Genomic DNA, 288,358 nt, shown 5'->3' on the forward strand with positions numbered 1-288,358 from the left:
ACCCATTACATTATCGGCACCTGTGCAGAGCCTGAATATGTAGTCAAGGCACAGTAGAGACTTGCTCTTCCTCCATTGGAATGGTAGCAGAACCAGAAATGACTTCACTAAGTCATGCTGGTGTACCCAGCACCCGGGTATTGAAACCCACTGTGGTGTGTGGTGGTAAGAGCTTTTTGAACACTTTTTAGATTTGCAAGGGAGCCTGGGAAGGGGAAGTCTTCCTGGTGCCCTTCCTACCCAGATTTTGGAGCTGATCCCATAATTTGCTGATGCATTCTAGTTATTTCAAGCATTAGAGAAGAACTTTAGGCCCATGCATTGAATGCGAGTGCCGTTAGATCTCAAGAGAACTTACAGTGCTGCAGTTGAGAATTGCTTCTTTGCTGCTTTCCTTCTTCTTCTTTAATTTAAACATGGTAAATGTGTGCAGCAATCCTGCAGAGGGTTAACATGTTATTTTATAAGGGTATACAAGTGTTCCTCCTGGAGTGGTGCAGGACAGAATACCCTGGCACTTATAATAGCAAATTAATGAGAAAAAACAACTCTTCTCAGTATAACATAGTATATGTTTGTGCCTGTGTCTGTTACTGGTCTCTTCTTGGCAGTGGCATGGTTATTAGCCAATAGGTACCTGCAGTGCTTGTGCAACCAGAGTACATATGGCATTTTGACTTGCAACTGATGTGCCATTCACAGAGTGTAGGTCGCATTTTCCCAGCTTCAGTTCTCCTCTTGTAAATTGGAATGATAGTGGCCTAAATCTGTTTGGCTGTTTGCAAATATTATTAAAAGCATTCTGCTTTTAATTTACTGGGTGGGATTAAAAGAGCTACTTTAAACATGCCTAAGGGCTTGGGCATTTCCAATGGGATGCTGACCTCTTTTGACCCCAATGCCACATCATAAATTACTTTTGAAAGCTGTTGAAAGGATGATGCTTAACTTGCAGCAGGAGGGGTGCCTCCAGCGGGGTTGGGGTGGGCTCCAAAAGCCTTTCGTTTCAGGCTCCAAAATTACCTAAGTGCACCTCTGGATGTAACTCCACTGCTGAGATCAGTCCTTTAGCTGTGGCTTAGAAGGAAAATAAGTCTTGCTTCCTGGACAGCTCTTTGGGGAAAGGCGGAAAGAATAGGGTCGTGGAAGAAGGAATAAAATATTTATTAGGAGATGTGTTTAATCAAAGAGGATAGCTTATGTTTTATGTGTTACTCACCCTGAGTCTCCAGGATAGGGAGGGATGCAGACAAATAAAGCATGTATTCCACCTTTTCTCTAAACCATTGAACTTCTTAGTTTGCATAACTCCTCTAATGTATTAAGGGACCTCACAGGTTAAATGCATTCAGCAGGAAAATCTCTTTTTAGAAGGTCAAAGCTTAGAATATACAACTGAGTAATCTGTCCAGTGCTTTCTTTGTGTGTGTGAGTCATGGAGTGTGATTCACCCAGAGGGAAAACAGCTGGTGGCAGCTGAGATAAAGTCTGTCAAATACTGAGACCAAGGACTGGCATATGGTGAACTTTGACCCTAACTTATCAACAGCTAGGGTTACTTTCTGGTCCTGTTCTTGTGTCTTTAACAGAAGCTTGGCACACAGAAATACAGTTATACCTGTATTTACCCAAAAGGATCTCTGAATTTAAGATGAACACCCCCCCCCCCGCCACAAATTTCTAATATCAAAGAACTTGGGGGAAACCTAGTCTTGGATTCGGATAAATACAATAGTAGGTGTTGTAAAAATGAAGCCAGTTTCACTTGTCATACAGTCAAATAAGGAGGTTGTTTCATGTCTGGTTCACACACCTATTTTTGAGTGTCCTTTGTACCTCTTGTCAGCCAGTGTACAACTATTCATTTCTGCCCCTCCCCATCATGGTGAAATGTCAACAAGGAGAGTTGTGATTATTCTTGGCGTGATATTCTTGTTAGTGTGCACAGCACTATCAATGTGCATGGTGCTCTACAAAGAACAAAGCACAGTTCCCTGCCCCAAGGAGTTTACAAGCTAAAAATTGACCCCTGCCTCCATCTCCTTCTGTGGCATCCCCCTGTATTGAATGTTAGATGGTAAGTTCCAGGTTTCCGGGCAAAATACAAAGTGCTTGTTATAACTTATAAAGCCCTAAACGGCTTAGGTCCTGGGTATTTAAGAGAGCGTCTTCTTCGCTATGAGCCCCACCGCCCATTGAGGTCATCTGAGGAGGTCCATCTCCAGTTGCCACCAACTCATTTGGTGGTCACACAGAGGCGGGCCTTCTCAGCTGCTGCCCCGAGATTGTGGAATGCGCGCCCTGCTGAGTTACGACCCTCCCCATCTCTGGCTATTTTTTTTTTTAAATTGAAAACGCTTTTTTTTACCCAAGCCATCTCAGGTTTTTAATTTAAAAATACTGTTTGTTAATTTTATGGTTTTTAAATTATTGTATTGTTTTAACTTTTATATGTGTTATATGTTTAACTGTTTTAACTTTTTATGTGTTTTAATTGTTGTTAGCCACCCAGAGACGCAAGTTTGGGTGGGGTATAAATTGAATGAATGAATGAATGAATGAATGAATGAATGAATAAATAAATAAATAAAATAAGTTCCTCAGGACAGAGATCCTTCCTTTTGCACCTTGTATCTGCAATTCAGTTATTTTGCAAGTATATGATGTCTCCCTTCTGCTCATGTTTCCTCTTTTCCATCATGACTACATATGAATGGCCTGATAATGGTCCAGTTCAGGCATAGCACAGAAGCAGCTTAAGGATCATGAAATTAGGGGTGTGTGTGTGTGTGTGTGTGTGTGTGAATATCTCAAGCCTTGGAGAACTGTTTGTACAAGGCAAACTCTCCAAGCATTGCCAGAGGCAATATGATTCCATTGATTTCCTGCTGAACCACGGTTGGCCATATAAAACAGTTAAGTGACCATCTTTAGATAGTTTCCCAGGGTGCACCAGGGCACACAATATATGTGACTATAATATCAGGATTTCATGGATAGTAAATTATTTCCATCATTTATATTAGAAAGTATAATCTACTGTAAATATACCTCTCAGAGAACGTGTTCCAAACAGAGTTGGCCAGGGACAATTGACCAAGGAAGACCAGTCCAAGTAGATGGCTCCTTGCCACCCCCATGACCTGCTGCCTTCTTGAAACTTGGTTAACTTCTTGTTGCCTTGGTGGTATTTAGTCCTACCAGATGGAATGGGGCTGCCTTGTTGTTTAGCAATCACTCCTGTGATTTGTACATTTTGCCAAGCATTCTCCATTCTTCCTGTTTGTACTTTGGGAACAAAAGAGGGATGCTTCCAAGGTGCATGGTAACCATTCTCATGGCTCTCCTAATTTCTATCCACTGTTAATAATTACCTCATGCCAGCATGAAACTGGCTACATTGCTACAGTGGTTATGACCTCAGTGGGTAATCCTGTATGCCTTTTGGGGGCAAAGGAGGGAGATACGACTCCTTAGGAGAAGAAACAGGGACTTCAGAGGATAAGTGCAAGAGAACTACAGAGGAAAATGCTCAGTGCTCAGTATCATCCCAGCCAATGTGCCAATCTAGCGGGGCTTAAAAATTTGCAGGCAAGGATGCATGATTAGATCAGCCTGTGCTACCCCAGATCTGCCAGTTAGGAAGGAAATGTTACCGAGATAGCCCGTCTGGAAGCTCCCCAGAGCACCCCTTGATCTAGTTTGGAGCTACAGGCCTGTAGTTTCCATTTTTGCCTTTCAGAACTCACAGGATCGTGAGCTCACCATTCAGTTCACATGACCTAACTCATGGGCTATGTCACCTGGCACGTAGCTTGGGAAAGGTGGCTCTAGGTCAGGTTTAACCTGAGACTGCTGCAGGACTATCCCTGTGCTCGCCTCCCTGATTGCTTCTCATATGGGGACCAGAGTAGACATGAGTTAAGTGCTATTCTTCTAAAGGACTTGCCAAAGACTCTCCCCCTATGTTGGCACCTCGGATTAGTTCAATCTTATCACCTTCGCCAGAAGAGACAGATAGGAGGTAACAAGCTCATCTCCTTCTCTAACGAAGTGTTAATGGCTGGCTCGGGGCATGGGAAGCAAGGTTGTTAAAACATTCCTAGTCACTCCCAAGATTGTCTACAAACATTTTTTTTTAATTTTACATTTTATATCCCACTCTTCCTCCAAGGAGCCCAGAGCGGTGTACGACATACTTGGGTTTCTCCTCACAACAACCCTGTGAAGTAGGTTAGGCTGAGAGAGAATGACTGGCCCAGAGTCATCCAGCTAGTTTCATGGCTGAATGGGGATTTGAACTAGGGTCTCCCTGGTCCCAGTCCAGCACTCTAACCCAACTACCCAATCATCAGATGAGCTCTGATGCGCCCATTTCATTTCACCCCACACGTTTCTCAAACTTATTCACCTTTTTGTGCTGAAAGGTTGAACAGGACAAAGCTACCACCATCTTGTTGTGCCTCGTCTCTTTTGTTCACATCCTGCTCATCACCTCTAGATAGCTCTTTTCCCAAGCCTGATCTGTATAGCACACTTGGCCACGGCGAGATACTGGTCTCCTGAAATGAGATTCCCTTTGGATTTTGCCTGGTTCTTGGAACCTTGTGTGGCACGTGGGCCCCTGCTTTCGCCATTTGTCTTCCCTCCTGTCCCGGAGGAAAGAGGTCCCTCAATGTCAAGCTACAAGGGTCCACACACTCCACTGGAAGGATTTAGGTATAACTAATCTCTGCTCTATAACCTCCAGTTCCCCTCCTTTCCCTCTTTCTAAAAATCAAAGCTGTTCTCTAGAACCGTTTCTCTGGTGAGCCTTTAGTGGATGTAATTCGGAACTCAGGCTAAAATGCCTCTTCATGAGCTTCAATTTAGTACTGTTAATATTGTCAGGCTGGTTAGTTTTGTTAGTCAAATTGTGCTACTTGTCAATCAAGATTTTTCTTCTGTACCCCAAACCCTAAAATAAAACTGATTCTATTTTCGAACTTCAAACTCTCTGTCAGTTCTTTCCAAGACCAAAGCTTTGCACACAATTATTCTGAAGTGGACTGCTATATTCAAGCTTACTAGTTTCCCATACAAGCCCAAACGTAGTCAGGGGTATTTGCCAGTTCCCCAGGAGCAGTTCCATTAACAGTATAAAGGACACATGAGTGTGTGAGGCTGCCCTGACTAGTTGACTTTGGGGCTTTCCATTTCTGAGCATGACCAAACAGCTCATCCCAGGGCAGCTTCATGGTCTTTAGCATCCTGCTGAGTGACAAGGACTTCCCCACACGTCAGATACAGATGTATGGTTACACAGTCACCTGTTTCAATCTGGTATAGACTCAAGGTATGGAAGAACTAGGGTCCAACAACTGTCAAGGGCCTGGCATTGGCCATTGGAAGCTTCCACTGGCCAACAGAAATCAAATAGAAATGTTGATTGTGGGTGGGGCTTACTGTGGCACCAAAGTTACTTGATGGAAGATAACAGCCCTGCAAGCATACATTAAAGATGGCAGCATGTAGGCCATCAGCTGTTTCTTATTGGGCTAAGCCACTGAAGGGGCCTAGGAAGGGAGAAAACTGGGCAGTCTTGATATACAGGGTCTCTTATAGCTCTTGACTTTGGCTCCAACTCCTAATCACATTTTTTTTAAAGTCAGATTTGAGATTACTATTTAGTATTTAGACAATACTCCCACTGCGACAGGATAAAGCATGTCTGACTTGGGCTTTTTTTTAATCCATGGAAGTGGACTGGCTTTTCTGGGATGGATATTGAGACTTTTGGTTTGGGCATCACCACACTGCAGACAAACCAATTTAACTCTCTCCCCATGGAATGCTGAAAACTAGAGTTCTGTGAAGAGGACTAGAGATTTCAGCCCCTGCATTCAGGATTCTTTGGGGAAAGCCATGGCAGTTAAAACCAACAAAGCCATGGCAGTTAAAGACAACACAGGTCTATAGTGTAGATGTGCTGCTAAAATCATGGATCAGAGCATCTACTTGTAATCCCTGGATAAAATAAGGGTGCTGTGTTCAGAACATCATGGCTTTTGAACTTGCTGTTCTGCTGAAGCTTCTCCACATCCATCTGAAGAATATATTTGCTGGCATGGAAATTTCCCCCCAGTTTAATTAAACAATGTAATTGCATATTGCCTGTTTATTTAAAAGATCAGTCCATAAGTAGTTGGGTGTTTGTTTTTTAAGAAAAGAACATATTTTTTCCTAAAATACATTTATTTGGGAATCTCATTGATTTCAAAGGAATTTAATTCCAAGTAAATGTGCTTATGGCTGGGGTGCAAGATAGGGGTGTGGGTGTGAGTGAGAGCACAAGTGCGCTTCTTGGGATCAACAGAACCAGCAATTAAAAGCAATTAAAATCTTTAAATGTGCAGCTTCTCAAACCATAATTTGTGTTTTTAAAATTTCACATTATTTTAAAAAGTTGATTTTTCTTCTTCTCTGGGTAGGATTAACTACCTCTGCTCAACTGCTTCTTTCCCTCAGCTACAAAAGGAACAGATCTATTCAAGATGTATCTGCTTCTGTTTCTGCTGTTAAAAGTGCCAGTTACACTGGGGGGGAAATAATAAGATAGAAGTGGTATGGCTTTGAGTAGACGGCCAGCCTGGAGTTTCTCTTCAGTAAGAAGTTCATGCTATCTGTTACTTTGTTCCTGTTTTGACTCAATACACAGTTTCTCTCCAAGTTTCCTGATGAGTTCTGCCAGGTCTTCGGTGTTCTGTGATTTTTCTTCAAGGAGTTCATAACGGAGGCTTGAGATGTCCTGCTTAATTTCTTTCAGTTCACCTGTAAGAAGGAAGACCAGAGACTTAGAAGAACAAAAGGAGAAGCCAGGTCATCATTTGCAGAACTAAATGCTGATTTAAAAAAAAAAAAATGAATTCTGATATTTTAATGCAGCATGTGGAATTGTTTCCAGCTTAAATCACCAACCAACATGATGAACAGGGTAGTGCGGGAGGTTCTGAACCACTCTTGCTGCTGTGGACATCTCAAATGACGCCCATGGTGTTGCACAAAAGCGCTCTTGCACTAATACAACTGAACTTGCACTTGTGCAACAATACTTCCATTATTTCCAATGGATGTATCGTCGCACATGTGCAAGTGCACTCTCTAATGACTAAACGTGAAGAGAAATACAGTCTCCTCTTGCTCAGTGGCATTTATTCTTACTTCATATGTTCTGGGGTTGAGCCTACACATTAGAAAAAGATTCTAGGGGTTGAACCCAGGTGAACACCATCATGTGTAAAGCTCTACCTACAGTTGTGCAGTTACATAGGTGTAATATTTCACGAGTAAAGGGAGCAGGATTCCTGGCTAGCATCCTCTCCAGCTCATCCAAACCTGAATAGCATCCGAGTTTTCACTTCTTCAAAGGCTGAGATGAAATGCTTCCACATTTCACAGCCACCATGCACAGGTGGCAAAACCAGGTGGCAAAATGGGGGGTGATTCCTCCAGGTGATTTGGGGATGCTATCTTTCTGCTATAAGGCCTCTGGGAATGATGCTACATCACCACATTGCATCATTCACAAGGGATTTCGGGAGGGGGGGGGAGGATGGTGCCCAGAGGGTGCTGATGGTGGTGGTGGAAGGAGTGGTGTCATGAAACTGGGGCCAGTATTGAAAAGAGATGAGCTGGGCATGGTTTTGGTGCCACGTCCATGCCCCTGCCCCCTCCAAATCTTCTGGAAGAACTAATGCTCAGTCTTTCATCTTACTTGGGTTGGTCTGCCAAAGGCACAACTAAGCTGGAATGGACAAATGGGTGGGTTAAATAATGGCCAAATCAGACCTCATGGAGCAAATCCTTGTGGCTATCAAATCCATATAAAGTGGCAGAGCAGAGGGCAAGTTAAAGCCCAGCATGGCTGGACAGAAAAAGGGAACTGAATGTCCAGTTCAGAGTTCCACTGGGGCAAAAATGGCATTTCAGAAAACAGTTTCAGTGAGAGTTCAGCATCCTTATCCTCTTCCTGGCCATGTATACTGAACATTAAAATTAGATTCTTTTAAAAATTTATGTTCTTAATGTAAACCGAATGCATTATGTTCTTAATGTAAACAGAAATGTGAGTTTGGGATGGTGTATAAATATGCCAAATAAACAAACCAACAACCACCTGCTTTATAGGGAATTGAGAGGTCTCAGCATGGTTCCTGCCATCATATCCAGTTCTCTATTTATTTTTTATTCAAATGATTATATTTTTTGTTCTTAAAGTATTTACGCCCATAAGCTGTTCCGTGCAACAAGTTTGAATAAATCAATGCTGTATAGCAAAGATGCCATCAAAGTCTCCATTTAAAAAGGAAAATGTGTGGGGTTTTTTGTTTTTGTTTGTTTTGCTTCAGTTCTGCTTCCCAGTATTCAAACAGTATGTTTTGGAAACTAACCTTCATTCACTTCATCACTCTCCTTGTCAACTTGAGCTTTCAAAACATATCGTTTTATAAGGCGTTTCATTATCTTCTAGGGAAAAAAAGAAGAAAACTCTTTCTAGAATGGACTTGCACATCCCAGTCATGTAAGTAAGCCCTGCTGAGTTCAACAGAACAGTAGAATGCCTAGAATTGGAGGGGATCTTTGATGACTCCCTGATGGATACAGGCAATCCAGAGCTTGAACATCCCTAACAGATGATTAGCCAGGTTCTGCTGAAGACCTCCACCAAGGTGGAGCCCAGCGCCCCACTCTGCCCCAGGCAATTGTTCCTATTGTTGAACTGATATTACCATGATGAAATTTTTCCTAACCTAAACATTCCTCCCTCAACAATGCTGCCCTGAGTCAATTTGGGGCCCATGCCATACTCCCCCATGGCTGCTTTCAGTTAAAAGGAAACAGCTGGAATATTTAATCCCCAGTCTCCTCCATCAAGTCACTTTTGGTTTTTATTTATTTAGTCCCCTGCTAACTTGGCAAAGAGGCACCTTTTAATGTGGTGCTTCTCTTTATTTAGTAGGGGGAGAGTAACTGGCCCTATCCACCCCCAACACAGTACCTCCAGTGACTGTCGCTGGTGTCTAGCTTAGGTTTCTTTTTAGATTGTGAGCCCTTTGGGGACAGGGAGCCATCTTATTTATTTATTTGTTGTCTCTCTGTGTAAACCATCCTGAGCCATTTTTGGAAGGGTGATATACAAATTGAATAAATAAATAAATAAATAAATACAGTGGTCCCTCGACTTACGAACTACTCAACATAAGTATTTTTCGAGTTACAAACGGCAGTTTTAGATCCGGTTTTAGATGCGGTTTTTTCGACTTACACATTTTTAGATGGGGTTTCCTCGACTTACGAATTTTACATGCGGTTTCCTTGACTTGCCTGCCTGTTTACTGCCTGTTTATTCTTGAAAAGAAATGTTCCTGTGCAGTTTGCAAGCCTTACTGGGGGTCTGGGTCTTTTTTCTAGGCTCCGGAACGCATTAATCCGTTCCCAATGCATTCCTATGGGAAACCGCTTTTCGACTTACGAACTTTTCGACTTACAAATGTGCATTCGGAACGGATTAATTTCGTAAGTAGAGGGACCACTGTAAATAAATATGCTGCTTGAATTGTGCAGGAACTGCTATTAAAAAGCCTGGATTCAGGGCTGGCCTACCAATGAGGCATGGTGAGGCAGCGGCCTCAGATGATGGACTGGCTGAGTAAGGGACTGTCAGAGGCCTCCACGGGATAGGCATTCGCTCTGTCTGCCCTGCCAGTGCCAATCGCCCTGCTCTCCCTGCCTTTTGAGAAGCAGGGGTGTGTGCGTGTTGGGGAACAGAGGAGCAGGACATGCAAGGCCACACTTACTGCTGCTCAGCTCCCCACCCCCTGCCTTTTCAAAACACAAGGAGAGTGGGAGATCAGTGACCAGGAAAAGGCGGTGTGGCAGTGACTGTAGCCATTGCTGCCACCGGGCAGAAAGAGGTGGAAGAGGCCACAGAAAAGAGGGTGGTAGGAGAAAGGGGATGGGTGGGAAATTCTCCCATGGCACACTCTATGAGGAAGGGGTTATACCCCATATGGAGTATGGGGGTGGTGGCGACAGCTCACCAACCACCTCAGGCACCAGTGGGGCTTGCACCAGGCCTGCCTGGACATGTGCATGCAATATGTTGTCTGCTGCATTTCCTGGATCATGGGCCATTTTTGGTTTCCGTTTGAATGTCTGTTTTATTACAGTCATTGTGCCCTTTCTCACAAGCAGTGAGAAAGGGCTACAGGGTTTGCAGGGAGGAAGCCCTAAAGAGCTTTCCTCCCCAAAGACAATCATCCCGCCTTCCCTGGGCTGGCAGATCACCCGCCAAGATGAGCACCGGCTCCTGTCGGCAGCTCTGAGGGTTGGGGTGCTGGGACATGTTGCCCTGTGTTGCCCTGCTCCCCAGAGCTCCCATAATGCACTGTGTGAGTGTGCGGTGCATTATGGGGATTCCCCTCCCCTCCTCGAGTATTCTAGCCACGGCTGCACTCACTCCCTTAACCTCATTTTAAAGGGAGGCCTCACAGGCGGGTTTGCCACCGTGGTGCCACTGGGATTGGACCCGATCCTGGTGGTACACATGTATGTGCAAAACTGTGCTGGGCTCCCTTACACATGCGTTTTGCACGCATGTGTGAATAGCCTCACTCTCTATTCGGATCTAGATCTTACCTGGTACTTCCTTTGAGGATTACTTAAGCTGTTTAAATTGAGGTCATCTGAGCTTCTTATGCTTGATTGCTTACTTTGGCCGAGCTGAAAAAGACAAAGAAGCATTTATTGGAGATATGAAGATGTTTAGCTATGTCTATCATCTTCTCACCTTCCCGCACTTCAATATGATACATTCTCATTTGTATTTGTTTAGAATCTGTATATAACGCTTTTCAGCAACAACAAAAAGTACTCAAAGCAGTTGACCTAGCAAAAGCAATGAGAAGATGTTCTAAAGGCACTCACAGTATAGAAAGAAACTCAAGGAGGATACTAGCAACAGCCACTGAGAAGTACATTGTGCTGCTGGCTTGAATAGGGACAGTAGCTGTCCCCTTTCTAAATACAAGCGAGACAGCACTTTAAATGCTGTCTCTTTGCCCAGTCAGCAGCAGAAGATCCAATACTGTTTTGGCATTCATAATACAAAGATTTAGGGTTGGAAGAACATGTATGCGAGAATGCCTTCTTCATGATGAACCCCGCCGCCTATTAAGAGCTTCAGAGGAGGTTTGTCTGAGGGTGCTGCCGGCTCATCCTGACGATTCAAAGGCGAACCTTCTCTGTAGTTGCCCCAGGGCTGTGGAATGCACTTCCTGCTGAGAGTAGAGCTGCTCCATTCCTGTTGGCTTTTAGGAAACAGCTGTAGACACATCTCTTCAGCCAAGCTTTTTAGCTGATTGATTGATTGATTGATTGATTGGATAGTTATTTTAATTTGAACTTTTTATGTTTTAATTCTTGAAAAATTTCTTGGTTTGTTTTATTGTTGTAAACCACCTAGAAAGTTCCATCATGGGCAGTATGCAAATATGTTAAACAAAATAATTAATTAATTAATTAATTAATAATAATAATAATAATATATTATTATATTGCAGTTGCCACAAGGGAGACACAGAAAGGGGTTCTTCTCTCTTTGGAGAGCAGTTCCTGTACCAGCAGCAAGGCCTGCAGTCAGCTCTGTGCCAGTCAGTCAGTTTACTGCAGTCCACAGACTAGAAGGAGGGGGGAACCAGAACAGTCATTGTTAACCATCTCTGTGTGACCTCTACCTCATCATGATATTGCAAGTCTATAGACCATTAAACCATATTCCCAGTGGTCATGGAAAGGGGAATGGAAACTCCTGAAGCACTTTATTTAGGAGGGGGAGAGCAATTGGCCCTATCCATCCCCAGCACAGCATCCCTCCAGTGGCTATTGTTCATGTCTATCTTATGTTTCTTTTTTAGATTGTCTTTTGGGGACAAGGAATAATTTAATTTAATTTAATTTAATTTAATTTAATTTATTATATCTATGTAAACCGCTTTGGGAACTTTTGTTGAAAAGCAGTATATAAATATTCATCATAGGTGTATTCCACAAATCCCTGTTTTCAGCAGAACTGTGCTACTTACTTCCACTAGCCCTATTTTGTTCATCGTGCCAGCACTTTGCTAGGATGTCAGCCACTGAGTGCAAGTAGCCGGCAATGCAATGAGGCAGAGGCAGACTTTAGCTAAAAGTTACAAGAAGATACATGGAGGAGATGGTGTGGATCAGCCATGGAGACACATTCACAGGCAATGTCTTGCTTGGACCCCCATCACTGTGTGCAAAACTTAACAGTGCTGGATTTCAAGCATGACTCAGTCTAATGCCAGTCAGGAGCTGCTGGAAGTTTCCATGCGATCCAAGGCGATCCAGCTTGCCTCTCTGATGTGTCTGCCACTATCCTGCATCCCCATCACGTGTTCTCCTAGTTAACCTTTGAAGCCCAGCAATCACATGCAAGGAAGGGGCTGGCAAACATGCTTATTTTCCATGCCAACATCACTCACTCCTCGCGCAGTGCTAGTGTGAAGTCGCCACATCACTGTCTCCTTCCTCTGACATGGTGTTCAGGATTTAAACACTATCGGACAGTGGTGGCCAGTGAATGTGCCTCCGGCGGGGGGGGGCAGCAGCAGGAGGCCGCTTTAAGAGTAAAGTAATTCGGGACTCACCTCCACGGCGGTGGCACCTGAACGCTATTCGGAGCTGCAACATGCTGCCCAGCAGCCCCTATGGCGGGGAAGTGCCTTGGCCACTCACCTGGCTTCCATGGAGCCCCCGCCAGCGGCCAGGTGAGTAGAGGAGTGCTTCCCCGCCGTAGGTGGCTCCGAACACCATTCGGGTGCCGCCACGGTGGAGGTGAGCACCAAATTAATGTACTCTTAAAGCTGCCTCTCACTCCCCAGAGGCCTGTTCATGGGCCGCCACTGCTATGAGAGTTCTTGCCTCTCCCAAGGCAAGAACTGGTCTTTTGTCTTTGCAAATCAGGAAAACGGCTTCGTTGCTCCTTATGTGATGGAGATATAAAGATGGCATGGTGTTGCTCATTCCCATTCATACTGGGAATCACTGTCTAAAACAAAAGGGTTACAGGAGGGCTAAAAATGCTTACAGATATTTGCAGAACAACTTCCAATGCCTGTGAGGTCATAAGCAAGAGGCCTTTAAAAACAAAATAAATAAAAAATTTCACCACCCTGAGAGCTTTATGCGGATGAGTGGCCAATGCGTTTTAAAAATAAGCAACCTGTTCACACGAGTTGCATGAGCAGTTAAGCCAGCTGCTATAATGCCTGGACTGGTTCTTGCATCTTAATTGTGTAAACAGCCCTAAGCAAACGTAAATCGCATTCTAATATGTGGCCACTGGGTGGCAGACTGTGCTCGGTTTCCAAACCTCTTTTTATTCCCGCACGAGTTTTGAGGCTGCCTTGAAACACTGTATCAGTGGCTTGTATTTCATTGTTCGTTTCCTGGGATGACAGGTAAGTAAAAGCCATGCACTTCACCCGCAGAAGTGAATCATCAAATTAAAGGTAGCTGATAAGCATTCTGTGAAGGCTGCATGGACTCTCATAGAAATTCTGTTGCACCTACAGGCCTACCCATGGGTTTTTAACTTTAACTGAGGGGGGAATAGGGGGAGAGATCATGCATGAGAGAGGAAGAGTTCTTGCCACGCACACTTTCCCCTCCAGTCCTCCTGCTCCCCCATTTCTACCACTGGAATTCCTTTTTGCTAAAGATCTGTGAGGACAGCCAGTACAAAACTGACCAAACATTATTTTATTTCTGGCATTCACACCTCTCCTTTTCATCAAATAATCAAGACTCCTACTGCCTGCTCTCCAGCTACACACACACACACACACACACACACACACACACACACACACACACACACATTCTTCTAAGGCATACCCGTCGCTAATCTCATGCGTGGCAGCTTTTGCGAGAGCTCATGAGCGAGCTGCCGGCAGGGGGAGAGGAAAGCAGCAGTGCTGGCGGACAGGCTTACAGGCAAGGGGGGAAAGAAAATGGTGGCGGCGGCCAGCAGTTGGGCGGGTGAAGAAAATGGTGGTGGCAGGCAAGTGAAAAGAAAGCAGCGGCAGGCAGGTGGTAGGGGGATGAAAACAGTGGTGGGGTGAGAACAGAGGGGAAACCAAGAGGGGGGAGAACTAGAGGCGCTGATGCTTTGCGCCTGGCCCAGCTAGCATATTTTTATTGTGCCCCACTAACAGCTTGCTGTTACGTAACAAATGTATACTGATGTTGGCATGTGGGGAGGGGTGATGTGATAATCTGCCAGGTTTTATTTCCAAAGCATGTATTATATGTTTGTTCTGGGTGGTGCAAACAATTATCTCGAGCCTGCTTTATGTCTGCTTCTGTTTTATTTAATTATCTTGGAGGGGGGAGGAATAATTGGCAGCTACATACAGAAACGTTTGTGCCAACTAATCAGAAATGTGTTTGCAAATAAGAAAATAAAGCCTTGAATCCCCAAAGCGGAAAAGCAAAGCTATCCAGAGCACATAAACTGTGCATGGAGTTTGATAAAGTCATGATTTTTATTTTACACTGAATTTGCCATTTGGACTGGCGGAAATGGGGAGTCCTAACTCATGGCGGTGTGTGCAGAAGTAAAAGTGCTGATTTTTTTTAAAAAAATAGCACATATGTAGAATAAACTTAAAAAGGTAAAGTTGTGCTGTTGAGTCAACGTCGACTCCTGGCATCCACAGAGCCCTGTGGTTTCCTTTGGAAGAATACAGGAGGGGTTTACCATTGCCATCTCATGTGCAGAATGAGATGGTGCCTTTCAGCATCTCCCTATATCACTGCTGCCCGATATAGATGTTTCCCATAGTCTGGGAAACATACCAGTGCTATCCAACCCCAGTAGAGTATCCCCCCAGCGGTGTCTACCATATGTTTCTTTTTAGACTGTGAGCCCTTTTGGGACAGGAAAGGAACCATATTATTTTTAATGTATTATTTATTGAACTGTATTATTTATTTTTTCTATGTAAACCGCTTTGAGAATTTTGTTGAAGAGCAGCATATAAATATTCAGAGTAGAAGTAGTAGCAGTAGAACCAGCAACCTCTTGCTCCCTAGGCAAGTTACTTCCCTGATGCGCCATACACTTACAATGCAAATCATTCCAAAAACTCAGACCAAATCTCCAAGAAAAACAAGATCTAGTATTGAAAAAAGAACATCCATGGACTGCTAGAGCAGAGATTTTCAAGCTTGGGTCCCCAGATGTTACTGGACTTCAGCTCTCATAATCCCCAGCCCCAATGGCCTTTGGTTGGGGATTTTGGGAGTTGAAGTCCAACATCTGGGGACCCAAGTTTGAGAACCTATGCGCTAGAGTGCTGAATCTTCAACTGGACCACTGCTGAGTTGCAAACCAGCAGGGAGGGCCCTTTGCCTTATCATAGGTTGCACAGAGAAGGCGGCAGAGGAAACAGCCTTCTACTGAGCCAGACGATTGGTCCATCTAGCTCACTATTGCCTACGGTGACTGGCAGCAACCCTCCAGGATTTCATACAGATATTTCTCAGCCCTACCTAGAGATGCCAGGGACTGAAACTGTGACCTTCTGCATGCAAAGCAGATGCTCTGCCACTGGCTCATGGATCCTCCCCATTATTGGAAAGCACCATTTGGCAACAGAAGCAAGGAGGAGCCTTGGGTTATAGACAGGAGGGCAGGAGCCATATCTGTCAAGGCCCATCAGGGCCGCACATCTGGAAAAGGCTGGAAGATGGGAATTGTGGTGGTCCAACTACATCTCAGAACCCAAAGTTGGGTCCGGGGCCAGCATCGGAGAAGTGAGCCAGCTAGTGGATTTAACAGAAAAACTAACGTATCCTGGCAGGTATATTGGCATCATTGGACAGCTGCGCTAACGTTCGTAGGAACTAGAGATGTGAAGGCCTGGAAAAAGCGGGGAGGGTGTTTTTCCCAGGAGTGGGGGGAAACACCCTGTTTTTTCTGGTTCTCTCTCTCTTTCTTTTCCAGGTCTTCATATCTTAGTAGGAACCAAGTTTGTACATGTTTGCACATGAGCAGAGTTCTCCACTGGCAGAGGGAGATCTTGCAAGGAAAAAACAAAGAGAATTCATTTATCTTAATTTCTATCAAGAAGTCTAGGAATTGTCTTGGCCTGGGCTGCAGTGTGGAAGGCAGCAGTTCACCAAGAGGCTCTGATGGAAGTGTGACTGGAGATGATGGGAGTTGTCGTCCAACAGCATCTGGGGACCCAAGGCTGGCAACCGCTGTTATAGATCATTCCTAACTGAAATGCAACAGTTGTTCTATTCAGTGGCATAAAGCTAGCACCGATTTTTCTCCAGGAAGTCAAGGAACAGGCAAATTAACCCCCTGTAAACTGAGCAAAGAGGCACCTTTTTAAAGTGGTGATTCTCTTTATTGAGCAGGGGGAGAGCAACTGGCCCTATCCATCCCCAGCACAGCATCCCTCCAATGGCTGATGCCATTGTCTATCTTATGTTTCTTTTTTAGATTGTGAACCCTTTGGGGACCAGGAGACACTTTATTTATTTATTTATTTATTTATTTATTTATTATCTATCTATCTATCTATCTAAACCACATTGGGAGCTTTTGTTGAAAAGTGGTATATAAATATTCATTGTAGATTGGTCGTATTCGTAAAGTCACTGACAACTCTGCAATGTGCTGACTTATTCCATTATAAAATTACCTGATTCATCTCTGCATCTTCCTGAAACCCCTTTTTATGGCAAAATAATACTTTATAAATCCACTTCCTTATTCTGAGTGAGAGGTAAAGGAGAGATTTGGGACTAGGCACTAGGTTGAAAGGTACTGGCAGGGTTCTGCCCTCCTCAAAATAGGAGAACCACAGTTTGGCTCTTGCGAACTTCCACTCCACATCCGCATCATCCTGGAAGGCACAGAAAGCAGCTTGTCAGTAATCATCTGAAACATGACACCAATATAATTTTGCCAGGAAATAATAGTAATGCTACTTTTTAAGAACCTAAGGGCAGCCTTGATGGGTCAGACCAAGAGTTAATCTAGTCTAGAATCTTGCCTGCAAAGGTCACCAACCAGATGTTTCTGGGGAGTCCAGAGCAGGGCAGGATTCTATGGGTTGATATATGAGGGTGGTACCTAGACCGATGGGCAGCATCCAGACCAATGCTGCCTTTGTAGCAGAATGTTCTGCATGTGCAATGATTTTTGCTAATCCCCCCCTTCCCTCTGCTGACCCTGATGTGTGCCCCTAAGGATCCGTCAGCCCTCAGGGACATACACTGTGGGCATCAGAGGGAAGTGGGGGGATTGGCAAAAACAGTTGTGTATGTGCCTCATTCTAACATGAGGGCAGTGTTAGTCTGGATCAGGCCTGCTCAACTTTGGCCCCTGCCGCTGTTTTTGGACTACCACTCCCATAATCCCCAGCCACAGTGGCCAATAGCCAGGGATTATGGGGCTTGTAGGCCAGCATCTGCAGGAGGGCCAAATTTGAGCAGCCCTGGTCTGGAGAGTGCCCAACGATCAGCAATGAATACAGAAATAAGTAAAGCAATCAGTTTAACAAGATCTGCTTCTGTTGGCATGAGAGCATGAAGCTTACTGTCAGATTCTACACCATTCAAAAATGATCCAATATGAGAGATAGATGGGACTATAAATATTACTACAAACATGTTCTAAGGTGGTATAAGGGAAACAGAAGGGTGGAGGCACCTACTATTCCCTCTTACATGGATTCTCAGATGTTGTTCACTACAACTCCCAGCATCCCCAGCTGCAATGGCCTTTGGCTGGGGATTATAGGTGTTGTAGTCAACAACACCTGGGAATCCCTGTTAGAGGGAACACTGGAGGCACCACCAAGAAGAGTTGTAGTTCAGCAGTATCTGGAGTACCACAAGTTGGGAACCCCTGATCTAGAACAAACATAGCAAATATCTATATTGATCCAATTTTTTGACCTGTTTTATGCCCAATCCATTAGGTTAAAAAGCTATCTAGTTAAATGCTATTAAAACAGCCCTGTGTTTTCTGCCCACTTGGAACCAGGGCTTGCATCTGAGATTGACATTGTTGTAAAGCTGCCAAGGTCCCTGGCAATTTCTGATACTCAGAGGCATTCTTACCCCTGGTCTTCGGGTCCAATGTCCAGAGCTCTACCCCTGTGGGCCCCACAAATCCTCTCTAGTCTGTCCCAGGTGGTGTGGTTGCCCACCTGAGCATGATGATGCTTAATTTGCAGGGGAAATGGGGCATCCAAAAGCTTTTCGGTCCAGGCTCCAAAATTACCTAGGAGCACCTCTGCTGATACTACTCCTGTGTTCAGGGGATACTACCCCTTTTGTTCAGTGGGGGGAAGAGCAACGATCTTGGCCAAGAAAGCCACTCTTTCTTTGCTACCTCTCTCCCACCCCATCTGCCCGTGCAAGCCCACCACGAACCTTAGGACTGGCTCACCCAGGTAGGAGGGGACCCATGGTAGGCAGTTTTCCAGGGACCCCCTGAAACATGGAGCCATCCCTGTTGCGAAGGAGAACACCAAGGAGACAGTTGAGCACGTGCTGGGTCACAATGCAAGCAGCTTAGGGCCAAACCAGATGTGACAAGGCAGCAGTCTGTGCTTCTGTCCTGTTCACATACAAGTCAGAGTCCGGAGTGGGATCCATTCTATACACAAAAAGGAGTGCACAGGAGAAGAGGAGCAATCCCCAAACTCTCTCTCCTGCACGACCTTGCTAGGCTTCACTGCTTTACGCAGTTTTCTTCCAGCCCAACTCCAACACCAGATTGAACACAACTGAAATTGCTCAAACCAGTAGCACACAATAAGATAAGGCAGAGACAAGGTTGGGTTCTCTGTGTGCTTCTTTTCAAATAAAGGACAGAGACACTTTACGGGTGAACAGGGCAGTCAGATGAATAAAATATACATGGCTGCCACAGCAGATCTGGTTTGGCTCTTAGCCTGATCTAATCCTTCTCTTTTAATCAATGGCTGACATACTGAATAAATTTGCTAGAGGAAGTCCTACTGAAATTTAGTGGACCTTTAGAGCAACCCCTGCATAGGACTGCAGACAATGGCAGATTACTGCATAGGCAATATAGGTAGCCGCCTACAGCGGCAAATCTTGAGGAGTGGCATCTTGGAGGAGAACTTAATTCTTTCCCCAAAAACCTTTAAAAATGCTGCCATATAGCGGCAGAGGTTCTGCCTGCCTCTGAAACCATCACAGGAGGTGAGGTCGGGCACTGGATGACGGCGGTGAAAGAAGTCCTCAATTAAGCCCGGCTTACTCGCAAATGACACACAGTGTGGGCAATTTCGGGCCTCTGCATGCACGTGTGCACAGAGGCCCAAAATTGCCCGCTCTGTGTCATTTGCAAGCAAGCCAGGCTTGAGTGTGGAGCTCTTTCACTGCCATCCTCCAGTGCCCTACCTTGCCTCCTGTGATGGTTTAGGAGGTGGGCGAAGCCTCCTCCGCTGCTACACAGCAGCAATTCTAAAGGTAAAAAACAGAATTGAGGTGGTCCCCCCCTTACTCTTGTCCCTGGGGTAGCAAATCTTTGGCTTCCTATGGGCAGCAAAAAGATTAATCCACCCCTGACTGCAGAGTAATTTAGTCAGAATGTCAGCCTTAAAAGTCCTTAATGTTGGCTAGTTCATGCCATAAGTTTGTTTTATCAGTGTGACAGGAGATCACAAAAAAGGCATTTTTATGAGATAGCTGTTAAATGCAAGATAAGGGCAGTAAATATCTTGGTAGAATTGTTTCAATTAGGGGTGTGAATTTTGGAATTTTCTCGTTTTGATTTGGATCTGAATCAAAACACACCCATTTTGTTTTGTACCCGAATTTTCTGAATCTGAATCACCTCTGTTTCGTTTGGATCTGGGTAGAAGTGATTGTGTGAAAGTAAGGTAGGAGGAAAAGCTACTCAGGTTTCACTCCTACTTTGCTTCCACACAACCAAAAATTGGGAGCACACACAGCTCCCAAACCTGGGTAGAACATAGTTTTTGATTGTGTGAACGACCTCTGTGTATGCTACTTTAAATTCCAAGATGGAAGAAGGGAAGGATATAAACATAGCTAACAATCAACACACAATCAATTATGTAACTGTCAATTTGTCACTCTTCAAAGGCATGTGAAATTGCTACCTGAGTTGTCTGTACCTGCACCACCATTTGATAATTTAGATATAGCAACACAGATTTAAAAGACCATTGGAGCTTCATTAAAACATTATATTAACATCATTATAATGTTATATTAAAAATTCTTCTACTGATCCTCAAGAACCAATAAAACCAAACAGTTTCGTGAGAAGGCTAAAGATAATTAACAGAGTTTTTACCTCAATCTCTTGGAAAGAGCTGTTGATCATTGCAATAAGCATGTTCAATAGAACAATAACCATGGTAACATTATAAACACCATAGAGGACATAACCAATGTTCTCGATAAATTTGTGTTTATAATTTATGACAACTGATTTCACTTCAGAGAGTCCAAATATTGCCCAGAACAAAGTCTTGAAGCTTTCTTCCACCCTGGGGGAAACAAAAACAAAGCCCCACATGTATGAACACACAGCTTAGTTAAAAGTTCTACAAAAAAACCCTAATATGCCAATAGTCACTCACACATCATTTGGCCCTGTGCATTAAAAAAAAAAGCCATAGGGAGAGGACAATCAGGATTGTAGCAAGCAGGGAGGAGGTATTTAACCACTTCTCACTGCACCATAGTCCTAAACATTGCACCCTGAAGCTACTAGCCCCAGAAGGGAGTCTTCCTCAAGGTGGGTTATGTGAAACCTACTTGCAAAGTCAGTAGCCGACTTTTTTGTGACTATCTGGACCCATGACAAGGCAGGAGCCTGAGGTTCACTTGGGGTCTCAAACAGAGAAAAAACCAAGTGCTGCTCCCAATAAGACATGTGTTACGTCTGAACCCATGCTCTTAAGGAACCTCTGGTTTGTTCCAGGTAAGTTTCCCCCCTTGCTGTGAGATCAGTAGCTGTGAGGTGGTGCAAAGCAGGCTGGGATGGAATCCAGGGCTTTGCTGGAAGGCTCAGTGGCTCAACTTGGCAGCTTCCAACCAACCAAAATATGTGATGGTCTGCAATGTCAAATTCAGGTTCCTTCCATATCTTAGGCTGGGGGAACCTCAGTTTCTGCATTATGTGTGCATGGTGGCACCAGAAAAAAAAAGAAAAAAGGAGGCACAAAAGGGGCAATGTGCATTTCTGAGTGGGCAACCGTTAGAATTTTAAATAGAAATGAGAGTATATTTCACATTAGCTCTCTCAACTTGAACATATTTTCACTGAAATAAATCCTGAATATAAAGGGGGGGTGAGGGGGAGAGAAATTCTTCTCTCTCTCTTACAAGACTAGAACCAGGGGTCAAGCAATGAAACTGAAGACCGGGAAATTTAGGACCAACAGAAGGAAGTACTTTTTCACACAGCTCATAATTAATCTATGGAATTCCTTGCTGCAGGATGTGGTAATGGTCACTAGTTCGGATGGCTCAAAAAGGGTCTTAAACTAATTCATGGAGGAAAGGTCTATAAATGGCTACTAGTCTGGTGGCTATAGGTCAACTCTAGTAAGAGGCAAGATGCCTCTAAATACCAGTTGCAGGGGAGCAACAGCAAGAGAGAGGGCACGTCCTCACCTCTTGCCTGAGGGCTTCTCAGAGGCATCTAGTGGGCCACTGTGTGAAACATGTTGCTGGACTAGGTAGATCTTGGGCCTGATCCAGCAGGGCTGTTCTTATGTTCTTAAACTACTTGTATGTTATGGAAGGGCTTACCCATGCCACCACGCCCCCAGCCCTCTGCCCAGGAGCTGCCCTTATATGTGTAAATCCACTTACTGAATTCTACTTCTGACTGCAAGCTGGAAGAAAACTAAGATTCACCATAGTGTCTGAACCAGTCCATCTTGGCTTATTCTGACCAACCTGGATCTGAGTGCAAGTTTTGAAGTGGGTTTCAGCTCTTGGTTTAAGCAAGTTTGTTTTAACGCAAAACCAAAACTGGTTTGTTTTTAGCATAAACCAAGACTGGCTGATACAGACATCCCAGCTGATTTCCATTTGTTTCTAATTGCATTTGGAAGTAGAATTCTTCCCATTTTTGCATGAGCAGGGAGGAGCGGACTGCATGCTCCTGAAGCTAGCTGTCAAAATGGAACCAAGAGTTAACCATGGTTCTGCTGGATGTCCCAAGCAGCCCACTGACTAACGATACTTCCATCATGCTCTTATAATGGATGAACTGACTTTGTACTAACCAGTCTAGTATAAGAGGGTTGCATTATGTATTAATACAAATCAAATAATATAAAGGGTATATAATTAATTGGCGACATAAAGGTTTTTCTGTGTCCTGCTTCCTGTTTTGACAGCTAGTTTGGGTGCAGTGGCTGCTTTCTTGTCCCCATTTTGTTAATCTATTCCAGTTTGGTCCCATTCAATGAACGTCCCCATCTTGAATGCAACAGGCAGTCCAGTTACAAACACCAGTCACCTGTGAATTCATTTATGTGGAACTACCCTTACTAGTATCTCACAGTTTACTTCACATTTGAATGCATCACTACTAGAAGCTCAGGAAACATTGTTGGCAAATCAATATTTAAGCTATGACCATAGGCCTGGGTACTTAAAATCCACTCAATACTAAGAATATTTCAAGAGCTAAGAGGCTTAATCCAACTAACTGGTTTCCTATAATATCATAAACAGTTGTAAAATCTATATATATATTTCTCCTAGGTGTGCCCAGGGGAAATGCGTCCCGGCAGCCCAGCTGATTGGCTGAGCTGCGGAGGCGCCTGATTGGCTGGCACACCCAGGAAGAGGAGAATTGGCCTGGCGACTGGTGGTGGCCGCAGACTCTAGCGAGCGAGAGGGGCACGCAGGAGGAGAGACAGCGAGCGAGAGAGGCGCGCGCAGGGGGGAGAAAGACAGCAAGAGAGAGAGGTGCGTGGGGGGAGACAAAGCGAGCGAGAGAGGCGTGGGGGAGAGAGAGAGCGAGCGAGCGAGAGAGGCACGCAGGGGAGAGACAGAGAGAGCAAGAGAGGCGGGGGGAGAGACAGCAAGAGGGAGACAGAGCAAGTGAGAGGCGTGGTGGGGAAGAGACAGCGCAAGCGAGAAAGGCGTGGGAGGAGAGACAGCGCAAGCGAGAGAGACGAGGGGGGGAGAGCACAAGCGAGAGAGGTGCGAAGCGGAGACAGAGCGAGCGAGAGAGGCGCAGGGGGGAGAGCCAGAGTGAGGGGAGAGACAGCGCAAGTGAGAAAGGCGCGGGGGGGGGAGAGACAGAACGAGCGAGATAGGTGCTGTGGGGGGGGCAGAGCGAGTGATAGAACTGTTGTGGGGGGGGGACGGAGCGAGTGAGAGAGCTGTAGGAGGACCAGCCAAACGAATTCTCCCAACTAACCCCCCAAAAGAAGTGAACTACCGCACAGATGCTCTGTGCGGGTTCAGCTAGTAGAAGCATATTTCAGGAACACCAACTTACGTAGTGAATGCTTCATTTTGTTTTGCTCCCATATAGTATGAATAGAGATTAAACATTCCTATCATGAAGGCCACAAAGACCATGATGAATATGACCATGAATTTGAATATGTCTTTCACAGTTCTACCAAGGGATATCTGCAGAGGTCCAAAGCTTTCATTGGCTGGCAGAATGTAGGCAATTCTTGAGAAACTTAACACCACAGCAATTGCATACAGGCCTTCAGATATGATTTGAGGGTCCGATGGATCCCAGTGTATTCTAGCTAAAACAAAAACAAAAACAAAGAGATTGTATTAAATGTTTTGAGATACAGGTCTCGTGTTTACCACACACTGAGATCAACCACGGAGGACTTACTTTGGGTGCTCTTGTTGCCAGAGGTATGGCAGTGAATGGGAATGGGGTGGGGGGCTTCTCTGGTGTGGCACTGAGCTTATGGATTTGTTGCCCTGCCCCTCACCCTGGATGTCTTCCTTGCCCCATCATTGTATATTTTCCAGCAAGCAATGAAAACCTCTCCTTTTCAGGAGAGGTTTTTGCTAGGGTTGTTAGTGGATTAATAACAGCAGCTTCTGATAACAGTTGTAAATCCTGGTCAACTTTATACACAGTGGAACACCAGCATTAGGGACCCGCCAGGGTTACTGTGCAATGTGAAAGGCAGCCCTGATGGTGTTGCATGGCAGGGCAGTTATGCAGTGACAGAAAACAGTGTCCAGAAGTTGCACAACTCTAACCATTTTTGCAGTAGCACAACATTTGTCTGGAACACAAGCTCCAGATTTAGCGCTACTAGCTAAGCGCAACACTTTGCAGTAGCATAAAGTCTTTCTGCAAGTGGTTCATTGCTCTGGATGTCAGCCAGTATTCGCCGCCGTGGAGGGGGAAGAATGTTGAATAAAGAGTGCCTATGCAACCGCAGATACTTGATTATATATGACAGGATACGAGGGATGTGCATGAGCTGGTTCGGCGCCTCCTTTGGTGCCCTGCAGCCTCCGTGTGTGGCGTCAACATGTGCAGACACCATGTGCATGCTGACACCATGTGTGCAAGCTTCAGGGAACAGCACCTCAGCCCCATGGAGCCATTGCTAGGGCAAGTGCTGTGTCCAGAAAAGCGGTGGGGCGACAGAAAAGCAGGTAAGGATCTGCTTACCGGCTTCTTAAGGGAATTGCTCCTGCCCCACCGTCCATGCACAAGCCATTCATGCACATCTCTAAAGGGTACAACAAACGATTTTAGTTCCATGGAACTAAAGTATGAGCACATTGGCTGGCTTCCCAGCTAATGTGTGCATGCAGCCAGAATGTGCAGAGGAGTAGTAGTAGTAGTAGTAGTAGTAGTGGTGGTGGTAGTGATTAACTTTATTATTATTAAAGTTTATAGCATCCCCGCTTTTGAAGCAAGGGTGCTCATGTGGGGGAAAGAGGAATTTTTGCTGGTCCTCCTTTCCCCTGGAAGCACGCCTTGTGACCCAGAAGTAGATCCCTGATGGTTACACAGCCCCTATGTGCATGCAGGTTGGTCAAGATGTTGGCTATTAGACATATATAACAAACCACAGGCAGAAGACGGGAGGAAAAGGACTATTGTAAACTCTGAAATGATACATTTTGCCCTGACTTGGATCATTAAAATAAAAATGATCACCAACCCACATGGAATACAGATCAGGAAAACAAGTCCACTTTATTAATTAATTATTATTATTATTATTTACATTTATATCCCACTCTTCCTCCAAGGAGCCCAGAGCGGTGTACTACATACTTAAGTTTCTCTTTCACAACGACCCTGTGAGGTAGGTTAGGCTGAGAGAGAAGTGACTGGCCCAGAGTCACCCAGCTAGTTTCATGGCTGAATGGGGATTTGAACTCAGGTCTTTCTGGTCCTAGTCCAGCACTCTAACCACTACACCATGCTGGCTCTCACTTTGGCTTTCAATCTTGTAAACGCATCCTTTGAAACCAATTAAACCAGGCCAATTCTTAGCTCTACAAACCAAATCTTAACTGCTCATTTATTTATTTGATTTTTATACCGCCCTTCCGAAAAGGCGCAGGGCAGTTTACAATTAAAAACAGAAACCATTAAAACCAATAACAATTAAAACAGATATAAATATTAACAGCAATTAAAAACATCTTAAGAAACAATTAAATTATCATTTTCAATGGATACAGTAATAGAAACTCACCCAAAGTGTAGTATTTTATGCTGGGATGCAGGGTTGTAGTTGACAAGCCCTCCACATTCACGCTGGCATCAACCAAGTTCTGGGCTCTGGAGGCATGCCAAAATGCCATAAACCTTGCAATGAAGGAAGCTGCAAAAATAGCTAGCATACCAAAATCGAGCATATTCCACAACTCAAAAAGGTATTCTTTGGGACCTTGAGACCAAATTTCCTTACATTCAGACCATATCATACCTAAGGAAGGAAGGGAGATTACGCACTGTCTCAGTTTTAGTCTTCAGATAAATACTGTATACATTAAAAATTGATTTCAAATACTGTATTGTCCCCTTTTATCACATAGAATATTGTCCCCTTTTATCACATAAAACTATAGTGGAGAGAGATTTGGGCTTTAATACAATTGTGAGATTGCAGCCTAGAGATCTTGAGGATGGGGCTGCAGCTCAGTGGTAGAGCATCTGCTTTGCATGCAGAAGGTTCCAGCACCAATTCCTGGCATCTCCTGTGAGATTTGGGGGGGAAACACTCCTACCTGAAACCTTGGAGAACCACTGCCAATCAGTATAAACAATACTGAGCTAGATGGTTCTGGAGTGGCTAACCCGCTCTGGAACCCCTGGTAAAAAGCAGGTTTGCGGAGCAAGTGCTCTGCAAACCTGCTTTTTACAATTGTGAGTAGCCGCGCGCACCTTCGCGCTGCGCCTACTCATGAGTAGACTCCCGGCCGGGAGGCAAAAAGCCACCTCCCGGCTCGGGGGTCTCCCCAGTATGCCCTGCGCACTCGCAAAGGGCATACTGGGGCTTGCGGGGGCCATGTGGCCCCCGAGCTCCCCAGCCCCCGCCGTCTCCGTCTCGGAGCTGGCAATCGTGTGGGCAGCCGATCTGGCTGCCCAGGGCTCACTCTCCGCTCGTGAGCGGGGAGAGCGGGCTTAGCCCACTCTCCCCGCTCACCGGAATAAACCGGGTCTCACGGATCGTGAGACCAGGCTCACCGAGTCAGACAATTGGTCTATCTAGCCAAGTATTGCCTTCATAGACTGGCAGCAGCTTCTCCAAGGTTGCAGGCAGGAATCTCTCTCAGCCCTATCTTGGAGATGCCAGGGAGGGAACTTGGAACCTAGATGCTCTTCCCAGAGCGGCTCCATCCCATCAGGGGAAGATCTTATAGTGCTCACACTTCTAGTCTCCCATTCATATGCAATCAGGGCAGACCCTGCTAAGCGAAGGGGGCAAGTCATGCTTGTGACCACAAGACCAGCTCTCCTCTCCCACATCCATTCCTTCCTTGGTTCTTTTATACACCCTCCAATGATATAGTTGGCCGTCATCTGCAGTTCTGTTATCTGCAGTTTTATGTACAGTGAGGGAAATAAGTATTTGATCCCCTGCTGATTTTGTCCGTTTGCCCTCTGACACAGAAATGACCAGGCTATAATTGGAATGGTAGGTTTATTGTAGCTGTGAGAGACAGAATAACAACAAACAAACCCTCAAAAGCCCAGTGCCCAAAAGTCAGCGATGGATTTGCATTGTAGTGAGGGAAATAAGTATTCGATCCCCTATCAACCAGCAAGATTTCAGGCTCCCAGGTGTCTTTTCACTATGTGCAGGTAACGAGCTGAGATGAGGAACACCCTCTGTAAGGGAGTGCTCCTAATCCCAGCTTGTTACAGTACCTGTATAAAAGACACCTGTCCATAGAAGCAAGCAATCACTCAGCTTCCAAACTCACCACCATGCCCAAGACCAAAGAGCTGTCAAAGGATGTCAGGGACAAGGTTGTAGACCTGCACAAGGCTGGACTGGGCTACAAGACTATTGCCAAGCAGCTTGGTGAGACGGTGACTACAGCTGGCACGATAACTCGCAAATGGAAGAAACACAAAATAACTGTCAATCTCCCTCGGTCTGGGGCTCCATGCAAGATCTCACCTTGTGGAGTTGCAATGATCATGAGAACGGTGACAAAGCAGCCCAGAACTACACAGGGGGAACTTGTCAATGATCTCAGGGCAGCTGGAACCATAGTCACCAAGAAAACAATTGGTAACACACTACGCCGTGAAGGACTGAAATCTTGCAGTGCCCGCAAAGTCCCCCTGCTCAAGGCAGCACATGTACAGGCCTGTCTGCAGTTTGCCAATGCACATCTGAATGATCCAGAGAACTGGGCGAAAGTGTTGTGGTCAGATGAGACCAAAATCGAGCTCTTTGGCATCAACTCAACTGGCCGTGTATGGAGGAGGAGGAATGATGCCTATGAGCCCAAGAACACCATCCCCACTGTCAAACATGGAGATGGACACATTATGCTTTGGGGGTGTTTTTCTGCTAAGGGGACAGGACACCTTCACCGTATTGAAGGGACGATGGACGGGACCATGTAGCGTCAGATCTTGGGTGAGCACCTCCTTCCCTCAGCCAGGGCATTGAGAATGGGTCGTGGATGGGTATTCCAGCATGACAATGTCCCAAAACACACAGCCAAGGCAACAAAGGAGTGGCTCAAGAAGAAGCACATGAAGGTCCTGGAGTGGCCCAGCCAGTCTCCAGACCTTAATCCCATAGAAAATCTGTGGAGGGAGCTGAAGGTTCAGGTTGCCAAACATCAGCCTCGAAACCTTTCTGACTTGGAGAGGATCTGCAAAGAGGAGTGGGACAACATCCCTCCTGGGTTGTGTGCAAACCTGGTGGCCAACTACAAGAAACGTCTGACCTCTGTGATTGCCAACAAGGGTTTTGCCACCAAGTACTAAGACACCTTTTGTGAAGGGATCGAATACTTATTTCCCTCACTACAATGCAAATCCATCGCTGACTTTTGGGCACTGGGCTTTTGAGGGTTTGTTTGTTGTTATTCTGTCTCTCACAGCTACCATAAACCTACCATTCCAATTATAGCCTGGTCATTTCTGTGTCAGAGGGCAAACGGACAAAATCAGCAGGGGATCAAATACTTATTTCCCTCACTGTATCCATGGTTGGAAAATATAGACCCAAATTCATTATCTGTGGTACAGCAGTGGTGGCATGCGTTTTCTTCTTTCTGTGGTCATGCTCTTCCTGCACGTGCTTGTGGGCTGTAAGAGAAGTTTGGAGGATGGTGGAGGAGTGATTTGGTCTGCATTCCTTGAACGTTTTGAGCTTCTAAAAGCCATTTTTGAAAGTATTTGGCAGTCTTGGGTAACCTTTGGTATCCTTGGGGAGCCATTGGGAGCCATTAGGACCCACTGCTGTAGAGTAGGGGTGTCAAACTCAAATCTGGTGGTGGGCCAGATTAAATTCTGATGCACCTCTGGGGGCCTACATATAGACTCTCACCACCTTCTGTCACCTCATGCCCAGCTCATAGCTCCTTCTGACTTCTTGCTCCTCCTCTCCGCTCTTTCTCTCACTCTCTTTCTCCCCTCGCTCTTGCCCTGCCACTTAAACTAGCTGAATGCACTACTTTCTTTTTATATAAATGTTTTTATTAGTGTTATAAGTGGAAATAGAAAGGTTACATCTCTGAGAATCCAACAAAACCAAACTAGTTAACATACACAGTCTTATCCATTAAAACCAAGACAAAAGAAAAATACAGTAGAATTGAAGGAAAGTCCTTAACTGGGTATCAGTAGCTATCAACAACAGAGTCTTGAACCCTAACCCTAAAGAAAAAAAAGGGGGGGAGGGGAAAAAACCCAGTCCCAACCTGGTTGATCATTCTATTGTCAGGTAATCTAAGGAGGAGGGAACCAACCCAACAATAACGTACAAAATAGAAATAATGCAAGTAATTCAAGTGCAGAGCCAGACATCCCCAATACTCTGTGGTGTGAGCTCCACACCACAAGCTCAAGAAATGTTGTTAAATATTGGTGGTTAAATTCTGTATTCTAGAGGAAAGAGAGTATAAATTCTCTCACTCCAATTTCATCCTGCATCTGATTTGAAACCTTTATAAATAATAATAAGAAAAGAAGTTTATTCGAAAACTTCATTAGGTAAGTTAACTGGATCTCATAATGTATATATTTAATAAAATATGTTTTGTTATGTATTACTCTCCAGTGCTAAAAAACAGGGAAAATTCTGAAAAATCTTGGATTCTCTAGTCTTTTCTGTCCCAGCTACATTAAATGAGAAATTTAGTATAGTATCTTATATGTACTACTTTCACACTAGAATATGCTCAGGGAAAATTTAAACAATTTCTTGGTAGTTTTGGAAGAAATTCTGAGTATCTTACTTCCCAATGATCAGGGAGAGAGGGAAAGAGAGAGAAAGCGGGTGGGGGAGGCTTGCTGAAAAGGGGGGAGGGGGGAGAGAGGATGCAAGAGGTGGGAAGAAATACTACTGGCGGCAGGGGGAAGAAGGAAGCCAGTTGGTGCTTCAGCATGGCATGGAGCAAGTGGAAAGAAAGGAGCGGCTTGAAAGGAAGAAGAAAGCCAGCTGGAACTCTGGATGCTGCCACTTCAGTGGAGGTGAGGTAAGGAAGAAGTGACAGAATGTGTGTGAGGTGGGGAAGGAAGCTGCCGGAGCTCTGGAACATGGCAGGGGAAAGGAAAAAAAAGGTCCTGTGTGGCATGCATGGGCAGAGCCACCATTGCGTGAACGGGTCCAAAGAACCCGGGCCACTGCACTTCAGGGGCTGTGCCTTGCGCCCCAGCCACACCCCTTTTAATGGCAGGGAGAGTCGCTCCCAGCCACACTGTGAACGTGGTGCTGGCTGGATTTTGCTCATAAACAGGGCCACAAGGCCCCGTTTGTGAGTGAAACCAGTGCCGCGTTTGTGTTATGGCCGGGCGCGACTCTACCTGCCTTTAAAAGGCAGGGAGAGCTGCTCCGGCCATGCTGCAAATGTGGCACTGGCCGGACTTAGCTCACAAACGGGGCTGCGTGGCAGTTAAGTCACACCCCCTGTGTCTCAGTTATACTTTAGTAAATTTATTTTTTAGTAAATTTAATTTTAATTTCAAAGTGTTATTTTTTAATTAAAAATGCAAACTAAACATTCAATTTTAATCTTGATAATTATAGTACTGTGCCGTATGATTGTAGTTAATTTAGATTGAAATTAAAAATTCAATAGACTTTAAGTATCCATTAAAAATTGCTTTTAAATACCGTGTCCATTAAAAATGGATTTCAAATATTGTACAATATCAATTGAAAATTGATTTCAAGTACTGTATCTATTAAAATTGATTTCAAGTAGTACGGTGCTGTACAGTACTGAACCCATTAAAACTAGCTGGGCTGGCGCAGAGCATCTATGCACTAGTTCTCCCTGCCTCTAACCCCCACGTGCTGATCTAGCCCCCTGACCCACTTCCCCTCTCCCACCCCAACTTAAGCTACTCCCTTCCTGTGCTGCTTCTTTGGCTACCCTACCAACCAATCAGGCCAGGGGGTTGTGCTGCTAAGTGTTGGACTTGGACTCTGGGGTGGGGAAACTTCGTGATTACACATTACTAGAGGAGCTGGGAGCCACTGCTGGAGCGCCTTAGCTCCATGCTTATTTCTGATTTACCCGACTTTTCAGTGATTTTTTAAAAATCATTTTCCGGGGCTCTGAAACCTAACCCCCCAATTCCCATTGACTCAATGTTTCATTATCCGCGGTTTCATTATCTGCCGTTGTAGGCTGGAACAGAACCCACACGAATAACAAGGGCCAACTTATTAGATACTGGCAGAAGAAGCCAGAACAAGCTGATCTGATACAGTCAGTGAAGAGAGGGACGGGGTGGAGAGCTGGTCTTGTGGTGGCAAGCATGAATAGACCCCTTTGCGAAGCAGGGTCCACCTGCTGTGATGTTGAGCACTGTAAGATATTCCCCTTAGGGGATGAAGCCGCTCTGGGAAGAGCAGAAGGTTCCAAGTTCCCTCCCTGCCATCTCCAAGATAGGGCTGAGAGAGATTCCTGCCTGGAACCTTGGAGAAACTACTGCCAGTCTGTGAAGACAATACTGAATTAGATGGACCAATGGTTTGACTCATTATATGGCAGCTTCCTATGTTGCTGGTTTGCATTTGAATGGGAGACTACATAGGTGAACACTATGAGATATTCCTCTTAGGGGATGGGGCTGCTCTGGGAAGAGCAGTTGCATGCTTCCATGGAGAAGGTTCCAAATTCCCTCCCTGGCATTTCCAACATAGGGCTAAGAGAGATTCCTGCCTGCAACCTTGGAGAAGCCGCTTCCAGTCTGTGTAGACAATACTGAACTAGATGGAACAATAGTCTGACTCAGAATATGGCAGCTTCCTGTGTCCCTATGACAAAAAGATCAAGGCAAGAACAAATGTGGGAAAAGCTGTGGCAGCCTTATATCCTTCTACACTGGGAAATGTAAAACCACATATCTCCTTGTTGCAGTCTGGGAAATTTGGGTTTTAGCTGGCATGTTGCATGAATGAATAAATTTTTATTTCATTCATTCATTTATTCATTCATTCAATTTATAGACCGCCCTTCCTAAGGTGGCTCACAGCAGTTTACAGTAAAATCAAAAACACATAATGAAACAAAATAAAATAAAAATATATTTAAACCAGATTAAAATTAAAACTGGATATCATGAAAAGCCAGGCTAAAAAGATGGGCCTTTAAGACTCTCCTGAAGGCCTCCAAGGAAGATAATCCTCTTATATCCACAGGGAGCAAGTTCCACAGCTCAGGGGCAACAACTGAGAAGACCTGATCCCAGGTTGCCACCAGATGAACTGATGGCATCTGAAGATGGACGCCTCCTGATGATCTTAATGAGCAGTGGGGACCTTGTAGAGAAAGGTGCTCTCTCAGGTAACCTTGACCTAAGCTATTCAGAACTTTAAAGATAATAACCAGCACCTTGTACTTTGCCTGGAAACATATTGGCAGCCAGTGTAACTGTGTAAGAACAGGCATAATGTGGTGTCTTCAAGATACCCCAGAGACCAAACTAGTTACCACATGTTTGAGCTAACTGAAGTTTCCAAACAATGGACAAAGGCAGCCTTACATAGAGCACGTTGCAGTAGTCCAATCTGGAGGTTACCAGCTGGTGCACCACTGCTTTCAGGTCATTCTTCCTACGGAATGAGCAGAGCTGTCAAATCAATTGCAGCTGGTAAAAGGTACTGCTGGCCACAGCCTCAACCTGAGGCACCAGGGTGAGAATTGGGTCCAAGAGCACTCCCAAACTTCAAGCCTGTTCTTTCTGGGGAAGTGTAACCCCATCCAGAACAGGAGGTTCTATCCCATCTTGCAAATTGCAACCCTCAAGAATGAGCACCTCTGTCTTGGATTCAGCTTGAGTTTATTATCCCTCATCCAACCCATCACTGCCTGTAGGCAGGCATTCAAGGGGCTAATGCCATTTCCTGCTATTGATGACAAGGAGAAATATATTTGAGTGTCATCAGCATATCTATAACACCCAGTAACAAATCCCCTAATGACCTCATTCAGCATTGTCATGTAGATCAGGCCTGCTTAACTTAGGCCCCCCAGCAGTTTTTGAACTACAACTCCCATAATCCCTAGCCACAGTGGCCAATAGACAGGGATTATGGGAACTGTAGGCCAACATCTGCAGGAGGGCTGAAGTTGAGCAGCCCTGATGAAGATATTGAAAAGCTTTGGTGACAGAATGGAGCCCTGACAGCCTCCATATAGTAGCTCCCATTTTTGTCACAAAGCACCACCATCTGAAATTTACCTAAGACATAGGAGCGGAATCACTGTAAATATTGACTCCTATTCCCAAATCCCTCAAGTGATCCAGAAAAATACCATGGTTAATGGCATCGAAAGCTGCTGAGAGATCCAAAAGAACCAGCAGAATCACACTCCCTCTGTCAGTTCCCTGGCGAAGGTCATCTATCAGGCTGACCAAGGCTGTCTCACCCCATAGCCTGCCATAAAGCCAGTTTGAAACGAGTCTAGATAATTGTCTTATTTGTGATATTTTCTTTACTATTGTCTGGTGGGAGGCCCTGCAGTCTTTACCAGCTCCGATGTTCCCGCTGTAGTTAAGGCCAGAGAGGCCCCAGGCAGGGCAGGGGGCCCGGCAGAGCAACCCAACGAATGGCCAGCCGAGATGCTGCAAGACCAAGGAGCCGGGCTAGAGGGGCCGGGAGAAGGGTGGGCGCAAGTGAAAGAGGAGGCAGCAGCAGACAGAGGCACAGCTGAGGGGGGTACAGGTGAGAGCAGCCTGATATGGCAGGGCAGAGGTCCAATCAGTGGGGGTGTGAGATGCATCAGGAGGGATTCAAGGCAGGTTCAGCCAGTGATGAGGGGCAGTTGGAGGGTGAGTGGTGGAGGCCTCCAGAGAGAGACTGCCACAGAAACCCCAAGGAGCCTGGAGGAGGAGGACTCCGGTGAACCAAACCCCTCACCTCAAAAACTCTGAGGCCCTGCCTGGGGGAGGTGAGAGGGAGAGGTAAAAAAAGAGAATGGCTGTGGAGAGACCATGGTCATGACAACTATTTATATATTTTGGGGGTATCCACTCATTCCTTCATGACTTTCATAATTTCAATTTCACTTGTTTAAAAAAACAACAACCCACATTTTTAATAGCTTCTAAAAGTGTTGCACTTAATTAACTGGAAAGCTCCTACAAAGTTACTCTCTCTGATGTTGCATATTAGCCCCTCCACTGGTCACCAACAATACTTTAACATGCTCATTAGTGTCACATTATCTTGCTTTTAGCAAACAACTTAAAAAACAACAACTAGGTAAAATAAATCTAGCTCTTATTTACATTACCGCTCCCTAAAATGAAATAACTTTGGTTATATATTTGATATATGTTGTTAATTCTACAGACTAAAGAGTCCTCCAGTTCTCATCTGCTTTCAAAACAACTTGTTACTTTTTAAAAAACCAGGCTGAGGGGGGAAAACACCTTTTCTAGATGTATCAAGAGTAAAATGTGTCTGTATTAGAATTAGAACTCTGTTTTTACTAGGCTTTTGAAATGTAAATTGCAAATGAATTAATAACAACATGTCACTTGCAAGCAACTGGGCATTTTAGATGTGACTATCAAATATATTATCTAGGCTGAGTTGTGTATCCTATCTTCATTCAAATGAGTGGGGGTTGGGTTTTAGAATCAGGTTAATTGGCATAAGCTTAATGGACTTGATTCAGAAATAATTCACTTGTAGATAGTTCAATATGATCAGGGCATTCAGCACTAGAATGCATGGTCGGTGTTTTAATGCAAAGCTGTTATCTATGGGAAGGAACAAAAAAGAGAAACCCACTGTGGCATTTTGCATTCCCCACACGGGCTACACTTCAATTCTATGGCTCACATCCACAGCAAGGATGCCCTGTTGCAGCAAGAGAAAAGCCTAACAAATTCTCAACTAACTGCACTGGTGCAAAGGGAAGCCGCAATTTTTGACACACTCCACTTGACTAGCAAGCCAGAGGTGGCCAGTTCGAATCCCCACTGGTATGTTTCCCAGACTATGGGAAACACCTAGATCAGGCAGCAACGATATAGGAAGATGTTGAAAGGCATCATCTCATACTGCGCGGGAGATGGCAATGGTAAACCCCTCTTGTATTCTGCCAAAAGAAAACAACAGGGTTCTGTGGGCACCAGGGGTCGAAATCGACTTGATGGCACACTTTCCATTTACCACTTCCCTAGGAAGCCCTCTGTTCCAGGGGCGTAGCAAGGTTGTAGTGGGCCCAGAGACAAGATTTTAAAATGCCCCCCCACACACACACTGAAGCTCAGCTCATGAAGTAAAGAAATCTTAAATGAGGCTGAATAGTGGTAACAAAAAGCATAGTAAAAACCTATGTGCCACAATAGAACATCATCCTAAATTTTTTTTAAAGGTTTTGTAAATTGTAGACATGCAAGTCATTGAATGGTACTAGAGAAAGACACGTTGTTCTGGTTGCTCCAGGTCTTAACACTCACATCAGTTTTGGAGGATGAATACAACTGTGAAGGAAGCCCAGGCGGGTGCGCAGCTGGGGGAGTCAGTCATGTGACTTGCCTCTGGGGGCCCCCCCAAGGCAGTGGGCCCAAAGACAACTGTCTCCCCTTGCCCTATTATAGTTACGCCTCTGCTCTGTTCCACCCAAAAATATGTCTCTAAGGGTTTAAAGCCCTACCCTTGGGAAGCAGAGGCATCAAAACCTGCCACTTCTTTGCTGCACCAGTGCAGTTAGTTGGAAAAGTCAGGCTGTTCTTCCAGTGCACTAGTGCTTCCTTGCTCTGTATGTCAGCCCACATGACTTGCAAAGTGGCCAAAATAACTGCAACAGCCTCCTGCTTAACCAACTGGCTGCTTGTACCGATGCAACTTCTTCTTTGTGTGCAAGAAGGCATTTTCTTTGCTAGACTCTAATTAGCAACTTATTTGTTTCTTTCGTCCTTGCTTCCTGTCCCCCACCACCCTGCCACTTAAAAAAAAATGAATCACAAGTATCCCCAGTCTTCCACCAGCTTATCCAAAGATGTACTCTTTGGGTCTTCTGATGCTGAGTCCAGTGTACAAATCTTAATGTTCACTGACTGCACCGGAGAGCTAAAGCAAAAGATCCTGGGAGGGCCCACCAAGCTGACAATGCTTCCATTTTAACCTTGCATTGACTTATAGGAAAATAAAAAGCAGCATAGGTACTGTAGGTGTGTTTCCTGGGAGCCCAGTGCAAAGGAAGACCACCCCACTCCCTCTCTCTGCCACAATGAATGGTGGAGATAGGGAAGGGACAGAATTGCTTGCTGTGTTAGCCCTTAGACCATGACTTGGTGAATGGGAGAGATGGAAGATAATGGACAAGGTGACTTCTAGGGCAGTGGGCATCTGAACCAAGCACCTCCTTAGCTTTTGCACCCCAACCCTATAAACTGCTTGCTGGTTAGGAGGGTCCACTAATGGGCTTTGTCTGAGACCCCTAAAATTCTGAGGAAAGCCCTTTAAATGGCCTCTTTCACTTGAAACGGCCTCTTTCACTTGAGGAACTATCTTTGGCTATGAGTAGCCCACTGATTTCAAAGAGCATCAAGAGAACAAGGTCCCAGGTTCAATCCCCAGCATCTACAGCTAGGGCTGGAAAAGACTCCTGCTTGAAATCTGGAGAGCTGCTGCCAGTTAGTGGAGACAATACTGAACCATATAGACCAATGGTCTGACCCAGTCTAAGGCAGCTTCCTATGTACCTATGGTAACTGTTTTCTAACAGAAATGCAATCTGTTGCAAGACAGAATTTTGAGGAGAGCATTTACCTATTACCCAGGAGATGATAAGCAGTTCCATCCAAGAGAAGCATGATGTTTTCATCCTGAACAGCTGCTTTGTGCCATCTGTTCTGCTTTCATTAGGCAGCAGTTTGGTGCCATTGAATCTGTCCGCTGCATTCATGACCAGCAGCCCAAGAAAAATGGTGAAAGAGGCTGCGTGTGCCACAAACTTCATAAACGGTCCACGCATTATTCTGCCCAACTACAACATAGATCAGATGAGACAAAAGAAAACAAATCAACTTATTTCATGATACAGTTAAGCTAAGAAGGCAGATAGCAAATAAACAGCAATAATCAAGTGAGAAATATAATTATCACATAATTGAATTTTTAGTTACTCTTTAGCAGATTTATTTACTTACTTACATTTGTGTGTTGCTTAAACTACTCAGATGCTCAAGGATTACAACAGTGTCAGGTAGAGATGTGCAATTTGATTAGACTCAATTCGATTCAAGCTCGAATTGCGGTGATTGAGTGATTCAAGCTCGAATAAATCCCTTCCTAAAATGAAGGGCCTGATTCGAGGTCAAATCGAATCACCCCAATTCGAGCTTGACTAGATGAAAGTTGTGGTCACTATTTTGTCTCCATGTTTTCCCTTTGCTTCTTGGTTTTCTGGCACTGGCTTCAGATCGGCTTGAGATCTCCTTGCTACTTGGTTGGCTTGTAGTCATTCAAATAAAGTATTGGCATGGACAACTGTGCCCCCATTGGCTGGAGGAGGGAGGGGGAAGCCAAAGGAAGGATTTTCAAAATGTATTTAAGGGCCTGCTTGTAGGCAGAGAGACAGAGAGCCATTTGTGCCTCAGGAGAGAGGGCTCACAGAGAAATTGAGCAGTACTGAGAAGAAAGCAGCGACTGGTGGTGGTGGTCTGTCTGGGACTACCTGCCTGCCTGCTTGCTGAGTTGGGAGGGACTGTGTGCTTCTGTTCTGCAGTGTTTTTCAAGGCAAGGTTGCAAAATCTGTGTACTCTGCTTGTTTCCATTGGGAACAATGGGGAACTCGAATCATTCCATTGTTCCCCATGAGTAGCCCCTAAGGACACCAGAGTGGGCCGTCATATGGCATGATGGGTGCTATCTACCACCCAATCCACAAAAGAAATTGGCAAGCAGTGATTTATTTATTTTTTTTTAAAAAACCAAAACCTCATAGGATCCTATGACTCCTAGGAGCAAGGACACAGGGGAGAGGCAAAACTAGTTGTTTTTCAATAAACTGGTCATTGATGGTGAAAAACTTCTGTTGTCTCTCTTCTTCTGGGTCTCCATGCAAACTCTAGTCCTAGTGGAGCTTCCCCTTTGGGGAGATGACGATATTACAGGGTCTAAGCCTGGTTCCATCATATTAATGTGGCATTTCAGGATGAGACAATAGCTCAGTGGTAGAGCATCTGCTTTACATGCAGAAGGTCCCAAGTTCAATCCCTGACATCTCCAGGTAAAACTGTGAAAGACTTGTGCCTGAAACCTTGGAGAGCCACTGCCAGTCAGTGTAGACAATACTGAGATAGGTAGTCCAATGGCTTGACTCAATAGATGGCAGCTTCCTACGTGTGAGGCTGCCTCACTAAGGTTACAGATGGCTTTTCTCAGTTCTGCCTCCCCAGACTAAAATGGAGGGGCAAAGACTAGCCCCAGGATTCAGTCAGCAAACATCATAATTGATCTGCTGTGCAAATATGCATGCATAGGGATGCCCATTTTCAACAGGGGACATGCAGCATGACAACAGCAGCATCAAGCAATACAACAGCAAAAGAAGCTATCAGTGCTGTTATCAATGGAGTCTCCCAGAAGAGGGAATGGCTGCTAAATCCAGCGTTTTAATTCCATATTATTTATTCCAGAGGCATTTTGAATATAGATATTCTGTCTCGGGGATAACCCATGGCTGAAATGGGTTTCAAGCTTAAAATGCTGATTATGTCTAGGTTTATAAACATGCTACCTATGATGAAACATAGACACTCCAGCAGGGGCGTAGCAAGGTTGGAGTGGGCCCAGAGACAAGATTTTAAAATGCCCCCCCCCAAAGTCCAGGGCCTCCACACACCCCAGGCCCCCAAGGATTTAAGTCTGATATTCCAAAATAAGTATGCTGCCTGCAAATACATTTCACTGAATACACTCACACACATCACAATATATAGTGATATACATTGAGTACTATACATTTGTATTACTTTTAATGCCTAGAACACACTAGAAAGATGAATTATTAAAATGGGCCCCTCTCTGCAGATTAGCAAAGGAGACTTTCAACCATGCAGGGTGAACCTATGTTTGTTTTCTCAGAATTCTGAACAAATTCAGTCAAGTTTGATTGCAGGAGGTTTTTCACAGGAGGCTTTTAAAGCCCTTTAAGACACATCTCCTCTGGAATGGAGGTGCTGCATTCACATGTTGGCCAGATTTACCCTGAAGTCCCTGCAAGTTATTGGGGAGCAGTTCACACACAAGAAAAATAAAATAAAAGCACCACACATGCTTCACAGTTCTCACTCAGACCTTCTGGGTTGCAAAACAACTTGAACATAAGTGCATTTATAAATGAATGAATGAATGAATAAATAAAATTAATAAAATACTGTTCCAGAAGTTTTTGCAATTTTCTGCCATGTAACAAGCCACTTATAGGACTTTTTAGATAGTTTTTTTTAAGTCAGCAAATTTTCCAAGCTGTTTCAAAATAAATATTCAGAGACTTCTCGGTCCCTCCCCCCCATATCCAAGCCCTATGGCAAGCAGATCCCTATATATGGGGGGGGGGGCGGGAAAGGTAACCACAAAAAGGAGTTCACACTCTACCTGGCAAATGCTGGTCTGGGTTAAGCAGGGCAGCAAGGGGTCTTCTGCTGCAGAGAACACTCTGGCTGCCTCCTCCTTCCTGGCTTGCTTGGGCCCTACTCGAGTTCAGGCTTCACTGCGGCCTACACGGAGGCCTCCGTGGAAGCCCCGCCCACCCGTCGATCAGCTGAGAGGCGGGAGAAAAGGAGCTCTTTGCAGCTTGCCTGCTGTCTCCATTGCCGGCCAGGAGAACAAGCTGGAGAGACGGCGAAGAGGGCAAGTGGCTGAGAGGCTATGGGGCTGGGCAGGGGGCAATGGGGAGTCACATGAGGTGCCCCTGGGGTGCCCCCCCAGGCAGTGGGGCCCCCAGACAACTGTCTCCCCTTGCCCTATCATTGTTACGTGCCTGCACTCCAGATCATGGACTAGCTAAATTTCAGTCTGCAATAACATTTTTTTCCACCTCAGTGATTCAGTATCCCTCCCAAAATACTTCTCAGCATGTTGGGAACAGCAATACGAATTCAAAATATTTTAAATAGCTACAGTTTTGCCCTTCCAGAGACTCTGTGTGCAAATGTGAACGCAAAGGAATGCAACTTCCACTGTCTATTTAGGAGCCTGCAGCTTCTTTTAGGTTCCTGAACAGGAAGGTTTAGGATTCCAACACAAAGAGACCCTCTTTATCTTTAAATCTGCTTCTGAATTGGGAGACCAGGCAGTGGCACCTTCTCCCACTCCTGTGCCTTTTGCTTCATGGACGCCCTTAGCACAAAGCCCCTTGTCTTACAAAAGATGGATGGTGGGACTGTCGGTCACACAAGAGGGAGAAAGAGCCACCTTCTCTTCTCCCAATTCAGGAGCAGATTTAAAGGTAAAGCAGGAAATCTCTTGAATGCAACCTGGCAACCAGCCTGAGATTTCCCCTTGCCTTTATGTCTGCTGCTGAGTCAAGGGGAAACAACTTAGAAGCATGCCATAAAAGAAACACTGAAATACTGTATCAATTTCCAGAGGGGTAGCTGGGTTAATCTGTTGAAACAAAAACCATAAGGAGTGTTGTGGCACTTAAAGACTAATGCATTTATGACACAACTTTTCATGGAGTAGAGCCCACTTTATCATATACACTGATGTATTCAATATAATAAAAGGAGGGCATTCACATTAATATGTGTAAGCAGACTGTGCAGATAAACTACACAAAAGTTGTACGAAAACCCCACAATTGTTATTTTTTGCCCTGCTCCATGGGTTTCTGGTGGGATGGTCCACCAAGCCTTTTTGAAAGTTTATCATGGGCAGAACAGGAGCATGCTCCACTGTAGGATTCAATACTGCCTTGGTATTTATACATTAACATTCCGAAGAGCCATTAAAGTTCATTACAGGCCTCCCTCCAAGAGATCATCTTATATACACACTGTATTTTACAAGTCCAGCAGTGAATAAAGACAGACAGTGAGGCTGTTCACACAACCGAAAACTGGGTAGGACAAGTGTCCTACCAAGGTTTGGGAGCTGTGCATGTTCCCGATTTTCGTGTGTGTGTGGGAACAAACAACTAGGTAGGAGGAGGGAGAAGTAATTGTGTGGGAGACAGAAGCTGGATAGAACAGTGCTGTCCAACCCAGCTTTCACACCCAGCAACTGACCAAGGTAGGAGGAAAAAGACACTTGTCCTGCCAAGTTTTCAGATACTGTATGTGGACAACCTCAGTGGAAGACATACAGAGCAAGAATGCACCAGTGCAGTGAGAGAGCAGCCTAACAGAAGTTTTCAAATGATTGCACTAGTACAACAAGGATGGAAGTGGCGGTTTTTGACAACCCCCCTTACCCAGAAAGCCCTCTGTCCCCAAGGGTTGCATAGCTCCTAGAGACATATTTTTGCATTGTATTCCCAGTGCATCCTTGCTCTGTATGTCATCCAGTCTCTTTAAAGACCTCAAAAATTGGATTCAGATGGGGACCATTGTCTGCCTCTTTCCCTCCCCTCCTATAAGAAGCAGAATTTCATGGGTGCCATGAGACACAATCAGGGAGGGTAAAGGCAACAGCCAGGAGAAACTGTAGCTTCCCCATCTCTCAAGTCTACATAAGAACAGCCCTGCTGGATCAGGCCCAAGGCCCATCTAGTCTAGCATCCTGTTTCACAATGGCCCAGCAGATGCCGCTGAAAGCCACAGGCAGGGCATGCCCTCTCTCCTGCTGTTACTCCCCTGCAACTGGTACTCAGAGGCATCCTGCCTTTGAGGCTGGAGGTGGCCTATAGCCCTCTGACTAGTAGCCGTTGATAGACCTCTCCTCCATGAAGTTATCCTAATGGTTAGGGGGCAACTCCACCAAGTGGCTCTTAACTGTCTATACTGCAAATGCCAGCGATTGTAGGGCCATCAAAAGAAATTGTGCAGCCCATGCCAGAAGCCGTATTATGAGTTTGCAACAAAAACTGTACCTATATAATCCCCCCCCCATCTGCCCACTTTGCTCTCTGCTCTTCCACTTTGGTGGAATCACTGGAGAACAAGCAAGCATGAAGCTGACAAACAAACTAAGCCAAAGAGGGCAAAACTAAGCTTCAGTAGATGGATGAAGAATCCAGCTTCCTTCATTGCATAAGTTAAGTTAAGAAGCAGGTCGTGTTTATCTTCTCTTTTGCTGACATGCTTTCTCCATTTATTCAATAAGTCCCTAAAGGGTACATGTATTCATAGTTTTGTACATTCCTCAGTTATTTTAATGAAAATGTATTAGAAACCCATCAACACAGATTAACTTTGTTTACACTGGCTAACACTGATACCAAAAAGAAATTTTCCAATAAGTCCAAACCAGACATTATTTTTAAATGAACGGATGATTTTGTACATTCCACATATTGGTGATAGCTGTTTTATCTTTTTAAAAATCGAAATGACAAAGAATGAAAACTTGTCAGAACACTACATTTATCTAGAGCTCCAGTGGTGGCTGCATCCATCCACTAGAAACTTCTTTGCTTTCTCACAACATATCCACTTTCAGATTCAACATTTAAGAAGGCAGAGGGGCAGATTACACACATTCCCCCATGCAGGGGTAGCAAAACTCAAGACATTTTGCTACCTGAGGAACATAGGATCATAAAAGTTGCCATACACTGAGTCAGACCATTGGTCCATCCAGCTGAGTATTGTCTACCCAGACTGGCAGCAGCTTCTCCAAGGTTGCAGGCAGGAGTCTCTCTCAGGGCCATCTTGGAGATACTGCCAGAGAGGGAACTTGGAACCTTCTGCATGGAAGCATGCAGTGGCCCCATCCCCTGAGGGAATATCTTACAGTGCTCACACATGTAGCTTCCCATTCAAACAGAACCAGAGTGAACTTTCTTAGCAAAGGGGACAGTTCATGCTTGCTAGCACAAGACCAGCTCTCCTCCTTGCAAAGGACAATATGAAATCTCTCTCATCTGCAGGTGGATGCTCAGCACACATGAGCCATGCGGTCAGAGTAATGGTAGCACGTGAGCATTCTCGGATTATACCAACAAGCTAAGCAATGTCGGCAGGGGCATTCCTAGCTTGCATCAGAGAGGAAGAGGTGCACTCTAGCGGGGTGAGGAGGGGAAAATTAACAGCCTGTTTCATCAGAGTGAGGACGGGCAGTGGCAGGATGTGGTGGGGAGGCCCAAGGGTGGTATTTGTGGTGGCAAGAGGCCAGTGCTTGTCACCCCTGTGCCCCTCTTTGCATCTATACCTGAACCATACTCTGAATGGGGTCATACTTTTTGAGAGTGTGGGGGGTGGGGGGGTGGGAGACTGCATATTTCAAGTTCCTAATAACTGTGTCAAATATATGAGCTGACACAGAGAAGCTGTATGCACATGATGCTACCACTGCTACTGGTGACAGGCAGAGCTCTAGGTGTACAGACAATGACAGAGCTTCACTTAATTCTTTATACAGAGATCAATGTATTAAGTGATGTGGTAGGGCATCAGCGACCTGCTCACAACATATTCAGTATTTGGGTAGTGGCCATGTAATGAGGCCAAAAGAATGGTCTAAGTCTAATATGAAGTTCTCGTGGATCTTAGAAGTAGTAAAAGAGAGACTAGCCTAGAGAGCAACACCCACTTCAGGTGGATTTAAAGCACACCTGGAAAGAAGAGTTGGGGATGTGGCTGTAGCTCAGTGGCAGAGTATCTGCTTTACATGCAGAAGGTCCCAGGTTCGATCCCTGGCATCTCCAGGTAGGGCTGGGAGAGATTATTTTGTGAAACCTTGAAGAGCCACTGCCAGTCAATGTAGACAACAATGAGCTATAGGGACCAATGGTCTAACTATAAGGCAGCTTCCTATGTGCCTATGAGTTCTTGACTGATGTGATTCACATTTCTGTTTATTGGTGATGCTAAGACAGCTTCATTTCTCAAATTAAAATTTCCAATTACTGTGTAAAGGGCAATATTAAGAGTCTGACCTACTTAAAAACAGATGTTTAAACTAGCAAGGAATAAGAGGTCAGAGGAATGTGTCAACAATAGTCTTTTCAAAAGATAAATGAATTGTTTATGAAAGGGTAAGCATGGCTGAAATGAATTTCAATCATGTATGCTATCAAGGTCAGTAGGCCGAACGATCCAGCGAAGTAGACTCTGATAAATCCTTGAGCAATTCATTACTTTTGCCCCATCACCATCCAGCTAAATAAATTAAATAAAAATAGTTTTGCTTTTCTCTTGAAAAATAATCAGTCAGTTCTTACAGAGACATAATGGCAATTTTTCATAAAAAAAATATTGATGCTAATACTGCCAAGTTCCTTTTTAAAGTGTGCAGGGGCATGTTTAAAGGCAACAGTGATTAAAATGCATTTCAAAAGTGAGAAGCATAACAACTTGACAGTGTTCGATTATCGATTATCTGCCTGCCTTCTGAGGATGGGACTGGGAAACAGAGGCCAGGAAAGTGAGGGGCTGTGGGGTTGAGGAGAGGCTGTGTGAGGGGCTGTGGAGAGGCTGATACCAGAAAGAAGAAGAAAAATCAAAGGAAACCAGGTTAATGGCAGAACAGCAAGGCAAAACCTAAAACAGAGTGTCCATTAGCACTTTAAAGACTAAGAGATTTGTTGCAGAATGAGTTTTTATAGGTAAGAGCGTGTTTCATCAGATGCATGAAGGGGACAGTGGAGATGCTTTATCTACATATAAACACATGGGTGGGACCACAGAAAAACTATTTGGCAAGGAGAGATGGGGGAAAAAAAGAATTAATAAACACTGAAATCAAGGATATATATGAAGAAATTGATTGAGGGAAACAAGATTCAATCAGTGGAGATCATCATACCCATAGATGGGACCAGATATACCCAACCCTTGTGGTTTGAGACTCAATTTGAATGGCACGACACCACATGAGATTATCACTGTTTTGTAGTGAGATAACCACTCCCAACTTTCCCAAATCTAAATGGCCAGATTTGTTGAGATGTTGGGAGATCCATGATTTGGTATTCTATCTCTTTTAAATTTCTTTTGAGCAACCATGTAATCTACAAGACTCTTAATCTTACTGCAACAGAGGCACAAGTCTACTCTCCTGGAATTACAGTTTAGACAAATGCGCTCGCTCCGCAAACCCGGGCTCAGAGGTGGGCTACAGGAGCGGGTTAGCCGCTCTGGAACCACCGGGTTCGGCTGTAAGCCCGGTGGTTCTAACGATCACAAAAATCGGGCTAGGATTTTCCCAGCAAAATATAGGCTGTTCCCAGTGAAGTTGCTTTTTGTAATTGGCTGATGGTGATTTCTGTGGCCCCTATGGTGTTAAGGTGCTCTTCAAGGTCTTTTGGAATTGCACCTAGGGTGCCAATTACCACTGGGATTACTTTGGTCTTTTTCTAACACAGCCTTTCAATTTCAATTTGTAAATCTTTGTATTTTGTTATTTTTTCTCTTTCTTTTTCTTCTATTCTGCTATCCCCTGGTATTGCTATGTCAATTATTTTAACTTGTTTTTCTTTCTTCTCAACTACAGTTATATCTGGTGTATTATGTGGCAGATGTTTGTCTGTTTGTAGTCTGAAGTCCCATAATATTTTATTATGTATGCATAATAGTCCCATATTATTATTATTATTATTAGTAGTAGTAGTAGTAGTTGTTGTTGTTGCTGTCACTATATACATAGTATAACCAAAAATGGCAGCCACTGAGATGAGGTCTTTCAATCCCTTTTTATTTCTTTATCGCCTGCCACCATCAGAAATACAAAACAAATACATGATGCTTAACATAATGTCTTGACTGCCTTTTACCAAGGATACTGGGGTGTGTAATCTTGCAGTCTCTCCATTACAATAAATAACTTGCTACTAAAGCATTGCTAAGTGCCTCTCTTGTTTACGTGTATGTTTCCATTTTAGCCCCATTTTGAAATCTGCATGCAAATGGTACATGAAGCTATCAAAAGGCTACTGCAAGTTTGCACTAACTAGTACCTTACTACACGGAGCAATCCAGTAAGCCACCGACAGGAATGGCAGCCCCACAGCAACAGCAAGGACCACTAAAAACTTCACTGCCATGGTCTGTTGTCGTAAACCTGACAGATTCTCATACCAGATTGAGAGGAGTTGCTGCTGGCAGTTTGGATGTGCGACAAACTACATGACAAAGAAAAGAAGTGCATTAAAACCAAACCGCCACTCATTTCAAAGCTAGCTTGCTAAACCAGATAGAAAACGCAAGTTAAGAAATAACCCAGGAAATCTTCACATTATTATCATGTACGAATTACAGAAACACGAACCCAAGAAACTTCTGTGCATAATATGTGGCTATTTAAGGCAGGGAATTTTGATTACTTGTCCACAAGATTCACTGTGTTTAGTTTTCATTCTTCAAAAGCTGTTTTCTTCCAATAGGTTTTCCCAGAAGACTCCTGCTACAAATGAGAACATAAAGACTGCCAGGCTGGGTCACACAAATTGTAGCTCTCGCTCAAGATTCCATATCCAGGCATGGCTTAAAAGATGCCTCTGGGACACCTGCCATCCAGGCATGGTGACAGTATCCATCCCCTTTCATTAATTCCCAGCATCAGGTAGGAGAGGAGAGCCTATTTTTGAAAATGTAATAATGGGCTTTGGGTATTCCATAGCTACATGTGTATAGAGTCTCTATAGCAGGAAGATATCTCATGGACACTATGGTCCAGTTCAGTGGTTAACAGGAAACAGTGGCTTCTTGCTGTGTGAATGAGCCTCCCAGCCATGGGCTTTTGAGCTCCTCTTTCTTCTTCCCTTCTTTCACAAGCAAGAGGAAGAGAAGGAAAGTGTTTACTTTCACTTTGAAGTAAACCACAGGGCGTGCTGGAGCTTCCGGGGGCCATGCGGCCCCCGAAATCCCAAGCCCCCGCCGGCTCCATGACAGAGCCGGCAGTCATGTAGGCGGCCACCCGGAGAAGACTGACTGCTCATCTGCGGGGAGAGTGGGCTAAGCCCACTCTCCCCGCAAACCCCATTTCAGCGGCTCCCACTGATCGTGGGAACCGCCTCTCAGTGTTGTTCTATTTTCTTTATAACCAGTGCCATGGCCTGTTTCAAAAATGTTCCATTGTTGTATAAAATTGCAAATTATGAAGTTAAGATAATTCCTTCACCATATATTACTGTTATGCTTTCACGGTGTGATAAGGCTCCTTCTTCCTCAATTTTCCCTTAGAGCATGGCCATACATCAGCTTTTGGAGCAATTGCTTTAGGACTGTAGAGCTATGCAGGGAGCAGGAAAATAATGCAGGAAGAGCCTTTCAAGTTAGGATACACTTTTTGCCCTGCCTAGAATATGTGAAGTAATGCAGGCTGCTCACTACCAGCACCCCCCTATATATGTGCTGAAGGATTCTAAAAGTGCTTCCAAATTGTTCAGAAACCACCATGAACATTTTTCTTTGCCCCAAAGCATTGGCAGGCAATGGGTCTAGTACATAGTACCCCACATACTACCTGAACTCATTCGGTATTCCATAATACCCATATTGAACCAGAAGTAAATGTGAAGGAATTAACAGAAATATTTCCATTTGGACCAGCTATTTTTAACAAATGCAGAACTTACTTTTTTAACTTCATACTTAATGGCGAGTTTTAAGCGGCTAAGGCTAGGGCGTCCATGCTCCCCATGGTTCAACTCAACATCTCCATTCAGAATAGCTTCCACTTCTTCTGTGTTTCTGCACAAATCAAGAAGTCCAACCACAAAGTCCTTGCACTGCATAGACAGTTTCTTGTAATCATTCTATGAATGAAAAGAAATCACAAGAATTGTCCACTGATAAGCTACAAGCACAGTATCAAGAACATAACTGGCTTCAGGCAAGAATCCCAGACAACAACTGGCATCTTGATTCTTCAGTGGGAGGAGAGAAACATATGTGAAATACTGTACTCGGACTCTGACAAACTCATTACAAAATACATGTAAAGGATGCATGTGTGAGAACAATTTTCCCCCCCTCTCAAATATATGTGCCAGGGTCTAATCCTTCCTTGGGGAGTGGGGAAAATTATTATTATTATCCAAACTAGTTTAATTATAGGATTAATGCGGAAATGGAAACTTTAATTGCTTAATCAATGAGATCAGTTTTAACTGGTAGGGGCTGATAAAGAAGGGCACACACCTGTTGATGTTCAGGCCAGTTATGTTTTCTAGTGCATTACTGTAATGAAAATACTGAAGATGCTCTTCCCAACAATTAGTGTTATGTTTTATTTATTAAATAAATAAATTAGTGTTATGTTTTATTTATTAAATTGAGGTATCTTATACTTCCTTCAATATCCCCCAAATACACCTATACAGAGGTTTTGACAGTATGAACATTTAATTAATTAAGATTAAGGCGGCATCTGGTGGGCCACTGTGCGAAACAGGATGCTCGACTAGATGGGCCTTGGGCCTGATCCAGCAGGGCTGTTCTTATGTTCTTAAGATAGGTAATTCATTAAAACGTTCTTTAACTGGCTGATACATACGTGCCTATTTCAATGCAAGATGGATTTTTGTATTCAGGTATCAAGATGCAGTAGCAAGCATGTGGGAGCAAGCATGAATAACATGCAGTAGCAAGCGTGAGGTAACAAGCACTTTTACTAAGCAGGGTCTGCCCTGGTTTGCGTTTGCATGGGAAACTACTTGTATAGCACTGTAAGATATACTTACAGTGCTATACAAGCATACTACTTGGATAGCACTGAGAAGCATTGCAGTCCCTTCCCAGATTACAGCCTATATGAGATAAATAAATGTTGAAAAGAAGTAATAATGGGATGGGGAGGAGTATTATGGATTGACAAGAGATGGTGAGTTCAGTGGGGAATGCAAATAGCAATATTTGAGCAGGTGTGATAGGGCTGGCAAGGAGAGAGACAGAAAAGGCCTAGTTGTGACATGGGTCCTAAGAACCGGCATGGAGAAGGAGTGAGGAGGATGTGGAGAAATGCTCTGGGAAATTTCACTGAATTTTTTTATTGGGAAGAGTCCTGTTATTTGGAGAGAATTGGAGAAATTTCTCCACATCCAACTAACAGAGAAGGAGAGACGCAGCGAGCAGCACTGAAGAAGGTCCCATATCTACAGTACATGTCAGAAGGCTCTATGGTACTACATGATACTTTAGCAGAATCTGAGCATTCATGGGTCTATCATTACCAGCACCCATAAGAAAGGAGGCACCACTGTATTTTTGCCTACGTGCCCTTTATGAAGACAGACAAGTTAAGCCACACAGCTTTCTTGTGAATTATTGCTTTCTATATTTTAAGATGTCCTAACTGAAAGATTACAAGGGCACATTGTGCCACTGAAGAAACTGGATTTCCAGCAGCATAATGATGAAGGCCTCTACTTGATGCTGAATGCATCAGCTTCTTTAGCATACAAGTAGTGGCATACATGTCTTTTCCATGTAGGGAAAACATCGAACATGCAGCTGGCCCAAAATAAACATCTCAGCCCATGGAAGGCATTTTCAGTCAACTGAAAAAGTATAGTTTCCTGTCCAGCAACCTTGTGTTTTTTTCGTGAATGCCACCTGCTGCAATGGCCGTGAAATATTCTACTATATGTTTTATTTCACATTCTAGCAACAAGTACCACCATTTGGACTTTTACATACAAGGTTTACATTGCTTTTTCCTTAGACTATCATACATATAGTAGTTGCAGTAGTAGTAATAATAAATAATTATTATTAATAATAAACTATTTGTTAGCCACGCCATAACAAATTGTTCTCTGAGCTACTCACAACAACATTCAACACTTCAATTTGCCAAAAACATACCATAATTTCAATTCCTGCACTCTGTTCCACATTAGCAGTGTACATGCACAGCATAAGCAACGCACAGGAGGCCACACATGCACATTTCAGTGTCTTCTAGGACAAAAATCCTTGGACTGTGTTTCATTGCTGTCCCTAGCTGAGAGAACATGCAAGGGAACACTGGTTCTTTGGGCCCTCTTTGCAACCCTACACACATGCAAGCACCACCAATGGGAACGCACTGTTGGGCAGTAGTGCTCCGTTCTAAGTGCTCCATGCACACAGTTGCGTGACACCCATCATTTTCAATGGGCATTGAGTCACACAACTACTTGCATGGACAAGACATGCACAGGGGTGTGGCTGGTGCCCAAGCCAGCTGCATTCCCTTTTGCAGTATGTCAGCCCCTGAATTTAAGCTATGCATGTAGACGCAACTTAGAACAAGTGTTTTCAACAGCCAGAAATTTAGGCTGGTGTATATTTCCATATTTCAATGTACTTCCCTCTCCCAACACCCTAGATTTAGCATAATCTTGCATAAGCATTCTGAACAAAACCCAAGAATGAATTACTGCATCTGCACACATCCACTCAGTCTTACCCTTACTTTTTCCATTCCTCTTCTTTATCTGTTTTGTTACTCTTCCCTCCCATCCCTAAGAAAAGTCAGGACATTAAATAATTAAGGAGAACCAGCATGTTCAACTATACAGATTTCTAGGTCAGGCTGGGATGTGGTCAGGATAACAGCCTCGAGTGTATGTTGCTCCTCATCCATGAATGCCTAAGGCCCAATACTGACAAGTAAGCAGTTTTATAGTAAATGGAACCACCATGTTTAGAGGCAGAATACAGAATATCAGATGCTGAGGACAAACAATAAGGGAGGGCTGTTGCCTTCATATCCTGTTTGTGAGCTTCTAGAGATATTGGCTTACATGCAGCACAGAACACCATTTACGGAAAAGTAGGGCATGCTTCCTGGTTCTGTGAGTCTGAAAAGCCTGTCTAGCAAACAAGAAGATCTTTTTGGTTCCTAATCATTGTAGGATCCTAATCATTGTAGGATCATTCCCAACGAGAGAAGCATCCTACAGTGCAGATACAATCCTTAGAAACCACAAAAGCTCTCTGTGTTTGCTAGTAGCATCAATGGGCATGGCAGACTCACAGAACCAGCACACGTGCCCTGCTATTCCATGGCCAGCGCTGGGCTGTGTGTAAGCCATTGGGCTGACCACTACTGAAGTTACAATGCTGAAGAAGATGGACCCTCAGAATGATCCAACTGGGCTCTCCAAACCTTACAGGAACTCTTCACCACTCCAGATTAAAATCCTACCTTGAATTCTTTTTCAATGTTAGCAAGTACAGCGAGCTCATTGCTGAGTTCTAAGGCAGTCATTACTGGGTCCTCACTGGACAAGGACAGGTAAGCAGGGCTGGCCAGGCCTTTGTAGGCATTTATCCTGGATCTGGAATGGCTGAAGGAGTCATTCTTTTGCTTCTTATTGCACTCGCTGCATTTGCAGAAGTAGTCATGAGGCCTTTCAATACGAGCTCCTTTCCTCAGCAGGGTGTGCACGATTTCGTACTCATGGCAGTGAGCGGCCAGGATGATTGGGGTGACGTCGTGAGAGAAGCGGGTTCCATCCTCATCGTAAGCATAAAAGTCATCGTGCTGCAGCTCTGATTGGCTGGGACTTGTGGCAAGTCTCTTGCCTTCAGCAAATGCAGGATGGCTCAAGATGGCTTCCACTATCCGGACGTAACCCTTGCTAATGGCCAAGAGCAGGGCATCCCCAACACGTGACAGGTTCTCCTTCTTAAGTAAAAGCTCTGTGATTTCCAGGTGCTCATTGGCTACAGCCAGCTGCAGCGCATTTTGCCCCATGTAATCCACACAGTTCACATTAAGCGAGGTACATTCTTCCAGCATTTTACGGATGACAGGAATATTGCCGTATTCGGCGGCTTCCAAGAAACGCTCCTCTTCAATAGAAAGGCTGGTTGCGTGGTCATTAAACATATATGCTGGGCCGCGATTGGCAAGCCTCCTGCCCTTCTCTCGGACTAGAGTCTGTTGTCGTAGGCCATGTCTGTTGTCGATACCTCTACTGCATGGAAAGAGAAAAATCAGTATGGTTTTGACATTTCAAAAATGAGGCACATTTTTGCCCTGTGTGAGTAGAGTCTTACACAGCATTAAATAATATTTCCAGTCATCCTCTTGCCATTTATTTTATTGAGCAACAAAACTAAATTAATATTAGGACCAATGGCAGCTGTGTAGGCTTGGAACCAATACTAAAGAGAGTAATAAGAGCTAGAAGATATTATATACAGGAATATCTTACATGGATCCCCTTGCCCTGAACTGCTTAACAGCCTCCATCTTTTTTTCTTTCCAAGTCAGCTTTTTCAGTTCTTCCATTTTTGCTTCTGCAGCTTTTGCCAGTGAATCACTACATTATTTATTAAAATTGACAGATTTTTTTTTTTTTTTTAAAACACTTGTGGTTTAGGAAAGAGCTTCTGAAATGGAAAGGGTTAAAAAACTGGGTACATGCAAACTGATCTTTTGGGGTGGTGGTGGTTGTTGCAAATTCCCTGGGTAGAAATCTGAGTAGCCCAGTGTTTAGGAAACTATGAGGCTCTCCAATGAGCAATGTGGAGAGCCTGCGAAGCTTGTGTGGGGAGAGCGGGCTCCCCACACATGAGCATTCTGCCCTCCATCATGGAGCCAATGGAGCGGGGATTAGGGGCCTCCTGGCCCCTGGAAGTCCCAGGATGCCCCACATGAGTGTGTGGGGCATTCTGGGGAGACCTTCATGCTGGGAGGCTTGTTGGCCTCCCTCGTGAGTCGCCGTGGCAACTCATGGTCAGGAAAATGGGGCTAGAGGAGCACTGGCTCCACTAACCTGATTTAATGAGGGGGATATTTAGTGAGGTTTGCTGCCAGGAGTCGCGCAGCTCCCACTGCAGCGCATGGCCACTGGAAAGCGGGCTGGACTCCCTTAGCCCGCTTTCCAGCGATTGTGAGAACAGCCTCTATGTCCCCTTTCAACATATATTAAGCCTTCCTAAACTTTCTCCCCTCAGCATAACAAACAAACAAAAATCTCGAAACCTCTTTGAGTCACCTGCTCTCTTGACACTTCTTCCCCAGCTACCTGTCTCCATTCTCCTTTCTTGGATTACTTCAGTCTCCCTACCCAGTGCTCTCTTTCTTCCACTCATCTGTTCCACTTCCTCTTCAGCTTGAATTGTTATTGTTATCAATAACACCAGTTATTAATCTGGTTCAGACATAATGCGGAGCCATGGTTTAGTGATAGGAGAATGAGCCTCTGAGAGCTATGGGTTCACCCATGGGAAGAGGAGGAAGGTTTTGGGATCTCAGGCTTCCATCCTCTCTAATAAAACGCTTGGTGTCCGTCCGTGGACGGGCACCAAGCGTGTGTTCGTGCCTCCCTGCCCTGTTCTGCGCCTGCGCGAAGCGCAGGCGCAGAACAGGGCAAGGGAGACATGAGGGCCGGCACCCGGTGGCCATCTTGGGCGGCCAGAAGCGGCCGCCCCGAAGAAGCCGGGAATGCGGGGAAGGAGGAGACTGGCCAAGGCGGCGGCGAAGCCGCCGCCTCGGCCAAAGGACGCAGCGTGGCCAAGGCGGCGGTGGAGCCGCGCCGCCGAAGCCAGGCGGGGGGAGGAGGTGACGGGGTAAGCCGGCCGAGGTGGCGGCAGAGCCGCCGCCGAGGCCTGGCACTGCCGCCGCAGCCAGGCGGCTGCGAGTCCTTGGGGCCCTTGCCCGTCCGGGGAGACCAGCCGGGAATGTGAGGCGGGGGCGGACCGGACCGGCAGCGCCGCCCCCAGAGTCTGCCCGGCCACCACCACCGCCACCGCCCACTCTCCCGCCCTCCCAGCTGCCCACAAACTCCTTCCCCGCTCCCCCCCCGCAAATGATTAAGGGCCAAAACGGCCCAGAAGAATGCCTCCACGGCCGCCGCCATGGCCGCCAACCGCCCTCCCAGCTGGCCGAGACCTCCTTACCCGAAGCAGCCCGCGACAGTCGGGCGAACTAAAAGCTGTTTTTGCGAAGAAGAGAGGAGCTCCCGAACAGAGCTCCTCTCTGTGCTAAGTCTCTCCCCGAAGTGGTGCTTTGGGCGCAAAGGACACCTATTGCGTCCTTTGCGTCCATAGCAGCAGTTTGGGCATTGGCTTAGCACAGAGAGGAGCTCTGTTCCGGAGCTCCTCTCTTCTTCGCAAAAAATGGATTTTTGATCGCCCGACTGTCGCGGGCTGCTTTGGGTAAGGAAGTCTCGGCCAGCTGGGAGGGCGTGGGGGGGGGAGGCCAGAGGAAGTGGGGCGGGGGGGGAACTCTCCCCTACTAGCGCCCGTTATCACAACGGGCCTGAAACACTAGTAGTTTATAATAGGGATGTGCATGAAACACTATTTGGATGCCGAATAGCAGCAGATCCTTTTAACACGGAGGAGGGAATTACACATCCCCTTTAACACAGAGGAGAGCAGGTCCATACCTGCTCCTCCGCTGCTCGCCACCACTTCCTTAATTGCAGCACCAGCACCCTGCTATCATCGCATGCTGGCGGTGCTCTCCCCCAGGACATGCACAGAGACCATGTGTGTGCCGGCATTGCACAGGGGCAGCTGGGGGAGAGCGCCATTGGCACGCTATGATAGCTGGGGGGGATTGCGATCAAGGAAGTGGCAGTGAGTGGAGGAGGAGCAGATATGGACCTGCTCTCCCCCCTGTTAAAGGGAATGTGTAATCTTTCTGTGTTAAAGGGATGTGCTGCCATTTGGTGTCCCAATCATGTTTCGTTCACATCTCTACTTTATAATAAACCACAGCTTCACTATACATATGAACACAGAACTCTGGATTGTTCTACATAGTTAAGAACATAAGAACAGCCCTGCTGGATCAGGCCCATGGCCTATCTAGTTTGGCATCCTGTTTCACACAGTGGCCCACCAGATGCCTCTGGGGAGCCCATGGGCAAGAGGTATGTGTGTGCCCTCTCTCCTGCTGTTGTTCCCCTGCAACTGGTATTGAGAGGTATCATGCCTCTGAGGCTGGAGGTGGCCCATAAAGGTGGTTAAAAACAAGTAGAGGTGGTTAAAACATGGTTTGCTAGCCAGGTTTTCTTATACACAAATGCAAGGAATTATGGTTTGTTTTAACATGGAAACAGAAGCTTTAAATTTCTTTTTGCATGTAAAAGAGGAGGAAAGATGAGAGCCCATGGCTGCCAGAGGCACATTCTCTTGGCACTAAATCAGAGCTTCCCATCCATAGGTCCCCAGATGTTGTTGGATGGCAACTTCCATCATCCCCTGCCACAATGGATGATGAGAGCTGTCATCCACCAACACCTGGGGACCCAAGGATGGGAGGCCCTGCGCTAAACCATGATTAGCATTATGTCTGAATGGGGCTTTTCAAATCCCTATTTTTCACTTTCAGATATCACATGGAGATTGTGAGCCATACTTTAGTATGTGAGCTCTGATGGTTCTCTTATCACTGAAGTTGCTTGTGTCAGCCCGGCCAGTGTCCTAAGCCTCCACACACAGCAACACTTTAACTAATAATCCTGCTTATTCAAACTACTGATTTTTCAGTTATGAATGGTTCTCCTACATGTTGTTCAGATACAGGTTGATCCTACATTCTACATCAGCTAATTGTCTTAATTTGCAACATTCCATGCATCCCATTTGTCGTATATACAAGAATTAGAGCTTAACCGAAACCATCTTAATTTTTTTCACGTTTGCTATGGTGTGGTATGCTGCAGGTGAGCAAAGCAGTGACAACAAGAGTACAGAGAGAAATAGCCAGTAGGAGCTGTGTTAGAGCATTGCTGTTCATAGGCCCCACAGATATCTTGCAACAATAATATCAAAGCAGCTGACAATACCACAAATAAAATCAAGACTAACATAGTACAATAATGGCACAACCACATTTAAGCAGCATAGAGAAAAATGTGAGCTAAACCAGATGCAGAAAACCATAAAACTTCCAACTTCTTGAAAGCTTGACAGAATAGCAAAAATTCTTAACTTGTTCTGAAAAGAACACTAAAGAGCTTGAGGGGTTCCAACTCATCATGGAGAAGCCCTTGTTGTGGCCAGGAACATCAACACTACAAGAGGAAGCCCACACCCAGAGTGGGCTTGATGGAGGAGTGGAAACCGATGCCTTGGTCTCTCTCATATGGCAAAAAGCATTGTTTTATAACATGACACAGTACACTCACATAACCAGGAGGGTGCTACACTCACCTATCTCTCTCCACATCTCTCTAATACCACAGTATATGCAATGTGAAGTGGATTTGCAAGACAGCCTTTGCAAATACTTTTCCATCTAAGCGTACTACAGAAAATCCTTTGCAGAAGAAAAACTATTCAATTGAACCATGCTGCTTGATTTTTTTAAAAAATGGAAAGACCTTTAGAAAGACTGTATATGCTTTTCAACCATAAAAAGAAGACAAACACAATGCACATTCGAATAAACTTCCCAAATAAAACCTGAAAGAACTCACTATCTAAATCTACATTTGTAACAAGCCTGGGGCTAATAATAATAGACCTGTGATGGCTGAACAATGAAGGTGCTTTGAGTGTACCCCTGGCATTTAAGTTCATTCTTGAAGCAGATTTTATGTAAATAAAATAAATAAAAGAATGTTCATTCTTGAAGATTATCTTCCTTCCTGAAGTATGTCATTTAGTTTCATTCTTGAAGCAGAGGCCACTGGTAAATATTGAATCATCTGCAAACTAGAGCAGAATTCATCAAATAATCTCAATGTGCTTTTCTGCCCTTTGTTTAACTAAAAATATATGTTGTATGTCCCCTTTCAGCTTAGAGTTGCCAAGGCAGCTAAACAGGAAAAATATAAAGCAAGCAAAAAAGTGTAAAACAAAGATAACAATAAAAAGTTGAGAGCAGGGGTGTAGCTATAATTGAGCAGATGGGTTCAAAGAACCCAGGCCCCCCAGCTCCCAAAGGCCCCCCATCTCCACCCCTCCCTATTTTCTTCATTATCTCCCTCACTCTTAAGGGCCAACAGGGAGAAGGGAAACATGGGCCCTCTCTCCCCTAGCTACACTCCTGGTAGAGAGGTTGAAAACATATGGGGCTATGCACACTGTTGAAGGTGGGGCTATGCACACTGTTGCCAGTGGCCAGAAATCCCTAACATGGTTGCCAGTGTTTTGCCTGGTTTTGCTTTCGTACTTCAAATATAGAGACAAAAGAATATAGAAAGCTGCATTATACAGAGTCATTCCATGTGTGGTGTAGTGCTTAGAGTGATGAACAAAGGCTGGGGAGATGCAAGTTCAAATCCCCATTCAGCCATGTAACTCAAAGGGCAGCTCTGGGCCAGTCGCTTCTATCTCAGCCTACCTCACAGGGTTATTGTGGGGATAAACAAGCCATGTACACTAGGGATGTGCACGATGATCTTCGGCGCCGGCGGGGGTAGAGCTTTAAGGGCAGGGGAGGGGAGGGTGTACTCACCCCTCCTGCCGCATTTCCCCCGCGCTGTTGGTTTTAAGCCCCTTGGGGTGGCAGCGTTCCTCCCTGCCGCCCCGTTTCTGCCCTCGGCCGGAAGCCGCGAGTGCGCGTGCGCACGCTGTGCGCACGCACACACACGGCAAAGGGGCGCACATGCACGGCGTGCGCATGCGCACTCGCAACTTCCGGCCACTTCTGGCCGAGGGCAGAAACGGGGCGGCAGGGAGGAATGCTGCCGCCCCAAGGGGCTTAAGACTGACAGCGCGCCGGCGGGGGAAATGCGGCGGGAGGGGTGAGTACACCCTCCCCCACCCTTAAAGCTCTACTCCCGCTGGCGCCGAAACACCGAAGCGGCCCCTAGCCCGAAACATTTCGGAGGCCTTTACAATGGCCTCCGAAACGTTTCGGGCACATGCCTAATGTACACCGCCAAGGGCTCCTTGGAGGAAGAGCAAGATACAAATTAAAAATAAAAGAAATAAAATATTTTCTACCTGTACTGGCATCTGTTCTTCAGGGTTTCAGGCAGGGGTCTTTGCCAGCCCTATCTGGAGTTGCCAGGGATTGAAACTGGGAGCTTCTGCATGCAGACCAGATGCTCTAGCACTGAGCTATGACCCCATCCCAAAACAGGAAGCTGCCGTATAGTGAGTCAGACCACTGGTCCATTTGTTGCAGTATTATCTACTACTGCAGACTACTGGCAGAATCTCAACAAGGTTTGAGATGGGATTTCCCCAGCTCTCCCTGGAGATGCCAGGGTCTGAACCTGGGCTCTTCTGCAGGCAAAGCAGATGCTCTGATACAATGAAGAATAGCCCTTGTGATACCTTTTGCACCCAAATACAAACAGCAGTAAGATCACAAAATAAAAGTAACATAGCCAGCAGATAAAAGTAGCCGCTAGAAAACCTTTATAAGGATCCAATAGAATGTCCTCATTGGATTTTGCCTTAGAACGCTACATTAAGTATCCTCCACTTCAGTCGTGTGCAGTTTCTCCTCTTTGTGACAGGTTCAACGCTCACTTTTATGGAGAAACCATAAAGTGTTCTCTTATTAGGCTTTCCCCATAAAAATGATACCAACTGAAGCAAAGCTATTTTTCATGGCATTTCACTTCCTCACAACATAAGCACAGGATATATGTAACAAGGGACATATAAAAACCTGACCTTCTCAACGTGAAAATAAATTTTATTGAGAGAAACGTTTCTCACTATTAATTTCAATAAGATTCCCTATTAAATTGATGTCTTGTCTATAAAGCTCAAGTCTATTCGCATGTTTCGTACAAATCAGTTTCCTCATGTCATGGGTCTAATTAGGACTGTCAACCAATTAAAGAATTAGGCAAGATTAATTAGGCCCTTTAACTGATTAACTGGCTATCAAAATTAATCTGCATACTTCACAAGAACTTCAGAAAAAATCTGCATACTGCCAATAACTTCAATATAGTTGTCTTTTTAGACAACTATAGGAATAGGGGTGTGCAATTCGGATTTTTGGTGTGTCAATTTGGATCCAAATCAAAACACCCCTAATTTGTTTTTGGGTCCAAATCCGACCCATTCGAATCATCCAAGATTCGATTTGGATCCGAATCCAAATCCGAATCAATTCAGATCAAAAATGGGTCCCAGGGCCAAAAGAGTGGGGTGCAGTGGTAGTGCCTAATGGGTGGAGGACAGCAACCAAATTTCAGAGGAATTGGACAAAGGGCTGATTTTTGGTGAATTTTTGTAGTTTTAATGTCTTTGGGGCAGATTTGGGGTATAAAGTGGGATCTGGGGCAGAAGAGTGGGGTGGGGTGGTAGTGCCTAATGAGTGGAGGCTACCACTCAAATTGCAGTGGGATTGGGCAAAGGGCTGATTTTTGGTGAATTGTTGAACTTCTGAGCATAGATTCTCTGGTAGCAAATGAGATTTTCAATACAAACCATGAATCCACTCTGATTTGCTATCATAGAGTCCACACTCAGAACACCTCAGAAACAACAGAACCCTGTACCCCATGGATTGGAAACCTATGGGGGTGGCTGTAAACCTCTGTTCACTACACCGCCACTCACTCTGGGCCACCCCAGCACCCCCCTCCCCACCAATTGCAGTTATGGGGCTGCTGAAACTTACATGATTCCCTATGGAGAAAAACCTTAAATATAAGTAAACTTCAACAAATCACCAAAAATCAGCCCGCTGCCCAAATCCTTTGAAAAAATTCTGGTAGCTTCCTTGCCCCCCTTGGGCACTACCACCTACCCCACACCACTCTAGGCCACTCCTCCTCCCCCCCGACTTGAAGCGATACACCTCCATTATACTTTATGGGGGAAAACCTTAAGGATGCATAAACTTCAACAATTCACCAAAAATCAGCCCTTTGCCTAATCCCCCTGCAATTTGGGTGGTAACCTCCACCCATTAGGCATTACCACCTCACCCCACTCTTCTGCCCCAGATCCCACTTTATGCCCCAAATATGCTCCAAAGACACTGAAACTTCAACAATTCACCAAAAATCAGCCCTTTGCCCAATTCCTCTGCAATTTGGGTGGTAGCCTCTATCCATTAGGCACTTAACTTAAACTTAGCCACGCAGTAGCCATGCCTGAGCTAGTCGAAGCTCCCAGGCCATGACCCCCCACAGAGCGTGCTATTTAAGGCATGTCCTTGGCGTGAAGTCCCTCAGTTCTTTTCCGACCGCCTTAGCATTTGGACCTCCTACTGCCTTGCAGGTGGGAGTGGGGTGTAGTTGGCACATGGCAGTTGACAGTTGGCGCTGTCAAAAAGACAGTCAAAATAAGTAGAAGACATGAAGGTGTGTAATGAATCCTCATAAGGATTCATTGAGTGAAAGTTATTATACACCAAAGAATCCAAACATTTGAAAAACAGTGACCACACATTTTGCTCCATAACTCCACTTCTATAAGTGCTAGAGCTTGGTGTTTTTTAAAAAAATGAAAGCTGGCAATCTGGAGGAATTAATAGGAGAGATCTAAAACTCGAATTGATTTGAATCGAATCAGGCACAATTCAATTTGTACCCAAATCTAGCCAATGGACCTCAGGGGTGATTTGTTTTGTCTCCAGCTAGATTCAGGTACAAATCGATTTGTATCTGAATCAATTTGCACAACCCTATCAAGGAAAGTAAGGAAATTACTTTACTTAAACTTAAACTTTACTTTAACTTAAGCTTTCTCATAAGCTTATGATATCACCTGGCATTCTGTGTGTGTCCATGTCTCTGTGTCTGTGTCCCCTCCCCATCAACTTCGCAATGCCTGGACCAATATGAATCAAATTTGGTACAGCTGTAGGGACACATAGGGACACTTCGGTGGCATAGTTTGTGATGATATCATCCACCCCAATTCAAGATGGCAGATGCATAAACATTTGATGTTCAAGTGGGATCACTTGTGCACAGCGTAACCAATTTGAATCAAATCTGCTACACCTGTAAGGACACACAGGAATGCCTCAATGGCATAATCTGTGATGATGTCATTTACCCCAATCCAAGATGGTAGACACATGAACTGAGGCACGTGGGCTAACTTGTGGACTGTCTAACTGATTTGAACCAATTTTGGTACATTTGTAGTGAGTGACACACTTACAGATTGTAATGTGTAATTACAGATTGTAATGATGTCATCCACCCCAATTCAAGATAGCAGATGTGTGGATGTTTGAGGCACAAGAGTACTAACTTGTGAACCGCCTAAACAATTTGAACCAAATTGCTACAATTTGGTTCAAATTGTTACAGCTGGAGGGACATATAGGGATGGCTCAAGGGTGTAGTTTGTAATGATGTCATCCAACCTGATTCAAGATGGTGGATGCATGAGCAGTTGAGGCTGAAGTGGGGTAATTTGTGAAGATGGGAATTATCAATTAAGATTATAGTGAAAGGAAGTAGGCAGATTAGTAGGCAGATTCTGTGCTAATCTTTAAGACTGATTAAAGTTAATATTATACTTACAACTTCTTAGAAATAAAAAAGTTTTTACTTTTTTAGAACTTTTTAGAAAGTAAAGGAAGTGTGAGGCAACATACAACAAAAAAAGTCATGTTTGATATTTGTATTTTCATTGCCTGTTACAGTAATACACCAGAACCAAAACACCATGAAAAAATTCAAAAGTCTCTGCCCTTTGGGTTGGGTTGTCTGTACTTATTGCTATCAAAAGGAATGCAGGGTGAGAAAAGTGGAATACAAAAGTATGAATCCCTTCTAAACCTCCACTCCATTCTTATTTTTATTTATCACCAAGAATTATTCTTAAAATATCCACCCATCTACAGTGTCATTCGTTGCAATGGGTGCATGTTGCCTAAATCACATAGACTCTCACTTTATACTAAGATCTTTCCACAGTTCTATTAAAACCACCCAGATAGCAATATTTAATTCTTCTCTAAGGACTGAAAAGTGGAGCAGGGGGATGGGGGTGGAAAGGTGGGGATTCTTCTTTATTGCTAACAAGAAGTGACTTAACTTTCTTGTTATCAGTTCAGATTCAGCTCGGAAAAAATCTATTATAGAATAGAATTAATGAAGAAATAGAAAATGAAATTGGCACAGGCAGGTTGTCATGTAAGGGTGGGGGGGAAGGGTGTTGTAGTTCAACAACATCAGTAGTACCACTTGTTGGGAATCCCTGGTCTAAAGCATATGTCATTCTGGATGACTGTATAATTTACCAACAGGATTTATTTATTTTTAAAGGAAAGATCTAGAATTCCAAAACTTCATTTACTGCGTTTATCAGTGATGACTGGTGTATGTCTGTGCTGCAAATATAAAAACATTTCCATTTTTTGAGAATGTATTCGCAATTTGTCTGAGTTTCTTTAAAGAGCATTTATCTTCTAAATCAAGTATTTCCTTCATCTGAGCCAGGGTCCTCCTGTTGTTTTCTAACCTCCTTCACAATGTCACAAGCCAATTCTCTTTGAGTAGTCCTAAAATACTCCAATAAATGTCAATGGGACTCAAGGACTTCTATAGTTCAAATGTTTTTAAAGTGTGGCACATGTCTATAGTTATCCTGTTGAGCGAGATAGCTATACATTGCTGCTGCAGTGGAATGGAGTATGTGAGATTTTAACTTAAATCCACGGAATTCGGTACTGCAATATTGAAGGAAAAGATGAAATTCTCTTTTCCAAACACAGGAAAATCTCTCTGTGTGTGTGTGTGTGTGTGTGTGTGTGTGTGTGTGTGTGTGTGTGTGTGTGTGAAAATCTGTGTGTGTGTGTGTGTGTGTTTTCTTCTGTTCTGAAACACAATTTATGTGCCCAGGAAGAGCTAATGAAATAAAGATCTGTTCCTGTTTCATCTGAGTCTTTGCATCATCTTTATTGTGATTTCTACCAAGGACACCTTCTAGTTCTGCTAGTTCCAGGCTCAGGGATGTAGCTATAATTGAGTGGATGGGCTCAAAGAACCCCGAGCCCCATGCTCCAGAGCCCCACCCCCAGCTCCACACCTCCCTATTTTCTACATTATCTCCCTCACTCTGAGAGTCCGCCAGGGAAAGGAGCGAACATGGTCCCCCTCTCCCCTAGCTACGGCCTTGGCCAGGCGGAATACACTCTCTCTCTCTCTCTCTCTCTCTCTCATTCATTCATTGCATTTTATATCACCCAATAGACCTAGGTAGTTTGCAACTAACAAAAACAAATGAAACAACCATCAAATGATAGTTAAAACTATTAAGCAATTTAAAAGCCAGACTAGGCATAGCGGAACCAACATGTTTATAACACCTGGACCAAAATATCCATCACTCTGCCGCCAACATTATTAATCTCTTCCCTTGCTCTGTTTACATCAGGGCTTCTTGTCTACCCCCAGACCCAGTGCAGGTTCACCCTCACCAAAGCCTTATGCTTGGAACAGCTTCCCAGAACATACGTGTGATGCCTACCACCTGTTCTTTGGATCCTTGCCCAACATGGCTGATTTCATCTCGTAGGGAGCTTTTTTTTGGAGCTGGCCAAGTTGATATCATTATTAATACCTCACTGAGGGAGGTCTAGTTGTTGTAGAGAGGAACCATATTGATGTATTGTCTTTTTCCCCCACTTAAAAAAAATACTTAGTGAGTTGTTTTTGTATAGGAATCTTGTAGCAAAAGGATCATGCAGCCACCAGCCCCCCCACCCCGGGCCACCTATATAAAATTGAAAGAACGTATTTTAGTGACATGGGCTTTACTGCTGGGGATAGAGTTTTGACAGAAGAGATTTATTGCTCATTGCCACTTCAAAAACATTCTGACTAGATGTTACTTTTGCAGCAAGGGAGAGGATGCAGCCTCCAGTGTATAATATTTCCCCAGCTCTATGCTTGGCAAGCATGATATCCCTGCAACAAAAGGGCTGGCTTGAAATTAGAAGAAGAAACATATTCATTACAAATATGTATTTATCAGATGCAGTATTGATCATGTAGAAGTGCAATCCTGTCTTGGAAATAGGTACCATTTAATTCAACAGGGCTTACTTCCAAACAAGAGGAGGTAGGCAGCCTTAGCTTAAGTCTAAACGATGATTAGAAACCAGAAAATATCCAGCAAGTTGAAAAATTAGTAAAGGATTAAGTGGCCTGCAGCTAGCCTAAAAGTTAGGGGGTACCAAAAAGGTTATCTGGCCCACATCAGTGCTAAGTCCTAAAATAACATTCACTTATTTAAGAAGTGTTTGAAAAAAATGGGGGGGAGGAAAATTAAGGGGCGACAAGCCCACCATCCAGTTATAGGTAGAGGGGAGACTGTGATGCATTATGGCACAGAGCATTAACTCTATGCAACTCAGCCACCTGACATGCTTTCCCTCTTTTCTCTTGACTTGGATATTCTGCAACAAGTTTGGTTGTCCTACCAAGGACCTGTGAAAAACCTGTTAATAAAGCCACTGGATTACCAACATGTCTTTGGAGTGTGAGTTCAGTAAACAACTGATACATATAATCTCCATCAGGTCACACAGGTCACTCTGTCCCAGAGGAATATCCAGGTAAGGCCGGGACATATCCAGGTAAGGCTGGGACTCTGTCCTAGAGGAATAGAGGAAGAGGAGAGCTGGTCTTGTGGTAGCAAGCATGACTTGTCCCCATAGCTAAGCAGGGTCTGCCCTGGTTGCATATGAATGGGAGACTTGATGTGTGAGCACTGCAAGATATTCCCCTCAGGGGATGAAGCCGCTCTGGCAAGAGCAGAAAGTTTCAAGTTCCCTCCTGGCTTCTCCAAGATAGGGCTGAGAGAGATTCCTGCCTGCAACCTTGGAGAAGCTGCTGCCAGTCTGTGAAGACAATACTGAGCTAGATAGACCAATGGTCTGACTCAGTATATGGCAGTTTCCTATGTTCCTAATATCCAGGTAAGCAAAAACAGATGAGGTAGTGCAGATTTCAGGAGCAATTTAAATACAGATGCCACAAGAACTATTGTTATCTTCCACCAGTAGCTCTCTTTAGAATCATATTTTGCACATTCCCCATTTAGTTTATTATTGTTCTAATGCACAGTTTTCTCCAGGAGAGTATCAACTGACCAAACACTGCAATAGTTTTTGGGGGCTTTAAAAGCAAAAGGTAACTACCGTGTGAAATTGGAAAATGCTATATTGCTGGTGGTGGCAACATTGGAAAATGTTATATTGCTGGTGGGAAATGTTATATTGCTGGTGGTGGCAACAGAATGGCATTGTATTCACAAATAAATACAATTCATGCCATCTTTGGTATTACTTCTTCTAAGGGAAATGTCTACAGACAGTGTATTTTATTTTCATCAAGTGCATTCTTAACTGTGCATCCAGATAATATATAACTCCCCTGATATGCAATATATACTGTAACAAGTTTTCAGTGATTATTATGAATGTTAGCTGGCCAACCAGGCAGATCACTGGCTGATAGTTCAGGAGACCAGCTGATGTTTCTTAATGTGAGCTAATGTTTGAGAGATCACCCTGGAGATTAGGCCATCAGAGTCTTCTAAAATGATAGGAGTTGATGTGCTAGAACAAAAGTATGAAGCTTGGGACAGACAATCTGGCTGTAAGAATGAGAGACACAAAGGCTATTCTCATGACCAATCCTGGGATGGGGAGGGCAGCAGAGGTGGCAGGGATGAACCTACCCCCTACACCAATGATCCATATTGGTTGGTGGGATGTGAGGATTGAATCTACCCTAATTCAATATGGGGGTTAGGAAGAAATGGCATCTGAGCATGTGTGGATGTCTGTACATGCTCAGATGCCATTTCCTGCTGGGAACAGGGAACTTCCTGTTTCTAAGTAAATGCAGCCAGGCAAACAGAGAGCCTGGCTGCTTAATACAAACAGCACCACCCTGGGGTGGTGGGAGACAGTGAAGGAGTTATGGAGGGGCAGGTAAGACCTGCCTACCTCCCTTTAAAGTGTCCACTCTTCCCCAGGTGAAATGATTTGGCTAGGGCAGCTTGAAGTGCTTCGGCACTTGGAAACAGAAGTCCCGAAACACTTCATGCACTTCTCTATCTGTTTGTAAATACACTAAATATTATAAAGATACCAGAAACCTCTGGTTCCCTCTCCTCCAAAGGAAGCCAGAATCTGCTGCAACCTGCAGTCAGGAGAACTAGGGAGCACATGTAACAATACACAACAAATAATGAAAGAAAAATTACTGGATTGGGCAAAGCTCATGACTGTAGCAAGCAAACAGAGAAACATTAATATGTCTAGTGCATGATCACAAGAGGAATTTGCTACAGCACTGACATTTATTGCTAATTTATGAATATATAATAAATATATGCATACACACACACACACACACACACAAACACACACACACACACACAGAGTTGGTGGTGCTGAAGGAACATCTCCCATATGTTGCCCTTTTGTTCCAAGAGAATTTGGAACTTGTTTGGGTTGGGCGGTGGGGGAAGTTAACTGTTGTACATTGAAGAATATTATGTATGCCTGGAGAGTTACTTCTGATAAGCCCAGGGGCTACCAATAGCTCCTGAGCTATCCAACGCTCATCCCTAGCATCCCTAATACAGCCATAAAGATTTGTACATCTTAATTCAGTAAGGAGAGACTTTTTGATGAAACTTTATTGAGCACTGGAGTTCTTTGCTTCTCTCAAGGTTGAAGGCATTTGAAGACTATTCAAACGATCTATTCAAACTGCACAGGCGCGCATCGCAATTTTCAAGGTCTGCGGGGCGGGCTGGCGGGACAGGCTCAGCAGCCACTACACCCACCGCCCCCACCACCACGGTAGGGGGAGGCTTGCTCGGCTCACCCCCACTCCCGCACATGGTGGCTAAAAGTACAGAAAGGCCATGGTTTGGCGCAGCTGGGCCTCATGGTGGCAGAGGGAGGTCTGGTGGCAGTGGTGGGGGAATCTTGCAGCAGCAGCAGTCCGGGGGCCAAAAATCAGGTAGGTGCACCACTGCTCCTAGAGCCAAAGTGATTTGTCAAAATTCACTCCCCACTGCTATGCACCCAAGGCTGCCCAGCCCCAGTGCAGCAAGGAAAGCCCTCCCCTCACGCAAGACTTCCTTTTATACTGCTGGAAAACTCCTCTGGATGTCAGCCTACAGATCTAATTTTTTTTAACCTCCCGCAAAAGCCATAATCACAGAAATGACAAAGTATTTTAGCCTCGCTTTGCTAGTATTATCAATTGCAAGCTGTTTGCTTTGTTACCTCTTTTGCAATATGTATATTTGTACAACTAGATGAGAGTTCTGTTGTAGGCATTTCCCATAGCTTAAACTTGTTTCTGAGAGCTATTCATCGTTGGTAGTCTCTGCTGGAATTCAACCTTTTACATTGAGCTTCCAGAGTGTCAATGTCTTTAAAAATATTACCTCTCTCCCTGTTTTTCTTGTTGTTGACTGCTTCTCATTAACAACACAGCCTTTACTAAAAGCTTTTAAAGTGTCCCATATTGTGAAGATGGATATACCAGGTATAATTAGTTGTTGTTTTTTTAAAAGAAAGATCTAAATTCCTCTTCCAGTTTCTGGGCAAAAAGCATGCTGTGCAAAAGCAGATTATTTCAAGTACGCTCCCTTGAGCTAGGTTCAGCACACTTAGGATAGATATAGATATTATACCCATGTGCTTCTTCCATGCTTACTCTCTTCTCTGGAATTGCCATCCTAGGAAATTCTACAGAAAACTTACTTTCTATGGAGAATCCAGATAATGTTGTTAGGTTTTTGCAGTACTGTGTTCTCTCTGTTCCCACAACGGGTGGTCAAAGAACTTCAATTACTGACTTGATAGATATTTTATTATAGAATGTGGAAAAATTAATGCAGCAATCATAGCCCCAACGTTGGGGAACTCAAGGATTCTTTCAGATGGTGATATATTCCAAATTACAACAGTAAATAAAATGAGAAAGCCACACAATGTAAAAGGGCACATCACATAATATCCTCCTTAGTGCCATCTGCTGGCAACAATCTGCATCAATCCATAAACAGACTTCATCTTCAAATTCCTTTTATTCTAAAGTGTAGGCAGGGGGATGAATTTATTGCCACAAATTGCCAGTGATGGCAATGTTCTTGTATGGATTTCTCCTTTTATTTACCATCATACAGTAAGTTGTGCTGATGTTCGAATATGGAAGAGCCCTAAGAGAAGAGCCCTAAGTCTGGAAGAGCCCTAAGAGAAGCTATTCATTACTATTCATTACTAACCCACTGGCTAAAACAGAAGGGAACTGCAAACAGCAAACTAGAAAAAGCCTGAGGTTAATGAGACTTCCTTATGAGTAAACATTATGGAAGGATCTTGGTCATAAGGAAGCATATTTCTAGATAACACTGTGTTATGTTAAACATTTTGTAGAACCCTCACTTTAACATTTGAACTAGAATGGAACTTTGGACTGTAATGTTTGGAGGCAAGCATTATGGACCTGTCATATATGATCTCAAAGCTGTGTTCGATAACACACAATACAGGACAGAATTTAACCGGCAGCACTTCCCTGCACCTGACCCAAGGTGCAGGAAAGCCGCAGGCGAGCCACTGCTCGACTGCACGGCCAATCTGCCTGCCCAGCAAAGTGTGGGTGCTCATCTGTGGGGAGGGTAAGGCAAACCCATTCTCCCCACAGACCGCCGAGGTCTTCTCACCAATTGTGAGAAGAGCTTCATAGAATATATTCCAATTACAAGCAAAGCGGGTTGTGCACTGAATCACATTAGAGACTGCTGCACCCACCTCGTTTTCATACTTTTCACTCTTAGAGAATCAGTGCAGCTCTGACTCTGCACAATGAAACATGCCACAGTAGTATGAAATGAAACCATCTATCTCCATCTGAAATGTCAACAATGCAATTTAGCTGCTGGGTGGAATAAATTGTGTGTGCTCCGTTTGAGCAGCCAAAGCAGATCAGCAGCTGAGGTTCCTTTTAAATGGATAAGCTCCCCCAACAGGTTAGCAATAGCAATCTCACAGGAGCTAAAGCAAGAAGCTTAACACATACTAGTTTATTTATTTATCATATTTATATACTGCCTGATATATACATCTCTAGGCGAGGTACTCAACCCAAGTTATAATATAGAAATAAAAGCATGCAAAACATTTTACAGGATAAAAACAAACAATTCACAGAGTAAAACAATTAAAACAATCTCACAGAATAAAATTAAGAGTTTTAAATTAACTTTAATTTTAATTAAAAGCCTGAGGAAACAGGAGTCTTAGGGGTCTTTTGAAAAGCAGTCAGAGATAGAGAAGCTCTTATTTTGACAGGAAGTACATTCCAAAGCCCTGGGGCAGCCACAGAAAAGGCCTGGCGAACTGGTGGCAACAGTAACCGGACCTCTGGTTAAATTTAATGAAATCATTAAATTTAATGATTTAATTAATTACTAAATATGCTTCCTTTTACTGAATGTGGAATTATATCAATGAAGCTGGAGGTTTTTCAGTTAAGCAAAGTTTCCATGTGAATAAACTGGCCACAATCCAACAAGGAGAGAAGCATGCTGAAACCACTGAAATCAATGAGTAAGTGCACTAGATTGGATTGTGGTTACAATGTGGATTCAGCCAGTGAAATCCACAAATTGATGTCCTGTGCAGTTCCAATGTAATTAAGTGCAAGTTGTAGACTACAAATCTTGCAAATCTTTGGCCATTTTGCAAGTGAAAACACTTCTCAGCTGAGTGTTGTCTCAGGGAATACCAATGGTGAGACAAACTGCATTTATATAAGAAAATTAAATGTGTGAAGTACTTTGCATTCTGCAAGTGGTATATAAATTATGCATACAAACATACTCCAGCCAGATATTCTGTCCCACCCAACCAGTTTTCTGTCATATTCTAGCATTACTCAGAAACAGAAAGCTGGACATGAGGCTATGCAGATATGGAATGGCTTGGTTCTCAGTGGTTCCTAAAAACAGTCCTGCTGGATCAGACCAAGGAACCACCTGAGCCAACATCCCATTTCCCACAATAGCCTACCAGGTGCCTCTAGAAAGCCTACAACCAGAGCATGAAGGCAACACCCTGCTCCTGTTCTTTGTACCTTACCAAAATTCAGCCTATGAATATTAATTAACTGATCAATCATATTTTATACCACCTAAGTTGTATATCTCTAGGTGGTGAACAAAATCATTCTAAAAGATTTAAAAGTCACCAATTAAAATACATGGCAATAAAAACAATAGAATAAAATTAGTAATACCAGTTTTTGAAATTATTAAAATGAATTCTAATTAACACCTGAAAGAACAGGAGGGTCTTGAAGTTATTTCTGAAAGCAAACAGAGAAGGAGATGCTCCTATTTCAGCAGGAAGCTTATTCCAAAGCCCTGGGGCAGCCACAGAGAAAGCCCGGTCCTGGGTCGCCACCAAACAAGCCAGTGGCAATCGTAACCAGACCTCTCCAGAAGATCTTAACGGGCAGCAGGAATTATGACAAAGGAGGCACTCTCTCAAATAGCCTGGACCCAAGCCATTAAGGGCTTTATAGATAACAACCTGAAATACACTTTGTATTTCACCCACAAACACATTGGCAGCCAGTGCAAATCTTTTAAAACCAATGTTATAGAGTCCCTTCATGTTGTCCCAGAGACCAATCTGGCTGCCGCATTCTGTACCAATTGTAGTTTCCGGACTACATGCAAAGGCAGAGAGCGCATAACATTAGTCAAGTCTGGAGGTTACCCGTATATGTGCCTCTGTTTTAAGATCATTCATCTCTTGAAATGGACATAGCTGACATATCCACCAAAGCTGATAAAAAGCGCTCCTGGACACCGCCTCAACCTAAGAAACCAGGGAGAGCTTTGGGTCCAGGAGCACTCCCAAGCTACGTACTTGATCTTTCAGGGGGAGTGCTACCCCATCCAGAACAGGCAGATCAAAACCATATCTCAGGTCCTGGCCCTCCACAGTCAGCACCTCCATCTTATTTGGATTCAACTTCAGTTTGTTATCCCTCATCCAACCCTTTACTGCCTCCAGGCAGGAATTTAGGGAAGATATGCCATTTTCTTCTAAGGTCGGCATGGAGAAGTAAATCTGGGTGTCATCAGCATATTGATAACACACAGCACCAAACCTCCTGATGATCTCTCCCAGCAGTTTCATGTAGAAGTTGAAAAGCATTGGAGACAGTATGGAGCTTTGTGGGACTCCACACTTCAGTTCTCGCTTAGTGGAACAAAGGCTCCAAGCGACACCATCTGGAAACTCAGAGAGGTAGAAGCGGAACCACTGTAAAACCGTGTCACCCAATCCCACCTCCCTCAGGTGGTCCAGAAGGATACCATGGTCGATGGTATTGAAAGCCACAGAGAGATCCAAAAGGATCAGCAGAGTCACACTCCCTCTGTCGATAGCCAGTTGAAGATCATCCATCAGGATGACCAAGGCAGTCTTGACCCCATAGTCCACTCGAAAGCCAGTCTGAATTGGGTCTAAATAATATGCATCATCCAAAACTGCCTGGGGATTAGATATAGCCATCAGGGCTAAAGGCCATTGGCTGGCATCCAAACTAATGCTGTACTAGTGCAACAAAGATGCACCCACACAAGAAGGTCATGTAGCTGAGCAGATGCTCAAAGTTGCTCAAACTCTTGCAGTCTCAATCTGCTTGTGCAAGCATTGCGCTTCCAAAAGGATAGCAGGTGGCTTTGCATCATCTTCTGCAATAAGGGCACAGCCACAATTGGGTGAACGGGTTCAAAGAATCTGGGCTGCCACCAATCAGGGGCCACAAGCGTGGCCCCAGACATGCCCCCCCGCCTGATGTCAGTCATGGGGGGCATTATTTCAGATCCAAACAGGGCCACACGGCCCCATTCAGAACTGAAATTGGCCCGTGCTGTGTTGGCAGTGCAGCCAGAGTGACTCTCCTTTCTTAAAGGCAAGGAGAGCCGCTCCTGGTCTATCTGACAATGCAATGGGGCCGATAGATCTCCCTCCCAAACGGGGCAGCGCAGCCCAGTTTAGGAGAGAGATCGCCCCATGCTTCATTGGCGGCGCGGCTGGAACGGCTCTCCCTGCCTTTAAGGCAGGGAGAGTTGCTCCGGCCCGCGCTGCCCAATGCAGCGTGGGCCTATCTCCCTTCCAAACGGGGCTGCATGGGCCCGTTTGGAAGGGAGACCACATCGCCACATCTGACATCAGATGCTGGGGTGTGGCTAGCTGGGCCCCTGTATCTGATGTCAGATGTGGGGGGCGGGGCCAGGGGGCTGTGGCAGTGGCCGCACATGGGCCATCACCAGCCTCCCTACGCTACTGCTCTGCAACTTACATGGGTAGAGAAAGAGCTTTCATGGCTGGAGATATGCCACTGGTTGTTCAAGAGCATCAGGTTGTACGGGTGCAATACTTATCTGGAACGCAAGCTCCCAACTTAGCAGAACCATCTAGCACAGACATCCTTGCACTAGAGTTTGTACTAGCACAATGTTAGTCTGGATGTCAGCCATTAGAACATTTTCTCCTCCATGAATTTATCCAATTCCCTTTATAAAGCCACTGAACTAAAGCCATCTTGCGGCAATGAATTTGATAAGATAGAATTTTTATTGATTTATGATCATATCAAACAACTGGATAAATTAAGGAAGGGTTGCCTGCAGAAGTTTTTTTCTTCTGTGGGTCCTGAATGAAATATCAGTCAATTTACAGTCTGGGGATACAGCCAAGAAGTCTGGAGATACAGCCAAGAAGGGGCAAAACCTGCTTTTCACTCCAAACATTAGGTTCACCGTAAATGGAGGGAAAGTTCAGTCCTGATCTCAGTGATTGTTAATAATAATAATAATAATAATAATAATAATAATATTTCTATACCACCCTTCCAAAAATGGCTCAGAGTGGTTTACACAGAGAAATAACAAATAAGATGGAACCCTGTCCCCAAAAGGCTCACATTCTAAAAAGAAACATAAGATAGACACCAGCAACAGTCACTGGAAGTACTGTGCTGGGTGTGGATAGGGCCTGAGCACATGATGTCCCTGAGCACATGCCTTCACTTTATTTTTAGGAAGTGAATGACTGTCACTCTTCCTATGGCAGTGCTATGCTTGTGGATGTTGCTGTGGGGGCAAAAATGGTGCTCCCTTTCTGACTCTGTCAGGAATTCTGTGAGGCAGAATTATGGAACACACTCCTCCCTGCAAACCAGGAGATGGATTCAGGAAAGGGAGCAAAGAGAGAGGCAATGCAGACCCCAAAAGATGTTATACAAATGTATTTAATCTTCTCTCTGTTTTATGAAAGGTTCAAACACATATACTTTCTGCTTCTTGGAGCAGAAAATGACAAACATTCTTAACTGTAGTAGGGGGAATCAGCTATTATTTCTGTCTAATTGAGCATTCCTAATAACTACTTATCTGGAAGGAGGTATTTAGCTTACCATTATTTAGGGCTCAATGCTGATTGTGGTTTGTATTCAACAGGAGGGTAAATAAGTCAATTACTATCTTTAGATATCAGAGAACTGGTCGTGAAAAACAAAGCATCCATCTATTTTATTGGTCTGACAGACAAGAGAGTCCATTAACTCACTGCCAGAAATGAACTATTGTTCCAGCAATTTATATTGTATCACATTGAGTGATTCAATGCTAGCACTGAAGACTACTTTGTCACTAGCTGCTCTGATACATTTGAGGGACAGAGAAGGCAGAAGAACCTGAGAAATGATATGGTAAAAAATGCCGAGACCTAGGAAAGGAGGAGGCAGGAGACTGAGAAGCAGTAGGTCAAGGAAGCAGCTGACCAAGGAAAGGGGAATTGGAACAGGTAGTGGTTGACAGGAATGAAATAGGGGTCTTAAGGACTGAGATTTTGCTTTTTAAAATTAGCAATGAGACACAAAACATGCAGAGAAATGCAGTTCTAAAAGAACAGTTGTACAGTTCAAAAATTCAGATCATGCAATAGGTGTATTATGTTAGCTACTGTAAACAGTGACCGATAACAAAAATAAAATAAAAGCAAGTAGTCCAGGTTCCTCTAGAACCCAGACCCTGATCTAGCATATCCATTTATCTCTCATGCTTCCAACGATGCTCCCCGTAGACTCTATGGCTAGTCCCCACAGAGTCTTCACCAATGAATATCTTCTACAATAGGGCTGTAAGTTTCCCAGTTCTGAGGATTTTCTTACATTGTGTATCAGCTTCTAAATGTTATAGAATTACACTCTAGGTAACAAACATTTTGTGTGCAGGTTAGAAAAATGCACAGGTGTGTGTGCTGTAGTAGTTATGCATGCATATGAATTACATGCACATACCATTGAGCGGTTCTGAATTATCTGAACTTAAAGGGTTCTGCTTAAGGAAAAGGGAAAGTAGGAGACAGAATGGAAAGAGGGGCAATGGGCAAGAGCTGCAAAGAGGATGATGGCTAAAATTCACACATTTTTTAGCTGACTTTCCAGTAAGCTTATGAGATCACCCGGCATTCTGTGTGCACGTCTGTATGTCCGTGTGCCCCCCCCATCAACTTCGCAACGCCTGGACCAATATGAACCAAATTGGGTACAGTTGTAGGGACACCTAGGGAGACCTCAACAGTGTAGTTTGTGATGATGTCATCCACCCCGATCCAAGATGGCGGACGCATAAACCTTTGAGGTGCAAGTGGACTAACTTATGAACCGCTTAACCGATTTGAACCAAATTTGCTACAGCTGTAGGGATACATAGGGATGCCCAAATGGCATTGTGTGTGATGATGTCATCCACTCCAATTCAAGATGGCGGCCACATGAACATCCAAGGTGCAAGTGGGCTAATTTGTGGACTGTCTGATTGAACTAATTCAGGCTGGCATACAAGGTTATTTCTTCCACCATTTTATCCAACATTCCTGTGAGGGAAAATGTGACTGTGTAACCAATGCTGTAATTACCAGCCTTATTAACAATGGTGGGGAATAAGGAAGGACAGAAAAACCATATTGAATCTGGTAAATAAAGGGTGTAATGCGTTCCCCTCCCCCTTTCCTTATCTAAGAAGTGGAGAATGCTCTGTAGGGTCTTCAGAAGCTTCTGGGACCTTGTTACAGGAAACAAACAGTAGTATTAAAAATTTGTTTTGGTAAGAACTAATCTGCCTCTTTTCTTTTCACTATAATCTTAATTGAGAATTAACATCCTCACAAGTTCAGCCTTAAACGTTCACACATCCACCATCTTGAACTAGGGTGGATGACATCATCACAGACTACTCCATTGAGGAGTCCCTATGCCACATTCACTACAACTGTAACAAAATTGTTTCAAATTGCTTAGGCAGTCCTCAAGTTAGCCACTTGTGTCTCAGTCGTTGACACATCTGCCATCTGGAATCAGGGTGGATGATATCATTACAAACTACGCCCTTGAGCCATCCCTATATGTTCCTACATCTGTACCAAATTTGGTTCAAATTAGTTAGATGGTCCACAAGTTAGCCCACTTACACCTCAAACATTCACATGCTCACCATCTTGAATCGGGATGGCATCCCACTGAGGTGTCCCTACAGCTGCAGCAAATTTGGTTCAAACCGGTTAGGCAGTTCACAAGTTAGCCCACTTGCACCTTAAAAGCTCACGCATCTGCCATCTTGAATTGGGGTGGATGGCATCATCACAAACTATGCCACTGAAGTGTTGCTATGCGTCACTCACTACAACTGCACCAAATTTTATCCAAACTGGTTTGGCAGTCCACAAGTTAGCTCACTTGCACCTCAAACATTTACACATCTGCCATCTTGAATCAGGGTGGAGGACTTTACAATCTATGCCCTTGAGGCATCCTTATGTGTCCCTACAGCTGTAGCAAATTTGGTTTACATTGGTCCAGGTACTGCAAAGTACACACGCGCACGCACACACACACACACACACACACACACACACACACACACACAGAGTGATCTCATCAGCCTACTTTCATTAAAGAAAGTAGGCTAAAAGGTAATATGTATTGCACAGTTCTGTAGCTGTTATAACTACATTGCAGTATATGTGTTTGAAAAGAAGAGAGAAGCTTCTGGGGAGCTTGTTAGAGAAACAAGCAAAGAAGCGAGCTACCCCAGATCACATGCAGGAGGAGGCCTGCAAATATTTCATTTCATTTTATTTGTTACAGGGACTGTAATCAAGTGGTATCTTCACTACCCTTCTTCAAGCAAATTGCACTCACCACCACAAGATTTTGGCCAAGGGAAAGAGGACTCTTTGACTATTTCTCTCTCTCCACCTCCAAGATTTCATAGAAGTGTGGTACAGACATCATTATTGTTTATGCACATCCTCAAAGATGCTGAAGAGAATTGAATATTTTCTTGTTAATCCATACTAGACTTTTGTATAATTGAGGGCTATGGTATAATAGGAGCAAGATTACCATTTTTGCTGTAAATTTAATCTGGTTTAAAGTTGTGTTCTGATTTAAGAAAAGTAAATATTGAATTTCAATTATATTGTATTTGTTACTGTATTCATTTCAAAAGTTGGTTTAGGGAATTTTGCAGCCATGGGTGGGAGTTCCACTATCCACTAAGATGGAACCCACCCACTCCTTAAGAGGAGGGGGTTACAACTTGCTCAGGGTCTCCCAGTGAATGTTACGGAGGAGTGGGGATTTTAAACTGGGTCTCTTCACTCCTTGCCCAACACTAGCTATTGCACAATGCTGCCTCTGACAATACTTTCCTTGGGGACTTTCAAGCTCACTATAACACTCCCTCAGGCTTGTTTAAGCAAAACAGAAAAACAAAAGAGGAGGAGGAAGAAGGAAAACACATGTTGCTAGGCATGATCAAATGCACTGCTAGGCACGCTAGGCACAGAAGTATTCAGTTTGAAACAAAATACAGGAGGTATTGTGGAGATTCTATTACTTATGCTGTAGTGACTGCAGGGAGATCTCAGCAGCAACAAGGCATGCTGAGCTGAAGGAGCAATGGCTACCTGCAGCCAGCAGGTACTCAGAACTATCTCTAATGCTGACTGGAACCCACCCTCTGCCTTAGAAGGGACATGTGTCTTCAGAACAGTGTTGCTGTCAGACCCTTGTGTACCACAATTTATGGGCAATCTCCAAGAAAGAACAAGACTGTTGTCTAGAGTATGTTGCCACTGACTGCACCAGAATTTCCCTCCTAGAATAGAAGCACTTTTAAATTTTCATTAGCACCAGCTTGATATTTATTCCAAACACAGTATCATCCACTACAAAACAGATCACAGCTGACAACTCCAGAAGGCACAGAGGAATAACATTCACAGCCATACAGGGCATTTAATTGCAGAGACTCTCATGGTGGCATTCGGTGGTGGTTGTTTTTCCTCCAGGACAGTAGGATACAGAATCTGAAGACTTTAATTTGGACCTACCCCAAAGAATATATGTATATGTCACAATGAGTATCTAACACTTGGTGAAATGTCAGGATTTTCATGTGACTGTTAACCATGAAAGACAAATTTTGTAGCTAGCCCCCCAAAATGCCCAGAGATGGCTAATATTCACAGGTTTTCACCCAAGTGAGATAGTCAGCATTCAGCAGTATACATCTGACAAGTCAGGACACGTACCAGTGAATGAAAACATTCACAGAGTTTATCTGGAATTATCAACATTTTTGTTTTGACATGTCACTGTAACATGTCTGCACTTTGTAGACATGTTACATGTAAACATCTGTCTCAGAGTTCATGAAAGCCTGACCAGAATAACTTCTGTTATAATACTGTCTGGAATAATGTCATTCATTCATTCATTTATTCATTCAGTTTCTATACCGCCCTTTCAAAAATGGCTCAGGGTGGTTTACACAGATAAATAATAAATAAATAAGATGGATCCCTTTCCCCAAAGGGCTCACAATCTAAAAAGAAACCAGCAACAGTCCCTGGAGGTACTGTGCTGGGGGTGGAGGTACTGTGCTGGGGGTGAATAACTTCTGTTATTCTGGAACATGGAATAACTATGTTATCATTCCTATGTTATAATAACTATGTTATTATTCCTAATTACTATGTTATTATTCTATGTTATATTATTCCATGAATAATATTCATGGAGCAAAATAACTTCTGTTATAATACTGTCTGGAATAATGTTGCAAGCATTAACCAACTGATGAAAACTAGTCAAGAAGGAAAAGCTTTCCAGTAATTGCAGGAAATGCGCAATCGAGTTTTGGTGGACCCGTTCAGATTATATGGGGAAGAAGCATGAGTGGGCACGTCTCCCCTCCATCCAGTGTGCTGTCCCATCACCACTTAATCACACGGGGTGTGACCTGGTTGGGGTGGGCAGTTCATACAACCTCTCTCATGGGATTATGTGGCAGCATGACAGCACACTGGATGGGGGAGAGACATTCTTGACCATGCTTCTTCCCCACTTGTCAGCAGATGTATCTTCCAAACCACTCCGGTGTGTCTCCAACAGAGGAAGGTATAATATTGTTTCTAGAATTATCTACAACTACTACTACTACTAATACAACAAATATTTATATACTGCTCTTCAACCAAAGTTCCCAAAGCGGTGTAGATAGAAAAATAAATAATACATAAATAAGATGGTCCCCTGACCCCGAAGGGCTCACAATCTGAAAAGGAACATAAGGTAGACATCAGCAACAGCCACTGGAGGGATGCTGTGCTGGGGCTGGATAGGGCCAGTTGCTCTCCCCCTGCTAAATATAAGAGAATCACTTTAAAAAGGTGCCTCTTTGCTCGGTTATCTCACAAAAAGTTGCTGATGGATTAGGGATGCATTCCTAAATTCACCAGTTAAAATAAGTACATCCATAGCATGATAAACAATTGTTTTGTTTAATTGATTACAGCAATGAAAAGCTCACTCATTTATAGGTTTTCTTATGAGCCGCATTTTTAAAAAGTATAGAATGGTGATCAAAGGAAAACAAATATCAACGTAGCTCAAGAGCAGAGCCTCTTGGCTTACAAGTTAAGCATCCCTCTGTCCTTAATATCTCCTCTCTCTCTCTCTCTCTCTCTCTCTCTCTCTCTCTCACACACACACACACACACACACACACACACACACACAGTCCCCCAAACAAGGTCATGTAATTTGTGCTCAGGCCTGGTAGCTAATGAATTATTTATATTAGCCAGTGGGAATATGCTAAAAATTGCCTCCGAGCACATGCTGAGTGCCATTGCCTTTTCACAAAGGAAGTACAGCTTCTCCCTCCAAACACAACATTAAGGAGAAGGGTTTGTAAGGCAGAAGGCATTGATTCTCCACAAGCCTGAGGTCTTGCACATCTTTTTAGTAATTAAACACTTCCCCAGTCTCCCTAGCAACTATACCATGCATCACTAGAAAACATTGAGGCTGCTCAAGACCAGGCTGGAACAGCTAAACCCAGGCTTGGCTGCCTGTGAGAACCATTGGGAGCTGTGTGAGTGCACCCTTAACCCGGGCTAAGCACTTGTGTGTCAGCACCGGCTGCTCCCAGCCAGCGCTGACACAGGAGTGGGCTCCCAGCCATCGCCAGGGGGATCCCCACAATGCACCACACACTCACACGGTACATTGTGGGATTTCTGGGGGTCAGGATGACACATCCCAGTCCCCAAACCTCTGCACTGCCCAAGGCAGCAGTGGCTCATCTGGGCATGTGATCCATGCACCCAGCAACTCTTCTGGATAGTCTTCAGGTAAGCTGCTGTAGCCTTTCCCACCACCTGCCCTCAAACTCGTTTATGGGCTTGTGAGAAAGGGTTCACAGACACTTCCCTCTCCCCCACAAATCTGGCACAGGTTCCTCAACACCACTCCAATTCCGATCCAGCAGCTCTTCACGATTAAAATACTGCTCACTCCCACAACCCTCCAACAGGCTATTCATTTTTTGCTCTTACTCAGACACATGACTTCACTTTTGCCACCATTAGGGTTGCCACATGCCCATGGTTGCCCTGGACAGTCCAAGAATCAGAAGTCTTGTCCAGGATATAGGAAGAGTGTCATCCTGGATATAAAAGGTCCAGGAATTTGAGCAGAGAAGATTTCTTTAATGAATTTTACCCATTTTCTGTTGGGAGTTAGTTTTTCCAACTCCCGTCTAGCAGCAGCAAGGTGGACCTTTCATTTGCCAGAGTGATCACAGGCAAGGATGAAACTGGGTTTGTTAAAGCCCGGTGGTAATAATTGCCAATAATGTTTATCAGAACATTTTTTATCCATTAGCATACAGTGTACAGGAAATTATGATAGCGCTGTTCCAAGAAGCTGGCTGATTGGATATTCATATTGTCTCAGATATGATGGGGGATGGGTTGCTCAGTGTAGCTTAGTGGCAAAGCATCTGTTTTGCATGCAGGGGGGCTGAGGGTCTGTCCCTGGTATCTCCAGGTAGGGCTGGGAAAGACCCTTGAGGCTGAAACCTTGGAGAAAGCCACTGCCAGTCATGTAGACAATACTAAGCTAGATGGACCAGTGGTATGACTCGGTGTAGGGCAGCTTCCTATGTTCTTTATATGTGTCTATTATGACCCAGTCCATCCTGCTCTTCATAAGACGCCTTAATATTATAGGTTTGGATCGAAATCTGCTCCTGTGTAAGCTACTTTGTGCTCATGCAAGCCTCCCCATGCACTTTCTATCAATCATTACATAAGAACATAGGAACAGGCCTGTGGGATAGTCTTCAAGGAAAGCCCTGCTGGATAGTCTCATCTAGATAGGCTCACAAGGCCTATCTAGTCCAGCATCCTGTTTCACACCGTGGCCCACCAGATGCCTCTGGGGAGCCCACAGGCAAGAGGTATGTGCATGCCCTCTCTCCTGCTGTTGCTCGCTACTGGAGCCCCTGGGTGAAGGCCATTGTGGTTGGGGAAGACAGAAGTTGTAGTCCAACAATGTCTGGGGGACCAAGATTGAGAACTCTGATCTAAGGCATCTCCTTTGTCAAGGGGCTCTAATGAGAATGAGGGAGCATGAATGCCATGTTGTAGAAGTGAACAGGGGCATAGCTATAATTGAGCGAAGGGGTTCAAAGAACCCAGGGCCCCCAGCTCCTGAGGGGCCCCCAACTCCACCCCTCCCTATTTTCTTCATTATCTCCCTCACTCCAAGGGGCTGGCGGGGAGAGGGCTGAACACAGGCCACCTCTCCCCTAGCTACGTCCCTGCAAGTGAAGCTCTGTTCTTTGGATGCAACCCACATTTATTTTTATTTTTATTTTCTTAAATTAATTGAGATCTCAATTTGGCATGCACCTTCTTCTTATCTCTCTCTGCTCTTTTTGCTTGTGTGGCTACTTAAATCCCACCGACAGGATTCTGGGTTTAAAATATATATATGGTTTTTTTAGTGTTTTTCGCGGGTTCTTAAGATATAGCAGTAAAGAAAATTACACTTTCATTATGATTAACACCCCCACTTCCCATCTAAGTAAAGAGACAGTAAATCTTCTTAAAGAGACAATACTCTTATTTTAAAATCATCTTGAGAGGGCATTTTGCAAGTGCGAAGACTTGTAGCTGCCACTGGTTACTTCAACTCTAGAGGCCTTTAGTACTGTTGGGGCAGCATTTTCCCACAAAGAGCTGAAAACAGAATCAAAATAGATTCCACACATCACTCTAATATAGGGATGTGCGAACCAGTTCAAATTTGAACTGGTTTGAATTCAAACCAGGGTGGTTCGAAGGTTCGAATTTGAACCAGACTAGCCATCAGGTTCGAGCTGCAGGTTCGAATTCGAACCAAACATGGGGTGGTTCTATCTGAACTGGTTTGAACTGGTTTGAACCTCCAAAAGTGGGTGGGTTGGTAGCTGGCACTCATGAGTACCTAACACCCAAACCCCGAAGCAATCGGACATTCGTATGATTTTTTATGAATTTCTGAAATTTATTTTTATTTTTTCTCATAGGGTGTAATGGGACTTGAACAAGCCCATTATTCCTTATTGTGGAACACCCTTGGGTGCCAACAACCACCCAACCCCCAAAGCATTCAGACACTCCTATGATTTTTTATGAATATTTGAAATATTTTAATTACTTTTCTCATAGAGTATAATGGGACCCAAACCAGCCCATTATCCCCTATTGTGGAACACCTAGGGGCACAAACATGGGGTGGGTGGTAGGCACTCAGGGGTGCCTACCACCCCAAAAACCCCAAGGCAATCGGACACTCCTCCGATAATTGGTGAAATTTAAAATTATTTTTGAATTCCTCATAGCGAGGGTGGTTGGCAACCTCTGTGCTAGACCACCACTAACGCTGGGCCATCCCAGCAACCCACAAGTGGCTTTAAGGTTTTTCTCCATAGGGAAGAATGGAGGTTTCAGCAGCCCCATAACTGCACTTGGGGGGGGCTGGAGTGGCCCAGAGCGAGGGTGCCAACCACCCCCATCGGTTGCTAACCCATGGGGTACTGGGTTTTGTTGTTTCTGAAGTGTTCTGAGTGTAGATTCTTTGGTAGCATATAAGATTTTCAATGACACACTATGAATCCACTCTCATTGCTAACCTTAAAGACATAAACTTCAAAAATCACTTAAAAATCAGCCCTTTGCCCAATTCCTTCCAAATAATTCTGATAGCTTCCTGGCCCCCCTTGGGCACTACCACCCACCACACTCTGCTCTAGTCCACCCCTTTGCCCCCGACGTGAAGCTATACATTTGCTGACACCTACATGCTTCTTTATGTTGAAAGCCCTTAAAGTCGCATAAACTTCAAAAATCATTTAAAAATCAGCCCTTTGCCCAAATCCTTTCAAATAATTCTGATAGCTTCCTTGTCCACCTTGGGCACTACCACCCACCACACTCCACTCTAGGACACCCCTTTCCCCCTGACGTGAAGCTATACATTTGCTGCAATCCTCATTATTCGCTATGAGGAATTCAAAAATACTTTAAAAATTCACCAATAATCCTGAAGAGTGTCCGATTGCCTTGGGTTTTTTTGTGTGGTAGGCACCCCTGAGTGCCCACCACCTACTCCACTTTTGTGCCCCTAGGTGCTCCACAATAGGGGATATGGGCTGGTTTGAGTCCCATTATACCCTATGAGAAAAATAATTAAAAATATTTCAAATATTCATGAAAAATCATAGGGGTGTCCGATTGCTTCGGGGTTTGCATGGTTGTTGGCACCCATGGGTGCTCCACAATAGGGAATAATGGGCTGGTTCAAGTTCCATTTAACCCTATGAGAAAAAATAAAAATAAAAATCATAAATTCATAAAAATTCGTACGAGTGTCCGATTGCTTTGGAGTTTGGGTGGCAGGTACCCCTGGGTGCCAGCTACCACCCTATCCATTTTTGGATGTCCGAACTGGTTCAAAATGGTTCAAATTCGAACTGAACCAGGGGGAAGTTTGAGCAAAACCAAAATCGAACTGCCCCCTCCTGGTTTGAACCTGGTTCGAATTCGAACCAAACTGGGCAAACCGGTTTTGTGCACATCCCTACTCTAATATAGCCTTGTAGTTCTCAACAGTGCTCTTTCCTATGGCCAAGATCCTTCTGTAACATTTACTAACAGAGGTATATCCCATTCAGCATAAATTACTGGCAATTTTAAATAACGGTTCAGCATTTACAGGATCAAACCTTTTTATTGCCTCCTGTTGCTGTGGCTGGGAAATTAGTGAATAACCGCACCTTGAATAGACTCTCTGAATTGTTGAAGCCAGTTTCAGCTTTCAAATGGGGAAGCTTGAATTACTGGTTTACTTGTAGTATTTTACCATAAAAGGGGGAGAGAAAAAAACCAAGCTGACATCCTGTGCAATGTATGTCAGCTCAGCAACACTGTGTGCATGCACACTGTGCAAATATATTGGGCCTACTCTTGTGTAACACTATTTGCACAATTTTGGCATTTGCACAATATGTGGAACTTGCATGCAATCTTACTAGGCTGATGCACTGTTGTGCAGGATGTCAGACAGTGCCAGTAAACAAACAAGTAATAACTTTTATTTATACGACCACCCCATAACAAATTGCTCTCCAGGTGGCAAACAAAGCATTGTCTTTCTGCAAAACCAGAAACCAACACTGGTTGGTGAGGCACTTACTCACCAACCACTCATCTGGGATCAACTGGAAGTAATAAAATAGGCTGAACCTGCAAGGAGGAAGTATTTAATTACAGGGCACACAAGCTCTGAGATACCTCAATAATACTTTGCCTGTTTACACTGGTGCTGCAATTAACATTTTATTACCAAAGAATGGCTACAATCACATCTGGGGGGAAACACAGCACAGCACAGCAAACACTGGACTGCAACAATCTGTTGGAGATGAACTTCCAGTGCATCGGCCTTTTGGACCAACGGTCCTAATGACCACTAGGGGCATTGGGAGTAGAGACAGTGAGTCAGGGTCTCCCTATCTTTCCCTACTCTATGACCCCTGAACTGACTCTGCAGCACTTCCTGCGCTGAGTCACAATTCTTCCTTTCCTCCTAGAGAGCAGATGGAAATCTCTCTCTCTCTCTCTCTCTCTCTCTCTCCTTACCTATCCACTATGTAGTCCTTTAGATTAGAGATAGGTCTTTCCTGTCTAAGTGTATTTAACCAATAAATATTTAGTGTTTAGTCATACAAGGACCTCCATGTCTTTTCTTTAAATAGCTGCAATATCCGAACCATCCTCTGCTACCTACTCTGTAACTGGAGTGTGTGCTCATTAGTGCCTTAGTGCTCTGCTGTTTTATACCTATTGTGGGTAAAAATCAACAACCTCTAACACAATCAGATGATCTCATGCAGATGCTCTGTAAAGAGTGAGTTAAAGATGGTGGCTCCAGAGAAATGCGCTAGTGTAGAAGCAAACAGAGATTGTGAGAACAAGAACAGTAAGTCAACATTTACTCTTGTAGCAGCTCAGCAATACACCCATAAAAATAAAGATTTATTTAGCTTGCTTTATGAAGTGCAAAACAAGTTAATATGCACAATAATTTGTAGGATGTCCTGGGTTCTCACAAGGGTTAAACTGGAGAAATGCAAGTTCTAAGTTAGATTGAGAGGAGCGTTGGTCTTGTGGCAGCAAGCAAGACATATCCCCTTAGCTAAGTAGGGTCTGCCCTGGTTGCATATGAATGGGAGACTAGAAGAGTGAGCACTGGAAGATGTTCCCTTTAGGGGATGAAACCACTCTAGGAAGAGCATCTAGGTTCCAAGTCCCCTCCCTGGCATCTCCAAGATGTGGCTGAGAGAGATTCCTGCCTGCAACCTTGGAGAAGCCGCTGCCAGTCTGTATAGGCAATACTGAGCTAGATGGACCAGTGACAGAACCAAAGGCTCAGAGGGAGCTATATCCCAGTGGAATAGAACCCTGGCAGAGGATACCTTCAGTCCAAGAAGTGATGACGTTTCCTGAAGTACTGAGCAGGAACAAGCAGGCAAACCAAGGAGCTAGACTGGAAATCAGGAACTGAAGACAAAGTATCAAGAGAACCAAGGACCAGAACCAAGGAAAGCAGCACTCTGAGCAAAAATTTTCTTATGCGTTGCTCCAGCACCAGTCAGTAGCCTATTGAAGACTGAAATATTGGAGCAGGGAGGGAGGTGGCATTGGCCCCACCTCCCTGGAGAAGGTCAGCTCTCAGTTAAAGGGACAGCAGTCTAGTTCTGAGTACATATTCCTATGATACTGATGAGCCACCTAATGGCACAGCGGGGAAGTAACCTGCCTATAGAGCAGAAGGCTGTTGGTTCAAATCCCCACTGGTGTGTTTCCCAGGCAATAATGATATAGGAAGATGCTGAAAGGCATCATCTCATACTGCATGGGAGATGGCAATGGCAAACCCCTCCTGTATTCTACCAAGAAAACCATAGGGAGTGAGTTATGGCTATTTTGAGTTTCCCCAAAAAACTGAGACAAAAAGTGGATTATTATTATTTTTTTTAACCTGGGACATAAATCAGGCTAAGCTCCAATGCTCAACGAAAAACTCGAATTGTGTATGGCGTGCTCCCTGATAGCTCTCAGGGGCTTGGACTTAAAGCTGGATGCACACTTGCCCTTCAGTGATTAAGCAAAGTAAAACCACCATTTGGGAACGCTCCAGGTAATTTTTAGAGCACGTGTTGTGGTAACCTTTTACATACCATAACCAGATAGACAATTACTGCTGAGGAATAATCATCAGTTGTGTCATCAGACAGAATTCTTTCCCAGGCATACCTGGAAATGGAAGGGATTAAAGCTGGGGCCTTCTGCATGCAAGGTAGAACCTCCACCTCTGCACTATAGCCCCTCCCCAGGTCTTTGAACCTTGCTGTGAAGGTCTCCGCCCCCCACCTCAAAACAAACACACACACACACACGCACACACTCAGAGAGAAAGCAAAAAAGATCCTCCTGTGCAGCTTCACATATCACAAAAGCTGTGATCTAATCTTTAGTTTTTCAACGTGTGGTATGCTAGACACAGGCACAGGGTACTGTATGGGATGAATTTCCAGTGAGAAGGATGGTGAGAAGCTTGCCTGCTTGCCTTCACTGCTTGGTCTTTACTGTTACTACTGCCTAGAATCAGTCTCTCTCTCCCTCTCCCCTTTCTTCCCTCTGCATCCCTATATCTTGCCCCTTCAGAACAATGGCAAAGCATTGTTTGTGCCACACACTGGCTTCAGCTCTCCTACTTCACCTCTTGGCCAGGTACATACCCAAATCCTGCACCCTGGTGCAATAGGTAGCAACCCTACCTACAATAGGCTAGGCATCTGTTATATCACAGCCGTATACACACAGCCCTTCTTCCATCACATGTTGTAAATGTATAATCCACTGGGAAAATCAAGATACTTTAATACTGAGAAGTTAGGGGGTACTTTCTACTTAAAAGTTTGAAAAACACTTGCACAGTTAAGAGTGTGCTTAAAATGCTTCCGAGTTCTTTGATGAAAAAGAAAGATAGAAATGATTATATAACAAATAAATATAATGTGGTACCATTAGCAACCATATTGTGTTAAAACAGCTACCACGTAACTAGTCCCATAGTGACTGGCATCCGCAGAGAGAGATGGGCATTAAGGTTTTCCACCTGCGAACTGGGACAGCATTTTCACTGAGCTGACTTGCACTGCGATTGTTTTCATGGTAGAAATATTGGGACATTGAATGTGAAGATCTGTGCTAAAAGCCTTTATTTTACTGGCTTATCTTCAAGTCATTAGTAAATCCCAATGAGGGGTAACTTATGAATCTGTCACAGAGTACACTCTGGAGTGTAAAGTGAACTTTCCTGAGCATCCCCATTTGCATGTTTCAGGCTCAGTAACACTTTCAGTAAAGTCTTTCAGCTGATGTCAAACAATTTGGAGGATGGCTGAAAGGCCCTTTTCTCAGAGTAGATCTTCCTAAGGAAAAAACATTTTTACGCTTGACAAGAGCAGTTGGGTCAAGAGTCAGTTTATGTACTGGTAACTCTGGTGCATGAACCTACCACTTCAAACAGGAAGTTTAGAATAGTGAATCTCTCTCTCTCTCTCTCTCTCTCTCTCTCTCTCTCTCTCTCTCTCTCTCTCTGTGTAGAACAGTTTGAAATTTGTAGGGTGTCAACTCCAAACATTATCCATTTTACTGAATAATTACCATACACTGTAAATTTAAATCATAGTATATTTGAGTCTGAGAAAGATCTCCTTCTCTTGGGTTTGATGTCATTGTTGAATTATTGATCCAATTATTGAGCATTAAAACTCTGTTGAAGACAATAACAGTTAAAATATGATTATACTCAGAAACTCTTTTTTTTAACATAAAACCTTTCCCCCAGCATATTCCAGTGTAAAACCAGTAGTGCATCCAGCTAATTTAAGTGGCAGGATTCTGTATGCAAAATTTGAAGGTAATTCCAGATATCTGAAGGTAATCTGGAAGAATGACTTTATTTCAGACGTGTTCTTTATTTCAGATGTGTTCTTTATTTCAGAACACATCCACAAACGGACAAACTCTTCAAAATATTGGATGGATGGATGGATGGATTGTAGTGGTACATGACACTTTTGGATTTACCAGCACATGAACCAATTTTGAATCCTCACAGTGCAGCATCATATGAAAAAAGCATCACAGTTGGAACACCCATATCATTAACTCACATTGTCGGGGTGTGTATTAGAATAATATTTAAATTTAGCTGAGAATTGAGTGATATGTCAATAATTGATGAACATGCATGCATGACTCAATGCCATGTCAACAATATCAGATGGCTACCTGGTCTCTTGCATGGTTTAAATCTCGTTCCACAACACATACATGTTTGTTGGTTCTCAGTTACCCATACCTGCCCTTGTAAATATATGAATATACCTTATACTGCATCAAACGATTGTTCTATCAAGCCCAATACTTTGCCTGTAGCTCTCAATGATCCCAGGTAGTGGTTTTTCTTGGCTCTTATGCCCTTATATGCAGAGATGCTTGGGTTTGGACCTGGAAACTGCTCCTTGCAAAGCATAGGTTCTATTACTGAGTCAGGGATGGCTCTTTCACAAGGCAAGGTGCCTCAAGAAGCAGATTACTGTAGCAACAGTAGGATGGCAAGATGTCATCAGAGCAGCTGACCCTTGCAAGCTTTGCAAGGAGTACCTCTCCTCACATTCCTTGCAAGGCTTGAAAGATCAATTGAAGTGAAAAGGAAGACCTTTCCTCCTCCCCAGCACCCTGTGCCACTTTCAAAGCTTACAAGGGTCTGTTTTGAAAGGGGGTGGACCCTGTCAGGGGCATGAGGCAAGGCAGCATTTGGCTCAGGCAGTGTGATGCCCTGGACCACCCCTGCACTGATCCATGGGCCATTCCAAGCATCCTGGAAAAAGAGGATGAATCTATATTACCATGTTTTCTTCTCCCCATGGGACCTGATGAGAAGGACATCCTAGACTGCAAGCCAACACTGTGTCACACAAAGAGGGACCACTTATTATGTATTTATTGACTTACTATGTTTAGCATCCTGTGCTTTTGTGCCCAGACCCCACAAAGGCAGCTTTTTAAAACGTGCATGGGTGGTACACATTAAATGAGGCAATCCTTCAGATATTGTTGTCCCACATTGGTTAGGGCTTTAAAGGTTAAGACCAGCAGTTCAATGGGGTCCAGAAGCAAATAAATAACTAAGGCAATTGCTATAATCTAGGATGCATGTGCATGCTGTGTGCAGGGAGCCTCAGTTACAAATCTGGTTGCTGCATTTTGCACCAGTCCAAGTTTCTGAACAAGTTTCAAAGGGAATCATGCAAAGCAATCTGTAAAAACTTATAGAAATAAAAGAATATTGGAAGGGTGGGCAGACATAACCCCCTTTTATTCAGCTGTGCAGATTCAGTATAAGCCTGGTAAACTTAACAGAAAAGGTGTCACTGTTTTGGCAGGTGAAAATCAGAGTTATGCTCTCTTTAAAGCACTATTCAATTCACAAGTAAAAAGGGGAAAACCCCTAAAGCATTACATATTTGTATTAGCCATATGGAAAATTCCCATGATTTATATGAGCCAGAACACTCTGCTAGGTCTCGGGCCATAGTAAAATATCAATGGAAACTTAATTATCATATATACCGCCTTGGGATTGTTTTAATGAAAGGTGGTATACAAATTTAGCAACAAAATTAAAATAAAATTATATATATGAGAATGAATCACACACACACAGACACACTCTTTAAACAACATTCTTTTTGTCTCAGATTGAAAACACTCACTGAAATCTTGTGCTTAACCTTCAGAATAGAATAATACTATCATTGAATGCACATTTCATCCTTAGAGCTGCATCACGGCATCAGCCTTAAGAGGCAAGAGAGGATACATCAAGAAAAACAAATACAATTAAATAAACAAATAGAATCTACAGTTTCATTTGTACAGGATTGCTTGCTGGTCCACTTAAATCTGGAGGCATTGCCTTCGATTAAATTATGGACAGTGGACATTTTATTAGCCATTAGCCTTGCATTACACTGCATGAATAAAGAAAGCAGCTTGCTGCCCAAATGCATCAGAAGCATCAAAGAGAAACCAGCGGGACCAAGATTAAATAGCTTGATCCATACTTCTTCCCAGTTACTTATATACAAATATTCTTTGGCCTATTCCTGACTTCCAGCCTACCCACAACAAAAAGAATAAAATATTCTATATACTATAAGAGAGAAGAATGGAAGGTGGAAGATAAAGATAGGTTCAAACTCTGGTTGTATGGGTTCAAACTCTGGTTGTATGTCTCATTAGGATAAAAAAAAAAACAGGCCACAAGGTCATTGACTGTCACTGGAAGCGGTGGGGAAAATTTTGGCAGTTTGAATGACGGAGTGAATTACGCTGCATGCTACAATCGAGGAGGGTGGCACTCAGGGGCGTAACAAGATCGGAGTGGGCCCAGAGACAAATTTTTAAAATGGCCCCCACCCCCCATCACTGCCCTCCTCTAAAAAGTATTTTAAAAATTCAAGGAAGCTCGGGCAGGCATTGGGTGGGGGAGACATGTCATTGCCCCCCCCAAGGCAGGGGGCCCCAAGACAAAGGTCTTCCCTTGCCGTATTATAGTTACGCCCCTGATGGCACTAATGGGGATGCTAATCTCCATAGCAAGCATAACTTGTAAACCAGGACAATGCATTCAGAGTCTTTTTAATGATGGTACTCTATGTCCAGAGGCTGAAGATTTATCTTATAATTAATAGGATGTTTTGCATAGCGATGTTCAGATGCATTCCTTTGTCTACAGTACAATTAACTTGAATGCATCACAACAAACAACATTTCATGGGCCATTTAATTACCCTTGTTCGAAGAAACATGCTCTTGCTGGCTACGGAATAATCCATATCCTAATTAGGGAGGGATTTTCCATTTGAATTCCCCACCTCATGCCTTGGAATGGTCCTGCTGACAGTGTCAAAGAATGGAGACTTGTTTAAGTTTTGCATGCTCAAATAGCACACTCTATTTCTCTCCATAATTACACAAACTATCTTCCCATAACTCATCTTTTGAAATCTAGTCAGCATTATGGTTGGTTTTTTTTGAAAAACTCTCTCTCATCTTCTCCATCTGCTCTGTTTCTACACTGAAAACAATAGAGGGCCATCAGAATTGTTCTGAAAGGGCTTCTAAATGTTGATTTGCAAATCATAAAACTATTCACTGCTAGCTCGATTTCCTCCCGTCGTGAGAACCACCATGCTCGGCTGGGAGCCCGGTGGTTCTTAAGCGGGTCACCCACTTAAGTAGCCTGGCATTTAAACCGGGATTGTGGAGTGAGCGCTCCACAAACGCAGTTTTTCTGCTCGTGAGTTGCTGTGTCACGGCTCCACACCATGGCTACTCATGAGGACACCCCCGACCGGGAGGCTGAAAAACAGCCTCCTGGCTTGGGGGTCTCTCCAGCATGCCCTGCGCACTCGTGCAGGGCATGCTGGAGCTTCTGGGGGCTGCCCGCCCCCCGAACTCCTCAGCCCCCACCAGCTCCGTGACGGAGCCGGCAATAGTGTGGGCAGCTGTTGCGGCCGCCCAGGGCAGACTGTCTGCTCGTCTGCAGGGAGAGCAGACCAAGCCCGCTCTCCCCACTCAACATCCCCAGGCGGCTCCCACTGATTGTGGGAACTGCCTCAAAGTTTAACATTTCTAGCAGTATTGAAAAATCAAGCCCCGCCCCCAATAGTATTTTGGGAATGCCTGCAAAAAGATCCACCAATTCATTTATACTGCCCACTATTCCTCTCGCTCTCTCATGCAATTGGTTTCATTCACCCTCAAGGACAAATCTCATAATCAAATCTGATTGGCTATATAATGGGCTGGTTCAGAAGAAAGGGAAAATAATGATTTCCTTCTTTGAGAACAAGCTGGAGAGAGATGTAAGTCTGCATGGTCTGCCCTCTTTCTCTTTCACATGGAGGAAAGGGAAAGCATTTATTTTAAGTTTGAAGTAAACCACAATTCTGCATTATATGGACATACTTGGGAGCAGTGGTCCAGTTCAAATCACAATTAGGGAATAAATCAGGATCTTATTTGATTTAAACCACAGTTCCTTAATTTCATACATAACATGGAACACTGGGTTGGTTAAAACCAAAAGTAAAAGCTCTTCCCTTCCTTCTCTTGCATATGAAAGAAGGATGAGAGAAGAGGTGAGTGAATGATCCCACAGTTCTCCCAGGCTCATTCTCAAAACAGGAAATGATGGTTTCCCAGTACATCTTGTAGTGGGCGGTACACAAATATATTAAATACATAAATAATAAATAAACTACCCAGTATCATGACATCAGCCACCTAATGGTGCAGTGGGGAAATGACTTGAATAGCAAGCCAGAGGTGGCTGGTTCAAATCCCTGCTGGTATGTTTCCCAGACTATGGGAAACACCTATATCGGGCAGCAGTGATATAGGAAGACGCTGAAAGGCATCATCTCATACTGCACAGGACATGGCAATGGGCAGCAGCGATATAGGAAGATGCTGAAAAGCATCATCTCATACTGCGTGAGAGATGGCAATGGTAAATCCCTCCTGTATTCTACCAAAGATAACCACAGGGCTCTGTGGTTGCCAGGAGTCGACTCGACACCGACTCGACGGCACACTTTACCTTCATCATGACATCACGTTGTTCAGTACTTGGATAACCTATGTGATTGATGCAGAAAAGCACTACCCTCACTCTTAACTGATTTTGTTTGGCATCACAACACCAAATGGATATCATTATATAGCCAAATCTGATCATACGAATATGACATCATCTCATTTTCTAGATAATCTCTAATTGGCCGGGGATCACCCATGAGACTAAAACAGAAAGAAGCTGTAAGAAGAGGGGGAAACTGCACTAAAGCAGCAGCACTGTTTAGAGAACATAAACAACGGCAGTGGAAAGGATTGTGGGAAAGTGAAAATTCTCACAATTAAAGAAAATATATTTCTACTCTTCACCTTTCAACCCATAAATGAAAATGAAAGAATATTTGGAACACCTCTACTTGTGTGTCAAGGATGCAAATCATTGTATCTATGAAAAATAGAGTTAGACTTTGCAAATCACGTTTGTATCCCATGATTCTTCAGGGTGGGAGGAGGCTTGTTCCATTTGTGATATACCAACCCGAATGCAGCTTGGGAGCTACAAATGGAAAGCCAAGAGGGGTCTTGATAAATCTCTTGTTTTCATTCATTCATTCATTCATTCGATTTCTATACCGCCCTTCCAAAAATGGCTCAGGGTGGTTTGCTACCTGCCTGGCTGGAAATGGAAAAATAGGAGAATTATCAAGTACAAGGCTGGCCACAATGTATGCCTCTTAGACCATGCAAGCCTGTCCTAGTTGCTCAGGTGGTTTATACAGTGTTATCCAATTTTATCCCTGCAAAAATCTTGGAAGGTAGACTAGGCTGCTCTAAGACCACTAAGTGAGCTTCATAGTCAAGTAGGGATTTGAATCCATGTTTCCCCAGTTGAAAAGTAACACTTTATCCATTGTATCATGCTGGCTCTCTTCTGAAGTGTACTATCCAAATGGATTTCAAGATGGAATAGAGCATTAGTGATCAGCCTGGCAAATTTATCCAAGACTCCACATAAAAAGAAATCCAATAAGATCTGACAAAAGAACACCATTCTGAGCCCATTCTCACCACTGAGAGAGAGGGCTTGAGAGTGGGTGGAGGGGAAGCCAGCAGAAGCTTGCTTTCTCAACAGATGAGCAATGTGGAGTTGCTGGGCACATGAATCTTGTGCCCAGATGGTCTGTGGCTGCCACAGGCAGCACAGAGGTGTGGGGTTCGGGACAAATTTCCCAGTCCCTGGAAATCCCACAATGCACTGCACAAGTGGAGCCACTTGGCTCCTAGTGGTTCCCACAGGCAGCCAAGTCCAGGGTTAGCTGTCCTAGCCCGGTCTTGGCTGTTCGTGAGAACAGCCTCAATGTATACTGTGCCCAATTTCTGACCAACTACTCCCAGAACACAAAATGCTACCGCAAATAAAAAATATATTGCAAAGTTTCCAAATGGTGCTCATTCCATAATTGTGGAACAGCCACTTAGAGGGCGATTGTACATACCCACCCCCCCACCCCGAACTGGGTGCATGGATGGAATAATCAAGAAAGTGAGTGATATCCTAAGGAAGCATCTACACACCAGGAAGACACACTGCAGAGAACTTTCTTAGTTGCACAGTGTGGGGGAAGCAATATTCTCCAATTTCTGCTTCCTCCAGAAATAACCTGCATCACCTGAGAATATGTCCCCGAGGGTCACACCGTGCTTTGGGACATATTTGCAGGTAGAGCAGAGCCTTTCTGAAGTAAACAGAGATCAGAGAAAATCCACCAGCCCACTTTTTGCTCTGCACTGCATTATTCTTCAAGCTCTCTGCAGCACCAGTATTACTTCCCAATGCATGGATGCTTCCTCAGTCAAGCTGTCAGCCACTAATTCACATACATTGCAGTGCACAGCCCATGGAAGGGTGGATGTACATACTGTATCTGTTCACCCCCAAACTGTGTTCTTGCTTCTCCCCAGCTCAGAGAGGCTCTGTTACTACTGCCAATTGTGCAATCACTGTGATAAACCTCCTATTATTCCCAATGGCAGTTTGGGAATGAGCAGAGACAGCACACACACTCAGCCCTTCCATGGGCAACGTACTGTGCTGCATGTGAGGTAATGTTTTTAGCTGGTTTGGCAAATAGTGATGTGGCACAAGGTAGGAAACTCTCTTAAATTTGTAAATCCTCACTCATAAAAATCAGCCCCACCATTTCAGTTGGACCCAGCCGGTCGTAGAAAGCCTTTGAGTTTGCAAGTATAAATGTTGCCCCAGTGAAAAACCCAACTGGGGTCTGGTCTCTGTATTGGTACCCAGTTAATCAGGCAGTCATTACAGTCCATGAATCTCCCCAGTAGTGTTCAGTTCCGCTGTCTCCAATGCAGCAGCTGGGATGCTGTTTTAGTCATTAGTGTTAAATTGTTTGGTCTCCTTCGTCTTGTATTACACATTCCACAGTAATAATTGCCTGCACAGGCTTTGATCATATGAAACTGGCACAAGCTGTAAGGGAAAGAATGCCGCCCCCCCCCACTTTTTAATGATTAGGCTGTCATGCTTGTCAAAGCCCTGGCTTGGTGACATCCATACCACAGGCTTACTAACACTTGCAGGTTACCAGAAGCCATACCTGCATCATGCCGGCTCTCACAGCTTGAATACATTTGTGTGTCATTGTCACTTCTTTGAACTGCTGCTTATAAACCCAACACCCTGTTGACACCGCAGTGGAGAGGCCATGCCCACAAAGCAGTCCCCAGCCTTTGTCAGTGTTGTTTTGACCCACTAAGCCATTGGCAGGGCTACTGATTGCTTGCTATGATCAAGGATCTTTTTATATTTGTGCGAATTTTAGATCTCACAGGGTATGGAGCCATTGTGTAGAGAATGATACAATAAGTGGAAATGAAATAATTGCATATTCCCCCCCGCCAGCTTAATTCTGACTCAACTTTCCACCATGCATTGCATACAGAGAGAGAGAGAGAATGAGAACAAAGTGGACAATAAACTGCCAGTCATATGATTTTGTTGGAAAGCAGATAAGAATGTAAAAGCAGCAGAGCTACTGGCAAGGGTGTGCATAAGGGAAGAATCATTCAGTCAATGAGGACATTCACACGACCAGGTGGGGGGGGGAGGCTGCACTTCACTTACCTTCCCCCCAGATGATTATTGTAAAAGTCTTCACTGCACCACTGCACATCCAGATGATCTGTGCTGCTCCACTACAGCATGGATTATTCAAGGCTCATTATCCCGGCCTCCAGGTATCCCACAGCACAGCGTGAGACAAGTGTGGCATATTGGGGGATACCCCCATGAGATGGGCACTCTAGGCACCCATCTCTGTGTCCCCTCATGCTGTGTGCAGTCCGAGGAGACACACAATCCTGGCAGCCAGGATAAGGGCACACTCGCACCTTTAACCTCAGCTTAAAAGTGGATCCTGGTGCTGCACACAGCCAGCCTAACCCAGGCTGGGCTGTCCTAGCCTGGGTTAGGCTGGTCATGAGAACAGCCTTAAAGTATGCTAAGTGAGCAAAGAGGCATCTTTGTAAAATTCTCTTTATTTGCCCGGGGGAGAGCAATGGACCCTATCCAATCCTAGCACAGCATCCCTCCAGTGACTCTTGCTGGTATTTTATCTTATGTTTCTTTTTAGATTGTGAGCCCTTTGGTGGACAGAGGTCCATCTTATTGTTTGTTATTTTTCTATGTAAATCACTTTGGGAACGTTTTTTGAAATGTGATATATAAATATTCACAGCAGTAGCAGAACATGGCAACTGCCATGGCCCCAACACACGAGAGCCATAATGGCCCTTCATGGCATATCCTCAATATCCAAGAAAAAAATAGGAACATTTGTTTGCTAATAATCCATAGCATTTGTATAGCACGTTTAAGTGTTCAAAGCACCTAACAGGCATTGGGGCGATTCTCACAATCAACAAAAATCGGGCTAGGAGAACCTAGCCCGATTTTTGTTGATTGTAAGAACCACTGGGCTTGCAGCCGAGCCCGGTGGTTCTCAAGCGGGTAACCCACTCGAGAACCCCTGCTAAAAAGCAGGTTTGCAGAGCGAGCGCTCCAGCAAACCTGCTTTTTAGGATCGTGAGTAGCCGCGCCGTGGCTTTGCACTGTGGCTACTCGTGAGTAGACCCCTGACTGGGAGGCGAAAAGCACTCTTGCAGGGCATACTGGGGCTTACGGAGGCTGCGCGCCCCCCGCTCCCCCCACCCCCTGCCGGCTCTGTCACGGAGCTGTCCATCGTGTAGGCGGATGATCCGGCTGCCCAGGGCTCCCTTCCCGCTCACTGCCCCAAACCGGGTCTCACTGATTGTGAGACCTGGTCCACTGTCTTGCTGGAAATGTGAACACAGTCCCATGAGGTAAGCAAGTAGGGGTATGCATAACTTAAAAAATTGGATTGGATCACATTGGGAACCCCACATGTCAGTTCGGGTATTTCTGTACCCTTCTAAGGTAAAGGTCTGAAGGTGAAATCAGCAAAAGAAAAAAAAATCCCCATAGAACTCTATGGGGAAAGGGGGGAAATGCAGTGTGTGGGGGGGTGGGGGCTAGCCCAGGACCTCTGAAGGCTGGCACACCAGTAGGTAAGGATGGTTGGATGTAATTAAAAGTGGTGCTGACCATCAGATGTTTTTAGATTAATTTTTTAAGCAACTGGGAAACTGTACTCATGTTACAGTGCAGAAGGAAAGTGACCTAACATTTGAGAATCACAGGGGAAACCTGGAAACCGTCCACTTTATTTTAAGGAGTTCTAAGTGAAAATACCAGCTAAAACATTTTTAAGAGACAAAGAAATGCATTGGTAGGCAGGCAAGCTGGCAAGCTGGCAGAAGCAGAAGATGCCCTCCACTCCCAGCTGCAATCAGCAGGAGGAAAAAAGGTGGGACTCTTGCCACCATTTGGAGCTCTGAAGTGCTCCAATTTCCTCCGAACAAGGTCAGAGAACTCTGACCCAAACTAGGCTTTCCTAGCTCCAAGTCAGGCCAAGTCTGACCTCCCAGATCTGACCTTACACACCCCTATACGCAAGTAGTAATATCCCCCTATTGATGGTGGAGAGAGGAAAGATCACCTAGTTCAAGCCTCTGCTCAAGAGAGGAATACAGTATTCCTGGAAGGTGTTATATCTAAACCATTTCTGTATGTCTCACCAAAATGCTGTGATACACAGACTTGCAAGAGTTTTAGTATTCTATCCTTCCTCACAGATTTCTGTATCACTGAATAACATTTAGATATTAGAACCTTATATACAAGTCTATCAGGCAGCATGAGCTGTGGTAAAAGTGTGACTGATGAAAAGGCCAGAGTTGCCAGACAAAAAACTGGCCAACGCCCAGGTAAGTAAGGAATAGCCATAGAAGGAAATTTTCACTATCGAAAGAAGATCAGATTGGAGTGAAGAAGGTTTATGCATTTGGGATTACATGGAGCTGAATGCACCTCTAGGCTTTTCTGGCAGAACAATGGCTAGAGCAGGAGAGGTTGTAAAAGAGAACAGATTTAATGGGAGAAGCAGACACAAGCTGTGAGACTGGGACAGGTGTAGTCTTTTTGCCAAACAGGAAGGATGCTGCAAAAGAAGCTGATTTGGAGAACGTGACTTCCAAGATGTTCCCTTATCCTGTATAAGTGTCTTAGTGGAAAGGAGAAGGACGGAGCATCTATTATCTCTGTTTACAACAGGGTCAACCCATCTTTCTGTAAACACTTTTATTTTAATGGCATCTGGGAAGTGCTGAAGATTCTTTTTAAAAAAAATCTATGCTAATAGGTATATTTCCTATTTCCAAACTGGCCGGATAACATGTGGATGCAATGTTAAGAGACTTGCGGGCACTTGCAGCTGCATACAGAATACAACGTGAGCCAAAATGTCATGTTACAGGCAAACACCCCTCCCTCTGGTTCAGGCACCTGCCATCTTACAGACAAAAATGGCAAACCATTAAAAGTCTATGCAGATGTGTGTGAACTAATTAAATAAATGATGTGGTCCCATGCAGCACATCTAGAAATGAGATTTGTATACTCTTGCTTGGTCTTGGTATTGTCCTGTGACTGGCTCTTGACTTAGTCAGAATCTTATCTTACATTGTTCGGGATTTGCACAAACCGAGGCTCATGGACACGTTCGGTACGAAACCATGGGTGAGGGCCGAACCAGTTCAGCACTCTAAGGCACTGCCGGGGGTGGGGAGATGACTGGGGTCACGCAGATGGCCAGTGTGCATGTGAGGCGGCCTCCAGAAATGGCTACCACCAGTACAAATAGTCCCAGAGGGGGCTGAAAAAGGCCAGGAAACCACCCAAACAGGGCCAGTTGGAGACAGGGCCAATTGAAGACTGGGGGGAGGCTGGCAGGAAGAGGGGGAACCACTGGAGACCCTATATATATAGGGCTGTTCTCTTAGGGAAGCCCAGCCTGGGTTAGCCTGCACATGAGAACCACCGAGATCAGGCCCAATCCTGATGAGGCAGCACCCCCTAGCCCCACTTTGTATCCCGGCTGTTAGCGAGCGCTCCCTTAATCTGGCTTACCGGGTTGTGTATTCACTGGGTCACCTTCCTTATGAGGCAAGGCTACAACATCTGGGGGTCTTTAGTTTGGAAAAGGGGTGACTATGGGGAGACATGATAGGTGTATAAAATTTTGCATGGAGTAGAGAGAGCGGACAGAGATAAAAATTTTAACACTCTCAGAAAACACTAGAACCGGGGGTTATCCCATGAAACTGAAGGTTGGGAAATTCAGGACCAACAAAAGGAAGTACTTTTTCACACAGCGTATAATTAACCTATGGAATTCTCTGCCACAGGATGATGGCGATGGCCACTAGCTTGGATGGCTTTAAAAGGGCTTAGACAAAGTCATGGAGGACAAGAGCTTTCTCAGACAGCAGGCTTTACAGCATGTTTACTGCAAATTTGACTTTACTACAAGTTTGAAGATGCCCCCCAAAACCGGCACAAAAAGTGGTTTTCCCCCCACCCTGGATATAAATCGGACTACACTCCAACACACGATGAAAATTTCAAACTGTGTTTGAAATGCTCCCCGACAGCTTGCAGGGACTTCAGGATAAATTTGGCCCATATGTGAATGCACCCCCTCTATTCCAGAGCAGTAGCAAACAAAAAGCTGGGTGTAAAAAACTTCCAGATCTATCAATGGCTACCAGTCTGGTGGCTATAGGCCACCTCCAGCCTCAGAGGCAAGATGCCTCTAAATACCAGTTGCAAGGGAGCAACAGCAGGAGAGAGGGCAAGCCCTCACCACCTGCCTGTGGGCTTCTCGGAGGCATCTGGTGGGTCATTGTTTGAGAAAGGATGCTGGACTATAGACCTTGAGCCTGATCCAACAGGGCTGTTATTATGTTCTTATGATAGGACCACACTGTTACTGAGATGCAGAGAAATCATTGAATCAAAACCTGACTCCCACTACCACCACCACCACCACCACACACAGCTTATGATTTCCAACTCAAAGCACCATTAACTGTGATATTAATCCAATTACATGCTCCTAAGTGAAGAGATCAGGAACTGATAGATTGCAGTTTTGCTTCAAAAAGAGAAGCAAATGAAAATCCTTCCAGTCATTAGCCTCTGCGTCTTCCTTCCTTGTCTCCAGACTAATGCAATTATTGCACTAAAAAAGCCAAAGTTTATACAAGTAGAGACAAAAATGAACTCTATCAGTTTAAGGACTTCTGTTCTGATAACATCACATTATAAGACATATCTTGTTTTCAAAACTACTACAGCAATTTAGTAATAGTTTTGAATGTAGTTGTTCTACAACTCAAAGTAGTAGTTCTACAACTAAAAAAAACACCCTGGTTTTAGAAGGCAAAAAAGTATCCTACAAATCATAAGGCAAAATAACTATTTTATTATTTATATAGCACTCTAGAATTATGTCTAATGACAGTGCAATTTATTATGCAGGAGAAAGTCAAAATTCAGTATAATACAATCTTCTATTTGTGTACTACGTTTATATCTGCATTTCTTCCATGATCAAACTCAAGAAAAAGGTTGATCATTAAACCTTGAAATTTCCAATCAGGGCACTGATCAAATTCATACCTGCTAAAGTTTAGCAAAGTTGGTGTATCCTGTCTTTACAATGGCTACAGGCACAGTATACCTCCCTTGAGGTAATGCAACCCTAGGTAAGCGGAAGATATGGATTTCTGCTTGAAATGTGTTCATGATAATACATTTGTAGATTGCCTCTAAACCCCTTTCTCAAAATGTGTTCAGAACTGAAGCTATTTGTTGTTTCCACAATGCAGTGAACAGTTTCCTCAAATGGTCTCTTTGTTCAGACTTAAATAGCTCTGGAAATGTTTACCCTTAAGCACATTTTCCCCAAACTAATTATATAAAGCTATTCAAGGGGATAAAAGACAAAACTATTTCAAAAAAGGAACCATTATTGAAACTAGTACTAAAAAACCAACTACAGACTGGTGAAAGAACCTATAGCCTCAGTTGACGATCTGTCCAGAACAGTGCAATAGCTTCAACTTCACGGTCAGGGATGACTCCAAGGGTAGCAAGAATAGCAAATGATCCCCCACCAAAACAAAACAAAATGTCTGCTCCCTTATCCCCCAGATTGGGAACTTTACAGCAAAGCTAAGTGTCAGACAATATAGTACATTATGTCCTATATCTTGAATTATTTTTAAGGCCTCCATTGTTTAAAGAAGCCTCATTCACTCACTCCTCTACCCCAGAACAAGCAGCAGAAGCAGCCAATAAAACCATGTAGGTAAGAAGCTCCTACCTAAGCTGAGAACCAGGCCAAGCTCTCAGCTTCCTTCCTGGCCAGGAACTGGGCTGGGTGAAACCAGGTGTGCAGAGGTGTGTGTGGTGCAGGGTCATATCCCCTACAGATTTCAGCTGGCCTGGTATGGACCTCTCTTCCCACCCTACATGGTCTTTCCTGCCACATGGTCTTGGACAAGAAGAGAAAACTAGCCTGAAAATCAGACTGAAAGATTTGGCCTAATCCAAAAAGTCAGTATTTTCTCAGAGGAATCTGGCTCATTTTCTGAATGAGTTTGAAAATGTCAAGCAAGCTTGATTAATAAGGTAAACAAACTAACAATGTGAAGTACCCTCTCTATATAAGTATTTAATGCATACCAAAACCCTGTCTCCCCTTATAATGTTATTTGCCATCCCTTTGCTCCACCAAATTACAGTAGTTGTTCTAGAATCGCTCGTGAACACTGCTTTGCTGGTGGCAATGGGCCCGGAGGTTTAGAAGAGAGGAACGTGGGATCAGCACTGCGGCATTAATAGTCAGCAGCTGTTCAGCAGCGGGCAGTCCTCTGAGAGTACACTGAGGTTCTACACACGATCCGTGTGTAGAACCAGGGAGGGTTCCATGGAGAGAGCAGGCTTAGACCACTCTTCCCGCAGACGAGCAGACACTCGTTGCTGGGCAGCCAGATTGGCCGCCCACACGACTACCGGCTCTGTCATGGAGTCGGTAAGGGCTGCAGAGATCGGGGGCCATTCGGCCCCCAGAAATCCTAGGATGCCCCTGCAGAAGAAAAGACTAAGGGGAGTCATAGCCATCTTCAAATATCTGAAGGGCTGTCATATAGAAGGAGGAACAGACTCATTGAGGCTATTCCCATGATCGACAGAAAGCGGGCTAAGGGAGCTTAGCCCACTTCACGTTGATCGTGGGAACCACTGAGCTCGCAAGTGAGCCCAGTGCTCCCAAGGTGACTAACCCGCCTAGAACACCCTCCCCTTAAATGAGATTAACCAAGTGAGCGCTGTGTTAACCTCATTTCTTTGCTCGTGGGTCACTGCAGTGCGCAGAGACACAGGAGTAGACCCCCCGACCGGGAGGCTGCAGCCAGGGAAAATGGAAAACAAAATGGAAAACAAAAAATTGATTCAGGATCTAAATATAGGTGAAAATATAATAAAAACAAATCCCAGGAGAGTAAAAAGTTATTTAAAAACCCTTTATAGCCTTTTATTGCATGCTGTTAGAGACCCCATAATCTTCATAAACAGCCCTCCTGAGGGCCACAATTATCTTGGAACATACTTAGCCCTATTGGTTGCTAGAGAGCTAACGAACATGGAACATTCCGTAATGGTCACCTTATGGGCTTCACTTCTGCAGATGGGTTATTTGTTGCATTCTCAATCCCACTGAAGTTGTGAGAAGACAATAATCTTAATTACTAACATCAAACATCGGTAATCTTGTTGCTGAACTACAACCCCCATCATCCCCAGCCACAATTTATTGGGAGTTGGGGATGATGGGAATTGTAGTTCAATTGCAGCTGAAGAGCCAAGGTTGCTTACCTCTGGACTAATGAATATATTGTGGCATGAGCTTTCATAGGCAACAGCCCAGTTCGCCACTTCGTTCATCTGACAAAGTAGGCTCTTGCTCTGCAATCTACAATAGATGAACACACTTCCACTCTCACGGTCATGGATTCACAGCCAGCAAATAGGGTCATCCATGTTCTCATGATGCTAAATACACACTATACAGTAGCTGACAGAGTGCCTTGGGCAGAGGAATTATAGGCCAACGTCATTCTCTGCCTGAAACCTTGGAGAAGCCGCTGCCAGTCTGTGAAGACAATACTGAGCTAGACAGAACTATGGTCTGCCTCAGTGAGGGTATTAGCCCGCTTCCCACGGATCATGGGGACCACCGGGCTCGCAGGCGAGCCCAGTTTCCCTAAAGCAGGTCACCCGCTTAACTCCCCCTCCCCTTAGCCCAGGTTAGCGGAGCGAGCGATCCGCTAACCCGGGTTTTTTTTGTCATGTGTTGCTGCAGCGCGGCTCTGCGCCACAGCAACACATGGGGAGACCCCCAGCCGGTAGGCTGCAAGCAGCCTCCCAGGCCCGGGGGGTCTCTCCAGCATGCCCCATGCACTCACGTGGGGCATTCGGGAACTTCTGGGGGCCACATGCCCCCCGATCCCCATAGCCCCTGCCAGCTCAGTGTCAGAGCTGGCAGTTGTGTGGGCAGCCGATCCGGCCGCCCAGGGCTGCCTTCTGCTCATCTGCGGGAAGAGCGGGATTAGCCCACTCTCCGTGCTAACCCCGTAACGGCGAGTCTCACTGATCGCGAGACTTGCCTCAGTATATGGCAGCTTCCTATGTTCCTATGTTCTCCCTATTGCTCTGTTCATGGCAGAATATTATACATATTTAATCAGAAGTAAGTCCAATTGAGTTCAATAAGATTTATAATCCACAGTGTGCATAGGATTGTAGCCAGAGTCCTTTGTAAAATTTCATTATGGTAGCGTTAATGTAGAAATCCTTAATCACTTTTGCCAAAGGACTTCTTCAGATGGACTTTCCCATCCATCAAAAACAGTAGGCAAATTGTTTTGCGGAGACGAAGCAATGTTCCTTTTGCGCATTTCCTTCATATCTACGTTAGCAAGTCCTGGTTACTTTCTACATTATCTTTCATGTGATGGGTGGATTAAAATGATCAGATCACCTATCACCTTCTAGGAACAATTCACCTTCTACAATACCACTGGCATGGAATATAACACAATATCTGGTGGTGGTGTGTTAAAGAGAGAGAGAAATGAAAAAGTGAATTATAAGATTTTATTGTCATCGTGATACTACTACTATAACAGATTTTTATATATCGCTTTTCAACAAAATTTTCCAAGTGGTTTACACAGAGAAAGAAAGAAAAGAAAGAATCCCTGTCCCCAAAGGGCTCACAATCTAAAAAGAAACCTAAGATAGACACCAGCATCAGTCACTAGAGGGATACTGTGCTGGGGGTGGATAGGGTCAGATGCTCTCCCCTGCTAAATAAAGAGAATTGCCACTTTTAAAAGGTGCCTCTTTGCCAAGTTAGCAGGGAAACACTATGATTTAACACTTGCAGGCAGGTAACCTCAACTGGGCAATTGATAATTCCTCAACTGGGCAATTGATAATTGACCCCTGCTAACTGGACAAAGAGGTACCTTTTACCATGGTGATTCTCTTTATTTAGCAGGGGGAGAGTAACTGGCCCTATCCACCCCCAGCACAGTACTTCCAGTGACTGTTGCTGGTGTGTGTCTTATGTTTCTTTTTAGAATGTGAGCCCTTTGGGGACAGGGAGCCATCTTATTTGCTTTATTTCTCTTTGTAAACCGCCCTGAGCCATTTTTGGAAGGGCGGTATAGAAATCGAATTAATAATAATAATAATAATAATAATAATAATAATTCTCTTCTGACAGAGAATCAGGTTCTCTGTCAGAAGAGAACCTGGGGTTCCCATAACTTCAGTGGAGAAAGTGTTACCAGCTATGCTTATTCTTCCCAGCTCCCAGGAGCCTCCCTGTTGGCTTGCCTCTCCAGGCTTGGAGATTTCACTTTGTATATGCCTAGTAGCTGCACTGCAATGTGAGCTCTCAGTTTATGGTACACATGGGGACAGGTCGCTTAATTGGCATTGGGTAGCCACCCCTGGATTTGGCTACAAACAAAGCAAATTGAAACAGGGATAAGCAAATTGAAACAGCACCCCCCTCCCTAGATGAGAGTCCCAGAGTTAACTTTATCGGGTTAACCTTCAAGGACACCCTGTACTTAGAGTGAACCACCTCACTCCCCTTTCACAGGAGATAACACAACTTGCTAACGAACTGATTATGCCAAGCAGGGAGGAAGTAGACAAGACTGTGAAGTAATTTTCTCCCCATTACAAAGGAGATGAGTCAGTGAAGCTGCAGAAACAATGCATTCTGAGCAGGCCCATCTGGGCTCTCCTATTCAGCAAAGTATGGCAATAGGAATGTGCCCCCAAGGCCTGTTTTGGGATTTATGTATCCCCAGTTCCATGACCCCATATGCTCCTTTGGTCTTGCCACCTGGGACCCGAACCAGCAATCTGCATGCTCCCTTGTATGCTATACTTGGGACCCCACTGAGCATTCCATTTACTCTCTTGCAGCCCACAAAGAGCTTGAACTCACTATTCAGATTGGTCCTTGTGCCCGTCCACCCAGCTTGCCCCACACCTATAGGAAGCTGGATCCATAGAGAAGCCATTCTCATGGGCATCCTTCCTTATACTAATCCTTGCAACCCTCCTGCTCTCCACCTTGCTGCCCCCAAAGGATGTGTCTCCAGCTGCTCAGAGCCCTGCTGCCTATAGACAGGTGCAGAGCTGCCAGAACCTAAGGGGTATACTCGTGGGTCAAATGGGCCGTAAGCCAGAATTTGGCTTTTTAAAAGCCAAATCTGGCCACCTAGCAGTATAGCGGTTGTCCGGCTCTCAGGACCCAATCTATAACTTCTTTTCAAACCTTCCCCTTCCCTCTCTGTCTCAAGCCTATTTCTCTTGCCTGCCTGGGAAACTTACACAATTAGACCCTAAGCTAAAATGCCTCATTGTAGTTGGTTTATTTAGAAACATACTTTATTGCTCTAAGTTAGAAACACCTCCTTGTAGTTAAATTGCTTAGTACATTTTTATTGATCAAATCACACCATTCTCTTCTGGAATCCCCCTTAATTTCAAATAAATTCTTCTTTTAATGTTGAAACTAGTTTCAAATGCAGTCATTTCTTGAGTCCAAACATTTGCACAAATTAATACTGGTGGATCTGACCCTTTTAACAGCTAATTCCCCACACAAGCCCAAACACTGGGGATGCTGACCAATCACTTCAGGGTCAGTTTCATTAACAGAAGGGACCCATTCATATGCACATCTGCACTCCTACATTTGGTAAAGTTCACTAAACCAGGGCAAGAGCAAGGATGGCCTAAAATGAATCTAGTATCCAAGCAATAGATCTATCATGTCCTGCATTAATCATCTGTATCTCAGAGCGTCTAGCCAAGTTCCACTATCCATCCCTCCTTCCTGCCCCCTTTTGACTATATCCAGTGAAGGATATAGAAAACCTTCACTGAATTATGTTAATTGAATTTCAGGATGATTCAAGTTACTGCAAAGATTTAACCTTCAGTCAATCTAGTTTAATGGTTGGCATCCCATCACTCAAAGGGGGGACTGTGATTCAAGATTGGCAGGCAGTTGGTCACAAAACACAACAACGAAAAGTACTCAAAGCCGTTTACATCACAAAAGCAATGAGAACATTGTTCTCTGACCCACAAAGACTCAGAATTTTAAAAAAGCAACACCAGAAAGGAGGACACTAGCAAACAATTGCTAGCATAGAGGCAATGCTGGGAGAAACAGGCACAGTTGCTCTCCCCCTGGTAAATATAAGAGTGCCACCTCTATACACAGTGACTCTTTGCCCACTTAGCAGGGGTTAGTTCTACAAGGATAAAAGCACATTATTCTCACATTCATTAAATGTCATTATTTTAAATTAAATTCCATTGAGAAAGATGGACGTATAATAACTTGTAATGCTGAAAGCCAACACTGGCACTTGGCTTTCTGAAAAGACTACCAAGATTTATCTGGTGGGCGTCAAAGAGGGTATGAGATGTTGCACCTCTTAATTGCACCGCTGTCTTTCATCATGTGGCAGGGGGGAGTGATTGATTCTTTACTGGAGCATAAAGAATAATAGGTGCCTCATAATACAATTGATTTTCTCTTTAACACAAATTTGCACATCTTGGGCATAGTCCACTAGGAAGGTCTCCCGCATAAGAGCCTTTGAAATGAATGGGAGCTCCACAAGAGCAGTACTACAGGCTTGAGTGTAAATGTCAAGCAGAAATAAGGATGTAGGGAGAGGGAGAGAAGCCATTATATAACTGAGAAAGCATGCCGATTATATCTTCTGGAGCAGCTAATTACATTTTCTGCTGAAAGTTGATTCATTATTTTAACATTTATGGGGAAATAAAAGGCAGCCATGCAGAAATGTGATTACAAATTACAGTGGCTAGAGACAAGCTGCACTATAAACCATTTGGTGCATTAATATTTTGTAGAGTTTAGTAGGGCATTATTTAGGGAATTAACTGAAATCAGTAACCCATTGGTGAAATATCTGAGATTCAGATATTTCAAGCAAGATATGGCAGCATTTTCAACTACTATTGATTTTGTTGGGTTATGTTATATACTTGGGGATTCCTTTTATAGGCATAAGGGACAGTACATTCATTCACTCGACCCTGTAACTGGAGCAGGGAGGGCTGGAGGGAGAAGACCAGATCACACCTACCTCCCCCCCCAGGTGATCCTTTCCTTTTCCAGGGCCGTGCCACTTGGATGCCCACATGAGCCACACTGCCAGGTGTGAGGTGGCCATCTGGAGGCTGGGGAAACAAGCCCGGCCTCCAGAAATCCCACAATGCACTGTGTGGTGCATTGAGGGGGGGATGTCCCCATTGCCAGGCACTCTTGCCACCCGGTTCTGTGACGGCTCGGGCTTCAGGCAACCCGAGAAGCCACATGACCAGGGACTGGGGTAGAAGGGCATGCTCATGTCCTTCTAGCTTAGTAAAAGCCCAAGTAAAAAAACTCAGGCTACTCAACACAAGCAGCCCTACCCAGGTAGGGCTGCTCATGTGCATGCCCTCAGTGGCTGACATGTAGACTAAGTTAACGGTACTATAAATAACTCTAAAAGATGACTTAATTTCAGTAGGACTACTCCGGATAATTTTGTCTGGATGTCAGCAAGTATTGGAACAGCTATCATGTGTAGCAAAATAAACTAGGGCTGTGTTCACACAATCATGGCAATCTTGGTTAAAGAGTTAACCAGGATTGCAGAGTCCTGTGCAGCTGATCATGAGAATCCAGAATTTCCAGTTTGACCAGGATTCCCCAGAAATTCTGGATTCTCACAATAATCTCCACAGGGCTCAGCAAACAGAGAATCTACTCTGTTAAGACAGGATGGCATCTACAATTGTCCTTAATCTGGGAGACCTTAGTCTGAAAAAACTCTGTAACCAGGATCAACTTTACCAGGTTTGCTGTGATGGTGTGAATGCAATCTAGGTCAATGTTTGATCCTTTTCTCTCCCTTTGGGGTTTCCCATGCAGATGTCAAATTAATCACTGAGAAAAGTGTGAAGAGATCCCCAGGGAAGTCCAATTTATGGCTTGATTTGTGTGAGTGTCCCCAAACCCCCTGCACCATACACATCTGAATGCACACGAAAGGGTCTCCACAGGACACAACTGAGTCCCTTCTCTCTTCCTGTGCCAGCATTTCACCAGGCAAACTAGCAGTTTGTAAAGTTAAAGCTGAACTGATACAGCTGCCTTACAGAATTCACTTTAGAATGTGAAATAAGAATTGTCTCAACTACATCTTGCTCTGAAATTTTCAGCTGCATGCTCAGCTGCTTTTCAGCTGAGATTTTCAACTTGCTCTGAGTTTATTAGTTCATAATGTTACCCCACTCTTACTAAAAGTTACTCAGGGCATTTTAGATCTAATTTTATTTTCACAGCTACCAAGTGTGAGGTAAATCAGGCTGAAAGACAGTGATGTCATTCACACAATCAAAAGCTGTGTTCTACCTGGGTTTGGGAACTGTGTGCGCTCCAAATTCTCAGTTGTGTGGAAGCAAGGTAGGAGGAAAACCTGGGTAGAAGTGATTGAAGTAATTCACATGATGGCACTATTCACACAACTGCGTGGGGGAGCAGGAGGGGGAAGGCAGGATTCAACCTATCTTCTCCCAGATGATCGTTTTCAGCCCCTGCAGAGTGCAAGCCACACTCTCACATGATCTGCACTGCCAGGAGCAGGCGAGATGATAAGCCTCTGCATATCCCACAAGGCACTGTGCCATGGATGTGGTGCCTTGGGGGATTCCCCCATCAGACAGGGCTTGCTCCTTTAACCTCGGCTGAGAGCCAGGCTTGGGAGTGGGATTAGGTTGGGTGGGAGTATCAGGATCCATGTGGATCCTGGCGCTCCATATGAGCAGCCTAGCCAGGGCTAGGCTGCTTGTGGGAACAGCCTCAATTAAAAATTGAGGTCATTCACATGCCCTACCAGGCGGGTGGGCAGGGGGAAGGCTTCCCAAACCTTGCCTCCCCCACCCTGACAATCCTTTTAAGCCTAGTGGGAGTACACTCTGCATTCCCACACAATCAGCCCCGCTCCATGCAGTGTGAAACAGGGCAGATCGCTCTGAGGCCAGGACATGTCCCAGCCTCCAAGGATCCCACAGCGCACCGCACTTGAGGACCCAAGAGTCCTCAAAGAACTCAAATGTGAAATTGACGACCTACTTGCTAAAATATATAACCTATCCCTACAATCATGCTCTGTACCAGAGGACTGGAAAGTAGCAAATGTAACACCGATTTTCAAAAAGTGATCTAGGGGCGATCCAGGAAATTACAGGTGGGTAAGCTTAACGTCCGTTCCAGGCAAATTGATGGAAAGCATCCTCAAGGATAAAATTGTAAAGCACATAGAAGAACAGGCCCTGCTGGGAAAGAAGAGCATGGCTTCTGCAAATGTAAATCTTGCCTTACAAATCTTTTGGACTTCCAAAAAGCTTTCGACAAAGTTCCTCATCAAAGACTCCTGAGAAAACCTAGCAGTCATGCGATAAGGGGACAAGTACATGTGTGCTTTACTAATTGGCTGAAAGACAGGAAACAGAGGGTAGGGATAAATGCGAGAGTTTTCACTACGGAGGAAAGTAAGAAGTGGGGTCCCCCAGGGATCAGTCCTTGGACTGGTGCTTTTTAATTTATTCATACATGATCTAGAAGCAGGGGTAAGCAGCGAGGTGGCCAAATTTGCAGATGATACCAAACTCTTTAGGGTAGTGAAATCCAAAATGGATTGTGAGGAGCTCCAAAAGGATCTCTCCAAACTGGGTGAGTGGGCAACAAAATGGAAAATGCGGATCAATGATGGCAAGTGTAAAGTGATGCACATTGGGATGAAAAACCCCAACTTCAAGTATACACTGATGAGATCTGAGCTGTTGGTGACTGAACAGGAGAGGGATCTTGGGGTCATAGTGGACAGCTTGTTGAAAGTGTCAACTCAATGTGTGGCAGCTGTAAAAAAGGCCAATTCCATGCAAGGGACAATTAGGACTGGGACTGAAAATAAAACTGCTAATATGATAACACCCTTATACAAAATTATGGTGGGGCCACACCTGGAGTATTGCATACAATTCTGGTCACCACATCTAAAAAAGGACACTGTAGAACTGGGAAAGGTGCAGAAGAGGGCAACCAAGATGATTAGGGACCTAGAGCACCTTTCTTATGAGGCAAGGCTACAACACCTGGGGTTATTTAGTTTAGAAAAAAGACAACTGTGGGGAGACATGATAGAGGTCTATAAAATCATGCATGGAGTGGAGAAAGTGGATAGAGAGAAATTCTTCTCCCTCTCACATAATATTAGAACCAGGGGACATCCCATGAAATTGATTGCCAGGAAATCTAGGACCAACCGAAGTACTTTTTCACACAACGCATAATCAGCTTTTGGAATTCTCTGCCACAAGATGTGATGACAGCCAACAACCTGGATGGCTTTAAGAGGGATTTGGATAACTTTATGGAGGAGAGGTCTATCAATGGCTACTAGTCGGTGGGCTATAGGCCACCTCCAGCCTCAAAGGCAGGATGCCTCTGAGTACCAGTTTTAGGGGAGTAACAGCAGGAGAGAGGGCATGCCCTCAACTGCTGCCTGTAGGCTTCCAGCGGCATCTGGTGGGCCACTGTATTAAACAGGATGCTGGACTAGATGGGTCTTGGGCCTGATCCAGCAGGGCTGTTCTTATGTTCTTACTCCAAGCACAGTGAACTGGGGGATTCCTCCAGGGGATGGGCATGCTAGGTGCCTGTCTCTGTGTTCACCAGCTGCAAGCAGCTGGCACTGACACACAATCCCAGCATCAAGCTTAAGGGTACATTTGTACCCTTAACCTTGGCTAGGAACCAGACTGCAGTGCTGGGTCTAGTGCCACAGCACCACCAGGATCCCGGCAGTTCTCACAGGGAGCCACACCCAGTCTTGGCTGCTTAAGCCTGGGTTTTGGCTCTCAGATGTGAAGCTGAGAGCAAGTTAGGTAGCCTTGGGCAGAACACTGAGGTCATTCACACAATCAAAAACTGTGTTCTACCCGGGTTTGGGAACTGTGTGCTCCCAATTTTCAGTTGTGTGGAAGCAAGGTAAGAGGAAAAACTGGGTAGAAGTGATTGTGTGTAAGCAAGGTGCGAGGAAAAGCTACCCAGGGTTTCCTCCTACCTTGCTTCCACACAATCACTTCTGTCCAGGTTTTCCTCTTATCTTGCTTCCACACAACTGGAAATTGGGAGCACACACAGCTCCCAAACCTAGGTAGAACACAGTTTTTGATTATGTGAATGACCTCAGTGTTCTGCCCAAGGCTACCTAACTTGCTCTCAACTTCACAGCTGATAGGTTCTCAGAGAAAATTGAGGGATAATGCCTATGGTGTTGAAGAAGTGCTATGTCCTGGGTTCACAGCCCTATTATCAGTGCATAATAGTTATGGTGTGATAAGAGAGTTATATGGCGTTATGGAGCTAATAGAGTTGATATGGAGTGTGATGGTTAAATCACATAAGCACAGTTTTATACTGCTAGAACAGTAAAGCTACTCTGTTAAGACTGGATGGCATCCACAGCAGTGTTCCCTGTAGCAGGGATTTCTGGATGTTGTTGGCTACAACTCTCATAATCCCCAGCCAAAGGCCGGAGCAACTGGGGATGTTGGGAGTTGTACTCAACAACATCTGGGAATCCCTGTTACAGGGAACACTGATCCACAGTTGTCCTTAATCAGGTAGACCTTCGTCTAGAAAAAAAGTCTTGAGTTTGCATCAAGCACCTGTTACTCCAGAGCAAGTATTCCCATTTCAGAATGTTCACTCGCTATTTCAAATCAAGGACAACTGTGGTTTATCTATTGTTTATAAAAGATACCATAGTCAATGCAGTTAGAAAGTCTGCCAGAAATTTCTTCTGCCAAGTGAAGGCAGGGAACTCTGGGATATTTTTTGACATGTATTTCCAGTATGCATATGAAGTTAATATCAGTTATGGGTGTTGGGATCCCTAAAAGGAAGAATATAAGAAGAGCCCTGCTGGATCAGGCCCAAGGCCCATCCAGTCCAGCATCTTGTTTCACACAGTGCCCACCAGGTGCTGCTGGGAAGCCCAAATGCAAGAGGTAAAAGGGCATGCACTCTCACCTACTGCTACACCCCTGCAACTGGTATTTAGAGGCATCATCCCTCTGAGGCTGGACATGGCCTATAGCCACCAGATTAGTATCCATTGATAGGCCTGTCCTCCATGAATGTGTCTAAGCCCCTTTCAAAGCCATCCAAGTTAGTGGCCATCACCACATCCCGTGGCAGAGAATTCCATAAATTAATTAGGCGCTGTGTGAAGAAGTAGTTCCTTTTGTTGGTCCTAACATTCCTGGCCTTCAGTTTCATGGGATGACCCCTGGTTCTAGTAGGGCAGGAGGTGCCAGGATTGGTGGGTTTGGACATCATGACCAATCTCAGCATATGGGAACCTAGATAAGAAGTAGAAGCTCACACAAGGATGTTGGGGGAGCACACAATCCAGCAGCTGCAGTTGCTCACCTGTACCTCAAGTGCCGCTGTTATGTGTGAAGCCACCCAATGGGTCACAGATCCACTTAAAGGCATTCTAGACAAACAGCTCATTACCAGATAAAACTGTTCCTGAGCCACTAATGGCATGATCTGGGTGGAGTACAGTCATAGAAGCAAAGTCACAGCTTCTAGTACTCCGCACTGCAAAACAACTGAAACCATCCAATGGCAGAAGGCTGTGGTTTGGTTTTGTATTTGAGCATCTGCCTCAAGGCATACAAAAATGTGTATAACTCCTTAGTTTGGTTTTACACTCATTATATATGTTAGCAAACATTATTATGAAATTGCCCCATTACATACAGAGATAAACGAGAGACAGAGACTTATTTAATCCCAAACAAGGCTATACTGTAATTTCAGCTAAGCAAAGAGTATATAATACGGCTGGCAGCCAATGATTCACTTTATTGAGCTTGGGAACTTCTGCCATTCAGTGTATTAGTGGATTGTGTGACAGATGGTTGTCATCTACAAAATAATCCCTGGATAATTTGCAGCACTGTGGCTAATTTGTTTGATAAAAATGCCACTTAAAAAAACAAAAACAAACGAGAGGTCGCTTTCCTCCTTGCTTTGCAATAAGCTGAGCTCCGTTGTCAAGCACTGGACATGATCCAGTCAAAGTTAAATATTTTAAGTCCCATCGATTTCTGTTGGAGAGCCATAAGTATGTGCCTAAGCTCTACCACCGAAATCAGTGCTAACGAAAAGTGTTTTATAACGTAGCTGTATTGTATCTTCAGCTTTGATCATTTGTTTCAAAGGCTGTCCAGAGCCTTTAGCTTTTCTTTTAATAAGTATGTTGACCAGAATTCAATTTCACCCAATTTAATTTTATATGGCTATAAAGCTGCAAGAGACACCCCTTGAGTTCTAACCATCCTAATCAGCAACTTCTCCAAAACTCTATCATAAACCATGGCTGTAAATAATCCAAGCACATGATGACACCCTATTTATGCTCAGAGACAAGTCAATATCCCAAATCAATACAATATCATTAATATCATCCCAAATCAATACAACCTCAGATTGCTATGAGTCCTTTCTGTCAGCATCTGCAGACCGGCTACAATCCTACAAATCTATGGGCATATATGCAGGGGAGAACTGCAGTGCACTCATAGCTAGATATGTTTTTAAAGTTTTTGTTGCAGCTGCTTACACAGTTGAACAGATGTTGATCTTAATTTGGAATTTATTTATTTTTTTAAAAAAGAATTATATCCTGCCCCTCCAGCACACTACTGCTAGGGGTGGTTTACAACATTAATAAAATAGATACAGTAAGGTTATCATGACCGTTACTGGGGTGGGAGGAGAGGAGGGTATGTCAGGGGAGGCAGGGTTGAACCAACCTTTCCCCCAGATGATCATCCGATGTCCATTGGGTGCGTGACTCCCATGCCCACATGATCCGTGCTGCTCTGCACAACACAGATTCCCCCTCGAGCTGGGCAATCTAGGTGCCTGACTTTATGACTGCTCAGGCTGCCTGAAGCCTGGGCATTCACAGGACCCCAGACCTGGGGTAAAGGGCATATTAGCACCCTTTAACCCAGGTAAAAAGCCCAGGCAAAAAACTGCCTCCCCTGGGCTACCAGGGGAGGCAGCACTGGGATCAGCCTCGATCTAGGCGCTTCACATAATCAGCCCTACCCAGGTAGGGTTGCCCAAGCCTGGGTAGTGCTGCTCATATGAATAGCCTCAATATATAACAATAAGAAATTAATACAATTTAAAAAGTTAAAGAGACCAGGCTAAAACCACACTTAAGATGACCAATTTTAAAATTTTGAGATTCTCTCTCTCTCTCCGTTCAGTCGTGTCCGACTCTCGATCACTCTATGGATCAATGCACTCCATGCTCTCCTATCTCGGACAGCTTCCTTTAAGTCCGCCATGGTCATTCCAGTGTCATTTTTTATAATATCCAGCCAACGAGTACAAGGCCGTCCCCATCTCCTTCTCCCACTGATCATTCCCAGCATAATTGTCTTTTCGAGTCAATTATGCCAATTTGTCAATTTGAGATTAAAAGTTATCAATAAAAAGCTAAACAGTAAGAAACCTACCAGATATAAGCAGCAGATAAAATATGAAAAGCCTCTCTAAAAAGATGTGTCTTCAGTTGTTTCTTAAAAACACTAAGGGAGGGAGCATGGCGAAGCTCTTCTGGGAGGGCATTCCAAAGTTGAGGGGCCACAACTGAAAAGGCTCTGTCTCTAGTCTCCGCCAGCAGGACCTCTGTTAGTGGCAGGGCTGTGAGCAATGGCTTGCCTGTCCAGCCATACAAGCAGCTGACACAGAAAGCAGACACCCCTCTGGGTGTACAAGTGGTTCTTTTTTCTCCCCTTCATCTGCATGCATAGCTTTGTAGAATTGCACCCTCTAGTGAGCTTATCCTCTCTTGTTGCTTGATTTTACAGTCATCACTTTCAGTCATCTGTGTGAGAAGGAGGAATATACAGTAGTACAGACAAGTACTGAGAAAGAGCAAGCAGAGTAGTACTGAGTAGAACGAATGAGAACAACAAAACAAAACAGGGCTGTATGGAGGAATTACCTTGAGGAAATATGTAGATGATGTACAAAGAAAACGAGAACATGGGATGCAGAATAAGTGCTACACTAATTCTTGGGGGGGGTGTTGTAGGGATGTGCACGGAGCCAGGAAGGGGTGGCTCAGAAGGGTGGGGGGAAGGACCTTAAGGGCGGGGAGGATGCACTTACGCCTCCCCCCACTTTCCCCCCACCGGAGCTGGAGTTAGGTAAAATCCCTCAGGGTGGCAGCATACCTCCCTGCCGCCCCTTCTGCTTCTTCGGCCGGAAGTAGCTGGAAGTACCAGGTGCACGCACATCACAATCGCATGGGCACCCATCTGACGTGTGCGAGCACGCGCGCAATCAGTGTGCATACGTGCACCTGGTACTTCTGACCACTTCCGGCCAAAGAAGCAGAAGGGTTGGCAGGGAGGTATGCTGCCGCCCCGAGGGATTTTACCTAACTCCAGAGCCGGTGGGGGGAAAGCGGGTGGGGGGGAGATAAGTGCACCCTCCCCTTCCCTTAAAGTCCTACCCCACACCCACACCTGACGTTCAAACTGGCCAGTGTTCGAACCTGTTTGGAGGTCCATAAAAGGGCCTCTGAACAGGTTCGTGCACTTCCCCTAGTGTGGTGTAGTGGTTAGAGTGTTGGACTAGGACTGGGGAATCCCTAGTTCAAAATCCCCATTCAGCCATGAAACTCACTGGGTGACTCTGGGCCAGTCACGTATCTCTCAGCCTAACCAACCTCACAGGGTTTTTGTGAGGATAAACATAACTATGCACACTGCCCTGGGCTCCTTGGAGAAAGAGCAGAATATAAATGTGATAGACAGATAGACAGATAGATATAGGCAGGCTATTCTCACAACTGCAGGAAAGTGGGCTAAGGGAGCCCAGTCTGCTTTCCTGCAGTCGTGTGGTGCAACAGGAGCTGCACGGCTCCCAGCAGCAAACCACTCTAAATACTGCTACCCTTAAATGAGTTTAGTGGAGCAAGTGCTCTGACAACCCTGTTTATCTTATCGTGAGTTGCCACAGCGAGGTTCTGCGCCATGGCAACTCACAAGTAGACCCCCAGCCAGAAGGCTACAACAAGCCTCCAGGCATGGGGGTCTCCCCAGCATGCCCCACACACTTGTGCGGGGCATTCTAGGACTTCTGGGGGCCAGGCGGCCCCCGATCTCTGCCACCCATGCTGGCTCCGTGATGGAGCTGGTAGTCGTGTGGGTGGCCAAATGAGTTGCCCAAGGCTAGCCAGAGGATCATCTGCAGGGAGAGCGGGCTTGGCACGCTCTCCCTGCAAAACCCCTTAAGGCTCTACACACTGGTCATGGGTAGAGCCTCAGTCAGTCTCCTGGCAATTGTAGAAACATCTGGAATGGCAGCAAAGCACCTCTTAAGGTGGCCAGCTTTGCTCTGTCCCTGTTCCTGAGCCCTGGACAGCAGACTGACATGCAGCAATCTAGCTGGCAGAAACATTCTCACCACTTCCCCGTCATATTTGGCTGCCATGAAAGGCACAGACATTTAGTGTCAAGAAAAGAGGGAAACAAACAACCCAAGCACCATCTAGCACCATGGAGGGCCCAATGTCTGGGAGGCTGACCGCTTCCCTGCCAAACTGTCTAAGGGACTAAACTTTCTCCTGATCATGATGTTATTCCAATCAGCAGCCGTAAGCTGAAGATGGTAGCAGGCACTGCTCCCAGTGAGAGAGAGAACCCCCCGCCCCGCACCCCAGTCGTTCTGGGGTATGCTGTTCTTTTGTGTTAGGACAATGGCCTGCTGAGTCATTGCCAGCTACCCCCCCCCCCGGGGGGGGAAATCTGGTACCTAGGTGGGTTCTGTGGGCGGAGCACCGTGAATCAAAGGGAAGGGCCCAGAATGGATCCACTGATGCTGCCAAAAGTGGGACCCTAGCATGTCTAGGACTAAAGTCCAGCACTTATGTATTTGTTATTTCTCTGCGTAAACCGCCCTGAGCCATTTTTGGAAGGGTGGTATAGAAATTGAATGAATGAATGAATGAATGAATGAATGAATAGTGATCTATTCCTCTGTTGTTCCGCTAAAAAGCAGCATCACTGGCCTCGGTTGTCTGGCAACTGAAAAGCCATCAAAACCCAATCAAACCTAAAATATCTAGTCCGGTTGGGGTTTGTTCTGTTTAGCTGGCAACATTAGCCCTTTCCCAATGTTCTCTAGTGAATGCACATGATGGGGTTATGCAGCACTGCAGCAGCAAGCTCAGCCTCTGACTTAAATGCATTCACAACTGGACGTGTGGCGGGCTCTCTCCCCACATTTGGGAACTCTGGACTGCAAGTGCAAATCTCTTTTCAGACCTTGCAAAGAACCTGTATGTCAGGGGAGCCTGCTATTGCAGTGCTCCACACACAATTGAAAAGGGCTCCTGCTTTTGGCTGCTTTTGACTTGGGCAGAACTGATTTCCAAGGAAATCAAGCTGCAAGAGACTGAACAGGTTTCCAAGCTGCAAGAAATCGAACAGGTTGTCAAGATGGGTCCAGCCAGAAAGCTCTTTGTAGCTTGTGCTCTGATTCCTTCTTGTAAACTAAGGCCAGTAAATGTTCATTTGTTTGTTTGTTTGTTTGTATATCACCCCATACAAAAAAGTCCCGGGGGGTGTGTGTCTAGAAAATAGCAGCAATGTTTGCTTTAATGTTAAAAAAATGGATGTAGCTATTCCTCTTTCCTCCTGATTTCTCTTTCCTGTCTGTCATGTATTAAACTGTCAGCCTGTGGCTAGGGTTGTTTCCTAGGGCACCTAGTTTAGTCATACAAGTGATATAAGAAATAAATTGCAATGATATTCATCAACCTTTTGCTTTCAAATGAACTCTCTCAAAAACAGATCTATCTTCCATAATTTCTAGCTTGTATATGGAAATATGCACTTACCAGGGTTGTTTCTTGCTCACTCTCTAACTGGTACATAAATCTCAAAACCAACAATAAAGACAGTATATCTACATGGAAGGGGAAAAAACATAGGAACATAGGATGTTGCCATATACTGGGGCTATTCTTATGATCACAAAAATTGGGCTTGGAAAATCCTTGCCCGATTTTTGTAATCGTAAGAACCACCGGGCTCGTAGCCAGGCCCGGTGGTTCTGGAGCGGCTAACCCGCTCTTGTAGCCCACCACTTAGCCCGGGTTTGCAGAGCGAGCGCTCCACAAACCTGGGCTATCTGCTCGTGAGTAGCTGCGGTGCGGCTCTGCGCAGCGGCTACTCACGAGTAGACCCCTGGCCAGAAGGCTTAAAAGCAGCCTCCCGGCTTGGGGGTCTCCCCAGTATGCCCTGCGCACTTGCGCAGGGCATACTGGGGCTTGCAGGGGCTGTGCGGCCCCTGCTCCCCCCACCCCCACCAACTCCGTCTCAGAGCTGGCCATCATGTGAGCAGCCGATCCGGCTGCCCAGGGCTCCCTTCCCGCTCACCGGACAAAACCAGGTCTCACTGATGGTGAGACCTGGTCCACTGTCTATCTAGCTCGGTATTGTCTTCACAGACTGGCAGCAGCTTCTCCAAGGTTGCAGGCAGGAATCTCTCTCAGCCCTATCTTGGAGGAGCCAGGGAGGGAACTTGAAACCTTCTGCTCTACCCACAGGGGCTCCATCCCCTGAGGAGAGTATCTTACAGTGCTCACACTTCTAGTCTCCTATTCATATGCAACCAGGGCAAACCGTGCTTAGCTAAGGCAACAAGTCACGCTTGCTACCACAAGACCAGCTAAGGCAAATTCAAATGACAAATGAACAATTATTCCTGGGAGGTAAAGATTCTGGTACCCTTGCATACTAGGACTGCAGTATTTGTGGCTCCTGCCTCCTGCCATTAGTAGAATATTTTGAATTATCCATAATAATGCTAGAGTTGATGAAAAGTTGTTTTCAACAAATTTTGTTGTTGTGGCTGAACATGATTGAAACATGCTCATTCTTGCTGAGACTGCCAATAAAAGCATCCATCCTGGATGGTCCCCCCCCCCACTTTTCACCACTGAAAAGCAAGATGAAGGAAGGATATCTGTGAGTCTGCTAGTTTTGACAACTCTGATAACCTTTTAGGAAGAGGGTGTGACTGCAATCAGCCTCCCTTCCCGAAACACCTGATCACGGTGTGGCCACAACTTCTCATGGAATCTGCCTAAGTGTCACAAGGATTTTCTCCTTTTGCACCAAGGCCTATTTGTTAGCATTTTTTTCTGTATCAGACAAACTAAAATTATGTACTTTCTTTCTTCATGTTCTCCCTCCCAAGCTGGCGGATAGATGCATTTCCTCCCTGCTCTGTGCAGACAATGCTGCAATCCTCTCTAGGACCTCCATAGGTTTCAAAAGAGTGCTGAAGGCGCTAGCTCAGTACTGCAGGAATGAACTAGAAATCAACTATCAAAAAACTAAAGTTATGGCTTTTGCTAGAAGACTAGGGATGTGTGGACCGGTCCGGTGGTCCAGTCCAGTGGTTTGGGGGTTCGTGGTCGAACCGAACCACCACCTCCCGGTTCTGTTGGACCGGAGCCGGACTGCCGGGTCTGGTCCGGCAGGTCCGCAATTTTTTTAAAAACATTTTAAAGTAAATGAGAAGTTCCTTTAGCCCCTTCGGGGGGCTTGCTGAAGCCACGAGTGAGTGCGTGTGTGTCTGCACAGTTTCCCTCTCCCCCCGCTGGCCTTCCTCATCACTGCTGTGGCCGTTATGTAAAGCCTTTTTGGCCCTTTCGGGCCTCTGTACGAGCAAGTGGCCGCCATTTTGGTGGCCGCCGCACATGCGCCAATGCCCTCTGCGAGGCCACAGCCAGACTGGACCAGAGGGCGTGATGGGGGACGGATCGAACTGGCCCAGTTCCGTTTGAGGCTGCTCCAGCGGCGGCAGCCTCGAACCAAACCGGGCCAGACGGTTCCATGCACACCCCTACAGAAGACCCAAGTCCCGGCCCTGAAGCATAAATGGCCACAAGATCGAACAGGTTGCCTGTTTCAAATATCTGGGAGTGGACCAACATGACTGACTCAAGAAAGCCCACCGCAAGAATGTTGCTCTCACTGCTCAGAGCAGCTCCACCATTTTAAAATTCTCACGGATTATTGGGAGCCAGTACATTCCTTCAGCGCTCAAATTATTTGAGGCCAAGACAATGCAACTCCTTTATGGTGCCCATTTGGGGCCACCCTCCAACTTTGCCCCCTGGGAGCGGGTGCAGTCCAAATTCCTAGAAGTGGCCCTCCAAGTGTCTCAAATGCCACTCTACACGTGGAAACAGGCATGATAAAGGTTGAGGCCAAAGTGCAGCTGTCCATTCTTAGCCTCTGTCTTAAACTACTCCTCAACCCTCGGGGCTTGGCCCCTCTGACCATATTGGACAATTTTCAATCTTCCTGGAAAGGGGCATTGGGGATTAAATTGTCACTCCTGGGCTCCCCCTCCCCCACTTTCTACTTGCAATGAGCCATGACCAGGGCGCTTTCCAGATTAGACCCTGCAATGGTCTCAGAAGTCTGCTTCCACACTTCCTGTAATATGACACCACAGTCCCTACATGGACAGCAGGGTGCCATTCACATTTCTAATGCCTTGTTTCGGATTTAATCGCTGCGATAAAGTGCTATGACTTCGTATATCCGGTGTAAAAAGTTGGTTTTTTCCCCATGTTGTAAGTTTTTGTGAGACTGCTCCCCCTGCAGGATTTACACTTTGAATGCGATTTGCCAGAACAAGGCATTTAGCTTGTTCATTTAGCCACGTCATTTAGCTTACGGAGCCTGCCACTTAATCCGGGTTTGGGGCACAAGAGTGCCTGAAAACTGGGTCAAAGGATCATGTGTCGCTGCAACGCAGCTCTGCAAGATAGTGACTCACATGTAGATCCCTGAAGGGGAGGCTACCTAGAATGCCCCACACACTTGCAAGCTCACTCTCCCCACAAACCCCCTTTAGGCTCTCTATACTGCTCATGTGGAGAGACTTACTGAGGCTATTCACACGATTGAAGAAAATCGGGCTAGCCTCCGCTAGCCCAATTTTCTACGGTCATGAAAACCACCAGGCTTGGCTGTGAGCCCGGTGGTTCTTGAGCAGGTAACCCGCTCAAGTAGCCCACCCCTTAAACCAGGTTTGCAGAGCGAGCTCTCCGCAAACCCAGTTTTTGGGATCGTGATAAGCCGTGCTGCGGCTCCTCATGAGAAGACCCCCGGCAGGAGGCTGAAAGGCAGCCTCCTGGCTCGAGGGTCTCCCAAGTATGCTCTGTGTGCTCACGCAGGGCATACTGGAGTTTCTGGGGGCCATGTGGCCCCCGAACTCCCCAGCCCCCGCCATCTCCGTCATGGAGCCAGCGGTCGTGTGGGCAGCTGATCCAGCCACCCAGGGCTCCCGCCCTGCTCGTCTGTGGGGAGAGCAGGCTTAGCTGTACAAACTGGGCATACAGGAGCTTCTGGGGGCCACACAGCCCCCAAACTGCTCAGCCCCCGCTGGCTCCACCATGGAGCCAGCGGTCGTGTGGGTGGCGAGCAGGTCCTGCCCTGCTCGCTCTCCCCGCTTAGCTGTACAGACCAGGTCTCGCTGCTCGTGAGACCCGGCTCATTGTGTCTCACAATACAAACTCCTTCTTTGCTCCCACACCCTGAGGCTCTCCACATGAGCAGTGCAGAGAGCCAAAGAGAGTTCTGCGGGGAGAGCAGGCTTGACCCACTCTCCTCACAGGCGATCGTGCACGTGGCCCTGGGCAGCCAGATGGGCTGCCCACACAATTACCGGCACTTTCACTAAGTCAGTAGGGGTGGCGAGGATTGGGGGCTGTCCACCCCCCCAAGTCCCAGGATGCCCCACACGAGTGCGCAGGGAGTTCTGGGGAGACCTCCGAGGCCAGGAGGCTTGTGGCAGCCTCCCGGTCAGGGGTCTCCTTGCAAGCCACCATGGTGAATCATGATCAAACAGGGTTAGCGGAGTGCTTGCTCCGCTAACCTCATGTAACAGGGGGCATTTAGCACGCCTAGCAGCTGGAAGCCGCACAGCTCCTGGTGCTACACACGACCACACAAAACCGGGCTGGGCTCCCTCTGCTTGGTTTTGTGTGGTCGTGAGAATAGCTTCACTGTCTTCCCACTCACTCACAGCAATGCTATCTTTAATCCCATCTTTAGAGTAGAAGACTGGATATCTCACTGGCCTGAATCCAAAGAACTGGATGACTATTTCTGCACCCCAAGGGAGCTTTGGACTTGAATTTCTGGAATACCAGCCCCCACATCCTGCATGACAAACCACTGCTGCAGGAGAAAGTCTGAAAAGCAGCTCGTGATATGGCAAGAAGATCTGCATCTTGAAAGGAAAGAGTCAAAAATTCTGCAGGGCAAGTCCAAGCCTTTGGGTACCCATAAAGTGTCCCTCTGGCCACTATCCCCAACCTGCAGGAGGAATGTGCAATAGACTGCGATGCTGAGCACATATTGGTTGATAATTCATTAGATTGCTTCTGACTTTCCGAAACAGCTTGGCTAAATGATAGAGCTAAGCAATAGACAGACATTATCCAGGGGTCAGAGCTGTGAGGCCAGAGCCAAGAAAGTAGAGGACAGCTGGTCTGGTGGTAGCAAGCATGACTTGTCCCCTTAGCTAAGCAGGGTCCACCCTGGTTGCATCTGAATGGGAGACTAGAAGTGTGAGCACTGGAAGATATTCCCCTCAGGGGACAGAGCCACTCTGGGAAAAGCCGAAGGTTTCAAGTTCCCTTCCTGTCTTCTCCAAGATAGGGCTGAGAGAGATTCCTGCCTGCACCCTTGGAGAAGCCGCTGCCAGTCTGTGAAGACACGACTGAGCTAGATAGACCAATGGTCTGACTCAGTATATGGCAGCTTCCTATGTTCCTAAAGACTACCATCACATAGACAAAGCCAATTGTAGCTGGGGTTAATGGGAGCTGTAACCCAACACCACCTGGGGCCCCGGGTTTGAGAACCCCTGCTTTACTACTTAGGGAGATGCTTCTACCTGTTGTTCCAGAAGAATCTCACTCCAGAGGACAGTTGAGCACAGAGCCGTGTGCTCCCATTTCTGGCCTTAGCAGCTCCTAAAAGCAGCCTTATTCAGCAGAGACTACTACTACTTCTACTACAATATTCATTTACCGCTCGTCAACCAAAGTTCTCAAAATAGAAGATGGTCCCCTGTCCCCAAAGGGCTCACAAGCTAAAAATAAACATAAGGCACATACCAGCAACAGCCACTGGAGGGATGCTGTGCTGGGGTTGGATAGGACCAGTTGCTCTCCCCCTGTTAAATATAAGAGAATCACCACTTTGAAAGATGCCTCTTTGCTTAGTAAGCAGGGTTAGCAGAGGGGACTGCATACTCTTTTAATGTAGGCTTCATGGTATCCCACTGAAGTTAGCAAAAATAGCCATTTAACACAGGGCATTTGGCCTGAGCTGTTGTCTACCTAGATTTCTTTTCTCAGTTATTCACCTACACAGACTGTTCAATTCATAGAACCTCTACACTCTCATTTTATATTAATATTATGAGGTACTGACATTCACTGGTTGCCATCAAGGGATTATATGTGTTTGGCCTTAATAAAACATGGAGTTGCAGTCTGCAAACACAGATAGCTTTTCATGCTTGGTAGCCATAATGGAATACAAAGGAGAGCTGGCTCTCTAGACTCTCAAATAAAAGGAAATTAATCTTAGTTTAACAACATATAAAGAAAGCACTTTTATATATGAAAGCCAGGGAATTTGCCCTCCTCTAATGACTTCAACCCTCAAATCCTTTCATTCTCTCCCTTTACAATGGGCATTGGCAGTCTGTTTTTTAGCCAGACAGTGTGCTGTACAGCTTTCAGCATATCTTTCAGCATGAAATGGGTTTGCTTGTGTGACCACAGATTTGGCAACTTAAAATGGGAGAAGCCACACATACATGAGAATTTCCCTTTCAACAATCAATACCCAACAATCCTTAGTGGGGGTACTGCTATGTGGAACCAGAAAAAAAACAAAAACCCAGAAATATAGAATAACAGAATCATAGAGGCTATTCACATGATGGGAGAAAATCGGGCTAGTGGAGGCTAGCCCAATTTTCTCCCATCATGAGAACCACCAGGCTCAGCTGCGAGGCCGGTGGTTCTTAAGCGGGTCACCCACTTAAATAACCCTCCCCTAAGCCCAGGTTAGCGGAGCGAGCACTCCGCTAACCTGGGCACTACGATCATGATTTGCTGCTGCAACTCATGAGCAGACCCCCGACCGGGAGGCTTACAAACAGGTTCCCAGCTCAGAGGTCTCTCCAGCATGCCCTGCTTGTGGCCCCCAATCCCCCCAGCCCCCGCTGGCTCCATAACAGAGGTGGAGGTCATGTGGGCGCCGGGTTCAGCCGCCCGGAGCAGACTGCTGGGTTGTCTGCGGGGAGAACGGGCTAAGCCCGCTCTCCCCGCTAATCCTCTCCAGGAGGCTCCCACTGATTGTGGGATCCGCCTCATAGAATATTGGAGGCCTTCTCATACAACCCCAGCTCTGTGTAGGAAACTGCTCTAGCATCCCTGGAAGATGGCCATGCAGCCACTGTTTGAAAACCTCCAGAAAGGGGAGTCTACTGTTGTATTCTATCGAGTAATCTTTTATGTTTTGTTGTTGAGAAGTTTGTCCCAGTGGGGATCTTGTAGATAATGTGGGGGTGGAATCAGAAAGGAAAGGGGGGGGGGGAGTAGGAGAAAATGGAGTTGTTTCTGAATAAACCTTCAGTTAAATCTACATAAGATTTCTTTGTGTATATCTTAAAGAAGCAGCTATAAAACATTTAATGAGATTTCGAAACAGGTGAGCTTGTGAGCCTGCAAAGCTTGAGAATGTTTCTGCAACTTCCTTTCATTGCATTACTGGGCCTACATTTACATTCCTGAACTGCTGCATTCTACGATTGCTGCTGCTGATTGTTTCTCCAGCTTCCTGACCTGCACAACCCCCGAAGGTACTTTTTCTTTATCCATTCTAGACTCTGTTGTTCACTGCAGCATGGTTCAGATTCCACCACCACCTTTCTTCTTGTCCACCCCAGGAGAACCTACTCTTCTATGGAAACAACGAAGACCCTACTTCTGCAATTACCTCCTCACCATACAGACCCCCTGATTTGACTCCAGCAAAATAGAAGGCTATATGGCTTTACTGCCTGAGCCCTGAAGGTCAAAGAATATATAATCATTTGCCCTTTCCTGCCACCTTGGAAGGGGATGCCAATTCTTATGAAACTGCTCTTCAGGCCTTAGATGATAATTTCAGCCGTACTTTGATTGTGATTGCGGAACATTACAAGTTCTATTCTAGATCCCAACTGCCTGGTGAATCTAGGCACCAGGATCAGTGAACCCTTTCTCAAGATGAAATGTGAGGGTTTGAGGAAGGGCAGCAGAGAGGGCAACAGAAGCTCACCTTCCCAGCAGACAATCCACATCAAGTTGCTGGGCACAGGAATCACATGTCCAGATGGTCTGTGGCTGCCACGGGCAGTGCAGAGATGCACGGGTCAGACGTGCCATCCTGGTCCCCAGAAATCCCACAATGCACCACGCAAGCACATTGTGGTGATCCAGTGACAGACAGGTGCCCATCAGTATATCAGAACTGGCTGAAAGCAGCCGGCACTGACACATGGTCAATTAAATGGGTTTAAGGGAGCACTCACTCCCTTAACCGCATTTAACAGCCCGGCTTCTTAGCTGAGTTTGCCACTGAGGCGCCACTGGAAGCCACGAAGCTCCTGGAAGTTCCATGGGCAGCGACACCCAAGCTAAGCTACCCTAGCCTGGTCTTGTCCCAGTGGTGATCCAGCAAAAGGGGACAACAAGGTTACAGTTGCGTTTGCTTCCAGAATGCTTACTGCTTCAGAAAAGATGTATTTGAAAAAGAAGTTCTAGCATGTTTCTGGGTGGTGAGGCACTTCAGGACTTACTTGTGGGGCAGAAAATTCACTTTATGGTCAGACCATAACCACCTTCTACTTTATTTACTACTTGGGGATCAAGTCGAGCAACCCCAAGAATAGTCAAATGGATCACCAGACATATAGATTTTGATTCCCAGGTGGAGTATCTTCCCGTTCTTCAGAATACAACTGCAGATTGTTTATCTAGACTTGCACTTCCAGGCCAGGAGGAGATCTCAGAACATGAGGATGGAGGAGTAGAAGCACAAATAGCTTCACCCACTCATGGAGTGATCACATCTTCTGAATGGAAAGCACTGCAGCCCTCAGTCCTGATCAAGTGCTTATTGAAATTGAACCTTACATTAATAACAGATGGCCTTACTAATAGATGGCCATGCAGAAACTAGGTACCTGAACATCTTCAACCATACATGCACATAGCAAGTGAGTTGTCCCTTCTCAATAAGCTGGTGCTGAGGACTGATTATGTGGTGGTGCCAACTGCCTTACAAGCAAAAGTGATCAAAATTGCCCACAAAGGGCATGAGCTTGACTAAAAGGTGAATCAGAGAAAGTTTTTGGTGACCAGGTATGGACAAACACATTGAAGATATAATTGGGTACTGTATGGCTTGTGCTGTATCTGACAAATCACAGAAGACTTTCCCCACCCGCTTGACTCCAGTAGAGTATCCCAATGGTCCCTGGCGAAAACATGCTCTGGATATAATGGGACCTTTTGATGACCAACCCACAAAACAAAGAGGAGAATCTCATCATCACCAGAAAGCAGGCTAAGGAAGCCTAGCCCGCTTTTTGGCAAGCGTGAGAACCACCGGGCTCGCAGGCGAGCCCAGTGTCCTCAAAGCGGGTAATCTGCTTAACTAGAACTCCCCTTGGACAAGGTTAGCAGAGCGAGGGCTCCGCTAACCCCATCTTTTCGATCATGTGTTGCAGTGGCGTGACTCCACGCAGCGGCAACACACAAGGAGACCCCCACCTGGAGGCTAAAACAATCCTCCCAGCCCTGGGGGTCTGTCCAGGATGCCCCACGCACTCACGCAGGGCATTCTGGAACTTCTGGGGGCCGCACAGGGCTCCAGCCTGGATTGTCTGTGGGGAGAGCAGGCCAAGCCTGCTCTCCCCACTGAACCCCCATTGTTATAGCGATGGTGGATTATTATTCCAGAAGTTTACTACTATGGCCAGAACTTTCATTTGCTGACAACATTTACTACAAATGTTCCAGTTCATGGCTGCAGTTTTTGCGAGAGAGGTATTCCTAAAGAACTAATGACTGACAATGGGACACAGCTTACCTTATTTAAAATGGAGCAATACTTGCATGGCCATGGAATAAAACACAAGACTATTTCCTTGTACTATCCTCAAGGGAATGGCTTAGTGGAAATAATGACCAGATTAGTGAAATAAAGTTTACAACTAGCTATGGGAATCACCTATATCAGGCAACAGCAATATAGGAAGATACTGAAAGGCATCATCTCATACTGCGCAGGAGATGGCAATGGTAAACCCCTCCTGTATTCTAACAAAGGCAACCACAGCACTCTGTGGTTGCCAGGAGTCGACACCGACTCAATAGCACACTTTCCCTTACCTTATTATGCAACAACAACCCTGGATAGAGGCAATCCATGAAACTCTATTTGCTTATTGAACTTCGACTCATTCTACTACAGGAAAATTACCATTTGAACTGCTGAGAGGATGTAAAGCTACCAGCAAACTTACTCAATGGCAACAACCAATAGGGCTTTCCATGTCATCTCACCCTGCAGATGCAGAGATTCATGATCGGGTAAAAGGGAGAGGCAACAAAAATACAAATTGCATGTGGATCAGAAACAGTGTGTGAAACAGTGAACATTGCCGGTGGGGGACTTATCCTGATGTTCTGGACCAGAACAAATAACCAAAATCCAAAGAGATTCTGTCATACTGGATGATGGAAAGAAATTGAACAGTATGAGACTTTCAAGCATGCATACTATGATAAGAGGGAAGCGAATCTGATCTCAAGTGAGGAACTGGAGAGGAATTTGATCTTGCCTCCTGTTTTGACTTCACAGAAGAGGCTGTGAAGTAGACAATGGAGTTGTTTCTCAATAAACCTTTAGTTAAATCTACATAAGATTTATTTGTGTCTATGAGGGAAGCAGCTATAAAACACCTACCACTACACGAGGCAGACTGTTCCACTTACAGTTAGGAAAGTCTGGTGGGGAGGAGAGCTGGCCTTGTGGCAGTAAGCATGATTTGTCCCCTTAGCTAGGCAGGGTCCTCCCTGGTTGCATATGAATGGAAGACTAGGAAGCTATTCTCACAATCAGCCAAAATTGGGCTAAGGGAGCCTAGCCCAATTTTGGCAGAATGTGAGAACCACCAGGCTCACAGGCAAACCCGGTTTCTCCAAACCAGGTAACCCACTAAAATACCCCTCCCCTTAGACGAGGTTAGCGGAATGAGTGCTCCGCTAACCCCATCTTTTTTTATCGTGTATTGCTGCGGCATGGCTCTGCACCATAGCAACACACATGGAGACCCCCACTGGGAGGCTGAAACAAGCCTCCCGGCTCTGGGGGTCTCTCCAAAATGGCCCGCACGCTTGCCTGGAATTTCCAGGGGGCCGGCTCTGTGATGATCGTGAGACTCACCTCTAGAAGTGTGAGCACTGTAAGATATTCCTCTCAGGGGATGGAGCCGCTCTGGGAAGAGCAGAAGGTTCCAAGTTCCCTCCCTGGCATCTCGAAGATAGGGCTAAGAGTGATTCCTGCCTGCAACCTTGGAGAAGCCGCTGCCAGTCTGTGCAGACAATACTAAGCTAGATGGACCTATGGTCTGACTCGGTATATGGCAGCTTCCTATGTTCCTAAAGTCTTCCTAACGTCTAGCTTAAACCTGCTTCCTTGTCATGTTTTTGACCCATTAGTTCTAGTCCTGCCTTCCGGAGCAACAGAGAACAAGGCTGCTCCTTCTTCTGTGTGACAGTCCTCCAGATATTTGAAGACATCTATCATATCTTCTCTCCCAGCTAAACAGAACCATATCCTTCAGTTGTTCTCCACAGGGCTTGGTTTCCAAACACCCTATTTGCCAAGTGCAAGTTTTATTTACTGATATGTGTACGTGCTTATATAGAAAGAAAAATATATGCTGTGAAAATGCAACTGGAGTTTCTGGTGTAGACTATGAAAGACCTTGTCACCAGAACGCTTAGTCTTTATGTGTGGTTTTCTCTGTGCTGATTGGAAATGAATGTACAAGTTAGGAAGTTTTCCTCTAAATCCCTCCAGAGAGTTGTGTAAGTTGATAATCGTCCCCACTTAATCGCAGGATGCCTCAGTGTCTCATTGCTCTCACAATTCATATCTGCTACATTTTATAACATAATACAAAGCATATTCTATGGACTCTATATACAGTGCAACTTATACCCAAAGCTACCATTTGCTATATAACAATCAGCTTAACTTTTTCCAATACAGTACAGGTTCAGAGAGGGCAATCAAATAGGAGGTTAAAAGGTTACTTTGCAACAGGGGCGTAACTACTATAAGGCAAGGGGAGGCGGCTGCCTGGGGGGCCCCACGCCTCGAGGCCCCCCCCAGAGGCAAGTCACATGGCTATATATTGTGAAGTGTGTGTGTGTGTGTGTGTGTGTGTGTGTGTGTGTGTGTATCAGCGAGGGGCCCATTTTAAAATTTTCTCTCTGGGCCCACTCCAGCCTTGTTACACCCCTGCTTTGCAACATGTGCTTTTCATCTGATTCAGCAATAACATATTATGTGTAACTGCACATCCGTTTATTAGATTTTAAATACCATAGCAGAACACAGTGACATAGCAAGGCATTTTCAAGTTCCTCTGTTTCATAAATATTGCACTGATACTCATCTCAGTGTTAAGCACATCATAATGAGGATATAACATCCATAAACAAGGGGTAGTGCAGCAACTGGCCACAATCCGAATAAATGATATGTTCACACAGGAGGTAACCACACAAACAGATGGAGCTTTGCTTTCTTTTTCTGCAAGAGGCACCTTTCCCACTGCCAAAGAGACAAGCCTGAATAGCAGCAGGTCTCTTCAGTAGTGGAATTGCTATGGAAGGAAGAGCATGATGCAAGAGCATCCTTTCTCCCTCTTCCAACCACATCCCACAATATAGAAGTCTTTTGAAATGCAAAGCATTGTAATTTGCAGCCTCTCTGCTTATAACAGTCTTCCATCACACCATCAATTCACAGCATGCATACTCCTAAGTATTCCTCCTTATGGAAGAAAATGCCAACATTTATTTTTATTATTTGGAATAGTATTATTTTATTTAAAAATCAGCGGGGAAAGGAAGGTTTCTTAAATAGTTTTTTAACTAACTTGGAGGATGGTTTAAATAATTTAAAGCAAGAAATTCTGGAATGGCCTTCCTAGAAAAGAAAACCTCATTTGGTTGGAGACAGCTGGATAAGTAATATTTATTTATCATATTTTTATACCACCTCATATGTACATCTCTAGGTGAAGTACAAAATTTAAAATAATATTTAAAAGTCAACACAGATTAAAATATATGAGACACAATTAAAAGAATAGTATAAAGCAGTTATTAAAATAAATTATTAAAATTCTAATTAAAAGCTTGTAAGAACAGGAGAGTCTTGAGGGTCTTCCTGCAAACAAACAGAGAAGGAGATGCTCTTATTTCAGCAGGAGCATATTCCAAAACTCTAGAGCAGTCACAGAGAAAGCCCAGTCCTGGGTCGCCACCAAACGAGCTGGTGGCAACTGTAACCGGACTTTTCCAGAAGATCGTAACAGGTGGCAGGGTTTATGACAAAGGAGGGGCTCTCTTAAATAGCCTAGACTCAAGCCATTAATAACCAGCACTTTGTATTTCACCCGCAAATATATCGGCAACCAGTGCATTTCTTTTAAAACCGGTGTTATAAAGTCCCTTCATGTTGTCCCAACCTGGCTACTGCATTCTGTACCAATTGTAGTTTCCAGAGTACATACAAAGGCAGTCCCATGTAGAGTGCATTACAGTAGTCAAGCCTGGAGGTCACCAGCATATATACCACTGTTTTAAGGTCATTTACCTCTAGAAATGGATGAAGCTGACATATCAGCTGAGGCCGATAAAAAGCGCTCCTGGCCACTGCCTCCACCTGAGAAACCAGGGAGAGCTTTGGATCCAGGAGCACTCCCAAGCTACGTACCTGATCCTTCAGGGGGAGTGTAACCCCATCCAGAACAGGCAGATCTAAACCATCTCTCGGGTCCCAACCCTCCCCCCAGTCAGTACTTCCATCTTATTTGGATTCAACTTCAGTTTGTTATCCCTCATCCAGCCCATATGAATATCTTGCGATGTCTAGTCTGAAGCCTCTGTTGTGTTCAAAGGCACTTCTCTTCCATATTAGCCCTACTCATTCATTATTGTATCTGAGGATGCTATACCTGCATGCAATATCCCTGAGAGCATGCCTTTAAGTTTCATCCTTGTGCTGATGTGCTCTGAAACCTCGCTCTTCACTTTTCATGGTTACAGTGTTTTTCTGCAGAGGTGAATGCTTCGTTCATGGACAGATTCTTCCCATGATTGGAATGGTGAGGCACACCACTCTTCTGGCCTGCCGAAGAATCTCTCCGAACATACAGCATTTGTGTCTGCAGACAAACCATGGAGAGCAAGGGGGTGAGGTTTGAGAGAGCGTCAAGATGGAGGTGAGGCTTGCAGGTGTACTTTTGGGATGCTGTATGCAACAGTATGGCACCCCCAGATACAATCAGGACTGAACAGGGGTAATGTCTATGAGACAGAAAGAGTCCCATTCAGTGGTTCCTCTAATTTGTTTCACCTCTGTGTGGAATGAGTTCCGTTCTGGGCAGCAGTATCAAGGCAGTGTGTGCAAACCTGCATTTAGAATAGGGCTTTCCTGATTCAACCTGAGAGGGATCTAAATTGAACTGAGCAGACATCCAAAAATTTGTGAGCACACGCACGTGTGCATGCCTTAGAGGGAACAATGGTCCCATTCCTCCAGGGCATCAGAGAATATCAGAACTAAAAATGGAATATTAGGTGAGATGAAGTTCTGCTCAAAATATTATTTTGGGATGACTCAATAGATGAAATTTGCACATGCTAGAATTCTGGCAGATTGATACATATGTTGGGTCATGAAGGAATTTCCTGGCAGGCCAGATTGACTAATGGTGACTCAATGGGAATGTTATCTTTCCTTCTTTGGCACCATTTACTCTGAAACCAACATTCTGCATTCTCACTGGGAACTTCAGTTTCAGTATCCAAATGATTTCCCCCCAAAATTCTGTTTCATTTCTGAGAGGTTATGTACCATATATACATTACTTTATACTGCGTCACTACTCATGACTTAAAGTGTTTAATTGGAAGAATAAATGTTCCTCATATTAACCCCTGATAACTTTGCAAAGAGGCACCTTTTAACGTGGTGATTCTCTTTATATAGCAGGGGGAGAGTAACTGGCCCTATCCACCCCCAGCACATTACCTCCAGTGACTGTTGCTGGTGTCTATCCTACGTTTCTTTTTAGATTGTGAGCCCTTTGGGGACAGGGATCCATCTTATTTATTTGTTATTTCTCTGTGTAAACTGCCCTGAGCCATTTTTGGAAGGGCGATATAGAAATAAAATAACTAACTAACTAACTAACTAACTAACTAAATAAATAAATGTCTTACTGTATATGAAACTGCAATACACAACTATGTTTTGTTTGCAGTACACTATGATCTGATTTGTGCAAGTTGAGATGTAATGGGGCTGGCAGATCGTTGGCCTGCTCTTCTGGTGAAAGGAGCAAATGTTCTGCATCCTCTCCTGCCCCTGAGCAGGATTCCATGAGGAGCAACAGGGCACTGGGAAAGCACAATAAGGCTAGAGGACCTTAGAGCGATCCAAGTGAGCACCTTGTCTAATGGATCCAGAGCTCAACTTTGGCCTTACATGTCCTAGACTCTCTCTCTCCCGGGCTCCGTCCTATTGTTTCGACAGAGAAGTGTCTTAAAGTGGCAGCCTCCTGGCTGGACCCTTGCACACCTTCTTTCCAGAACATTCTTCCCAGCCCAGTGCTGGTGTTGACAAGCAGGCATAGGGGAGCACATAGTCCTGGTATAGAAATGGATTATTCTTCAGGAGATTACGCTCAGGAGTTCTGGACTCTGAAGAATGCTCTTGTTCCTGTACTTTATGGCTGATGAGTCCCAAGCTCTGGCCAGTTTTGTGACCTGGATCTAGTATTGGTCTGTCCTCCTTGAACTCCACATCCAAGTTGCTTCACAACATGCGAATCATAGTATACTTTACTCTGCTGCCCGCGTCCTTCCTGGACTAAGGCCCCAGCTCCTTACAGTTTTAGAAGTGTGTGAGCAATCTAAGCAACATAATCCTAAGTAGATATTTTAGACTTTGGAGATATATTTAAAAAGGAAGAATGAGGGATTAAGTTAAACATATGGACACATGGGAAGTCTGCAGAATACAAGCAAATGCCCTTCTATTTGGGTGTCATAAACTTAATAAAATAATTGTGTTTGGGGGGAGCAGTAATTTTCTAGTTAACTTGCTTGCTTGTAAAGTGCTAATCATTCTACATCCATCATGTTGCAAACCTGTATTATTCCTAGAACTTTAGTAAGAAGTCGTTATGATTTTGTTTCTGAGAAATTTTGAGCATTTGGATAAAATCTAAACTGATTTTTATTTGCACCTTGCAGAAGATTTAATAATATTTTCAACGTAGGTATACAAAGTGCACTACAAGTTGAACAGATATTGGAGGTACTCACATGACAGGGCAGGCATTGGTGGGGAGGCTGGTCCAACTCATCTTCCCCCCAGACAATCACTGAAATGTTGCTGGGAGCACGGAATGTGGTCCCAGATTATCTGCACTGCATGGTGCATTGGGGGATTCCCCCAGGAGATGGCCACTTTCCCCTGCATGTTTTAGAACTTGTGTTCCTCTCCAATAAAAGGATAGCAGAACAAGATGGAGATGGCCTCCAGATATCCCACAATGCACTGCATGGCATGGAAGGTGCATTGTGGGATTCCCCCAGCAGATGGATGCTCTAGGCAACCATCTCTGTGTCTACTGGGGCTGAATGTCCCAAACCTTTCAGAAAACTGGAAGCACTTGCTTATATTCACAAGGTAGATGAAATGAAGCAAGTCATTAAAGCTCATCCCTGATATAAAGTAGTTCTTATCCTAGACCCACTGCAAAATATCAGTGTGATTCAGTGTTTAGCAAGTTGTGTTCAGATCTGGAAGACCTGAGTTCCTCACATCGCCGCTAAGAACTCTTTGGTTGCCTACCAAATAACACTTACCATGTGGTGGTTGCCTGTAAATCTGAAGTGGGACATATGTCAGTAGAAGGCCTGATGTGAAATGGGTCTTCTGTAATGTCTAGCCATGTGATGAGGCAGTTCTTATCAAGCACCCATAACCAATAAGTACTGTAGCATTTCTCAAGAAATCTGCTTCACAATATTACTACTAACTACGACGATGACAACGACAATGGTGAATATTTCTATACTACTTTTCAACCAACGTTCCCAAAGTTGTTTCAACAGAAAAATAAATAATAAATAAGATGCTTCCCTGTCCCCAGAGAGGTCACACATTGAGGCGAGTCTCACAATCAGTGAGACTCACCGAAATGAGCTGCGGGAAGAGCGAGCATAGCCCACTCTCCCCGCAGACGACTGCCCGCGGAGCCCTGGGTGGCCAGATCGGCCACCCACATGACTGCCGGCTCTGTCATGGAGCCTGTGGGGGCCGCGGGGATTGGTGGCCACACAGCCCCCCCAAAAAAACAAATGTGCGGGGCATCCTGGAGAGACCCCCAAGCCCGGGAGTCTACTCAAGTGTCGCCATGGCGCAGACCATGCTGGTGCACAATCCAGAAGCCCAGGTTAGCGGAGCGCTCGCTCTGTTAACCTGGGCTAATGGGAGGGATACTTAAGAGGTCTAGCTGCTGGGAGCCAGCCATTTTCGGGCGATTGTGAGAATCGCCTCACTATATGAAATGTAAGTTAGACCACAGCTACAGCCACTGGATAGGGCTAGTTGCTCTCCCCTTGCTAAATGTAAAAAAATAATCACTTTAAACGTTGCCTCTTTGCTCAGTTAGCAGGGACAATAAGATTAAAGGGGTCACCAATGGTATTTGATCATCTGTAACCACCAGCCACTCCAGCCTTGGCCAAATCTTGGATGACACACATTGAGCCCCACACTGCCCCACCCCACCAGAGATCCCAGAATGTACCTTGCAAGTGTGTGGTGCATTATGGGGATCCCCCTTCCTGAGTTTGTCAGCCATGGCACACAAGCAGAAAAACAGGGTTAGGAGAGAACTTGCTTTCCTAACCCTGTTTTCAGGGGAGGCTTCGTAGGCGGGTTTGCCGCCATGGTGCTGCCGGAATTGTGCCTGATGCCAGCGGTTCACATGTGCATGCAAAACTAGGCTGGGCTCCCTTAGCCCAGTTTTGCACACACGTGTGAACAGCCTCTATATCAATCTTATCATGTCAAGGAAGCTCTTCTCAAGATCAGTGAGGACAGCCTGGATGGGGTTTGCGAGGAGAGAAGCAGCCCACACGACTGCTAGCTCCGTTATGTAGCCAGCAGGGGCTGCGAGGATCGGAGGCCGAATGGCCCCCGGAAGCACCAGCATGCCCCGCGTGAGCCCGCAGAGGATACTGGAGCGACTGACTGAGCCTGGAGGCTGTTTTTTTGCCTCCCGGACAGGGGCTACTCATGAGTTGCCGCAGTGCGGAGCCACACCACGGCAAATCACGATTAGAAAAACCAGGTTTGCGGTGTGCTCGCTCCACAAACCTGGTTTAAGGGCAGGGGTTTAAGGGCCTCCGCTAGCCCCATTTTCTCCCATCATGTGAATAGCCTCAATCTGTCTTTCAACCTAGTTATGGGTCTGAAACTGCCTTGGTTACACTGGTGAAAGATCTATGCTAGAAATTAGACAAGTGGAATGCATCCCTGGTGTTTCTGTTGGACCTCTCAACAGCTTTCAGTACCGCCTACCATGGTACCATTCTGGTCTGCCTCTCTGAGAGGTCATTCACACAATCAAAAGCTGTGTTCTACCCAGGTTTGGGAGCTGGGTGTGCTCCCAGTTTTTAGTTGTGTGGAAGCAAGTTTAGAGGAAAACCTGGGTAGAAGTGACTGTATGGAAGAAACGTAGGAGGACAACCTGGATAGCTTTTCCTCCTACCTTGCTTCCACACAATCACTTCTACCCAGGTTTTCCTCTTAACTTGCTTCCATACAACCAAAAATTGGGAGCATACGCAGCTCCCAAACCTGGATATAACACTGGGAGGCTCTTCTCATGATCGGTGAGAAGAGCCTGGATGGGGTTTGCAGGGAAAGCGGGCTAAGCCCGCTCTCCCCACAGACGAGCAGTCAATCTGCTCTGGGTGACCAAACCGGCCACCCACATGACTGCCAGCTCCGTTATGGAGTCAGCGAGGGCTGTGGGGATCGGGGGCCCCCGGAAGCTCCAGCATGCCCTGCGAGAGTGTCCAGGGCATACTGGAGAGAGCCCCGAGAGGGGAGGCTGCTTTTTAGCCTCCCGGTCGGGGGTCTACACGTGGGTTGCCGCAGCGCGGAGCCACGCCGCAGCAATACACAAGCACAAATATGGGGTTAGCGGAGCAAGTGCTAAGGGAGTGCTAAGAACCTCAGCTAAGGGCAGGGTCAATTAAGTGGGTTACCCGCTTGTAAACCACCAGGCTTGCCTAAGAGCCCGGTGGTTTACACGACCAGCAAAAATCGGGCTAGGCTCTCCTAGCCCGATTTTTGCTGGTCGTGAGAATAGCCCCAGGGTTTCATTTAATCATTTGAATGACCTCATTCTCTCTGGGGAGTGGAATCACTCACCAGTAGTCTGGGACTGAAACCCCAGAATTGTGAAGTGAGAGCAGGGCCTAAGGCTGCTCTCCATGGGGCAAGCCAGGTTTGCTGTAGAAGCTTAGTTGACTGCAGAAGACTCTGAGGTTATTCTCATGCACGGTAGAAACCAGGCAGCAAGCCCACTTAATTCCCCCTCCCCTTAAATGAGGTTAGCAGAGCCTGTGCTCCACTAACCCTGTTTAGTTGGTTGTGTGTCATTGCGGTGCAACTCTGCAGCATGGTGACCTATGAGGAGATGCCTGACTGGGATGGTACAACCAACCTCCCGGCATTGGGGGGCTCCCCAGAATCTCCATCGCCGGAAGGCCCCTGATCCCTGCTGCCCCAACCAGCTCTATGATGAAGCTGGTAATCCTGTGGGCAGCCAGTCCAGTCGCCCAGGGCAAGCTGACTGTTTGTGTGCAAGCCCGCTCTCCCCGCAACCCGCCTGCAGGTTCTCCACACTGCTCGTGTGGAAAGCCTCTCTGGGTAAGGACTCTGAAAGTAGGGCCCAGTGTCAGGTCAGTTTGGATGTGTTTTGATCACATTTTATTTCTTCCATGTGCTGATTTGGTTGCTGTTTTGGTACTAAATTTCCCTAAGGAAGTATTTTAAATTGAACTATTTTCAAAGCAACATTTGTAGATAAACATCTGTAGCTTCTGTCTGTTTTCTCCACCCCACGCCTAAAGCCTTACCAGACTATTACATTATTAATACAACAGAAGTTGGAAGGCTGGTTTCAGTAGACTCAGCTAGGGATGTCCAAACAGGTTCGACATGTTCTGTGTCGAACCTGTTTGGTTCAAAGATTCAGGGTCGAACCAAACCATCTCCTGTTCAGTCTGTTCGGGGGTTCGTGGCCTTTTAAAAAAATGTTTTAACCTTACCCACTTCGGGGGAGTTGTTGGGGGGGGAGTCCGTGGAAGTTCCCCCTCCCCCATCGAACTCCCTTGCAGACCAAACGGGCACATTCAGCCGGCTCTTCAGCCCGTTTGGGCCTTTCCCCTCTGGCATGGCAGCCATTTTGGAGGCCCCACACCTGTGTAATTGGCCTCTGCGTGGCCTGGGTCATGCAGAGGCCAACTGCAGGTGCGGCGGCCTCCAAAGTGGCCACTGTGCTAGAGGGGAAGGCCTGAACAGGCCGAAGAGCCGGTTGAACAGGCCGGTTTGGGCTGCAAGGGAGACTGGCTGGGGGAGGGAGAACCTCCGTGGACACCCCCCCGCCGCCACCTCCAACAACTCCCCCAAAGGGGGTAAGGTTAAAACTTTTTTTTTTAAAAAAAGGCCACGAACCCCCAAACTGACTGAACAGGAGATGGTTTGGTTCGACCCCGAACCTTTGAACCAAACTTTGAACCATTTTTTAAAAATAAAAAAATAAAAAGTTCCTCAAATCCCCCGAGACCGAACCAAACGGGGCGGGGGGGTCTGAAGGGGTGCCAGATCAAACTGGCCTGGTCTGGTTTGAGTCCAGTTCGGACTCGAATTGAACCAGGCCAGCCGGTTCCGTGCACACCCCTAGACTCAAGCCAGAAAAAGCATAAAGATCTACTTGGTGGTAGCGATTAAACTTAAAAATCACAGGTCTGGTTATGACCAGGCTGCGACATGTGGTGGCAGCATGGTATGATCCGTGACATACACACAGAACATCTATTTTGAAGGCACTGAACTGGCTGCCAGTACGTTTCTGGGAACAATTCAAGGTACTAGTTTATTATCTTTAAAGCCCCAATTGGCTTGGGCATCAAGTACCTTAGGGACAGCCTACTCAAGCAGAACCTACGCACCTAACTAGGTCTTCTGGGAGGGCTCTGCCAGGCTATAAAACCCCAGGCTATAAAACTCCAGGTTCTCAACTGAGATCCACATGGATCCCCCAGACTTTCAGAGGAGACTGAATGCTGTCCATTTTAGCCAGCCTTTTGGCCAATGAGTTGCCCTCCATTATCATTTTAGTGGTTGTAGCTGTCTCTTTTATTTTGAGGATGTTTTCTATGATTGTTTGTTTTTAACTTGCTTTTCACTACCAGACAGACCAGCCTCAGTTTCCTATCTGGTCCTGGTTCCTCTCCCTTGCTCCTTATCTTTCCTATCCCTACTCAATACCATTCTCTCAGATAAAAGAGAACTCTGAATTTAAGATGATCCCTTAAAAATACAGGTTATATTGTGTTTACCCGAAATGAAGAGAACTCTGAATTTAAGACCATCCCCTAATGTCTAACCTTAAAGAACTTGCAGGCTATTCCCACGATCGATGGAAAGTGGGCTAAGAGAACTTAGCACGCTTTCCATCGATTGTGGGAAACACTGGGCTTGTGGGCGTGCCTGGTGCTCCCAAGGCAGCTAGCCCACCTAGAACACCCTTGCCTTAAATGAGGTTAACGGAGCGAGCACTCCATTAACCTCATTTCTTTGCTGGTGTGTTGCCACGGTGCACAGTGACACACAAGTAGACTCCCGGGCTCAGAGGTCTCTCCAGGATGCCCTGTGCACTTGCGGGGGGCATCCTGGAACTTCCGGGGGCCGCATGGCCCCCGATCCCCGCAGCACCCACTGGCTCCATGACGGAGCTGGCAGTGGTTTGGGTGGCCAATCCGGCTGCCCAGGTCTGCTTCCCTGCTCGTCTGCGGGGAGAGCTTTCTAAGCCTGCTCTCCCTGCAAACCTCCTAGAGGCGAGTCTCACTGATCGTGAGACTCACCTCTTAGTCTTTGGATTTCGGTAAACACAGTATCTTGCCAAAAGGGGGGTGAACTTTCAGCAGGTAAGATGCTCATCTGGGCAGTGCCATTGACCTGTAGGCTGTAGCTCTAAGTCTCTTTCAGGTATTTCCAAAATGAAAGTCTTAATTCTATCATTACCATATTTGAATAATTATATTTAACCCCACAGTTATTAAAGGGGTTCATTTCAAAATTGTAGGCTTTTATATTGAGCATGTGGTCTTAGAGAGCCACTGAACATCATCATCTTTATCATTTCCTACTGCTGCTACCTCCTACCAGCATTCCGGTTCTGTACAAGGCTGTGTTAATATATCTTGGCAAGATCAAGTGGTATAAATCAGAGGAGGTGGATAACAAAATGACTCATGTTAAGTAGTTAAGAGACAAAGAGGGAGTATTAGAGATAGAAAGTATACCTCTTACAGCCATCACCAAGCATTTCAGATTTTTGTCATATTACATAGTGTAATCACTTCTTGTTCTGTATGGTGGATGACTGTTCCTCAAACACACAAACAAGTAGAAATGTCACAATCAATTCAAAAAACCAAAAACTATAAGCACAGTATTTTATATTGGTCTGGTTGTCAAAAGTCCATGTAATTTCTCAGACTCTCTATTGCTTTAAACATCGACATACTTTTCAATGTACTTTTAATGTATATGGTGGTGCATTAATGATATACTGGATTACCAGTCCCAGTCAATAATCCTGGAGCTCTATTTTGTACCGGGTGCAGTTTCCAGACCGCTTTCAAAGGCAGCCCCACATACAACACATTGCAGTAATCTAAGTGAAAAGTTACTAGAGCGTAACGGTGGGCAAGCTATCTCTGTCCAGGTAAGGTCGCAGTTGGAGTATCAGCCAAAGTGGATAAAAGGTGCTCTGAGCACCTTCTAAATAAGATAGATTGCTGGTATAACACAGTGGCAAAAGAATTGACTTGTGAATTAGGACTTTCCCAGGCTTCCAGAGCATGGGGAAGAGCCCTGCATTATTTGTGCTCTTGCAGAAGCAGAGAGGAACATAGGAAGCTGCCATATACCTAATCAAACCATTGCTCCATCTAGCTGAGTATTGTCTACACAGACTGGCAGCGGCTTCTCCAAGGGTTCAGACAGCAGGCTCTCTCGGCCCTGTCTTGGAGATGCCAGGGAGGGTATTTAGAACCTAGATGCTTTTCTCAGAGTGGCCCCATCCCCTGAGGGGAATATCTTACAGTGCTCACACATATAGTCTCCCATTCATATGCAGGGTGGACCCTGCTTAGCAAAGGGGACTAGTCATGCTTGCTACCACAAGACCAGCTCTGCACTTGAAGTTATTGCACTGATGTTTGAGACACACATGCAGTGTTACCCAGGGTGTCAGCTGCTGAATGTAGCCTAGGTCATAACCGATGCATGGTAAAATCTATTATGTGATACTCTTGCTAATCCAGAATAGTCCTGGTATGGCAGTTCAGGAGGCGAGGGAAGGTAATATGTTGTTTTGCTTAATTTCTTTCACGTGAAAATTAACAAGATAATGTGACCTACATCCTGAACTATATGTAAATATTTTTAAGGAACTTTGCACATTGAGCTGCAGGCTGTGACAGCTTCATGTCAGCTGACTTTCTCCCTGACTTTCTCCCAGTTTGTCTTGGGAGGGTCACTTTGAAAGTGCTCAGGGTAGCCTAATTGCAGGGTAATCTGAAAGTCCTTAAGATAACCAGGTAGTGTTTAGGGTGGACAATTGATTAAAATAATCTGCAACTAATTTTCTTAGCAGACTTCACGTTGAGATGAGGACATGAGCTGCAGAGAAATGCCAAAATGAAACTGCTGCTGTTGTGGGTACAGGTGAAGTCCTGCTACCCACCTACTCTTCCCACACACATTTAGGTTACAAGTTCCCTCCTTGGCTTCTCCAAGATAGGGCTGAGAGAGATTCCTGCCTGCAACCTTGGAGAAGCCGCTGCCCGTCTGTGAAGCTAGATACTGAGCTAGATAGACCAATCGTCTGACTCAGTATATGGCAGCTTCCTATGTTCCTGTGTTCCTATGTCACACAGAGACATGACAGATCTAGCTGTGACACATGTACGTGCGACTCCCAAAGTTACTACCTAAGAGAGCTCATCTGTCCTTTTGACTGTAACATATTAAAAGGTAAAGGTAAAGTGTGCCATTGAGTCGGTGTTGACTCCTGGCAACCACAGAGCCCTGTGGTTGTCTTTGGTAAAATAATATTTTTATTTATTTATTTATTTACACAGTCAGACAGGTGTTATTGACTGGTTTGTTTTATCCAGACATTGAGTCCTTCCCAAGGACCTGGGATGCCAGAATTTTATTGTCAATGTTGTTGCTGTTGTTCTAGATATCGTCGCAGAATATAGGCTGTTCCCAGTAAAGCTGCTTTTTGTAATTGGCTGGTGGTGATTTCTGTGGCCCCTATCGTGTTGAGGTGCTCTTCAAGGTCTTTTGGAACTGCACCCAGGGCGCCAATTACCACTGGGATGATTTTGGTCTTTTTCTTCCACAGCCTTTCAATTTCAATTTGTATTATTATTATTACTACTACTACTACTACTACTACTACTACTACTACACTTTTATACCGCCCCACACACGTGTCTCTGGGCGGTTCACAATGATAAAACAGTTAACACACATATAAAAACACATAAAAACAAAACCATTAAAAACTAACAATTTTAAAAATCATAGAATTAAAAACCTATACGTTATTAAGAAGCTGAAAAAGCCTGATTAAAAATATGGGTTTTTAAATATTTTTTTAAAATTGTCAGAGATGGGGAGGATCGTATCTCAATAGGGAGTATATTCCATAGTCCCGGGGCTGCAACTGAGAAGGCCTGTCTCCGTGTGGCCACCAGACAAACTGGTGGCAACTGGAGACAGACTCCAGAGATGACCGCAGTGGACGGTGGGGCTCATAGTGAAGAAGACGTTCTCTCAAATACCCAGGGCCTAAGCCGTCTAGGGCTTTATAAGTTATAACTAGCACTTTGTATTTTGCCCAGAAACCTATAGGCAACCAGTGCAATTCCATCAGCAGAAGTGTAATGTGGTCTCTCCGAGATGACCCAGAGACCAACCTGGCTGCCGCATTCTGAACCAACTGAAGTTTCCGGACTATGTACAAAGGCAGCCCCACGTAGAGTGCATTACAGAAGTCAAGTCTGGAGGTTACCAACAAATGTACCACTGTTTTGAGGTCATTGATCTCGAGAAATGGGCGCAGCTGGAGTACCAGCCGGAGCTGATAGAAAGCACCCCTAGCCACCGCCTCAACCTAAGAAACCAGGGAGAGGTGTGAATCCACAAGTACTCCCAGACTGCGAACCTGTTCCTTTGGGGGAAATGTGACCCCATCTAGAACAGGTAGATCAAAATCATCTCTAGAGTTCTGACCTCACATAATAAGTACCTCTGTCTTATCTGGATTCAGCTTCAGTTTATTCTCCCTGATCCAGCCCATTACTGCTTCCAGGCAGGCATTTAGGGAGAATATGCCACATCCTGAAGAAGTTGACATGGAGAAGTAGATCTGGGTGTCATCAGCATACTGGTAACACCCAGCTCCAAATCCCGATGATCTCTCCCAGCGGTTTCATGTAGATATTAAAAAGCATTGGAGAAAGTACGGAGCCTCGAGGCACACCGTACTTCAACTCAGATTTCGAAGAGCAACAATCTCCAATCAACACCATCTGGAATCTGTCCAAGAGGTAGGAGCGGAACCACTGTAAAACAGTGCCTCCCACCCCCAACACTCTCAGACGTTCCAGGAGGATACTATGGTCGATAGTATTGAAAGTCACCGAGAGATCCAAAAGGACCCATAGAGTCACACTTTCTCTGTCAATTCCCAATTGGAGATCATCCATCAGGCCAACCAAGGCAGTTTCCACCCCATAGCCCACCCGAAAACCACTTTGAAATGGGTCTAGATAATCAGTTTCCTCCAAGACCGTCTGGAGCTGAGAGGCCACCACCCTCTCAATTACCTTGCTCAACCATAGGAGGTTGGAAACAGGCCTATAATTGCTCAACTCTGAGGGATCTAATGCAAGCTTCTTTAGAAGAGGTCTAATAATGGCCTCCTTAAGACAAGGAGGCATCCTGCCCTCCCTCAGAAAGGCATTTATGATTTCCACCAGGTTGCCTACAACAGCCTCCCTGCTAGATAGAACAAGCCATGTTGGGCAAGGGTCAAGAGAGCAAGTGGTAGACCAACCGAGTTGGTGGCAACTGCAGGCAAACCTCTCTAGATGATCTCAACAGGCGGTGGGGCTCCTACTCACCGAAGCAAGACTTTCTGCATAAGTAGTAGACCTAGATGTACCAACATTATGCAGGAATATTCATTTCTAACTCTAGAAAAGGACCTCTGCTTTTTTAATCACTTTCTCTTCTGCATCTATGTTTTCCAACTCCTCTGCACTTTGTACTTTGGATTCCAGACAGAAAAAAACCAGTTCTATGCAACAAGAAGTCATTTGTTGGTCCTTAAACCCTCTTCCAGGTATGTTCGTGCAAACACTTTTGCATTTCATACACAGGACTGCAGTTCTATTCTGAATGCAAACTGAAAATGTATTTACTAATGCTGAAAAACATCACCAGAAGGCCCATAATGACAAAGGAGTCAAATAGGAGGAGGAGGTTCTCTCCTCACACCCCAGCATATTTCTTGGTATCTTTTCTATTCTCATGTGTTCCCGATTTTCAAAAAAGTTTCCTAGTCTACGTTTTTGTTAGACGTGTGGAAATTTTATGTCCACGAGTCTTTTTTAAATTTTCCTGTTGGTTATATCACTGTCATATTGAACAGCTATATAAGCAGATTAAGAAGGCACATTTAAGACTTCTGACTGATACTGTGTCATTTTGTGTTAACAAAATGGAAATACATCAATCATCTTTATGGCGATATTGAAGTTACGGCTTTCATCCATGCTAGGACCTAGTTGTGTGATCCAAATGGCCAATGTGATTATGGGCCATTCCACTTTGCACTGCAGGGGAGGCTCACAGAATGGAATGCTTCTAAATGAAAAGAAAATATTGCAGCACTGATAGCTTACTGGGGAATGCAGCATGTGGGAAGAGGCCATCACCTCTGAGTGTTGACCTAGGGGAAGGGGGTCCCAGTGCCCTTACCAGCAGAGATTGTAAGACAGTAGGAGAAGCAAAGGGACTTCTGAGTCAGCACCATGTAGGTGTGTAGCTGCGGACTGGTCAGGCATCAGCACCCATGGGAGTTTTTTGCTTTCATCAAATAGCAACTGCAGGATGGGGGTGTGATCAAGAACAGAACTGTGGGTGGGGGTGGTAGAGTTAAAACCTCCTACTCCTCTCGGGGTCCCAAACCATGTGTGCTGCTATTTACCAAAGAAAACTGAAGCACATAAACACTAGTGATGCATTTGAATGACGTTTAGTTCGGCCCCTAGTCTGTACTAGAGAAGATCATTGTGAAAAGTAGAATTCTCACTCCACACAGATGTGCATCAGGAGACAGACAAAAAATCACTCTTTCCATGATTTTAACTACCCTCTTTAGGATAGTTTAGTTTATTTCCGCCTACATCATCTATTAAGGTTGAGGATGCTTAAAGTTAGTAACGAATCTGCACTATACATGATGTACACCATGTATCCACACACTTCCCTCATTATCTTCCCCTTACAATCATAGCGTCCCAATTCCTCACATTCCATTCATTCCCCATCTCCATATACCTTCAACTTGACAGAGAACACACACCCTGATACTGCTTCCATCTCATAGACCTGCCACCTCCCTTATACTCTGCTCTTTTAGAGAGAAAACAGCTCTGCCTCTATGTCTCACCACCCTCCATATATATTTTACAAAAGGACTCTTTATCTCACACTCCCCTTTCCATCACCACACATAAAAATGCTCCTCTCATTCAGTTGTATTGCATTCTACTGTAATTTGACACTTTTTGCATTGTTTGATTTCACTCAAGAACTGTGAGCCACCTTAAGACTACCTATAGAACTGAAGAGCAAGATCACGCATTTTACAAAGAAATAAATCATTGACAAAGCCTTCTATGACATGCTGGACAGGAAGGCACACAATGAGGTGAGTCTCACGATCAGTGAGACTCGCCGAGAGCAGGCTTAGCAGACGATTGTTCAGGCAGCACTGGGCAGCCAGATTGGCCACCCACACGACTGCCGGCTTCGTCACAGAGCCGGCGGGGTCTGCGGGGATCGGGGGCTTCACGGCCCCCAGAAGTTCCTGGATGCCCCGCGTGAGCACGCGGGACATCCTGATGAGACCCCCAGGGGCGGGAGGCTTGTTTCAGCATCCTGGCGGGGGTCTCCCCGTGTGTTGCCACAGCGTGGCAATACATTACCAAAAAACCCGGATTAGCAGAGCGCTCGCTCCGCTAACCTGGGCTAAGGGGAAGGGGAGTTAAGCAGGTGCCCCTCTTTGGGGAAACCAGGCTCACCTGCGAGCTCGGTGGTTCCCACAATCCTTGGAAAGTGGGCTAAGCTCCCTTAGCCCACTTTCCACGGATCGTGAGAATACCCTCACTGTCTTAGCAGCCAACCTTGATGGCAAGTATGCCACCAGCCTAAACCAGATTGTCAAGAAGGGATGCCGTAGGGCACAATACAGTCCATGCACAGACCCGCCCCAGTGCCCCGGTGTGCTTTTGGCTCTAGACTACCAAGTTGGCAGGTAGCCAGCAGCACAGGAGAAACAGGGAAACCCTATGCCAAAGCCAAGCCTGCAGAATGTCTTCCTGACCCAGTCCAAGTGGGCTGGATACATTCCCTGCTGCCACTAGTGGCTCATGTGCTGCCGGTTCACAGTCTATGCTCCTCAGACTTTACAAATGTGACCTCTGCTTTTCCTTCACCACTCCATATGCACACACCCCTACAGAGCTGGATAGAGGCCACTTCTGTACTTCCTCGGAAGGGCATTTTCTGTGGTGACATCTTACTTTTGGGGTGCCTAGTGCTGAATCTGTATTCATTTCAGTGCCAAGTGAAACCAACCCTGTGCTTTTATAACCAGGTTGTGTTTTTTTACTGCATCTGTCAAACTGGCTCCATGCTTTTATGCTGCTATTTTGTTTCGAATGATCTGGATTTTGTTGATTTGCTATTATTGTTGATTATCTTTCTTTTTTCTTTTTCTTTTTCTTTCTTTGGAAACTGCCCTGAAAGGTTCATCTGAAGAGCTGGACATAAATACTCCATAAATACTTCATTGAAATTTCAATTATATTTTATTGGCTATTGAATTTTATAGTGTGTTATTGCATGCTGAATGTTTTACCCTCCTTTGTTCACTGCACTGAGCACACTTCACAAAGCAAGTTGTATATAAGTGGAAATTACAACAACAATACATATTATATAATTATATACCTTATTATCATCATCATCATCATTACTATAACGAATCCTAAATGCTTATCTGAAGCCTCCTCCCACTGCCCCACAATACACATGCCACACTATTAGGAGAGAGAGGGCTCACCTCTGTAGCCTGGACAAAGACTCTCTCTCCCACCCTCAAACACACACACCTTATACAGAAACTACAGACACTTCACCACCTAATGGTGCAGGCTAGGAAGCAACCTGCCTTGAGAGTAGGAGGCTGTTGGTTCAAATCCCCACTGGTGTGTTTCCCAGAATATAGGAAACTCCTATATCGGGAAGCAGCGATATAGGAAGGTGCTGAAAGGCATCATCTCATACTGAGCGGGAGAAGGCAATTATGGTAACCCCCTTCTGTATTCTACCAAAAAAACCCACATGGCTCTGTGGTCGCCAGGAGTCGACACCGACTCAACGGCACAATCTTTCCTTTACAGACACTTCATCCTACCTTCAGCTCTCCCCCATATGTCCCCATTAGCTCCCCTTGGGTGGTGGAGCCATAGCTCAGTGGTAGCAAGGGTGCAGACAGAGGGAAAACTTGAAGAGCAACGCCTCACTTATTGGAGGAAAATAATATGTTTGGGGGCTTGAAGGTATGGGCTATTAAGCTGGGGGGAGTTCAGTAGAGGGGGGACTCCTCAAATGCTGAGGGGTTATTATCTGCCCCCCCCCCCAGTGATATAGCATCTGCTTTGCAAATCAGCACCTGCTTTTAGCAGCACAGAAGTGGCCCAGGTTCCATCTCTGGTATCTCCAGGAAGGGCTGGGAAAAACTCCTGTCAGAAATGCTGGACGGTCACGACAAGTCGGTTTTGACCAGGGGTCCCTAACCTTGGGTCCCCCAGATGTTGTTGGACTACCCCCAGGAGAGCTGGTCTTGTGGCAGCAAGCATGAATTGTCCCCTTTGCTAAGCAGAGTCTGTCCTGGTTGCATTTGAATGGGAGACTACATGTGAGCACTGTAAGATATTCCCCTTTAGGGGACGAGGCTGCTCTGGGAAGAGCACCTGAATACTTGTATGCAGAAGGTTCCAAGTTCTCTCCCTGGCATCTCCAAGACAGGGCTGACTCCTGTCTGCCACCGAGGAGAAGCTGCTGCCAGTTTGCATAGTAGACAATACTGGGCTAGATGACATATGGCAGGCTCCAAGGTTCCTAAAACAGCCTTTGGCCAATGTAGTCCAATCACATCTTGACTACCCAAGGCTAGGTACCCACCACGGTGTCAACAATGCCGAGTTAGATCACGGACCACGATAATAAGGCAGCTTCCTCAGCACTTTTGCAAACAAGCAGGTGCCAAAGAGATGTTCAACAAGTGCAGCTCTCTCCTGCTATTCCGGGGGCAAGCTTCACTTGTTGAACTTGCACCTGGGGAGGTGCAGCTGTTTCGAGACACAGTGAGGGGAGGGAAGCAAAGGAAGAGGGGCCGCTGGAGCCACCGCGCCCCTAACCGCGCCCCCTACCAGAGAGACCCTCGCTCTTGTTTCTTTGCTTGAGAGTGGCTTCCTCCTCTCGAGTCCAGCGTCCCTACAGCCCTTGGCCGCCCATCAGCATGCCAGAGGAGTGTGTGTGTGTGTGTGTGTGTGTCCTAGGAGCTTCCCTCACCCCCGGCCTTCACACTGCTGCACCCCAAAGCCTCCCCCCGCGCCCCACAGCGGCGTCGCGCCCCCCACCCACCCCACCCCCTCGCCTTACTCACACGGGGTAGTAAGCGTAGGGCGCCACCATGCAGTTCTCCTCACACGCCTCCGAATCCATCAGCAAGTAGTCCTGACTCTCGTTCCTCCTGGCCCCGCTGGCCGGCGAGGAGCCGCTCTCTCGAGGCGCGTAGGGGCGCGTTTGACTCATGGCGCTTTCCCCTCTGGGGGTCTCCTCCCCACGAAATCCCCCTTTCCTTTAAAAAGGCTGGAGGAGCCAAAAGCGGAGGAGGAGGAGGAGGAGGAGAACCAACCGCCTCACAAAACACCCTGACCGGGCTCAGGACGCCCCTCTCTAGGGCTGGGGTTGCGTCTCTTCCAAAAGGCGAAGAAGTCCTCGAGGAGAGTCGGGAGGCGGAGGCACAACTCGCCGGTGCTCGCGCGGGGTCCGCCTGTCCCTCTGGCTACGCATAACGTGGCGGCGCCCCCATTCTGAGGGCGGCTGGCGACTGTGAAGGGACCTGCGCTCGACCGGGGGAAGCCCAGACTGCTCAAGCAGCAGCCCTGGTAGCAGCCCCTTCTCTCGCCTGGGTCGCTCCCGGCAGCCCATTCAGGCAGCGCTCCACCACCACCGAAGAGCCCATCCTCAGCCACCACCGACTGCGCAGAGGAGAGGAGTTACTATGTCAACCAGCGCTATCCACCCTCCCGAGTCGTCATTGCCCGAAGACATCCAACCAGCCTTGGCTTAAAAAGTTTACTCGGCTCTCGCTGGTAATCGAGGAAGATGGGGAGCATTGCCGTCCTCTGGGGAAGAGTTCGAGCCCCGCCGAGATGAGCATCCACGCCATCTGCCACTCCCACCCGCCCCCTCCCAACCTTTTCTGTATTTCCCAGAGAAGCAACAATCTAATACATCATGAAGAAACACCCTCGTGTTTACAAACTGCATTCAAGCACTGACTGTGTGGAGTTCTTGGGAAAGATGCTCACGTGTAAACAGATCAATGAGGTCAAACGGTTTTCTACTGAAGGATTCCTCTCTTATTTTCTCCTACTCTCTCCGCCAACCACCAGCACACAGACAGAGGTTGTTGTTTGTTGTTTGTGTGTGTTTGGTGGGGAGAGCTGCAGATTCTCCCCCTCATTGTACAGAACGCCCCATCAAACCTGACAACACATATACTCAACACAAAAAAAACATATTTCTCCCCACCCCGTTTTTCTTTTCACACACACACACATTAAGTGAAGAGTTGCAGTTCAAGCTTCTCCTCCACCTGCACACGTCCCACATTAAGCACATCTCTTTTTAACTTACTTGGAATGCCAGCTCTGACTATTAATCCGTCTTTTCAAAAAATATGTTTCATAACTCTGCTCACTGTATCCAGTTTTTGGGTGGGGGGAATCCTTAATGCCCCGTTCTTTCTTTTTTTAAAGAAGGGACAAATCACAGCAAGACTTGCATGTAAATACCAGATAACACTTGTCTTATTTCAGCTTCCTAAGAAGAGGCTAGCTGGAAATTGCATTATCTGGGCCTCTAACACAGAAACATCCGTCTTTATACTTGGCATGCTTTATGCCCGGCAATTAGGCATCTGGCTGTCTATTCTGGACAAACCTCTAATTCACAAATCTTGTGTCCTGCAAGCAGATCTGGCTTAATGATAATGCAAAAGCAATAAAGCTCTGTTAAGTGCAGAGTTAATGCATAAAGTCAGGAGTCTCAGGGCTACTTCAATGCCCAAAAAGTTAGGAAGAAGAAATATATATACTACCAAGTGACTTGAGTGCTCAAGTGTTCATCACCACTTTAGCCTTAACTGAGTGCTGCAACATCTGATAGAAAAATGTTTCATCCCATGAACCTTTCATGAATTGCATATGTACCACATTTACGCTTAACAAATGATCAATTAAAATCATGTTTGAAAAGTAGGCATTTTCTCCCCACCCCTTTAGAAATGCTAATTGCATTAATTTTAGTTCAGTTAGATTTAATATGCCTCCCTTATTATCAGGGTCTCATGTTTCATATGATTAGGAAAGCATCCTCAGTTCTGTGGGGGTTTCAGTTCCTTTTGCTAGCTCTTATCCTAGAGTTAAAGGTAGGAAACACTCAATCTTGCATTTCCTTGCTCTGGAACTATTACTGAGCCTCACACAATGCTTTAGGGAGAAGGAAGGAAGGAATTTTACATTTCAACAAATACCCTGCGACTATTTCCCCTGAATAATAGACACAACAATTTGAAAGCACATTTCTTGGTTGCCCATGCTGGAAGGTTGTTTTCATTCACCTGCAATTCAAAACATGGTGGTTGCTCTTTATCACTTTGAAAAAGGTTATCAACATATTATTATCCCTGGTGCTTTGGTAATTAAAAATATGCTTCAGTGGGTTTTGCTTTTTCATTACCCTACACATTTCTTATCTCCCCTCCTGGAAGTACAGTATATGGACGAAAAGGCTACATTCATCTATCACTGCAAAAATATATAACTTATGCCCAGAATTGGCAGTTCAGCAATATACACAAAATGCAAATAATGCTGTCTGTAGAATAACTGTATTGCAACAATGCTGTCCAATTAACGCTATAAAATAGAGTTCCTACTCTTTCCCTAAATTTTCCTAAAGCAGATTTTAAAGCAAATTTGGGGTTGCCTTCAAGGTATTTCAACAGAAGCCAAATGTTCTTTAGATTTTTCAGGGGGGGGGGAAAGAGATTTTTCAGGAGATTCTGCACATCCTTCTAAATGTTATCCAAATGCAGGTTATTCTGCTTCTAGACATCTTTTTTTGTTTTTGTTTCCAAACTGTAGCATCTTCCACATTTATTCTGTTCCAAATACTCATGATGATCAATTAAGTGTTATAATGAATTGTCATTTTGAGATAAATGATTTGTCATTTTGAGATAATTTTAGTAATTTAGAGCAGCTTGTAATGAGAATTTTGGAAAAAGTGTAAATGTGTCACCAGTCATGGAATAGGTGAGGGAATTCAGATTTAGATAGTATGGGTAAATGAAAAAGAGATTAGAAAAATCTGTCAGTTACAAGGTGCTAGGTATTAATTTGTTTATTGTGAATGCTAGAAATTTAGGTACTTTATAAATGATTTTTTAAAAAATGAAGACAGACCTTGCTTGCAAACTTACATTTTAAGGTGCTTAAGGAAACAGAATCGACCAACAATTCCATGTTAGCACTATCAAGTTAAACTTGATAGACTCCTGCATTGATCTATCAGGACTCATTTACACAGTCATATTAAGTTGATCAGATGTGGGTTGGGTGGATACAGTCTGACTTCTTTTCATTTTCTGGGCAGGTGTGAAGTGGTAGTTTCAGCACATACATACATAATGATTTACCATAATTGCAAAGTTGTTGACAGTGTGTTGAACAATAAAGTAGAAAATATGGCTGCAAGGTGAAATACTGAGATCTAGTAAAAGCTCTGTTGTAGATTAAAACAAACAAACAAAAAAGATTGACCAAGGACTGCCAAAAAAGAAACTCTTAGAGGAAAAATTATGAACATAGGAAGCTGCCCATTGGTCTATCTAGCTCAGTATTGTCTTCACAGACTGGCAGTGGCTTCTCCAAGCTTGCAGGCAGGAATCTCTCTCAGCCCTATCTTGGAGATGCCAGGGAGGGAACTTGGAACCTTCTGCTCTTCCCAGAGCAGCTCCATCCCCTGAGGGGAATATCTTGCAGTGCTCACACTTCTAGTCTCTCATTTATATGCAACCAGGGCAGACCCTGCTTAGCTAAGGGGACAAGTCATGCTTGCTACCATAAGACCAGCTCTCCTCTCTTACCTGATTGCTTACCTGATTCAAATGCTGAGGGTTTTCCATTAACATTCATGTTTCATAATGGGAGATCTAATAAAGTAAATAAGCTTGGAATCTTCGCCTTATGGGAAGAGTTCTCTTTTAACAGAACCATGATAATTACAACTAGGTTTATATGAAAATGGAAAATCACACTATTGTTTCATGAAGTTTTTAAATATTTCTCTTTTTTCATGTGTAAAAGTTCATAACATTACTAGAAATTAGACCACATTACAGACACTATTCTGTAGTTTGAACTAGAAGGTTGTTAATGAATGATTATAAGACCTTACTGGAATCAGAAATGGAGAGCCGGTTAGGGTTTTTAAGTAAATGGGAGCAGGATATCAACAGTAAAACCAACAGGGTTTTTTTTTCCCCAATCAGAATTTCAAATTGTCAAGAAACAAACCAAAAAGAAAACCCTTTTAAGATTTTATATGGACAGAACCTAACTCCTCTGAAAATGCAAAAGATATGTCTTATAAAATGAAATGCTTTTAATGGTCCTGCTTTCAAGCTAATGGTTTTAAAAGGTACTATAGCTGTCAACAATTAAGTAATATGGGGAAACCAATTATCATCACAGTGGTGATTAATGTTATATTCCTCCCTTGGGCCTCTTGGCATTGTTGCTGAGATATGCTGGACCCAGGGGTGGCACTACCCTAGACAGACAGGTTCAAAGAACCCAGCCATGAGCCATGGAAGGGCCACGCAAGTCCTCCGGAGTTCATTCTCAGTCAGCATTGGCTGGGTGGGTGCATTTATTTCCATTCCTCTCCCTGCAGACAGGCCGGGAATGTGCTCTGGAGGGCTTACACGGGCCTTCCAGCAATCTGGCCATGTGCACGTGGCATCATGCACAAGGAGTGTCACTGGCACACGCGGCATGTGCATGGTGGGGCCTCTGGGGATGGTGCAGAACCCGGGCTTCCATTCCCAGGCGGGCTCCACCACTGGCTGAACCTGTCATTTGGAGATCTTGAAAATATTCCAAATGATAATGAGGGCAAGAAGTGAGATGGCAAACCTATTGGGGATGAATGGGTTTCTGATACAATCTCAGAAGATAGTAGGCTAAGGAGGTCAAATGTTTACATGGTGAAGCAGACACATTGTTTGCTTTCAGAACAGGAGGTTATCAACAAACCTTTTCAGACTTGCTGGAGACATTGCACAATCTGTGGCACAAGAGGTGCACCTAGGTAATGGGGCACCCAAACCACACCCGCCACAAGGCCCCCCCAACCTGCTTTTGGGGGACCTCCTACAGCCACCCCGTGCCCTCCCCACCATGCCAAACCTCCACCCCCCCCATAATCTAAGCCACCATTAGGGATGTGCACGGACCATTCTACAGGCCTCCGGACCGGTCCGGACATGGGCGGTTCAGTCCGGCAAGATTTGGGTGGGTGGTTCCATTAAGGGCAGGGGGGCTTTACTTACCCCTCCCAACAACGGCACCGTATTTACTTGAGCAATTGGGCGGCAGGATACCTCCCTGCCGCCCGCTTCAATCCCCGCTTGGCTCCTTTAATAACTAAAAATTGGGCAGCAGGATACCTCCCTGCCGCCCCCTTCAAACCCCGCTTGGCTGGCGGCCACCCCCTTCAATCTCCCTGCCGCCCCCAATCCCCCTGCCGCCCCCTTCAATCCCATTCTCCATAGAAAACGGGCGGCAGGATAACTCCCTGCCTCCCCTTTGCGGGCTTGGCTTTTGAGCAGGCAAAGGGGCGGCAGGGAGTTATCCTGCTGCCCGATTTCTAAAAGGAACAACTGCTCCTTTTAGAAAATGGGCGGCAGGATAACTCCCTGCTGCCCCTTTGCCGGCTTGGCTGCAAAAGGCTTTTAAGAAGCTTTTTGCGCACGCGTGCCATTGTTGGGAGGGGTAAGTAAAGCCCCCCCACCTTTAATGGAACCCCCCACCCCAGTGCCGGACCACAGCTCTGCGGTTCCGTGCACACCCCTAGCCACCATGTGTACGGCCGAGGGGTGGTGGCCAGGGAGCAGGCCTCCCATTGCAGCGGTGGCGGATGGAGCGACTGCTGAGCATGTCCATTCGGCCTAGCGGCTCTTGATGACTGCGAGGCATTCCAGTGCACCTGCACAGTTGAAATAGATCATCACAAGCCTGTCACGGGCTTGTGCCAATCTATTTCAACTGCGCAGGTGTGCTGGAGTGCCTCGCAGTTATCAAGAGCCATGGGGCTGAATGGAAAGGCCCAGTTATCGCTCTGTCCACCACCACAGGGGGAGAGGCAAGGCCTGCTTGGCTCACCCTCCAGCTGCCACACCTCAGCTACACACATGGCGGCTTAAATTAGGGGGGAGAAGGAGGTGCAGCAGGGCAGGTACAGAGTTCAGGAGGCTCCCCCCTGGCCATTTGGAGCCCCCCGGACCTTGGAGGCCATAGACCAGGGTCCCAAGGTCCAGGGGTAAGAGCGCCTCTGTCTGGCACGCCTCCTGCTGTGAAATCTCTTCCTTAGTCCACATATGTTGCAGGGAATGGTGCAAAATTATCAGCTATCCATGTTGCACAAGTACAACACTTGTGCAAGCAGCTGAAGAGCACATGAGATTGAGCACCTTCGAGCATCCACTCAGCTACGTGACTTTATTGAGTGGGTGCATCTTTGTTTGTTGCATTAGTGCAACATGAGCCTGGATGACAGCCTCTTAGTTCAATACTGGAATTCAAGATATGCTCAGAATGTCCACTTATAAACTCTGCTCTTTGAAAGAAAGGATAATATTTATATAATTCCACCTGTGAATGGAGAAGGAGAGGGAGTGCATAGTTCTGCTATACGTTACCCTGTGGGATTCCTCAACACACAGGTGCTGCACCCCCAACAGCACTGAATTGAGCCCTGTGCATTTAAGAAATTTTTGTGTGTTTGCAAATGACCAGCAAATGAATATACCTACAATTGGTGAAGTGTTGTAACTCAGTGGGAGAACACATATTTTGCATAAAGAGTCACAGCTTCAACCCTTGGCTTCTCCAGGTAGGATGGGAAAAGACTCCTATCTGAAATCTTAGAGAGGTCCTGCCAGTCAGAGTAGATAATATTGATATAGGTGGACTCGTGGTCTGGCTTATACTGAGTCATATGAACAATTTCATATGTTCAGTTCATGGAACTGTGCAACTAGTTGTGTATGCCCAAGGGAGTTTTAGCTTGTCTTAAATGGCCTGTCATATGACCAACCTTTTTAAAAACTGGATGAATTGTCAACAGCCATTTGTGATATGGTATCAGGGAGACTCTTCTGTTCTAAGTAACAATGTTTTTTTCTAAGTAACAATGTTTTTTACCCCGTTAGGCTTGGCCTAGGCATTGGCCATGCCTAAAATAGCTCTTTGGATCCCAGCCAACTGGAACTAGGCATGTATCAAAGTGATAAACTGTTTCAACATGTGCCCAAAAGGAAAAGACATTTTTACAAATTTTAAATGATGAGGAGCATTATAATGTCCCCTGGGGCAATATCATGAGCAGAAACAGGAAGCATACAGAAGGAGGAAAGCTGTGTCTGATCACCTGTGGGAAGGGAGGTTTTCTGCCTGACCTAAAGACATCCATGTTGCTGGGGATTGCTTCTAGATGCTGTTGTGGTAAATCTTCAGTCAACAATGATCAGCACTTTCTAGAAATCCATCAACACTATTCTAATCAAAGCAGAAGGAAACAATGTTAAAGGAATATGAGGCTTAAGAAGAACAACAAGAGGAAAGTTATCCATGGATAAATTTATATAGAATACAGAATAAGAATGGATTCGAATTAGTATGTTATTTACAGTATAACTGAAGTATAATCTCTCAGCCAAGAGATCTCAAGTCTGGGATAGAAATGTGTATGTATAATGAAATTATTACCATGTAAATGGCTTATTTAACTATTCATAGAAATCCAATGTAAAATTATTGGCTTACATACTGCATACAAGGCAACAGTAGGAGCACCACCCATGCCGCTGCTGCTGCTGCTGTTTGTGTCTGTGTGTATAAACACTGTCACCACTAGGGATGTGAAAAACATTTCAAAGTCTAAACATTTTGACTTGAAATGGGCTGTTTTGAGTGTTTTGAGCTCAAAACAAAAAACTCTTTAAATAAAGAGCCTGTTTTGAACTCAGAACCCTGTTTTGATTCGAAATGTTTTGCAATTTTGGAGGCCTGTTTTTCCCTTGCAGATTGGTTTTTTGGCACTGGCTTCAGATTGGCTTGTGATCTCCTTGCTTCTTGGTTGGCTTGATATAATAAAAATCAAGTGTTGTGATGGGCGAATGTGACCCCATTGGCTGGGGAGAGGGAGGAGGGATCCCCAAAGGAGGGAGTTTCAAAATGTATTCAAAGGGACTGGGAGGCAAAACCCTTTATAGTGTGCCTCTCTTGAAGAGCATACATTGGTGAGGAAGAAGGGAAGTTTGATTTTGTGGTTTTCTCCACACCGAGTATAATATGCTGTGCGATTGCTGCTATAACTATCTGGTTTTGCTGGATCTCAGATTGACAAAAGTAGAATTGAGATGCCTTCCTTCCTTGAGTTGTGGTTTGTTTTGTTTGTGAGATAGTGTTGTGGTAAGAAATGGTCAGTGGCAGCTCTGTTTGTGTGTAATATTCTTTGGTGATTTCTGTGGTGAATTCCATATCTGGGTGTGAGACTAACTTGTGGTTTTAACCATCAAGGGGAAAGTCTCCTGGATCCCATATAGGCCCTCCATTTGCAGCCAGCCTTTCCTGATCTAACAGCTCTTTTCTTGAGTGTTTACCTGCAGTTGCTGCCCTACTAGAACCAGATATGGATAGCTGCTGACATACTGGATAGTTCTCCATGGCCAAAAAACTTGAAACATTTTGAGTTTTGTTCCATAGAACTATCCCTGCAGAACACCCATGTTTTCCAATGGGCATCCCATTGCACAACTGTTCTTGTGCATTATTATGCTGGGGTCATACTGCGCTGGTGTGCAACAGCATTAACAGTGTTCACACTTGGTCCCAGAGCATGGTGTAAGGGCACACAATACAGCCACCTTCCTGAAGCTAAGCAGGTCTTGGTATGGTCAGTGCCTGGATGGGAGACCCATATATGCCACCTTTGGGGATGGAACTGTAGCTCAGTGGAAGAGCATCGCAGGAGTTCCCTCCCTGGCATCTCCAGGGAGGCTTTACACACAGGGCTTTTACTCCGAATCTCATCCAGAATGGAGTGGGCCAGTCCACATATTATCTGCATTTACCCCCAAGTCCCTGCAGGCTATCAGGGATGAGTGCAGACATGACTCCGTTTCCCCCTGAATCAAGGCTGTGCATTCTGGCTTAACCCAAAGTATATCCAGCTTTTTAAAATCCTGTATTTCCAGCAGCTTTTGAAAAAAACACAATGGTTTTCTTGAATGTGCGGAGGGGCCATTGCTGATAATTTGGCTTACTTGCCTTTCATGGGTTTGTTTTTAAAAAATGTCTGCTGGGTGGACTTCCATAACACCAAGTATCAGCAAAAGAGGGTCTGACAGCTCAGTCTGGTGTGTTCTGCGAGTGATTTGCAATTGCAAGCACTGGGGGCGGGGGGAGGTGTTGTGGCAGATTGATGCAATTCTGTGAAGTCCAGAAGGGGAGGGGAAAGGAAAGAGACATTCTTGAGTTAAATGCAAGCACAAGCAAAATGTGTTTCTTCCTATGCTTTCAAGTTTGGTCACCTAGGAACACAGCTTACATATGCAGATGTTTGGAAGCTTAACCATGGAGATTGCAGGTTGGAGTTCTGTTGTTTTGGCTTGTCACTTTTGTGGGAATCCGGCTGGCTGTCAAGCTCCAAAAAAAGTAATGCTCAAGGGAGGCGTCTCGCACCTCCTGCTGGGATGTGATTGGTTGGAGGGGGAAAACGGAACAAGCAGTGGAAATGCAAATAGGAGAAAGGATCATCAGGAGTGCGGGGAGGAACCCACGGCTATGTGAACTGTCCATCTAATCCCCCAAACTAACTGCCTCAAATCTACATGAAGTAGATTCGCTCTTTGGATACCCTGCAGCATAAAGCCATGTGTGAATAACTCCCAGGCAGGGCTGGGAAAGACTCATGCCCGAAACCTTGGAGAAACTGCTGCCAGTCAGTGTAGAAAACACTGAGCTAGATGGACATACGTAAGAAGAGCTCTACTAGATCAGGCCCAAGGCCTATCTAGGCCAGCATTCTGTTTCCCACAGTGGCCTACCAGATGTCTCTGGGAAGTCCACAAGTAGGAGATGAAGACATGTCCTTTCCCTTGCTGTTACTCCCCTGCAACTGGTATTCAGAAGCATCCTGCCTCTGAACCTGGAGGTAGCTTATTACCATCAAGACTAGAAACTATTTATAGACCAGTCCTCCATGAATTTCTCTAAACGCCTTTTAAATCCATCCAAGCTGGTGGCCATCACCAAGTCCCATGGCAGAGAATTCTATAAATTAATTATGTGCTGTATGAAAAAGTGCTTCTTTTCCCTAAATTTCCTGGAAACCAGTTTCACAGGATGACCCCTGGTTCTAGTACTGTGAGACCAGTGATATGATTGGTACAAGGCAGCTTCCTATGTTCCTACATATACACATGCAGCAGCATAGGGCATGCTTCTATCACTGGCTTTGCCTTACACAGTATGTGAGTCAATAAACACAACAGGAGGAACATTCAAGGATGTTCCTAAAAGGTTGCAGTCCTCCACTCAATGATGTGGGAATAATTATTAAGATGCATGAAACAAATAGAAAAATAAGAAAGTGATATGTGCAATCTGAGTGAAAAGCAGGAGAAGAGAAAATTCACCTGGAATATTTCCAGATGGGGCATTTTGCTCACTTCTCATCTGGAATGGAAGGTGTGTGTTCACATGTCAGCCAGATTTACCCTGAAGTCCCTGTAAGCTATTGAAAAGCACTTCACACACGATATGGATTTTTCATTGGGCATCAGAACATAGCCCAATCTTGGGATAAAAAATCCACTTTTTGCATCAGGTTTTTTTTAAAAAAATTGAAGGCTTGCAGTAAACCCAGATTTGCTTTCTGGAAATGCTGCTGGAGCAAAAGAGAAGGGAAAAGGTACATAAATGCTATTATGAGAAGGAAAAACCCAGAGTGTTTAAGGGAGTGATGGAGTCTTCATGGAAGTGCTTGAATAAATCGGGAAAATATCTTGAAACCATGTGCTGCACTCACTTACAGGGGGGTAAGCAGAAAGATGACAGGAACAGCCAAATGAATGTAGCGCCAAGTTGCTAAGGAACTAAAGAGATGGGTTCAGAGTGACCAGTATAGGAAACAGAAAAAAATTCAAAACATCTCAGAAATCAAAGTGGCGGGGGGCAGGGGGCAACCTAATACTCTGTAGCCAACATTTTTATTACTCCTATAAATTGAGAGCGCTTAATCAACAACATACTTTTTGTGCATAGAATAGTGTTTTTGTAGCATCTCAATTCTTACAAGTAAAGCTGCAATTGAATAATGGTTGTAAATCCTAATAGTAGTTAACTGTGACTCATTTTTTCCAGAGGACAGGAACATATGAAGCTATCTTACACTGAGTCAATCCATTGGTACATCAAGTTCATTATTATCTATACTGATTAGCGGCAGCCCTCCTGGTTTTTGACAGGAGTCTTTCTCAACCCTACGTGCAGATGCCATTGAACCTGGGATGTTCCGCATACAAAGCAGATGCTCTTCCTCTGAGCTATGGCTCCATCTTCTCTAATTCTAAGGGTAGTAGGGGGTGTGGATTCATTTTTGGAACAAATGGACCTTGAACTGCATGGGGCCCATATATCCTAATACATTTATCCCTGTCGTAATCCCATGTCACTAAATCCTAATACATTTTAGCTTCATAGGTTGTGAAAAATAATTTGCTAAAAAGCCATTATTCCATGAAGACAAACTCTCAAGTCTTGGCCTTCTGTATGACCTCTGCTTTGCCAGCATCTTTGTACCTTTCCTTTGTTCAAAAAACTCTGCATTAAGAAAGTGTTTTGGCGTTTCGGTTAATAACCTGGCCCTGGCCACTTTCCCCATAAAGAGGTCATTCTCATGACCAGGAAGGCCAAGAGGCAGGAGGGTGGCTGGGAAGGCTGCAGAAGCCCATCTTCCCCACAGATGATCTCCAAGGTCCATTTGGGCACATGGATTGAGTGCCCAGATGGTCTGCTGCTGCCCCAAGCAGCGTAGAGGTTCAGGGATTAGGACACATTGTCCCAGGCCCCAGAAAGCTCGCAATGCACTGAGTATGTGTTGCATTGTGGGGAACCCCCACCCCCGGTGATAGCCAGTTGCCTGCTCCTGTGCCAGTGCTGACTGGGAGCAGCCAGCACTTGCACACAAGCAGCTAGCCCAAGTTAAGGGTGTGCTCATGCCTTTAACATCAGCTAACCAGTGGGCCCCATAGGCAGGTTTGCTGCTGATGTGCTGCTGGGATCCTCGTAGATCCAGGTGGTTCTCATGGGCAGCCAAGTCCATGGTCTTGGCTGCCTTAGCCCAGACTTGGCTGCTCATAAGAACAGCTTCAAAGTGTAATTATTTCACAAGTCACTTCTTCTGAGGTTCATTTGGGCCCCTGGTAAAGGATATCATTAACAAAGAGTTCAGCACTGAGATCCTTTGGAGACACTTAGGCAGTATCAAAATGTAGATCCTATCTGCTCTTCAGTCTTGGTAGGAGATTGTGGTGGTCGTTCATAAAACTGCATCAGCATTGCCTTCAGACTGCTCATATGTTTTCTCATCTCCTAAATTAAAATCCCTGTAAAGAAGAAGGAGGAACATTTAGGCTTGTTTAGAATACCCTACCTACTATAATTGCCAAGATGATCAATTAGTTTTCTTATGGAAGAAACACCTGGTCCCGTCACTATCAAGAGTCTGCTAAGCTTACTACTTAACTTACAAAGCAAGTACAACTGGTCCTGTCACTAGCAAGAATCTGAAGAGAGAAATATTCAAGGCTCCCTTTTCTCTTTCTCCAGAAGTTGTAATGAAACAATACAAAAGTAATTACTTTTTAAATCCTTATATCCAGTCTTTCTGCATAATGCTGTATTCAGTACTGCATAATCAAATACATAAAAATGCAACAAAATGCAATATAAAACAAGAACACAATATAGATTAACAGCAGACTAAAAATCACACAGCAAAAGACCACATTTCTCAAAAGGTTGCTGAAATAAAATATTCTTCGGTGTTTACTTAGAATCATGCAGTAACTGTACCAGGCAAAGGGGAGGAAATCTGGTCTTGGGGTAGCAAGCATGAATTGTTTCTTTGGCTAATCAAGCGCTCCCTTAACCCCATTTTTGTGCTCCTGTGTCAGCTGACACACTCAGGAGGAGGGGGGATCCAAATAATGCACTGCACACTCACATGGTGCATGATGGGAGCTCCAGGGGCGAGGCAATGTGAGGCAGTGCCTCCCTGCACCGCGCCCCTCAGAGCTACTGGCAGGAGCCAGTGCTCATCTGGGTGGGCAATCCACCCACCCAAGGAGGGACAGCTGCTTCTCTGCAGGGAGGCTGAGTGTAACCTGCTCTCCCCACAGACTGCCCTGGAGCTCTTCTCACTGATCGTGAGAAGAGATCCAATGAAGTCATTTACACAATCAAAAACAGTGTTCTACCCATGTTTGGGAACTGTGTGTACTCCCAATTTTCAGTTGTGCAGAAACAAAGTAAGCAGAAAACCTTGGTAGAAGTAATTGTGCAGAAGCAAGGTAGGAGGAAAACCTGGTAGAAGTGATAGTGTGGAAGCAAAGTAGGAGGAATGCCTGGGTAGCCTTTCCTCCTACATTGCTCTCACACAATCATTTCTAACCAGGTTTTCCCAACTATTTTCTTACCTTGCTTCCACACAACCAAAAATTGGGAGCACACATAGCTCCCAAACACAGACAGAACAGTTTTTGATAGTGCAAATGACCTCTATATGTGAGCGCTATAAGATATTCCTCTTAGAGGATGGGGCCATAACTCAGTGGAAGAACATCTGCTTGCATGCTTGCAGAAGGTTTCAGGTTCACTCCTTGGCAACATCTCCAGGTAGGGCTGCCTGTAACCCTGGACAATACTCAGTGAAGTGGACCAGTCTGTGTCAACTGGAGAGTGACCAGCATGGAGTTAAGCCCAAGTGCAACCAGAATGGTGGCCAGAAGCATTCACAAAAGTAGGATGTAAAGGAAGTTCTGACTGCAGAACATTCTGACTCAAAATGGGCCGTTTCTGATGTTCCCAGCAAAGAAAAGAACACTCTTCAAATGAAGGACATGTTCTGAGATCGGGACGGAACAACCCCATGTCGTCCCTGCTAACTCGGCAAAGAGGCACCTTTTAACATGGTGATTCTCTTTATTTAGCAGTGGGAGAGTAACTGGCCCTATCCACCCACAGCACAGTACCTCCAGTGACTGTTGCTGGTGTCTATCTGATGTTTCTTTTAGATTGTGAGCTGTTTGAGGACAGGGATCCATCTTATTTATTTGTTATTTCTCTGTGTAAACCGCTCTGAGCCATTTTTGGAAGGTTGATATAGAAATCAAATGAATGAATGAAATGAACGAATGAGGTCAGAACGTTCTGAGCACCATTTTGGATTCCCAAATGATGGTCTTCTGGCCTCTGCACACGTGCAGTGGTCATTTGCATGATCAGCACCACCACACAAATGGCTGTTGCTCTTGCGCAGAGGCCAGATGAGCACCATTTTGGAATCCAAAATGGCACTCAGAACATTCTGAGTCAGTATTGAGTTGTTCCATCAGAATAACAGGCTCACCTTGTTGCTCCAGTGGAAGAATCTCAGGATTTTGCATTCCAATCTTGGGACAGAATGCAAAATCTGTTTTGTGCACATCCTTAGTAGGCACTATGCACTGGCACTGCCTGAAGAAGGCGGGGCGTTGGGGTTGGGGTGTGCATGAACCGCAGTCCGAGCACCAGTATGGCACCCTAGATGTACATGGTGGACAGTTGAGTGTATACGCACAATGGTGGGGAAGCAACTAGAAAAATGTCATCCTGGTTCAGATGTATCCCTCCTGTACCAAGTTCAAATCAATTTTAAGCCTGTTCTTCCTCTTTGTTCAAAGATTTGTGCTCTTATATGGTTCATGATCTTGGAATTGGAATACAAAGCATTATTTCTTTAAGTTATCCTCTGTACTCTTCCCTCCGCCCCCTTCTGGATGAGCACACATGGGTAAGTGAAATAAGTGAAATGCTCAGGCTTCTCTGACTCTGACAGATTTCCTATACATACAATTCAGTACAATTCATTTCTTGATTCACAGGCTATAAAATGTATCATAAATCATACAGTATATGACACCAATCATGACAACAATCATGTGTTCTCCAAAAGACAACACATCAGTTTCTTTCAGAATAAGTGATAACCATTTAGATCAGGAGTAGACAACCTTGTTCTCCAGCTGCTGTTGAATTACAACTCCCATCATCCCTAGCCATATGGGCAGAGATGCTGGGAGTTGTAGTTCAATAACACCAGACAGCCAAGGTTGCCTACCCCTGATTTAGAACTTTTCTCTGAGTATATGGAACAATGAAGCAAATAATGTACTAAATTCTAAATAATCATAGCATCACATTTGCACAGACTGTTTTCCCCCAGAGAGTACTTTGTTGGGAAAAGCATGAACATGTAGATTGCCATGAGTGATGATCACATATATTATAGAAAGTTGCAGCCAATCTAATGTAGGGAATCTATTATATTTGAAGAAGCCCTGATTTACAAGGGAGAGACTTCTATAATGTGAAACAGACAGGCTTTTAAAAGTGGTCTCCATTGTCCCATGGATGCAGTAGGTACCAGTTTATGAAAGAGCTTTGAAGAGGCTTATGCTCTTCCAACCTTGCCTTTGTCTACTTCTCCATATTTTGTTCCAATGATAGAGAAGGCGTCTCTCTGTGATCACTTTAATCCAGCAGAAGTGTTTACCAAAACTGCCCTGAGATGCTGGCTAGACACCTCAATTATGCTTTTGGCTTAGAGTGGGGAAATTAGCTGGGCTAGAGGGAACTGTTTGATTCCAGTATCACATTAGAGCAAGTTCAGTGTTTTGGGGAAAGGAGGAAGCACAAATTCAGTGCCATTGTTTTATTAAGGGTAGATGGGGGTAGAGAATGCAAAAGCTCAATTAGGCGAGACAATAATTCTGAACTAATATTCTAAGCAAGAATATGGCTGGCAATAATTTAGCTTGAAGTCCTTGTCAGCTTGGCTAAGATGCTTATACCTGAGCCTGACAAGGCTTGCCAAGGAAAGTGCTTGAAAGTGGGGAGGTAGAGGAAGGAGGGAGGTTGTGAGGAGACTAAGAAGGGTGAAAGGTCAGTTTATGTATCCTTCCCTGGATCGTTGGTGTGTTCATTGCATCTTGGTTGGTCTCTTCTGGCAGGGAACAGGCAGAAAAGTGGGAAAGAAAAGTGAGGAGCAAGGCTACAAGTCGCCGATATGAGAGTCTGTAGTATAGTGATCCAAACGGATTCCCAAAACATGTGCTTTGGCTAGAGGTAGGTATACCTCGAAATGTGCCCTGAGGCAGTTTCCAAGTCATGCTGTCTACCCAGAGGGTAGCAGATTCCATTCAAGAAGCTCATTGCTACTTGAGCATAATCTGGTTGAGTGGATCTTGTCCAACAAAGGGAAGGGTACAGTTATGGAGATCGGAGATGTACCCATAACATGTGCTGCATGTTGAACAGAGCTGCGCTGAATTGACTATCTAGAGAACAAGATGCCCTAGGTGTACAAGATTACACATCCTCAGCTTTGATGCACTCATTTCTCTGAGTCCCTTCCAGCTAAATTCTTAATTTAGAATGGGTTGGGAAATGAACCACTTATCTCTGTGCCTCTCGAGGAGTGCTCCCCTGTTATCTCTTGTGAAAGAGAGGGTTTTTTTCCTTTGATCAATTTGCCTTTTGAAATAGAGTCTGCTTGCCAGCTTCTACCTTCTCTTGTAAAAGAGAGAGGGGTGGGGGCATCCCATTTAGTCTTAGCTGTTCTGACCTTGGGGTACGTTGCCCCATGCTTTGCTCAAGCTGAGTGGCCAGTTGTGCGTCTTGCTAAACCCAGGCAGGTGAAAAGTTCATGAGCCCATGAACTGCAGCATCTAAAATGGAGACTGTGTACTTACAGTCCTACATAGTTAGCACAATCACATAGAGGGGTGCTCTCTGGGCTACCCCGAAATCATAATGTCTGGCACCAGGAGCCAAAGTATTGATGCACACTGAGCTATCTGGAGGGCATCACTGGATAGCCCATCACTGGACAAGGAAAGTCCCAGTCTGTATTTTCCAGGTGATACCCACACTGCACATGTGCAGAGACCTACAACAGTTTGCAAACTGACGACAGCATAGCTGAATTTGAGATAAAAAGATTTTTTTGGGTGATGTATTTTAGTGAGTTCCTCCTCCTCCTCCTCCTCCTCCTCCTCCTCCTCCTCCTCCTCCTCCTCCATCATCATCCAATACAACCATAGGTCTGGATAAGGTACAGTTCGCCATGGCCTCAGCCTCATCATAATAGCAGCTTTCCAAAGTTACAACCCAACAATCTGCTGGAGAATTCTCACTTTGTGGAAGTGTTTTCACGGGCCTCTTCCATGGGTGGCCATAACGCGAGAAATGGTCCTCACTTGCACTGTAATCAGTGGGATGAAGTCCTGTGGATTTCAGTAGGACAACACCAGCACACTCTGTACTGCATCCAGTGTCTCCAAATACAGTCTTTTACTCAAGCAAATGGCTCCCAACAATGTGCCTGCAGAAAGCTCCGTTCTCCCCCACTTCTTTGTTCCAGGACTTTTCAGCTATGAAGATTTGTTATCCTCTCTCCAGGAAAACTATGCACTACTTTTACCGAATGTGCCTATTGACTGGGCAATAAGAATTATTAACTGAATCTCTCGATAATTCTCTCAGCTCTTCTTCAGTCTCTTGATAATTCTCTAATGCTCTTCTTTCAGGGCCAGACTACGTGTGACGTCAAATGCATTAGTGTCACTGCCCCATCCCCCAGCTGCTCTTTGCCCTAGGAGTGAAGCTGCTACAGGCTGGGGGTTCCTGAGATCTTTTTTTTAAAAAAACATTCCAGCTTCAGGAGAGGGCACTCTGGATCATGACCACAGTCCGGGAGAGGGTGAACCCTTTGCCGCCTCCATGTTCCAGATCCAAATGACTCCCACATACAGTGGCGTATGGGGGGGCTGGGGGGGCACGTGCCCCAGGCACCACCCCGGTGGGTCACGTGGGGGGCGCCAAAAAGTGTCTTTCCCCCCGCCACCCCCCCTGGATCGCCCGCCAAGTGTGGCGGCGGGCGTGCGGCAGCAATTTGGCGGCGGGTCGCCCACCGAGTGTCAGCGGCGGGTCGCCCACCAAGTGCAACGGTGGCTGGTGTGGTGGCTGGCGGCATCCCATGGCCTGTGTAGCAGCAGCGCGGAGTGCAGGCAGCGATGCCGAGCTGAGCAGCCCGGCGTCGGCATCCCAACTGCACAGGCGCACCTGCACTCCGTGCCGCCACTACACAGGCCATGGGATGCCGCCAGCCACCACACCAGCCACCGCCGCACTCGGTGGGCAACCCGCCGCCGCCACTCGTGAACCGCCGCCGCCGCCGCATTGCCGCCTCCCTGCCACCGCCGAATCGCCGGCCGCCGGGCTAGGCCAGGTATGTGGGGGCGGGGGGGGCACCATTTCAGGGCCATAGCTAGCCCTGGGCGCCGTTTCCCCCCGGTACGCCACTGCCCACATATGCTATTTGCTCTAGAAGGAAGCTGCCATTGATGCTGTGGCAGCTTCCCTCTTAGGGCAAAGAGCAACTGGTGGGAGGCAGTCTTGGGGCCCCAGTCCTGGAATTACTTCCTGGGGCAAAGAGCAGCTAGGAGGCCCGGAGCAATTTGCATAAGCTGCTTGTCCTGGATATGAAGCTGCCACTGGTATCCCAATGCTTTGAAAATTGACGAAGACTCTCTACTTTCTAGATAGACTTGAGTTGTTGTTGTTGTTGTTGTTTGTTGTTGGCCTGCATACTGTGCAATGCAATATGCACATTGTGACATTGCAAGCATGCAGTTGTGCAACCACAATTGCGCAAAACACTTTTACACAAAAGTAATCTCATTGAAAATAGGGATCATAGTATAAAAGGGAGATCATGTTATCAAAAGAAAGACCCCAGCACAGCCACTGGAGGGCTACTATGCTGGGGTTGGATAGGGAGAGTTGCTCTCCCCTGCTAAACATAAAAGACACAATTTAAAAAGTACCCAGTTAGCAAGGGCTAGTTAGGATGATTTGTGGGAGATCCATTAATGTGGGATGGCGCTTTCCCTGGTGAGATTGCTTGCTGATGCTGACTGATTGTTATTTCATGCTGCTTGATTTGTTAATTTTGTTATGTTTTCAGTGTTGATGTTACTGCTATTTTAAAACTCTTGTTACTTTTATAGCTGTTTTAAGCTGCTTCAGGGGCCCTTTTTCAGCTGAAAAGTGGCATATGCATTTTAGAATAAATAAATACAATCTAGTTTTACTGGTATGCTTGAGCATATGTTTTTCTTAAAGTGCTAGTAGTGAGAAGAACGAAATACAAAACAGCAGAGCAACTGATGCGCCTTATTGTTCTTCCACAAACACATGCATAGGTTTCTTTGATTTTACTTTATTTATTTATTTTAGTTCTTCCTCCATCATCTGGGGACAAAGCAAAAGAAAAATAGACGTTTAAGCTGGTGTTTCACTATCTCCTTTATCTCCTTATACATAATGGGATTGAAGGTGGCTCCTAGGGGGAGGGAAAGTGCAGGGGGAGTGGAGCCTTGGTTAGCCCAGTATTTGTCAGAGCTGGTATGTAGAAAAAGGCGGGTGCAAGAATGAGTCAAAGTAAGGAAAGCTTTTATACGTGTACTTTAGTCTACCATCTCATGAACAAAGCAAAAGGGGGTGCATGGGTAAAGCTCACTGGAGGAACTCAGAGGGTTTTAGTTGCAGACCCAGAGGTGTTGCCAAAGTGGCAGGCAAGCAAAGACCAGCATCAAGACTAAGGCACTCCATGAGACTGTTCTCATGAGCAGTCAAGACTGGGCTTGGCTGCCCGTGAGAACCAGCAGGAGCTGAATGGCTCCCAGTGGTACCTTGACGGCTAACCCACCTAGGGAGCCTGCCGCTTAGCTGGGGTTAAGGGTACATTCACAACCACTCATGTGTCAGCATCAGCTGCTCCCAGTTGGCGCTGATACAGGAGCGGGCTCCTGGCATGGTCATTGTGTGATTTCCAGGAGCTGGTATGTCCCAGCCCCCAAACCTCTGCACAGCCTGGGGCAGCCGTGGCTCATCGGCGTGCATGATCTGTGCACCCAGCAACTCTTCTATATCGTCTGCGGGGAAGGTAAGCTGCTGCAGCCTTCCCCACCACCTGCCTTCAGGCCCACTCATGGGATCGTGAGAAAGGGCTCCATGTTTAGAAAGACAGAGGGAGCACTGGGGTTTCCAAAGCAATAAGGTACAGGGGTTGGACTGTAGCAATTTACCAACACACAGGATGATCCAAGGACAGTGATTGATTGCTGCTTGAAGTTCCAAGGAATAGCCCAACTTCGGCAGTCCTGTTCCAATTCCAATGATTTGACTCTAAGGTCAAGAGGGTTCCCGGGCAGTCAGGTACAGGGATTAGCTCGTAGCAAGTCCACAAAGGGAATGGCCCAAGACAGTGATTCTCCTTCTAAGTCCCAAGGATGTCCAGGGCAAGCTTTTGCAAGTCTTCCCACAAAAAGCCCACACAAGGAATTACTCAAGGATAGTGATTTCAGCTTAGGATTTCAGCTCAAGGGCAGGACACTGTAGTCCAGTGATTAAGCTCAAGGGGGAAGTGGGTCTGGTTGTGCACCCAAGCACTCAGGGCAAGGCTTCAAAGCAATACTGGGTAGACCATGCCAACACAATCCCACGTACGAAGTCACACATGTCTAAAAGCACGTACTTTTGTTCCTTCTGGGGTCATCTTACAAGGTCTGCGAAAGAATGAATGTTCAAGAAGCAGAGGAGATAAACAGGAATTTCAATTGCTGAGGCAGAGAGAAATGTGTGGGTGGAGAGGTGGCTATTCAGAGGACTAGCCAGACAAAAAGGCACTAGTAAGCCAAATCCTAGGTAGCTGTCTTGGAGCCTGCCTCAATTTGCGTTTCAGGATGTGGCTGCCTTTCCATATAGTGTTCCATATAGAAATTTGAATTCAATATAGAATTCAAGGATTCAGGGTGCCTCTCCAGGCTGCTTGCACAGTCCCAGGTTTGTATGAAATTGCTACTTTGGTCCACATGGAAGCTAGATCCCTTCTAGCACCACACACTCAATTATACTTTTTCTTACATTCAAAGCTGATGTTTCAAGATGGAGGGGAGGTGATCTGGTAACACTAACAGCAGTTTACACATCACAGGGACAAGTATGTTTCTGCCGATTGCCGGTTCCCAGTGAGCACACACTCCCAGTGTGTCATCTGAACCCACCAATGTCAGGTTCCTCAGCCACACTGCCCTCCAGGAACCCCGACAACTGTAACCAACTTCAGATCTAGGTTACAGATGTCAGGTTCCCAGAGGGTAACCTGACAATACTCTCGGAGTGGAACTTGCAGCTGACAATGGGAGCACAGACTCATCAGGAACTAGCTTTTGGGAAAACTTACTTGCCACTGTGACATATGAAGCCGCCCTAAGTCCTAAGGAATTTCACTGGTCACCACCTCTCAACCTCATTTATCTCATAGGATTCTCATGAATCTAAAAGGAGATAATCCTCATTCATGCTATCCAGAGGAAGAATAGGATACAAATGCAATTAAAAATACCATTGCACTTAAAGCAATTCCAAGGTATGTTATCAGGCATGGTAGAATTTTATAACATTAACTCTACTGCCATCAAAGGAAGCCTGCTCATCCAGTATTATGGCAAGCAATACAACGGGGTCATTCACACAATCAAAAATTGTGTTCTACCCAGGTTTGGGAGCTGAGTATGCTCCCAGTGTTTGGTTGTGTGGAAACAAGGTAGGATGACAACCTGGGTAGAAGTGATTGTGTGGAAGCAAGGTAGGAGGGAAACCTGGGTAGCTTTTCCTCCTACTTTGCTTCCACACAATCACTTCTACCCAGGTTTTCCTCCGACCTTGCTTCCACACAACCAAAAACTGGGAGCACACATAGCTCCCAAACCTGGGTAGAACAAAGTTTCTGATTGTGTGAATGACCCCAACATCTAACATTTCATTCAATGTATGTTTGAACCATTATGAAAAGGGGCAATGTTCATGAAGATTGGATTTAAAATAGTACATACATGGTGCTATTTTCCATCTCCAAATTTTGCTGACAGGTCAACTTTAGGGCAAATTTAAAAAGCACTCCTGCATAAGGGCATGAAATCTTTTTTAAAAACTATTCATATTTTTGACTATATACATTCACTTAGAGATTAGCAGGATGGAGATTTAGGAATATTGGAACTATTTTTCCCAAGCTGTTTTATAATCAAAACTTAGTCCTGTTTCTTCTTCTCCATTTTCTTGTGTGCAACCCAACTGCATCAAGAGCATTTTTTTAAAAAAAGAAATGAATTGCATATTTGTGAAATATGAATCTCTGAAATAAAATGGATCCCCATTTTATGCATGGCAAATTAGAGCTTAAAGGTAATATATAAAATAAAATTTCTGTCAGGAAAAAGTACTGCAATAATGATGAAAGTCTATCCAGCAGCAAAAAATCAGTCCCAGTGGATTTCATTTATGGAATTCCTAACACTTTTATTTGATAACATTTTATATTGTTTTCTGATGTGCCTTTATTATGCATGCATTCTGAGTTGCCTTTCTGTGCAAGCACTCAAGGAGACTAGTCTGCTGTTGAAAAAAGCACAAACATTAAAATGAGCCTGAACATTTAAATAGATCCCTGACAGAGCACAGGATATTGTACCAAGTGGGGGTTGGAGGAGGGCACTTTTAGAATTTTTTTAATAAAAAGATGTTTTCACTTGCCAACAATAGGTGGACAGTAAAGGGACCTGATGGGTGTATCGAGGTATGTCCAACATGTGCCACATCATTTATAAAAAGCTACTCACTTCTTGTTTGCTACCCATGCTGAGTCTCCCGTAATAAGTTTGATATGGTTTCAAAAAATAAACAAACTTTTATGAAACTGACCTCATATTGTCATTCATCCACAAAATTTTTTATCTTCCCTCAAACTGTCAAGCATCTGGCTTTTGAGAATATTTTCATGACTTAACCAGCTTCCCTACAGTTTCATAGCAGATGCATAATTCAAGGCTCCCTTCATTCTTGCATTCCACAGCAGTAAGGCTGTGTGAAGCAGCCTTGCTTTGATTCAGGAGTTGTCTTGGAACTTCTGGGGGTCCACAGTTTGAGCTGGAGGGTTTTTTTGGGGGGTGGAGGGGTTGTCATGTTCTACTTCAACCAAATTTGGAACCAAAACTTCGATTTGGAGCCAAAGCTTTGGTCCTTCAATGTTCCTCCACTTTACAACCCTCCCTACCGCTATTAGTACTTATAAACATGGACGGGAGAGAGGCTGGTTCTATTTTACATTTTATCTGAGTGTGGTGAAGTAGCAGCATCTTTTGCAGTGTCCTTTTGAAATTCCTGGACGCAGTCCCTGCCCCCCTGCAGCAGTCCTGGGAAAGTTTAAGAGAATTGTCTTTCAGTGGGGCTACAGCCATTGCGGCAGCCCCAGAAAACACTACAATTCCTAGTAAACTTGACCCTTCCTAGGACTGCAGAGGAAGAATTTTTTTAAAAAAAAGATTTCCAGCAGTCATTTTAAAACAATGCTGTGGAAGACGCTTCTCCAAACTGGATCAGGCACTGAAGCTTTGCACAGCCCCAGGTAAAAGGATGGAACAAAAACACTTCTGTATGATGCGGTGCCATGCTGTTGCTGCTGGGGTGTGTGTGTGTGTGTGTGTGTGTGTGTGTGTGTGTGTGTGTGAGAGAGAGAGAGAGAGAGAGAGAGAGAGAGAGAGCACATTTAAAATAATAATAATAATAATAATAATAATAATAATAATAATAATAATAATAATGAGGAGGAGGAGGAGGAGGAGGAGGAGGAGGAGGGGGCAGGGCTAGTTGTATAGGTCTTTCCCATTTGATTGGCTGACCCATATTCACACCTGCACCCCACAACATGGGTTTGCACTGTGTTGCAGCTGTGCAAAGCAGCTGGCTGCACATGTGAAGGAGAGCCAAGTCCAATGGTGACTAAATAAATCCAATAAACAGACTTTGACCAAGGACCGCCATATTGTTCCCTCCCAGCTAGAGGTTGTTAATTTTTACCCTCGGTGGGTGAAACAGCAGCGCACTAAGGAATGAGCACATACTCCAGTTACAGAGTAGGTAGCAGAGGATGGTTTAGTTGTTGCAGCTATTTAGAGAAAAACACATGGAGATCCTTGTAGAACTAAATACTAAGTATTTATTGGTTAAGTACACTTGGATAGGAAAGACCTAAACCTAATCTAAAGGACTACATAATGGAGGGAGAGAGATGTTTCCATTTTCTCTCTAGCAGGGAAAGGAAGGATTGTGACTCAGCACAGGAAGTGCGGAAGAGTCAGATCAGTGTCATAGAGTAGAGACAGGTAGAACAGTCAGGGAGACCCTTACTCACTATCTCTACTCCCAATGCCCCTAGTGGTCATTAGGATGGTTGGTGCAAAAGGTCGATGCACTGGAACTCATTTCCCCCCATTTTCCCCACAAAGGAGGGGATGGCTCTGCACAGGTGGAGCTTCCAATGACCCACCTGCATCATCTAAAAACAAAGGAAAGTTGGTTCTTTTTTTCTGAACTCTTGCCCCGCCCCGCCCCCCCATATACTAGGAGTATGCCTGGACTGCAGTTCGAGCACCATTTGGGAATGTGGAGTGGGAGCTTTAAGAAAGAGGAGAACAGGTCCTTACTTGCTCTCCACCACCCCATGCAACTTCCTGCTGGGGCGGCGCATGACCCAAGTACCCCTGCATGGCACCAGCACGCACGTGGCACCTTATGTGTGCTGGTGCTACAAGGGGGTGTGCTGCCCCAGCAGGAAGTTGCATGGGGTGGTAGAGAGCAGATAAAGACCTGTTCAACTCTTTCTTAAAGCAACCACTCCCAAATGGTGCTCGAACCGGTGCTCGAACCGTGGTTCAGGCACACCTTTACCATATACAGATATTTGCAAATTTAATCACCAGTACAGTTGATCTATCACTTAAATCTCATATGATTAATTTATTATATGCATATTTACTCAGGAGACAGCCCTAGTTCTGATTGCTTGTCAACAGAGAATCACCTTTGATAAACCCAGAAACAAAGAGATTTCCCCCAAAGCTGGAAATAACTTGGTTGAGCTGGTTTGTCATCCGAGACAATCTGAGGTTCAAAAAAGCAGCCTCCCAGCAAAGCAAGGGTGAAGCTGCATCCTGAAAAATGAGGGAGGAAAAGAACCATAATCCCCTATGGGGAACTTTTGATCCAGAGGGACCCCCACAGGCAATTGACTTTCTTCCCCTGCATTTTCCAGAGCACACTCCTTTAAAATGAGCCTCAGAGCTATGCAGTGAAGATTTTCTCCTTATTTTGGAAATATAAAATATGAAAGTTTACTCAAAACAGTGTACACTTGAAAACCCGTTCCTTCCGAAGCACTGAAATTTAGTCCTTACAGTAGTCTAAAGATCAACTTAAGCCAAGTTGAGTGTTTTATGTAGTGCTGGAGGGCATTTCAGCCCTCAGAAGTGGAGCTTTCTGAAAGGCACAAGGCAGTTTCAAGGTACATATTGGGCTGATTGGATGGAGGCTGCTTCAAGCTCTTTCTGTGGCAAATAGCAGGTAAAAGCAGAGAAACAAGTTAGACTTTGTATGGTGGAAGCAGAAAATAAATGTAGGTGTTACACTAGGCTGAAAGTCAATTGAAGCCAAATTGGACATTTAACCAATACTAGTATTGTAGATGTCACAACATCATCATTATTCCCAGAATTGATTTACAGTCCAAAAGAAACCTGTTTTGAGCAGATAGGTGGAGAAAGAAGCTGATTTACTTTACTGAGTGCTTTGCTTGTTAATGTCCATAACCAAAGCACTCAGCTTGAAAGTGTATATCTCTAGGCACAAACGACACATGAATTTTAAGGTATTTTAAGGTAATAGTTACAGGGTTAAGTTTATTTGTGACTGTCATCTATCTATCTATCTATCTATCTATCTATCTATCTATCTATCTATCTCCCACCCCTCCACTACATGGACAATAACTGCCAACCATGGAATCAATCCCCTTTGGGCAGCTTTTATCAGCCAAGAAGGCCATAGATCAAGTACACACGATCCCTGTGTGCTACTGAGGAGCTTGTTCATATAACCAGGTCTCACAAGGTATTCAAAACAGGACAAGATGGTGTCTGAGGTAAATCACCCCCAAAGTGTCACTGCAGCTTCCAATACCACTTTGGGACAGGGAACCACTTTCTCATTTCTTTGCTACAGAAGCCATTTGAGAAACCTTTTATGTTGGAGAGCAGTATACAGTATAAGTATTTTGAATAAGACATAATAGTGAAGTTATAGATGGGGGTCCTGTGGATTCTTTATGGCATTTATTTACTTCTATGTCCATTTATTGTTGGTATGGATAATTAGGGGATATTACTTTAACTTTAAAATAGTATTTTATCCATACTTTGAGGGGCCATTTGGATGAAATAACCCAATGCGTGATAACCTGCCTAACATGGCTGTTGTGAGGAAAACCATCTATGCGCACTGCTCTGGACTCCTTGGAGGATATAAATGTAGCAAGCAAATAAATAAATGGCAGCAAGGGTGTGCACCAGATGGGGAGAAATGTGCAAGTTCATGGTCCTCTCCCACATTTATGAGGACCAGCTGGAATATCATTCTGGATTTCACGGAGACTGGCCCTCCATGGTGAAAAGTGGCCATTCCAAGACTTCCATGAAGCTGTCAGTATACAGTAAACACTTCAGGCATGGCCATTGCTGGGCATGAATGAAACTTCAGTCTGACTCTTCATCTTAGTGAAAATGATGGCAGAGCAAATCATTTTAGCCATTTAAACACACCTTTTAAGCCAGGCTTTTAGTAATCTTGGAATGTTTTAAATTTTAATTGTTTAATAGTTGGTTTTATTCTGTTTCTATTGTGTTTATTTTTGTAAACCGCCTAGCCTTTGGAGTCTGGCAGTATATAAATCCAATCCAATCCAATCCAATCCAATCCAATCAATCAATCAATAAGTGAGAAGCACCAACCAGTTTGCCAACTATTTTTCTTACAGGGCTCCTAGGCCTTTAATGGCAGCCTGACAAAATTATATTAGGGGACGCTTTCCTGGCATGGAAAAGAAGAAATGGGAACATCAACTCATACATGTACAGTATGCATGTTAAGCAGCTGATAAAGGTATAAGATCCATGCCGGGGTGGGAGAGTGGAAATCCTAGGCACTAACACACAACAGTGATTTAATTCTGGGGCTAATACTTCAGCCTTTATCAATGGGGAAAGCTCACCTTTCACAGATATGCCATTTCCTACTTAAGAAGCATTTTTCATGTATTTGATAAGGCAGCAGCAGATTGAGGATATGGTGGGGTCTATATGATTTTGACCAAATCTTGATTGTTCCGTTCTTACCACTATTTCTCCTCAACATCAGTCCATAACCTCTCAGCTAATTTCAGCAGTTCCTCTAGATTTGATGCAGGCCAGAATATGGCTTTTATTGTAATGCCAAAAACAGAAATGCAGGCTCAAGTTGTCCATCTGACAGCCATATATAGCCAAACAAGCAGGGCTCATTTTCATGCCTGTTCAAATCCCAAAGGTTCCTCCCACCCCAGACATGCTGCACTGTTTTCCATGCATTGCAATATTTTCTGCATGTTCTTATATAATATGACTATTATTATTACAATCAATCAATCTCTCAGCATAAAGTATAAGGGTGATTACATGTTAAAAGTGAGAGTAAATAAAAAGTGATTACATATAAAATGGTACATATTCACACTAAAAGGACTAAAAGGACTAAAAATAGTAGATAATACACCAAAAGCATGAGTGCCTAAAAGCCTGAGAAATAGTAAAAGTCATAAAAATGCATGAAAGACATGGGAGGGGGGGCATAAAAATGGATGTAATAAAAGTATTATTTTTTACCATTTCAGTGGTATAAGCAACATCATACATTAACCAAACCATATGACAGGAAGCAATTTGATCTCTGGTGAGCTATTTTTAATACTTCTTTCTTATTCTTCCTACCTCAGCATAGAGTAGTACCTCAACATTCTTTCTTTTTGAGACCAAGAATGGGGAAAGTTGTCATGGAATTAATTCCAGTCTCTTTGCAGTGGTGTAGATTTCCTGTCAGAGTCTGAAACCTAATAAGTTGGCATTCAGAATTCTGTGTAAACAGCTGTGGACAGCTGTGGATCTATCTGTTCTGTACTATTAGTTCAGCCCTCCAGATGTTATTGGCCTACATCATCCTCAGCCACAGTGGCTAATAGTCAGGGATTATGGGAATTGCAGTACAACATTTTAAAACTTCCATAAGAGTGTTTAAAAATAAAATAAAATAAAATAAAATAAAATAAAATAAAATAAAATAAAATAAAGATATATTTTTAGAGAGGCTTTTTAAAGTTTGATCCATTGCTTATAGCTGGCAATGTTGAGGGAAGCCTTTTATCCCCTTGTGGGACCTCGTAAGCATGGTTATCAAACAGGCAGTTTCCCAAGAAAGTCACAGCAACACAGTTTAAAAGTTCAAATAAAAGTATATTGTATTGGCAACAAAGTAAGAGGCTGGTCTTGATATTAACAATGACATGACATGATATGAACAAGGGGATTCCCACACTAAGCAGACAGACAAGATATACACATGTCTCTGGGCTAATTGCTTACCACTGCTATAAGTGTTCGGTGTGTGTTTATTACTGAGAGGGCTGGGGAAGAGAAGTGATGCTGGGTGATCTGCCGGGAGGAGAAAATCAGTGAGAGAACCCGGTGAGAATTGGTGAGAGTGAGAGAAAAAGGCCAGTCAAAGAACCAACAAAGAGGAAGGAGAGGAACTCCAAGGAGTCTGGTAAGACAAGGATGGAGGAGCCAGTCAGGAGAACCAACCAGAGACCAAAAGAAGAGTGGAGAGGGACTCGAGAGAGTTTGGGAAGAGAAAGAAAGCAGAGCCCTTCAGAAAATCAGCAAGAAGACCGAGGGAGGGAAGGGAAGGAACCTGGAAAGTTCAGGAAGAGAAAGAAGGCAGGAGACCAGGAGTGGAAAGGAGGGATGCCCAAAGTAGTTCAGGTAGAGAAGGAAGGAAGAGCCGGTCAAAGAACTGGCAGAGACCAAGACAAGCTAGGAGAGAGACCCAAAATATTTGTTCAGAAAAGGAAGTAGGAGCCAGTCAAAGATCCAGCAGCAAGACTAAGGGAAGGAAGGAAAGAAGCTCAAATTAGTTCAGGTAAAGAGGGAAGGAGGAGTCAGTTGATGGAACTTGGTGAGAGCAGGGAGAAATGGCTTCTTTACTATGGAGGGAGAACTGGCTTTTTAACTAGGGGAGAGATTGACTGCCCTCCCTGACTTCATTGGTGAGAAATAGATCTAAAAGCCTCCTAGCCCAGCCTGGTGTACCACAAACCTCCCCCCCGCCACACACACACTTGTACCCAGGGAAGGGAGGCAGAAATCAGGGGGAAGAAGGGAAGCCTTCCCAGGAATGAGGGAGGGGACAAAGGTGCAAAGGAGGGGGGGATTCTCTTTGCACTACCTGTCAGGTCTGAAGAAAGGGAAGCTGGGTTCTCTGTGGAAAAGTTGGGTGCAGTGATGGAGGGGCAGAGGGTCACAATCTCTAGAATGAATCCCAAAGACTGTGCAGTGGGGGGGGGGATTTGGGTGGCTATTCTTATAGGTTGGGCCATGCTTCATGTATCTAGGGTTTTGTGCTGTATCAGTGCCCTTCTCAATTAATGGTTACTGAATATGAACCCAGTGGAGAACAATGGGTTTCGGGATACTGAGACAGAAAGATGGGATTTCCTTCTAGGACAGAGATGAAGTATTGACTTTAGGGATATACAGCATGTTGATTCTAAGGATTAGGATGATCTGAGAGGCATGTCTTGGTGACTATAGTGATGAGGTCAGGAGTGGCATATGTGGGTGAAGGGGGAGTCGTGGCTACCTTGCCTTGGGGTCTTGGGAGTGCCAAAGCTTCCATAGGGGAAAGCCATGTGTGGCGGGTGGCCCCACCGGTCTTACTGCCCCACAGCAGAAGCTCAGGCAAGGCCCGGCAGCGGCTGGAGGGCTACGGTGTCCGGGATGCTGGCCCACACACTGAGGGCACAGGGAGCCTCCAAGGAGTGGCCAAGTGAGCGGGCCATGGGTGAGGTGCCTCCTGATGACCTCACCTCACAGGGAAGGGAGGAGGTGAAGCTGGGAGGAAGAGGAAGGGCAGGAGATACCAGGATGGGTAAAAGCTGCTAATACTAGGGCTAAAAGGGGGGCTAATAAGGGAGGGTGGAGGTCTGACAGAAGGGGGTGGGGGTTGTCTGGGCTGCTAGCAGCTATTTAAACTGCCGGTGGCCCATGATTAGGGGGCAGAGAGGGAGAGAGGTGGAAGTCTCCGGAGAGAGGTAGCCACAGTGATCCCCAGCAGCCCTGAGGAGGTGGAGGACACAGGTGAATGCCAACCCCCTCCCCTCAAGCACTCAGAGGCCCTGCTGACAAAGGGAGAAGGAGCCACGGGACCCCCTGGTCGCGACAAGCCTGTTTTCAGATATTAGTGTGCTCAGTTCGGGCTTCTCAAGCGGGAAACTGCAGCAGAGCACCCTGCTTGGCTAGTCTCCCTACACTGCTTCTGGCCACAGTGGTGAATTCTGTTTAACTCCTGGACTCCTCAGGACACACAAGTCCAAACTGCATAACTCTCTAAGGGTGTGGGGCGGGTGTACAGGGGGCTCAATTCTGGACTTCCTAACAGTAGGTTCTTTCACTCTTAACTTGTAACTTTTACATGTTATTTTATATTAATTTTTTTACTGTGTTATATTGTATCCATTTTATTCATTTGGTGAGCTGTCCTGATCAGTAGTGTACTGGAGAAGTGGAACAAATATTTTAAATAAATATGTAAGCATCTGCTGGAGTTATTAGTAAATGCTTCCTATTATGAGGGGATAGAAGGTGAGCCCACATTATACAAGGAACCCTGTGGGGTGATAAGCCCCACTCCTGAGTAAGAAAAGAGGCACCTTTTAAAGTGCAGATTCTCATATATAGCAGAGGGAGAACAACTATTTATTTATTTATTTATTTATTTATTTATTTATTTATTTATTTGACTTCTATACCGCCCTTCCAAAAAATGGCTCAGGGCGGTTTACACAGAGAAATAATAAATAAATAAGATGGATCCCTGTCCCCAAAGGGCTCCCAATCTAAAAAGAAACATCAGATAGAAACCAGCAACAGTCACTGGAGGTCCTGTGCTGGGGGTGGATAGGGCCAGTTACCCTCCCCCTGCTAAATAAAGAGAATCACCATGTTAAAAGTTGCCTCTTTGCCAAGTTAGCAGGGGTTAGCCCAATTCAGGGAATTCAGGGGTTAGGAGGGAATTAGCCCAACTAGCTCAATTTATCCCCAGCACAGCATCCCTTTGGTGGTTCTTGTTGCTGTCTCCCTTTTAATTTAATTTTATTTTTTTAGATTGTGAGCCCTTTTGGGACAGGGAATCGTCTTATTTATTTTCCTAGATAACCCACTTTGAGAACGTTTTTGTTGAAAAGCAGAATATAAATATTTTTATAGTAGCAATAGTTTGCTGTGCACACAGTGCCATATTGCACCCTCCTGCAGGATCTCTGTCAGCAAAAGCAAGGAAATCTAGTACCTGGGCCAAATTGTGTTCTCCCTGCAACTATATATCAGATCACAGCTGATGATATATTTTGGCTCATAGAACTCAATAGGAGCTTGAGAGCAGAGTGTGACTGTCTGCATATTCTGGCCATAGAGTTCATGTCTTGATCATACCACACCTCAATACCTTAATGCAGGAGTTCCCAACCATGGACCCCAGATGTTGTTGGACAAAAATTTCCTTCAGTCATTGCAACTGGAGATGATGAAAGTCATAGCCCAACTACATCTGGGGATCCACAGTTAGGAACCCCTGCCTTAAGAATTTCCTTTTCAGACATGAGTCTCCCCATGACTCTCTTATGGCCAAGTGACACATCCACTCTCTTGTGGCCAAGCCACACATCGTGGATCAGGGGTAGGCTACCTTAGCTCTCCAGCAGTTTCTGAATTGTATCTGGGGGTGATGTGAGTTGTAATTCAACAATAGCTGGAGAACCAAGGCTGCCTACCCCTGTTGTAGATGCTCTAGGTCTGGATTTCCTGCATCAAGCAGGAGGTTGGTCTAAATGACCTACCATGTCTCCTCCAGTTCTGCCTTGGTCCTATGTTCATCAGTGGAGATCTTCCTCCAAATTCCCCCATCATCTGAGGTGGGTGGTGACCAGAGAAATATTTGGGGTTGATTCCCCCATTATCTGGAATATCCTCCCTAGAGATGTTTGCCTGGTACTAAATTTGATATCTTCTTGAAAATGAGCAAAACCTTTTTTCATGTACCCAGATCTTCCAGTGTGTGGATTAGCTGGTTTCAGTAGTCACTTAATGGTTCTGCTGGGTTTTTATCCTCCTCCTCCTCCTCATCATCATCATCACCATCATCATCATTTTTAATTGAAAAGCATTATGTGATTTACAACTTGCTGGTTTTATCATTTGATGGTACCATTTTTATCATTTTAAAAATTCTGTTGTTTTTACTGTATCATTTTAATATTTTAATTGGACTCTGCTCTGGAAGCTTATGTTAAAAGGCAGTTAATACACTTATTAAATAAAATTCCAAACTAGAAAAAGACAAAGGTGAACCTCAAAAGGTGCCGAAGGATATAGCATAATTTGTTTACATAGGCACTTCAATTTTCTGTTAGGTCTTTTTCTGGACCCCAAGTTCCCCCAAAATGCAGTTTGAAGATTACTGCTCAAGAAGCACTAGTCTTGTTTCCAGATAGCTTATTATTCTTATTCTTTACTTATAAGAAAAGCACAAAAACCTTCTTTTTGAAAACTGTGATTTTTGACCAAACAGTAAAGGCATCAATAAAACAGAGCTGAAGTAGCTAGCATGGACACCAAGCTTTATCCAATGTATTGTTGACTGACAATTTCACAGCCACTGTACCAAACTTCACATTAATTAATAAGCACATAATGACAGCTCAGATTTTGACACAGCCAGCATGCTAACAGCAGAATCAATGGGAAAACTGCATGATTCCTGAAAATATTTCTTCCTGCTAAAGCACCTTTGTTTAGTATGCCTTGGGACTCTACTGATCTGTAAGAAGAAGCAATGTACTTTCCCCATGAAATGCTCACATTTCTAGTTAAGATTCAGGTCTCATTTTATCAATGTTTATTACTAATACAGCAGCACCCAATTACACCTACACATATTACAATCTATTATCCAGTGACATTATCAGGATTGCCATGCTGAATAATTTGTTGGTTTTCATTTTTGACAAAAAGGTTCCATCTCCCATCCTGACAGCCATTTCCACCAGTGCTACTTTTCAAAGCACCAACAAAGACAACTTGAAGGGAGTGTAAATGTAAGTAACACTCAACCTTCAGATTGCTATAGTGCTACAAAATGACCTTGGTGCGAATGGAAATCAGGCCTACTGGGTATGAGTAAACAACTCTGAGCTTAGTGTAACTTTACTTCTCTAACAGCTGTTTTCCCAACTATGGAGATCTCATTTTAAAAAAAGATTTCATGAAAATGTTCAGCCTAATCGGGCTGGACTTTTCCATCCAGATAATAAATCTTAGGCTGCCTTCACACAATCATGGTGATCCTGGTTAAGGAGTTAACCAGGATTGCTGAGCCCTGTAGAACTGATTGTGAGAACCCAGAATTTCTGAGCAATCCTGGACTAATAGCTGTGGTTAAACCTGCCTGAAGGGGCTCACAATCTAGATACTGACATAAGGGAGACAATAAAGGAAAGGGAGTGAAATGGAGGAAGAGGTAAGGGGAAGAATATTATTTAAAGTTACACACATTTAGGCTTATGACAGTAGGGTACAGTGTTCCCTCTAACAGGGATTCCCATATGTTGTTGACTACAACTCCCAGAATCTCCAGCTGCAGTGGCTTTTTCTTGGGGAGTATGGGAGTTGTAGTCAACAATATCTGGGAATCCCTGTTAGAGGGAACACTGATAGGGTAGGGTATGTGTATTAAGGAGTCAGTTTTAAGAATGAATGGAAGTAAGAGAAGTGGTATTACACAAGTTTTCTGAGAGGTAGAAGTGCCAGGTATAACAGGGAAGCAAGAAACAAAAGGTGGAGTTGTCTGAGGGAGCAAGAGATCTCCATGCAGCTAGCAAAAGAATCCCCTCCCCCCCATATAGCTGTACTCCCTTTTAAGGCAATTTGTCATATTTGAAGCAGCTTTCGGTTTTACACAATTGAAGTTTCCAAGTTTTGTTTCTTTTTTGAAACCACTTTTTCCTTCTCTGCATGCATCTCGTTCATATCTGAAGCACATGTCTTATCACATAAACAGTGTCAAACGACGATCAAATTTTGTGCGTCTGCTAAATTGCTCAGAGATGTTTATGAGCTCTCTCACAGCCTGTAAGCAAAATCGTTTTCACAAGTTTCACTTCAGAGCCCAGCTCTTTCCTCTTTGCTACATGATATTTTATAAAGCGTATCTCAGTATACTGCTTTCCTCACCGACACAAGAACCTCAGATAGTCTGCCTTAAGCCACCTTTCAACGGCTTGCTCAAAAACAATCCAAGAGCTTTTTGCAAGATACGTTAGTGCTACTAAAACCCCATAATAGCATCTCGTAAAAGGAGAGAAGCTTAAACTTCTTATTAAATGTTCACAGCCATGCCCAAGAGCCATGAGGCAGCACCATCTCATGATCAGAGGCAAAATGCGTAATCAAACCTCACCTCCCATGTTTTTTCAGATGTGTGCTCTTTTTATTTGCTTATTTAATGTCTGTCATGCTCTCTATCTGAACTTCAAATCCATTGCCAAGGATATGTGCATTTCTATTATGCTGCTCTTGGTGGGGACTGGGCCAAGATAATTTTTCTAGCTATACTATGCTTCACCAGTTACCAAACTGGCAACATTCAGGGAATACTTTCTATAGCAACCTGTCTGCCAGAAACCCCACATGTTGCACAGGATTCTGGGACATATTCTGGGAAGACCTGGGGAACACAAGTATGCAGAAGATCACATATACTGTCCCTGGCATCTCCAGAGAGGGATGAAAAGGATCCTTTTCCAAAACCCTGGTGAGCTGCTGCCAGTCTGTGTAGACAATACTGAGCTCGATAAGCCAAAGGTCTGACTCTGTATAAGGAAGCTTCATATGTTCACATGGCTCATGTAGGATACTGTCCTAGGTGGCCTTCAGTTGCCTTCCACTATCCTCACCACCTGCCCTAGGCCCTTTATTTTCTTTTGAATATAATCAGCTAAGCCAATGGCAACCTGAGGCCTTTCTGATTGCCATCCTCCCTGTGACATATTGAGCCAGGTCTCACGATCAATGAGAACCGGTTTTGCCGGTTTTGCGGGCTAAGCCCGCTCTCCCCGCAGACGAGCAGAGCGAGAGCCCTGGGCGGACAGATTGGCCGCCCACACGAATGCCAGTTCCCTGATGGAGCCGGCGGGGGCTGGGGAATTTGGGGGCCGTGTGCCCCCCAGAAGCTCCAGTATGCCCTGCATGAGTGTGTAGAGCATACTGGGGTGACCCCCCAAGCCGGGAGGCTACTTTTCAGCCTCTCGCCTGGGGTCTACTCATGAGTAACCACAGTGTGGAGCCGTGCCGCGGCTACTCACAATCCCAAAAACTAGGTTTGCAGAGTGCTTGCTCCGCAAACCCAGTTTAAGGGGCGGGCTACTTGAGTGGGTTACCAGGAGGCTTGTTTTACCAAGACCAGGAGGCTTGTTTTAGCTTCCCAGCAGGGGTTTCCTCATGAGTTGCAGTGGTGCAGAACCATGCCATGATGACTCACGATCAGGAAAATGGGATTAGCAGAGCACTCGCTCCGCTAACCCTGTTTAAGGGGAGGGCTACTTTGGTGGGCTAGTCACCAGAGAACCACCGAGCTCACCCGTGAGCCCGATGGTTCTTGCGATGGGGAAGAACTGGGCTCGGCTCCTTTAGCACGGTTTCCCTCCGTTGTGAGAATCGCCTCAATGTCTGAAGAGGATTGTGGCCCCCACTTTAACCTCATTGTCTGACTTTCCTCTTTTGGTTAAGAACAAGTCACAGAGAGCCAATTCCTTGTTCCTTCCTCCACATTAAATGAGGAAGTTGTCTTCAAAGCATGTCAGGAATGTCTTAGAGAGTCAATATACTTAGCAGAGTTAGTTCCCAACAGATATCAGAGTTTGAAGTCCCCCATTACTGATGGTAGTTGCTACCTTCAAATTGCTGTATTTGTTTCAGGAAAGCATTGTCTACTCTCCTTGGTATAGTATAAAAGTTGTATTAGGCTGCAACTACAATGTTGTTTTGGTTACCTTCTCCATTGATTTTTACCCAGGCTCTTCGGTGGACTCCCAAGTATGGAGTGCTTGCATGTCCACAATCTTGTATGTGTGCACACATTTTTGAAATATAATTGAAACATAATTATATTCCCCGTCCCCTTCTGTTGCATCTATTCTTTTTATAATCTATCTATCTATCTCATTATATACCACCTTTCATTAAAATAATCTCAAGGCAGTTTACAAGACATTTAAAACAATATAAAACTATAAAAACTGCACAATAAAATTTACATTTGAATATAAAAATACAAATATAATTAAAAGTTTTAAAAATATGTACAATATAACCATAAGATACAAAGCAGCAGCAACAAAACACTCATATAAAAGCCCAGGCAAAAAGCCAAGATTTTACCTGCTTTCTAAAAAATAGTGATGGAGACTTGGGAGCAGGTGTCCACCGAGAGAGCATTCCAAAGTCTGGGGGCAATAACTGAGAAGGCCCTGTCCCTCGTGTATGAAAGGTGAGCCTGCCTGATTGTTGGCACATGGAGCAGGCCTCCCCCTCAATGACCTTGTTGGGCAATCAGAAACTCTTGGGAGCAGGCAGTCCCTCAGGTATCCATGGCCCAATCCATCTTTATATCCTTCTGTTGATATTTCCCAATTCTGGCAGTCTTCCCACCTAGTCTCTGATATAGCTACCAGTTTGATTTACCTTCATGTATGTGAAGTTCAAGCTCATCTTATTAATTCCTCATAATCTGTGCATCAGTGTACAGACACTGTAAACCATGAATATTCTTCCAATGCCTGTTGTGATTTTATTGTGGGTTTTGCTAGGTAACCCAGGAACTTCCCCAGTTTCTGCTGTAGTACCAAACTCTCCGTGTTTAAAATTTAACTCTGTACTTACCCTCAGAGTTTTATTTTTGTTCCCCAAGGTTTTAGTTTAAAACCACCTTGATCAGGTTCATCATTCTTCTGCCAAACAGATTTTTCACAGTTCTTGTGAGGTGCTGCCCATCTCCTGCTGCTGCCAGTAGTCCTTTATTAAGAAAGCCCAGACTGCAGTCCTAGAAGTCGGGTTATCTCTTGTCAACACCTTCTGCATAACCAGTCATTCAACCAAAGTATTCTTCTTGCTATTTGGAGTCTTCTACCTTTTACAGAAAGAATGGACAAGAACGTCATCTAAGCCTCTTAGCATAATCTCACAGTCCAGTGTGTTACATACATGCATAACTGTGCCTGGTAGTGTCATTTGTTCCCACATGGATGATCGACTATGGCCAAGTTCTCACATAACGGCGGCAAGTATGGAAGAGCCACCAGTCCCCGGAAGTGTTAGGTGAAGAATCTTAGGTACCTACCTCGACCAGACATTCACCTGAAATTTGTAACCAACATTTGAATTTGGCTTGACAGTGTCAGGCTAAGGTGAGTATCCAACATTCTCCACTTGACATTTCTAGGTTCTGACAACACAGAAACGGCAGTAGGAGAGTGTGCCTGGTGGGAACAGGAGAGAATCTAGAACAACTAGTCTTGGGGAACATATGGCTAGCAAAGAATGTTATTAGGGGAGCAAACATTTTACTATACATAAAGTACTTAGGGGTAATTAATGTACTGTAATTAAAGTAATAAATGAGTATCCTTCCTACCTACCTGGCTGTGCTGGCTTCTGCAGCTAGTTCTGGGGTAGAGGAGTGAGCGAACAAGGCTTCTTTAAACAACTGAGTCCTTTAAAAATAATGCAGACTATAGAATACGATGATTGTACTGTCTAACACTTTTCTCTAAAGTTCCAGTCTGGTGGATGGGGGAGTGAAAGGGGAAGGAGAAAAAAATTTTGGAGGTGGGGGAGTGCCCACTACCTCTTGCCAGCCCTTGGAGTCATCCTTGGGTGGGAACCAGCTGCTCTTTCTGTACTTGCATACTGCTATTATGTGGGAATGCAGCCTATAAAAGTGTCCCCTGTTAATCAGGAAACAGGTTTCTTTTTAAAGCTTTTTTAAAGAAATATTTTCATCTTAGAAGAGCCCTTTTCTCCTGAGTAAAAAAGAAGGGAAGGTGCCTCTTTTAAGATGGTGTGTGTCATCGTTAATTGTTCTAAAAACCTTTTTTAAAAAATACATTTTATAAAGTTTTTTGAAAGGTGCTTCTAACGACCACAGATGACAAATGTCACCTTAAGAGGCACCCTCAGTCTCTCATTTATTTATTACATTTCTATATTGCCCTATCAATTTCTATACCGCCTCTTACACAGGAGAGAATGAAGCTATTCCCACCATCACTGGAAAGCAGGCTAGGAGAGCTTTGCCCGCTTTCCAGTGGTCGTGGGAACCACCGGGCTCACAGGCTGGCCCGGTGCTCCCAAGGCAGCTAGCCTGCCTAAACCACCCTCTACACATGAATAGACCCACAGCTGGTAGGCTGCATCCAGCCTCCTGGGCTCAGAGGTCTCTCCAAGATGCCCCATGCACTTGCACAGGGCATCCTGGAACTTCCAGTGGCCACACGGCCCCCGATCCCCGCAGCCCCCGCCGGCTTCGTCATGGCAGTTGTGTGGGCAGCCGATCTGGCTGCCCAGCTACGAGCAGTTGCTCATCTGCGGGGAGAGCGGGCTAAGCCCACTGTCCCTGCAGAACCCCCTCAGGTGCTTCACACGTTTCATGTGAAGTGCCTCAATGTCTCTTCCAAGATGAAACCAGCTATGTGTCTTATCTAGAAACAAAGCAAGCATACCTTTTGTTTCTGAACTACTTTATTCATATGACAATTTACGAAAAATCAATTAACCAATTGATTTGTAACTCTCATGTGACTTGACTAGGATTTTTCCAGACAAATGACAGCCTTAATACCTCTTAAATGTGCATAGCACTCAAGATCCTTCTACTACCTTTTCTCAGCTGGCATACAGTCCTGTGCAATCTTACCTGCTTTATAGCACACACCTAAGCATTTTTACTCAGAAGTAACTCCAATTGAGTTCAATGTGGGTTACTCCCTAGTTACAGCCTGCTTAGGATTGCAGCCTTGGCAGTGTACCTTATATATTACCTAGGTAGATATGGTTTGTTTTGTTTTTCCCTACAGAAATTATGTTTATTTTTCTTCAAGTTACTATTTTATTTAATTGGGGTTGTCTGTGTGCAGATGTATTGCTTATCGATAAGATTCCAACTTCTGTAAATTGTTGGGGTTTGACTTGAATAATTTTAAGAACTCTTTCCCATTTGGAGCCATCTCTGAAATTTATGAATGTTCTTCTGATGACTTCTTCTAGATTACTTACGAAGAGCTTTACATTAAGGATGTACATAATGCAGTATGGTACAGCCTCCACCAGCTCTCTCCATGGCTGTTTATTACTAGTCTATATTTATAGTCTTCTGGTCATTGTTCATCCCTACGGCAATGTTCATAACCAACTGCCTTGCAGAATGAATCTCACAAAGTTATTTCTTTGATTTAAGTGTGCAGTTCCAAAGTATTATGCCTTCAGACGAGATTTGTTTCAAGCAGTAAATCAACACTTCCAAGGTCTTGCAAGAAAAAGGAGCACATTCTGCCAAAATAGAATTTGCCAGACCTTTGCATTGCCAGTGCAACAGATAACCACAGACCACAACAATTAGCTTTTATTTTGCAGAAAGTGTTCCAGTCTCCAACTGCTTACTGATGGATCACAGAAAAAAGAGAGGAGGGAAAGAATCCAGCTATTTTGTTTTCTGCTTTCTGTAACAGGAGGAGTAAATCTTCTATATCAGCCAGGGGTTCTCAGGGGTTGTTGGACTACAGCTCAACACTAGTTCAAAACTACCATTCAATGGCCATTGTGGCTGGGGTCAATAGACCCAAGTTTGAGAATCTCCAATATACGCAATTCTGTCAATGTTTGATAATTCCTGGTTCACAATGCAAGTTTACCCAGTTCACATCATGCAGATGGATTTTGAGATGAACTCCTTTGCCCCATGAACATGGTTTTCTGAACAGGAATATTATGAGCTTGTGTCTATTCTGCACCAGCGCAGTCTCCTCACATTTGCCGCAAGGACCAGACATGCATCTTGTAATTGTGGCCTTTGAAAAAGTAAACCACACAAGACCACTTGGCTGAAGAACAAAAATCACTTCTTTTTTTTGAGGCAGGGACAAAACAACCAGTTTACAACCCTTGGCCAACCTTCTTGTGGTAGCAGACATGACGTCCCCTTAGCTAAGCAGGGTCTGCCCTGGTTGCATATGAATGGAAACACTGTGTGAGCACTAAAGTAAGATATGCTTAGGGGATGGAGCCACTCTGGGAAGAGCAGAAGGTTTCAAGTTCCCTCTCAGGAAACTCCAAGATAGGGCTGAGAGAGATTCCTGCCTGCAACCTTGGAGAAGCTGCTGCCATTCTGTGTAGATAACACTGAGCTACTGTAGATGGATCTATGGTCTGACTCAGGAAATGGCAGCTTCCTATGTTCCTGTGTTCCTATTCTGAGTAATGTTGTGCTTGTGCTAGGACATTGAACGAGTGCAAGGCTGTTGTGCCAGCTAGTTGCACTAAGTTTGTATTCTAGACATGTTTGCACTTGTGCCTCAAATATACCTACAAGTCTATTATATCAAATATACCTCCGCATCACTAGCATGGCCACTTCAGTCTCTAGCTCTGTTCAGACATAATGCCAAACCAGAGGCAAAAGTGCCAGAGGTTTTGGTTTCTGGCTGTCCGAATGTGTGAAACCACTGTTTCGTCAGCCAACCACAGCTCCATTTTCACTCCCAAACCTGAATTTGAACTTTAGGTTTGTGGCGGGTTTTGCTGCTGAAACCTGAGGTTAGAAGTCAGCATTGTGTTGTCTGAATTCTGCCACTGCTTTAAACCGGGTTTCGTGTGCAAGCTTTTCCTGCTACCACTGAGAGGTAAGCTGAGACCAGCCCAGAAATGCTTCAGTTCTAGGATGGCCATGTTTCTTGCTGGCTGTCTCTTGGAGCTGATGCCCCACCCTGTGCAATCATTCTCGTCCCACCACTGCTTGGAAACAGGGATGCCACATCCCTGCAGTTCCTGCATTGAAAGGGGAAGAAACACATTGGCGGATGCCCGCTTCCTGCTGCGGGCTTTGGAACTCGGGTGTTCCTTGGCAAGAAAGGGATGTTAGAACAAGAAAGTGACAGTAGGAGGGGTCCCCAACTAGTCATCGCTGCACAGCTTTGTGCAAACACACACTGAGCCCTGGCAGCACCAATTGTGGAATGTGCTGAGTTCTCCATGGCAGGGTTCAATGCTGCAACTACGAGATAGAATGGGTTGATTGCACGCTTGAGAGCTGCCATTGTGAATGTGCAAAGAAGTGCAGGAGCAATCCCCCGGCTCACCTTCTACAGGAAAACTTGTCCATGGACAGGTGGTGGGCACTGCCAAGACATAACACTTGGCAGTCCATGGAAGATGTGTCAGCGGGGGATGACCGGTGGTTTATCAGGGGCAACTTCAGAATGCCCAGACAGACCTTTGACTTCCTTATTAGTGAAATGGAGCCAATCCTTCTCCACCAGGACACCAACATGCACTGTGCTATGCCAGTGCAGAAACAATTTGCCATCATGCTGTACAAGTTAGCCTGCAATATGAACTACCTGACACTAGGGATGTGCAAACAGGTACCACGTCAAAATGGTTTGGTTCAACAGTTTGGGGTCGAACCGAACCACCGCCTCTTCGGCCTGACCCCAGACCGAACCACCACCCCCACTGGCCATTTGGGGGGTACACGAGTAATTTTTTTTTATTTAAAAAAAATAGTACTTACCCCCTCTGGAAGGCTTCTCCGAGGCCATTGGGGGTGTCTGCAGAAGTTCCCCCTCCCCCTCCGGCCTTCAAACCAAAAATCCCCCTGAACTGGGGGGTGGTAAATGGGGGCAAAAACTGAACTAGCCCGGTCCTGTTCAGGTCTGGTTCAGACTTGAATCAAACCGGGCCAGGCAGTTTTGTGCACACCCCTACCTGACATTCACCAACCTTTTTGCGGTGGGCACCTAAACAGCATGTGAGCTTTTCTGTGAAGTTGTTCTCTTGAATGAACTCTTCCTTGAGAACGTGATCCAGGTGGGCAACCCCCTGGTGGTAATGGCAGAGTTCCCTGGAGGTAATGGCAAAGAGGTAATGGCAGGGTGTCTTCTGGACCTCTCCTCTTGTGGTCAAACTGAGGGCTGGGACCTTTGTCCCATCATTGTCAGTGGCCATCCTGTCAAGCCAGTGATATTCTGGACCAGGAATACAGCCTTCCTGAGTGGCTAGTTACCCCCTACCGTGCACCTCAAAGTGCCATTGAGAGGAACTTCAACTTCTGTCACAGCAGTGTCAGAATAGTGGTGGAGCAGGCTTTGGGGAGGCTGAAGTCCCATTGGCACTCTACACCAGCTCTACACCTTGCTGGATATGGAAGAGGACCTGGTCCCACAGGTGATATTGGCTTGTTGCATCCTTCACAATATCTGCTAGTTGAGAGGAGATGTCCTGCTGCTGGACCACCCAGATCTGCAGCCCCCCAGGCAAGTGAAAGCAGCAGCTGCCAGATCCCTGAGCAAGACAAGGGTATGGCACCCAACCCCGTTCCACCAGAGAGGATCCAGAGCAGCAGAAAGGAAGCACATGCAGTAAGAGCAACTGTTGCGAGATACTCCTGGGAGCACACCCCACCACCACCCAGGAGCACACCCACCACCTTAACAGCAAGGCAGACAGGTATGTTGTGGGCACCCCACTCTTAAAACATGAGAAGGTTGGACGCCACTCCTGCACGCAGCTGTGGTTCTGTGAAGGCTCCATCAGGAATTTACCTGGAGTGGCTCCGCCCATGGCAACCCTCCTCAGGTTAAAAAGATTAAGGTGATAACATTTGGCCCCACGAATGTGATGTGTGTCTGTCCGTTACTTGCCCTTTCACAGTGGGCCCTGTGTGCTGGCATTTGTGTGTGTGTGGGGGGGAGGGAGTCAGGTGTCAAGTGTTACTACTCCTCTGCTGGCATTTCAATGCCAAGGGACCTGAAGGGTTGATGGGAGAAGCCTGATTTGCTCTGGGAAAGAGGGCAGGTGCTCAGTGCTCTAAGAAAGAAGAGCTTGGGGCTTGGAAGGGCTGGCTTTGGATCCCCATGAGGAATGCCCCATTCCTAGCGAACATGGGCACTACCCTTTTACTGATACCCTTTTACTGATTCCTGGAACAAAACTGGTCAGGAGCATGCCTGTCAACAAGTGAAGGGAAAGCTTTTGTGGCCCATCATTATACAGTCAAAGTGGGAATGGGAAGGAAGGGTCACAGTTCTCTTTTCCCCGGGGAGGGAGGAATGGGGCCCCAGGTCCCTTCCTCCCAAACCAGATGTGGACACCACCAGCACTTGCAAAAGCAGTGCTAAAAGTGGTGCGAGGAAAAGGTTATAACTGTCCAAACAGACAGTATGCTTCAAGATCTTGTTTGCTGGCACCAACTTAGAGTGAAGCTGAAACATGTCCTGGAGGTTTTACGCACAGCAGATTTTACCATGGGTTAACCAGGAGGCTTTACTGCAAACTTTAAGCTGTCTCAAAAAACTGCTGAAAATAGTGGGTTTTTTTACTTTGGAGATAAATTGAGCTACACTTGGGCACAGAGGAAAACCCGAATTGCACGTGTGGACTGCTCCCCGATAACTCACAGGGACTTTGGGAGAAATCTGGCCGATATGTGTACTTGCACCCTCCATTCCGGAGGAGATGCGAGCTAAAAGCAAAAAGCTCACGGTAAAACTGCTGTGCGTAAAACTTCCAGGTAAGGAGGCTGCAAGACTCCGGCGAAGGAATTCGCTTGGTGTAGTCCGTTCAGGTGAGAGAAAAGGACTGTTTCGCTTTGTGTGTCTCTAGATACTACGGGTTTCTTCTGCTTCTCTGTTGGTCCCACCTCCAGCTTTGCCTCTGCTCTGCATTCCTCCCCTTTGCTCCTACCCCATATCTGAGAGTGCTTTGCATGTGCAGAAGTGTCAGATAATTTATAACCAGGGCTGGCCCAAGGATCAGGCGTGCCCCAGGAAAAGCCTGGCTTTGGCACTCCTCTATCCCCTTTGCCCATGTGCGCAGGGGCCTCCTGGCAGGTGGGCAATCCCCATTGCTGGCCCGGGCTGGCTCCAACAGTGTATACACCCACCCGCAGTCACCCAGCTGGCTGTGTTGATGGCAACACCCAACTGGCTGGCTGGCTGTGGCTGAATTGCTGGCACACATGACCCAGGCCATCAGCACCTCTCCGCTCTTGGCACCCTAGGTGGTTCACACCTAGTTCAACTAGCAGGCCAGCTGGCCCTGTTTACAGGTAAATGTCCATGCAATTTTATTTTGGAGATACAATGGGCAGGTTCTCACAATCCCCACAATGTTGGTGAAACGGAAATCAGAGATTAATGTGGTGCACAAGCTATTGATTTCCAGTCATAAGAACCAGGAAATCTTTGTAGATATGTCAGGTTGGCATTTAAATGTTTTTAACATTTCTTTAAAAAAATTGCAACCCCCACCAAACTGAACGGGGTGGGGTTGAGGGGGTACCAGAGCAAACTGGTCCGGTCAGGTTCAAGTCCGGTCCGGACTCGAACCGAACCGGGCCAGCTGGTTCCGTGCACATCCCTACTAGCCGATTGTCTGTTAGGAGAGTGGGTCAAACCCGCTCTCCCCACAACCCCCTGTAAGCTCTTTACACTGCTCATGTGAAGGGCCTCAATGAAGAAAATGGGGAGGGGTGGAGCTGGGAGGTCCTCAGGAGCTCAGGGGTCCGGATTCTTTGAACCCATCCACTCAATTATAGCTACACCCCTGGTTGGGCTGCAGGGTATTCAGTACACCAGCAGAAGCCCCAATCTATATCTGGTCCCTAGAATTTGGAACCATTTCTGTATGACATCAGGAAATTGCATCACTTTCCTAAATATTTGCCTGCAGGCAGTAATGGGTTTGATATGGGATAATGAATTGAAGCTGAATCCAGAAAAGATGGAGGTGCTTATTGAAGGGGATTATAACATAGGATCTGCCTGTTCTGAATGAGGTTACACATGCCTGGCAGGATCAGGCACACAGTTTAGGAATACTTCTGGACCGTACCTCTCCCTGGTTTCTCAGACTGAGGCAATGACCAGGAGTGCTTTTTATCAGCTTCAATTGCATCCATCTCTGCAAGAAACTCAAACAGTAGTGCACATGCTGGTAACCTCTATGTTAGATTATTGCAGTGCTTTCTGGGTAAAGTTTCCTTTGTATCTAGTCCAGCAAGTTCAAGTGCTGCAAAATCTGGTATCTGAGCTAACCAGAATAAACCATATTGCTCTTGTTCTAAGAACATTGTCCTGGCTGCCAATATGTTTCTGGATGAAATACAAATTGGTGGTAATTACCTATAAAGCCCTAAACAGCTTAGTGCCAGGGTCCTTAAAGGAGCACCTTCTTCTGCATGAAGTGCACCATTTATTAAGAACAGCTGGGGATGTCCTCCTGCAGATGCCACTAGCCTGTTAGTGACCTGGAGTCGGCCTTCCTAGTTGCCATGGCAGTTCAGTCCCCAAATAGCAGAGCAAAACCAGTTTGGTGAGAAAGCAGCAAAGCAAGAGGTCTTGAGACAGTTCTTTAGTATTGAAGAACTACACAAATTTATTTTTTCAAAAAAGGTTACAAATGAATGTGATAAAGCCTACTGCTTAATTTCAGCTGTAGCTCATGGCTGAAGAGAGAGACCAAAACAAACAACCATCTCTGGAGAGACAAAATGAAGACTAACACCAGAAAAAATAAAGAGGGACGGAGTCCAGCACTTTTATCCATGGCCCTAACCCCCCCCAGTGGTCACTATGTGACATTGCAGCTGAGAGCTGACGCTGCCAGGGTCCTAGCTCAAACAGCCTCCACCCCTAAGCTTTGCAACGCACCACCTGTAGAGATGTGGGGTTTGACCTGTCAGCTTTCAAAAGGCCTTCAATATATGCCTTTTAAATCAGACATTTGATGTGGGTTGCTTTAATTGTTTCAACTGTTTTAATTTATTGTTTGAACTGTTGATTTTACATCTTTGTAAATCACTTAGAGATATTTTGAGTGGGTGGTGTAGAAACATAATCATTAAATAAATAATGCTCACAGGGTCAGGCAGATGCATCTCCTGCCTTGACTGTATTTGTTATTGATAAAATGAGAAGCATTTTTGTATGTGCTTATTCCCCCCAAATACAAAAGCCTGCATGAATTCAGTCCACTGTGTAACCCCCAGCCTTGTTTATTAAAACAAAACAAAAACCACTATCTAACAGACCTACTTATTTGGGTGCATGTTAACACATCAAAATGTTAATACCTCTGGGCAGTTTGGCCTTTGTTTTCATGGCCTTTAGTTATTTTTCTGATCGTTTTTATGCAGATCCCATTTCATGACATTCATTTTGTATGACAGGAAAACAAGTGGGGGGGAAAGATCATTGTTTTTTTAAATCTCTACAATGAATATAAACCATAAAGGTGTTAAAGCCTTTGGGTGGCACAAACAAGTGTGAAACTGTTTGTGCCACTGATGTCAGTGTTTGTGAAACTGATGCCACTGTTTGTGAAACTGATGTCCACTGTGACATCAGTGTGAAACTTAGCTTCATTTATATAGCCATTTCCCAGAATCTACATTCTTTCTGGTTTGGATTGTCTGCTCATTGATCTAAAAGGATATTTACCCTAGGTAAATAAATATCTGAGCCTTTAGTTTTCGTGTGATCTTTATAGATCATTCCATCAAGTGTTCCCTTACATCTGAAAATACCTATCCTAGTAACAAAGTGGCTGCTTTCACAAGGGATATTTACATTTTGTATTGTAAACGAATTGTAAATTGCATTGATATTCCTAAACCTCTTTATTGTAAAATAGGATTTTTGTGTAAAAATTCTTGCTCGTCTCTGTGTAAAGAGAGCTGACAGGGTTCATGGCTTCTGTGAAGCAATTTCAGTTTGTGGATGATCATGCAATGTATTGAGTTAATTTTGTAGGGTAAGGGTTATGACTTTAAAAAACAGAGGGAACTTAAGTTGCATTGATTGGGTATTTTGAAAAGTATAGGAGGAAAATTTGGATATATATAGGAGTGGTGTAGAGAGTTAGGGGGTTCAGAAAGAGAGACCAAGATTTATATGTTGGAGAGCTGGAACAGAGTTGTCTACAGTAGGGGTGTGCACAAAACTTCCTGAGCTGGTTTGGTTCGAGTTCAAACTGGACCCAAACCGGTCCAGGCCAATTTGGTCCCCCCCCCATCAACCCCCTCCCCCCCGTTTGGTTCAGGTTTTTTGGGGGGGGGTGTTTTCAAACTTTTTTTTCCAAAAAAAACCTTTTCTTTTTTTTCCACTTACCCCCTCCAGGGTGCTTCCCCAAGGTGGTGTGGGGTCCTCGGAGATTTCCCCTCCCCTGCCGACCTTCCTTTATGCAAAAATTGCCTGGTTCGGGTGATCTTTCTGGGCCTATTCCTCAGCGCGGTGGCCATTTTGGAGGCTGCTGCGCATGCGCAGTGGGATCCTCCATGGCCTGGGTCATGACGCAGTCTACTGCAGTCAAATTTGGACAAAGAGAGGACCAGAGCTGGACAATGAGTCAGAATCAGAAGACAAGCTGGTGATCACGGTGTGAGGGCCAGTGTAGAATCTAAGGAAGGAATTGCATAGTATGATAGTTTATCAGAACTGGTGCTGTAACCAGAGTTAAAATACTTGCAGAAGAGTGTAGTCCCTCTGCAGAGCTGAAACCACTCACAAAAAGAACCAGACTGGGCTGAATGTCAGAATGGTGAAAAAGAACAGGATCTGAGGCTGAAGTAAGGAAAAGCCAGAATCACTGAAATGATTGTCAAGGACTCGTTAGGGCACAGTAAGAGAGACAGGTTAGTGGATGCATTTTGACCCCATCTTGTTCATTACTTATGTTCTTTTGGTTGGGTTGGTTTTTTTTAATTAAACTTGCTAAATGACTATTGATTTAAAGTAAACTAATTGCCAAGTAAAATTACTTGTTTATCTTTAAAGAAAAATTGTCCTCCCTTACTCTGGCTGCCATTGGCTGTGCAGGCTGAACTTCAGTCAAGAAGGAAGCCCTTGCAGCCAGTTTTCCCTCCTCTTTGCAGTCTCGCTGACTGCAGAGAGGGAGCTCTCTGTTATGTCCAAATTCAGGTGGGAAAGCAGTGTAGGGGGAACAGAACTGTGGGTCCATTGAATCTGTGGTTCCACATTACATTCAAATGCAGCCAGTGTCTCCCTTGTGGGTTTTTTTTTTAGACTGTGAACCCTTTGGGGACAGGGAACCATCTTATTCTTTTCCTATGGAAAATACTTTGAGAACTTTTCTGTTGAAAAGTGAAATATATAAATAATTTGGACATCAGATTTGACACTCTATTATAGCACTTTTCAACAAAAGTTCCCAAAGTGGTTAACATAGATATATATAAAACAAATAAATAAAATGGCTCCCTGTCACCAAACGGCTCAAAATCTAAAAACAAAAACATAAAACAGACAGCAGCAACAGCCACTGGAGGAATGCTGTGCTTGGGATGGATATGGCCAGTAGCTCTCCCTCTGCTAAATAAAGAGAATCACTACTTTAAAAGGTTCCTTTTGCGCAGTTAGCAGGGGTTATATAACAGGGGTTATATAATAGTTCTCTTGCTGCAAACTGATATGATTGTTCAGTTCTGGAATAAAGTTTCTCTTGTATACAAGCGAGCGTACCTAGGGTACCTTCCTACAAAGAGGCAGGAGTCTTGGGTTAGAATTCCTTCCATCATAACATTGCATTCAACTGCAACTGAATAGATTGCTTTTTGTACTATGCTGTAATTTCCCTTTGTCAACCCAGTCATTTACCCTGTGTTACTGCGTCATTAAAAATAGTGGTGTTGTTTTACAGGAGGGTCTCCTTAACCACGAACCTTCAGCAAATGCATTGCAACCAAAATTAAGCCATTCTGTTTGGGAGTTCACACTTTCAAGAAATAGGCCACTAGCAGAATGCTGCTGCTATCTGCATGCTTCTGTGCTTTATCTGTTAGAAATACAGAGAGATTAATGCAAAGGCTCCAAGGCATGCTGCACTCTCCCTAAGTAGGGCTACCAGACCACCATTTCTTTTAAAAAATAATTTAGTGCTAAGGAACAGACTATCAAGATCAATAGGATCTAGAGAATTGGCGACATGAGAGCCATTTCCCCAGTATTAAGTCCTCATGTCTGCAAGCTCTCCTTTCTTGGAGGAGTTCACAGTGGCCAACACATTGGGGAACATACAGAGCAAGGATGAGAAGGAGACTAACAGTACTTCCAGACTGGCTGTACTGCTGCGAGCATTAACAGAGAATCCAAGTATCATATATTGACATTTTAATATAATCATAATAAAGCCATGTGATTAAAAGACTGTACAATTGCATACCTGCAGTACCTCCCGTGACTGTTGCTGGTGTCTATCTTATGTTTCTTTTAGATTGTGAGCCCTTTGGGGACAGGGATCCATTATTATTATTATTACATTTATATCCCGCTCTTCCTTCAAGGAGCCGTACTAAGTACTATGTCAGGAGATATTTCCTGTGAGGCAGTGCAAAATGCAAGTCACTGCAGCAATCAGTGAGACTGACAACAGGTGGACCTGATCAGCAAACCGTAACAGGGTCAAGTGAACTGGCTAGACGCGATTGGTCAGGGCCAGTATATTACGGAAGCTCAAGCAAGAGGCATTTGTCCACAGTGGTCCATGCTGCTCCACTGTGGTCCATCCAGCTGCTGTGATCTATGTGCCTATTTGACTGTATCCATGTGTTTCTGGACTGACTAAGGACTGTATGCCATGTGAGTGTTTTCTTAACTCAATACAAGCTACCTGTGATTTTATCCTTGCCTCTGAGTGTTCTTACTACAGCCAGGCTGGGGTTAGCAAGTTAGCAACTATTACTCTGCTACAATGGTGAAGCACCAACATACTATGTACTATGTACTTAAGTTTATCCATCCATCTTATTTATTTATTATTTCTCTGTGTAAACCACCCTGAGCCATTTTTGAAGGGTGGTATAGAAATCAAATTATTATTATTATTATTATTAATATTAATATTATTATTATTAATAAGAAGTTGTAATACTACTGGACCAATAAAAAGAGATCTGTGTGTTTCAATAAAATTTATACAAAATAATCATTAAAATAGTCTCTAGGTCCAACTGAAAAGATTCATTGTGAAGATCTTATTGCTGATAAAACGGGAGAAGTGTGAATGGATATTCCCAAGATGAAGTCTCATGTGATAATTTTGCCAACATCTGATGTGTCCTGTATTCTCGCCATATGCGTTTTGACTCTGTCGAGTCTTCTTCAGTGGTGGTTTTCTGAAGAATCTGTTTCTATTAGTTGTATCTAATGGTACCATGAGGATGGAGCTGTTGTTAGCTTCTCCCTTCGTCTGCCTTAGTACTGCTGCCTCAGGGAAGGGGTGATTTTTAACCATTTCGCTTTTTCCGGGAGCTTTTCCGCATGGGGCCTTTACAGCGCTTTTCCACGCTGAGGTTTGTGGTGCATTCATATGAGGGCAGGATTTAGCCTGAATTCTGTACTGAGACATCAAGGTATTGTTCATATAGCAGGGAGAATTATTCAGCTTTTATCTTTACGAATGGAGCTTAACTGACTATCTGCATCCAAAAATAGTGCACTTTCTATTGTACCCCCAGGCCTCAATAAAGACAAGACATGTATAATTGGATGAACTAGGACAACTTTATTAATTTAATGAATACAAATCCTGCAGCCAAACATGACAATTCAGAGTGTGGTTACTCCAACTAAGAGTCATACTCATAAGGATGACCACCCAGCCACTGGAGAAATGCTGTGCTGGGGTTGGATAGGGCCAGTTGCTCTCCCCCTACTAAATATAAGATAATCACCACTTTAAAAAGGTGTCTCTCTTCTCAGTTACCAGGGGTTCTAATTAGACACAACCTTAAACTAAAACCCAAGAGTTGCCAAAGACTAGTGCTTGATTACAAAACCAGGCCAATGAAGGAGACCACACCCAACTTGTTAAATCAATTTAAATGACTATCAGATTAAGAGAAAACTATTAAATTAAGAGAAGAAAACTTGAATATCTTGGCCATATTATTAGAAGGGAAAAATACTCCTTACTATATTTAATCATGCAGGGAGAGATTAAAGGAAGATGATGTGTCGGAACACAAACAGCTTAAAAATGTGCAGGAATGTGTTGGATGCACAACCTTATACTTTTAGAGCAGTGGCATCCAAAGTCAAAATAACCTTTAAAATAGTTAACTACTGGTAGGAAATAGTGACCGAAGGAAGAATGACTAAACCAAAACAATTACTTGGAACCACCCGAGAAACAGCGGGCAAAGACTCAGTCCTAAATTATGTCCATGCCAAGATGCCATTGTTGGAGTACCGTTAAAAAGTAACTGTAGAGTGATCCTATCTCAGCATAAACAAATAAGGTATTGGGGAGGTACCATCAAAATCCAAACAAACATAGGGGAAGAAGACTTCCTCTATAATGTAAGTCCTAACCAAGAGGGAATAATAACTACTTAGATCGTGAGGGCCTGAAAGGATTGTTAAGGAGAGATAGCAAGAACTGAGGGGTTTGAAGGAATTCAAATTCAAAATGCGTATCTCCCAGCAATCAATCAATCAATCAATCAATCTTTATTTATTTGATGGATTTTTATACCGCCCGAAACCAAAATCTCGGGGTGGTTCACAATAATAAAACAATACAAATAAATGAAACATTAAAATCAATTAAAACTTTAAAAGCTGCCAGGTTTTTAATTAGATGCTATTTTTAATAGTTATAATGTTGTTTAAAATTTAAAAATATTGTAATGTTTTAACCTTTTACTTGTCATTTTTATTGCTTTGCTGTAAACTGCCCAGAGACTTGCATTCTGGGCGGTATACAAATATATCAACTGCCTTGGGGTTGTAACTGCCTTGGGATTGGTTTTCATGAAAGGTGGTATATAAATTTAACAATAAATTAATTAATTAATAAAATCAAATAAATAAATACATAAAATAAGAAGCGTTAGGGATCGGGGGGGTGGTTTCAGAAAATTGCAGGTCAGTTGGCTTAACTTGTGGTGCCAGGTATATTGATGAAAAGCATCCTTAAGGACAAAATTACTGTTCGAAAACAAGCCTTGCTGAAGAAAATTAGGGGAAGGTGCCAGAGGAAGTCTCACCTCATTAATGTACATAAAGGTTATCCTGTTGACATGATATACTTGGACTTTCAGCCTCTAAAAATTCCTGACCAAAAGCCCCTGAGTAAAATTAACAGTCATAGATCAGGAACAGGTTCACACACCAATTGTTGACTAATAAAAGAAACCAGAGGGTAGAAACCATGGAAAGGTGTCGACTCCTGGTGACCACCAAGCCCTGCGGTTTTGTTGGTAGAATACAGGAGGGGTTTACCATTGCCATCTCTCGCGCAGTATGAGATGATACCTTTCAGTACCTTCCTACATCGCTGCTGCCCAATATAGGATCATCCCATATTCTGGGAAACACACCAGTGGGGACTTGAACCAACAGCCTCCTGCTTTCTAGGCAGGTTGCTTCACCATCAGGCCATTAAAAACAATAGACATCCTACCAATAGGGAAGTAAGACATGGGTTCCCCCAGGAATTTTGTACTAGGACCCATGTTTAATACAATGCAAATTAATTTGAAAGCAAAGACTTTAAGAAAGTTCAGTACAGTCTGTTTTCTCTTTCCTTTTTTTCATATTATTACCAGATTTTCAATTCACTTATGTAACTAAATCTATCTATATCACCAAAATATATCATTTATGCATCATCCAATAAACAGCCTTACCTCTATCTCCTTTTGTTGTTGTTGTTGTTTCTAAATATAATACTATGATTCAGCCTTTCAGTAATTAATTATTACTTAAGATAATCAACAACTAAGTAATTAAGCTATAATCTTGAAAGGATTGTAATTTTGAAGGATTAAGTAATTAAGCTATAATCTTGAAAGGATTGTAATTTTGAAGGATTAAGTAATTAAGATATAATCTTGAAAGGTAAGATCTTCATTGAGAAGGACCAGGATTTAGCGAGAAAATAAGAAAATACAGAATTAATGTTCAATGAATGAATGATCTCCAGTAGGGCTCAAGTAATCATGGCAATGTAATTTTAAGGTAAAGTATTAATTAATTTGGAGCAAGTGAAATTAAGAAATAGTCCAGAATGGAAAAAAGGTGAAAATTAGTGTCAAACAATGGTAAAGTAACAACACCCCAGTTTAGAGGAGGAAAGGGGCTGATATCTTAAGAGCTCCCTAAAAGGTACTGACGTTTAACTAAAATAGCAGGGGTCACTCACATAGCTGCTAAATTAACAAATTGATGAGGGCAATGGGGGAGCCATTTAAAATTCTTTAGACAAGGACATAAATCAAAATAATACTGTGTTTCATTTCTGGTATTGTCATGGCCTTAGGGGAATAGGCAGGTGGCGAGGGACAGAAATTCCCAAGAAATAGGGGAGTAAGGGGAGTAAGGTTCAGTAAATTAAAGGAAAGCTGTCGGAATAACCAATAAGGAAGGTAAGGAATTGAACTGCCAAGGAAGCAGTCCTTAAACAGTAACCTGTAAGACTGTGCCTTTGATTTTAGTCCAAGGTAAGCCCAAGTGCTGAATGAGATTGAGGGGGAAACGGCCAAACTGAATAGGCAAAAAAAAAACAACCCCCAGAATCGAAGCAGCAGTCTCACAGAGAGAGAAGTCTGCTGAGCCACAGCAAGGAAGTGTCAGGTTACAGTCACTCTACATTGGCAGCTGCAGTTGAGAAAGGCTGCCAAGAACCTGCTTGCTGCTCTTCCCTCGGAGGAGCGATTGACTGCAACTGAATGCTAAGTCCAAGCAACTGAGCGAGCGCTATGGAGTCGGCTGTTTAAGATGCCACTCCTGAATTCCGATTGCCTAGTTTGCGTCACATGATGGACTACAAAAGTAGAGGCCGCAGTGTCTGCTTCCAGGACCGAGAGCACAACTCCGCCCCCTACAGTCGCATGAAAGTGGTGGGGAGCGCAAAAGCTTCCCCCAGGGATACTCCAACATTCTCCGGAGCAGTGACATAGCTATAATTGAGTGCATGGGTTCAAAGAACCCTGGCTCCTGGGCTCCTGATGGCCCCCCAGTTCCACCTCTCCCTATTTTCTTCATTCTCTCCCTCACTCCAAGGGGCTGCTGGGAAGAGGGGCTAACACAGGCCCACTCTCCCCTAACTATGCCCCTGCTGCAGAGTATGATTCTGATGTGTGGAGAGACCCCACAAATAAAGCAGATCAAGTTGAGATGGAGGTGTTGCTTTGCTGAGTGTCTGCTGATACGATAGTACTTTGGGCAGGCTTGTTTCCTGTGCCCTGGAGTCAACTTCTGTACATTCATTTCTATTTTTCTTTAATTTTTTTAAATCCTTCTTTCCTGAAAAGTCTGGCTCATTTTTTTTTAAAAAAAACAATAATTTGCCATGGGTCTTGTGCAAGGCTGCCACATGTTTCTATAGACAGCTACCAGGTTTTTCAAACAGAGATCAATGGAAAATTAGAGGGGAAATCATAAGTTGGGAAGGACTGTCCATGGAATTCTGGCCATGGAGCTGTTTTGACCAATCAGCCTCAAATTTAGTACACAGAGTCCCGCTATCTTGTGCTACAACTGTGCCATTACCAACTTATGATTTTTCCCCTAGTTTCCATTGACCTCTGTGTGGGGAAAAAACCCAACACCTTGTAGCTGGCTATAGAGACATGTGGTAGCCTTCTGCAAGATGCATGACAAATTAATTTTTTTAATAAGTCAAACTTTAATGATTTTTTTTAAGTATCAAAGGTTTAAAAGTATGTGGAGTCTCCACCACACATACACATAGACCTGATCCTTCTTTACCTGTGCACTTGAATAGAAAGGAAGAGACCCACCTCCTCTACAACCCCATTGGCCAAAAATGGACCAGAAGAATGGCAGGGAAAGCATGCAGTATGAACAATCCCTGCTTGGAAAAAACCTAAGGAACCATAGCCAACAGAGGCGTATCTAGGGAAAATAGTGCCTAGGGCAAACACTGAAATTGCGCCCCCTGTCCAAGCATCTGACACCCATCTTTCAGATAACTTTACCATAATATAAGCTGAAAAATACAAGTCAAGCTCGTTAATCTTTTAATATTTCAAAAACTATTTAGCAGTGGACTTAGACAGACCAAAAAATGCTGGAAAACTACAAATTTCAGTATGTGGGGGCTCATGAAATACCCAAATACTATGTGGAGATGTACTTGGAAAACTAAACAGAAGTGCCTGTCTAATTCTCTACTATGCATTGTAGCATCACCATTACATAAGTTTTAAAAATCAATGGAGAATTTGACTTTTCCCAGATACTCTGTAAATAATTAAAGGATATGCAGAGTAAACTGTGTCACTGCTTGGAATATATTCTAGTCTTTCAGAAAGACAGTTAAAATGAGAGAAAGAGATCAAGAAACTCCCAGTGGGCCTTAATATTAAGGGTTTCACACTGATTCAAAGACAAACTCACCATTAATAGCCATATTAGCAAGACATCACATTTAACTCACTTATCACAAGAAGCAAAGTAAGAGCAAATGAATACAATCCTAGCTCTTAAGCATCAGTTCAGTATTCACAAGCCCTGATTCTCTGTACATAGTGCCAATCTGAATATGTGTACAGTGTCTTATATTATATTATTATTATTATTACCCGTAGCCCCTTTGGGGGGCTTCCTAAAGGCTGGGGGGTTTGCAAATATTCCTGCTCACCCCGCTGGCCTCTAGGGCCTCGCAGGGACCATTTGAGCATGTGCAGTGGCCGTTTTTAAAAATAATCTTTTTTTTAAAAAAAGGCCACTGAAAACAAAATGGCCACCGCGCATGCTCAAATGGCCTCTGCAAAGCCTGGCATGACCTAGAGCCTCACAGAGGCCATTTGAGCATGCACAGTGGCCATTTTGTTTTTGGCAGCCATTTTTTAAAAAAATTGATTTTACAAAATGGCGTCCCCCTTCAAGTGGCGCCCGGGGCACGTGCCCTGCCTGCCCTACCCCTAGATACGCCCCTGATAGCCAAACTACATAAGATATAGGAATATGAGGAGAGCTGGTCTTATGGTAGCAAGTATGACTTGTCCCCTTAGCTAAGCAGGGTCTGCCCTGGTTGCATATGAATGGGAGACTAGTGTGAGCACTATAAGATATCCCCCCTCAGGGGATGGAGCTGCTCTGGGAAGATTGGAAGGTTCCAAGTTCCCTCCCTGACATCTCCAGGATAGGGCTGAGAGAGATTCCTGCCTGCAGCCTTGGAGAAGCCACTGCAAGTCTGTGTAGACAATACTGAGTTAGATGTACCAATGGTCTGACTCCATTGGTACATATATGGCAGCTTCCTATGAACAGCCCCAGCTTTGCTCTGAATTATGCCTGAAAACATTTATTTCCATTGATTTTTTACTTTGACAGCTCTCATCCCAAGTCATCCGATGACCACTTCCTCCCACACACACTCAAGCTGGAAGTCTGGAAAGGCTCCAGGAAGCAATCTGTGCCACCTGAAAATATATCCCTGGGGAAGAGGAGGTCATCAAAAATTGCCTCCACTGGAAGTATCAGCTTACACACTGTGCAATCTAGCAGCCTTCTAAGCGAGATGCCCACATACCGCAGCATTCTCCCACAAAGCACTCCACTTCTGTTCGCAAGCAAAAGACAGAGAGAGAGAGAGAGGCAGCGGCAGCAAGCTGGAAAGAGAGAGGGAGACAGCTGCAGATTGCGCAGATGTCAGATTGCTGCTGTACGTCTGCTTCTCTCACTGCTAGCTCTGTATGTCTCTCACTCTTTGCTCCGTATGTCAGCTGGTGTTTCCTCTTTTTATCCTCACAAAAACCATATGAGACACTTAGGCTGAGTGCTAGGCTCAGTTCACATTTGATGGCTTGGCTATTGGTGTCCAAACCTCAGGCTCATGCACTCTCCTCCTCAAAGGCAGCCCGGGGTACTGTCGCACTTGAAGCAAGGCGCCCAATGCTGCCTTGCTGTATGGCCTTGGTGGGGCCACCTTCCTCTCAAAACTGACCCTTGCAAGTTTTGAATGTGGCCCAGTGGGGTGGGGTGTGGGGTGGGGTGGGCAGGGAGAGGAGGGAAGGTTGCCAGCACCCACCTTCTCTGTGTTTTTTGCAAGTTTTGCAAAAAGTGTGAGGAGAGGATCACTTGCAAACTTGCAAGGATCATCAGAGTGGTCCTTAAGAGTTGCTCCGATGATGGAGACATGTTAGCGCATCTTGCCACTCTGTTGGCTTCCCAGTAGCCACCTCACCTTGGCTGATGAAAGGACCACACCTACTCCTTGCCCTCTCCCTTTCCCCCTTAGGTACATAACTATTGGAGATACAGCTCCAGCAGCATCAACTCTTTAAACCCTGTTCATCCACTCTTGTGTGTCTCTCTCTCTCTGCTCTGGCTTCTCATTGGTAGACTGGTACTCGCAAGTCTCCCCCTCCTCTTCCTATTTGCCTGTTACATTTTTACCTCCCCTCCTTCCTTGTTCTGCTCTTGCACTATGAAGACACAGAAAGCTCAGGGGCGTTCTATCCAACTGCGTAACTTCCAAAATAAACCCTTACAAGCTTTCAGACCATAAATGTCTGTCTCAAGATACTCTTAATTGGGCTTGGCTCTTTTCACACATGCTTGCTCTGTTATAATTGGGATCATTGAAATGCCTTCCCTACAACACATAGGCTTTATATCAAATCCACTAGTTCCATCTGGCTGGCAGTCACTCTCCAAGGTTTCAGGCAGGAGTCTTTCCCATCCCTACCTGATAGCAGAGTAGTGAATCTGGTCTCAATTTTCTGGTGGTTCCCTGTAGTTGCTCTGCCACTGCAGACCTCCCCGCCACCTCCACTCACCTCTGCAGTGGCCCCCTGCTGACCACCACCATTGCCCCCGGTTGCCCTCTGCTGACCTCCGCAGAACCTGCTCACTGCCATCATCACCACTGGTTGCTTCCCATTATGCTGCCACAATACAGAATAATGACATCACTGGCCTAGCGTGAGCCCATCCTTGCAACCAGGCACTGTGGTAAGGACATCAACATATCAGGTTATGGTGGTGTAATGGGAGGCCACCAGTGGCAACCATGGCAATGAATGGGGGCTGCAGAGGCCAGCAGCAGTTGAGCAAGGGGCAACCAGCCACAATAGTGGCAGTGAGTGGGGAGCCGCTGTGAAGTGGTGGATGAGGGGGCTTCCCCCACCTCCAGCAGCCTGTGTGTGGAACACGCAGCCACACAATTATAGATCAGCCCCTGCTGCCTGAAGGTCTTGCATGTGGACTTTCTACATGCAAAGCAGATTTTCTGCCACCAAGCTACAGCCCCCATAACTGCACATTCCAATTCCCTCCCTCGCTTCTTAGTTTGATGAAACCAGAGTTCGCTGATAATTTGAATTGCACAAAGTCTGGTTCCAAACCAGAACTGGAAATCATGTTCAAAACAAGCCACACTGACTGGCCTAAGATCACCTAGTGAGCTCCTTAGCTGAGCAGGGATTCGATCCCGGTTCTCCTCCTAGGCAAGACCAAGATTCTACCAACATGACCACAGTGGTTATTGAAGTGAATGGGAAGGCAGGAAGGTGCCATGAATGCGGCGGTGGGAATGCATACAGCCTCTTGCTGCATGCCCAGTTCCCTGGATAGGGACCATTGTGCATTATGTAAATTTTTAAAGCCTCTGTTATACTCAAATTAAGACAATTCAGATGATTGTAGCCAAAGCAAAAAGAACCCTTTTTTCTTTCTTTCTATTTTTTAAGATGAGATTTAAAACCCTTTTTTAAAAAATCAGAATTTCAAATAAGATGAGTAAAATATACTTCATTTTGTGTCTCTGAAGTACTTTTTAAGATGACAGTAATTCACAAGGAATAGTCTACAGAATAAGAAGTGGGAACATGATGGTTACAATACCAGATCTACATATAGAGCAGGGAATATGTAGAAATTGCTCACCAAAGAGAGGGTGAGAAAGAAAGGGAAATCTGCAACTCAAGGTGCAAAGAGATCAGACTCATTTGAACCTGATTTTGCAGACCGAGAGTAAACTAAGCCCATTTGCCCATTTACAAAGGAGTCCAGGGCAGCCCAAACAGGAAATAGATGGCTTGATTCAGCCAGGTATTGGCCATCAAAGTGAAACTTCACAAGCCTGGCTCAGCCATTGTAATTAATGCAGATTGCATCTAGGCCAAGTCGGCACATGAGGAGAGGCCACTAATAGGCCATATGGTTTGCATGCAAGAGGAGCCAGGTTCAGTTCCTGGCATCTACAACTTGGTAAGCTGCTAACAGGATAAGGCGAAAGGGCCAAAAAGTCTGAATAAGGCTGCATCAGTTTTCAACACAGGGCAATCTGGCCTATGGAGGGGTCTGACAGAGGGACAATGCATCAGAGTACCAATACAACAGGATGGATCAGAAACAATACATGGCAAGGTACTTGTAAGCAATGAATGAAACAAATGCAGAAACATACAGAGCACACTGAAAGCTCTCGCGATGCTTTCATTGGTCACGTATTACACTGGTTTTATTTGGGCTGTCCAAGCTTGGCTCAACTGTGCACTCTCTCCTTAAGCCCAGGCTCCAGGCTCCCCCTCCCTGTTTCCTCTTCCCATAAATTAGGAAAAATTCTGCTGCCAGGCAGCTGTATATAATCTTATAAATCAATCAATTCAGATTACCAAAGTTTCTTTGGAGCCTGCATCCAATAACCAAATTTTCCTTGAAATTTCACTTTTAGTGAAACTTGGTGGCAATTCTAATCTCATCAACTATGCCCACTGAAAGGAACTTCTTCAGTACGATTTGTATATATTATTTTGATCACAAATTGTTTAAGCACATTCTCTCTCTCTCTCTCTCTCTCTCTCTCTTTCCCTCCTGCTTTCAGATCTCAAGATATCTTCCCTTTGGGATAGTTAGTCACCCTCTGGTTTGCTTATTTCATGCAATCCCCACGTTTCCTAATAAAAAGGCCTGTCCAAGTTGACACTTTATTTCACATGTCAATTTGATCCAGTTCTATACACCCCCAGATTCATGTCTGAGTACTCAGCTAAATTCACTGATGGTATCGTTCCTTGATGTTGGTATTATTTTGCCCAATTCTCTTGCCAAACCACAGAGTCAATGGCAAAGCAATATCACTGAGCTCCCATATGGAGAGGCAGGCTTGACAACCTGGGATGTGAAGAAAGCTGCAGTGCTCCCCTGTCATGATGTGTGAAATATTGGACTTCACAGTTGGGGCAATGTGGAGATTTTAAGGATAAGCTGCAAACACAATAAAAGGGATCCGTTCCCTCCTCCTATCTACATAGATTTATATCCAGTGTTTGTTATTGTAAGGTAGTCAAGACTAGGGCCAAACTGAAAGGAATAATTGCATTCTGTGAATGTTTTTGGCAGTACTGAAAGGTCCCACCTCACACAGACTGAGATTTTTCTGTGATTGCTTTGGGAGTGTTTGGAAACATTTACCAATTCAGGAAGCATTGCCCTCATGCTGAATTGACTATAGGGCTGTTTCCCCATTTCCCTTAGGCCTGTACAAATCCCAGGAAGTAAAAATTGCATGTAAGGAGAGAGGTTCTAGACCAGTTAATTCCACAGGGTGCTAGTTTTCTGTTTGCAGGGAGCAGGGGTTTTTTTTAACATAGGGGAGAACCAAAAAAGTTCTAACTAAAACCTGAATTGCCACAGCCTTTTGAGGGGTAAAACGGTGTGGGCTCTCTGGGAAAGGACTACACTTTGCCCCAATTTCCTTCCATGCCTGAAGACGACTCCAAAAGACCAAACATGCACCATGTCTGTGGTAGTGAATGGGATGGTGTCATGGCAGCAATATGCTGACATCATAGCACAAACACATTTGCTCATTGTTCAGAGAATGCACAAGGGGCGGGGGAATAAAGCTGCATTTCCTAGCCATGCCCCCTAAACACTGTTGTACATGCTTACAATGCTGCAAGCAGGTGAGAAGTCCTGCCCCTGGCCAATCACTCGCCTTCCTGCCCCCAACAGGAGTGATCACACTGAGAGCATTTGCCTCTTCTGATGAATGCCCTAAGCATGAAGAGTGTGGGTGGGAGGGAAGGAGATTCATGCACGAGACATGATAGGGACAGGACTTCCAAACCTGCATTACACACTGTGCAATGAATGACTGAACAGGGCCATGTGTTCAGGGATCACATAAGGGAGAGACGAGACCATTCTTGATGGCCACACTACTGAGAGTGCAGAACATTATTGTGAAGGAGCCCTATATGTGTACAGATGTACAAAGCACACAGAACTCTTTCACACCAGCATCCATCCCATGTGTGGCCATCGGGAATATGGGCAACAAGCACTCCTATCGGGAGCATGACTAGGGAATGCAGCTTCATTCCCAACACCCCCCTGTGCATTATCTGAACAATGAGTAAACTTGTTAGTGCTATGATGTCAGCATATTGCCGTCATGACATCATCCCATTCACTATCACAGACAGTGTGCATGGTTGGTTTTTTGGAGTCCTCTTCAGGCATGGAAGGGAACCGGGTTTGTAACAAAGTATAGTCCTTTCCCAAAGAGCAGATGCCATTTTACTGCTCAAAAGGCTTTCAAATGCAGCAGAATGTGACAATTCAGGATTCAGTTAGAACCTTTTCGGGTTCTCCCCTACATTTAAAAACAAAACAAAACACCTGTTTACTGCAAACAGAAAACTAGCACCACATAAGAACATAACAACAGCGCTGCTGGATCATGCACAAGGCCCACCTAGTCCTGCATCCTGTTTCACACAGTGGCCCACCAGATGCCTCTGGGGAGCCTACAGGTAGAGATATACACGGAACCAGTTCGGAGGTCCTTTATGGGCCTCTTTACTGGTTCAAATGGCAGGCAGTTCTGTTGGCTTGAAGGCAACAGGTTCTGATTTAAGGGCGGGGGGATGCACTTACCCCTCCCTCCGCTTTCCCCCCGCTGGCGCTCCGTGTTTTAAAAGTCCACTGGAACGGCAGCGTACCTCCCTGCTGCCCCGTTGCCCCCTTTACTGGAAGTAGGCGGAAGTATCCAATGAAATTGCACACGCTGGACATAGGCATGTGCACGTCATGGGCGCATGTGTGAACATCGGGTCCGTGTGTGCAGTATGCGTACATGCCCACATGCACAGGTACGCTGGATACTTCCACCTACTTCCAGTAAAGGGGGCAAAGGGGTGGCAGGGAGGTACACTGCTGCCCCAATGGACTTTAAAAACACTGAGTGCCGGTGGGGGAAAAGCAGAGGGAGGGGTCAGTGCATCCTCCTCTACCATTAAAACAGAACCCTCCCATGCTTTTGAGCCCCCCCTGCCCAGTTCAGTGCACTTCCCTACTCACAGGCAAGAGGTAAGTGCATGCCCTCTCTCCTGCTGTTGCTCCCCTCCAACTGGTATTGAGATGCATTGTGCCTCTGAGGCTGGAGATGGCCCTCAGCCACCAGACTAGTAGCCATTAATAGACCTGTCCACCATGAATTTGTCTAAGCCCCTTTTAAAGCGGTCCAAGCTGCTGGCCATCACCACATCCCATGGCAAAGAATTCCATAGATTAAATATGTGCTGTGTGAAAAAGTACTTCCTCTTGTTGGTCCTAAATTTCCCAACCTTCAGTTTCATGGGGTGGCCCCTGGTTCTAAAGTTGTGAAAGAGGGAGAAAAACTTCTCTCTGTCCGCCCTCTCCACTCCATGCATAATTTTATACAACTTGCTCATGTCTCCCCTTAGTCGCCTCTTTTCCAAGGTAAAGCACCCCAGATGCTGTAGCCTAGCCTCATAAGGAAGGTGCTCCAGGCCCCTAATCATTTTGGTTGTCTTCTGCATCTTTTCCAGTTCTAAATTTCCTTCTTAAGATACGGTGACCAAAGCTGTATGCAGTACTCCAGATGTGGCTGCACCATAGATTTGTATAAGGGCATTATAATATGAGCATTTTTATTTCCAGTCCCCTTCCTAATGATTCCTAGCATGGAATTAGCCTTTTTCACAGCTGCCACCCATTGAGTCGACACTTTCAATGAGCTGTCCACCACGACCTCAAGATCTCTCTCCTGGTCAGTCACCAACAGCTTAGATCCTATCAGTGTATATGTGAGGCTGGGTCTTTCCCCCCCAATGTGCATCACTTTACACTTGGTTACATTGAACCGCATTTGCCATTTTGTCGCCCAGTCCCCCAGTTTGGAGAGATCTTTTTGGAGCTCCTTACAATCTGTTGTGGACTTCACTACCCTTAATAGTTTAGTGTCATCGGCAAACTTGGCCACTTCACTGTTCACCCCAGCTTCTAGCTCATTTATGAACAAGTTAAAGAGTAGTGATGTGCATGGACTGGTCCGGAGGCCATTCTACAGGCCACCGGACCGGTCCAATCATGGGGTGGTTCGCGGTTTGAACAGGGCGGGGGGTATTCCTTTAAGGGCAGGGGGAGGGTGTACTTACCCCTCCCGCCGCTTTTTCCTCGCTGGCGTGCCTTTTTTTGTTAGCATTTGGGGCGGCAGGATACCTCCTTGCCGCCCCTTCCCCCTCTCGGCTGCAAAAGGCTTCAGGAAGCCTTTTGTGCATGTGCACATTGCACGCGCGCACGTCACAGAGACATGATGTGCGTGCGCCATGTGCACACGCGCAAAAGGCTTCCTGAAGCCTATTGCTGCTGAGAGGGGGAAGGGGCGGCAGGGAGGTATCCTGCCGCCCCAAATGCTAACAAAAAAAGGCACACTGGCGGGGGGAAAGCAGCGGGAGGGGTAAGTACACCCTCCCCCCACCCTTAAAGGAACCTTCACCCCAGTGCCGGACCGCAGCTCCGCAGTTCCGTGCACATCTCTATTACAGAGCACTTGTCCCAGTACTGATCCCTGGGGGACCCCACTTCCTATCTCCCTCCATTGTGAAAGCTGTCCATTTATTCATACTCTCTGTTTCCTGTCCTTCAACCAGTTACCAATCCACACATGAACCTGTCCCCTTATTCCATGACCACTAAGTTTATGCAAGAGCCTTTGGTGGGGAACTTAATCAAAAGCTTTTTGAAAGTCCAAGTATACTATGCGAATTTGATCACTTTTATCCACACGCCTGTTGACACTCTCAAAGAACTCCAAAAGATTAGTGAGGCAAGACTTTCCCTTGCAGAAGCCATGCTGGTTCTCCTTCAGCAAGACCTTTTCTTCTATATATTTAAGAATTTTGTCCTTAAGTATGCTTTCCGTCATTTGGCACTGAAGTTAAGCTGACCGGCCCATAATTTCCCAAATTCCCCTGGATCCCTTTTTGAAAATTGGAGTCACATTGGCTACTTTCCAGTCCTCTGGTACAGAGCCTGATTGTAGGGACACGTTACATATTTTTGCTATGAGATCACCTTCCTAATTAAACATGGAATTAACTAGTCTAGAACCTCTCGCCTTCCATACCATTTTTACCTGCAAGGATTTGTTACAACATGGACAAGCATTCCAAACTGGTGCTGCAGCCTGTAATCCAAGTTGGTACAATCCATGGGATTCTTAACACCTCATGGGAACATAAAGAAGCTGGCCTTATATGGAGTCAACTATCAGCCCATCAAGCTCAGTATTGTCTACAATGACTGACAGCAGCTCTCCAAGGTTTAATGCAGGAGTCGTTCCCAGCTGTACCTGGAGATGCCAGGGATTGAACCTGGGACCTTCTGCATGCAAGCAGATGCTCTACTACTAAGTGCTATCACACCATCCCCAACCTATTCTGCCAGTTGTGTAGACCAGGCAAATACGTTAACAGCCATGGTCTAGGATTCCATTTTAAAACTTGGCAGTATTTATAAAAGAACTATCTATAATACAGTCTCTATAAAAGAACAAACTAGTGGGAGACAAGAATCTGAAAAGAGAACAAATGGGTCTGGACTTCTCTGACATATAGGCAATGCCTTTTGTGCATATGTATGCTTTTCCTATCAATTCTGTGCCCACACCTGATGCTGCTATAAATTCAGCTCACTGTGCTCTTATCCTTATTCCAATTTAGAACTAAAAATGGTGTACAGGTTGAATTAATGGAGCTAAGGCACCAGCAGTGAAGATAAGATACTTTGAGATCTGCGTGCTAGGTGCAAATACACAGGCAATTGGCGGAAGAGAAATCGCATGTCCAACAAAGTGATTCACTGGCAAGTCTCTTAAGAGGAAAGCCACCATTCTAGTCTAGTGAAGAAAAGTGGGGTGTAATTGGACTATATGCACATTGGAATATTAAAGCTTAACAAATACGTGTCATATTTTTGGAGACAGGTTTTTATTTTTAAAGGTACTGTTTGTCATCATACTAATGGAACTTGACAATAGATACAGCAATGGTAATGTACCTGGGCATCAGGTGTGGCTGGAAACACACCGTAGGAGCAAACCAAGCCAAAAGGTCAAAACAAGCCAGTTACTCCTGGGAGCACACCCCACCACCACCACCACCCAGCAGCAGACAAGGTCAAAGTCAAAGTCAAAAGCAAGCAAGGGGTCAGAACACAAGGAATCCAAAAAGCAAGGAACAAGGCCAAACCCATCCACATACGAAGTTGCTTCAGGAGAAAACAGAGGCAAACCGAGGCCTTAAATAGCAGCCAGAAGTGCAACCCTGGCCAAGCCTGGTGCAAGCCTGTGTTTGAAGTCCTGCCAAGGAGTGATACAGCAATGTCGGAAACTGCCTTATTCCAAGTCAGGTGATTGGTCTAGCTCAGTAATTGTCTGCACTGACTGGCAGCAGCTCTCCAAGATTTCAGGCAGGAGTCTTTCCCAGCCCTATGCAGAGATGCAAGCATTGAACTGAGACCTTCTGCACACAGAGCTGGTACTAAACCACTGAGCTACAGCCCCATCTCTTATATAGGGAGGTCATTCACAGAGGAAAGCCTAGGTAGAGGTGATTGCGTGGAAGCAAGGTAGGCGGGAAAGCTACCCAGGTTTCCCTCCTACCTTGCTTCCACACAACCAAAAATTGGGAGCACACACAGCTCACAAACCTAGGTAGAACACAGTTTTTGATTGTGTGAATGATCTCCTAGTCTTGTAAATAAATGTGTTAAGCTACCAACACCTGCATGAAGCCTGAATTGAATTGCTCAGGTTCAGCATTCAACAGACCATTCCGTTTCTAATTCTAATTTCTTACCACAGAAAGAGAATCTGAAAATTGGTAGTATGAGATGTCACTGCTATCTTCTGTCCTCTAGTTAGTGTTCTCTTTAGAATACCCGAGGGAGAGGAGAGCTGGTCTTGTGGTAGCAAGCATGAATTGTCCCCTAAGCTAAGCAGGGTCCTTTCTGGTTGCATATGAATGGGAGACTAGAACTGTGAGCACTGTAAGATATTCCCCTTAGGGGATGGAGCCACTCTGGGAAGAACAGAAGGTTCAAAGTTCCCTCCCCGGCTCCTCCAAGACAGAGCTGAGAGAGATTCCTGCCTGCAACCTTGGAGAAGCTGCTGCCAGTCTGTGAAGACAATACTGAGCTAGATAGACTAATGGTCTCTGACTCAGTATATGGCAGTTTCCTATGTTCCTATGTTCCAAAGGACTCACAGTCTAAAAGAAACCACACACACACACACACACACACACACACACACACACACACGACCACCAGCAACAGCCCAGAAAGATGCTGTGCTGTTGCTTTCTCCCTGCTAAATATAAGAGAGCCACAACTTGTAAAAGGTACTAGTTTACCTTAAGTGGGAGGCCAGCCTTAAGTGGGAGTGAGCTGGGTGGTTGCCCAGGGCACCTACCTGAAGGATAAGTGTTGTGTTGTGTAATTGCAGTTGCCATGCTACTCCCAGTGGGAATGATGAAAATAGCATTGCCACTGGGATAGCCCAGTATTGAGTAGGAATGAAACAGCCCAGCTCTGCAGCAGTGTGGACATGATGTAGTTGAGACATGATGTGGACATGAAGTGGATCTCCTGTTGCTCTGGTACTTCATTAATCAGAATGCCAGCCACTGTGATTAGTGGCTCACATGCATGTGAGCCACTAATCACAGTGGCTGGCATCCAGACTAATAAAGTACCAGTGCAACAGGAGAAGCACTAGTGCAGCACTAGCGCTTCTGAAGAGTTCCAGATTAATGATGTACTGGTGCTAGTGTGTATATGTGGAGGAATTCCATTGACCTCCCCTTCCCCCAGTAGTCCTCTGTGGTACCCAACAATAGGTCCCTGAGGTCTACGTGACCCTCAGGGACATATTTTCGAGTGGCACAGAGCACTTCCTAGGGAAGGGGAGGTCTTTGACATTTGCCACCACTGGTGAGCCAGCAGTGGAACTGAGTTAGTTGAACTTTTCAGGAGCATCTGTGCTGCTCTTGTTGCCCTAGTGCTTCGTTAGTAAGGAGGTCAGCCAATGTTCTTACTCTATAAAATCAACTAGGGATGCTATTTCAGCATCAGTTTATTTTTCACACCTTTGGAAATAAAATACAGAGCCCATGCCAATGTGCGCCTACTAAAGCCAAGAACTCCTACCTCAAACTATAAATGGTTTAATTATTTTTAAAGAGAAATTGGGGGATATGAAATAGGAGAGAAATAATTATCAAGATGTGGAGGACAGCTCCTCAGCCATTTTGAACTGGGCAATAGCCAGTACTATACTAGTCTCTCTCAGTCAAAAATTATGGGTTAGTCTATAGCAATTGGTTTTCACATGAGGTGTTTTGGTCAAGTCAGTCCTTCAAGTAACTTGTGTAATCCATTATCTATCTATCTATCTATCTTTCTATCTATCTATTGTTAAATTTATATACCGCCTTTCATTAAAGCAATCCCAAGGTGGTTTACAGCAAAAAATTTAAACACAAGATGGTAAAAAAGACACAATTAAAATATTAAGTGAAAAAAAAATTAAACAAATCTGATTAAAAATTTAAAACAAAAGCATAAAATCAATATAGACTATAAAGAGCAGCAGCAGAGAATCAAATAAATGCCTGGGCAAAAAGCCAATTACTCTTTTTCTAAAAGCTGTGATGAAGACCGAGGAGCGAATAGCCACCAGGAGAGCATTCCACAGTCTGGGGGCAGCAACACAGAAACAATAACAACAACAACAGAGACAACAATTCTTGTCCTGGCTCAAATCGTCTTCCACTCTCCTGTTTTGGGTACTAATTGTGTTGTCTGTCAGACTTTGAACACATCTTTTGGTAACTTAACTGGTTTTATAAACAAGTTTCTATGCAGCTCCCTGGACAAGATTTCCACACAGGTCTGCAGCAGGGGTTTCTCCTAAGCCACAGAAACAGTGGAGGTTGGATTGTATTGCAGCGGAGAGTGCACACTTAGTTCACTGTGTATGAATACAATACACTAATCTTACCGTGAAGTCCTTTAGCTCTAGTAACATCTGTTCAGACAAATAATTCACAACACATTAGTGTTACAAGTCAAATGTATATACACTGAATGTACTTAGTGTGGGAACAAGATGGCACTGATCATGTTCAATTCCACTTCTGAAAGAGCCTATGAGTGTAAAAACTGTGCATTTCTGCTAACTGGGCAAAAAGACATCTTTGGCAGTGATGGTTCTCTTACAATTAGCAGCGGGAGCAGGGACACCGTTAGGCATGGACCTTGGGGCTCAGGTCCATGTATCCACTCTCCTAGAGAGCCCCATGATTTTCACCAAGGGAAAAGAGAGTCCCTTTTATATTCCCTGAATGGCTTGGCCTAGAGTACTGACATTTGGCACAGATGTAGGACAGGTTATCAGGACTCTGTACTGATTTTGAAGCAGATCAGCCAGTCTGTTGATTTTTCATGATTTTTTGAATTTTTTAAAAATATCTTCCCAAAAGTCCTTGTTTCATGGCAGAAAATGAAGGGGGGGGGAACCTCCTGGAATTGAAGACTCCCCCACACACACACACGGACCCAGGGGTGTAACTATAACAGGGCAAGAGGAGACAGTTGTCTGGGGGCTCACTGCCTGGGGGGGCAGAGGCAAGTCACATGACTGACTCCCTCAGCTGCGCACCTGCCCAGGCTTCCTTCAGTTGTGTTCATCCTCTGAAATTGATGTGAGTGTTAAGACCTGGAGCTACCAGAACATACAAAACCTTTTACATACAAAACCACTCCCATGTGGAGGAATCTGCCCTTTGACTTCATAAAAAAAAGTGCTGCAACATGCCTCCCTTTTGTCCCACCTTTTACATTTCCAGAATGGTTGGACTTAGAGTTTTAAAACTGGGCACACATGTAGCCCAAGGTGGCAGGACTTTGAGTATTTTTATTTCAAGGAAAGTTGTCAATTCTGTGATTTTTAAATAATTTTCCCTGCTGTAGTAAAGCTGCCAGAAAGAGCTTTTTCTATCCATAGAGTCCTTCACATCTAGTGAAAGTGGAACTAACTGTTACATCTGAATAAATAACTTAAAAAAACAAAACAAATGCACTATGCTCAAGTTGGTTTGTGATCCAAAAGGTCTGCATAAGAACTGTGAAGCAAGGGTCATGTATTGTGGTTTTAATTTCCCCACCCCACACTTATGAATGCACTATATGTCTGAGTTGGTTTTGTTTTGAACTGAGTCATCTTCGTCTTCTTCCTCTTCTTCAGATGCACTCTAGCAGCCCCTCGGAGTGAAGGAGATAATGAAGAAAATAAGGAGGGGTGGAGCTGGGGGGCCCTCAGTATCTGGAGGGCCTGGGTTCTTTGAACCCATCTTCTCAATTATAGCTACACCCCTAACTGGGAGGATGCTTATTTTGCAGGGGTGGGGCCTGTAAGCTAATTAGGTCCAAGATTAGGTCCCTTTGGGACAGCAAACATCTTCTCATTCTTGTTGCTATGTAAATGGCTCTGAGAACTTTTTGTTGAAAAATGGTATAAAATATCCTAAATAAATAATAATAACTAGCTGATCCAGCGCAGAGCATCTGTGCTCCTAGTTCTCCTTGTCTCTTCCCCCATCTTCATTTCATCTTCAGCCCCAGTCCGTTCACCCCTCCCAGTCCACTTTCTCTCACCTCCCTCTGGCGGAGCTTTCTGCTTTCGCTCACTGCCCACTGGCCAGCCAGCCATCCTGGCCACCACTTTCCCTCATTGCCCACTGGCCAGCCTGGCCGCTGCTGGTGGTCAAACTGAATCAATCTGCTGTTCCGAATCATTCATATTTTGCTTTTAATGATTTCTGCAAGCCGCCCTGGAAGTCACAAAATAGAATTGTGGCATAGAAATATTAATACATAAATTAATTAAATGAGAGATCAACAGAATGCTTTTCATGAAGATACTCATCATATACACTTTCCCAACAGCTGCACAAAGAGTGTTGAAATTAAAGGAATTCCTAAAACATTTTAATGTCGTTTGAGCCTGAGCCATCCCCAGATGCTTTCATTTATGCTTTCAGTATAAAAAAAGTTCATGTCACTTTAAGTGTCACATACACACCCTTTCTGAGAACCTTTTTGCAGTTTCCCTCCCACCAGGGTTCAGGATTTAGCTAGCAAGTGGACTGTGTGCACTGGAAATTGTTTTTATTGTACCTCTCTGCTAGCCACGAAAGAGATATTTTGGCAAGTTTTCCCCAATAACACTGTTATATTGTGTTTCGCAGTACCAATTAATAGGCTTACAGCCTACGCTCCAAAGATTTCAGCCATTCCACTGCAATTAATTTCTGTTAACTCCTAGGAAGACTTAAATAAAGGAGTAAGATGGGGTGGGGGGATAACAAATTACGAATGCAATTTTATGCCCCGGACCATTTTATGGCATACTGATTCAATTTTATATGTGTCAAAAGCATCTATAAAGCAACTGAGTTGGCAGCTTCCCAAGAAGAGTTTGTGTTGGACAAGGCAATTGCCAAAATTTATTGGTCTGATCAAATCCAGGTTTGATCGAGGAGACATAACATTTGAAATATGCAGTGGGATAGTGACCAAAAACTAAATGGGAGCCAGTGCAGATCCCTGAGGAAAAGGTATAGTGTGGGAATCAGTAGAAGTTTTGAAATACTTTTCAAAGGCAGCCTGAAAGAGATAATAATACATAGAAACATAGGAAGGTGCCTTATACCAAGTCAGACAATTGCCAATGACCAAGTCATTGTCTATAATGACTGGAAATGGCTTCTCCAAGGCTTCAACCAGAGCAGACCCTGATTAGCACACACCATAATTAATGCTGGCTACTGCAGGACCAGCTGGCCTATATGTAATTGAATCTAGAAGTCACCAAGGCACATATTATGATGGCCAGATTCTGTTCTTGCAGGAAGAAATGCAACTAATGGACCAGCCTAAACTATAGCAGGAGTTCCCAACCTTGAGTCCCCTGATGTTGTTGGGTTATGATTTCAATGAGGTGATGGAATCCATCCACAGTGGCTGAAGGCCTTTTGAATGATTAGTTCTAAGTAGAACTACAAGAGCCTACTGTCCACTTCTTTAACATGTTGGCTCTTATGTAGGACCTCACTCATGTACTGTGAATTTAGATTGAATCTGACTTTCAGTACAGGGGTTACAAAGCGGTGTTGCCTATACTTTGAGCAGCTGCCATCTTGAACCATATGATGGATCAGCAAACAAACCATTGAGTCCCCTAGAGCCCTCTTCTGTGTACTTTGGATTTGGTTTCTATCGGACTGTAGACACAAACGTTGTTAGAGGGTGACGCACGCACACCAGAGGCAGCTGGTGAAGGTGGCGCTGGGGGGTGGGGCCAGTGAGAGGCACCTTTAAAAGCCATGACTGGTGATACCTTCAACACCTGGAAGCCGTCAGGAGCAGTGGCACCTCACCTGGCATCTCACACAGCAGCAGCCCCGCCTACAGCTCTCACCAGCCTCTGGACATGTGTGCAGCACCCATGTGTGTGCTCAGCATGGTGTTGCTGACCATGCAAATGGCTGCCCACATGTGTGGTGACCCGGTGAGTGCTGTCGGTGGGGCAGGTGCCACACGGGATGCCAGGCAGGGTCCTGCTGTTCCTGGCGGCTTTCAGGTCCCAGCAGTACTGCCAGTAATGGCTTTTAAACATACCTCTCATTACCCCCACCCCTGCACTGCCCTCACAGGCCATCTCTGGCACACACACGCACAAACACACACACGGACATGCACGTGGACACATACAGAGGCATGGTGCTCTCATAAGGCTTGCCTTTGGAAAGTACATTAAAAATGCAGTCATATGATTATTACATTTATATCCCGCTCTTCCTCCAAGGAGCCCAGAGCGGTGTACTACATACTTAAGTTTCTCTTTCACAACAAGCCTGTGAAGTAGGTTAGGCTGAGAGAGAAGTGACTGGCCCAGAGTCACCCAGCAAGTATCATGGCTGAATGGGGATTTGAACTCGGGTCTCCCCGGTCCTAGTCCAGCACTCTAACCACTACATCATGCTGGCTCGCATTATGAACATATGAATTGTTGCAACAGTATCTGATTGGCTGATGTACTTATTACACTTGTCCGTGCATACATCTGCCTGGACTCTGATGGTGGGCCTGTCTAAAGTGGTCAGGGGGCCAGTTACCTAGGGCCTCACGTTTTCAGGGACCCCACATTGGAGCACAGCAACAGAGAGAGACTCTTCTACTACCAGCAGAGTCAGAACAATATTGATTCATCTTGCAGAAGCTGCAAACTATTCTGCAGCAGCTAGAGTCACCCCACTTGAGAGTCTGGACCTGACTGATCAACCATATGCAAGAAGCATTATGTGAACTGGCCCTCATTCACAGACATTTCCAGTGGCCTCAGTTCTATGTCCATTAATTTGTGTAAAGTCTGTTTCTGCTCATTCAAGATGCAAGGAGACTGCCTATTTCTGCAACAGGCTGAAATCTTTATGGCTAATCAGGAACAAAATATCTTTCATCAACTTGGTACAGTTTATAATAATGGAGCCCAGATGCTACACTGATGACTTATTCCTTGCCATACATTGAAAAAAATGATGTACAGCATGTGGTGCTCTTTGATCAAACAAGAAAATAGAAGACATTAGCTTTGGTCCAGATCAGGATGGAGATCAAGGGCTCCCTTTCCTGTTTCTTAAAAATATTATGAGGTACACTTAAAATTTTATAGTATGAAGAGTATCCAGGTGCACAGGATACTTGCACCCATACTTGACACAGGTGCATTGGATACTTGCATAAAGATCCATTAGGTATTTCATAACTCAGTTCTGTATTACACTGATCTATAAGGGCTACATGTTACAGTAAACACACTGTTTGGCCCTTGGTGCTTGAGCTTTTTCTGTGGGGAGCAGTTAAATAGCAGCCGTGAGAGACCTCAATCATGATTAAGACTGTGGCACGTGGGGAGAGAGTATTAAACCTTGCTGCTTCTACTGTTATCCCAATGAACATTGTGCTTCTGAAAGTGAAATGAGACCCACAGTGGGAGCTTCCAGTGGTGCCAGGGACCTAGGGACTCTGGAGCAAGGGGAAGACGACCATCCCCAGGCTGCCAGGGTCGAAGGGCCACCAAGGCACCTCTCACCCTTGGCCAGGGCACCGCCTTGCTCCCTCCTGCAACCTGCTGGGAAACAAAGAGCTCACCAGCTGGGAGTGCAAGGGGTGCCCCTCTTCTCCCCAGCTAGTGCTTCACTGAAACACTAGTTGTACTTGGTGGGGGGGAGCCCAGCCAGCCAGTATTTCAATCAGATGCAATGAAATCAGATGAAATCAGCTCAGATTTCAATGACATCAGATGCAGGGGGTGGGGCCAATGATGAGGACAGGGCCTCTCAGCCTCAGGACATCTCCCCCAGTCAGCAGTTCATGGAATCTCTGACTGGGAACTCCTTTCCCTTGCCCTGCCTTCTCAAGAAGGCAGGGAAAGGAGTTCTCAGCCAGCGATTCCATGAACTGCTGCCTGGGGAAGCCCTGATGGGCGGATGGGCCTGTCCTCACTATTGGCCCCACTCCTTGCATTTGATGTCAGATGCAGGGGCGTGGCTTGGGGCACAAGCATGAGATTCTTGAGCCCCCAGAGGACTTCCTCCTCCGGCCACAGCCAAGCTCCCTACGCCCCTGATTGGTACTAATGGAACGTTCCTTCTAGGAGCTAATAGTAGCTTCAGACATAATGGATGGTTTTCATTAGAACTGCAGCACAAATGGAAAAAATTGAATATTCCCTCTTTGTGGGCCATGATTCCAATCCTGATCAGTGTGCTGGAGATGCCGCTCCTGATGGCACCAACTCTTAGCACCAGCAATCGTATCCTGCAGGATATACCCTAGAGCAGGGATTCTCAAGGTTGGGTCCTCAGATGTTATTGGACTTCAACTCCCTAAATTCCCAACCAAAGGCCACTGGGGCAGAGGATTATGAGAGCTGAAGTCCAATAATATCTGGAAAACCAACGTTGAGAACCCCTGCCCTAGAGGATATAAGGGTCTGGTTCACACAATCATTTGAATCTAGTTGTAAAGTCGGTAATTGACATTAGTGTGATCTACCATGTTCCCATGAAAAAGCGAGAATCTCATATTCATCTTGGGACACAAATCAACATCGATAATCTTGGCGTGGGTTCACACAGTCATGCTAGTATTGGTTGCTAGCCATCTCCAGTCTAAGAAGCAAGATGCCTCTAAATACCAGTTGCAGGGGAGCAACAGTAGGAGAGAGGGCATGCCTTCAGCTCTTGCCTGTAGTCCTCCCAGAGGCATCTGGTGGGCCATTGTGTGAAACAGGATATTGGACAAAATAGGCCTTGGGCCTGATCCAGCAGGGCTCTTCTTATGTTCTTATGATTGTGTCAGCTAGGCAAATACAGATGAAAGACAAATGCAGACCTCAAACTGTACTGGAACACCCATATTTTACTCCAGAGTTGCTCGTGTGGATAAAAATCAATGTTGCTCACATAGGCATAAATAGAGAAAATGTCTTGCCTCAGGTATCTTGCCAGTCTTAACTTATCCCTGCTAACTTGGCAAAGAGGCACCTTTTAACGTGGTGATTCTCTTTATTTAGCAGGGGAGAGCAACTGGGCCTATCCACCCCCAGCACAACATCCCTCCAGTGACTGTTGCTGGTGTCTACTTTATGTTTCTTTTTAGATTGTGAGCCCTTTGGGGACAGGGACCCATCTTATCTTATTTATTTATTATTTCTCTGTGTAAACTGCTCTGAGCCATTTTTTGGAAGGGTGGTATAGAAATCGAATAAATAAAATAAATAAATAAATTTAGGACAAGATTGTTTTGCAGCTGGGTAACAAGCTGCTTCTTTTTCTGGATGGAGATGTAAAGCTCATGAATTCTGTGATGTGTAATGTGGGAAAGTGCTGTTATCCAAAAAAGTTATCCAGACTAAATTTACATTTAAATTCAGTTCCCTGGTGGCAAAACTTGCAGTTATCACCACCTACTGAGGAACATAACGTTCTTTTCAAGATCTACAGAGGCCTTGCAGGTTTTGAAAATTTAATAGTTAACAGACACGCTTACTTCAAAGGTGCTAACTCCTGTCTGTGAAACATCTGGATTCACGGTACTGGGATACGTACCGTGATAAGACACCATCATATGTAGTGAAATAGGTAAAGGGAGCAGAGCAGAGAATAAAGACATCTGAAAAATGATTTGGAATTCACCCCTTTACCATCCACCAATATCAGGGCTGTTTCCCTCATAAACACAAAGAAATATTATGTAGATTTAACAAAGGGTTTATTCAGAAACACCTCCATTTTTTCCAACTCCTTTCCCTCCCTTTTTCCCTCTGACTCGACCCTCACATTCTTGACAGGATCCCCACTGGGACAAGCATCTCAACAACAAAATATAAAATATTACTAGACAGAATACCACAGAAGGCTCCCCTTCGCTGGAGGTTTTCAAACAGAGGCTGGATGGTCAGAGATGCTAGAGCAGTTTCCTACACAGAGCTGAGGTTGTATGAGAAGACCTCCATGGGGATTCAAAGTGGCCCCATTCTTTCCAGTGGGTAGTACCTAGGTGCAGGGGTGTAGCTATAATTGAGCGAAGGGGTTCAAAGAATCCATGGGCCCCCTCTCCTGAGGACTCCCCAGCTCCACACCTCCCCATTTTTCTATTTTCTTCATTATCTTCCTCACTCCGAGGGGCCACTGGAGAAATGGGCGAACACAGGCCCCATCTCCCCTAGCTACGCCCCTGCCTAGATGCTTGAAAGCGGTTTGAGGGTTAGAGCGCCATGGGTGCCAACTACCACCCAAGCTGCAAGGCAGTAGGGTGCTCAGGTAATTTGCAGGGGAGGGATTTTTATATATTTTAGATTCTCTGGTGTTAACTAACTTTTTCTCATCATGATTCCCTATGTAGAAGTAATGTAAGATCCAAGAGTCTAGACACATTGGATTCTCAGATGTTACATTGCTACTTCGTAGGGATTCATTATAATTTAGTTGAGACCAAAGATTCTGAAATACATACCAATTCCCAACAATATCACCAGGGTTCCCCACTGCCTTGTGGCTTGGGTGGTAGTTGGCACCCATGGTGCTTTACCCCCAGCCTGCTTTTGAGCACCTAGGTGCTACCCACAGGAAATAATGGGGCTGCTTTGAATTCCCATTATTCCCTATGGCCAAAAATTACAAAATCACTTAAAACTAAAAAATTCCTTAAAAATCAACCGTTTGGTCGATTGCTTTGTGGTTTGGGTGGTAGGCAGCACCCATGGCACCCTGTCACCCAACCCACCTTGCTGCCCCCTATCCAGCAATTGATTAAAATCAAATTTGAATTGATTTGAATTTGAATCAAATCTACCCTGATTGGAAGGCAGCAGATTTGAGTTTAAATTGAATTGCAAAAATGGTTTCATGCACATCCTTATTTCCAGCAAAGAACAAAATATACGTTAATAACAAACACTGTGGTATCCCATCCATATTTAATGGTTAGAGATTGAAAGCAAACACAGTGTCCACTATGGATTCTGCTCCTGGATGGAGCAATACTTCACATTGCTCCATGGGAAGGCTGGCCATATCCTGTACCATTGTTATAATCTAGTTCCCAGGCTGTTACAAATTTATTTCCAGTATATCTTAACCTTCTCACCCCCATTTTGGGGGTAAACTATAGAATTTCAGAATATTTCCCTACGAATATAAATATGACAAATATTTAGATACTGCTTTTCAACAGAAGTTCCTAAAGTGGTTTACAGAGATAAATAAATAAATAAATAAATAAATAAATAAATAAATAAAATGGCCTACATAACTCATAACTGACTCTAGACTCAATTACCTGCCCCAGCAAATCACTGAGGACTGTGTGATGTAGTGGTTAGATTGCTGGACTAAGATCAGGGAAACCTGAGTTCAAATCCCCACTCAGCCATGAAATGAGGTGACTCATTTCAAATGAAATGGGGTGACTCTGGGCCAGTCATGTATCTCTCAGCCTAACCTACCCCACAGGGTTGTTGTGAGGATAAACATAACCGGCTACACTGTTCTGGACTCCTTGGAGGAAGAGCAGGATATAAATGGTTGTCTGTGGGGGGTTTTAAAGGCAACTCTATGGAAATTGTAAGGCTGGGGTCTCAAACTGCAGCCCTCCTGAAGATGCTGGCCTACATCTCCCATCATTCCTAGCTACTGGCCATTGTGACTGGGAATAATGGGAGTTGTAGTCCAACAGCAATTGCAGTTTGAGACCCTTGTTAAAAGAAATAGAGACTTGCCCTAGTCTTGGAGAATTTACAATTTGAATTCTTCTTAAGACGAAACACTACTAAATTGCCTGGCCTAGAAAAACATTGTTAAACTGAAGACAGATTTATTTAGATGAATTTACTGATTTTTTGCATGAGCAGGCTTCAAAGCAGTGGTTTAACTACCTCTCCTTGCTTATGTATACTATTCATGATAATTCAGTTTCTAATTTTGCTTCCCCTGACTAACAAATGCACCAACTTTTACGAGTAAGTGCCGATCTCCTAAATGGCTTTTCTCTCATTGTAGCTCATGATGTGCCTATCAACTCAGAATAAATGCAATTTCCGTGAACTGGAATTCTTAGCATGAGCTGGACAGGTCTACAATTAGACATTTTAGTAGTAGGAAGGAAGCAGGGAGTTTTGTTCAAGTCTCAATGAAAAGAGCCTCCCAATCTCAGGAGGCATCCATATTATCTGGAGGCCAAGCACTCCTTCAACCCATTAAGGTCATTCACACAACCAAGGACGATGGGGTGGGGAGAGCTGGGCAGGAAGGCAGGAGAGCTCTTACCTTACCCTCTGATGATTGCCTATTTTCTTTGGGCCACACAGCTCATGTGCTTGCACAAGCTGTGCTGCCTGGAGCCGCACAGTGATTTGGTGGCTGGGGAACACAGCCCAGCCTTCCGAAATCCCTCAATCCCACACAGCATGGTGCATTGGGGGATTTCCCCACAAGCTGGGCACTCTAGGCACCCAGCTCTGTGGCTGCTCAGGCAGTCTGCAGCCCAAGCAGACACACAATGAGGTACCATAGTAGATGGGCACCAGCTCAATCCTGGTGCTCCACATTAGCAGCCCTATCTGGGTTGGGCTGTGCAAGCCTGGGTAGAGCTGCTCATGTGAACAGGCTTGTTGTGTTCTATAAATGGCCAGCTCCATGTCTGGGGCTTCCGCAGCACATGAGTGCTGAGGGACTCTTCCTCTATAGTTCCAATGTGGGTGGTCACAGCAGCATCAGTGAATAAAGGGGGCAATGCAGCCGTGGCAACACCTCCTCCTTCTTCCATGAAGGATAAGCTATCACTGCTGTATTCCTCCATTTTCAGATGAGCAGGTTGGAATGGGATCCTCGTCCCCTCTCCTCACCATCAACAAATGGGTTGTGGTAGTAATAGCTTTTCCTCCATTGTTGGAAACAACTCCTATCAATCCCACTTGCAATTTATTGTGCTGGGAATGATGGAGATTGTAGTCTGGCAACAGCTGGAGAGCCTCAGGTGGGCCACCCTGAATTCATTGATGGAAAGGTGGCAGGCAGAGAGAATCTCTCATTCTGCCCCCCTCCTTTTACATGAATATCTGCCAGGCTGCTACCCATGTTCCTGATGGGGTTGTTTAATACTACTTTGGTTCAGCCTGTAGTCTTTGTAGTTCTGTAAGTTCTGTTTTTGGCTATTAAAAATCATAAAAGTTAAACCTCCCTTGGTTTTATCCCCTTGTTTAAAACATCTCTGCCCGGAGAGGCCAGCTGTCCTTACCTCCGAGGACGGAGTGGTGAGAGGGCCCAAGGCGACAGGGACGAGTGGCAGCTGGGAGAGACGGAGGAAAGACTGCCAGTGGAGAAAGAGCAGAGCCCTGATAAGGCCAAAGGGGAGGAGAACATCAGCAGCATGCCTCCAGAAGGGAGGGGGTCTGAGCAGGAGGAAGGAGAAGGGGGAGAAGCTTGGGCAACAGCTGTAAGGGGTAATCAATTAAAGGTAATATAGAAGAATGTTGGCCACGTAATTAGGGGCGGCCGATGCATAGCCTGTGAGGAGACATATAAGGAGCTGGCCAGGGATGAGAAAGAGGCTGGTGGAGAGTGTCAGAGGCCCCCAGAGAGGGGCAGACACAAGAAACAAGCAGTCTGGGGCAGAGGAGGCACAGGGTGACACTCAACCCCCTCCCTGTCCCTGCTCTGAGGCCGGTCCCAATAAGCTTAGCCAGGCAGGGAAGAGGAGACAGGGATGTGTAGCTGGACAATCTCGTAGATTGGCCATGAGTGTTGTTGTTGTTGTTTGTTACTAATGATTACATTTCTACACCACCCAATCCAATGGTTCTGGGAGGTTTACAAACCAAAACCAAAATATAATCATTCAAAAATCAAAGTAAAAACCATAAAATCTGATCAATTAAAACAAGTAAAAACAGTTTAATGTATTTAAACCACAAATTTCTGTGGGGAGTGCATTCCACAACCTAGGAGAAGCTACAGAGGAAGCCCGGTTCCAAGTCGCCACCAGACACGCTGGTGGCAGCTGGAGACTGACCTCTCCAGATGACCTTAACATGCAGTGGGGATGATACAGAAGAAGGCATTCTCTAAGGTAACCTGGACCTAAGCCGTTCAGGGCTTTAAAGGTAATAACCAACACTTTGTATTTTGATGGGAGCCAACGTGGTGTATTGGTTGGAGTGCTGGACTAGGACCAGGGAGACCCGAGTTCAAATCCCCATTCAGCCATGAAACTAGCTGGGTGACTCTGGGCCAGTCACTTCTCTCTCAGCCTAACCTACTTCACAGGGTTCTTGTGAAAGAGAAACTCAAGTATGTAGTACACTGCTCTGGGCTCCTTGGAAGAAGAGTGGGATACAAATGTAATCATCATCATCATCATCATCATCATCATCATCATCATCATCATCCCAGGTCCTTGGGAAGGACTCGATGTCTGGATAAAACAAACCAGTCAATAACACCTGTCTGACTGTGTAAACAAGAAATAATATGTCTGGATAAAACAAACCAGTCAATAACACCTGTCTGACTGTGTAAACAAGAAATAATAATAAATAATAATATCAGCAGCCAGTGTAACTGTTTCAAAACAGGCATGATATGGTCTCTCCGGATTGCCCCAGAGCCCAATCTGGCTGCCACATTTTGAACTAACTGAAATTTCCAAAATACATACAAAGGCAGCCCTATGTAGAGTGCATTGCAGAAGTCAAGCCTGGAGGTTACCAGCTGATGCACCACAGTTTTGAGATTGTTCTCTTCAAGGAATGAACACAGCTGTCAAATCAGCCAAAACTCATAAAAGGCTATCCTAGCCATAGCCTCCACCTGAGATACCAGGGTGAGGCCTGGGTCTAAGAGCCCCCGCAAACTGTGTAAAAGGCTTCTTAAAGACTTTTGCAGCCCGGCAGGGAAAGGGGAGGCAGGGAGGTGTCCTGCCGCCCATTTCTAAAGAGCAAGTGGAGCGGGCTTGAAGGGGGAAGAAGGGGGCTTGAAGGGGGCGGCAGGGAGGTATCCTGCCGCCGGATTTCTACACTAAATACGGCACCAAAGGTGGAAAGCGGCGGGAGGGGTAAGTAAAGCCCCCCGCCCTTAATGGAACCCCCCACCCCAGTGCCAGACCACAGCTCCGTGGTTCCGTGCACACACCCCAAAAATGGTGGATTAGCGGTAGGTCTTATTTTCGGGGGAGGGCTTATATTAGCGGTACAGAGGTAATTACTACTAGGTCTTACTTTTGGGGAAACATGGTAATCTGTTTCCTCCAAAACCACTTGGAGCTGATTAGCCACCACACTCTCAGTCACCTTGCCCACCCAAGGGAGATTGGAGACAGACCTAAAGCTATCCATCACCAAGGGATCCAAGGTAGGCTTCTTAAGAAGCGGTTTAACCACTGCCTCCTTCAAATGAGGGGGCATTCTGTCCTCCCTCAGTGATACATTAATAATGTCAATTAGGCCATCTCGAACAATTTCCCTACAAGATGAAAGCAACCAAGTTGGGGAAGGATCCAGCTTGTCCACATCCTCCGGAATCATGGAATGAAACTGATCCAATCTAATACTGCAAGTAGGACTGCTGGACACCTCCTTAATTGACTCTACAGAAATAGTGAAGTCCATCAGCCCAGATATAGGAGATTTTATCAGCAAAGAGCCCACTAAAAATGTTACAACAGGATATAGTTACTGTGGATAGATTTAAAGCAGAAGGACCATAAATTAAGCTCCTCACAACCCAGGATAATTCTGCTGAACATGAACCTTCAGACACAATGTGCACAGACCAGAACTGCTTCTTCCCTGCTTGCACTGCCACCACATAGGCCTTCAAATGGGCTCTGTGCTGTGTCCTGACAAACTGGAGTTGGATTTTCCTCCACTTGCGTTCCAGTCACCTACTTTGCTGCTTCAGCCCCTGTAACTCTTCTGTATACCATGGGGACATTCATGAAGCAGTTCGGAAGGGACGCTTAGGAGAGATTGTGCCTATTCCCCTGGTGAGCTCCCAATTCTAGGTACCCATGAGAGCATCAACAGAATCGCCAGCAGAACCAATACTAAAACCCTCCAAGGCTTTTTGGAATCCTACTGGATCCAGCAGCCTTCTTGGGCGGACCATCCTAACAGGTCTACCACCCCTGCAGGGGTGAGTTGTGAATGTGAAACCAAACTTAGCCAGGTGGTGGTCCATCCATGACAATGGAGAAACTACAGGATCCTCCACCCATGGAACACCCCCCCTGATCTGAACAAAAGACCTAACCGAGTGTGTGGCCAGCAATGTGAGTTGGTCCTGAAACTAATTGGGATAGGCCCATAGTTGTCATATCCACTATGAACTCTTGAGCCACACCAGACAAGCCAGCCCCAAAGTGGATATTCAAGTCCCCCAACATTAAAAGTCTAGGTGACTCCAATACCACCTCCGAGACTAGCCCCGTCAGATCAGTTAGGGAGTCGGTTGGGCAGCGGGGTGGACGGTACACCAACAGAAATCCTAATCTATCCCGAGTTCCCAGCCTCAAAAATACACACTCAAAATAAGTCAACTGTCTCACAGGGACCCTGGTAAGGGAAACTGTATCTTTATGGACCACAGCCACTCCATCCGCCCCGCCCCACCCCCACTTTCCCTAACCTGCTCCACAATAGAGTAACCTGGTGGGAGAAGCTGGGCGCAAATTGGACCCCTTGTCTCTCCCAACCAGTCTCAGTTATATATGCCAGGTCGACACCCTCATCTACAATCAGGTCATGGATTATTTCAACCTTATTCTGAACTGACTTGGCATTACAAAGGTGCATGGCTAGGCTCTGTGGGTGGTTAGAACTGCTCCCCGAGACCTGAGAGTTGACAGAGCAGCCAGAAGTGGAAACTGTAACTAAATTACTAATATCCCTTCCTCTGGAATGGTCTGCTGCCCTACCAACACCAACTCTTCTGTTCCCCACCACTACAGTAATAGCCGCCCCAGAGCTGCAGAGCACACACCCCACTGCCACCTCCCCAAGAGAGCCCAAACACATATCTATAAATGGTCTGGCACAATCCAACAAAATGGAGAAGTAGCCCAAGCCCCCAAGCCCAGCCTAATTACTTTCCCAAGTATAACCCAAATATAACAGCCCCCCCCCCCCGCCGGACCTTGATCCTACCACAAAGGCAGGCCCCACTAGGCAAAGGTAGCTTTGACAGCCACCTCCGGTGCGCTTCCTCCCTTCCTTTTTATGCCAGGAGCTCAGAGCCTCTCCTCTCACACAAGACACTCCAAGCCAAGGACAGGTGGAAACAGTCCGGCGATCAGGAGCGAAGCGTAGCTGGAATTAGACCTGCCAAGCCGTCAGAACAAAGCGAAAGCAGGCCTGTCTTCAGTGGGAGTCAGGAAGGTGCAATACTAAATTTCCCCATCTGAACTTGGAACTAGAGCTGGCAGGTCCAAGCAACGGGGGCTGTTGGTGGTAAAAGGCAAAGCCTCCTCACCTTAAACCCCCCCCCCGCCATTCTACTTGAGTAGTCGAAAACAAATATCATTGAAACATACTACTACTATTATTATTTATATAACACTTTCCAAAGCAGTTTACTAGATAGATAGATAGATAGATAGTGGGTTCTCTGTCCCCAAAGGGCTCACAATCTTAAATAAATAAATACATACATACATACACCAGCAACAGCCATTGGAGGGATGTTGTGCTAGGGATGGATAAGGCAAGTTGCTCTCCCCATGCTCAGTAAGAGAATCACCACTTTGAAAGGTGCCTCTTTGCTCAGTAAGTTAGCAGGTCTGTTAGCAGGGCTCAAACATACAACACTGCCTTCTACTGAGTCGGACCATTGGTCCATCTAGCTCAGTATTGCTTATACTCAAACTTGAGTCCCTTCCCAATGTAGTTGTACTACAATGCCCATCCTCTCTAATCCTAGGTTTATTTACTTATTTTATTTAATTTAGTACATTTATATACCACCCCATACAAAAAGGTCCCTGAGTGGTTCACAATATAAAGCCATTAAAACATGAACATAATTAAAACAATTTAAAATACAATAAAAACACTAAAACCCAAAGCTTTAAACTATAAACTAAAAGCCTGAGTAAACAGGTTTGTTTCTAGGTCCTTCTTAAAAACATCCAGAGAAGGGGAAAGTCTAATTTCATTAGGAAGCATGTTCCAGAGTCCCAGGGCAACTCTAGAAAAGGCCCAATTTCAAGTCGTCACCAACCAAGCCAGTGGCAACTGCAACCAGACCTCCCCAGATGATCTTAACAGGTGGTGGGGTTGATGAAGAAGGCGCTTTCTTAAAAACCTCTCAGACCCAAGTCCTTTAGGGCTTTATAGGTAATAACCAGCACTTTGTATTTCACCCGGAAACTGATTGGCAGCCAGTGTAGCTCTCTTAAAATTGGTGTAATATGATCTCTTCGCGCATCCCCGGAGACCAACCTGGCTGCTGCATTCTGTACTAACTGCAGTTTCCAAACTACGCACAAAGGCGGAGCCCAATGTGGAGCTTATTGCAGTAGTCAAGCCTGGATGTTACCAGCCTATGCACCACTGTTTTAAGCTCACTTATTTCCAGAAATGGACATAGCTGGCGAATCAGCTGAAACTGATAGAAAGCATTCCTGGCGGAGACCAACCTTCCCCGGAGACCAACCTGGCTGCTGCATTCTGTACTAACTGCAGTTTCCAAACTACGCACAAAGGCGGAGCCCAATGTGGAGCTTATTGCAGTAGTCAAGCCTGGATGTTACCAGCCTATGCACCACTGTTTTAAGCTCACTTATTTCCAGAAATGGACATAGCTGGCGAATCAGCTGAAACTGATAGAAAGCATTCCTGGCCACTGCCTCAGCCTGAGAAATCAGAAAGAGGTTTGGGTTTAGAAGTACTCACAGTGCAACCTCATCCACAACAGGCAGATCTAAACCACTTCCTAAGTCTTGACTTCCCACAATGAGTACCTCCATCTTGCTTGGATTCAGCCGCATTCAGATAACTGAATCCAACTTGCTTGGATTCAGTTCTCCCTCATCCAGCCAGTTACTACCTCCAGGAAGGTATTTAGGGAAGGTAGGCCATTTCCTGATGAAATAGACATGGAGAAATAGATTTGGGTGTCATCAGCATACAGATAACACCCTGCACCAAATCCCATGATGATCTCTCCCAGCGGTTTCATGTAGATGTTAAAAAGCATTGAAGACAAGATGGAGCCCTGAGGAATACCATGCAAACGTTCTCGCTTTGTAGAGCAGCGGTCCCTAATAGGGATGTGCAAAAAATTTCGGGCACAGAACGATCTGTGCCCGAAATGAACAATTTCGGGTGATTCGGGGCCGAACCGAATCACCCCCGATGTCCCCCGAATTTTTTCAGGCACGAGCCGAATCACCCGAATTTCGGGCACAAAAAATTCGGGTGATTCGGTTCATGGTTGATTTTTTGTGAATTTTTAAAGTTTTAGTGACTTTGGGGCAGTTCGGGGGCATAGCATGGGATTTGGGCAAAAGGAGTGGGGTGGGGTGGTAGTGCCTAATGGGTGCAGGCTACCACCCCAATTTCAGGGGGATTGGGCAAAGGGCTGATTTTTGGTAAATTTCTGAAAATTTCATGTCTTTGGGGCAGATTGGGGCATATTGGGGCAGAAAGTGGGGGCTGGGGCAGAATAGTGGGGTGGGGTGGTAGTGCCTCATGGGTGCAGGCTACCACCCCAATTTCAGGGGGTTTGGACAAAGGGCTGATTTTTTGAGAATTTTTGAAGTTTTGGTGACTTTGGGGCAGTTTGGGGGCAGAAAGTGGATCTGCCCCAAAATAGTGGGGTGGGGTGGTAGTGCCTAATGGGTGGAGGCTACCACACCAATTTCAGGAGGATTGGGCAGAGGGCTGATTTTTTGAGAATTTTTGAAGTTTGGGTGTCTTTGGGGCAGATTGGGGGCAGAAAGTGGATCTGCCCCAAAGGAGTGGGGTGGGCTGCTAGATAGTGCCTGATGGCTGGAGGCTACCACCCATCCCCAATTTAAGAGTGATTGGGCAGAGGGGTGAATTATGGTGAATTTATTTGTATGAGGTTTGTCTTCATAAGGTGAAGTGTGCTAAATTGATTACTTCCTCATATTATTCATAGTAAAGGAAAGTGTGAAAAAGTGAAAGTGGGGTCATGAGAGTTGTTTAATTGAAAAAAATCTCATTTGCTATGATAGAATGAGAATTCACACCTCAGAAAAAACTTCTGAGGTGTGAATTCTCATTCTATCATAGCAAATGAGATTTTTTTTCAATTAAACAACTCTCATGACCCCACTTTCACTTTTTCACACTTTCCTTTACTATGAATAATATGAGGAAGTAATCAATTTAGCACACTTCACCTTATGAAGACAAACCTCATACAAATAAATTCACCATAATTCACCCCTCTGCCCAATCACTCTTAAATTGGGGATGGGTGGTAGCCTCCACCCATTAGGCACTATCTACCAGCCCACCCCACTCCTTTGGGGCAGATCCACTTTCTGCCCCCAATCTGCCCCAAAGACACCCAAACTTCAAAAATTCTCAAAAAATCAGCCCGCTGCCCAATCCCCCTGAAATTGGTGTGGTAGCCTCCACCCATTAGGCACTACCACCCCACCCCACTATTTTGGGGCAGATCCACTTTCTGCCCCCAAACTGCCCCAAAGTCACCAAAACTTCAAAAATTCTCAAAAAATCAGCCCTTTGTCCAAACCCCCTGAAATTGGGGTGGTAGCCTGCACCCATGAGGCACTACCACCCCACCCCACTATTCTGCCCCAGCCCCCACTTTCTGCCCCAATATGCCCCAATCTGCCCCAAAGACATGAAATTTTCAGAAATTTACCAAAAATCAGCCCTTTGCCCAATCCCCCTGAAATTGGGGTGGTAGCCTGCACCCATTAGGCACTACCACCCCACCCCACTCCTTTTGCCCAAATCCCATGCTATGCCCCCGAACTGCCCCAAAGTCACTAAAACTTTAAAAATTCACAAAAAATCAGGACTTTGCCCAATCCCCCTGAAATTGGGGTGGTAGACTCTACCCATTGGGCACTACCACCCCACCCCAAAATTTTGCCCCTGGGCCCCTTTTTACCCCCCCGAATCGATTCGGATTCGGATTCGGATTAAATCCAAATCCGAACTGAATCAAGGGTGATTCGGGTGACCCAGATTCAGGCACAAAACAGAACGGGGGTGATTCGGCTCGGGTCCGAGCCGAATCACCCAAAAATCCGAATTGCACACCCCTAGTCCCTAAGTAACACCTTCTGAATTCTGCCTGAGAGGTATGAGTGGAACCACTGCAAAGCAATGCCCTCTACACCCACTCCTCCCGGGCAATCCAGAAGGATACCATGGTCGATGGTATCGAAAGCCACCAAGAGATCCAAAAGGATCAAAAGGATCCAAAAGAACCAGGTTAGGGATAATGGGAGTTGTAAACCAACAACATTTGGGAAGGAACCCAAGTTTTGAAACTCCGAGTCCACACTGACCACAGCAGCTCTCAAAATTGTCTGACAAGAGTATTTTCCCAACCCTACCTGGAGATATCAGGGATTGAACCTGGAATCCTCTGCATGCAAAGCAGGTGCCCTACCCCTGAGCTACAGAACTATGACGGTTTGCAACAGTCTTACGATCCCTAATGTTTGGAAATCTGCCTATCATTTTTATACCAAAATAGCCACCTTGATCCAAGACATCAAAAGGAGAGGTGGCATTTTCACTGTGTTCAGCAAGAACACAGGATGAAGATGCTATGAACAATAGTATCTGAACATTTACTGGTTGCTGAAAGGCATTACATCTTCTATGGATGTCACAGACATTTTTCAGCACAGGTAACTCTCTGGTGGGGCTCCCAAGTTCTTTGGACATTGTAAAATGAGAAATTTCTAGCGTAGAATCCTGTGGTCTTTTTTATTATTATAATTTATGGGTGTTTCAAACCCGAGGAAGAACTTCATTATCATTTTGAATGCTCCTTGAAATATTGTGGTTTAGGCACACACTGAACTGAAGACAAACTGCAACATGCAGGAGCTCTTTGATGATTTTATCCTGCCTCTCTCTTGAATGATGCTTAAAATCAAAATATCCCAGGCCCTAACAACTCATTTTCCTATTAAAGCAACCATCTTTTAAAATTAGAGACCTTGCCAGGTTAAAAGTCCTTCCCTTAAAGTACAGTAAAGGCCATGATGTTCTTTTCCCTTCCGTTTTAGAAAATGCCAGCTAGAAAACGGCAGTTGTATTAAAAAGTTGTGAGATTCTATCTCCTATGGGTCATCTTATCCATGTGTGATTTATTTCTAATTTAAGGAAATGTTGAAAGCAAATTAGTTTTACTTCCGGCATTCCTTTGTAAATTAATATGAAAACAGCTTTAGGATTAGTATCATAGACTTTTTTCTTAACTTTTATTTTTTAATAGTTTTGTTGAAATGCATAACATTACCGATCGTGGTGTTCCTGGTTAATCAGTTCCTTGAACCAGGCCAGCTTTTGAATGGGCTTGTATTCCAGTCCTGGAGTAGGGGTGGGGCTAACAAATAGCCAGCAGCAAAGGCACTTGCTCTGTTAATCTCGGAGGTTATAAATATAACCTCATTTATTTGCTTGAGTGCGGCCGCGGCATGCTGTAACCACCGGTTGGGAGGCTAAAAGCAGCCTCCTGGTTCCAGGGGGGCCCTCCCCAGAATGCTGTAACCACCGGTTGGGAGGCTAAAAGCAGCCTCCTGGTTCCAGGGGGGCCCTCCCCAGAATGCCCTGTGCACTTGCATGGGGCATACTGGGACTTCTGGGGGCCGAGTGGCCCCTTATCCCCGAAGCCCCCACTGGCTCTGTGACGGAGCCAGTAGTTACATCAAACTACATGTTTGATGGCCTGCGGGGAGAGCGCACTAAGCCCGCTCTACCCACAAACCACTGTGAGGCACTTCACACCGCTTGTGTGAAGCACCTCACTGTGTGTGTATCTTTATAAGAGTTTCCGAACAAGATACTTCCCACTGATTTGCAGAAGGATCTCACATTTTGCATGGATAATCTTGCCACTTCAATTAGCGAGATGCTCAGCATTTGGATGAGCATCCAAATGGAGGCTCCCCCCCCCCACCGGCCTGCAGAGCACTGGACCTCCGCCTGAAAGTCTGATCCAAAGAGCGCCACTGTCTATACCTTAGTTGATCACAGAAATGCATCCATAATAGGGCAGTTCACACAACCATAAACTAGGTAGGAGATGTGTCCTACCCAGTTTTGGGAGCTGGACGTGTTTCCGTTTTGCGATTGTGTATTAGATAAAAACAAGGTAGGAGGTGGGGAGCTTGATTGTCTGTCAATCCCCAGCTGGGTAAGATGAATGTGCCCTACCCAGATTCTGTCCTCAGCTTCTGAATGAGGTAGGAGAGGAAATCTTCCTACCAAGCCCAGGAAAGGGTGGAGCAGCTATATTACTGCTACAGTAGTACCTAGAAGAGAGCAGGTTCTGTGGTAGCAAGACAAATTGTCCCCTTTGCTAAGCAAGGTCTGCATTGGTTTGCTTTTGGATGGGTGGCTACATGTCAGTGCTGCCCGCTGTAAGGTACTCCCTTAGGGTATGGGGCTATAGCTCAGTGGCAGAGCACCTGCTTGCATGCAGAAGGTCCCAAGTTCATTCATTGAGATTTCTAGGTAGGGCTGGGAAAGACTCCTCCCTAAAATCTTATAGAAGGGGTGCACAACCCAAATGCCTTGGTGGGCCAAAACCAACCATGACTTGCTGTGTGGGAGCCAAGGTCAATTTTCAGTGCATTAATTATTACATTAGAATTCACAATATTAATGAAAACAACTGTTAGCTACTTATGGATCTTCACCCCGCCCATGAAGGGATCCACAGTTTTAGCCAAGGATAGTGGCTAGAAAATAGGCCCTGTCCCTACACAGTCAGTGGGGCACCTGGAGTGCATGCTGGCCCCAAACAAATGCCAAGGCCTCTCCTCTCCCTAAGTTGCTGCTGCTTATAGGCTGTAATCCTAGGCATGCTTACTTGGGAGGAAGCCTCATTGGGTACACCGTGGGACATATTTCTGAGTAAGCATGCATGGGATAGTGCTGTAAGGCAGTTTCTAACTCCTACATTGTTGCAGGATTTCCCCACCTGGGGGCCAGTAGAAAGGTCCCCATGGCCAGGTCTAGCCCCCAGGCCTTACATTGTGCAGGTCCGCCTTAGAGAGTCATTGCCACTCAGCGTAGACAATACTGAGCTAGATGGATCAATGGTCTGACTCGATAGAAGGCAGTTTCCTATGTTCACCCAGTAGTTGCTGACACAACACTGCACTGACATAGATTCCAGCGGTGCCTTAGCTGGACAGCTCCCCTGCTCTTTGGAAGCCCCAATCCCCGATTTACTGGACAAACCCCCAATCTTTCCAATCAGACAGGACTCCATGCAGATGGTACGAATGGGACCGTTTCCAGCATATGCTACTCCTGGGGTTCTCAACCTTGAACCCCCCCCCCCAGATGTTGCTGGACTACAACTCTCATCATCCCCATCACAATGGACAGGGATGATGAGAGTTGTAATCTCCCACCTGGGGGCTCAAGGTTGAAAACGCCTGTGGTACACAGAGCTAGGCTGCCTTTAAAGACACACTCTTCAGGTATATGTTAAGTTCCACCTTTAAATAATTTAAGTAATTTTGAAAATTACAACCAAAAAAATGCAAATGTGATTCACAGGATAGTTACAGCTAGAATAAAAGTAGTGCAATTAACTAAGTGCCATTTATAGGCTTAATCTGATAGCTATACAATGCTACCCTTGTTTAATTTGACAGATCAATGGTGTTTTTGACCAGGTACTGATAAAAAGAGAGTGCCTAGAGAGAAATTCTTCTCTCTCTTTCTTGTAACACTAGAATCAGGGTAGGAAGAACATATGACCAATGAAACTTATTGCCGAGAAATTTAAGACCTACAAAAGGAAGTACTTTTCCACACAATGCATAATTAGCCTAAGGAATTCTCTGCCACAGGATGTGGTGATGGCCACCAGCTTGGATCACTTTAAGTGGGGCTTAGACCAATTCATGGTGGACAGGTCTATCAAATGTCTACTAGTTGGTGGCTATAGGCCACCTCCAGCCTCAGAGACAATATGCCTTTAAATACCAGTTGCAGGGGAGCAACAGCAAGAGAGGGGGCATGCACTCCCCTCTTGCCTGTGGGCTTCTCAGAGGCATCTGGTGGGTGACTGTGGGAAACAGGATGCTGGACTAGATGGGCCTTGGGCCTATCCATCATGGCTGTTCTTACATGCAGCTTAGGCAGGGGCGTAACTATAATAGGGCAAGGAGAGACAATTGTCTGGGGGCCCACTGCCTTGGGGGACCCCCCCAGAGGCAAGTCACATGACTGACTCCCCCAGCCGCACACCCACCCGGGCTTCCTTCAGTTGTGTTCATCCTCCTAAATTGATGTGAGTGTTAAGATCTGGAGCTACCAGAACAGCATGTCTTTCTCTAATACCATTAAATGACTTGCATCACCCACAATTTACAAAACCTTTTTAAAAATAATGTAGGATGATGTTCTATTGTGGCACATAGTATATATATATACAATATATCCACAATATAGCGCAGGGATTCCCAACCTTTGGTCTCCAGATGTTGTTGGATGACAACTTCCATCACCCTGTGCTACAATGGATGATGGGCACATACAGATGGATGATGGGAGTTGTAGTCCAACAACATCTGGGGACCCATGATTGCACAACTCTACTCTAGAGCCACCACAAACAAAGGAAATGGCAATGACCATGGGCAGAGTGGTACCATCTAGGAGAATGTATTCATGTGCAGATTTGTCAACCCTTTCAAATATCAGGATTATATAATTTTAGAGGAATGGGCCTTAGAGGCCTCCTAGTCCAATCCCCACTGTTCAGTGCAGGAAAATGCATTCTGGTGAGATGGCTGTCCAGTCTCTGACTGAAAATTTCCAGTGAAGGTGAGCCAAATTGTTCCAAACTTGAGCAGCTTTTACAGTTAAGAAGTTCTTAATGTTTAGCTTAAATCTGCTTCCTTGTCATTTCAACCATTGGTTCTAGTCCTGTCCTCAGAAGCAGTAGAAAGCAAGTCCACTCCTTCTTCTGTGTGACAGCCTTCAGCCTTTGGGCTATGGTTGGTAAAGGTGTTGGCTTGGGTTCCCCTGGTTCTCCTAGTATGGAGGATCACAGAAGCATGGGCTCAGCCGGGGTCTGGGTCATATGTTCTTCCTACCCTGTTTTATCCCTTGAATCATCCACCTCATTCCCCAGTTGTGGGGGGTGGGGTCCTGAATCCTAGGGTCATGACAGTACCTGGGAACCCTAATTTCCAAAAAGATGCTCCAGTCCAGAGTGCAGTCCTGATGGTCCACCACATGGGGCATCTCCTCACAGAGCTGTTCTCAGTCTTTCTTTTTAAGGTTCTCATTTAAGGGGAGGGGTTTTTAGGTGGGCTAGCCTTGGAACCACCAGGCTCACCTGCGAGCCCAGTGGTTCCGATGAGCACCAGAAAGTGGGTAGGCTCCCTTAGCCCATTTATGGTGATCATCAGAAGAGCCTCAAAGAGTTTCCAGCCTTCACTGAGCATATTCTCGTTAAAAAATAGTACATTGCAGCTTACCTGGCAGTGGGGGTGGTGGCAGCGGCAGAGAGGGGTGGCAAAAAGGCCTTTAGGTCCAGGCTCCAAAAATTACCTAGGTGCACCTCTTAGTACAGATATTCCAAATTTTAGAAAAATACCTGACAATAATGAAGAGTGTTTCAAGAAGATTTTGCTTTTCTGAAGGTTGTGCTGTGGACTTGAGGCCACATGACCAAAAAAGCTTTAGGTGAGATTGCCTTTGTCTGGGAAATCAGCTTGCCCATGCGAAATGCAAAAATACAAGCTACTTTCCTAATTGTTTGCTGCCACAAGGCAGCCTAGATCTGAATAACTTCTTCAAAAGTTTAGTATTTGAAATCCACCTCTTTAAAGGGGTTTTTACTGAGTAGGAAGTATTTCTTTTCATGTATTATTTTTTTCCTATTTAAAATAAAAAAATGTATTTGGATATAAAAGACTGCTGGTATAAAATCAGCTATATTTTAGTGGGGGGAAATAAGTGTGGCCTATGTATTTACTGTAACTCCAAAGAAAACAATGGGTGTGCCTACTGTCACAATCGACTCAGTAATTGGGGTCTATAATTGGAATCGTTTATGACGAGTTTCCTTTATCCTCTCCACATGAAAAGTTAAGCCAATGAACAAAGACCCCCTTGCTTTGCAACTAAATCTGTATAATTATAGATAAAAATGACTCTGTTATATAGACAGGATTCAATCACGCTTTTCTCTCCAAGAGCAGTTGTGGAGGCACTGGGTTGCCCTGCGCTCCATTCTACACCTTCACATGCACAGCACTGCAGAAATCCACTAAGAACTCACTAACGTATTTGAATAATATTCAGTTCCCAACAATGGGAAACTGTTAGAGGTGGTGCATTTATGAGTTACTCTGATGTCCTAAATCTTTGTCATACGTCAGGACTGGAAACCTGGTTATTTTCACAGTAAAGTAACATTTTGCTGACTTTAGGAAATTGTAGCTTTGAAACACATTCTGGGTTGGAGACTCCTCCCTCGCAAAACCCCACATAGAATGGATTTGAACAGCTGTATTGCTGAGTTGTGATGGAAATCCTATTCATTTCAAAGGGCTTTGTGTGGGAGATGTTGCCAGTGGATTCGAGAAAATGTTTTGCACTTCCTGCTTTTGGCTTAATGTCCAACCCACTTTTTCTGCTAACTGGGCAAAAAGGCACCTTTCAAATTGGTGATTGTCATTATGTTAAGCAGGGGGAGAGTCAGAGGCACTCTTAACCCTGGACTTCCGGGCAGAAGTCTGGGGTCTCCACACCCCCTGGGGCCCCCCAAATCCTCTTTAGTTTGTCCTGGGTGGTGTCCCACACAGGCCAGGTGGCTGAGCATGACCTCTGCTTTAGAAACAGAGGGGGAAGTGGGGGAAGAAATAGGTGAGGTGAGAATATGTCAAGTTGCATGTTGGAATGTTTCTGCTAATGCAAATTTGCATAGTCTTACATTCTTATGAATTCAGTTGCTGTTTGTGCCCTCAGAAACGCATGTGTTAAAATTACTGCATGTGTCACGGTGTGGGAGTGTTTGTGGGGTGGGGGGCCGTGATTTCCAACCAGGGTTCCACCAGATGTTGCTGAACTACAACTCCCATCATTCCCAGCTACAATTTATTGTGGCGGGGGGGGGTGATGAGAGCCAGCGTGGTGTAGTGGCTAGAGTGCTGGACTAGGACCAGGGAGACCCGAGTTCAAATCTCCATTCAGCCACAAGACTTGCTGGGTGACTCACTTCAAAGGGTTGTTGTGAGGAGAAACTTAAGTATGTAGGCTCCTTGGAGGAAGAACGGGATAGAAAATGTAAAAATAAATAAAATAAATAAACATCTGGAGGAACCCTGGTTGGGAACCACTGGTGGAGGGGGATGATTGTATTGGGGTGGGGGCCTCGAGTGGGGCTGGGGCCTCCAAAGGCCTTTAGGTCCAAGCTCGAAAATTACCTAAGTGCACCTCTGGGGAGAGCAACTGGCCCTATCCAACCCCAGCACAGCATTCCTCCAGTAGGTGATTCTGGTATCTACCTTGTGTTTCTTTTTAAAACTGTGAGCCTTTTGGGGACCTTCTCCTTATTTTTCTATGTAAACTGCTTTGAGAACTTTTTTTGTTTGAAAAGCCATATATTAATCATTGTCGTCATCATCATCATCATCCAGGCAGTTCTGGATTTCGTGCCATCACAATTTCCCTCAGTAATAAGTTACCCAGTCTGACACAGTGCAATAGTTGTATTATTATTTCTTGTTTACACAGTCAGACAGGTGTTATTGACTGGTTTGTCAATCCAGACATCGAGTCCTTCCCAAGGACCTGGGATGGCTGAATTTTATCATCAATACTGTTGGTTATTATAGGTATCATCGCAAAATATAGGCTGTTCCCAGGAATAATAATAATAATTATTATTATTATTATTTTACATTTTATATCCCGCTCTTCCTCCAAGGAGCCCAGAGCAGTGTACTACATACTTAGGTTTCTCCTCACAACAACCCTGTGAAGTAGGTTAGGCTGAGAGAGAAGTGACTGGCCCAGAGTCACCCAGCTAGTATCATGGCTGAATGGGGATTTGAACTTGGGTCTCCCCGGTCCTAGTCCAGCACTCTAACCACTACACCATGCTGGCTGGTGTAGGAAATAAGGCTGTTTGCATGCCCCTAAACAGGACTGAAAGAGAACCCAGCCAGGGTAGGAGAGCTGTGTGCACTCCCGATTGGCAGTTGTGTGGATTGAAAATAAAGGGGGGGGAGGGGAGAGTGATCGTGGGGGAGCCGGGGTAGGGCAGGTGTGGCCAATCCACATTCTGTCCCCAGCATGTTACCAAGGGTAGCTGAAAAGCCATCCTAATCAGCTTCCTGCTGGCTTCCACACAATCCCTCTCCCCTCCTCCTATCTTGATCTTTGCAAACACATGACCTCTATGGGCCAGAGGTGGGTGCCTAGCCAGATCCATGCAGAAGGTCAAGTTCCAAACCGAGGCCAGAAAGGTCAGAGGCAAGAGTGTAACCAAAAGCAGGTGACATGGAGATTTGAGGCACCAATCAATGTGTGGAAAGGCCAGAAGCAGATGTGAGATGGAAGCTAGGCAGGGGTCACCATCAGAGGGGAGGCACTGGAAACTAGGGATGTGCATTTCGTTTCGGATACAAAACGTTTTGTGCCCCAAACAGGCCATTTCGGCTGTTTTGTAACTGAAACAAAACACCCAGTGCTCAAAACAGAACATTTTGTAGCCAAAACAAAACATCCCTGTTTCGGATACAAAACATTTTGTTGTTTTGGCTGTTTCGGAACTCCATTTTGAAATAGCGAAAAGTCTTTCTCCTTCAGTCTCCATTTTGAGTTTTGACATCTGTTTGAATTTCCAATCCTTCCAGCCTGCAGATTGGCCAGCAAAAGCATGGGCTGGTCTGCTGGCAATTGCCTCCTTATTCCTTTTAAGGAAATTTAAGAGTAAAATTTACACTAATTGGCCAGTGGGGCAGTGTGCATTTACCCTCATTGGCAAGTGGGGCAGTGTGCACACTGCATGGGGCAGTGTGCATTTCATTGTTGTTGTTTCATACTGTTGTGCATAGATCAGTTGCATTTCTGGGGGGTGGGATGTGCATGTGCATGACCTTTGGAAATCTGCCTGGTTCTTTGCAAAGCTCTGCTGCTGTTGATGTGTGATGTTGATGTTATTTGGGGTGGATTCAGGGCAGAAAGGGGGCTTTGGGGGCAGAAGAGTGGGTCAGGTGGTAGCACCCCAATGGGTGCCTGCTGTCACCCAGATTCCAAAGGAATTGGGGAAAGGGCTGATTTTTAAAAAGAATTTCTGAAGTTTACATGTCTTTGGGGCAGAAAAGGGGTCTGAGGAGCAAAACAGTGGGTTGGGTTGCCCCAAGAGGTGCCTGCCACAACCCAGATTCCAAAGGAATAGGGCAAAGAGCTGATTTCTTAGGAATTGTTGAAGTTTACGCATCTTTAAGGTTTCTCCCCATAGGGGATAATGGAGGTTTCAGCAGACCCATGACTCCACCTGGGGGGGGCACTGGGGGGGCCGAGAGTGAATGGTGTTGTAGTGCACATAGGGTGCCAACCACCGCCATGGGTTGCTAACCCATGGGGTGCTGGGTTCTGTTGTTTCTGAGGTATTCTGAGTGTAGATTCTCTGGTAGCATATGAGATTTTCAACAACAAACCATGAATCCATTCTCATATGCTACCAGAGAATCTACACTCAGAACATCTCAGAAACAACAGAACCGAGTACCCCATGGGTTAGCAACCCATGGGGGTGGTTGGCACCCTCTATGCTCTACACTATCACTCACTCTGGGCCACCCTGGTGCACCCCAAGTGCAGTTATGGGGCTGCTGAAACCTCCATCATTCCCTATGGGGAAGAACTTTAAAGATGTGTAAACTCAATTAAATCTTTACAAATCAGCCCTCTGCCCAATTCCCTTGAAATAATTCTGGCAGCTTCCTTACCTCCACTGGGCACTACCACCCACCCAATTCTACTCTGGGCCACCCCTTTCCCCCCAACGTGAAGCTATACTTTTGCTGAAAACTCCATAATTCCCTATGGGAAAAATCTTAAACTTCAAAAATTCACCAAAAATCAGCCCTTTGCCCAATTCCTCTGAAATGTGGGTGGTAGCTTCCACGCATTGGGCGCTACCACCCACACCCACTAGTTTTGCCCTGGGGCCATTTTTTAAAATCCAAAACGTTTCGGATTCGGATTTTGCAATTTCAAACAAAGAACAGAATTGGGGTATTTTGGATGGACTGATATCGAACAAAGAACAAAATGGGGGTGTTTCGGATTCGGGCCAAAAACAAAACAGGAAAAAAAAAACGCACAACCCTACTGGAAACCTCTAGAGCAGCTACTCCATTGGACAAATTTATACAGCTCTCTGAGGCTAGGACTTTATAGGGCCTGGTGTGCTAGGATTGGCCCTTGAAGTCAGCTGACTGTATTGAGAGGTCAGCTGACTGTATTGAGGCCTAGATGGCATCTTTTGTGCCTAAAACTCAGTCCTGTAGTCTTTTCAAATCGGAAAAGAGATCTGTTGGTGTTGGAAGTGAAGGACTTTGCACTGTCTCTTGTCTCAATGACATAGGAGGACAGACTAGTGAGTCAGAGGGCTAGACGGTCAAGACACTGGTCATCCCTTCTCTACTGCTCTGACACTATCCCTTTGGAATGTAGATTGCTACTCAGGGACACTTCCTTCTTTCCTGCCCTGTCACTTCCTTCTCTCTTCTCTTCCTGTTCCTTCTATCTTGCAACATGCAAGCTCTTCCTCTTCCCTGCACGATGTGTGCAGAGATGCAGAATCCATCTGCATCCAGCTAGCTCGATAGATTAGAGATTCTAACTCCTCACTTTCCTATCTAGAATGGAGTTCTCTAATAAATATCACTTATATTGATTTGAAACTATGAACTGGCTCCAAGTTACTTTACTTTCACCATACACGCATGCCTAACTAAATTCCACTGTGTTGTGCCTCTGTGCACTCTGCTATAATGAAAAAGGGTTTCTCCTACCAGAGAGAATTCCCAACAGGTGGTACACCATGCAAGGCCCCTCAGAGCCTGATTTCTGGGGGTCCTGGTTCAAGGCATGCCCCAGGTGTCTTGCAGTACGTACACTAGACTTAAGGAAGGAAATTGGCTTGAGGAGCACCAAGGTCAAGCCTTAACTTTCCCAAGCAAGTTGTACCCCTTCAGAGAGAATTGTTTTCCAGTTTGAGAAACATTTACTGTTCATTTACTCTTTCCTCACTTAGATAACGGTTTATATTAAGTTTTGGGAATTGTCAAGAGTCCAAGGTTTTAAATGCTCCTGACATTTTGGCTCCAAATTTCATTTCTTACCTCCAAACCTCCCACTATCCATTTATGTGTTCTTTTTATATTGTGTGAAGGCTGATTTATCCACAAGTCCATAACGGTTCCTAAATTATTTTTAGCCCAGCTATCACGAAGAACAGTTGCTTATATTTGCCATGTCATATCTCCTGTTAGGGCAATAAATCCTCTCTCCCCTACTCCATCCTGGTTTTGATGGAAAGAAATAGTGAGATTGTGTCCCTTGCTGTTACTCCCCACGACTGTCTGTACCTCTCTTTTGGCTGCATATGATAGTTTCTACAGTAACACTGCAGTGTATTTATAACAAGCTTTATGAGTGATTGCTTGCTATATTACATTAGTCAGAGCAATTAATCTGATCTTATGATCATATGTCTATTTAGAACATGTTAAAAAAAACCTAAAACAGAAATCAGCTACTCAGTGGCTGACATCCAGACTAAGTTACTCATGAGTAGTCCCATTGAAGCAAATGGGTCAAGTTAGTCATTATTAACTTGTCTCATTCATTTCATTAGGATGATAGCTGGTATTATTATTACTATGGTGTGATAGCAATTATAAACCAGGGTTGTGAGTGTTCTGTGTATCCACAGTAGCTCTGCTCCCTCCACAAAAAATATTCCTTGTAAATAGAAAAATGGTATAGCAGGGATAGGGGTGGCTTAGAAACATGCTAAATTATATATGTAAGACAGGGATTTTTTTTAATATGGAGGAGCATTCAGCAATGGTACCCTCCCCCCTAGCTTCTGAATTGGCATAGCTGACTTCGCTATCTCATTTTGCAGCAGGTATAGATTGGTTCTTTGCCTCTTACAACTGCGAACAGAGGCGTATCTAGGGAAAATAGCGCCTAGGGCAAGCACTGAAATTGCGCCCCCTGTCCAAACATCTGACATCCATCTTTCAGATAACATTACCATATTATCAGCTCAAAAATACAAGTCAAGCTAGTTAATCTTTTAATATTTCAAAAACTATTTAGCAGTGGACGTAGCCAGACCAAAAAAAAAAAGCTGGAAAACTACAAATTTCAGTACGCTGGGGCTCACAAAATACCCAAATACTATGTGGAGGTGTACTTGGAAAACTAAACAGAAGCACCTGCCTAATTGTCTACTGTGCATTGTAGCATCACTATTACATAAGTTTTAAAAATAAATGGAGAATTTGACTTTTCTCAGATACTCTGAAAATGCAGAGTAAATTGTGTCACTGCTTGGAATATATTCTAGTATTTCAGAAAGATAATGAAAATGAGAGAAAGAGAGCAAGAAACTCCCAGTGGGCCTTAATACTAAGGATTTCACACTGATTCAAAGACAAACTCACCATTAATAGCCATCACATTTAACTCACTTATCACAAGAAGCAAAGTAAGAGCAAATGAATACAATCCTAGCTCATAAACTTCAGCTCAGTATTCACAAGCACATAGTGCCAAACTGAATATGTGTACAGTGACTTATATTATATTAAATTAATTTTTTTTTACCAGTAGCCCCTTTAGGGGGCTTCCTAAAGGCCATGGGGGGAGTCTGCAAAGGTTCCCTCCCCCCCGCTGGCCTCTAGGGCCTTGCAGGGACCATTTGAGCATGGGCGGTGACCATTAAAAAAAAATTTTTTTTTAATGGCCACTGAAAACACAATGGCCACCGCGCATGCTCAAATGGCCTCTGTGAGGCCTGGCATGGCCTAGGGCCTCACAGAGGCCATTTGAGCATGTGCAGTGGCCATTTTGTTTTCAGTGGCCATTTTTTTAAAAAAAGTTAATTTTAAAAAATAGCGCCCGGCCCCCTTCAAGTGGCGCCCGGGGCACGTGCCCTGCCTGCCCTACCCTAGATATGCCCCTGACTGAGAACTGCTGTTTCTCACATCTGTCCGGCACTAGTCTCTGCCCCAACCCTACAGTGAATTGTCATCCTGTGGATTTCTTAATGATTGCTGTCATTAAGAAACACACCATGTCGTTTTCTCATAACCCTGAGCATTCATTCAAGTGATCAAGTGAGCCAACTCGCTACACTATAAAACAGTTCACACATAATCATTAAGAGGGTAGGACAAGCATCCTACCCATCTTTGGGAGCTGTGCACATTCCTGATTTTCAACCATCTTTTAGCAAACAACTAGATAGGAGGAGCAAGGGGTGAAAGTCTGCATGAAAGTCTTCATGAGCTAGGTAGGATGGCATCATCCTACCCAAAATGTGTAACCTGCATTTTAATGAGGTTGGAGGAACAGCTGTCCTACGTAGCTCCTCTCTCACAAACAATCACTCCCCGCTCCTCCTACCTTGTTGTTTGCTCACAGACTCTCAAAAATTGGGAATGTGCATAGCTCCCAAAACTGAGTAGGATGCTTGTGAGCTTAGTGATCATGTGAACTGCCTCTTAGTGATCATGTGAACTGCCTCCATGTTATGTACATGTGCATTACAATTTGTGATTGGTGTTGTTGTTTTATGTCATTGATGCATTGTCCCTTTCTCATTCTCCTCCCACTATTGACAACAGATAGTGCATGAAAAAGGTTGCCAGATCAAAAAAATATGCAAATATAAGACTCTGGTGGAACATTTATTCAATGCAGCTAGCTGGCTGCTTCTGTGCAATTGGGTTAACAACAGTATTAGACTTCTTAGCGACAGAGTGACTGTGAGCTGATGACTGTCATGTAGACAAAGTATAGGTGTTCTGTGTCTATTATTATTCTTTGTTTGACTTTAAAACAATCCATAATATGGATCAGCAAGTCTGATGTTCTTCAAAAGGCAAATCAATCCATCTTTTTTTTTTAAATGACTAATACAAAATAAATGCAGTCATGGAAAGAATTAATCCGTGCTATACTATGCGTTAAAGTTATCTCAAATTAAATCACAGGACCTGAATAAAACAACAAAAAGGAAGCATTCTAAAAGTGTTTTGGAAATATGTTAATGAAATGATTAAGTCATAAGTGGTTCATTCCTAAGAAGGGGAGGCTGTGTATCTATTCTACTTTCCAATAAATAAATAAATAAATTGTTCTCAACACTACTTTTTTGTGTATACATATATGGTGCCAAACACCTTGCATATTAATTTTTTTTCATATTTTGGACCCATAGATTTAAACTGCTTTTATTGTAGTTCTCTCTCCTCTGAGTACTATAGTTCCATAAGGGAGGCCAGAGATATCCAATAGAACTCTTAGCACTCCATATGAAACTGTCAATCAGACATCTAGTTTAGTATTGTCTAATACTAATTTCCCAACCTTACCTGAAAGTGTCATAACCTGGGACCTTTTGCTTGCAAAGCCTGTGTTCTACCACTGAGCTACTCCAAGATAGGGCTGAGAGAGACGCCTGCCTGCAACCTTGGAGAAGCCGCTGCGCTGCCAGTCAGATAGACCAATGGTCTGACTCAGTATATGGCAGCTTCCTATGTTCCTATGTACAGTTCTGTCCCCTAAAAAAAAGAAGAAAAACAATTCCCAGCATTCTCTCGGGGATGTCATGAAAATTAAATTTGTATAAAACGCATATAAATATGTAATGTGATAACCTCAGGAAATATATACCCAGAGCTGCCTGGTCTGGCCTTGTCTACATTTCTCTAAAAGGCACAGAGGGGAAAACAAGCTGCAGTCCTACGCACTCTTACTTGGGAGGAAGCCCATTGAACTAATTGTTTACTTCTGAGTAAGCCTGCAAACTGTTCTCAAGACTAAAATAAAATCAGCTACCATTTTATCACACACATACAGTGCTTTAAATCTGAAATGATAAGATCCGAATACAGGCTGTGACTGTGTGAACAGCACTTTGCTGTTCTCGTATGCAAGAAGTATCAAAACCCATATCGTATGGACTCATACCAAGCCTATATGTCGCGAAGCAATTTTAAGCTCCCATCTGAAAAGCACCCAGGAGACCTACATATGTCTCAGTCTCTCAGTTATACTTTCAGGGATAGCAAGGAGATCCACAAATTGAAAGACAATCTGGCACAGCAAGCACTGAGTTTAAAAATAAAAAGAAGAACAGAACATCAGTCCTGTGTAAACATTCTAAGTCTTGAAAACTGCATTCAAACGGAAACGAGTAAGATATGCAGTTTCTTGTTCTAAAGTGATTGTACAATTATGTGATTCTCATTTCTCTCTCTCTCTCTCTTTTTATTCTTGTAGCATATTCCATTACAGAGATTTTAAAAGCATTCAGATTGAATGGGGAGAAAGAGTAATGCCATGCATTTTATATAATGTGTTTGTTTTATGTATCTACAGTACAGAAACTCTGCCTTCCATCATGCTGCAGATAGAACATTGAAAATTAATACATAAATAGTTCTATGGAAAACCAATTCAGGCTTAGCTCTGACACTGATATTTTGGCACTTGACATAACCATCTCTGTATTTCAGAAAATTACGGTTACCATGCTCTTCCAAGAAGGCACTTTCGGCCCACCATTCCAGACAACTCTGTGCATGACAAATGTTGTCAACTATAAAACTGGCTAGGTTTGTTTCCAGGAATTCTCCTTCCCCAATGGGCACTATGAATGTTTGACATTGTAAATTTAAGTTAATGAACAGCAGAGGACAGAAACAGGAAATTAATTTTGATCTTGTAATTTTTCAGCATGATGTCAGTAACCTAGATTCTGCGAAAGGGGGAAGGGAGGCATCCAATTAGGGTCGCTAATCCTCTGGGATCACCTGGGAGTCTACCAGAATCAGCATCAATTTCCAGTGACTACTGAAAGGTAACTCTCTGTGTGTGTGAACAATTGTTTATATATATTTATATTAAAACAATGTGTTAGACTCCTTACTCCATTAGTTAGAGATGTGCACAGAAGCCAGCCGATCGCAGCTGCTCTAGGCTGCGCGGCTTGTTTGCCCTCAGCCCCACCCCCTGGAGCACGTGGCACTGGGAGCTAGCTCCCATTGGCCCGGCTCCGTCTCGGAGGCGGGGCTAGCAGCAGTGAGCCGGCAGCAGGCCTGTGCCGGCTCAGTCCTTCCCTGACCGAGCAGAAGGAAGGACGTGCTGCTGCTCGGCTTCGGGGCCTCCACGTGGCCGGCTGGGTACCCGAATCGGAAGCCGGAGCAGGAGGCCCACGGGAGCGGAACGTCGGGGAGCAGTGCAGCGGCCCTTCGAGCGAGCAGCGGATTGGAGTGGCTCGGCGGCCGGGGCCTCTGTAGCCTAGCCGCCTGTGGTAACGGGCTCTGGGGGGACTGCAGGAGAGGCTTTTAAGTCCTCCTCGGAACAGCCTTTGATCTTCGGGCCTCTCCACACAAGGGCTTCTAGGCCCCGGCAGGCCCAAGCTGCCCGGCATCGAGTGAGGGCAGCAGGCCGCCCCAGGCCCTCAGTAGGCCACGCCAGGCCTTCAGCGGGGGGGCAATTGACTAACCCGGTCATCTGGGGGGAGGGTTGATTGGACGTTGGGGGTGTTGGCTTGAACTGTGTGGAACCCCTTCAACCCAGGGCCCGTTTAGGCCTTCTGCTAAGGGCGGCCTTTGCCTTTATTCTCGGGCCTGTAGGGCCTAACCCTCCACACACACCCATTTTGGGGGCCTGCATTGACTAGGCCTCCCTGGTGGGCTCGTGGGCCTCCCCTGCCGGGCCTAAGCTCCATTTGGGGGCCTTTCAGTGGGGCTGGGCCTTACCACGGCTAGGTGGGGCAGGCGCTGTGACTCATAGGCCTTCCTTGCCAGCGTAGGCCTCAGTCAGGCCTTGCGCCGGCCAGGTCACTCGTTTACGCACTTGAGGGCAGGGTACAGGCCCATAAGCTTCATCCTTTGGGACATGGGCCCTAAGAAAGCCCCAGTTAAGAAAGCCCCAGTTAAAAAGGGTGGGAAGGCTCCAGACAAGAAGGGTGGCAAGCCAACGCGGCCACCTAAGAGGCCAAACGCACCCGCCGAATCCTCCTCCGACGATGAGGGCGATTTGGAACTGGGCGCCATCAGGGCGTTTATAGCACGGCTGCAGGCCCTTGAGAGGCAGCGCACCACTCTAGAGGGTGACAAGGCGGGCGGGGGGCCTTTGGGGGTGCCCCCACAAGCAAAAAAGTCAAACAGGGCGGAAAAGAAGGCAAAACTAATGCTGGGCTTTGCTGACCGTCTAGCAGCTTTGGAGGCGGCGGCGGGAACTGCCCACGAGGAACCAGCGGGGATCACGACACAACCGGCGGACTCAGGACCGGGAGACGGCAGGGACGACAATGGTGAGTCCCCACAGGGGGCCTGGCCGTGGGGACTGCCCTTTAGCACCCCCTACGGACCATACGGGTGGTTCCCAGGGCCAGTTAATTGGGCATCTCCACACGCCACCTGTAATCAGGTCTGGCAAGGGGGGAGCGCTGCTTTGCCCACCCAGGGGCCAACGGCGCAGTTCAGCTCCGCTTGGCATACTGGGGATGGGCCCGTACCCTTGGGGGACCACCTCCTTCCAGCAGTTAAGGAACGGATTTGGAAAGGAGAGTGCATTGACGTGTTCCATTTGCTCTTCAAGGAGCCGGAGCCACTGGAGAAGGAGGGGTCCCAGGGGAAGGACAAGGAGAGGACAAAGCGGAAGCCCATTGAGCATAATTGGGCAAATTGGGTTTCGGGGTACACAATCTACATGGGTGTTCTGATGCAGAAATATCCAGAGCGGGGCCCCGCTCTCGTTAAGTATTTTGATATTATACACAGAGCCTTCATGGACTTTGCTGGTAATGCCTGGGAGCGCTACGACCAAGCGTTCCGCGAGCGCGCCTCCAGCAATGCGGGTATATCCTGGGAAAGGCAGCACCCTGAGTTATGGCTTCAGATTATGACACCCGCGAGGCCCTTGGTAGGCGAGCGCGCCGACAGCGGGCACCTCATTTCCAAAACACCGGCAGCGTCAGCGGCTTCGGCCTCAGGCGCACAGGGGGTTCAAGGTCCCCTGGTGTGCTGGGAATTTAACAAGAACGGGAAGTGTGCCCGCTCCCCGTGCAAGTACCGGCATGACTGTGGCTTCTGCGGTGGGCGGCACGCCAGTATCTACTGCCAGCGGGCCAAAGCCCTTAGGGGAAAAGGGGGATACCAAGGCCCGGGAGGGGCAAAGGGCCCAGCAGCCACGGCTGGAAAAGGGCCCCAGCCCAATTAAAATCCCGGTGCTCCGGAGGCTGCTGCGTGACTACCCCAACAGGGAGCGCGCACGCTATATTGAGGACGGTTTTGTGAAGGGGTTTAGGATTCCGTGCCAATCCAGGCGGGTCCATAGTTTTGCACGCAACCTAAAATCGGTTAGGGGGATGGAACACATAGTAGCGAAAAAGATAGCCAAGGAGGTGTCTCTGGGGAGGGTGCTGGGCCCCTTTGACAGGCTGCCACTGCCAACATTGCGGGTATCCCCTTTGGGCGTGGTCCCTAAGAAGGCGCCGGGAGAGTATAGGCTTATCCACCACCTGTCCTACCCAAGGGGCGACTCGGTTAACGATGGGATACCGGCGGACCTTTGCTCAGTACGGTATACATCGTTTGATGAGGCTGTGGCCATGATCAGGGGCTGCGGGCCTCGGGCACTGATGGCGAAGTGCGACATTGAATCCGCCTTCCGCCTCCTGCCCGTGCACCCTGATGACTTTGACCTTTTGGGCTTCGCATTTAAAGGGGGATTTTACATCGACAGAGCCCTCCCCATGGGATGCTCGGGCTCCTGTGCGGCCTTTGAGGCTTTCAGCTCTATGCTGGAATGGGCACTGCGCCGGAGGGCGGGGCTACGCTCCTCCTCTCACTATTTAGATGACTTTATTTTCGGAGGAAGGGAGGGCTCTGGCCAATGCCTACACTTACTGCGCTCATTCAGGGCACTCTGCGGGGATCTGGGGGTGCCACTGGCTAAGGACAAGACAGAGGGCCCGACCACGAAGCTTACATTTCTGGGGATAGAGCTGGACACGGTGGGACAGCTCTCACGCCTCCCCGGGGACAAGCTCGGCATCATGAGGGAATTGCTCAGGGAATGCAGAGAGGCTAGGAAGGTAACGCTACGCAAATTGCAATCGCTGGTTGGCCACCTGAACTTCGCTTGCAGGGTGGTGGCTCCAGGTCGCCCCTTTCTAAGGCGCCTGTGTGACGCCATGGTGGGGTGTAATCGACCCCATTTCCTCATTAGGGTGTCTACCGCCATGAGGGAGGATATGGGGCTCTGGCTCAGGTTCCTGGAGTCCTTTAATGGGGTGTCATTCTGGTGTTCTTCCCAGCTGCTCGAGGCCGACTTCCAGGTTCAGTCAGACGCCGCGGGCGGCCTTGGGTTCGGCCTGTACCTGAGAGGGCGCTGGTGCGCGGAACGATGGCCGGGCAGCTGGTCGGAACGGGGAATCACAAGGGATCTCACCTTCCTCGAACTCTTCCCCATTGTGGTGGCGGTGCACATTTGGGCCGAGTCCTTCAAGGACTCGGTCGTGCGTTTCTGGTGCGATAATTTGGCCGTGGTTCAGATTATTAATAGCCAGACTTCCAAATCACAGAGGGTGATGGGGCTGGTGCGGGCCCTGGTTCTAACATGCCTTCGCCATAACACGCTCTTCACTGCCCAGCACGTTCCAGGGGTGCAGAACGAGGTGGCAGATGCCCTGTCTCGCTTCCAGATGCAGCGCTTCCGGAAGCTGGCACCTGGAGCCGCCAAGGAGCCCGAGCAGGTGCCCGAATGGTTGTGGAACCTTGGGATGTAGAGGCGTTTAGGGCCATCCAAGCCTCCATAGCGCCCAGGACACGGGTTGCCTACGACAAAAGGGTCAGGGCCTTTCTGCAGTTTAGAGCTCAGGTAGGATTGGTCCATGTGTGGCCTGTGCCGCCGGAACAGCTGATGCAGTACCTGGTGCACCTCCGTGCCCAGGGGCTGGCGGTGAGCACCATGGCCGGCCATTTGGCTGCGCTGGCTTTCTTTGGGAAAGCAAGGGGCCTCCCCGACCATTCTGGGGACTTCAGGGTCCGGCACATGCTGGAGGGCTGGGCGAGGGAGACGCCCGTGCAACCTGACCGACGTAGGCCGGTCACCCCAGAGGCGCTGCAGCTGGCACTGCAGCAACTTGCCGGGGCTTGTGCGTCTCCTTATGAGGAGGTCCTGTTCAGGGCGGCAGCCTTGGTTGCTTTCTTCGGGGCCTTTAGGGTTGGAGAGATGTTCCCCAGGAGCAGGCGCGGCCCCACGAGTAGGGTACTTCAATTCAGTGACCTCACCGTGGGTGCTTCCCGGGTGGTACTGCACCTTAGGTTTTCAAAAACAGATCAGAGAGGCAAGGGGCAGAGTGTCGCGCTGCATGCCACTGGCGACCCGGGCTTGTGCCCAGTCCGTGCACTGAAGGACTACACGGAGGCCAGGGGTTCAGCTATGGGGTGCCTCTTTATCCACACTAATGGGCGCCACGTGACCCAATTCCAGTTTTGGGCGGTGATGAGGAGAGCCTTTGTGGCGGCGGGGGTGCCTACCCAGGATCTGGCCCCCCACTCCTTTCGGATTGGGGCGGCTTCCATGGCTGCTCGGATGGGTTATTCGGGCCCGGAAATCCAGCGGCTGGGCAGGTGGCGGTCAGCGGCTTACCGCCGATACGTGCGGTAGATGGGCGCATAAGATCTGCCCCACCCCACCCCCACCCACGAACCATTTATTTGTGCCACTCCTAACGCTTTCTCCTCTTGCGCAGGGCCTCAGTCGGCTGGGCCGAGGGCGGCCGGGCAGCGCGCAAGAGTCCTCATACTGGGCCATTCCTTCATTTTCTGGGCACGCAAGTGGGCGCAGAGCGCCGACCCTGGAACCCAGCTTGGTTTGGGGCGTTGGGCCACTGTGGAGTGGCTTGGCCGGCGGGGCATGCGGAGGGCCCAGTTCCTGCCGATGCTGCACGAGTTCCTGGAAGGGAATCCTGTCCCGGATGTCCTGTTGCTGCATTTTGGAGGCAACGACCTGGTGGACCAGTCTGGCATTTTGCTCTCAAGACAGATTGCCCAGGACCTGGTGGTCGCCCTCTCCTGGTGCCCGGGGCTGGTGGTCATCTGGTCTGACATCACTCAGCGGCGAGTCTGGAGGGGGGCGGTGAAGCAGAACAAGGTAGATAGGGCTAGGCGCGGGGTGAACGCGGCCATGGCGCGCTTCATCGCCTCAAAGGGGGGCGGGTGCATCCCACACAACGACATCGCGTTCTCGCTCCCCCAGTTATTCAGGGGTGACGGGGTACACTTGTCCCCCCTTGGTATGAGGTATTTCTTAGACGATCTGCGGCTGGGGTTGGCAACAGTGCTGTTAGGCCTGTGGGGTGGCGGGGCGTCAAGCTAGGCTGACGCCCGCTGTGGCGGGCACAGTGCGGAGGTGAGCAGCTGATGCGGTGCGGCACCTTAGGTAAGCTTTAGCTGTAAGGTGGAGGGGCAGATCCCTTGAGGCTTTACAGATCAGGGATGCTGCCTTGCTCCCACCTCCCTGCAACCGACACCCTTCCGTATGGCTTTACAGCATCGGACAGGTGATGTAAATTGCAGGGTCCTGACCTTAGGTCGGCAACGAAGGGCGCCCCCTTCTGGAAGGTGGGCCGCCTGGAGCCGAGGTGTCTGTGCCATGAGATTCTAGGGCGGGGGTGGCCACGTGGTGGCCCCCCCCCATCCGAGCCCGCACTGTTGCTGCTCTGAATGCCAACCCCAGCTGCCGTGCCTGTGCAGGCACTGTCTTAAAACCTTGTACCCCTAATAAAGTGACCAGTTCCTCCATAATACTTCTGTGTCCGTGTCTCCTTGGGTCTGGGTGCAAGCCAGCCGATCGCAGCCGCTCTAGGCTGCGTGGCTTGTTTGCCCTCAGCCCCACCCCCTGGAGCACGTGGCACTGGGAGCTAGCTCCCATTGGCCCGGCTCCGTCTCGGAGGCGGGGCTAGCAGCAGTGAGCCGGCAGCAGGCCTGTGCCGGCTCAGTCCTTCCCTGACCGAGCACCCTCCCTCCCTCCCTCTGGCATAGGTTGGGCTTTGCTGGTCGCCGTTTGGGGCCGGGCAGGAATTTTTTGGGTATACGCTTGATTGGCCTTAGCGTGCACCTTTTTTCGCCTGCCTCAACCTATACCAGTTAGTAGCAAGGTTGCTTAGCGGGATTGATTAGTTAGCCAGGGAATAGCTTGTGGTCACTTTTACCACGGGGTTGGCGGGCACAGTGCGGAGGTGAGCAGCTGATGCGGTGCGGCACCTTAGGTAAGCTTTAGCTGTAAGGTGGAGGGGCAGATCCCTTGAGGCTTTACAGATCAGGGATGCTGCCTTGCTCCCACCTCCCTGCAACCGACACCCTTCCGTATGGCTTTACAGCGTCGGACAGGTGATGTAAATTGCAGGGTCCTGACCTTAGGTCGGCAACGAAGGGCGCCCCCTTCTGGAAGGTGGGCCGCCTGGAGCCGAGGTGTCTGTGCCATGAGATTCTAGGGCGGGGGTGGCCACGTGGTGGCCCCCCCCCATCCGAGCCCGCACTGTTGCTGCTCTGAATGCCAACCCCAGCTGCCGTGCCTGTGCAGGCACTGTCTTAAAACCTTGTACCCCTAATAAAGTGACCAGTTCCTCCATAATACTTCTGTGTCCGTGTCTCCTTGGGTCTGGGTGCAACGGCGGAGGTGCGGTCCAGCACTGGTGGAGGTCCCCCTTTAAGGGTGAGGAGTTGCACTTACCGCTCCTGTTGCTTTTCCTCTGCTGGTGCTCCATTTTTTTGAAATGTTTTTTGGGCAGCAGCATTCCTCCCTGCCACCCCTACCCCCATTGTCGGCCGGAAATACTGGAAGTAGCGATCGTGTGTGTGCCTGCCGCCACCATAAAGTGAGTTATGAATTTTGGGCTTGGTGGAGGTGTTGTTCGTGTGCATGGGTACTGCAGCAGAGATTTGGGGGAAAGCAGACAGAGCTATATAAGCAAGGCAGGCTGTGAAGTAATTCCAGCTGATAAAGTATCTCTGCCCCAGAACAAAGTGTCAGGTAATAGGACTCATGGGTTAAGCATCTGTGCCCGTCAGGGGCATATCTTTAGTTGGATGGATGTGTTCTCAGAATGCAGGCCACTCCAGGCTCCCTGACAAGAAGGACTGCCAAGGGCCCTTCACCTATTGCTCTCCGCTCACCTGTCACTGTCACGTCAGTAGGGGTGTGCACGAATCAATTTCTGCTATTCAGTTTGAGGTTGAATAGAATTGCAGACACCCCCCACCCAACTGATTCAGCTGCCTTGGCCAGCTGCCTCTACAAATCACCCTGATTTGACCCGAATTGATTTGGGTAAACCAGGTGCCATTTTGAGGCCAATTTTTCTGGGGAAACTGTCCTCAAAATGGTGCTTCTTTCTGGGAGAGCTGCTCCACCAATTGGGATCAGTGGGTAGACCTATCCTCCAAGGTGGCCTGATGTACTAAGTGTGGAGCAGAGGGCTGGTCTACCTGCCAATCCCAATTGGTACACCAGATCTCCTGGCTTTACAGGGAGAACTGGTCTACTAATTGGGATCAGTGGGTAGACCAACCCTCCACTCTGGCCTTAGTGCGGACATGTGAAATCTAGAGTGGAGGGTTAGTCTACCCACCAATTCCAATTGGGAGACCAGCTCTCCTCACCATTTTGAGGCCTGTTTTCCCAGCAAAACAGGCCTCAAAAAGGCCTAGGTGATTCAATTCAGGGTAGAATCACTGAATCGCCCCCAATTTGACCCGAATCAACTCGTGGTTAAATCATTTTGCCCTCTGGGCATTAGGGGGCTCCCCAGAATGCCCCGTGTTCCTCATGCAAGTGTGCCAAAACCTCATTTGCTCCCTCCCCTGCTCCTTTTATCCCAATTCCCTGCTCTCTTCTGTGGTTTCTTTTTGACTATGAAATGGCATTGTGTCTGCACAACACTAACCATGGTTAATGCTAACCAGGTTTTGTTGTAATCAGGGTTTGTAAAGAAAATCCATACCCTTATTTCAGACTGTGTGCTGAAATACAAGAAGGAGCCTGCTTAAGCTAAGCCATGATTAGCACCAATGAAGACATAACACTGCACAAAGCTGAAAGCAAACCATGGAATGGAAAGTGAATGTGCAAGGGAGAGCAGAGGAGGAAGGGGTGTGTGGAGCTTAAGGCAGGCTCCTAAAAGCAAATCTGGTAGCAAGGCCAGGAAAGATTGCTGCGTAAGACTTCAGAGAGCTACTGCCAGTCACAGCAGACAATACTGGGCTGGATGGCTAGAAGACAGCTTCATTTGTTCAATCTTTAGGAGAGCAGCAACATTATTTATTATATTTTATTTATTTAGCATATTTCTATATCGCCCAAAACGCAAGTTCTCTGAGCGGTTTACAAGACAATAAAAAGAACCGATAAAAAGATTAACATATTTCAACAATTAAAATTTTAAAAGTGAAAACTATTAAAACACAATTAAAACTCAATTAAAACAACATCTAATTAAAAGCCTGGGTGAACAAATGCGTCTCGACTGCCCTTTTAAAAGTTGTAAGAGATGGGGAGGCTCTCATTTCAGCAGGAATTGTGTTCCAAAGCCTCGGGGCAGCAATGGAGAACAGCTTGAGGTTTTTCTCATGCGTAGCCAACACCAGACAAAGGCAGCCAAGCCTGGGATTGGCGGGTGTGAGAACCACCAGCCTCTGTGTGGCTGCTAGCATCTCAGTGGCAAACCCACCTGTTAGCCAAAGTGAAGGGCGTGAGCACACCCTTAACCCAGGCTAAATGCTCATGTGTCAGCACCACACAGTGCTGACACGACAGCACCCTCCCATCCAGGGCTGGGAGGGATCCCCCAAATGCACCGCACACTTGTGCAGTGCATTATGGGATTTCTAGGAGCCAGGACAACGTGCCCTGGTCCCCAACCCTGCTGGGGACAGCCAGTGTCCAGTGCACATGCTGAACACAGACCCAACAATTGTCTGTAAGGGATGTCAGCAGCCTTCCTCCCCGCATGCCTGATAGCCATTCTCACTGATCGTGAGGAAGGGCCCTACATCTTCATCAGGCAAGAATGGAGGGGAGCGGGAACCTTAATGCAAATCATTCATCCATAGAGCTCCTGGGGTGCCCTTGGACCAATCACTGAGGCGGGTCTCACGATCAGTGAGACCCACTTTGTCCAGGTTAGCGGGGAGAGCGGGCTAAGCCCACTTTCCCCACAGACTAGCAGGGTGGCAGCCCTGGGCAGCCAGATCAGTTGCCAACACAACTGCTGGCTCCGTGACGGAGCCAGTGGGGGCTGGGAGGATCAGGGGCCATGCAGAGAGACACCCGAGAGACCCCCGAGATACTGGAGAGACCCCCCCGAGCAGAGAGGCTGCTTTTAAGCCTCCAAGTTGGGGGTCTCCTCATGAGTATCTGCGGCACAGAGCCACGCCACGGCTACTCACAGTTTTAAAAACGGGTTTGCGGAGTGAGCGCTCCACAAACCCAGTTTAAGGGGCGGGTTACTCGAGCGGGTTACCCACTTAGGAACCACTGGGCTCCCAGCCGAGCCCGGTGGTTCACACAATGAGACGAAATTGGGCTAGCGGAGGCTAGCCCGATTTTGTCCCATCGTGTGAATAGCCTCACTATCTATCAGCTGATCCTACTTCACAGGATTGTTTTTAGGATAAATCGGGGCAGGGATAAATAAACAACATACACTGAGGCGATTTTCACGATTGCCAAAAAGCGGGCTAAGGGAGGCTAGCCTGCTTTTTGGCAATCGTGTGCCAATGGGAGCCACGCGGCTCCCAGCAGCAAACCACCAAAGCTACCCCTCCCCGTAGCCAAGGTTAACATAGTGAGCGCTCCGTTAACCTTGGCATTCAGCTCATGTGTCGCCGCAGAGCTTGCAGCCTCCCAGGCATCCTGGAGCTTGCAGGGGCCACGTGGCCCCCGATCCACGCAACCCCCGCCTGCTACGTAATGGAGCTGGCAGTTGTGTGAGCAGCCGATCCGTCCGTCCAGGGCTGCAGGCTTGCTTGTCTGCAGGGAGAGCGGGCTAAGCCCGCTCTCTCCACCTAACCTCATCTGGCGAGTCTCACTGATCGTGAGACTAGCCTCACTGTCTTGAGCCCCTTGGAGGAATGGTGGAATGCAAATGTAATATCACAGCAGACGTGAGAGATGACCAGAATGAGCAGGTTTATCTTCCAAGAGCAAACATATCGAGTCAAGATGCGACTGCATTGTGTTTGATAAGGGCAAACATCTATTATTGAAATAAGTATTTAATAAAGGTAGGAGTGTAACTATCAAGCCTGTCTGCAGCCTCATTATGAGGCAAATTAAATCTTTCATCCAAAGTTGTGGCTGGCTAAATTACTGACATTCTGTCTCATTGAATCCTCTATTACATTTTGTATTTTCTTTATTAGTCAAGGTGTTTTTCCCCGCAGTTCAGTCTTTATTGCTGTAGTTTATCATTTTAAAGTTTTATTTACTGTTTCTTCTTGTAGCATTTTAAAAATGTGTTGGTGGTAAAAGCTTCAGGAACCAAAACAAATCTTAAAATGTTAAATTACGTAACAGATTAAATTCTATTGGGATTTCTTTTTGTCCAGAAGCAACATTTATGACAAGTTTGGCAACACTATAAGATTAATAAAAATGCAAAAGCTTTGCAAACTATTGCCACTAGAGCTGTGCATCATGCCAGAAACACTGTTGAGTATTGTCAGAGGGAGTTCAATAATGACAGAGGGGAGTCTACAACAGCTGAAATTGTTGGAGGTTCCCTGCTTTTGCTGTGGACCTCCATCAGAACTGAATGGACCCTGCCCACCCCACCTCTCCTCCTCATAGTTCTCCTCCCCCTCTTTTGACTGGGAGGGGGCAGGGGCGGAGTCACTTAGGAACATAGGAAGCTGCCATATAGTCAGATCATTGGTCTATCTAGCTCAGTCTTTCTACACAGACTGGCAGTGGCTTCTCCAAGGTTGCAGGCAGGAATCTCTCTCAGCCCTACCTTGGAGATGCCAGGGAGGGAACTTGGGAACCTTCTGCTCTTCCCAGAGTGGCTCCATCCCCTGAGGGGAATATCTTACAGTGCTCACACATCAAGTCTCCCATTCATATGCAACCAGGGTGGACCCTGCTTAGCTAATGCTTGCTACCACAAGATCAGCTCTCCTCTTCCTCTTCCTTTCCTCTTCACTCACCTTGCCTTCTGCACCTTGAGTTTAAAAGGTTATTTTTTTCTTTTAACTTGTCTTCAAGGTTCAAGTCACCTGGGGTTTTGTAGCAGTTTCTGAAGTCACAGCCATGGCTGCAGCCACAGAGAAAACTACCAATCCCAGAAGCAGTTTGTATCTGTTGAATCCTCACCCTCTTTGCTGCCTTGAACTGCCTATGTCATGGATTGCTTCTTTCTTGAGCATGGTGCTTTTGGGATTGGTAGTTTTTTCTATGGCTACATCCATGGCAGTATGCCTCTGAATACTAGTTCTGGTGGACAAGCAGTGGGAGAGGTCTGTTGCTTTTATATATTCTGGTTGTGAAATTCCCAGAAGTATCTGAATGGCTACTGTACCCAACTTTTGGAGTTGGTCTGGTGATGCCACTATCTATCTCATGCGGCAAGCAGCGGCATTTAGATCTGCCTTCGTTTTGCCACTTGGAGCCCTGCCCCAGTAATTCCACTCCTATAGACATTGGTGGGCAAGTCTGGGGTCTCCCAACAATTTTAAGAGAATCCCTAGAAAACTGAAGGAGCATTAGAAGTATGGTTTGAGAACACACTGGAAATCCCAGCTTAATAAAATGATTATCCAATTCAACCAGCCACTCTGAATGCTTTATTATGTTATTATTACATTGTGCCTTCCTAACAAAGATCAGATTGACTCTCATTTCATACCAACTGTACACAATTACAGGAGATGAAGAAGATGCCATGCATACAAATCTATCACAGTGTGTGGTTTCCCCAAAGCCTCAGGGAAGAATGACCAATTTTAAACAACAGAAACAAGATTTTGGGTAGACTTTCGGTATTGGTTGGGATTTTTGGTGAAGTACCTCAGTATTTGGGAAATTGAAAACCTAATCATTGATTTTTATTCTTTGGTACTGAAACTACAGACCCTGCAAGTGTGGAGAAAATCTGTTTTTTAAAAACCCAGTTTCTCCAAATGTGGGGCCTGTAAAGAGGTCTGGAAATGTAAATGTTCCAGATTTTACAGAGTATGGTTGCCCATACTCTAAACAACAATTAAAAATCAGAAATTACTAAAAGCCAGGCTAAAAAAAAAAGTGTCTTAAGAGCTCTTTTGAAGGCTGGTAAAGATGTTCAACTATGTATGTCTATAGGGAGCACATTCCACAGACGAAGAACAACTATAGACAAAGTCCGCTCCCGAATCACCACTAGATGAGCTGGCAGTAACCTCTCTTGATGATCTTAATGTGCGGTGGGGATCATGTAGAAGAAGGCACTCTCCCAGGTAACCCGGTCCTAAGCCATTTAGGGCTTTAGAAGTAATTACCGGCACTTTGTATTCTGCCCAGAAACCCACTGGCAGCCAATGCAACTGCTTTAAAACAGGCGAAATATGGTCTCTCCGAGACACCCTGGAGACCAGTCAAGCCACTGCATTATGAACCAACTGAAGTTTCCAAACCACATACAAAGTCAGCCCCACATAGAGTGCATTGCAGTAGTCAAGCCTAGAGGTTAGTAACCTCAGGTGACCATAGAGTGCACCACAGTTCTGAGACCATTATCCTTAAGGAATGGGCACAGCTGTCGTATGAACTGAAGTTGATAGAAAGTGTACCTGGCCATAGCCTCAGCCTGAGAAACCAGAGTAAGGCCTAGGTCCAGAAGCACTCCCAAGCTTCATACCTGTTCCTTTGCGGGGGTGCAACCCCCATCCAGAACAGGAAGATCTATCACGTCTCTCAAAGTATGACCCCCTCACCATGAGTACCTCGGTCTTGCTTGGCTTCAGCTTCAATTTATTATCCCTCATCCCATCCATTACTGCCTGTAGACAGGCATTTGGGGGGGGCATGCCATTTCCTGATGATGATGTCATGGAGAAATAGATTTGGGCATCATCAGCATATCAATAACACCCTGTTCCAAATCTCCTGATGATCTCACCCAGCAGTTTCATGTAGATGTTTAAAAAGTATCAGAGACAGGCTGGAGCCCTGAGGGACACCATAAAATAGCTCTCATTTCAGAGAGCAACTATCTCCAAGCAACACCATCTGAAATCTACTAGAGATAGGAACAGAACCACTACAAAGCAGTGCCACCTATTCCCAAATCCCCCTAGTCATTCAGAAGGATACCATGGTCAATAGTATCGAAAGCTGCAGAAAGGTCCAAAAGAACCAAGAGAGTCATATTCCCTTGGTCCATTCCTTGGTAGATATCATCCATCCGGCCAACCAAGGCTGTCTCCACCCCACAGTCTGCCCTAAAGCTAGTTTGGAATGGATCAGTATCATCCAAAACTGCCTGGAGTTGATCGGCCACCACCCTCTCAATTACCTTGCCAATGCCCACCCAAGGGAGGTTGGAGACTGGCTATAATTATCCATCACCGAGGACTCTAGGAATGGCTTCTTAAGCAAAGGTCTCACAATTGCCTCCTTCAGACATGGAGGCATCCTGACCTGCCCTCCCTCAGTGAGGCATTTATGATGTCAACTAGGCCATCTTTAACAACCTCCCTGCTAGATGTTATAAGCCACGTTGGGCATGGATCCAAAAGACAAGTGGTTCTACAATAAATTCTACAGCTGGGAATCTCACTGAAGTGTGGCGGAAAGCTGGGAACATTTTAGAGAGAGGATTAGATGTGATAAATAAATAGCTTAATTTAAATGAATAGCTTAATCGTTGGACAGGCCAGTCCAACTCTTCTCCATCTGCTCCTCCTTCCCTGTCCAACTGGAATATGCCAAAGTGCAGGCCTGGATTTAGATTTGCAATTCAAATAAACCTGTAAAGCTATAAAAACCATTCACTTTTTTTTTTGGCTGATTCCACTAATTAAACTGGAGGGTGGGGGGAATCCCCTCCGCTATTACAGTATTTGCAGCTACCATGTTGAGCGACAACACCAGATTCTACTCCTACGTTCATTTCCATGTTGATCATTTTGCTTTTATGCTACCTTGTTAATGACTTCACTGCTTCTATTATTTGCACCTATTATTTGCAGCAAGGAAAATATCCCAGACTACCTTGCAAGTCTTTGTTCACCAGATGCAGTGGCTATTTCTATTTCAGTCAAATATTTCCCTTTATAATTTTCATACCAGAATATAAGTTATGCACTACAGATTTATATCATTTTGCACTGCTGTATAGGAAGCATAAGTGGATACAGTTAGAGCATTAACTAGTGGTTCACAAGAGCCAGAGATGTCAAATTGGGGTGTTATGACACATATTGCAACACACATGTATGATGTGGGGAATCTGTCTTAATAGGGGATTCTAGCTGTAGGCCCCAGTCACCTTACTCCCCATGACACTGGGGCAGCTAGGAAGGGGAAAGAAGCTCTCCTGGTCCATCTGATCTTCAGCGCCACCATTGCAGATGGGCAGAAGGGGGTATTGCAGTTTCTAGCTCAGGAGTGGTCAGGTAATGCAAGGGAACAAAGTGCTCCGGTGAGAGGAAACAAAATGAAGAAAAGCCACCCCCAAGATGCAATGAAAATAATTACATATTCATATTATTCATATCTGAATAATGATATTAAATTATATCATATGAATCAAAAAATAATTTGAGAATATTCTCCTAAGAAAAAGTTCTTCCTCGGAGGCAAAACTGTAAAAACAATGTATTAATTACTGTAAGAACTGTTGCTAAAATAAGATAATTTATCCAAAGAAAAACCAGCAGAAAGTGCATAGACAAAAAAAGTAACTTGAATTCCTAATGCATTTAAAACCCTAGGCTCAGGGGCGGGGGATTGTTTCACAAAATCACTTATATTTGGAGTCCGTCTTTTCAGGAACTAGCTCTGAAATTTGAGCCATTAATTTGGTTAGACACTGGTTTTTCTACATATGTATGACAGAAAACTATACTCTATCAAATGGTTAAACAAACCTGATTTACTCATTTGTTGGAGCAATGTCTCCTTGAGAAAGACTGTTGCTAACATAATGCATTGGGAATTCCTAGCTGGTACTAGTGTGGGCCTTTTTTCCTCTATCCCCCGAGCCCACACACACACACACACACACACACACACACAGAGCTGCTGGATCCCTTTTGTTGTTGCCAAGAGGATGTCACCTAAAGTTTCTGCCACCACAATGCCAACCTTAATGCAAAATAAAGATCTCCTCAGCATGGGGGTGGAAACCTGCCTTTGATTGGCTGATATCTTGCAGATCCATAATTCCCTGTCCTTCACTTTGAAATACTGTTTCTACATTTTCTAGTTTCTAATTTAAAAAAGAAACAGGTCTAAGTGAAACAAGCATGCTATCATTTGCTAACTAGGGCCTAGGTGTCTGCATCATAATTTCACTGATCTCAGAGCAGCATCATGTTTAATTACTGATACAGTCAGGGCACATTAACTCCATATTTGAAAACCTTTTGCAAAGACGTGCTTTAACAGCCCATTTACCATAGACAATCCCTATTTTCTGGAATGACACTGCCTGTCATTTCCTGGGGCATTCTGGGGGCAAAATGGCAGCTGACAGGCAGAGGTGGGCCAAGGTATTATGGTACCTGAGGCAAGGCACCAAAATTCTGCCTTGCCTAAAGCCCCTGCTGGGGGCCAGCCTCCTCTCAAAACCAACTCTTGCAAGCTTTGAAAGTGCGGAGGAGGGTGGGGAGGAGGCAGGCACATAGCTAAAGGAGAGTGGGCTCATGTTCGCCCTGCTCCCTGGTGGCCCCTCGCACATGCTGGTCACACCCCGGCATGCGACATCACACGCAGGGGGCACGGCCAGCACCCAGATGGGCCCGTGCGGCCCTCTGGAGCACATTTTCCAGCCAGCTTCATTGTCGGCTGGATGTTTTCATCATTCTCTCCCTCAGAGGGAGAGAATGAAGAAAACACCCAGAGGACCATAAAGCCAGCTGAAAATTAGGCGGGTAGAAGCTGGTGGAGGGGGCGGAGATCAAGCCAGGGGGCTCCCAGGAGCCGGGTGGTTCATGTTCTTTGAACCCATCTGCCCAATTATAGCTCCCTGGGAGGAGGAAAGGTTGCCAGCAGCCACTTTTTCTCTCCTCGTGGTTCTTGCAAACTCTGAAAGAGGTGTGAGGAGGGGTGCTCCTTGAATTAATTAATTGATTGATTGATTGATTACCTCATTTAGTTACATACAAGTGTCAGCTTAGTTCCAAAGAACTGCTTTGATGGGGGCGGGGGGCATTTTGTCATCCATCTGGTGCCCTAATATTCTGCTGCCGGAGGCAACCACCTCACTTCACCTCACCTCATGAAAAGGAGCCAATAAGCGGGAAGCACAGCAATGTTTCAAGCCACTGCTCACAGAAGCATGGCATTTTTTTTACATGTTGCCGATGCGATAGCCACTCATACAGGCAAGCCCCCACATTCCCCCCATCAACCCCCCCATTCCAATTTTGCAGGCCTCCACACAAAACAACCCAAAGGCGCAACCCTCGTTTTCACTGCCTTCGAAAAGGGCAGCAAAAACAGGGGTGTGATCTGGGTCTGTTGCAGAGCAGTCATTTATATCTCTTGTAAGTAAATACACGGGAGGCTTGAGTTTAGTGGCAGAAATAAAACAGCTTAATTATTTATTAATACTTGAACACTGGCTAGCAAACATAACAGTCTCTGCTGCAAGGGAGGGAGAATCTCTCGGTTTGAATTCTGATCAGGAAGTAAGGAAGGAGCAGACAAACTGTGACTCCACTCCCAAGCTAGTTCATAGATATATTCAACTCGAGAAGCATGCCCTGTATAAAGAACGGAGACAAGGCAACTAGGGAAGCCCAGCCTGGTTTTTGCTGCTCATGAGAGCCACCGGGAGCCGAGTGGCTCCTGGTGGCAGTGAACCCTCTTATGTAGCCTGGCACTTAACCCAGGTTTTGGGCGTGAGCGTGACCAAACACCAGGTTAAATTATCGTGTGCTGCAGCTACTTGCAGCCATGGTGGACATACCCAGGAGGGAGGGGTGCTCCCAGTAATGCACTGCACACTTGCTCAGTGCATTATTGGGGCTCCGGGCTAGGGGTGGGCCGCCGCATGGCAGCACTTTCCTACGCCCAACCTCGGAGCTGCCAAGCGAGCTGTGGAGGGCCTGCAGGAGAGCCGCTGGGCAGGCAATTCACACACACACCCCCAGGGAAAGGTAAGGGATCGTCTGCTGGGAGGGTCAAGAAAACCTGCTCTCCCCGCAGACCTGCCCAAAGCTCTTCACAAGAGCTTCAATGTCTGTAGCAAATCCCAAAAGGTTCAGCACTAGTATAATCCCAGCTTGGATGCAGTCCTGCCTTGGTTACAGCTTTCCCTCCGGGGAAGTTTTGCCTTCTACAGCTCGGTGAAGAACAATTAGGGGACACACACACACACACACACACACACACACACACACACACACACTTTTGTAGTTTGAAAAGAAAATTAAGAAACGATGGGACAACGTGGAGAAGGAAGCTCAGCTAAGATTTAGGAGGGAAATAGTTTGCATACTGCTAAATACTCAGTTAGTCAGTCATTGGTTTGTCCTTTGGTGCAAAGAGCTGTGTATTTTTCAGCTATGCTGACAACAAAGTAATCCCAACCTTGGGAATCGCTGTGTTTCAAGGCAGGTTATATATCTTTGAAAGAAATAATAAATATATAACAAGAAAATCTATTTTTTCACAGCATGAAACCAATACAGCTATAGCTTTGAAAACTACCCTTGCGGAGAAGAAGAACACAGAATCTCATTGCAAGATAAGCTTGACCAGTGGTCCCCTGCCCCTGTGGTAGTTTGTGCATGTTAATGCTGACCAGCCATACCCCTGCATATGATGTCATACTCAAGGTGATGTCATCAACAGCAGAAAGACACAAGAGGTACTCGTCTGCCTGACGCGCTCGGTTCCTCATTTGCGTTCTGCTGCCATTGGGGCAGATGTGCTCTTTCTCTCTCCAACCAAACTCCAATGGCACTCAAACAAAGCCCAGTGTAGTGCGGCCAGAGCTGAGGATGGACGAGTGGGGGCAAATGAGTAATTCCAGGACCCCTAAAGGAGTGGGGAAAGCCTTTTGCAGTCCCTGGAAGTGCTTGGGGCTGTAGAGGCTGGGGAACACTCATCATCCTGTGCTCAGTGGTGGCCATGTGCCTGTTCACTCCCTCATAAAAATGACTTCCAATCTGTGCTCTCAACGTAGACTGGGCTTCCTCGGTATAAGACCAGGGCAGCTAGCCCTGCAAGACATGTAATGATAATGGGATCATTAGAGCTTGCACACAAGGCTAAACAAAATGGCAGCACCCGGCAACAGATTGAGTGGCTGCCATTGGCAGGTCAAGATGGTCCCCCTGTGGATGATAACTAAAGAAAGAAGAAACAATGGCTCCAGTCCTGAGTACATTCACCAGGTAAATTTCAGAATGAATTGAATGTGATTTGGGTCTTAGTCCTTTCAATTTAGAGCAGGATGCAGTGCATGTGAGGGGTGTGTGTGTGTGTGTGTGTGTGTGTGTAAGTAAAACAGCCAGTTAGGCAGTTCAAGCAACCATACATTGGGTAGCACACGCATCCTACCCAGCTTTGGGAGTTGTGCACACTCCTGATTTTTAGTTGTGCTAGCAAAAAGCTAGGTAGGAGGAGAGGAAAGTAATCGTCTGCAAGACAGGAGCCGAGTAGGATAGCTTTCAGTCCACCCACAATAAAATGCTGTGTAGAAGTGCTGGGTACGATGCTGGGTAGGATGACATACATCATCCTACCCAGCTCCTGGCTCACAGACAATCACTCCCCCACACTCCTACCTAGGTTTTTGCTAACCCTCAACCAAAAATCAGGCGTGCACACCCAATTTTCCTACCCAGTTTACAGTCTGTGAACTGGCTGCGTGGTTTCTGTACCCCCAGAGTTACTTGAGGATTTTCCTGAGGGTTCGTTGCAGTTCCCTGTACCCCATTATTTCTCTCTTCCATGCACAACATAAGTAAAATAGTAAATGACGACTGCAGTAAGACTTTGTGTTTTTAGTTGAAGACACTTGCAATTTTCTAAGGACTCAGAGAAGTACACTACCCATCAAAGTTTAAAACAACACACACACACACTTTTAAAAAGAAAGAAAAAAGCTTTTCTGAAGCATTATTAGCATTAAAATCTTCAGGCTATTCAAAATCCGGGCTAAGGAATGCCAGCCCAGTTTTGCACGTGCATGTGAATTGGGCCCGATCCCAGTGGCTACATGGCAGCAAACCTGCCTAGGTAGCCTCCTTTCTAAATGATGTTAAGGGAATGAGTGGTCCCTTAACCCAAATTTTCTGCTTGTGTATCAGCTGCAGCTACTTGCAGCCGCGGCTGGCACACTCGGGGGCGGGGGGAGGGGGGATCCCAAGAATGCACCGTGCACTTGCGTGGTGCATTATTGGATCTCCAGGGGGTGAGGGTGATGCACAGTGGTGCTTCCCTACACCCTGACCCCCAGAGCTACTTACTCACTTGATTGATTGATTGATTGATTGTATTTCTATACCGCCCAAAACTTACATCTACTGGCAGGAGGTTCATTTGGGTGGGCAATCTGCCTGCCCAAGCAAGGACAGCTGCTCATCTGCGAGGAGGGTGAGTGTAACCCACTCTCCCCCAGACTGCCCAGAACTCTTCTCACTGATCGTGAGAAGAGCTCCCTTGTCTACTATGCATTCACAAACCCAAAAAGCTAGACCTCAAAATCTAAGTCTCCTAATCCTATCCTATCATATATAATAAAACCCTAAGGTACCTGCGTCCGTGTCTCTTGCAGGTGTTCTGTGCATGCGTGGCACGCGCGCCACTCCGCTGGTGAGGAGGCCGCTCGGAACCCCGGCGGCAGGGCTTAAGAGCCCTCCGCTGCCGCTACAGCCCCCAAGAGCAGCCGCTCGGATTGGGCCGCGTCTGTGGCGCCGCCCGGAGCAGCCACTCCGGTGGTGGGGAGGCCGCTCGCCGCCCTGGATCCCCGGCGGCAGGGCTTAAGAGCCCTCCGCCGCCACTACAGCCCCCAGCAGCGGCCGCTCAATTATGCCGCATCCGCGGCACTGCTGAGGGAGGCCGCACCCACGGCCTCTAAGCAGGGGGCCGCCCTTGATTCTCGGCGGGGGGGCTTAAGAGCCCTCCGCCGCCGCTACAGCCCCCAGCGCAGCCACTCCTATTAGGCCTGGCCACGTGCTCCGGACCGGCCTAGGAGCTGCTACGGACGTCCTCTCTCCAGCGAGTCAGAGAGAGGACTGGGCCGGCGCAGGAGCGCAGCCGGCTCCCCTGTTCACAGCACTTCTAGCGCCCGTTAATGTAACGGGCTTAACAGTCACTAGTTTGTGAATAATCGATGAAATTGTAACATGCTGTTGATTTCCTTTCCATTTAATGAAGCCAACTCTGGGATAATTTAATTAAACCATAGCTACTCACGAACGTGGACATGGTCTTGCCTGCACATAAAAAGAGGTCTATTGTCTTCTGAATTATCTCATGGACAATCAGAATTACATTTATACAACTTCCATGAAGTAGAAGACCACACTTAAAAAAAAAATGCTTTCAAGTTGTTGCCACAGGAATTTTGATGATAATCGCCTCAGCCCCCAAATCATCATATTAATCTATCATGACATTTCAAGAATCAGCATGCATCTACTGTCATAATGTCCTAGGGGTCTGTCTGTCTCCTTTTCTTTCCGGAACCACTTTCACAGCATGGTCAGGGGTGGTACTGTCTGAAAGCTGAGAGAGAAGGGGGAAATGTTTCTTGAAGGATAGAGCACCCCCCCCCAATACCCTTTCCCACTTGGAATGGCATTGAAGAATAGAAATGCTTTCCCCTGGTTTAGGAATTTGGTGGTCCCAGCAGCCATTACTGTTAGCACACTTGCTCTGACTCATGTCTTTTAACACGTATGAGCAACTAATTTGTGTAGGGGGTCGGGATACCAAATCAATTCTGGGGGAATTGTTTGAATAACAGGATAGTCCAGGGAGCATGAGGTTGCTGGTTCGAATCCCCACTGGTGTGTTACCCAGACTATGGGAAACTCCTATATCGGGCAGCAGCTATTTAGGAAGATGCTGAAAGGCATAATCTCATATTATGCAGGAGATAAATGGTAGAATACCCTCCTGTATTCTACCAAAGAAAACCACATGGCTCTGTGGTCGCCAGGAGTCGACACCAACTCAATGGCACAACTTTACCTTCCCTTCTGCAGACAAATCTAATCAGTTGAGGAAGCAGGCAGCTATCCATCCAGTTGAGCAGTCCCAGATTAAATAACACCAAATCAACAAGCATGCATAACTGCAGATCAGGTCCAAATAGAGAAGCATCACTGTAAGGAACCCCAAGGGTCAAACAGAAGCAGGAAGCCAGGACTTTTTTTAAAACAAAGAAAGCAGTCTTATTAAAGGAGAACATAGTAATCAGTTATTGAATACTGATTCAATAACTGTGGGAGTAACAGAGTGGCTGTGAAGGCTCACAACTGTCACCTGGAAACATAGCTGAGTGAAAGTGCAAGGCTTTAAAATGCCAGTAAGGGGAGGGGAGGGTCCAACCAGGTACTGTGGCCACAGGTGCAGTCAGGGCAGTGGAGAGTCAGACTTGCGGTAAGGTAAAGTAAAGTAAAGTAAAGTATGCCGTCGAGGTGGTGTCGACTCCTGGCAACCACAGAGCCCTGCGGTTGTCTTTGGTAGAATACAGGAGGGGTTTACCATTGCCATCTCCTATGCACTATGAGATGATGCCTTTCAGCATCTTCCTATATCACTGCTGCCCAATATAGGTGTTTCCTGTAGTCTGGGAAACACACCAGCAGGGATTTGAACCAGCAACCTCTGGCTTGCTAGTCAAGTCATTTTACAGCTGTGCCATTAGGTGGCTCAGTCTTGCAGTAGTGAGCATGCAGTGAGCATGAATTGTCCCCTTTGCTAAACAGGATTTGCTTTGGCTTTGAATTTGAATATGTGACCACATGTAAGCACTGTCCGCTGTAAGATATTGCCCTTCTGGGGTGGGGCTGCAGCTCAGTGGAGGAGCATCTGCTTGTACACAGAAGTTCCCACATCCAATCCCTGGCATCTCCAGGTAGGACTGGGAAAGACTCCTGCCTGAAACCTTGGAGAAGCTGCTTCCAGTCCATGTAGACAATACCAAGCTAGCTGGACCAGTGGTCTGACTCAGTTTCCTATGTTTCTATCCCACACCGGACAGGCTCCAGGCCTGTCCTGTGTGGGGCCTTGGCAAGCTGCCATCCATGGGTCCTCTCCTGCCTGGGCAGGCTCTGAGAGAGTTACTCCACCACCATCACATGGAGACTATGGGCACAGAGAAATCAGAAATCAGTGGCTCTTTCTGAGGGCCCTAAGCTCTCAGGAGCTGCCTAACAGTACTTGTCTTTGGCACTGACCCACACCAAGGAAACCGGGGCTCAGGAAAAGAAAGGTGGGACAATTAAACTAAGATGGGAATCTGGAACTGGAATCTTCCTAGCCACTTAACTCATCTTTATGGTCACATTTCCACAAACACTCCACCAATTGGCAGCCTGGAGTGTTTTAGCTTTTTCTCATAGGGAAGAAGCTCCAGCTACCTTTGATTGCCCTTTTCTGCACTTCTTGTTCCATTATGAAGGATATTTATAATGAGACTCGTCATTTATCCTCCTCTTGTCAAGTTTTCTTCTCAATGATAACTTTGCTAATGAAGTAAGCTTTTGTCCTTTGTTGGAAATGTGTATCTCATGGCTGGTTCAGGACTAGCCAGACAGAAATGAATGAGCTGTATCTGGCTCACACTCATTTTCCTGGTCCCCTCCAGTCCTCCCAGCATCATTTTCATGGAGTAAAGCACCACCAGAACATAAAAAGGTGCCTTCTATTGAGTCAGAGAGTCAAACACAACACTGGGCCAATTCAAATGATAAGGCCATAGCACCACCTAATGGTGCAGCTGGGAAGTAACTTGCCTAGTGAGCAAGAGGTTGCCGGTTCGAATCCCTGCAGGTAACACCTATATCGGGCAGCAGAGATATAGGAAGATGCTGAAAGGCATCATCTCATCCTGTGCAGGAGATGGTAATGGTAAACCCCTCCTGTATTCTACCAAAGACAACCATGGGGCTATGTGGGCGCCAGGAGTTGACACTGGCTCGATGGCACAACTTTACCTTTACACATTAAGAGGAAGGGGGTGCTCTAAGATCGCACCCACTGATATGTCCTCCATGGATGTTCTAATATTCTCCTGGTGTATCCCTTAATCACATGTGGGAGCTGTTCCTCCAAATGGCCCCTAAACAGATGTCCAAGTACTTGTTTAAACAAGTATTTGGAGTGCATGTTCAGGGGCCATTTGCATGAACTGCCCCCACACATGATCAAGGAATGCACTGGGACATCATCCATGGACATTTCAATGGCTGCGCTCTTGGAACATCCCCTTCCTCTTCATGTGTGCTATGCTCATATTCTTTGAACCAGCCCATCTTCAGGGATCTTCAGGGTTTCAACCAGGTCTTTCTCAGCCTGACCTTGAAATGCCAGAGACTGGAACTGGTACCTTCTGCATGCCAAGCAGCTGCTCTGTCTGTGAGCAGTGGCCCCATCCCCAACTTGCTCCCACTTCTCCCCTCGCAAATGTATATAGAAAGCGGTCTTTTACTGAGTCAGACCCTTGGTCCATATAGATCACTTTTGTCTACACCAGGGCTAGACAGCTTCAGCCCTCCAGCTGTTGTCCGACTACAACCTCCATCATCCCTGACTATTGGCCAGTGTGGCTGAGGATGATGGGAGATGTAGTGCAACAACAGCTGGAGTGCCAAGGTTGTCAAGCCGTGGTCTAAACCAGGGATTCTCAATGTTGGGTCCCCAGATGTTATTGGGCTTCAATTCCCATAATCCCCAACCAAAGGCCACTGGAGCTGGAGATTATGGGAGTTGAAGTCCAGTAACATCTGGGGACCCAATGTTGAGAATCCCTGGTCTACACTGCCTGGCAGGAGCTCTCCAAGGTATCAGGCAAGAGACTTTCCCAGCCCTACCTAGTTGATTTTTTTAAAAAAATCAGATTTTAAATTATGTTTGTTTAAACTGTTGGTTTTTAATGTTTATAGATATTTTTAATCAACCATAAAGCCTCTTGGGACCTAGTTACAGGTGGCATATAAATGTCTTAAATAAATAAATAAATAAATGCAAGGGTTTGAACCCAGGACTTTCTGCTTACAAAGCAGATGCTCTACCACAGAGCTACAACCCTGTCTCCTTCTGAGAATGAGAGGACAAAAACCAGTGGGCTGAGAGAGTCACCTTGTCTTCTTGGAAAGCGAGCATTGCTTCAGCTTGCCAGCACATTGGAAAGCTACTTTATACAGCACATTATTCAAAATGACATGTTGTCTTTGTTATTTTATATATAGGGCTGTTGCCTAATTAAAGAAATCTTAGTCAAATGAGTTTTAATCCATCGATTACATCTGCATAAATTGTGCATATGCCTAAAACAATTGTTTAAAAGGAAAAATACTCTCTTCTAAGAAGGTGCCTGCAAGCTGCAGTTCTATGAGTACTTCATTTAAAAATATTAATTATTGTTGCCCAATTAGTCGGGGGTGCCTAATTGATTTTTAGATCAATTAACATTTTTCAAAACTTGCAGCCCTGTTTATGAAGCAGCCTTTCTAAACAGCTGAGTAATGTTGCCAAAAAAAAAAAAAAAGCTGCACCACATGTTACTGGTGCTGTTTAAAATAAATAAAATGTGTTCAATTTGCCATCTTTTTGATCATAAACTTCTCATGATAAAATCCACCATAAGAGAGCTTAGTGCATAAAATTAAATGTGCCAAAGGATGTTCAAAGGGAGAGGTAAAAGAAAGGAGGAAGATGTGCAAAGGAGAAACTTTAAAAGGAATCTGAAATTGATCCCTGCGGAATACAAAGGAAGCAACAGAATTCGTAATTTAATTTAGTTTACCCAAAGCTATTAACACTGAAATGTGTAAAACTCATTGATGTCAATGGAAACTTCTTTTCTGGAGCAAACAGCGGCTGATCCTGACTGGGGAACTCAGGACAACTGCCAGGGGCAGCCCTTTTATGAGGCAAGGTGAGGCAGTCACCTCAGGCGGCGGATTATTGTGGCACCAGCAGGGCAGCAAGATATTCCCACCGCTGCTATTGGATAAGCCCCTCTCCTCACACTCCTTGCAAAGCTTGTAAGAAGCACAAGGCAGGAGAGAAGAGGAGGCTGCTGGCACCCTTCCCTCCTCTCCACCCTGTATTACTTTCAAAGCTGCAAGGATCCATTTTGAAAGGGGGCTGGCCCCCACCAGGGCACAAGGCAAGGGAGCATTTGGCACCTCACCTCAGGTATTGCAGTGCCTTGGGCCACCTCTGGTTAATGCATTTGGACAGATAATGAGGCTGTTCTCACACACAGGGGAAACCAGGCTAAAGAAGCCCAGCCCAGTTTCCCCAGCACTTGAGAACTGCTGGGAGCTGCTTGGCTCCTAGCAGCACCACAGAGGCATGCCCGCCTCTGGAGTCTGCCTTCAAAATGAGGCTCCCTTAACTTCATTTTTGGGACCATCTGTCAGCCCCAGCTTCTTGCAGCCAGGGCTGGGGGACTGCAGGGCTCCTGGCTGGTGTCGGGGAATCCCCATAATGGGGGGGCATTGGGGGGATCCCCATTATGGGAGTTCCAGGGGGTGGCTCACAACTCTCCATGCTGCCCGAGGGGGCAGCTGCATGTCTGGGCACACAGTCTCCACACCCAGACCAGCAGCCTGAATCATCTGTGGCGAGGAAACATTTCCAAGGCTTCCTTCACCCTCACTCTGTAGCCCTTTCTCGCTGATCTTGAGAAAGGGCTCAATATATTGTGTTATTATTGGTTTTATCCTTACACTATCATGTTCATATTTTGATCAGAGGTGCACTTAGGTAATTTTGGAGCCTGGACCCAAAGGCCTTTGGAGCCCCCACCCCCACCCTACAAGTTAAGCATCATCTCCCTACACACACACACACACCATGACACACACAGTATTTTTAACACATGTGTTCTTGAGGGCACAAACAGCAACTGCACTCACAGGAATGTAGGAATATAGAACAGGTATATTTATGCAAATATTCATTAGCAGAAACATTTCAACATGCAACTTAATATATTCCCATCCCACATATTTCTTCCCCCTCCCCTTCTGTTTCTAAAGCACCCAGCACAGGTCACAATCACACTTGGCTACTCGGCGTAGTGCAAGCCGGCGGCAAGGTGATGACACCACCCAGGACAGACAAAAGAGGATTTGGGGGGCCCCAGGGGGTGTGGAGGCCCTGGTCCTAGGCCCCAAAGTCCAGGGTTAAGAACACCTCTGATTTTGATACTTTTAACTTTTTTAATAATCATACCACGTATGTATAAACTCTTTGTAATATTCTGTATATTGCTTTTCAGTATTGCCTCTGAAGAACAGCATTTCAGCTCGAAACACGTTCAGCAATACTGAACTTATTCATATGAAACGCATCAGTTTAAAAGATATATTTTTTAAAAATCATTGAAATCTACCAGCATCTTTGGGAGTCCCCCCCCCTCCGCTTTTCACTTCCCAGCCCAGATCAGGGTCCCCAAGCTGCTTTCTCCATTAATATGAACAAACATGCAAGGTCAAATGACCTGAATAACATCACATCTCGTTTGGTTCTTGTATTGTAATCCAGATCTCTCTTGGCTGCTTCAGTCAATTTGTTATCCATAAGGGTCATACTACGAAGTTCTCCTAGCTGCATGCTTAAGGGACATGTAAGCTCCTCGTCTTTAACTAAAAGCAGCTGTGGGGAACCTGGGGTTGATCAGGACTGCACTGTGTGCGGAGGGGGGAGTTAATGCTTTCCCTCCATAATCCCCACCCCCAGCTCCTGTTTGCTGCAAATTGCCACTTCAGGTGCAAAGACATTAGGAAGGGTTTTTACTTGGAAAACAGCATGGGAAAGGGGTTGACCTCCTTCCTGTTGTAGCCTCGATCTGAACTGGGAGCTGCCTTTGGTTAAAGAATAGGCCCTTCTGCTTGCAGGCATGCAATTAGGAGAACATCGTCTTCCCCTAAAAGTAAAGTGTGTGATCTTGGAGCCTGTTCCTCCTGAGATTCCTGCTTGCCAGCCAGCCTCAAAACCCAAATGTTAACCTCCTTTGCTGGCTACATGTTAGCTGCAGAATTATTTTTCTCTAGCCCCAACCCAAACAGGTGGGGTGTGTTATGCAGTTACTAAGTACTCTGCTAACTGATCAAAGGCATCACCGCTTATATTTAGCAGGGGGAGAGCAATTTGCCCTATTTAACCTGAGCACAGCATCCCTCCAGTGGTTGTTGCTGGTGTCGCCTTTGTGCTTCTTTTTAGGTTGTGAGACCTTTTGGGTCAGGGGACCATCTTATTTATTTTTCTATCTAAACTGCTTTGCGAACTTTGATTGTTTGCTGAAAAGTGGTGTATAGATATTTGTTGTTGTTGAAGTAGTAGGCACCAGCCATCAAAGGCTGTCAGTGCTCATTGAAGGAAGCATCTTATGGCATATTGGAGAGTTGAATCTTCCATGATTTCATCTAAGGATAAATATCAAATGATGTTCAAATGAAAGTAGTAGCTGGATATTAGTGCTGTGCTTGGCAGCTAGTATTTGCATATGTAAACCATTAGGAAGGGGGTATCTGACTCACTGTAGCTTTTCAGATTTAAGCAGTCTTTAGGGAATGCAGACAATTGGTCTTACAACAGCGGCTGAATTTGCACATAACATGTAACTGCAGGTCCATTGGACCCATGGTTTCATGCCCCCTCCCACTGCTCTCCTGTCTGAATTCAGACATTCAGGAGAGCAGCCTCTCTGCAGTCAGCAAGACTGCAGAGAGGTGGGGGAAGCTGGCTGCCCGGGGCTTCCTTTTGGACACAAGGACAGCTCACACAGCCAATCAGGTCAGAGCTTCCTCTCTCAACTCCAGTTCCAAGGCCAGCAGCCTGTGGTTCCAAATTCGGATGTACCACAGGCTGCTAGGAACCTTGGGCTGAGGTGTTGAAACTTCACTCAACTCAAGGGTTCAGGCTGGAGTCCCAATCTTGAATCCTTGGTTTCATTGCCCCACTTGATTGTGATTCCCCACGTTTGGATGTAACGTCCTGCCTAGTTTTTGGTTGTGTGAACTGCCTTGATGTTTTTTCAGATATTCAATACTAGTACCTTAGAGGGCAACTGGTGCCTGTACAAGAAAATGCCCTGAAATTACCACCCAGGGAACTGGGGGACATAAGCCAGTCCTATTGTGCTGTTAGGAAACTGGAGCAGTCCTTGGTGTAATTAAGTCAGAGCATCTGCACTTTATCCTGACCTCAGACATTTTCTCTGATGCACTTACACCGGCTGTAGGCACTTAATCACTTGTTTGTGAAGTTCAGGATTTGGCGGCTTGTGGATCTAAATGTAAGTTCTCTGGCTTACACGTTTATGGGTGGCAGCCAAGAAGACATGAAGTTCAACAAGACTAGCAACAAGATTTCCATTTCCAAAAGGGACAGAGAGAATAAGACTTAGCACATCCTCCATTTGGCATCTGTACAATCAAGGAATTTGGCAGAGGTGAGACAATACAGGACCAAAACTGCTGGAGGAATTCTCTCCTTGTAAGGTAACTGGTTAATGGTTTCTAACAGAAGAACTGCTAGTAAATAGCTCCAGGAGTCATATGACCATTGTCTAAAGCTGAAATCCAGGGCAGGCCTGCTGACTCTAACAGGACAACCGCGAAAGTAGGCAAGTTGGGGATTTCAGCGTAAGGAGAGCACTGAAGGGGGGGGAATGGGAGGACCCCAATAGGAAAGAAAAATCTAAATGAAACAGATAATGTGCCCTTTCTTGTGATCGTGAGAAAGGGCTCCAACGGGCAAGGGGAGGAAGCTTTTAAAAGCTTGCCGCAGATGATCCATTCCATTTTGCTGGGTATGAAGATCACACACCCAGCAAACCTCTGCCAATTCTGGGAGCAGGGAGGTTTGGGGGCCGGGAGGCCAGCAGAACTCCCATAATGCACCTTGCAAGTGCATGAGGATCCCCTGATGCCTACAGGAGCCCTGAAAACTCCCACTGGGCCCAGCTGCAAGACTGCAAGATTGAAAAAAATGAGGATAAGGTAACCTTTGCTCCCTTAATCACATTTTGAAGGCAGGCTCTGGAGTTGGGTTTGCCACTCTACCGCTGCCAGGAGCCGTAGGACTCTTGGCAGTTCTCGCACTCTGGCAAAACTAGGCTGGGCATCCTTAGCCTGGTTTTGCCTGTGCGTGAGAATAGCCCCGATGAATGGTCAGTATCTAATTACTTTAAAAATGACTTTTTAAGTGTCTTCACTTAAAAGTCCAGGAATAGTCCAGCAATTTAATCTCCAATATAAGATGATGTGCAAAGATTATATTTGTGCAGTCAAGTATTTATATTTCTTAAGGATTTTTTAACAGCTCTTTTTGCTAAATCATTTCTCACCTGGTCATTTTTATAACTCCCCCACCTCCTCCTCCTCCTGTTGTATTGCACTTCTTTCCCTTTAGTCCTGTTATTTTAGCCAGTATACTTCTCAGATGAAGCAGATGCCGTGTGTAGGCAAGGGTGCTGGCAGCCAGAAGGCAGCAGCAAAGGCTGCTGTCAGGAGGCAAGTGGGTGCCAGGGTTTTAGGTGAAGGAGGCCACATGATGGGTGATGGGTGGACTCAGCCATGCCGCCCCCACAGCTGTGCATCCTAGGTGATTATCTAGGTGTGCCTAATTACCATTGCCTCCTCCCACACAGTATGAGATGATGCCTTTCAGCATCTTCCTATATCGCTGCTGCCCGATATAGTACCAACAGGGATTCGAACTGGCAACCTTCTGCTTCTTAGCCAAGCATTTCCCCACTGCGCCACTTAAGGTGGCTTCCTCCTGGTGTACCAGGGCACAATTGCTAAATAACACAAGGGATGGATCATGAAAGGAGCCCTCAACAACTATAAATGTGAAGGTTTTTCAACCCAATTATTTCACATTGAAATCAGTGGGGCTCAGGTGCACTTTACTTTAACTGGATCATGCTCCAGCCATTTTCCAGTATATTTGGGTCAATTTGAATAATAGAATGTTAGTGTTGGAAGGACCCTTTTAGTCCAACCTGCTCAGTGCAGGAATTAAGATATGAGCATGCTTTGAACTTCCCTCTTCATGTTCTGCCCTTCTCCTTCTCTTTTCTGCACTCCTCCTAACTTTTCTTCCACAGCTGAGTACTTTGCCATCAACCAGGAACCAATTTTCGCAAAGTATTGACTCTTTGCCTTCTTTATAAATTCAAAAGTGAAGAGATACAGGATCCTCTTGACATTCTCTTCTGCTCCCTGTCCAATATATTGGCACAATAAATGTAGTCTCAGCCGAGACATGCCAATCTGAAAATATCTGCTACTGTCATCTCAGATTTATTTCCCTTCTGTACCATAAACTCAAGAGATATTTAAAGTCAAACACTTGCTTTCTTAAAGGCAAATTGTTGTTCTTACCAGTAGTCTGTAGGGCTGCTCTGATGACCTGGTCACCGTATCTTAAGAAGGATATTGGAGAACTGGAAAAGGTGCAGAAGCGGGCAACCAAGATGATCAAGGCCCTGGAGCACCTATTTTATGAGGCTAGGCTGCAGCATCTGGGGCTCTTTACCTTGAAAAAGAGACAACTAAGGAGAGACATGATCAAGGTGTATAAAATTATGGAGTGGAGAGGGTGGGCAGAGAAATTTTTCTCCCTCTCTCACAACACTAGAACTAGGGGTCATCCCATTAAACTGAAGGTTGGGGAATTAAGGAAAGACAAAAAGAAATCCTTTCTCACACAGCGTATAATTAACCTGTGCAATTCTCTGCCTCAGGATGTGGTGGTGGCCACTAGCTTGGATGAATTTAAAAGGGGCTTGGACACATTTATAGAGAACAGGCCTATCAATGTCTACTAGTCTGGTGGCTGTGGGCCACCTCCAGCCTCAGAGGCACGATGCCTCTCAATACCAGTTGCAGGGGAGCAACAGCAGGAGAGAGGGCATGCACATAACTCTTGCCTTCAGAATGAGGTAGGAGGGGAAAACCCCTCCTACCCAGCTGGGGCTTAGCAAGATCCCTGCCTCCAGTCTTGTTTTACACCCACTGATGATCAAAAATCCTAAACTATAGGGTAGGAGGCGTTTCCTACCCTAGTAATGATCTTCAGAACCAGCCTAGTATACATTTCTAAATGCTGGAAATGTGTCCTCAAAGGGATCTATTTTTCAGGTGATGGAACTTGAGGGCCCAGGAACTGATACAGACACATTTTATCCAAGCAGCCTTCTCCACATGATTGACACTAGCATGCTGTGGTTTATCCATAACCTTTATTGTAGTGGTTAGAGTGCTGGACTAGGACTGGGGAGACCCGAGTTCAAATCCCCATTCAGCCATGAAACTAGCTGGGTGACTCTGGGCCAGTCACTTCTCTCTTAGCCTAACCTACTTCACAGGGTTGTTGTGAAAGAGAAACTTAAGTATGTAGCACATCGCTCTGGGCTCCTTGGAGGAAGAGCGGGATATAAATGTAAAATAATAATAATAACAAGACAAAACAGAAGCACAGGAGCAAGCTAATTTTTAAAGGGGGCCACCAGGATTCTTATGTAAACCAGAAGTGTGGATAAAGAGAGAACCTTCACCTCTCTGCAAAAGGCCACAAGGAATGAGAGGAGTGTATGTCTACAAGGAGGGATTTCATCAACTTGGGGGCAACAACTGAGAAGGCCCTGTCCCATGCTCATTACAACTGGCCCTCAGCCACTGTCAGCACATGCAATAGAGCCCCTAAGAAGATCTTTAAGGCAGGTAGATTCACTGGGGAGCAGACAGGCTTATGAATGAAGCTGCCTTATACTGAGTCAGACCATTGGTCCTACTGTCCCAGTACTCTGGTAGGCAGCAGCTCTCCAGGGGATCAGGCAGAGGTCTTTTCTATCACCTGCTACCTGATCGTTTGAATAACCCAGTTTCCATCACAGCAGCAAATAGAGGCTCACCCTCATATGATGTTAATAAAAACCAGGATTTGTGATTCGGTGTCATTTCCAGTGCTAGCATACCCCTTACGTTTTGAAAACCCATTTAGGAAAGCAACAAGAAAACAGCAAACATAAAAAACAAAACAAAAAACCCCACCTTTGTAATGTTAAAATGGTCAGGTACCTGAATGACAAAGAAAGTCCCTGAAACTTTGAAAGACGCCTGTTTCCAATATCTATCCTACTACAGAGGCATTTGTCTCCAGACATTTTTTGAATGCTTCTCTACGTGTTTTCCAAAATACACACAGGAAAATTGTATCAGAAGATGTTAGCCTTGCGGCTTTCTTCTTTTTCCTAAAGAATCTCTGTGAGTGCCATCAGCCAGCCTGAGTCAGGAACTGCCAACACCAATTATAAGAAGAATCTTAAGAGAACATTTTGTCTTTTACAAAGAGCCTGGCAAGAGTCAAAAGCCATTGTATTTCACTGTGAACTTTAAGCCCTACATCAAAGTACCACATTCACTCTGGGATGATACATGTGGCCGATGACTAGATAGATACACGTAAGAAGAGAGCAGTCTCTTTCCCCAAGTATTTCTATAACAACTTGTGATTAAGGGTTTCTCAAAGCTAACATGAATGACTGCTGTGCTTTGCTTAACCATATTTCCTCTGCTGATTCCCTGATCACTATGAACAGAGAGCTGTTGCTGCTTTTCTTAGGGATGGACCAGTGGTAGGGATAGCTCAGTGGTAGGGCACATGTTTTGGATGCAGGAGGTCCTGGGTTCAATCTATAAATACATAAGGAGAGCTTTGCCAGATCAGGCCTAATGCCTATCTAGTTCAGCATCCTGTTTCACACAGTGGCCTAGATGTTTTTGGAAACCGCTTGCGCAGGGCATACTGGAGCTTCCGGGGGCCGCTCGGCCCCTGAACTCCCCAGCCCCTGCCGGCTCTGTCACGGAGCCGGCAGTCATGTTGGTGGCCAATCTGGTCACCCAGGGCTCTCGCCCTACTTGTCTGCAGGGAGAGCGGGCTTAGCCCATTCTCCCCACAAAACCAGCAAAACCGGGTCTCACTGATCGTGAGACCCGCCTCGTTGTCACCTACCCCAAGGAAAGTACTATAGCCTCCTGATGATCTTGGTCACCCTCTTCTGCACCTTTTCCAATATCCTTTTGGAAACAATATCTTTTCAGAGATACGGTGACCAGAACTGCATACAGTGTTCCAAATGTGACCACACCATACAATTGTATAAAGACATTATAGTATTAGCAGCTTTATTTTCATTCCCTTTTCTAATGATCCTTAGTATGGAATTTGCCTTTTTCACAGCGGCCGCACACTGAGTTGACACTTTCAGTGAGCTGTCCACCATGACTCCAAGATCTCACCCATGGTCAGTCACAGACACCTCAGACCCCATCAGTGTATATGTGATGTTGGGATATTTTTTGCCCCAGTGTGCATCAGTTTACACTTAGGTAGGGCTATGGGGGAAACCTTGTCTGGAAAACTACAAGGCAAACTGTGCTGAGCTTGATGGGATCAATGATTTGATTTAGTAAAGCTGCTTCATAAGTTCACATCATCATGTTCAGACACTCTGTGGTTACTTCACATTTTCCAAGGCTATGTCGTGGCACTGAAAACAGGTTCTAGTAGAAGGGCTTAGTGAGCTAAAAGACTAACTACATCATCAGGATTATTTAATACAGATTAGTTATCTTAAAGCACTCTTAAATTAACTTTTGATTCACTCTGAAAATGAAGGAGGGAAAGGGAAGACTGGGTGTTGTG

General features: G+C 45.4%; 3 protein-coding genes, 1 long non-coding RNA gene and 1 other non-coding gene across 8 annotated transcripts; 3 read left to right on the forward strand and 2 right to left on the reverse strand.

The window, feature by feature from the left end:
- Window positions 1–6,142: 6,142 nt before the first annotated feature.
- TRPC6 (transient receptor potential cation channel subfamily C member 6) lies at window positions 6,143–150,726 on the reverse strand. Of its 4 annotated transcripts, none has more exons than XM_053313180.1 (12): window positions 149,951–150,726; window positions 51,531–52,305; window positions 47,974–48,153; window positions 46,354–46,518; window positions 37,059–37,275; window positions 25,821–26,054; window positions 23,618–23,882; window positions 20,441–20,636; window positions 16,779–16,982; window positions 10,678–10,761; window positions 8,430–8,505; window positions 6,143–6,810 (listed from the first exon to the last, which is right to left on the reverse strand). In XM_053313180.1, exons 1-12 carry the CDS (start codon window positions 150,097–150,099, stop codon window positions 6,659–6,661), a joined length of 2,697 nt encoding a protein of 898 aa, XP_053169155.1. In that variant the 5' UTR covers window positions 150,100–150,726; the 3' UTR covers window positions 6,143–6,658. The 4 variants fall into 4 exon arrangements, with proteins under 4 accessions (XP_053169155.1, XP_053169158.1, XP_053169156.1 ...); XM_053313183.1 differs by lacking the exon at window positions 149,951–150,726 and adding an exon at window positions 53,332–53,408; XM_053313181.1 differs by lacking the exon at window positions 149,951–150,726 and adding an exon at window positions 52,546–52,605.
- TRNAV-UAC (transfer RNA valine (anticodon UAC)) lies at window positions 44,026–44,103 on the forward strand. The gene has a single exon. It is a non-coding gene; the product is annotated as a tRNA-Val (tRNA).
- A 10,467-nt stretch (window positions 150,727–161,193) lies between the features above and the next one.
- LOC128351421 (uncharacterized) lies at window positions 161,194–208,633 on the reverse strand. Its single transcript, XR_008319768.1, has 3 exons — window positions 208,514–208,633; window positions 187,445–187,691; window positions 161,194–162,532 (listed from the first exon to the last, which is right to left on the reverse strand). It is a non-coding gene; the product is annotated as an uncharacterized LOC128351421 (long non-coding RNA).
- Window positions 208,634–255,457: 46,824 nt separating this feature from the next.
- On the forward strand, window positions 255,458–259,002 carry LOC128351983 (uncharacterized). The gene is made up of 2 exons (XM_053312089.1): window positions 255,458–255,551; window positions 257,946–259,002. The coding sequence occupies exon 2, from the start codon at window positions 258,005–258,007 to the stop codon at window positions 258,911–258,913; it is 909 nt and encodes a 302-aa protein (XP_053168064.1). The 5' UTR covers window positions 255,458–255,551; window positions 257,946–258,004; the 3' UTR covers window positions 258,914–259,002.
- LOC128351981 (uncharacterized) lies at window positions 255,738–260,910 on the forward strand. The gene is made up of 2 exons (XM_053312088.1): window positions 255,738–257,996; window positions 258,999–260,910. Exons 1-2 carry the CDS (start codon window positions 256,317–256,319, stop codon window positions 259,386–259,388), a joined length of 2,070 nt encoding a protein of 689 aa, XP_053168063.1. The 5' UTR covers window positions 255,738–256,316; the 3' UTR covers window positions 259,389–260,910.
- Window positions 260,911–288,358: the final 27,448 nt, after the last annotated feature.

Source organism: Hemicordylus capensis, chromosome 3 (genome assembly GCF_027244095.1).
Source record: "Hemicordylus capensis ecotype Gifberg chromosome 3, rHemCap1.1.pri, whole genome shotgun sequence".
NCBI lineage: Eukaryota > Metazoa > Chordata > Lepidosauria > Squamata > Cordylidae > Hemicordylus > Hemicordylus capensis.

Excerpts from the sequence above, each read along its gene's own strand:
- TRPC6 (XM_053313180.1), bottom strand. The coding sequence starts at position 150,099 with ATGAGTCAAACGCGCCCCTACGCGCCTCGAGAGAGCGGCTCCTCGCCG. Across the intron at positions 10,762-16,778 it reads AAGATGCAGAGATGAATCAG|CTCGGCCAAAGTAAGCAATC; the intron begins GTAATTTTATAA and ends TGTCTTTTTCAG. Across the intron at positions 8,506-10,677 it reads ATCCTCAAAGGAAGTACCAG|AAGATAATGAAACGCCTTAT; the intron begins GTAAGATCTAGA and ends TTTTTTCCCTAG.
- LOC128351981 (XM_053312088.1), top strand. The coding sequence starts at position 256,317 with ATGACTGTGGCTTCTGCGGTGGGCGGCACGCCAGTATCTACTGCCAGC. Across the intron at positions 257,997-258,998 it reads CCGCCAAGGAGCCCGAGCAG|GGCCTCAGTCGGCTGGGCCG; the intron begins GTGCCCGAATGG and ends CCTCTTGCGCAG.
- LOC128351983 (XM_053312089.1), top strand. The coding sequence starts at position 258,005 with ATGGTTGTGGAACCTTGGGATGTAGAGGCGTTTAGGGCCATCCAAGCC.